The sequence below is a fragment of the Dreissena polymorpha genome, chromosome 4 (assembly GCF_020536995.1).
Source record: "Dreissena polymorpha isolate Duluth1 chromosome 4, UMN_Dpol_1.0, whole genome shotgun sequence".
Classification (NCBI taxonomy): domain Eukaryota; kingdom Metazoa; phylum Mollusca; class Bivalvia; order Myida; family Dreissenidae; genus Dreissena; species Dreissena polymorpha.
In genome coordinates, this window is record NC_068358.1 from 94,525,019 (window position 1) to 94,813,376 (window position 288,358).

General features: G+C 34.9%; 5 protein-coding genes and 3 long non-coding RNA genes across 17 annotated transcripts; 5 read left to right on the forward strand and 3 right to left on the reverse strand.

Moving 5' to 3' along the window:
- Positions 1–998: 998 nt before the first annotated feature.
- On the forward strand, positions 999–13,420 carry LOC127877366 (spidroin-2-like). The gene is made up of 2 exons (XM_052423123.1): positions 999–1,034; positions 11,145–13,420. Coding segments are annotated over exons 1-2 (1,557 nt in total). The 5' UTR covers positions 999–1,032; the 3' UTR covers positions 12,700–13,420.
- Positions 13,421–16,796: 3,376 nt separating this feature from the next.
- LOC127878629 (uncharacterized) lies at positions 16,797–22,815 on the forward strand. Its single transcript, XM_052425156.1, has 3 exons — positions 16,797–17,046; positions 21,503–21,662; positions 22,245–22,815. The coding sequence occupies exons 1-3, from the start codon at positions 16,797–16,799 to the stop codon at positions 22,465–22,467; spliced, it is 633 nt and encodes a 210-aa protein (XP_052281116.1). The 3' UTR covers positions 22,468–22,815.
- A 1,815-nt stretch (positions 22,816–24,630) lies between these two features.
- On the reverse strand, positions 24,631–183,212 carry LOC127877365 (sodium- and chloride-dependent taurine transporter-like). 6 transcript variants are annotated; one of them, XM_052423121.1, is made up of 14 exons: positions 182,825–183,212; positions 180,476–180,725; positions 179,182–179,313; positions 177,926–178,247; positions 177,022–177,154; positions 174,545–174,679; positions 173,852–173,955; positions 172,400–172,524; positions 168,624–168,736; positions 168,007–168,144; positions 166,475–166,574; positions 164,921–165,021; positions 161,721–161,900; positions 24,631–26,191 (listed from the first exon to the last, which is right to left on the reverse strand). In XM_052423121.1, exons 2-14 carry the CDS (start codon positions 180,705–180,707, stop codon positions 26,009–26,011), a joined length of 1,998 nt encoding a protein of 665 aa, XP_052279081.1. In that variant the 5' UTR covers positions 180,708–180,725; positions 182,825–183,212; the 3' UTR covers positions 24,631–26,008. The 6 variants fall into 6 exon arrangements, with proteins under 6 accessions (XP_052279081.1, XP_052279080.1, XP_052279078.1 ...); XM_052423120.1 differs by lacking the exons at positions 161,721–161,900; positions 164,921–165,021; positions 166,475–166,574 and adding exons at positions 27,533–27,712; positions 56,202–56,302; positions 58,991–59,090 and having other exon boundaries at positions 182,825–183,205; XM_052423118.1 differs by lacking the exons at positions 161,721–161,900; positions 164,921–165,021; positions 166,475–166,574; positions 168,007–168,144 and adding exons at positions 27,533–27,712; positions 56,202–56,302; positions 58,991–59,090; positions 61,673–61,810 and having other exon boundaries at positions 182,825–183,202.
- Positions 72,285–73,749, forward strand: LOC127877374 (uncharacterized). Its single transcript, XR_008048396.1, has 2 exons — positions 72,285–72,640; positions 73,571–73,749. It is a non-coding gene; the product is annotated as an uncharacterized LOC127877374 (long non-coding RNA).
- Positions 81,673–92,073, reverse strand: LOC127877371 (uncharacterized). 4 transcript variants are annotated; one of them, XR_008048393.1, is made up of 5 exons: positions 91,836–92,073; positions 89,320–89,457; positions 88,783–88,857; positions 85,708–85,745; positions 81,673–85,521 (listed from the first exon to the last, which is right to left on the reverse strand). It is a non-coding gene; the product is annotated as an uncharacterized LOC127877371 (long non-coding RNA). The 4 variants fall into 4 exon arrangements; XR_008048392.1 differs by lacking the exon at positions 88,783–88,857; XR_008048391.1 differs by having other exon boundaries at positions 81,673–85,745.
- Positions 130,296–147,854, forward strand: LOC127877367 (neurogenic locus notch homolog protein 1-like). 2 transcript variants are annotated; one of them, XM_052423125.1, is made up of 12 exons: positions 130,296–130,769; positions 131,136–131,190; positions 131,739–131,821; positions 132,474–132,545; positions 132,688–132,775; positions 134,867–134,961; positions 136,398–136,466; positions 136,933–137,071; positions 138,431–138,538; positions 139,556–139,651; positions 141,347–141,499; positions 142,688–147,854. In XM_052423125.1, exons 2-12 carry the CDS (start codon positions 131,142–131,144, stop codon positions 142,699–142,701), a joined length of 966 nt encoding a protein of 321 aa, XP_052279085.1. In that variant the 5' UTR covers positions 130,296–130,769; positions 131,136–131,141; the 3' UTR covers positions 142,702–147,854. The 2 variants fall into 2 exon arrangements, with proteins under 2 accessions (XP_052279085.1, XP_052279084.1); XM_052423124.1 differs by having other exon boundaries at positions 130,299–130,769; positions 141,326–141,499.
- A 34,881-nt stretch (positions 183,213–218,093) lies between the features above and the next one.
- LOC127880069 (uncharacterized) lies at positions 218,094–230,833 on the forward strand. Its single transcript, XR_008049399.1, has 3 exons — positions 218,094–218,160; positions 230,123–230,289; positions 230,746–230,833. It is a non-coding gene; the product is annotated as an uncharacterized LOC127880069 (long non-coding RNA).
- A 6,826-nt stretch (positions 230,834–237,659) lies between these two features.
- Positions 237,660–238,253, reverse strand: LOC127878630 (uncharacterized). The gene has a single exon (XM_052425157.1). The coding sequence runs from the start codon at positions 238,251–238,253 to the stop codon at positions 237,660–237,662; it is 594 nt and encodes a 197-aa protein (XP_052281117.1).
- Between the last annotated feature and the right edge of the window lie 50,105 nt (positions 238,254–288,358).

Sequence of the window (288,358 nt, forward strand, 5' to 3'; positions counted from 1 at the left end):
GCGCCCAGCACTCCTACCTAATAAACTTATTACACTCACGAAAGTTTTGACGCATTTTGAATTAAAGCTTCAATTTTGAGCTTCTTTGTTGTTACTGAAAGATTTTTTAATTTTGGTTTGGTGTTGTGTTGTGGGGATTAGCCGGAGTACCCGAAGAAAACAACGCCTGTCCGATATAATGGAAGGAAACAACGCCTGTCCGATATAATGGAAGGAAACAACGCTTGTCCGATATAATGGAAGGAAACAACGCCTGTCCGATATAATGAAAGGAAACAACGCCTGTCCGATATAATGGAAGGAAACAACGCTTGTCCGATATATCGGAAGGAAACAACGCCTGTCCGATATAATGGAAGGAAACAACGCCTGTCCGATGTAATGGAAGGAAACAACGCCTGTCCGATATAATGGAAGGAAACAACGCCTGTCCGATATAATGGAAGGAAACAACGCTTGTCCGATATAATGGAAGGAAACAACGCCTGTCCGATATAATGGAAGGAAACAACGCCTATCCGATATAATGGAAGGAAACAACGCCTGTCCGATATAATGAAAGGAAACAACGCCTGTCCGATATAATGACTAATACTATAAGCTTTCGACTTCATGACTGCAAAGGCGTTTATGGCTGTGCAAAATGTTATACTAAATGTGTGATTAGATCATCGATACCGGCAAAAAATCGATGCAAATACATCCGTTTGATTGACGTTTAGTGTTAGTAAGATAAGTTTTGTATGTTTAGGACCACAAACGTTACACAACGAAGTTTATGATGCATTTTGTGTTATCGCAACCGTGTTTGTAATTGGCCATCCTTGCTTAGTATCTTCAATTACCACACAAAATACACAAACACACACAAACGACTAAAACACGACTGTGGTTGCATTAGAATCACGTTTCCGACGTAACATACGCAGTAAAATTGACGTACCGTAACGACGGTTGACAGTCAACTCACGTCGGTATAAATAAAGACGTTACGGCGACGCTGTCTTGACACTGGAACGCAATTTACGTAAAATGTAAGTACTTCTGTTTATCTTGTGGGAATAATTTTGATTTTGAAATACAATCGACGGTGCAAAAAATGAGGGCGATGTACATGGGATGAGTTAACTCGGATAATATGTGGTATTTGATACGTAATACAAATGAACATAATAAACCTTTAACCATAATGCGATTTGACGTAAGTGATTACATAATTGTTTGATGACCTTGTAAATTTTTGGAATGGCTTTTACTTATAAACAAGTTAAGTAGCATATTTTGTACACGCACGTCATCTACATCTCAACTTTACTCGCTACGAAAGTTCTTAGCGGGATCACACAATTACAGCTCCCGCTAAGAAAACTCGTAGCGAGTAAAGTCGAGATACCGGTATTAAGATTACAACGAAATAAACGCAAATCATTTTCTTACTGGTATGAATTGAACGTGAGCGGCATTTTAAAATTAAGCAAAAGTTATTAAGGGTGTACAATTGCGAAAAATACCTGTCTCGGCATCGACGTCGCCATCTTGACTATCGCTTTACCAGTACAAATTGCATCCAATTAGGGGAGAATTCTCATAGAAAGGATTTCAGGCAGGGGATCGAACTGGCGATGCTCGGATTTGTTGTTTAGCGCCCTACAAACTGATCTAGCCGGCCCGACTCTTTGATGCTGTAGGTTGATGTGTGATTTACGTGTGCTTAGTATACTAAGTTTTCTTTAAATATATTTTAATGAAAATAATGCTATTGTACTTTTGTTGAAACGTTATAGTAAAATTTATTTCAGAGAAAAGATGATTAACCTGTTAAAAGAATACCATTCCTTTGAAAAAAAGCACTTATTAATCGACAGTTTTACATTTAAAATAACAAATCGACAAACCGGGCGTTTAAAATGTAAATGAACCACTAACCATGTCGGCAGTTTTTTCCCCCTTCAAGGTATATTTCGCTTAAAAACTGTTTAATATTGCCTATATATAATAGAGAATACTGTGTTAGTGTGATAGTGTACTTAAATTTATCCCACGAGTGAAGAAAGGTTTACATGGCGAGGCTTGTACACAATCACACTAACATAGTATTCTATTTATCCTACAATATTGTTTTATTTAATTTATTCCTAAAATAAAAGCAAAAACACATTAAATTAACTGAATCTTACATTGCGTAGTAATATTTATTGTGATCTTTCCTGTTTACGGAAATCGAAATAGTCCTTAAGAATTCCACGCAAAAGAAGAGTAACGAGACAAAATATCCCTATACGCCTCAATTCAAATTTAATCAGCTTTCCATATGTAACACACTCAAGTAGAACACAGGCGGTTGTGTTCAAACTACAATTCTGGTTTCACCGCTGTAAAAAAAAACAAAAAACAAACATGGCTCCCGCCGTTTTGAAATTTACAAAATGTGTAAACACATACCGTGGCTACGTGAAGCATGATTCAGCATTTATTCCCGCCGATATTGTTAATTTTAGTCTTTAAACAACTCTTCTTTTTACACACTTTATACTTACTTACATAAAATTATTTTTCTACTCACCGAAGTTGTATAATAACCACGTCCATGTTTATTTTCGTAATTTTTAATTTGCTTCCATGACGAGTTAAAATTCTAGACAAATTTCTTCATCGCCATCCATCTTTGCCATTTTAAAGCACTGGATGTAAGCAGGCAATTCTTTGTGGATAGACATTCTTTGATCGACTGACAAAGGAACGACTAAACCATCAAAGAAATGACCATTCTAATTCGACATCGATTTCCTTCGAAAAGTTAAAGAACAATTCACTGACACTTTTCTTAAATTTAATCCATCAATTGTTCAACAAAACATCGCGTTATTCGAGTACATTCGACATTTTAACTAAATCGAAAATGCAGTCTCATCAGTTTCATTCCAGTTTTATATTCAAAATCTGTGTTTTTCACATTCATAATATTAATATAATTATTATAGTAATCCATCGTAACACACAAACACACACACACTCGTAAACTCGTTAAACGACTGCGTACCCAATGACCGAAATGACGCAATCAGGGGTGAAAGGCAAAAAAAAAAACTAGTCCCTACGTAATGTTCTAAAAATAAGTGTGGATGAAACCTGATCTAAAAAAAACTGTGGAGAAAACCTTATCTTTTCTTTATGAGTCGTATTTATTCTATAAAATCATTTAGCTGTAGGATAAAGATTTATTCATTCTTAATTCATCTTCAAAATTATTATTGAAACCGAGAAATATGAGAAATATCAACAAATGCATAGAGACACAGATTCATAACCTTTCAGTAACTATATACTTGTGGTTTACCTCTGTAAATTTATTATATTGGGAATCTTAAACTTTGAAATAATTTGCTTGTTTCCATAATGTTTTGTTTCTTTTCATCCGTTTAACATATGGTGCCATTTTGAAGCATTATTTATTGACGTTAATTACCGGTACATATAATTGTTTTCCGGTACAAACCATCAACAAAGAAAGCTGAGCCAATTAATCTTTATGTTAGGGAAGTACACCCATTTTGACGGCAACTCTAGTGTAAGGTTAGCTGGTCTAATTTATCGTGAACGAGTTTGTTGTAGCGTAACACCGAATATTAATATTACAAACAATGAAATTGCTTGCAGGCTGTAGTCATGTTATTCTGTTTGGGTTGGGAAGGTGGGTGTTGGGGAGTTGGGGAGTTGGGGGATTGAGGAGTTGGGGGTTGGGGGTTGGGGGGGGGGGGTTGGGGAGTTAGGAGCTTGGATGGAAAAATGATTTATCCCCGAAAGATTCGTAAATGAATATCGTGTTCAATAAAAACGAATTTTAAAATATTGGTTGCTGCATCTGAATTATTTTATATTAGCCAATACAGTTCATCTGTTTAATTAAATAATTGATTATTAGTGTTTTGTTCATTCATTTAAATGTGGTTTCTCCACCATTTGAAAACGTTATATGGTATAAATTATTATTTGTGAATATGTTCTATTAATGCATAACGCATCCTTAAAATTGACTGTGTCAATTTGGTTTATTGTTCTCTTCTTGCACTATTTATGAGATCATATGATATAAATGCTGTAAACTAAGGCACGTAATACATAAAATATAGAAAACATGTAATACTTGATTGAATATCTTTGATACGAAATAAAAATATGTTTTAATACAAAAAAAACACTTCTCAGCGGGTGTGAAAGTCATATATTCTCTCTGAAATAACCCACCCATTCTTGTATATCGTATTTTTAAGACAAAGTGCCTTTATTACGTGTACGTGTATTATTTATGACACATCTATAAACGGACTGGCTTTTCATTTCTGAGTCACAAAAACAATTAGACAGCTGAATAAATACAAAACTCATAAGATTTTGCCCATGGGCTCAGTATATAACAATGAACATTAATATTCTAGACTGGCGTGATATCACTTGTCAAGGCAAAATGAGAAAATGAACGCGTATGTTACTTGATTTAGTTAACGTAAAAACGTCGCAAGTATGACTTGTAGATATGCATTTACATATGAACCTGTCTTTCGACGTCTTTCGATTGATATTAAAATAACAGAAAGTATGTATATGTCTCATTTACTAATAGTTGTACTGCTTCATGTGGTTTTGAATACTAAATGCTAGTGGTTCAGTAGGAGACTGAATAGTACGCTTTAATTACTGAAATGACAAGGTATTCGCGAAGAGCACTGTCGCTGTTGTTTAATGTAACCACGCTATTCATTTAATGCATATTGACACTTTTCAATACTTAAAGTCAATGAAGTGACTTCAAATACACGAAGCTTCACAAATTTATGATAGTTAACGGTCACATTTAAAAGGACTAATATGTGTTATGGGTTTTGAAAGACAGTGGTAAGTGTATGCGATATTTGACAGGAAGGCCTGACACGCATATCTTTTATAGATACTATAAATAGAACCGATTTGTGGTCCTTACTAATTAATCCTACACATGATATAATTGGTTTACAAAACAGCAAATGAGTTTTCCATGGTTTTGGTATGCGATTTCTTTGGAATAATATTCTGGATAGTCCTATAATAGTTTATTAGTTTACTTAAAGGTGCCTTTTCACAGATTTTGGCATTTTTTAACTTATTCATTAAATGCTTTATATCGATAAATGTAAACATTGGATCGTAAAAGCTCCAGTAAAAAATCAAGAATAAAAATAAAAAAAGGAAAAGAACATTGCCCGGACCAGGTTTCGAACCAGTGACCCCTGGAGTCCTGCCAGAGTCCTGAAGTAAAAACGCTTTAGCCTACTGAGCTATTCCGCCGAGTACACTTCCTCAACGTATTTTATACCTTATATAAGCAATCTTCGTAGTTTCACAAAATTTAACGACAAAAACAGAACTCTCCAAATTATTCAATCGTTTCGCGTTGCAACGCTTTATAATTTTTAGGTTTTAAAATCGTCAAAAGATGCATATAATGGCTATATTAGACCATGGTAAATGTTCAGTATTACTGTTTCCTCACAAATATCATAACTAAAACGAAAATTTGCGAATCTGAAACAACTTTTTTCAATTTTGTCAATTTACCAAAGCGTGAAAAGATCCATTTAAGTCTCATCATCAATTCATAATTACAATTATTACAATCAAATATGCATAGTATGTATGAATGTGGCCATTCTAACCGAATTTTAAGTTAGGGGGCCAGCGAGTCCTTGAAATAAATCTTGAGTACGATAATTTGATTATTTCCTTTTACGCAGTTTTTAGTTATGCAAAATGTACTTTGGATCACGCCATACTACGAGTAGTGATTATTATATACAAACGAACATATTTACTCTTCCTCGTAATATAACTAGACACAAATCCATCCATTAATACCGGTATGCATGATTTAAGTATAATGGTCTCTTAATGGTCTCTTACACCAATCATCTCGGTTAGCCCGTGTTTATAGTTCTTTATGTCGACTTGTCAATCCGGTTTATTGTACAATTCTTAATTACGTTTGTCATTTTCTTTCCGGTAAAGGGCACGTCGGATAACAGAGACTTTCAACAAATTGGGCACTCTTATATCCGATTTCAATCTTCTACTTGAAATGCACTTATTTATATTGTTACTATTCTTACCAAGGTGTTTGCTATTCCAGCATGTAGATTAATTACTGTGCTTAAAATACTGATATTTTGATAATGTTCAATGAAATATGAACGAAGAAAGAGTGTGTTTTAAAAGGTGGCATGCATGATGCTGTAGACATTTTGATAACGGGCACGTCGGATAATGGCGACTTTTAACAAATCTGGCACTCTGATATGTTGTAGACCGGCGAGAGTAACAGTGTAGTACCAAAGAAGAAGACATCGACAAGAGTGTATACTAGTATAAGCTTCAGTGATACAAAAATAAATTGAAACTTCACGCTATAATGGTCAGATTGTAATTCCCGAGATGTCGTGTCTAAATTAAATATTAAAAAGTTCGCGGTGGTGTAATGGATATGGTGTCCGCCTAGCGATCGGGAGGTCATGGGTTCGATCCCCACTGTGGGCGCGTTCTTAAGATCTCCCCCAAAGACACCAAGTACTGGTTCTAGGCCCAGGAAATGGACTCGAGAGCGTTTCAATAAGCCCGAGGCTTTCGATGCAAATGAGCTAAATAAATAGGTTTAAACTAATTAAATATGCCATGAAAAACAAAATCATGCACATAATCCAAGGGGATAAGAAAAATGATGCACATTTTCGGTGATTCGTTTTTTATTTACGTCAGAATTTTTTAATTAGTACATGCTTTCTATAACCGTGTTCAACAGCGAATTTTGCATTTCTGGTTCACTAAAAAGTGTGTATTATGTATGTTAAAAAGTGTCGGTTAATCGGGAACAGAAGTGCCATTGTAATTGAGATGATCGGCTAAAGAAGTGTCCATGAAAATGTGGCATCTGACTTCGTTCAATTTGAAAATTCTTCAATGTCGTCAGTGAACTTAAAATTCAAGATGCTTTAACAATTAAAGAAATATTGATCTTGTAATTCGAAAAGTGAACACGTTCTTGATTGGTTTCTAAGTATTTTTTATTTAGTTGAAATATGTACCTATCATCCACTTCATGCTGATTTTTCGATGGACTTTTTACCGTCTATTTTCATATAACCAACTGTTTTTCTCGAATTTCTTTCTTCGCACTACGAAGTGCTATACCATTAATCGGCCAAACAATAGTCCGTGTCCGAAAACCCAATGAACAGAAAATAAATGCGAAAAAGCTGAAAAACTCACCTCTCGCGCGTGGCTTTTGTTGTTCTCTGTTCTCAGAACAAAACAGAAAATGAATTCTATTTATTTCAGTAACGGTAGGAAGCTTGTGTCAAAAGTGGACTTAGACATGTCACGATTTACTTGATTCTACGAACCTAAAATTTGACAACGGAACACGATTCTTTTTTATATACAATTAACCTTTGTCTGAATTTAATATATTTTGTGTGTGCAGAATAGTTGCACCATTCGCTTTTTTACCTGCAGAAACCTCTTTCAGTGCATAATAAATACCGTTTGATAACATGACATGACAGCACTATTTTGCAATTACTCTGCAAACTGCTGTTACAGTGTCAGCACACTTTGTGAGTTATTAATTAGCAAATGAACATCGACTTTCATATTCTGGTATATATGCATGTCATGTTTAATTTATACATTACCGGAGCAAATGAGGTATTATATCATAGGCGCAATAAATATGTAATATAGCGATTGTCTGTATTCTCGCTTTCGGTACAGCAGATACAATTATAGTAATATCGTGTCCGAAAAAACTGGGACTATGACACATTAACAGACGCGATTTGAATCATGATCGTCTAAATCCGAAACGCAAGTAAATTATATGCTTATATAAAGCGTCTAAAACTTCACCGAATTCCCAGTTTAAAGCGCTATTTCGTGTCAAATACACGAGTGGCAATGTTTCGTAAATAACATGGGTAAATGCCGTTGAAGAAGTGTTAATTTATTGCTAATACCAACATCACACGTAATAACAGGTTCGATTTCGGTCAGCACGCAAGCGTTTGAGAGCGTTATTCATGTACCGAAAAACCCGTTATAATTTGCTGATATTCTCTATAAACGTATATTTTATGCATTCGCAGAATAACTAAATGACTCAAACCCCTTATACAAGTGTCATATGGTGTTAAAAAGTCCATAAAAATATTCCGGAATATCGCGTTAATCTACATGCAGTATATAGACCGTTCCATAATCGATAAATTGACCGCCGCCATATTGTCAGTCACGTGACTGTCCGCCATTAGACTGCTGCTAACTGGTGCGAGACTGCGATTCCAAAAGCCAAAAACGTAGAGAATACCCGCTTAACCGTTGTCGGATAAATAAATTACTTAATGAATTAATGTGAGGCGATTATCACATTTTTGTTTTTTAAATGATTGTTTGAAGTTGAGATTGATTGTTACAAATAAAATGTTTAAAATGCTTTCGTGTATTTGTTTTTTTTTATATCTGTAATCAAGTGGTAATCATCGGCGAAAATTTGCCGGTTCAGTCGCTCATACTATGTCTTTGATTAGACTTGTTTCGTTTAACGTTTCACAAACAATTCACGCATGTATTGTTGTGTTGATTTTAATAGCCGCAACATCAAGCAATTTATATTTTAATTAATACTTATTAAAGATTCTCGCGCAATTAATTACCGCTAATTGTTTGTAATTGGTCTCATGTGGTAAAAATCTACATTCCTAAATCATAACATATTATATTAAGTATGATATTTTTGATACGCCTTCCTTTATTTTTCTTGTTCTAACTGATATCAAAGATAAAAAATTGTGGTTTGGATTTATATTTAATTATGGAATTTTGTCACGTTAAAAAACGAGCTTTTTATTATGAGAGAGTGATATTGATCTTGACGATCTTTAATGTGATTATTCGGAAGATGAAGAGAATGTGATTTATGTGATATATCTATATTTTCATCTGTGAATCATTTAACAGCTATAAAGCTAAAAAATACTAAAAAATGTATTTTATAGGTCTTTGAAGTAACGCAAAACATATGGATAACGACACCAAATGTTTAGTCAATTAATCCACACAAAAAAAACTCCGAAAAAAAACACCTAAATAATATTTCAAAAATATATTATTAAGCGCCAAACGAATTTATTAATACATTTATTTGCAACTTTAAAAACGCGGCATAAGCATCAAATTAAAGATTATCTGAAGACTGAAAGGCCGACAATTTGACACAACAAAGAGCTCTATGCATAAGCCGTAATATTTTTTGCAGAAAAGCTTCAATAAATTACAATAGTAATACATCTAATTATAAAAATATAATTATGAATGGCATGAGTACGTTAGTGTGATAAACACGTGAGTAATAGAAAGTATAAGGGGTGCATTGAAAATAAACGTACTACAAAGCCCTATTAAAAGCGAAGTGCATGACAGTATTAACATGTAATTTTAATTTGATGGGTTTTGTACAGAGAATGACGCTATTGAGGAATATAAACATACAACTGAAAAACACAACTTTACATGATGCAATTTGAACTGTGTATTCATGTATATTGAAAACTCGTTACTAGTGAGTATGAGTGGCAAATATCTAACATTTTAACACACATATATCTATATTAATATTTTTTTAAAACAATATATACCCCCGTTCGTGTCAAATGTAATTTCTTGTTTAATGATGTCGTTCATGCATTGCCGTAACATTAAATCTTCATACGAAATGACGTAGTTTTAATTAACCGATACCCGCTAAATACGTTAAATGTTATGTTTTTAGGTAAATTTTATAATTATCAAATACTTTTTTTCATAAATTAAACCAGGGATTAAACGGGCTAGTATCTTTACGGTGTACAATTTCTGATATTCTATATTGGACATAACTTTTAATTTGTACAATATGTAACATATCTAATGAACGCAACTGTTAAGTATGTCGGAGGTAAAATATTAAACCAAATGACTGCTTAATACTACCAGAAAGAGAAGACATGGTGGCATCATCAATTGTGTTTAATGACCAGACTGTCATCTGCCACCCAGTGTGGTTTATGACACCCCGGGATGACGCCATGTTGTTAGTTAAGTCTGGATAATATCTGATCAAAACGAGATAATCGGATTATGCAGAACAATAGGGCAATTCAACACTGGAATGCAAAGGATTACGCGATTTTAAGATTGATGCATATAATCAAATGATAAATATTGCATTTAGTTTAATTAAATTAATGTGTTAACGTGTTTATTTTCCTCGACAAATACGTAAAAAATATGCACGTTTTTCAAACATTTTTCTGTTATAACACTAACTTAACATCTCCTCTAGCAGAAAAACTTTATTTCATACAATTTGCATGACAAACAAACAAGTTTTACAAAAAGAAAGAAATTCACCCGTTGAATAATCGGTGCTCTCTTATATATGTTACCGGTTGTTTGGCAGTAGTGTAATGGCGGACGCGGAGAGTAATCAGGGGAGATAATTGGGTAATTACTAAATTATAGAACGGTCTATAGGCAATGAAGCAATTTTGGTGTAAGCTTGTCTAGGTTTGCTACCCGCTGAGCCACGTGATTAAGTGGGCGGAGCGATCATAGATAAGGCGTCATGTCAATTGCTTCATTTCGTTTAGGACTTTTAATAGCATTTACTTGCCTGTATACACACCCCTCTATTCGTACACAGGCAATCGTTTCTAAATCAAAGTGCGCTTTCTATAAGTTATCAATACCACTGTCTTATTGAAGCCATAACAGTACATACAGCTAAATAAATCACACTTGTTTTTGTAAGTTGTTTATACGTTAAAAACGGGTTAAATACAAAGCATAATATCTTCGTTGATATGTATTACACCATAGTCGGATCCGACGCTATGCCGAAAGATTAACTGTGTTAGATATGTCTGTTCATTTGGTAGTGGTGAATAGGTAATGAGACATCATATTGTTTACTTGTTCAATATCGCACGGAAATTCATCAAATCAATATATCCTTTTCAGATCCAAGCAGTAAAACTGACATGATATTTCCAGAATAAGAGCTTACAATGTCTTTATCATTCCAGGAAAGTGCCCATATGCTTGCTTTTGGCGTCCTGCGCTGTACTAGCGCAGCCACCACCGCCGCCACCATCACAAGGTCCAGCCGCACCGAACCCGAACGCCGGTGCACCTCCCGGTGGATCCCAAGGAGGCCCGGGCGGACAACTTCCGGATGCGAATCCATGGCACGAGCTCTTGCACAAAATGATGACTTTGATGCAGACAGCAGCGGTCGTGGATGGTCAGGCGGGTGGACCGGGTCAACCCCAACAAGGCGGACCACAACAGGGAGGAGGCGGACAGGCACAAGGACCACCGCCGAGTGGTAGCCCGAGTCCCTCTCCTTCTTCCCAACCCGATCCGTCACAACAGTGGGGTACACAGGCGCCCGACCAGGGCTATCCCCAACAAGGACCACAGGGACAAGCAGGACAACAAGGCCCGGGTCCTCAGAGACCACAGCAACAGGCGCCCGAACAGAGTGGTCCACAACAAGGGCCACAGAGGCCACTAGGGCAGCAAGGGATGGGTCCACAAGGGCAGCAAGGGATGGGTCCACAGGGGCAGCAAGGGATGGGTCCACAGAGGCAGCAAGGGATGGGTCCACAGGGACAGCAAGGGGTGGGTCCACAGAGACAACAAGGGCAACAAGGAAATGGCTTCCAACAAGGACCTGGTTTCCAACAGGGACCTGGTTCCCAGCAGCAACCACGCAATCAGCAAACGATGAGACCGACGCCACCACCAACTCGGGCACCACCAGCGCCCGTGATACAGGACTGTTTCTGGGAAGGCAAATTTTACAAACCAGGAAGTGACATTGTTAGGGGTCAGCACGACACATGGTGCTACGTAACATATTGCGACTCTATGGGAAATATTCAGTTCTGGGATGATTTTGAATGTCCCCTAAACTCCATGAAACCAACTAGCGGTCACAGTTCAGGACGAGGGCCCGGTGCACCCCAGCCAGGTTGTATGGTGGACAACATGTATTATGAGCTTGGGCAGGAAATAACAAATCACCAAGTAGGTGAACGATGCTACGGAACGTATTGCAATAACGAAGCGCAAGTCATTCAGTGGGAAGAATGGTGCGCCGCTCAGGCGCCGCCTACAAGTCAAGGACCACCACCACCAAACGCTGCTCCACAGCCTGTTCCAGCCGGAGCACCTAAACCGGGACCTGGCGCAAAGCAAGGCCCGCCAAAGGGAAAGCAAGGCCCGGGACCTCAAATGCAAGGCCCGCCACCTGCTGCCGGAGCTGGCGCAGCTAGAGGCGGTCCCGGACCAGGAGCCGGTAGACAAGAAAGGCCCGTCGCTCCTGCCGCCGCAGGTGGTCTTGGAGGGGCCGGCGGTGGAAGAGCTATGGGTCCAAAGCAAGGCTGCTACCACAATAATCTATATTATCAACCCAACGAAGACGTAATTGTTGGTAACATTGGAGATATGTGTTACGGATATTACTGTGAAGGTGACAATGTTTTCGTCCACTGGGAGGACAGGTGTAGTGCAGGCCAGCAGGCGGCTCAGCCGGCGACGATGCCGTCGGTATCCGGCGGACTTGGTTGGTTCTAAAAAGTTATTTATACATATATATTTTCTTTATAGAAGGATTCCAGTTTCAGTTTAAATGTACTACTTAGCGAATTTTCGAATTTATTCAAATTTTCTTATTAAGTCCGACAGTTATGCATTTTAAAAATGGTTTTGGTATAATGTTTAATCGGTATATCGACGGTATTATTTGGTCATATTCTTTTCAATACTACCTATGTTAATTTTGCTCTTACCGAATAATATTAGAAAATTTACGAGCTCGAGTGGCTTAATGCATTCGCACCTTACTTCCGTCTTTCGGTGATTTCACAGTTATAGAACACTTCTAAACGAAGCAAAACTGTCTGAATCATGATAAAAGATTTGTCGGATGATATGGGTTGTTTCTTTCTAAGTCGTCTGCAAAAATATATAGTAAAGTGCATTTGTCGTGACGACAACATCAATGTTGTTAATAAATATAAAGACAAAATATTGGAGGAACAATCAATATAGTTTACATATTTTTAATGCAAAATTCACCGTCGATATACCGCATTTTTATAAGATGTGTCTTATGATTTATTATAAACATTTAAGTAAGGTTTACGATACACATAAGCTATGCATGTTATGTTGAATGCCTGCGCATGTTATATGTCATGTCATTTATAATTTAAAGCTACTTGTTCATAATGTTTGCCTCTAATTACTCTTATCCTTGTGGCATGGATCTTTTTTAATAAACATGCAAACCTTTTATCTCGGGGTTTTTTCTTTTTCTGAGGCATGCGGTGCGCGAGCGGGTCAGTTGTCTACATCTGTCTTCACATAATATATTATTATCGCTTGCTATGGATAATTGGGTAAACTCTTTTTTCCAACAGGAAACAACTAATAAGTTTACATTTTACATTTGAGTAGTGAGGACGATACCAAGGCATGTCACGTGCTGCTCATGGCCTGCGCAGTAACTGTGGTAAGATTGGCATACTTGTTCGCAAGATCGGATGAGATCCATTGTGTTTTGTTTGATGACAACGCAAACATTTCTTTGTTGTAAGGATGATATAAAAATCATATCATGAACGACAATGCGACTATGATACGATTGCATGGGTTAAATAACGACCACTACATTATTGCATGCATGACCGTCAAAACGTTATTGTAAGGATGGCATACTACTTTCAGGTTCGGATACGGGATTTTGGGTTAAGGGAGACAAACTATTTAAATCTTATCCACCGTTCACGTAAAAGCCATGTAAAACCCGAACTTAACCCAAACTCACAGGCTAGTGTATGCTTAAATAATGAAAAGTTGATATATCAACAGAAAGCAGTGCAATTCTATAGAAATATACGCTTACTTACAGAAAATTGACTACATAAATCTATTTGATCGCAATGATTTCATTCAAATCAGTAAGTAGGATTTGAAACATTCCGAAACTTGTTTAACCCTTTGCATGCTGGGAAATTTGTCGTCTGCTAAAATGTCGTCTGCAGAATTTCTAAAATTAGCATTTTCTTCGATTTTTTTCAAAGAATACTATCAGAATAGCAAACAGTTTGGATCCTGATGAGACGCCACGTTCTGTGGCGTCTCATCTGGATCCAAACTGTTTGCAAAGGCCTTTAAAATTCAGCTCCAGCGCTTTAAGGGTTAATTTAAGAGGGGGGCCTTTTTGTCGCCCTCTTAATCTGTCTAGGACTGAAACATAACTGACATATAGATAGCAAATATCTGGTGTTTCTTGATATATTGATTACATTACTTTTGTTAAACTTTCATTTGTGTATAGGTCACACGAGCTACGACATGTAGCTCTAAGCATCGTAGTAAATAGGTAGCCGATGCTAGGTTACCGACACGCATTCAGGTTGAAATATGAAGTAACAGTGAAAATACAATCATCTGTTGAACGAGTAGCTTTAAATTTCTTTTTTCTACATACCATTATCTCTAGTTACATGATGTGTACTGGCATTGGAATTTTTGATACATAATTATCATCTTGTATACCTAAATATTAGCCTATATACACGATATAGATTATGGGCAATAGGGGTTCCATCTGTAGTAATTCTAATAATCAAGTTGTATGGATATTAGCGGATACAACAAATCAGCATAATGGATATTAGGGGCTTCATCTATAATAACCGTAATGCTCGTTATGTATACCTTAATGTTAGCCTGTATAACAGATCAGCATGTAGGGATTTAAGGGTTCCATCGTTACTTATCGAAAGAATCAATTTGTATAACTAGATGTTAGCCTATGAAATAGATCGGCATTATGTCCGTATGGGGTTCCAACCAATGTTACCGTAATAATCATTTTATATAACTGGATTTTAGTCTATGTAATAGATTAGCATTATGTCCATATGGGGTTCCAACCAATGTAACCGTAATAATCATTATGTAAAAATAGACGTTAGCCTATGTAATAAATCGGCATTATGTCCATATGAAGTTCCAACTAATGTTACCGTAATAATCATTTTGTATACCTAAATGTAAGGCAACATAACAGATCGACATTTTGGGCATTAGGGTTCCATCTTGCGTTATCGTAATAATCATGTTGTAAACACAAATGTTAGCAGATATAAAAACCGACAACACTGAAGTAACATGCTAATCACGCCTTCACGATCTCTGTATGTCAACATTAGTATATACTCCGGAAGACCCCAACAATATTGAGTAAAACATCGCGCGACTAAAGTCAAAATACCTATATTAGTTAAACATATAAACGAACTAATAATACACGTATATATATTATTTCTCGCGAATAGTTAAATATACGTACCGTAATAGCTTTACATGCATTAGTTTATTTAAATGTTTATACTGTGAAGTTTGCACTATAGAAATACAGAATGAACATATTTTTTTACATAAAATATAATGTTATAGTCTCGCGAAAAAAGAAAATAAACTAATTTTACGCGAAAACCATTTTTGTTACTTAACGTCATAACTACAAAAGATGTGTTGGCGTTTACAAATTAAACAGCTGTAAGATGCACATACGCTCTAAATAGCATTTGTCAAAGAACGATACGGAGCGATGGAGCAAAATACGGCATGTCAGTTCCTCTTGAAATCGTTACCGTACATTGAAGGGAGAACAATGCAACTGAGTGTTCTATATCATATCTACTCGTGAAGTATAATCACTTATATTGTCTTGAGAAGAATAATGCACTGCGCACAGTCCATTTATTCAAAGGTTAACGTAATAGTCATTTAATGCAATACGTACACACGCTGGTAAATAACGCATACACTGTATATCACTGATGCAAATGTCATAATTCCATAAATGTACGCTTTAGCGTGACTCAATGAATAATGATCAGCAAGCACCAATCATATTCAAGAAATGAGCCGTGCTCTGTGAAAATGGGGGTTTAATGCATGTGCGTAAAGAGTCGTCCCAGATAAGCCTGTGCAGTTCCCACAGGCTAATCAGGGACGACACTTCCCGCTTTTATGATATTTTCTGTTTAAACAAAGTCTCTTCTTAGCAAAAATCCAGTTTAGCGAAAAATGTCGTCCCTGTTAAGCCTGTCTGGACTGCACAGGCTAACCTGGGGCGACAAAAATGTAAGTAAACATAAACATTTATTTAAATGGTAATAACTACTAACTAGTTATGTATTCATTTGCTTACTTATTCCAAATAGCCCAAACCTGTTTATTAATACAAATCTAACACTCATTCACCCTTACTATCAATATTGCATTTTCATCTCTAGTAACGCCATCGTAAAATAAGCATCGAAGATGCTTGTCTTTTTAACAATGAAACGTTAAATTATGTTTTATATATACCAATAAATATGTATAAACGAACACTTATTCATGGAGATATCAGTCATCGACTCCGTAAGCTCTTTACGGACGGTCACTAGTTCACATTATGAAAAAACACTGTTTTGAAAATGTGTGAATATTGATTGCATGATTATTTTAACATCCACGTATTTGTAATTTGCATGCGTTCACGTGTTTATGCATTTCTATATTAGCATGCGTCATTAAAATTAATGATATCATAAATAAAGTCATCATTAGGCTTAACATCGCAGCGTATTCGCAATTTAGGGGCAAATATGCGACAGACAGGTCCAACCGGAAGTGGAGGTACAGGGAGAGCCGGACTGCTGCACGGAAGGCCAAAACAGGGCTGCTATCACAACCGGTTGCTTTATCAGCCCATGGATGACGTCATCGTTGGCACGATTGGTGACAGGTGTTACGGCTACTACTGCGAGGGTGACAACATTTTCGTGCACTGGGAGGATGTCTGCGTCGCACCGTCAGCTACGGCGTCGGCATCGGCTGCAGACACAAGCAGCGCACGTACCAGTCCTGCCATTTGAAGTCATACGTCGAGTTAGCTCTATCAAGTTGCTTTTGGTTTCACGGATACAAATTCTTCAAAAGTAATCGGTTTTGACGTAATGCAAATATCATCGAATTTTTTTATTAATTTTGCTTTTGCTTCACTTGTACACTTTGATAAAATCTGGTTTTTGCCTGGTTTTTGTTTGTTTATGTGACACAATGCTCAATGGCTGTCTAGCTTTGGTTGATGTTTTTCTAAACGTTTTGTGTGGCGATGCATGGGCAGTTTATTACAAGAGGAAATACTAATTATCTGCCAGTATACGGGTTAACAACGTAAAAATGACAAGTTTTTCAAATTGTGTACAATGTCGAATTCCACATGTTCGATTTGCAACTATGCATGCACGTATTTCTTTAGCTGCACGATTTAACTTAAATCTGGAATAATTGAGCCGTGCTCTGTGAAAAAGGGGCTTATGCATATGCGTAAAGTGTCGTCCCAGATTAGCCTGTGCAGTCCGCACAGGCTAATCAGGGACGACACTTTCCGCTTTTATGACATTTTCTGTTTAAAGAGAGTATCTTCTTAGCAAAAATTCAGTTTTGGCGGAAAGTGTCGTCCCTGATTCTGTGAGGACACTTTACGCTTGTCCCTGATTCTGTGAGGACACTTTACGCTCGTCCCTGATTCTGTGAGGAGACGTTACGCATATGCATTTAACACCCTTTTCGCAGATTTAGGCTCATTTTTAATGGATCAACATTTATGAACGACGCTTTGCTTCCTCATTTTAACATGAATCTGAACGTTCCACGACTGATGATACATATTTTAATCAATGCATGAGTTTTACATATTTATAATTATACTCTGTAAATAAATCAAATGTGTTGCACATATTGAATCGTTTCTTGTTTGATTAATGCACACTTATCCATTTTTTGCATGACGACGATCGCTTGAACAGGATGGCCTTTCTATATACGTAGTTTTATTGTACACGCTGTTCGTGGCTTGATAGCGGGCACTATACAATACATATAATAGAAGCTTGTTAACTGGATCAGCAGACGATTTTATGCATAATCTATCTTACCCAGAATTCCGGAGATATTCGATGTTTATCGACTGTCTCACACTTAAAATTTCAATGTTAAATCAATGTTTCATATTGTGCAATCATCTCACTTGAGTATCACGTGATTAGAGGTTGAGCTAAGTAGGAGTTCCAAACAAATGAACAAAATTTCAGTTCGAGATAGAAATTAATTCGAATTAATATTTCGACATGAATCTTTTTATCGGTGAACCACAATATACATTGGACATATTATAAATTTTGCTAAGGAAAAACTGTCGGTGTATTTATAACCCACGAAAATAACGAATTTGATTGACAAATTGTATTTTATTGTATTTCGTTCTTAAAGCATCGTTCCTAAAAGGATGGTCATATTATAGGTTTACATATTGTTGATTTACTGCTGTAAGAGTAAAATGATCTGCATACTGGATATGTTCGATTGATGCACAATTAAGATGAATAAAGAAGGAAAATATCCGGACCGAACACAAGTAAAAAAAAGTGATGACTTCCAATCACCGGTATTCGAAATTGTGGTGTTCAACTGTATACCTTGTATAAAAAAGTATTTCAAAGGAACAATCGTATTTTGGCTGTAAATTCTAATCATGGTAACTTTTATGTATTTTGATTAACGGAAATAGATGCACTGATGGAGTCCGCACAGGCTAATCAGAGACAACACTTTCCGCCCAAACTGGATTTTTGCTAAGAAGAGACTTTTAAAAAAAAGAAAATATCATAAAAGCGCAAAGTGTCGTCCCTGATAAGCCTGTGCGGACTGCACAGGGTAATCTTGGACGACACTTAACGCAGATTCATGTACTGCCGGCGATCATATGTTCTGCAAGTACATTCGCTCAATCTCAGGTATTATGGATTTTTTTTATTTGGTTCCCTACCACCGAAAACGGCTCATTTGTAAATAACTGGTTTAATATGACGTTTTAGATAGGTTCAAGCATATATAATAATTGAAAAAAAAACATAGGATGGAAAGAATCATATGAAAAAAAGACAGTCGATCGTTGCAATGGTGTTAATAAAACAGTACACTAACATTATTGCATTTGCGATTTAACGAAAATACGAAAAACAACACCAATCAATGTGAGTTGGGAGTTTTAGGCATTTAAAAAATATACTATATAATATTGTTCCTTGATTAGGCTACCCATAAGTCACAAAAGGCAGATCAAAGACAAAAACATTATTATTTCGAAAGAGGACATCATACATGGCTGATCTACAGCGGGTAAATATATAATATTTGTTTGCACAGCTGAATGGTGACGTAGTTAAAGTATTTATCCCATTTTCAACGCGACATTGACGGTATAATACCTTATGGAATATACTAACCAGTATTCAACCTTGTGGGATATACCTGTCGCGTGCACGGACTACTTTTTACGCTTCAAAATTATACGACCTTCAACCTTTAAATCTAGTCATATGACATAATTTTTCGCCATCCGTATAATGAATCAGCTGATTGATGGCGTCATAAAATGACATACTTATTGCGTCATTTTCCCTATTTTTTTACGATTTATTATAAACGCGACTTATTTCACATGTTTTCTACATGTACTGTATATCGACATATCTGAATTGTCCATTGATCACATTTTCCTTATTTCGTGTAATGTGCATTGTTTATAATCCATGCATATACTTTTGACATTTAACTTAAAAATTATGAATGTACAACAAGCCATACACATATCGCACAATTCATAAATAATCTGCAATGTTTGCTTTCCATTTAATTCACGTTAGGCATAGAGCTGTGTAAAATATAAGATGGTAAAAATAGCACCACACTGGAATTGGGAGCGTCCCTTTTTGTACACGGGTATCATCCACTCATTTATCTGTTGTGTACTGGAATGTTTTCCATTCTTTATGTATTTATATATTAAATTATTTTCTTGTACAATAAGGGCATTTACCATAGATAAATAAAACATGGTGCAAGTTTAAACATAATTATGTTTGTATGCAGAAATCTGCAAATGCAACCGAGTTTACCAACGGCTATTATTTGATAAACTGCTCCGGTTCATTTGAACAGCAGTGATATATTCCTAGATATATCAATATCAATACCTACATATTCCTATAGTGATAGGATGGCATAAGGGTCTTTATTTAACCATGCTAAAATAATTATTAAAGACCCTAGATGCAAAATCGTCAATTATTGAGTTAAATGGATTATTAGATGGATTTTAAAGGATAATTAAAGGTAAGATACTAGTTCTAACGTGTTTTGGTTTTTGTTTGTACTTTTGTCGTTCCCTGTTCTCGGGGAAATGATTTAACATTGGCGCCATTGATGCATCGGATCACACACGGCATACCCATAACATTATATAAAAAAACACGTTCTGCGCGTCCTTAAATTCGTCGTCCGAAGTCGGAAAACGTATTGACCTGTATATTAAGTCAAATAAAGTGTCAGTCGCTGCAATTGTCTGTTTACTCGTCAAAATTGTCAAGGTCGTCGATAGCTAAAGAAACGTCAGCGTACAGTTTATTTAGTATTGACAGACCTGTACAAAGTCGCGCCAGTCAAAAATCATAAAAAGCGACATTTAAAGTTATGGTAGCCAGAACTAGGTCGTCGATGGTGTACATGTATGTTGTCATCGACATCATTTTGTCAGGAGCAATCGCCGCCATATTGGATTTTGATCATTTTCTTTCGAAAATAAAATGAATAATAGTAAAGTAACATCTTCTTTTCGCGGTCGTAATGTGTTACAATTCGCATACTGCGTAAAATTGAATCGAGGTATATGGTGATATTTTTTACTTGTTTTACAGTTTGTGTGTGATTTATTTAAAGACTATTTTGCGTACCAGAACAAATACATGTATATCACTACGCATGGTTACATTTGTTAGATTTTAAGCGCTTTTAAGACTGAATTAAAATTATTGTTAAGGTTATTAGATCTATTTATGTTAAATGTCACGTTGAAAAAAATCAAATGGGATACATAGAGAATACTAGGTTAGCGTTGAATACAGAGAAGTTTATGTTGCTCGGCTCGAACACCGAAAGCGCTCGCCAAGGCTCGCGCTCCCGGCGTTCTAAGCCTCGCAACATAAACTTCTCTGTATTCAACGCTAACCTAGTATTCTCTATGTATCCGATGTAATATATGTAATTCCAAAAACTATTAGCGTATATTCTTGCGGTTTTACAGCTTATTAGTAAATGCTATCGGTGTATACATTATAAACATGCATTTTTCTGAAGCTTATAATAATGGCGGATAGTCTTAAAACGTGGTATTGGTCTATTACACTGAATTTAATCAAATAAAAAAATCATGTTTGGTGAATTTGCTTTTTCTGCGCCGTACACATAGGTTCGTCCGTTTCAAGTGAAGGTGACCGTCGAATCACAGGATGTTTACACCAAGGAAACCACTACAACCCGTCAGAGGACGTCATTCTCGGACACATCGGGGACATTTGCTACGGCTACTACTGTGAAGCCGACAATGTCTTCGTTCATTGGGAAGAAAGGTGTGTATATCTTATTTTACCAATTTATGCCGTGCTCTGTGAAAAGGGGGTTTAATGTATGCGCGTATAGTGTCGTCCAAGCAGTACGCACAGGCTAATCACGGACTACACTTTCCGCCTAAACTAGATTTTGCTATGTACAGACTTCCTTTAAACATAAAATACATTAAAAGCGGACAGTTTCGTCACTGATTAGTCTGGGACGACACTTTAAGCACATGCATTAAACCCACTTTTCACAGAGCACGGCTCGTTTATAAATCTTACATCTTCAAAACGTATGATTTCATTCTTAAAGGACACCGTGATGTAACTGAGAATTCTCTTCGGCGGGTGAAGCTGAAGTTTAACTTTGTTTAAGTGTGATTTAAAGAATACAATCTCATTCTGTTTAAGATCGCGGTATTATTATGTCTGTCATCTGGCCAGTGTTCGATAAAAAGAAACATATTTGGCTCTTATCCTCACTTATAACCCGTTTGTATTTAAAGCGCATTCTGCATTTAGAAAATGTGATATACGAGATAATATTCTTCACAAAGATGGGAAAATATAATTTATGAACAACGTATTCCTTCACAGGTGTAAGCATGGCCACAGTCCATGGCATAGAAATGCTCCGGGCGGAGTAGCCAACAGGGGCGTGGCCAGACAAGGCTGTCACCATAGGAACATGTATTACCAGCCAGGGGAGGAGGTGATAGCGGGAACAATTGGTGAATTCTGCTACGGCTACTATTGTGAGGCGGGGAACCTGTTCGTGCACTGGGAGGAGAGGTGTAGTGATGCAAATGGCATAAAGTGACAATAATTTACACATGCATTTGTTTTGATGAGAATCTATATACTTTTTGCTTGATCCTATAACGGTCCCTGGTGTGCTGCAAACATATAAGAATTAAGAAACACAGAGGACTTGTTACGGGCGTAAACCATACCTTAACACTACTAGTAGCTTGTGTCACGGACTCTAGATTACACTATATACACTCGTGCTTGTGTGTATGTTTAAAATTCATATATAATTAACCCATATGCATTTTGTATTTGCGATTTTCCACGTTCTGCATATTTCACTATCTAAGTTCATACGATGTTAAAAAAATAATATTTGTTGTTTTGAGTACCCATATAATCACAAGTCGCAATCGTATGCAAGTTAGTCACTGTTTGACCTCTCAAATAAATATATCGATACCTATTTCCGTGAACGTGTTTAGATTCTTCATACAGGTAAATATCAAAATACTTATATAAACGCGCCGTTTATAAGTAGCGCGTTTATATAAGTACAATTATTTTACAAGGACAGATCATGTTGGAGATTTGATATATGGCTTATAAACATCATACATCAAACGTTCTATTATTAAATTGGGTCGATGGAAAGCATATGTGATACTTGTTTACAAAACAGTGTACGAAATTGTAACTATGAACCAGTAAACAATAAAATTCTACACTTTCTCACCCCGCTCGCGTACTAGAGTATGGAGAAATGTTTAAGATTAAAGTATTATAATCAAGTAATAAAATAAAAAATATTTTACTTGTTTAGATGGTTCTTTTCCACGAAAATAATTGTATTAAGGTTCCCCAATAAGAATGATCTAAACTATGAAAAACAACATTTTCATAAGCTACTCAGTGCAAACACGAACTCTTAATTTGGCGTTAATTATGATGAACTGACGACGATAATGAACGCTGTCACTCATTAGGTTTCATGAACAGAATGTTGTATTCATTCACGTGAAAATAATTTTCATTTATCCTACATTAGCCCTGTATAAATGTCAATTACTCAGCTTCTTAGACAGAGTCCTTGACGATCTAAACGTACAAATGCCTGCTTAGCTGCAGACCCGTCTTGCTTTCGATCGTGATCAATTAATGGTGAATTTATATGTATAGACTAAATGAGCAATTCAACTAGTAATTGAATTGTGGGCGTGTTTATAGAAAACTACGCGTGCCTGCTTCCATGAATAATTGTGTTGTAAATCTTATCAAATTATGAACTAAGCTTATTGAAAAAAATGTATACGCACAATTGTTTTTAAAAATCTGTTTAAACTCTACCATATACATAGTAAATAGTATACATGTACTAATAATTTCGTGTTTAAAAATTAAGACGTACGTCATTCAAAAATTTGTCCATATGGTCATAAATTCTGTTCCGTAAGGTCTGGTCCGTATGGTTCGTATACCAAATTAACTAAAATTGACAAAAGAAGTCATGTAATGAGACTAACTATTCTTTGTAATTTTAGTTTAGTTCTCGTAGCAGGAATACACTATGAGCATAATACCTGGTAAGTGTAATATATATGTATATAATAGATATTTACGCGTGCTTTTTTACAGAAAAACTACTTTACAAGTATGTAATCCGTGAATTACTAAAATTAATGTGTCTGAAACGGTGAAACATGGGATGTTTAGTCCCGATACAAATATTAATGTACAAATTGTAAAATGTATTTAGGTCAACTGTTTAAAGGTGTTAGAATAATCTAGGTCTCAGATTGTTCTATGTGGCGTCATATTTTTCTTAAACTGACATTTAAAAAATGTGTTCCACCTACGCTTGTCTTAAAAAAACTATTTATTATGTGTTCAGCATGTTTTACGTAACCGATTAAACGCGTTACACAAGTAAATGTTAAGAATATGTTTTTTAATAAGGATTTTCGCGAAAACCTGTTGTTGACAAACAGAAACATCGTCATTAAAGTGATTTATAAAAGACGAAGTTTACTAATTTGTCAACTAACTGTCGCAGTGCAGTGATTTATAGAATGCAATGTGAATTGATTTAGGCCTATAAAATACGAAGTACATAGATGTATAACAGACGACGAGAATAGATTTATAACGCACACGTTGAATTGACATATCAGGCCCAATGAATTAATTTATAACAGACACGGTGTATTTAATTATAACTGACAAATTGTATCAATTAATTCTATTAATACTGTATTGCAAATAATAAGCTATCAAAATGCTTCGATTATTGTATAAAAATACTTCCAATATGGCACCAAAGCACCTAAGAATGCACAATGCTTGAAGATACTAAACAAAATGCAATGTGCATACATGCATAGCTATATAACAATTACAGTACCGTTATTGCATCGTTATGCATCTACATAAACAATTTCCCGCTTAAAAAGTTTTAACAATAGAGTTTATCAACCAAAATATTACGGACAAATAGATACCACTCACTCTATGGGTATATACGTATCATATACACGATAAAATCTGTTTTGAAAAAAGTAATAAGATCACCATTTACTGGTATGTACTGAATGAATATTTAACACACAGTAAGATACTTACAACTTGGTCTGAAGATGAAGAAATCAAAACCAAATCTTTTTTAAACGTTAATTAACATTTAGCTATTGAAACTAATCAATGCATTCAGAAAGACTTAATACAATATTCTGTTGTCGGGGTTTTAGGATGAACATAACACATGCATATCATATTTCAAAACATTACCTTTGATACATTTCTGTAAACAATAAAACTCCTTCCACAAGATGATTGCCTTTTCCTTGATTTGGCCAGTGACCCGAAATAGTAAAATGGTTTCCGGATTATAACTCAAGAACACTGATTATATAGTTTAGATAATTGCATGTTAAAGGGATCTTTTCACGCTTTGGTAAATTGACAAAATTGAAAAAAGTTGTTTCAGATTCGTAAGTTTTCGTTTTAGTTATGATATTTGTGAGGAAACAGTAATACTGAACATTAACCATGCTCTAATATAGCCATTATATGCATCTTTTGACGATTTTAAAACCTAAAAATTATAAAGCGTTGCAACGCGAAACGATTGAATAATTTGGAGAGTTCTGTTTTTGTCGTTAAATTTTGTGAAACTACGAAGATTGCTTATATAAGGTATAAAATACGCCAAGAATGTGTACTCGGCTGAATAGCTCAGTAGGCTAAAGCGTTTTTACTTCAGGACTCTGGCAGGACTCCAGGAGTCACTGGTTCGAAACCTGCTCCGGGCAATGTTCTTTTCCTTTTTTTAATTTTTTTCTTGATTTTTTTACTGGAACTTTTATGATCCAATGTTTACATTTATCAATATAAAGCATTTAATGAAGAAGTTAAAAAAATGCCAAAATCTGTGAAAAGGCCCCTTTAAATCTGGTATATGCACGCAAGCACCTTCAAGTTGGGGCGGGCTTCGTATCTAGACCATCACTATGCAAACAGTGTTGTGTAACCACTGCGTTCTAGATTGAACCGCTGTTTTGAGTAACAACCGCGAGTAACCTTTGAACACATAAACAAATAACAAGTGGCTATTCTTACATAGTTGTTATGGTGCTTATAGCGCTAGAATGAGTGTTCCTGTTTGTTTCTCCGTCCATAATACCATTGGCCTCTAACGATTCATCGGGCTCTTCTAAAACAATATTGATCTTGTTCAAATCTTCACCGACTCGTATCTGATGTTTCTTTAATATTGGTTTACTGGCCAGTCGAAGTCTCTGAAAACAACACACCAACAATATGTAAATGTCGTACACATGTATTCCAGCAAAATGGAATGTTGGCGTCATGGTATGTAGATTTTTACTACTTTACAAATGACAAATGATGAACACATACTTATAACAACCCTGTAAAAAAAGAACTTATGTTGCTGACAGAGCTTTTATAAAATCATATGATCTTCACTTTGCGAAAACGGGGTATGTGCGTAGTGTCATCCAAGAGAAGCCTGTGCAGGTAAAAGAGGCTAATCAGAGACAACAATTTATGCTTTAATGGAATTCTTCGTTTAAAAGGAAGTCTCTTTTAAACGAAATTACAATATATGCGGAAAGTATCGTCCCTGATTTGCACATACATTAAGGCGCGTTCGCTCTGAGCGGAACTCAATAATGTATTAGCGTGCGCTTTGAAAAAAGAGAAAAAAGCATAAATATAATGCTCTCAAAAATTACTGAATAAAACAATCAACACAACAACTGTTAATGTATCATGATAAACACTAAAAGCGTGACATTTATTGAATGTACCAAGGTCAACTTGTTGACGTAAACAATAACATGGATCTAGACCACATAAAATAGCACATACCTGTGAGAATCGTTATGAAAGGGACATATCGACATTTAATACGTTGTAATATTTTTAACAAGAACTATCTTTAAAATAAGATCTTCGGCTTTAATAGTAAAAAGTACAGTAAAAACGATCATAAACTTAATGCATTATTAGTTTATATATAAAATCTCTCAAATGCTTAATATAAACCACGTGTTTATATTTTTTCGCCCTCTAACAATATTATTTTAATCATTGCGCATATAAACATTTATATACAGATAACACTACGATAAATTATAGTCTACGTCACGAGATGTTACTTATATCCGCTTACATAACGTATGTAGGTCCTCCCTGTTTGTAAAAAATAAAAGAAAAAAGGAAATATTTGACACATACATTTAGGCTTGCCAATATGAATATGAGCTTAAGCCCAGTCTAGAGAGGAAACAAGGTCCGCTTAAAAGATCAAAAACATAAGCGACTTAATATCGACAGGGTAACTTCTGAACATAATGCGCGTATGCGGGGCTAGACCTATAATAGTAGCCTATGACATAACAAGCGGCTCACTGCATGTTTATTTATAAGAAGCATCTTTCATTGAATACATTTCTGTCATATAATCCGCAGTTCGACTTCTTAAACACAGTCCAGCCAACGTATTCCAATATGCCAATCTGTGAATGTATAAATCCCCCGGCGCGCGAAATAATTGTAAATGTCATTGATTTGAGATTTCATTGTAGAAAACAAACACATAGACAAACACTCACGTTTCTGAGTGATCCCTTCTGCTTATAGAGCCTGTACACGACAAATATGGGGATGTTGATCACGGAGCAGAGGCCAAGCGTCCAGCCGATCATGATCGCCCACTTCGGGTACTCATACGTGACGAACTTCCGCTCGTATGATATCTCGGAGTACGTGATGACGCCCAGCGCGAAAATTGACTGTAAGAGATTCAAAAAACATTCTCTTCACGAATTATTTATCAACGGTATACATGTACTTATTTTTCGCGTAACACAATACTCTACGGAATACCGTTAGTGCCATCGTGGTTACAAATTAAAATCCAGAGAGCGAGAATGCGAGAACGCGATAGTACGATGGCGACAATACGATGACGACAGAGCGACAATACGATGGCGACAATGCGATAGTACGATGGCGAGAATGCGATACTTCGGTGGCGACAAATCGATGGCGCGTACTATCGCACTGTCGCCATCGTATTGTCAAACTGTCGTCATCGCACTGTCGCATTGTCGTCATCGTACTATCGCGTTCTCGCCATCTTTCTGTCGCATTGTCGCCATTGTATTGTCACACTGTCGTCATCGTATTGTCGCAATCGTACTATCGCGTTCTTGCCCTCTGGATTTTAATGTGTAACCACGATGGCCATAACGGTATTTCGTAATAATCACACTAATGTTCAAGATAACATTTGGCGAGGTTTTCTCAATTTGTTGACTGACGTCAATGTTGCAATTTCGGTAAATTGACGTTGTCAGCATGAAAAGCCGTCATGCCAGTTTGTATCTATACATGTTTTATATGTACATAGAAAAAATAGTTAACAAGGGACAAAATTGTCACAAAACCAGGTTTTCATTGTGAAAAAAAATCTGATAAAGGGAGACAACTCAAACTGAACTTTTGAAATGAACAAACAAAATTAACCCCCTTTGTAAGTTTGTTTTAAAATAAATATATTTTTAGTCGTGGCGACCTTGACATTGGAGATATTGACGTGATTCTTTCGTGCGACACACCGTCCCATGATGGTGAACAAATGTGCCAAATGATTTTAAAATCTCATAATGAATGACATAGTTATAGCCCAGACAAGCTCATTTATGGCTATTTTTTACCTTTGAACTCAAAGTGTGACCTTGACCTTGGAGATATTGACGTTATTTTTTCGCGCGACACACTGTCTAATGATGGTTAACAAATGTGCCAAATGATTTTAAAATCTCACAATGAACGACAAAGTTATGGCCCGGACAAGCTTGTTCCGCCCGCCCGCCAGCCAGCCCGCCAGCCAGCCAGCCAGCCAGCCAGCCAGCCAGCCCGCCCGCATTCGCCAATCTAATAACCAGTTTTTTCCTTCGGAAAACCTGGTTAAAAAGAATGCGATAAAAAAAGATCATACCACTTTTGTTAAAACTCGTCAATAAAATTCTTTAGTAATCATGTCCTTAACTCGTTTATAAGAATACGCAATGATATTCCAACTCGTGTTGAAACTATTGATTATGGAATCATTGTTATTTGACATGGACCAGCCACCTACACCATATGGTAATTAAGAGCCAGCTGCGATGACTTTGAAACAAGCCACATACAATTATATGCGTGTACATAGCAAAAGGGACAGGTTGGAGCAATTAATTGCAGTACATAGGTCTTAAGAAGGCTTTCTGAATGAATTATAGAATTATAATTTATACGCATGCGCACTCAGTAAAATGGAGCAATTCATTGCAGTATTAAGAATTTTTTTCTAACGAATAATGAAATTATAATTTATACGCATGCGCACTCAATACAATGAGTTTTTTAAGACCTGAAGAAATGTTATTATGAGTATGCATACATCTTATTACTGTGACCTTTTTAAAGACATAATTGATTATCTCCCTTTCTCATGCTTAAAAACTTAGTTCTGCATACATATGGCACGCCTGAACCACAAAAATGAGAAAAACTAATTTAAGTTACTTAAACTAGGTTTTTCTCTACTTAAATTCAATTTAAGTTACTTAATTCGAATTAACGCTGCTTAAAATGAATTTAAGTAGTTTTTGTGGTTCCCGCGGCGTTAACGCTAATTAAAACACCGAAAATGCATTAACGGTGCTTAATGGTAATTTTCTTACTTAAGTTGAATTAATTCAACTTAACAAGGATTTTCTCTATCAATTGTTATGGCACGCCTGAACCACAAAAATGAGAAAAACTAAGTTTAAGTTATTTAAACTAGGTTTTTCTCTACTTAAATTCAATTTAAGTTACTTAATTCGAATTAACGCTGCTTAAAATGAATTTAAGTAGTTTTTGTGGTTCCCGCGGCGTTAACGCTAATTAAAACACCGAAAATGCATTAACGGTGCTTAATGGTAATTTTCTTACTTAAGTTGAATTAATTCAACTTAACAAGGATTTTCTCTATCAATTGTACTATTTTCAATTAAGTTGCGTTAAAATAGGTTTTTCTACTTAAAATATGTTTTTAGTTACACGAATTCAACTTTAGTAAGGAATTTTACTTAAGTTGTAAAGTCGAATTGTTTTGATTGGTCAGTTAATGATCCGGAAGACCTAAGCACATGGCAATCTTTTTCTTCCGACCTCGGGCATGAATTTATTAACAAACCTGACAACCAATCAAAACGCTTGTTTCATATGCTTATTTTCGGACGCGAGTTTTGACTTAACGATAATTAATAATTCAACTTAAGTAAAAATTTTATTACTTAAGTAATAATTAAATACAATTAACGATGCGAAAGCACTTAAATTAATTTTAAGCAGCGTTAAATGCAATTTAAGTAACTTAACGGTAATAAAAATCAATTTTTGTTGTTCGGGGCGCACTTAACGAGTTAAACTAAGTTTTTCTCTGCTTAATTCATTTTTCTCACATAAATAGAAAATAACTCTTCTTAACTACTTAATGCATTTAGTAGCGTTAATTCGAATTAAGTTACTTAAATTGAGTTTAAGTAGTGAAAAACTAAGTTTAAGTTACTTAAACTTAGTTTTTCTCTTTTTTGTGGTTCAGGCGTGCCATAAATTGTACTATTTTCAATTAAGTTGCGTTAAAATAGGTTTTTCTACTTAAAATATGTTTTTAGTTACACGAATTCAACTTTAGTAAGGAATTTTACTTAAGTTGTAAAGTCGAATTGTTTTGATTGGTCAGTTAATGATCCGGAAGACCTAAGCCAATCAGAAACGTCGTAACAAACGTAAACAGGAAAGGATTATCTTCTACCGCCATTTACAATTTTGCAATGGATCCGTTACAACGCACGCATTTACCTACAGCTGACAGTGTTCTTGAAAGAGTTTCAATAACACTCAGAGATGTACAGAGAGGCAAACAGAACGGCAACCTTGACGTTTCTGCAGCTCGCACCCAGATCGCCAGTCTTCTTACAAACTTGCAGAGACTTGAGAATGACCACACCGTCCCAGATGATTTACTGAAGAGCACCATCCAGTCAGTAGTGTTAGTCAGAGATAGTCTCCCTGATTTGACTCAACATGCTCAACACAGCAGTCATTCAGTTGATCTTTATGGTGAGTAGAATGCTAAATATAACAAACTTTTTGGCCTGTCATGCATAAAGGGGGTAAGGAGGGAGTCCCATCCCGAAATCCTGTACCTATTATTTTGCTCCTTTGAGTCCTTTCCCGATTTCCTGGATTAAATTAAATTCATTCCCAAATTCCAGATAAAGGTATAAAAAATGTTAGGCAAATTGTTTTAAATAGATCTAAACCGCAATGCATATCTTACAGTCCCAGCCAAACTCACAGGACCTCAGGACATGACTGGTAAAAAAATTGGAGGTCCAGTAAGGTGACCACACTTACAGGACCTCCTGACCAGTATAATATTTTCTGATGCAAAACATAAATAAAGGACCGTCCAGTAAAAATTTTTAAGGTCCTGTAAAAGTTTTGATATTACAGGACCTCCTGTCCAGTAAAAATAAATTGAGTTTGGCTGGGACTGATATTAAGTTTTTATTCACATCAAATTTTCTGTTTTTAAATTCTCACAAGAAACTTGTGTGTTTATTTTATAATTCTGATGTAAAATTTGAAAAAATTTCCAAATTCTGGATAGGAATCCAGATTCTTGATAACATTTTTCCTTAATTCCTTAAGAAATTTAACGACATTCCCAATATCCCGGAGTAAAAATTGCTTCATCCTTGAGTCCCCATGAAAAGCCTTCCCCTCGCCATGGATATACTGTTTATGATATTTTCGTGCATGTTCATGTATAGTCTGTTTTCAAAGGCTGTCCAGGTAGGAATACATGGGGTCCTCTTGTATTATATATTAAAGCTGGAAAAAAACAATTTTTAACCAGGTGTTTCTCAGAAACCCCGTATTTTAATCAGTACAAACAGGTTGATCCACTCCCATTCACGTGTGGCCCGTCACGGATGAAGCCTGACTTGAAATGTTATTCTGGCACCACTATATTTCACAATATTATACCTCCCCATTTCCTGTCTTATCTAAGGCCAAAGAAAAATGATTGTTGGTTTCCCCTAACATGGACAAAAAAATCAGACCCGGCAGGCAGGAATTTTTTTTTTTTTTTTTTTAATTCTTAAATGGAATGTGTAATGCTTTATTTTTTTCTAAAGATGCAAATTAAACATGTGAAAGATATTGAATTGAAGTGTCAGTTTGCCCTTAAAGCTTAGTTTAAAACTAATATGACACAATTTTGTTTATGAAAACAACATAAATTACAACCTCAATGTGTAGAAAAGACCAGGCAGGTAAACTTTTATTTTTATTTTTTTCAAATAGCAAAAAAAAAGTTATGACCAGGCACCTAAAAATTGACCCGTCCGGGTTAGGGGAAACCAACAATCATTTTTTTTGGCCTAATAAAATATCTACTATATTATCATTTATGTAAAAAAAATTGACATGAATTTTATTTTCTGTTAATGTTTAACACAACAATCACATCTCAATATAATTATGATCATGTAAGTTTTGTTTTCACAACAACAAGCAAAGAGTATCAAATGTTTAATCAGTGACAATTAACAAATTTATAAAGAGTTCCATTCAAGGTGTTGATTATTGTTTAAAAACAATTGGGATTCATTCCTTAATTGTATAATCTTTTGATGTTAATAAATTTTCTTTGTCAATTGAAATATGATTGACTAATCAGGAGTTTGTTTGTTAAACAAAATGTCAAATGGAAATTTGTTTTCAAATTAGAGAGTTGGCCAAAGGTATCATTTCTTATTTCATTTACCACTTCTGTTTGTTTATTGAAAACAAATTAAGTGCCAAATGTATCATTTAACTATTTTTTTTATTGTAAAAAAAATGTTTCTATAAAATAGTCTAGATTACCATACAAATAGTACCCCTCTGACAGGCTCTTTGTTCTGATATTGTTTGTCACTGATAAAACATCATTGGATAAATATTGGCAGATTATTCTTAGGCCAAAAAAAAAAATATGTGTGTTTCCGGTTTCCCGACCGACCCTATTTTTTGGCCCCGACCCTAACATTTTTTTCAGCTTGTCAAAAAAAAAATTGTGTTCATGTCCGACCCTACCTTATTTTAGCGCCAAAAGTTGTCAAACATCGAGATTTGTCTTTTACTAAGCATGTTTCACGATAAAAATCTGTCTGAATCGCGGTAAACTTGAGTTAAAACCACGTTTTGCAAACCAACATGAAAAATTTCACAACTTCTGGTTTGGAGAGTATGTAATACCGGACCGGACTCGGAGAAACCCCGAAAAATTTCCGGATTTTACCGATTTTCAAAAAAAAAAAAAAAAAAAAACTTTTCCGACCTACCTAACCTATTTTTTTCAGGCATTAAACCGGAAACACACATATTTTTTTTTTTTGGCCTTATTGTTAAAAATTGTAAAACAGAATAGAGCCAGAATAGCTTTCTCAATGTGGACCAAATAAACCTGTATCATTTTTGCTATTTTTTTTCAACTCGCTGGTAAATTACGGATTTTTATGCCCCCGTCGTCAAAACGACGGGGGCATTAAGTTTCACTGATGTCTGTCCGTCCGTACGTCTCTAACTATTTCCGTCATGCATAACTCTGCAATGGCTAAAGAGAATCATTTGAAATATAGTATCCAGCTTCATCATGATGAGTTGGACGGTGTAAGGCATTTTCAGATTTACCGGATTACCACTTCCTGTTGACCGATGGACTTAAGTTGTTTTTAGCAATAACAACACTTATATTTCCGTCAAGCATATTTCTGCAGTGACAATAGGAAATCATTTGAAATTTAATATGCAGCTTTATCGTGACAAGTTGTAATGTGTATGGCATTTTCAGATTTATCGGGTCACCACTTCCTGTTTACAGATGGACTTGGGGTATTTAACATTTAGCGGGGGCATCTGTGTTCCATGGACACATTCTTCTCTAAGTTTTTCATCGTTTGCAGCCACAGTTTAGACTCACTGGAAGTTTATATTACTTAAGTTTTAAAAGCTAAATAGAACAACATTAGTAGTTATCGGCATGTTAAAATCAATTACAGATTTTTTTTATATGATATCATCTTATCATATACAACTATGATTCGTGCAATAAAAGACACATAATAAATTACTTTTTTCTGTTTTTTGGACAATATAGTTGCTTAGGCCACAATGACAGAAAATCAATGCATTAAGATATGCTTATGACAGTGGGAGTTATCGGCATCCCAAATTTCTTCTTTTATTCCTACCAAAATTAGTTAATGAAACCAAACCATACTACAAATGTAGATGGATAATAATAATCATATATTAGGACGAGTAAAAATGATTTGGTAAAGTGTCTATTGCACTACATAAAAAACCCCAAAAGTTATGGTTTTTTTTTGGCGATTGGAAAAATAGAATTGCCTCTGCAGTTGGACATAGTTTTACATTGAACACTATGGGAAATTTTATAACATTCTTCTTGTCAGAAACTACAAGGTCAATTGAATTGATTTAATGCATGAATGATCATCGGATGGACCTCTAAAGAAGCCATGTGTTGATGATGATCGGTAAAACAAGATGGCTGCCATAGCTGGACATAGTTTAACATTAAATCCTATGGGAAATAAAATTCATCTTGTTAGATACTTGAAGGCCAATTGAATTTATGTGTGTGTGTGAATGATCATTTGATGGTCCTCTTCAGAAGTTGTTTAAAAAAAATGTGTTATTGGAAAATCAGCCAGCATTTGTTTGACTTTGAAACTTTGTTAAAATCCTATGATCCTGTGGGAAATTTTTGCCTAATAGATCTGTTGTCAGCCATATGCATTTAGATATATTTTGTAAGTAAATTCTGGTGGGTGATTACATGCTCCGGGGAGCCTCTGGTTTTATTATAGCATTAAAGTACCTATAATTTCATTTGTTTACGAAACCAAACCATCAGATAACATGGAAATAAATACATACATGTAGTACTATAGTTCATGGTAAAGTTACAGAGCAGACTGAACAAACTTTATGTGCGTCAGAGTAATTTCATTTTCTGCATGTTCAAAAAACATGTATAGTGCAGCTTTTTATACCATCATACCTAACAGATAGAAAGCATCTTTGTTTGTGTTTTTGACATTTCTATGTGTATTTAAGACTGATTAATGTTGATTGTTCCTATTGAATCACAAGAAAAATCACACTGTTGCAAATCATGAAATTGATTCAGTTGCAATTTATGACTGGTTTCCTGCTTCCCTCTCTTGACTCAACCCTCTGACTGCATGAGTCTGTAGTTTACAAAAGCTACATATGTAAACTTTAAAATTACATGCCTATTTGTATAATATTATTTTAAACTTTTCTCTCTTGTAGAGGACACAGTACCAAACCCTCACGGACGTGGCAGAGATCTATGTGACATTGACATCAGCAAACTACAACAGCTAATTGATATGGGATATACAGTGAAAGAGATAGCAGAGAAAGGTTTACTAGGTGGTGTCCTTCATCCCATCACACTATATAGCAGATTAAGATCCAACAACATGCAGATCAGATCATCATACACAGATATTAGTGACGACGACTTGCATTCTATTGTTGCAGAATACAACAGAGACCACCCTAATTCAGGTAAATTCAAACACAGATTTAAGGTTTAATTCATATCTCCATTGCAAAATATCTGTATTTCTGATAAATTGAAAATTCTCTTTGTTATCTCCAGAGCTTAAAATGTTATTGCATACTCTGTATACAATGCAATGATAACTTGTGAAGTAAAGGGGTCATTTGGGTCATACCTAGGAATCTCTGCAAATTAAACAAAGTATTGATAAAAATGAAGATTTTCCTTAATTAAATCTCAATCGATCCAGATACAATGCACATAGATCTACAACACTTAAAGTCATATGAAAAGAACTGCTGTTAAAAAATCTTTGTAGATTTGAATCGACTACATTAAACTGGTGCTGAAATTAGCCCGCTCATTTATGCTTGAACTCACATTATCTGACATTGAATTAAATATGTGTCATTTTGCCTTTGTTTCTAATTTGTTTTGAGAGACTTAAAATTCAAGAGACATTCCAGAAAACAAAACTGGTTTACAAAAAGAAAATCCAGATAACAAAATTAATACAATATTTACATGTATAAATACATGTAGTCTAGAACCACTCACCCAATTTGGACCAAAATTTGATGGAATAGTCCTGGAGTTGCCGGCTTACAAAATTATATCCAATAGCCTCACCATGCAACCAAGACGGCCGCCAAAACGGAAATTAGATCTAAAGGACTCTTTTGCTAAAAAAAACTTTGGTGAAATGATCATTAGGTAGTAGTTGCCTTTTAGGATTTTATCTGATGACCATACAAACCAACCAAAAAAGGTGTCCACAGCAGAACTTAGTTTAACAAAGGTTAACGTTCCTACGAGAAATTCAGTATAAAAATGGTTTTGTCTACAGAACTTCTTGTTCATGCTGAACTAAGTTGCGAATGTACATGTACTTGGTTTTACAAATATCCTTTAGGAAATTATCATCCTTCTTCAATGTAACGTTCACTGATGTTGGAGTTAGTATAAAAATAGGAGATGTGGTATGATTGTCAATGAGACAGCCATCCACTAAATTTAAAGCAGCCAACAATTAAACTTCTACAGGTCAACACAAGGTCTTCAATGATAGGCATATATATATATATATATATATATATATATATATATATATATATATAGCCCATACCATAAAGTAAGCTGTAAAAGGCCCCGAAATAAAAGATGTGAAATTAATTCATAAAGGACAAAAATCAACCTAATCTATTGAAAAAAACGTAAAACGAATAACAGTGAACATAAAAAACAACTATACCCACTGGACTACAGGTTCCTGGCTTGGGACAGACACATAAAGTATGTGGCGGGGTTAAACCGGTTAGTGAGCGCTCAACCCTCCCTCTAACCTGGGACAGATGTGGGACAGTACAACAGAAAAACAAACTGTAAAAATCAGTTGAATTTGAACTTAACTCTTGAGATTGATATAGAAGACAAACACTTTAACAAATAAGACACAAGACAACAACCTATATCGACATTGAAAGAGTATTGCTGTTTCTGTCAGCTAGTTCAAAGTCAAAAAGCAACCGATAAGCACACCTAGTTAACTGGAAAAAAGTTATCAATAAGTACACGCCTAACAGGATTTTATTGCCTTTTTTCATGGTTTACAGATGAGCGATTAAGGCCTTTAGTAATCTTCTCTGAAACTGCTTGACAAAGGACTTCAATATGTACAATGTATGGGTGTTTCATTAAAAAGGTTACTGGTCTGAAACCAGTTACTCAGCTGGAATCAATTTTTGAAGGAAATGGCAACAAGAAAAAAAAGTTCAACATAACACATACATTTGTAGGGCCACATAGGAAACTAATTAAAAATCCTCTTTTCTGGAACTACTTGTTCAACTGAAATCAAAATTTGGTTGAACAGTCACTAAATGGTTTGCTTTTCAGAATTGCATCAGACGACCTGGTCTGACATCCAAGATGGGCACCACAACCAAACATAGTTAAATATCATGCATATGGGATTCTATGTGAAATATAGAGTAGAAAATATTACTGTTTAAAGTTACATGTACATTTGTCTTTATGTAACTGTAATCCAGGTGAGCGATTACAGGGTCCATGGAGTGTCTGGTTTCATTTTCATATGTACAGTACATATGTATATATACCTGTATGTAATTTGCATATTAATTTCTTTATAAAGGTTCAGCTGAGGTGCATGCTTATCTTAAGACAAGAGGCATTTCCATTAAAAGAGAAAGATGCAGAGAGATGCTGAGAAATGTAGATGCTTCTGGTACAGCCTTGAGGTGGTCAGCTACTATACAAAGAAGGAAGTACAGTGTACCAACAGCAAATTCTGTGTGACATCTAGATACACATCACTCCTTGATAAGGTTGGTATCAGTATATACCTAAATATGAACAATGGGGGATATATCACAAAAATATGATTTTTTCACAAATTAAAAAAACCTTCAAAATTCTGTCCTCATTGTTGCAGTCGTCCAAACTTTTTCAAACAGGAAGATACCTTTAGCAGATCATTATGGATTTTGATGAAACTTGCACAAAACCTTCGTTGTGTTCATTATATTTCATTCAAAGTAAATTTTAAATTTTGAGAGAAAAAAAATAATGTTCATTTTCTTTATTTTCATGAATAACTGCCAAATTTGACTTTTTTCATTTTATGGTTACTTAGGTTAAAGTTTTTTCAAACTTAAATAGCTTTGTCAAATCTGCATTGCTTTTGATAACATTTGCCATTTATGTCGTGTTTTTCTTGGCCAACAGTTAATATTAATAGTAAGTCTATTCCTCTAATTCTTGTCAAACAATGAAGATCACATATTTTGACGGCAGTGTATAGTATCTTATATTGCGGAACTTGTAAAGCAATTATGACAAACAGAAACAAAGAAAGCTTTTTGCATCGGTTACGAATGTACATGTACATTGTTTGTACTTCAAAAATTTCTTCCCTCTTACATTTTAGTTGTTTACTGACAAATGCATATCTTGCATAACGTCAGAAAACTTTTACACATTGAGCTCATGCATATTTAAAGTGAGATTATTTTGTAGAAGTAGCTTTCAGTCTTATACAAATGCATCAACTAGGTATAAAGAAATTTCTCATGGCATGTTTAGGTAATGAATATTAATCTGAAAACAGAAACTTATCAAACTTTTCTTTGATCTTTTTCAGATGGGGAATAGTTGTCCATGGTGGAATCGATGGACATTCCAGACTGGTGTCTTTCCTTAGGGCCGCCACTTGTAACACCTCTAAGGCAGCTGCGTCGTTCTTCCTCCAGTCAGTGAAAGCGTACGGTTTTCCGAGTAGAGTCAGAGTTGACAACGGTACAGAATATGGGGACATTGGTCGGTTAATGATATCAGTAAATGGCGATGGCAGAGGGTCATTCCTGACAGGACCATCAGTACACAATCAACGCATAGAGAGACTTTGGCGGGATGTTTTCACCAAGGTATTAGATACGTTTTACAAGCTGTTCCACTACATGGAGGAAAGACAGCTGCTCAATGTTAATGATAAAACACATAGATGGGTTTTGCAGTATGTGTTCGTGCCGATAATTGACAGAGCTCTGAGACAGTGGATGGAGACCCACAACACACACAAGATTAGAACAGAGAACAATAGAACACCAAATATGATGTGGTTCCAGTCACTAGTCCAGGGTGATAGCCAGCGTTACACAAGCGTTCGGAACATTGAGCAGCCTCCAAATGAAGCAGTTTCAGATGCCATTAGAGATTTGCAATTGAGTGAAGATGACACCACCTACCTTGTTCCACGTGATCCCTGCCCTTTGAGTCAGCACAACTTTCAACAGCTGCAAACAACAATTGCCATCAACAGAAATTCAACGAGCCATGGACTTGACATATTTGGTGATGTGATGCAGTTTGTGTTAGCACATCCAACAGAACTTTGAAATTGTTGCTTTTCTAGGACATTTTTGTGACTTCAGTTAGTGCCTGACATGTTCATGTTGTATTTGTTGTAAGATACCAATTCTTTAATGTATTATTTATTATACATGTAAATATTTGTATGTGCAGTGATGAAAAAATAAAGATTATAAGGATGATCTTTTTTATTAAATTAAAAGTTTGAAATTGAGTTGTAAGCATAGGCATCATCTCTTATTTGTAAATTTGCAATCATTATTTTAAGCAAGGTGAACACATTTGTTTTTAAGGTTTTAATCAAAATATATGTTTTTGTATAAAACATAGTACATTTTCTCTGATAAATCTAATATGCACAAGAAACAATTTATCTTGAAGAATGGAAATGCAAATACTCGTTTGTACATGTGTTTTCTTTTGTTTTCAAATTTATGCCATTTGTTATTAATCATGTCCATGTGGAAATATATTTATTTACAGTATATAGGTATTGCATAATATGTATTAACATTTATGAATGTTTGTCTGTGTACATGTACAATTTAGAAAATTAAATGTCATTGAGAGCTGAAAGAATCTTCTTGATATGCCACTCTATAAGTTAAAGGTTGATTACTTCATACCACTGGAAGCCATTATACGTAAAAATGAGACAGCTATGGTTGCCTACTCCTAACATACATTTTTTTTGTCAATAAGGGAAAATAATCACATTGATCAGTTATACTGGAAGTCTTTCGGTATAACATACCTCATATAGGTATTGGAAATACACATGTACATGTAGCTCATCAATCATAATAATATGGAAGCCACAGCCAAACTTAAATTCATGAAAGATCTCTAATGATTTCACACAAAATCTCTGCCTGAAACTTTTTGACGATGCAGAATTAAAGGATCGGTATTGTTACTAGATGTGTTCAAATTCTATTAAAGTCTTAAAATATGTGTATTTCATATGCAAAACTGTGCCAGCTGAGACACATACATGTGAAAATAAAAAAAATAAGGGGTAAGTGTTGGCGAGACCACACTCCATCTACAAGGAAAGCATATTGAATATAAAAAATCTAGAGGTCTCCACAGTACTTTCAACAAGGGTGGAATTCCACTCCTTGTGAAAAGCTCTAAAGTACCCATACATGTACAATATATATCTGCATATCTTACCTACACTATAAAAAATGAAGCAGTATTATTGCTGACCCAATCAAACTCTTCTTGAAGATATACATGTATTTACCTGAGAGATTTGTCAGACTCCAATGTGAGTTGATCTAACTAATCAACACAATACCATTTGTTTACCTGTGTAAACCACTGTATGGAGATTTAAACTTGTTTTCTATTGAGATGAGTTTTCAATCACTATTGATTACATTGCATAGCAAAAAAATCATCTCTGTTTATACTGAGGCACACATTACAATGATTGGATCAACAATAAATCCTTTGAAAACATGGATATACCTTAACACAACTGACATCTGAAATGCACCGAAAATAAAACTTCATTTTCTAACTTTTAACTTTGTGCTTCTGACAGAAAGCTGTGTACAAAGATGTTAGTTTCCACAACTTTACATCAGTTGGTAATAGTGGAAATATAGTACCAGATCTCCAGTCTGCATATACATGCTCAAAAGTGGCAGATGGTCGTGCAACTTTCATCTCATTTTCATGATTCAATGACTTAGTATGAAACTTTGACATTATTTTACATTTATGTCCATGTTACCAAGGTTAATTGTTGATACCTCATTGTGATGTCATAGTGATACTTGGAATGTAAATGTTCATGTGTATAGGTAATTTGTCAGGAAGGAAGTCACATCCTCATAAAACTATGCATTAAATTGTTTGTGAAATGAATTCAACATTTCTTTGTGTTAAACAGAAGAAATTAATGGTTAGATTGTGAACAAACTGTTAATACTTTTGAATACTGTGTACTGATAAAAAAGTGGACATTGGACCATTAAATTTTGTTCTTTTTTATTCAACAACTATGCTAAAGATATCATTCAATAAATTACACACCATAATGACATGGTAAAGATACAACAGTATAACAAAATTACGTTAAAAATGTAAGAATATCAAAAATAGAAGAAGATTTCTACTGACCAAAATCTCTGTTAAAAAACTATATTTTTTTAGAATTTGAGCATCTGATCATAATTTCATACTGGCTTTCATTGTATTTTTTCAAAAGTGAACATCTATTACAATTTTTCTAAAAACTTGCTTGTCCACATATATTTTTTAAGCTAATATGATCAGTTTATTATTCACACTATCACTAGTAAATGAACTTAAAACTAAGTTATACTTTCACAAAAAAAACATTACAATTATTTTTTATAGTACACATAAGGTAAATATTTAATAAGTTAAAAACATAAAATCACATAGAACTCACAAGCTCTTTTGCAATATCAAGAAAAGTCTATTTACATAAATAATGTCAATACTGAACTTGTCAGATGGAATTACAAAAATAGATGACAATCTACTGACAGAAATTACTTTTAAAAACTTTTTTTGCAGGTTTACATCAGTCTTTGCCAAACTTATTCATTAAGTTAAAAAATGTGTTTTTTTTTCAATATTTGCTCTGAATTATCTTTTCAAAGAATTTTATTATATGTATTCACAAACAATTCTAGTTTGTCTATATGAATTAATTTTGGCAGATTCTCGAACTCCTCTACTGTTGTCCATTTCAAAGCATTAATATTTTTTGCCCCCCTGACCCCCACTTTTATTTTCATAATTTCATAAAACACACGTAAAATTGTCATTTTAAAAGTTTTTATGAAATTCTATTTATTTCTTCCGGGTTGTTAACAGGAAAAACCTATCAATACAAAACCTATGAAAAATCAAGAGCAATCCATTTCCCACCAAATTTTCAAAAGCTTATATCTTAAAAACGGGCACATGAACATCTCAATGCATATTCCTAAATATTTACCTGTAATGTGAAGTAACTGCTTTGGTTCTGGAGATTGCTCTTCTTCAGACTCTCTTTCATCAGATGAATCCTAAAAATTAAAGACAATATTTAGAACAATTTCATTGAGAAAAATTACAACTATCAACTGATTACTGATATGGAATCAAGCATAGTAACCTATCAAATCGGTTTTATCAGTTTTGTTGTTAAAAAAAAAATCAGAAAAAAAGTCATAAACATAACTGATGACATCAACCATCAAACAATTATTTTGTGACAATTGTGTTCTGCCAAAATGAAATTTGTGAATATATTTTATAGAACTGCATCTTGAACAGGAGAAATCTATATAGTTTAATACTCTTGGATGAAAAATAAGAGCTTCAATATATATATATCAAAACATTTATGTCACTGTCAGAAATGGCTCAAAATGGCTCGCTTTGGAGAAAATGCTTTTTTACAATTTTGAAGATATCATAATATGATGTAGGTCACCACTTTTTTTTTATTTGTCCACATCAATGAACTGTGCTTAGCAGGCATGATACGTCAAAAAGTGAATGATGGGAAGGAAGATTGTTGTATTCTGTATGACACATAATTGTTTTTGACACTGTAAAGTGCTTGACATATTTGGCAAAATAGCATTTTTTATCTTTGACCCCAATTATCTTGAAAACTGTAAGAGATAGAAAAAGTCTGTGGCATACTACCGAAAGCTCTCGTTGAGAGGAATCCAATGAAGAAAATCCCATCAAAATCGGTTGACAAATAAAAATTTCGCAATTGATATCCCCTTAATGAGCCTACTGTGTGTTAGAATCAATTAATTTCCATATATATTAATATACCTCAAAGTCTGCTTCTTCAATGATGATGCGACAGTTCCCTGTGATGCCCAGAGCAGATAAGGTCTCTCGTCGTCTTGGGATAACTTGACCACAGTATACAAGTTTAGCCATAACCACATCTGTTACTCCCTCAATATACAAATGAAGAGTCTGAAAAAAGAAATATCAGAATTAACCATCTAAAATTTGATAAAGTTTTTCTAAATGTAATTCTTTGTTATTTTACGGCTATAAGTAATCGCTTGATCCCTTGCTCTCGAGGTGAAAGAAATCTGTTTTCTAGCTTATTCTTGTTAATCATGAATATTGATTTAACGATAAAAAAGAGTTTAGGAGGTATATTATACAAAAAACGAACTGGTCAATTTACACTCTCATAGTCCCTTGGAGAACACAATTCATTTTTTACCAGTGTTGCTTTTACATGTATGCTTTTTATCTCGTTTCATGCATTGTAAAGATATGACATCAATCATAGAAACCCTTAGGTTTATAAATAAAAAAGACAATCACACAAATTTTTCTTTGTTCATCAGAAATATTGGTATTTTTCAGAATCTTTATAATAAATTTTATCCTTGTTTTTAATATATTTAATCTTAAATTATTTGGTTGATGTCTTAGTTCTATGTTGAAATAAGACCATATAATCTTCTAAAAATATCAATGAAAATTAATCATTCAGGTAAAAATCATATGTGAAGATTTTCTTTGAGATTACAAAAAAAAAAATTCAATAGACCAATTGATACCGCAGTTTAACAATGTTCTCAATGAATCTATGTTACATGGGTGAGAATAGATTTCTTCTACAGTAAAATAATGAATATGTGTGTTTGCATAGTCAAATTACATATGTTCTTACTCTGAGATACTTTCAGGAAATTATCTTAAAAATGAATTTGTATATCTTTTAAGTACAAAAGACCAGAATTTACTTCATTAATACAGACAATATCTGGTAACTAAGAGTTATTTTATAGCTTTACCAAAATTAAAACCATACAGTTTAAATCATAAATGATCCAAAAAGTTATTCCTCAGTGTCATTAGAAAACAATTTTTGTTTGGTTTTAGAAACATATTGAAAATTTACTGAAAAAGATTTGACATGAATGCTTTTGAAATATAAATCCTTGCTTTATACCTCTGATAACGTGTCCTTGGAGAATGTCTTGTTAAGCTCTTGTTGATCTGGTAGAACCAAAATTACTGATAGCATGTCTTCTGGTGCTGTGTTATGTCTGGAATTGGCTATCTCCTCTACAGCATTTGTCTGCATCTGTAACAATAATATATTCATCTTATTACTAATAACACAAAAAAGAAATTTGTATAACATATCAAATTTTAATCAGGTCTCATTATTTTAAGGTCAGATACAAATTCCACGATGCAACCAAAATGTTCTCTGCCCACAATCGAAATATGTAAGTCGTTGACCCTGCACCATCCACATACAGAAACTTGAGTAGAGCTTGAAAAAACTTGGATCACCTTATGCTATTTATGCAAATATATAATGAACAAAAAAAAACCATCTTGCAAACATTTTTCATGTGTTTATTTAATATGAAGATGTAAGAAATCAGTACAAGTGCTGTTGTTAGTTATTTATAATTGTTATTCGCTTGATGATATTTTTTTTAAATGATTTCCGTCTTTGAATAGTTTAATGGCAAATTAATGTGGGAACCTCCTATATGATATTATGGTTCTTCCACGATTGAAGACTTTATGGTGACCTGTAGAAGATATTCATTGCTTGGCATTTAATGGAATTCAGACTATGGCAATCATACTTCATTTCCTACTTTATGTTAACGAAATCTTACATGATTAAAAAAGTAATTTATGATTATGAACAATATTGAGGCAAATGGTTTCTCTTTTGAAACTTTATTTAGTATTGGGAAACCACATTTGAAGCAAAAAATACCAGCAAATATAATCTAAGTTTAATGTGTGGGATCTTCTGTATAATATTGGCAAAGTCTATTAAATTTTTACCGTTTCCTGCTCCTCTTTATGTTGTTCTCGTAACCTTTGGCGTTCTGTTCGTGCAAGGTTGCGACGTACCCTAGCTGTCTGGCGTGCAGCTTCCTAAAATTTATAAAAATCAATCACTAACTGCATTCTCAACTCATTTTGCATTTTGAACAAAAATATTAACTTATAGGCCATTAAAACACAAATGTTTGTTTCTCAAGCCTTTTTATTTTTAAATTGGTGCGGGCGGGTGATTTTTATTTTTAATTTTTATTTTTTCTGAAATGGAACCGTGAGTAACACATGCTACGTCTGGACCAAAATTGTAAAGTTTCCACAAGAGATCGTTTTGAAAGTGATTCCTTCATGAAGGTGGATACTTTTCCTGTTCTGTCTACCTAAAGATATGTCTAGTTTACATGGTTTCTATGTCCAGAATCTATTAGGAACCTTTTAAATTACACGATCCGCCATTTTTTCATTATCAAAGGGAAATAACTCAAAATTTAATTTTACGGATTTTCAAACAAAACAAAGTAAAATTTACGGATTTTCAAACGAAACAAAATAAAAAAACATTTCCGAGAAGTGTGAAAAAAAGTTTGACCCACAACGATTTCAGTGACGTGGGCGGGGCTACAGAAACAAAAAATTTTATTAGAATGGCCATATGTGTCCATTAATGCTCCAAAAATATCAGCTGTTATGTGTCCATTCATTGAACAACAATATTGCTTGTTGTAAACAACAATAAATATCCACTGTTTCGAGTGTGTGAGATCAGAAATTGTAACACTTAATTCAGCTTGTTCTGTGATAGTTATACCATGTGATGTTTTGTGTCTGTATAAGATTAACATGAGGCTTGAACTGGAGTATGTCTTATGAAATATCTTTTAAATATCATTCTGTAAGTCTTGTGATTTTGCTATTTTGAGATAACAGCATATATACTAAAGGTAGCGATTAACTTGTTTATCTGTTTTTCTGTGATGTATATGCTAAATGCCAGTGCGAAGAAATGCCTCTTTCATCATTATATAGCATTGATAGGTACATTTTTGGAAATATTCAGACAGGAGTATAATTGTACAGATTTTAGAGCTTTTCACCAAAATTGGCATTTGCCTAATGGCAATTGGTATAAGTTGTGCAGTAAACTTCAAAGTTATGAAAGTCTTACCCTGTCCTGATCAGCTGCGAGGGATACTGCAAAGTCAAACTCCTGCTCCATGATGAGTCGATGCCTTGGATTGATGTCAATCTGAAAGACACAACAGTTCAACCTAACAATTTATGTAGTGCCAAAAAAACTTTATTTTGTGTCCCAAAAGCATGATATTGTGACAAAAGTGTAGAAAAGTTTAATTTGGTATTTACATTTTTAAAAAAAATCCGTTAATTCAAAATAATGTAAAGGCAGAATACAATTTCTTGATGTCAATCTGACCAATCAATAAAACGACTAATATTAAAAATGAATATGGAGAAGATTTTTAACTATACATTCCATTTTTTTAACAGATAAATTGAACTGTAAAAATATGACCAGTTTTATGAGTAAATAAAAACTTTATACATATAAAAATTTAGCTCATATAAATGACAAATTTATTCATTCAATGTCTGTATACTACCTAACGTGTATTTTGAGCTCCAGTAGGGCAAAATGCGCCCGAGTTTCTTAATAAAAGTTCTGAAAGTGACCAACTATCATCCTTGTATGATTTGTAGTAATTTTGATATTGCCCTTTACAGAAACTTCGCTAATAATGTTCATGCAGAAAATGTAGGTCAATGTGACATTATTCTGGTATGGTAAAATGTATTAACTGTCAAATCATCATATTGAGATAATAATCATTGAAAAGTACTGCATAGGTAAAACAGGAACCAAACACTTTCCTATCCCCCACTCTATTAGGCTTGGAAATGACATGGTATAAAGCATTTTTTCAGATCTAGGAAATCAGTGCTTTTGGAATACTTACAACTGGAGTGCCCGTTGGGATCCATGCAGCTGGTTGTGGAGTTGTTGTAGTCTGTGGGAGTGTAGAACTCTGTGGAGTTGATGTAGGGTGTGTTACTGGCTGACGATGAGAAACTATCTGTTGTTGCACAGGTGTTGCATGTGAAGTTGTCATGGTTGGTTGTACTGTTGGTGCAGGTGTTGTCACAACTGGTTGTATAGCAGCTGGTGCAGGTCTCATCACAACTGGTCTTATAACAGCTGGTGTTGGAATGACATGGGACACTGGATGGGTTGTTGAATTTTCAGCTGGCAGAGCGACTAGTTGCTATAAGAGAGATGATATTTGTATTAGACTTGATCAAGCAATGAAAAAAATTCTAAGAGTAACAGCATTTTAATTTGAAGAATGTGGGTCTTAAATAGGTGTCTGACTGTTGTAAATTCAGTTTTATCTAGCATAGCAAAGCTGCACCACAGTAATTATGATTCTGTTTTGTAAAACATACTTTAAAATGAAATACAATCCTTCAAGTTGCAGACCCAGCTTCATTCATCCTGGGTAAATCATGGGATTGATGGCCTACGTCAACAAATACAGAACATTGATTTAATTTTATATGTATTCATTCTATTTTTAAAATCTTAATACAGTGTTGATAGTACATATAAAAATGGAGATTAGTCCATAGGTTGAGACTCCACTATTTACTGTTAAATGGTGTAAATTTTTATTTTTACTTTGTATCCTCCTTATTATGCAACCATAGAATCCCAAGTGACACTAAGGGTATTTATGAGTGAAAAAAGGGTACTTGGAAGTTCTGTGAAGCTATATGCCTTTATTAGTCATATATGTGAAATAAAAGCTTTAGTGTCATAGACCGCAAATATATTGTGCTCTAAAAAAATGGGCTTTACATATTGTTGACCCATTCGAAATTTAATTCTGTCTGTAAATTCAACAAACATGTAAAAAGGAGATGGCGCATGATTGTTAATGAGACAACTATCCACTAATTCACAACCAATGAACAATTAAAAGTTCTAAACTTGAGTTTCTGTGACACAAACCCATGACAGTATTATAAAACCATGACAAAATTAATATCATTTCTAAGCATATTTCTAAGCATATTATATATATATATATATATATACCTCATTATCTGTATTCTCTTGCGGGTGATCCTGAAAAATTAAGAAACAAATTAATATGATACTCAAGCATTTGTAACTTAACTAGATGTGGATTCCTTATTGCAAGATACATACATGTGTTGTTTGCTTCTGACTTAATGAACAAGATGAATTTCATAAGCGCAAACATGTCCAAGGGGCATGGATACCATTGCCAAACAGATGTAGATGTACATGAATGATAGACTTGTATAGAGGCAAAAAAAATTATCAAAAATTGAAAGGGATTTCAATAATGATAAACTCTCAAATGTATTAACATATGAAAACTTAAACAAAAAAGAAATGTGGTTACTGAAATAAGCGCACTAGCAAATAAATATGATTATTTCAACACGACTCCATAAAAAATCACATCTTTCTAACATGAACAGTTGCAGAAGATATTGTATCATCACAAGACAAATCGTTATATCATAAAGAAGGGATTTTCCAGAAAGTTCTCAGTTACATGACATAATTAAGCTGTGTTCGCTTTTTAGGCAATGCCTATTTTCATATTATGGTATATCTCTATTCTCAGTGTTTCATCTTAATAGTTATGTTACAGTAATGTTTGATATTTGATGTGCCCGATGAGACAGAAATAGAGAAATAAAAAAAAAAGAATTAAAACAAATATTAAAACAAGACATGCTCTATGAGACTTTCATGAGTGAGATGTTTACATTTGTAATGAATGGAAAATAAAAATTAAAACAAATAAGTTATTTGAACATCAATAACCAAACAGCACAATGAAGGTTTTATTTTGAATGTGTGTTTTGGCTATAAAAACAGACTGGCAATGCCATTAATATATAATTCATGTATACAATTTTAGCTAAAATTTCATTTTAAACGTCATATACCTGTATCTTGATAACAACTGTTCCCTGGTACTTTAGTGTCTTAAAATATGTAGGGCTAAATGGGGCAGCTACAAGGTTACGACTCTGGGTGTTGGTGAACAGGCTGAAGTCTTTTCCAGTAAGTCTGGCATAAAGAGAACGGATGTTCTCTTTGAAGTCTGCTTCTGCTAGGTCTAATGAAAACGGATGTGCTTTTCCTTTGCCATCGTGGTAGTATGCAGGCGGAAAACCTTAAGAAAAACAAACTAAGAAATGAAACATAAATTTAAAAAATATGTTTATAACAATGAAAATGATTTTTCAATCTGCTGCAAATGTAGAATTTTGATAAGACAAGGCATATAACATCCTACATTTTATGGAAACTTTACATATAAAGCATATAAATGTAACACGATACCATTGAGTCCCACTTTTGCAAAACAAACTTATCTACAAAGAGTATCTGTCGTAATCCTATGACATAAGGGCACCTAAACTTGTGAAACCAGATGAAATCAGGCCAATTAGAGTTTCTTCAAAGCAGGTTAAGTTATTAATAAGCAATGTTATTGGAGGGTTGAACCATTCTGCCCCACTGAAATCTCTTGACACCAGTCCTGATTTATTTTGTTGGTTTACAATATATGCATTAGACCTCAAAATTTGTAAACCTTTTTCTTCTCATGGATAGGGTGTGGTCTCTCTGACGTTTGCTCCATATCTTTTCTTTTTCATATATGTGTATTTTTTTTTTATTCATTTTAAAAACAAAATATTTACCATAGTCAATTGCTTGGTGTCTCTCTATAGCTGCATCTTGCTTGGAGAACTTTGGCAGCTCACAACCATCTGGCAAAAGGTAAAACTTCAACCTGTTAAAAAAAAAGAATTGGGTCAAATAGATAGCAGTTCCTCTACACATGCAAAACAAATTAAGAGGTCTGCCGAAGGCCTTCTACGAGGGAGAATTCAACTCTCCTTAAGCTCTTAATGACCCAAAACATATACAATGAGTATACTCATAAAACTCTTTCCACCTGAATAAAATGAGAATTGTATAACACAAACAGAGAGAAAACGGACGGACGGACAAGGGTAAAACTTGATGCCCCCGTCGCCTAAAGGCGGGGGCATAAAAATATCAAATAAAACTATACAAATAAATGACGACAGACATAGAGGTGCCAGTCGATAGTAATCCCCATATATAGGTTATGTTTCCCTGCGAGTACAAACTTGTAACTTTTCATAATATTTATTTAATAATAATAATTCATATATATAAGCGTTTTCAATTATGTCATTTTTATCAAAATGTTCATTGTCATAGGTTTTTTTTATAATAAAAAGTAGCGTTATTAGATTGGTTACTCCCTTACTAACTAAAATTATATAAATTTTTCAAAAAACTTTAGAACTAAGTTACTTCCAGGGAAATACTATACCTGACTACTTTTGGTTTGGGTCCAGGTTTCTGTTTTTGAAGTCTTGATCTTCTGGCAGGCCGGGTGAAGTTGCGTAATGTACCAACATCTGCAATGGCAGCAGTGAGAATATCATCAAAGCTTGGTGCTGGTGGCTGGAAGTCATCATCGTGGTCGTGTTCTGAAAAACATTAAAAACAGTAAGCAACATTCTATATTTCCTATTTTAATACTTTTGAGGGTTTAATTTATTACAATCCTTAAAGACATAATATTTTGTGCATCAACACGCGATATATCAAACACAATACGTCCTAAGATTTAATACTGTGTTGTCACTAATCGTGAGGAAAAAAACAAGATGGCTCCAATGCAAAATTAATATCTGTGTAAGGTGGCGATAAGTGTATCAATATCCGTAGCCACAAAAACCAGTTTTAATGTCTTGACTACAATGTCGAACCTGTACCCTTTATGGATAAGTTTATTTTTGTCACATTTGGGGCTGTTTTATAGACTTTTTGTAGAGGCATTTGAATTGATGCTTGGTGCGGTTATTTTTTTATATTTTGAAAGTTAAATTTGACAAGAAAATGTTGGGGGAACAAATGTAACAGAAGCTGCCTAAAGGAATCAAAAAACTTTGTGAAAATGGGAGCTGGAGAATCCAAGGAACTACAAATCAATTTGGTTTGGTCTTATGTCAAGGGAAACAATAAGCTTCTTAAAAATTTGATAAAATACTGAAAGCATTTTTCAGCAAAGAGGATGAAAATATCCCTTTTTCATAAATTGGAATGTCAACATTCAATTTCAATATTAAAAAGTTTATGTCCCTGAAAAAAACATTCCTGTAATTTCATGAAAATTGCTGAATTTTTCAATTAGAGTATAACTTTGCAACGGATGGATGGACATTTAAAGACTGTCGTATAAAAAAGGCACTTGTAATTCAAAGGACATGCAAATGACGTAACAACTACATGCATTGGAATTACCGAATAACAGTATAATGCTAGAAAAATTATAATTCCTGAAATAGCATACCAGAAGGCTTTTAGTTTATGTCAACGAAGCATTTTGAGAGTGCAGCACAGTTCTGTAAAAAAAATTCACCAGCTCCTGTTTTACCAGGTTACAAAGCTGGTGGCTTGCCTTATACTAGTGCTTATGCTAAACTATTCTTAGCCAAATTATCAAATTCAGATTTTGCCAGTATGAAATACTGTACTTTATCAATCATAATTACATGCATATCTGGATCAAAATGTACAAAAATGATCATTGTCAAATATAAAATAATAAATCCTATGCATAGATATATGTGCAATCAAGAGGTCCCTGACCTCAGTTCTATAGACTGTTAATGAAGGAGCCAAGTAATTTCAGGCCAAAGAAAAAAAATTGTGTGTTTCGGGTAACGCCTTGAAAAAAATTAGGTAGGGTAGGTAGGTAATTTTTTTTATTTTTAATTTTTTTTTTTACATAGACATAATGGAGCAGAGATGTTGACTTTAACAGTGCTTGTCCAAAAAAGCCAATAAAAAAGTTAGGTGGGGCTGGAAAAGCTAGGTAGGGTCGGGTTACCCTAAACACAGCTAATTTTTTTTTAGGCCTATTTGCAGATTTGTGTTAAGATTCAGTATTAGTTAAAAAAAAAAGGATTCAGTATCATTTCTAATATTTGAAAATCCTCTTTATTATCATGTTTTCTGTAAAATAGTAATTGATAAATGTTTTCTTCAGTGTCATTATTTTTGCAATATAAAATGAAATGGTTTTCATCATCACTGATTCAACAAGATTATTTTTTACATTTAGTACAGTATCTAAAGCTTTGCAGTATTTTTCTATATCTTTACTAATTATTGTCAAAAAAGACACATATATATGGCCAGTCTTAAAAATATCCTTGTTTGTCCTTCCCCTACTCACCAGGTTTTAGTTGAGTAGGTAGGTAGGTTTATTATTATATTTTTTTTAAAGTCTCAATTTTTAATTTTAATTTGAAAGAAAACTGTTTAAAACATGAAAAAAAATCAAAGAAATAAAATTTGTGTAAGAACTTTGCAATAAAATTTTATGAGTAGGGGGGCAATTTTGGTGGGTAGGTCGGAGGAGGGCAAACAAACTTAATTTTATTTTAGGCCTATACCAAAATTAGTTTTCATGGAGGGGCAAATTCAAAGCAAAATGCATAAATCAACACAGGTATATTTTCTCTTGTATAAACTTAGTTGTTTTTAAAATAGGAATATTCACTGAAAACGTTGAGAGAATATGCAAGGCAGAAATTTTACATGAACATCTAACTATTCCCTCCCCCCCCCCCCCTTCCCCAGTTTTTTCTTTAATAGATAAAAGTGCAAAGTAACATCCATACAGGTCAAGGAAGTACAAAAATACATACAGCTTGTACAGCATAAAAGACATATTTTACAATATTGTGATATTTGTAAAATTTTGGACTTGCATGGACCTATCACAGTTCTAACATAAATTGCTATAAAAATCAAATAAAACATTGCTGTCAAAAGTTGAGATCGTGGAGATAAAATACATTTGAGTTGTAGAAACCTTTAAATTGACTCAAGTAAGGATGCAATATTGTCGTTTCCAAAAAATGATTTAGTCCTAAATTCAAGTTTTGTTTGCTATCAAGTATTAACTTGATTTTAACATCAATTTATCAAAATGTGCAAAATTTCCTGAATTGGTCCCCCCCCCCCCCCCTGGAATATTCTTATACCTTCCAATGTGTGATCATTTATATGAAATTAAGCTATTTCCCGGGTCTTAAACTTCTCAAAAATGTTCTCCTACCTTTACTCCTGACTTAAGTTTTATGGAACTATCATTGATCATGTTTATTCTTCACTAATTCATTTATAAATTGAGTCTGATACCATATGATGGTAGTCGAGGGTGTTAAAACACTGTCTTTGCATAAATGTTTTTATTTTTTTTAATACGAATATGAATTTTCTATTTAAATTTATTTTATTTCATTAAAGGGATTGTCAGAAACTTCAAAGTCATTAATATTTGAATAAGTTTCTTCAACATTGTTGGCAACTATTAAAGGTCATGAAACTCACTGTATAAAAGCAATTTTGATCAAGATTCTATTTTCATTCAAAGGATTCCTTTAGGATTCCATTACAAAAAAAAACAACAACATGTGACTATGATTATCAAAAGCTCTCATGCAGGAAAATTACAAGCAGTGTTAACCCATAACCATATTACAGCATCTTTTAGCTGTTTTTTTCACACAAGGACTTGTTGGATGACTTGTGGAGACCACTATTTTTTGAAATTCCCTGTTTTTCTCTTGGATGGAGTGTGGTCTCTATGTAACTGATCCCATATAATATCTTTCCACTTGCATACTAACATAATATATATCTGTTTAATCATTTTATCGAAGCGTTATGGCTTAAGTGATGTTATTGACTAAATTTTGACAAAACTAAAACACCAAAAAAATAAAATTGCTACTTACCAACTGACATCTTGAATTCAGGATAATTATGATCAAGCAATTGAGTGGTGGTTTATTTATAAGAAAAAGATGAAGCCATACTATGACTTAGCTTGTGGAATGTCATATGGCCTTCTTTTTAAGAAAACAACCCATGTGTAATCAAGGGGTACCCTTCAATTAACTAGACAATTACCAATACTGTTAAAACAACAACAAAATGTTGGTTGTTTTTAAAAAGGGAACTGAAATAACAAATACAGGATATGAAAGACAATTAACGAGCAATCACTGATCCTCATGACATTTTTAATACTGTATTATGGATTCGTTTGTTACCATTGCAATATTTACACACTCATAAAAAAATATAAATTGTTAACTGCTGCACTAAAACAACAATTAAATTCTTAATTAGGTTTATTTTGAATCTCATCAAACAATATAGGATAATATTTCGGAAGAACGAATGACATTTAACAAATGCATACATTAGTTCTTTTAATTAATATCTAAACTGGGAATATATACTGAATATATGTCTCTGTCTAAACTATTTATTTCTAAAGGGGAAAAATCAGAACACTTAAGTTAGATATGTTTCTAAATAATATGTTAACAGTACATTTTTTTCTTTTTTTACATTTAAAATTATTTTAAAAGACAATAGTGCACTCAGACTTAAAATATCACCTGGGTAATTTCTGATATGTGTACTTTTTGGGATTGTTTACTTATAAGTTCACTGCCAATACTGAGATACTGGAGACTGTTTTTTTTCCATTTAAATACTAAAATCAAAGCCAAAATTTACATGTATAGAATATAATTAAGTTGGATTCGGTGACACGATATAATCTTTAATTTCTACCTGGGACATATAATATAGTCCCAGTTTCTACATACAAGCTGGTATGACTACTCGTATACAAGACAAGTTATTACTACAGGTAAATGCGATATGACCCGGAAATATATAGACGGGCGGATCGTTTTTGATGTTTATTGCATAGTTACTGACTGTCAGCAAAATTTGATGATGAAAGGGTGTTTTGAATGTTATTCCAGACTAAAACAAATTTTAGCTGACTTAAGATTCTAATCCAAATTTATAATATCTGTATTTTTTGCTCGTACCACATGGCAATCTTTTTCTTCCGACCTCGGGCATGAATTTATTAACAAACCTGACAACCAATCAAAACGCTTGTTTCATATGCTTATTTTCGGACGCGAGTTTTGACTTAACGATAATTAATAATTCAACTTAAGTAAAAATTTTATTACTTAAGTAATAATTAAATACAATTAACGATGCGAAAGCACTTAAATTAATTTTAAGCAGCGTTAAATGCAATTTAAGTAACTTAACGGTAATAAAAATCAATTTTTGTTGTTCGGGCGCACTTAACGAGTTAAACTAAGTTTTTCTCTGCTTAATTCATTTTTCTCACATAAATAGAAAATAACTCTTCTTAACTACTTAATGCATTTAGTAGCGTTAATTCGAATTAAGTTACTTAAATTGAGTTTAAGTAGTGAAAAACTAAGTTTAAGTTACTTAAACTTAGTTTTTCTCATTTTTGTGGTTCAGGCGTGCCATACATACATTTTCGTATCAAATTGATACTGGAAAATGTAGACGAAGACGAATTCAGAGCTATGCATGATAATTATATTAGCCGCGTTGTAGGAATACCGGGCTTAATGCATGTGCGTAAAGTGTCATCGATAGGGACGAAATTTTCCGCGTTCATGGAAGTTTTCGCTTAAAAGAAGTGACATCTCAGAAAAATCAACTCTGGATGGAAAGCGTTGTTCCAGATGGGCCTGTGCAGTCCGCATATGGGACAACACTTCACGCACATTGTATTTAAACCCGTTTACACAGAGCGAAGCTTATTCACTACCACTTCAGTTAAGATATCCCTTCGGAACTGAGTGAATACAAGCCCGAGTCATACCATCGTAAACAACGGCGTCAGTAACTTCCACATCCACTTTACCAACGGAAATACACGGAAACCATACATCATCTCCAGGTTGTCTTGGAAACGGTCCGCTCCTGAAATAATTGGGTAGAAACTGCAGAATATTATGGAACTATCTATCACAGCGTTCTCAGAATTTGGACCGTTCACCACAAACAATTTAGCAATCGATAATATTATTGTCAGCAATGCAACCCTCTTTTTTTCTTTTGAGTTTTATTTAATGTTAACAAAACCCTCTGCTTCTTGCTTAAAGTTGATTCAAGCATTTTTGTATGGTAAATATGAAAAAAAGTACGGGATAATTATCCGCCAATCTGTTTTATTGTGTATTCTATCAATAGACACTAAATAATAAAAGACACACCAATGAAGCAACAATTATTTAACTTTCTTCGGAACTCGCGTGCCCATATTTAGTGCAGTGTGTTAAAGCAAAACACAGAAAAGGCGCTAACTTTAAGGAAATGGATCATGCAAAAACAATAATCAGCATATTGGGAGCGGAAAGTACCCCTAATACCGCGGTTTGAATAACCTCAGCACGATAATTGCATTCAAAGCAGCGATACGAAAAACACCATTAAAAGCATTTGTTTACTTCACCCGCTTGAAGAGGGCATTGAGAAATATAAACAGAGGAATCTTTCTTATTTATTTTACGACTGCAACGATAAAACAACACATTACTCCATTTAACTAGTTTAATGACCCGATTCCAAAATATTTTGCCTCCCAATAAACATCACAAAAATGTAATAGAATGCACAAAGTATTCACTAACAGATCTCTTTAATATATTATACGAGTAAAAAGTGGGATATAAAAGGCCGCAGCGAAAAAACAGCCGGTGGTAACCACGAGCCCAACGAAAGATCGGCTACTCACTCGTGGAAACCTGTTACTTTGAAAATATACCTACCGGAGGTGGATGAGCACACGATAAAATTACAAAACGTGAAGTAACACCGTTATAGTAGCAACACCGCGTACCCAAAATAAAAAATGCTATTGCTCATCAAGCGACCGAACTAGGAAGAACCATATACTTTGCTGGGCTAAACCTAGTTCTACCAATCGCTTGACCATTCTATCCACTTTTACATGATAATCGTTATGACACTTTTAATGACACACTAAAACTTTTACTTGATCACTACACTTGTGATCACACTTTTTTCGCACTTGCGAATTACATACTTAATCGGACATTGATCACTACACTTGTGATCACACTTTTTGCGCACTTGCGATAACACTTACTTGATCACTACACTTGTGATCCAATACTTTTACTTGTACCTTTTACATACTTAATCGGACATTGATCACTACACTCGTGATCACACTTTTTTGCACTTGCGATAATATACTTAATCGGACATTGATCACTACACTTGTGATCACACTTTTTTGCACTTGCGATAATACTTTTACTTGATCACTACACTTGTGATCACTTTTATCGCCACACTTGCGATAATATTATTTGTACCTTTTTACATACTTAATCGGACATTAAAATACAACTTAACGCTCAGCCAGCGATTTGACACCTAAACGTTTTTTACCCTACGGTATTGCTACTATTTTTTATTTTGTTTAAGCTTAAACTTAAATAACTTGGAATTACCCGAAAGGACAAGGATGATAAACTACGCAAGTAGTCACAGAGTCCATTCAGATAAATGTATAAATGCGCATGCCCATCCGACCCCCGGCAAACAGAATTTTCCGCCACAATAAATTTCACAAATCTATCCCCCACATAACAGTGGAATCTTTCTTATTTATTTTTGCCTTCTTGTTTTTTATGTCTACACCTGTGGTCATTAAATCGCCGCCAAGAAGAATGCTAAAATGGACCTAGTTTTCACACTTGAGTAATCTTTATTTTTTTCTTTAAAGAAAACTTTGACGCGAGGAACATGATTTGAACAAACTTTGTAAAGGACAACAATACAATATAACACTCTAAATATTAAATAAATCATGCGCCTTTTTTAGATAAACTTTGAAATGTGTGTTGTCCGTTTTACGTTATACAAAGCCTTTGCTCCAACTAGTGTTGCCAGTTTCTGTCTTATTGTTTAGATGCTTAACTTGAATAAACCTTTAGAGGACCACTATCTGATGTCACATACCAACTATCAAAGCAGCTGGTCATTTGGTTTCAAAGATGAAGAGTCTCTACTGTGCACGCTCAAAATATATTTTTAGTGTGGACAATGGTCATCAATCGATCTATACTATTAATTTTCGTTAAATCCTGCTTAGTGGTTTAAGAGATGTTATTTAAAGCTTCTTAACGACGCAACACGCTACATTATGGAGGACGTCCGAGAGCCAACCACCCATTTAGTGCTCAGGGGAGATATACTGCACGTTAAGTAATATAATTTTCCTTTTCAGCAAATGTTTTATTAGCTCCCAGTAAAGAAGTGTAAGGGTTTTATTTCTGTTTTGGTAAAGCGGCCTTGCCCCCCCCCCATTTTGTGAAAAAATGAGTCGCAAACTGTTTAAAAATGTGAAAAAATTAGTCATGAACTTTCTAAAATTGTGAAAATTTGAGTCGCGAACTTCTTGAAATCGTGAAAAATTAAGTTGCGAATTTCTTGAAATTGTGAAAATTTGTGTCGCGAATTTCCCAAAATTGTGAAAAACGGCCATTCTCACAGAATGAAAAAAAAGCCCTGGGTGTATGCTGATGATAGAGGCGACAGCTCTTGAGATAGGTCGAAGAACCACAGAGGAATACATACCGTAGACATACGAAACAACCACGCACTCGAAAAAGGCTACGATCATCACTATTCTACTGGACGAGTAGTAGTCGAATAACTGAAATACGTACATCCCTCCCTGGATGGGGGAGGATAACAAGTTTATTAAAATGCATTGTTCTGGGAAAACAGGGCTTTATGCATGTGCGTTAAGTGTCATCCTAGATTAGCATGTTCTGTCCTCAAAGGCTTATCAGGGATGACAATTACCGCGCTTTTGAATTTTTCGTTTTAAGAGGGTCTCTTTTAAACGAAATCCAGTATTGGAGGAAGATGTCATCCCTTAATAGCACGTGCAAATTGCATAGGCTAAATGCACTAAACACACACGCTTTACGCCCAGTTTCATCAGAACGAGGCTCGGACAATAATGTAAACAAGGGCTGTTTGTAAAACATGCATGCCCCCATATGGGCTGTCACTTGTAGTGGCAGCCATTGTGTGAATACGTTTTGTGTCACTGTGACCTTGACCTTTGACCTAGTGACCTGAAAATCAAAAGGGGTCATCTGCCAGTCATGATCAATGTTCCTATGAAGTTTCATGATCATAGGCCTAATTCTTTTTATGTTATCATCAGGAAGCCACTTTACTGTTTCGAGTAACTGTGAACTTGACCTTTGACCTACTGACCTGAAAATTAATAGGGGTCATCCGCCAGTCATGATCAATGTACCTCTGAAGTTTCATGATCCTAGCCGTAAGCATTCTTGAGTTATCATCTGGAAACCATTTTACTATTTCGAGTCACTGTGACCTTGACCTTTGACCTAGTGACCTGAAAATCAATAGGGGTCATCTGCCAGTCATTATCAATGTACCTATGAAGTTTCATGATTCTAGGCGTAAGCATTCTCGAGTTATCATCAGGAAACTATTTTACTGTTTCGAGTCACTGTGACCTTGACCTTTGACCTAGTGACCTGAAAATCAATAGGGGTCATCTGCCAGTCATTATCAATGTACCTGTGAAGTTTCATGATCATAGGCGTAAGCATTCTTGAGTTATCATCCGGAAACCATTTTTCTGTTTCGAGTCACTGTGACATTGACCTTTGGCCTGACAATCAATAGGGGTCATCTACCAGTCATGATCAATGTTTCTATGAAGTTTCATGATCTTAGGCGTTAGCATTCTTGCGTTATCATCTGGAAACCCTTTTACTGTTTCGAGTCACTGTGACCTTGACTTTTGACCTAGTGACCTGAAAATCAAAAGGGGTCATCTGCCAGTCATGATCAATGTACCAATGAAGTTTCATGATCTTAAACGTTAGCATTCTTGAGTTATCATCCGGAAACCCTTTTACTGTTTCGAGTCACTGTGACCTTGACCTTTGACCTAGTGACCTGAAAATCAAAAGGGGTCATCTGCCAGTCATGATCAATGTACCTATGAAGTTTCATGATCCTAGGCGTAAGCATTCTTGAGTTATCATCCGGAAACCATTTTACTTTTTCGAGTCACTGTGACCTTGACCTTTGACCTAGAGACCTCAAAATCAAGAGGGTCATCTGCCGTTCATGATCAATGTACCTATGAAGTTTCATGATCCTAGGCGTAAGCATTCTTGAGTTATCATCCCCAAACCATTTTACTGTTTCGAGTCACTGTGACCTTGACCTTTTGACCTAGTGACCTTGACCTTTTGACCTAGTGACCTGAAAATCAATAGGGGTCATCTGCCAGTCATGATAAATGTACCTAGGAAGTTTCATGATCCTAGGCTTAAGCGTTCCTGAGTTATCATCCGGAAACCATCTGGTGGACGGACTGAGCGACGGACCGACCTACCAACATGTGCAAAACAATATATTCCCTCTTCTTCGAAGGGGGGCATAAATATGTGACGGACATTTTTATACATAAATACTGTGAACACATATAATATCACACGCCTACCTACACGTACTTATGTTGAGTAGGGTAATCTATTTTTATATGCAAACTATAGTGTATAAACAAATAATCTAAGAAATATTTTATTACAAAGATCAATGGGAAATAATATTGTTTCAAAAAGTATATTGTGACAAAACAGTAAATTTTTTTTTTGCTAAGGACATTAACACACAAATGTGTTAAAAGGAATATTATGAGCCTCGTTTTAGGAAAACTGATCTTAATGCATGTGGTTGAAATGTCGTCCCAGGTTTGCCCGTGTAGTCAAGGCTAATCACGGACGGTACTTTCCGATTTAAGTTGATTTTAGTTAAGAAGAGACTTGCTTTAATCGAACATTTCCATAAAAGCAGAAAGTGGTGTCGCTTAGAAAAGCCGACTTCAAAGGCTAATCTAGCATGGCACTTTAAGCACGTGCATTTAGTCCTGTTTTCCTAGAACAAGTTTACCATAATACGATCCATGAGCAAATAAGTATTGTTAATATAAAGATTTATAAACCAATAAGTCACACGCATGTCCGTCAGAACAATGACTGAACAGTGAGTAATTTGCTGATTTTAATCACTTGCACAAAAGAAATGAAGAATCACGACATAATTATAGCGTCGTTTTAGAAATAACCCCGTTTTATCACGATAATAATCGAGAAATAATAGATAAAAGTGTTTCAAGAACATCTTAACTGAACAACGAAAATAAATCTATGATTTACGAGGGTCCCACACACAGCATCGAATGGGAAACTGAATTGTTACCTGAGACACCATGGAGAGACCGATAAGAAATGAGATTGCACACACGATCCCGATGAGAATTTCCCTCCGGTGACCTTTTCGGAACACATCCGGGTACAGGTCAACCATGAACGTGATAAAACCCTCCACGCCAACAAACTGAAACAATATACATATACCTTCATGGAAATCAAGCATTTTCCTCGAGTTGGTTCTGGTGAATTTCACAAGTGACATTGGCCATTTTAGGGAGAACGCCCTTGGATATGTGATGTAAGCTCACTGGATTGGCACCAATGACAGTAATAGTTGAGTCTCGCTCTTGGAAAAGGAAGCTTAAGGTATGTGCGTAAAGTGTCGTCCCAGATATAAGACGAACATTTCCGCTTTCATGGTATTTATCGTTTAAAGGAAGTTACTTCTTAGCGAAAATCCTACCAAGGCGGAATGCACAGGCTTATCTGGGATGACACTTAACGCACATGTATAAGGCACTGTTTTCTAAGAGCAAGACTTAAATATATAATTACATTGAGCAAATCTAATATTATTTATGAATACAAAAGATAGATGCATATTATATACTTGACTATCCAGTCCCAGCAGGATGATCATAGTAAAGAACAGCACGGACCACAAGGGCGCCACCGGCATCTGCGACACTGCTTCCGGGTAGGCTATGAACGCCAGACCAGGACCTAAGTCACAAAGTAAAGCCATGTTGACTGATTTTGTCAATATGTGTGAACATTATAAAGGTGGTAAATTAAAAAAAGAAACACTTACATGCCTCAAAACCGGTTTACAATGTTTTTAGTAACTTTTTACAGTAATATATTTTACTTGGCTTTGCTATATCCCACCTTTCATCAAGATTTGTCGATGCACTCTAAACGTATTAACCCGTAAACACCAGTTTGCTATTTTTCTATTTTAAGTAACAGTGACCTTGCCATTGACTCAATTTTGGTCTAATATGCCATCCCGTGCAATGTCTTTGTGATAGCAATATACACAATTCAATACAATAGTTCTGCTTAAATTTAAGTTGTTAATCGAAAACTGGTTGCATATTTTAAATAAAATTGGCATTGACCGAGATCTGAACCACCCCATATACAATCCTTGGCTAGATATCCAAGCAATTTTGCTTTTTCCAACGTTTCATAAAGATTGGTCACTGCAAACAAGTTAAGATAGGAAATACCTTGTTTTATGGCGCTCGCCCGTCAAATCCCAATCAAATAACGTCACATCTATATCATGATAATAACAATTAAGTAAATGTACAAATTGAGAAGACCTAAGCATTGCAACTTTCTTCTTTTTATCTTTCCATACATCTGCTGATGGATTTTGCATAAACTGTTTCTGCTGCATGAACTACATATGACATTGATCTTTAAAAATAATTTGTAGTTGTAAAAAAACTGTAAATCATGCTTTTTTGACAACAAACGAATTTGACATAAACGCGATAAATAGCGTGATATCTGATGACTTTTTTTCCGATTAATTCGCGATTTTGCAGATCGTACCCACAACTAAAATCTAAGCTGCGACTCGATTCTTACGACAGCCATCATAAAAAGGGTATTGGCGAATCGCATATGTGTATGTGTGTATTTCGCTGTTTATGAGGTCCCTCCGCGCCTGAGGCTGCATTATGTGAGGACCCGGAGTGTGTCCCAGCACTCCTTCCTAATCAGATGTTAGACTCCCGAAAGTTGGGACGAATTTTGAATGATAGCTGTAATTTTCAGCTATTTATTGTCAGAGCTTCAGATAAGGTTTTGTGAAATTCTTAACGTTACTACCAGATTTTCAAAAATAATTCTTAACTCTGAAATTGTATTCTTAACGTTACTACTAAGTTTTGGAAAATAATTCTTAACTGTTTTAAATGACCTAAAAATAAATAATAATGGTTAATTTCATGCAAAAAATCAAAATAAACATACTAGCAACTTTATTTATACGAGTTCAACAGTGTCTATTCAGTATTATACAATTTTATTTTTCAAATACCTTCATATGCCCAAACTGTGCTTAGATTGCATGCCTTTGATGAATTTTTACATATTTCACAATTATAACGGGTCTCCCCTTCACTCTTTCCAACGATTAGCCACGGGATTTGTCCCTTCCACTCGTTCAATGTAAGTTCTGGCTACCATAACGTTAAATGTCGCTTTTTTATGATTTTTGACAGGCGCGACTTTATAGTTATGGACCAACCCGATTAGGAAAGTCAACCAGAAATTCCCAAAAAGTTGACAGTTAACAAAGACCGGTCCAAAACAGCTTTTAAATACAGTTATTGGCCCAAATCAACTACTTGATTGGAAAGATTGACATTTTTCACATTAAACTGATATATTCTTTCACAAAATACTATCTTAAACATTAAAAATTTATCTATTCTGCTCTTACATATCGAGAAAAACAGCGATGTGACAGACTTTCTTGAAATGCGAATCTCCCGAGATTTCAGGGTCAGATGAAGTTATTTCTATTTTTAGTTACATACCATGTGCTCAAGTGTTTTCAAATTCAGAATGACATTTCCCGGTATTTAAGATTATTCTGGCTTGTTTTGTAATCAAATTGTAGTGTAAATACAAACTCAAGGAAAATATTATTTAAAACTACCTGATTCACACTGAAATCAGTCTTATAATCCACCAGACGTAAGTTGTTAATCACAAATAATAGATTTCAGAAAACGAAAGTAATGTTTACAATTTCAGCAAAAAAAGTCAAGGTCGATCCAAAAGTATCCAAATGAAAACTCGTCACCTGACAAAGCGACAATGGCGTCAAAATTGTGAATTTCAGACTGATGAGAGTTATTTTCATCTATTGTAAGATGCATTTGAAACATTTGAACCTTAAAATATTCCACGATGCAGTAATTTATATTCATTCACCAATATACGTAGAAATGTATCCAAGAAAATGAGCTTTCTTGGATTTATAGCATGACATAAATATGTTACGACTCTGGTTGACTTTCGATACGGGGTTGGCTTCAGCGTACAGGTATGTCAATATATATAAACTGTACGCTGAAGTTTCTTTAGCAAGATCAATGTTTTTGTTTTTTTTAAGTTTGGACCCGTCGTGTCGCGTTTTTTTGTTAGCTTTTCCGACTGTGTCGGTAACTGAACATACAACATCGTATAAGATCTTTTCTATAATGTCTTTCCTAACATTCAACTTTGGCTTAATTTGCGTACAATATGTTAAAAGGGTGTTTTTGCACACTTTACATTTTTTAGGACGCTCTCTGGGCGCCGCCATTGGTTTTTTAACAGATAGACTGTACACGCCGCTTTTATTGGAAAAAATGCGCTTTGTTAAACAAACCTGATAACCATTCTATATAAGCACCGACAAGATCTTTAATACGCGAAAAGAACTCAATAAAAATCGATACAAACCGATGTAAAAATAATATTCGTAATTTGATTTTGTAATTCTTAATGGTACGACAAAATTTTAAAATAAATACGTAACGGACTTGAAAATAATTCGTTATTACGAAAATACGACCCTTAACTGTAGCTCTGATAGTTTACTAAAATATTTTTAATTTTGAAGTTGGCTTGTGCTTTTGGCACAGAACTATGGAGCAGAACCAACCAGAATCCCGTCGGTCAGGACATCAAGGAAAGAAAATGGGGGTGGATAGGCCACACACTTAGAAAAACAGTCGACAACGTCACAAGGCAAGCACTAGACTGGAACCCAAAGGGAAAAAGGAAAGTGGGACTGCCCAAACAGTCGTGGAGAGGGTCAGTCGAGAGCGAAGTGAAGGACACCGGATTGACCTAGACCCAGCTTATGAGGGCAGCCCAGAACAGAGTGCATTGGCCTGGTGTTGTTGCAGCCATATGCTCCAATAGGAGTCTCACGGAATAAGTCAAGTAAGTCTTGTACCGGAGTACCCAGAGGAAAACCCACCTGTCCGGATTGGTGACCACCAACCTAACGCACATGAATCACAAATGAAATCGTAAGTCTTGGATTTAAAATAAGGTCCGCTAAGATAAGATCATTGGTAAAACGACCACCAGGATTTTAACTTCGTTTAACCCGGGATAAAAACTTTAATATCTACATAAACTATATTAACTCAACATTAGCTCTGAAGATGACGTATGTATGCATATGAACAAATAGTTAAATGACGCCATACCTGACAATGGTATATTATCAACTGATAACCCTGTCCAAGATTGCTTAAAATGACATATACCGGTATATATGTAATTAGTACGTGTGAAGACGAGGACACCATACATCATATGACTCTATACCTGATTCTGCTACGTCAGCGACTGATACGCCCTGCCTGACTGCCATGAAGCCGAGGATGCTGAAGATGACGAAGCCGGCAAGAAGACTGGTGAATGAGTTTACGCCGGCAAACAGCAGCGCGTCCCTGGAATGTACCCCATGCAGTGATGATAAAATGAGCCTCTGTCTGGGGCAAATTTGATGAATGCACGTGCTTAAAGTGTCGTTCCACATTAACAAATGCAGTCCGCACAGGCTAATCAGGGACGACACTTACCGCTTTTATAGAAGTTTACGTCTAACAGAGGTCTCATCTAAACAAAAATCAACTTAATGCGGAAAGTGGCGTCGATACTTTATTTGGTCGGAAAAGTGCGTGAATCAGCCAAGCTTAGCTTTACTTTATTAACACATAACAAAGAAGTGGTATAATCAAATATTGTTATTTTATATTAACTGAAGTTACCTATACAGGTACCGATATTAGCGATGCACAACACTTCAAAATCAGGGCCCCTTTTCACCAATCCATTCTTTGAATTAAGAATAAAGAATATACTTTAGACTGTGCTGAAAGTTTTGCATTTATATAGGTTACCAGGATGATTCGTCTAAAACTTTTAACGCGGTCACACTCAGGGTTGGCACCAATCGACCGCCCCCGGTTTTAACCGGCGGTTTTTACCGGTTAAAACCACCCCGGTCAATACTCCCAAAGTGGTCATTACTGGTCAATACTGGTCGATTGAACTTTACCACCAATTTTGATTAATATTCCATGCTTAATTAAACAATATTGATAATATAAATTAAACAGACATGTTGCCAATAATGTCTTAAGCTATTAAAACCCACTATTTTATACCTGTTCATGCAAATTGTAGGCCAATCTCTCAAAATTTAGCATATGAGTCAAGTTGGTCAATTGGATTTTGCTGGTCGATTGAATTTTTTTTTCAATTCTAACGAATTATGAATGCTCAGAAAATTCTGTGCTTTATTCAACAAGAACCTGTCAATTACTGTGTATTAGTTGTTCCTCATGCCCCACTGTCTCCACAGTCTTTCACAGTCTTCAAACCTAAACAGGTTAGGGCGCCCAAAACTGATAATAGGGCCTTACATGGCACCTTTGACACAACCCTTACTTGTCATGTATTCTTGCCTGGATTTCTTTAACAAAATAGTGAAAAAATATTTTATTTTACCATTGATATAAAACAAAACTTAATAAGAAATAATTATTAAAAGAAAAAAATAATTGAAAAGAAGAGTCTAGAGTAGACCCACAATTGGTAAACATTATTTGTTGCCAAAATCAAGAACTTTGATTGCTTATTCATTTGAAGACAAATTGAACTTTAAAATAAGAAAACCCTCTTAATATAGAAAGGAGACAAGTTAGATGTAACTATTAAATTAATAACATTAATAGCAAGTTATCTCATTTTGTTTGAGTAAAATGAAATAGCCTAAGGGCAGATTTGCTTCATTGTCGCTATCAGAGACATACCAGTGCATGCATTTTATTACCAATTAAGGCTTAGGGACCAGATCATTTATGACCCTAGAAACCACAAGAGTTCTGTTTGAACATCAGCTTATCAAATAGATATATTAATAGATCAGTGAAATACTATGGTAACTACAATAGTAATAATACTTCAGTAACAGATGTGATACACTGAGATAAAGATATTGCCTTAGTTCTTTTGTATTTGAGACCGTTTCCATAAATAATAAAGAAGTATTTTTTACAACTTTAAAGCTTTTTTTTACAATAGATAACTAAAAAAGTTTATCAATTACAGAATAATGATTGATTTAATATAGAATAGCTTAAATTCTTCCCTTGTCATGTTTAAATCCTACAATCGACCAGTATTGACCAATAATGACCAGTAATGACCAGTATTGACCGGTTTTAACCGGGTATTGACCGCCGGCCCGGTCAATACTCAATTGACCGGTCAATATGCCAACCCTGGTCACACTATTTTCCGGTGCCGCACCGGTTGAAGCCGGTGAACAACCCGGCGGAGTCCGGATCAACCCCGGACTACCTACGGTTTATCCCGGTGAAGCTCCGGCAGAGCACCGGTTGTCGCCAGTAATGCCCAGGTGGAGCCCCAGTGAAAACCGGCAGCGTCCTGGTCTACCATAACTTCGCCGGCACTCACCGGGGATATACCGGCATCAGACCCCGGCAGAGCTATGGCAACGCCCAGGTTTAATCGCGGTCGTCGCCGGTAATGCCCAGGCGGAGCCCCGGTGAATGCCAGTGGCCTCCCAGCAGAGCGCCGATTTACCAATGTACCGTAGCTTAACCGGGACTCTGCAGGCATTCACCGAGGATCCACCTGGGCACCACCGGCGACAACTTGGGCCTTGCCGTAGCTCTGCTGGGGTCTGTATTGGCCCCGGTGGAGCTACGGTGCCGTCCCGGTTGTTCCCGGTGCCGCACCGGTCATTGCCGGTCCTTCCCGGTGACTCCCGGTTCATCCCGAGGTATTCAACATTTTAATACTTTCCCGGTGGACCCCGGTTGTCCCCAGTTCATCCTGGTCGTCCCCGGTGGAGCCCTGTTTCATCGCGTTAGAGCCCGGATCACGCACCGGGGCTCAAGCATCATAGTGAGACTGAGCCTTTATGTCATTAACACAATGTTTAAAATGAAGAGTTAAGAAATGTGCTGAAGCTTTGCATGAATGTAGGTTACCACTGGCGCTTAGGTCATTAACACAATGTTCTACCACTGGGGCTTAGGTCATTAACACAATGTTCTACCACTGGCGCTTAGGTCATTAACACAATGTTCTACCACTGGGGCTTAGGTCATTAACACAATGTTCTACCACTGGCGCTTAGGTCATTAACACAATGTTCTACCACTGGCGCTTAGGTCATTAACGAAATGTTCTACCACTGGCCCTTAGGTCATTAACACAATGTTCAACCACTGGCGCTTAGGTCATTAACACAATGTTTTAAATGAAGCATAAGGTAATTAGAGGTGGTTAATACCAAGTCAGACTCCAAATGTAAGTAATTATTGTGAATTATAATTTAAAGATTATTCTGTGTTCTTAGTAGTTAGTTTGATGGTGAATACGGGCCTCGAACAATCATTCCGAGGGTCCCAAAAAGTTTCATTGCATTTATACTACTTTTGCATATTAGAAACACATTGCAAAGTGAAATAATATCAATACAAAACATATTTTTGAGACAATATTTATTCATATTTATACAAATCCCAAAATTACATTAATTCGCACATAGTCGCCCAAAAAACTATTACTAGTAGTGTTGTCAGTAAAGTTAAATATGGAAGAATCATGATCAGTGTTTCCCGACGTACAATTGTAAGACGTGGCTGACTGGAGACAAAACTATGGACAATTTAAACAAAGGATTAAACGAGCATTCTGGAATTTGATTTCGAGTATGTACAATTTCGTTCATGAAAACTGAAGTTTGACTTTCCAACGAATTTCTTTAAATGCATGCTTTGTTTCGTTGGAAATTACCTGAAAGAATTGTGGTTAAACCGGTTGTAACTTCCCAGCGCGGCCAGCGTCCCCAAAGAAAGTGAGTAGGAATAGAAGATCTGTGTCCCGGCGTCGACCCATACCTTGAACCAGATGCAATAGAATATTCCACCATGGAAGCATATATGTATCTACTCTGATCGGTTGCCTAGGCTTTGTAATTTGAAAACATGCATTGATGCGTTCAACATAAAAGGTATGAAAGAGGTGTGAGAAAAGCTTGTAAATGAATATTCCACCAGCTAGCGGAGATTTGGTATCTAAAAGCTGTACTCATACATAAAGGCAATTACTAAATTGTTTTTAAGATTAATAAGTCGCACATCTTCAACGTCTTAAGAAAGTCATTTTAAGCACAAAAGCATACAGTCAATCAGTATGTCATTCGACGCAGCCTTGTACGCAATATTATCTGAATCAAGCAGTTGTACAAACTCTGTTAAATTATTAGAGCTTCGCGCTCTGGCAAAACGGGCCTGCGTAAAGTGTCGTCGCAGATAAGCCAGTGCAGTCCACACAGGATAATCAGGAACCACACTATCCGCCAAAATTGGATTCTTGCAAAAAGAGTCTTTCGTTATTTGGAACCTACCATAAAAACGGCAAATGTCGTCCGTGATACGCCTGTGCGGACTGAACAGGCAAATCTGGGATGACACCTTACGCAGATGCAAATAATTCCGTGTTGACACAGCGATGCTCATTCGTACACACCTGCGGGTCTGTCAGCCTCGAGAAATCTGGGATCAGATAGAACTTGATGCCGTCCATTGCTCCCTCTAGCGTCAGTCCCCGGATCAAGAGGATGAACATGAACACGTACGGACTCGTGGCGGTGAAATACATCACCTAAAAGATAGGCAAAGAAGGGAGTGTGAACAGCATCATGCTAAAATGGCTCTTATGTCATATGCGGCAAGAGCAGCTTATTACCAGCCTGCGTTGTCCGCTTAAAAGTCGCACGAAGTTTCTTGGTACCTGTGCGCGGATGCGCAGGCCGGTTCGGAACTACGCTTGACGCATAATGCTCAATAGCAAGACCCATTTCGCACGACGCGGCTGAATTTGTCAATGGCAAATGCCGAGAGCACAAATGTTCCGTGGCGATCATTAAAAAAAAGTCATATATAACTTTGTTTATTTCCCCTTCTATTCTATGTTCAATAATCATGTTAACAGACTGAAAATATGTTTACAATACAAAAATATATATTGCTTCGCATAAGGGCTGGGTTTTTTGCTTATACTGTAACAGTCGTAGTTTGTAATGGCGTAAAGATGAATTAAAAAACAAATTTTCTTTATGGGATATTTTTTTCGGATATTACCCAGATTTTTTAATGGTGCAGCTTTCGTACTCTGCATGAACTGGCTGATAATAGCACAGTAATTTCACTGTCCAACATGAATGAACGTACCGAACGCTTAAACAGACATGTTACATAGCATTTAAAATATATTCGTAAATCTCAATGAGATTATGCAAAACGTTCAAACATTAGTGTCCATGCACTAATAGTGATCATCACATTCAACTAAACTGGTAATAACTGCTTTTCGGAAAGTTGGGCCCTGTACAGGACGAGCCGATTAAAAAAAATGTTTAAAGTCGAAACGTGTAATTGAATATTATTTTTTTAAATCAGAAGCAAAAAAGTTTTCAAGTGTCTATCCCCGATAATATTACGTATTAGAGCTAGTAACAGTGATTACAATTACCTCGCTCCCCAATTGCATGACGCCGCACTTCTTAATTTGCATCAAGTTGTAATAAACGTGTTATCGAAGTTCTAAGTTGCTTAAAGCGGGGCAAATTTTGCATTTTTTCAGGGGAGATAAACTAAATTACACATGCATAACATCATATCATAATGAATAATGCATGCGAGTTGTATGTATGTTGAAAAAAGTAGGAGTACTCAGTCGGGGAGACAGACTGATAACTAAATTTAATCAAAGCGCTGAAGTCACTGAATTTGTTCGCTGTCGTGCAATCTGAGACGCAACTCAGTTTTCAAAATTTTGTTATAGCTTTTTATATCGCAAGTTTGAAATGACCACAACCAATTCGAATTCATAAAGAGTGTGTCTTAAAGCACAGGTTGAGATGTGTTTGTTTTTCAAATCATTGATACAGCTAATCAGTGTGCACAGGCTAATCTTATTTGACATGCATTATGCCCCGTTTTCCCTGAAAGCAGCCAATGTGTACAGATTTCAATGATAAACACTAGACTGGCCAACGTTGTCTTACAAGCTGTTAAATACTTTTGAATACATACACTATGTTGTGTACCAGTGGGAACTTTAAACAGGCAGATGCGGAGGTTAGAGAAGACGCTTTTAGCATTCGTCGTCTGCTTAATTTTACTGCAGTTATCGATACAAGCAGTCACGGGTTACGGTTCCTAGCGTAGTTAAGCCCATACTGATTGCAAAATTGCTAACGTTCATAAATAAAAACCTAAAGAATGATTCACTTTTGTTAAAGATTTCATGTTTTTTCGATAAAATGTATAATAGTTTGCAGTTTAATTGAATAATTTTAGTCTCAAATAAAGCATTTGTGTTTGATAAAAATATATAATAATACATAAAACATTCATGTTCGTTTGATAAAGTAATTGTGTGCGTACACCCAAGCACATCTATATCAGCTCAAATTGTTTATTTGAAGTAATCGGTAATTTGATTAGCTGGCCAGTGGCCAATCACTTGCACGTACCTTGCCACTCGATCTGATTCCCTTCCAGATGCAAAAGTACACGATCACTCAGGCGAACAGCAGACACAAGCACAGGTCCCACTTAACAACACCGGACTCGTCGATGCCGGATGAGAGACCCAACACCTTCCGTCTGCAAACATGCTATCAGTTGTCATGGCAACACTTCATGTTATTTTGGGACGACACTTTACGCACATGCATTATGCCCAGTTTTCTCAGAACATTACTCATATATATATATTTGTCTTATTTCCTATTTCGCCATTCCTCTTTCAGGCGCCTTCCTGATTCCGTATTTCATAGCCGTGTTTCTGGGTGGTATCCCATCATTCTTCTTGGAGGTGTCGCTTGGTCAGTTTATGTCCGAGGGAGGAATCGGCGTCTGGAAAATTGCACCTTTGTTTCAAGGTACTTGCGTAAGCTGGTAGCTTTTTAGTTCATTTTGTACTAAAATATGGTCACATTAAATATATGATGGTAATCGTTTCCCATTTAAATGATTTAACTGTTAACACTTACAAACGCTTAAAAGAAGTATTATTTGCGATTTTATGGATTTTTATTTAATTATTATTTATTACGATCGTTTAACATATATCATGTTTGGGCTTATGCGAGATATAACTTTAACATACATTAACATGCATTGAAGGATTTTAAAAAAAACTTTGCACACATCTTGACCTACATCGGGCAATGTGTTAAGTACATAAACCAGATAGCTATATTTAAGATCAAGGTCATACTTCAATGTCAAAAGGTTGGAACGTAACATTTTATAAATACTGAAATATAATTTTTAAGCTATATGTTCCTCGTGTATCAAACAATTTAAAAATAACTTGGTTGAATTGTTACCGTAAATTTGACCATGTTGGCATGAACCGGCCCTCATGTGTTGATTAACGTTGCTAAAAGTAAAACACAATTGGTTTAAAATGCACCTGATATTTATGCATTTCGAAAATAAGCATTACAAACAAAATGTGATTTAGTGTAAAGCATGGGCTTGAAGCAGTAAAGACTTAAAAAACAATAAAGCAGTTACCAAGATATAAAAAAGAATACTTACGAGTTTGAACATGCTCTTGCATCCAACGCTGATAATGCCATTAAAAGGTTATGGATGAATAATTATGTAATAAAAAATGTTAAATGTCAAGTTAAACTCAACTTAGCATTAAAGTTTTAAAATTATATATTCAAGATTTAAGTCTAAGAATACATTGGTAACTTAGCTATGTGTTCGCATGCATATCAAGTCAACGTACGACGAACTGGCAGTTTCTTTTGCAAAAACAAATTGAAAATGTATGCAGGCTTATTACGACAATGCAGGTATCGGTTACGCAAGCGCAGTCATCGTCTTTATCCTTAACTGCGAGTACAACATTATCCTCACCTGGGCCTATTACTACCTCTTCGCATCCTTCACCTCCGTGTTGCCATGGTCAAACTGCGAAAACGAGTGGAATACGGAAACGTGTCATGTGGACCACCGGAAAATCACGAATATGTGTCGAAAAATGCGAAATAAGCCAGATATTTAATTCTGAAATTGAAAACGGCTGTACAGCCGAATTCGCCAGCATGTATACCATACATGTACGATGTGAATCTAAACTTAGTGTAACGGTTTAGTTGAATTCCTGCAACGATATCTATTCATACGACACACGAACACTAACTCCGATCCTAATACAAAGACGAATGCTTCGGTTATTGTAGGAAAATATGTACGTCACAATCGGCTCGGGGCGCTAATTTGTCTTTGCTGCATTTTATGAAATCCGGCTTTAATGTATAATTTTTCTTGCCCATTTTATGTTATTGTAACATATTTTATCAATATATTACAATTAAACACATATAAAAAATCGTATATACCCGCTTTAAGAAAACTATAAAAACTGGCAAAAATGAAAAATATCAACATGTTCAAAATAACAAATGGTTTAATGACGAGTGTCAATCAGCAAAATCAGAGTTTTATAAATTATTGAACATAATATATAGGAATGACAAGTCTGACGAAAATAGAATAAGTATGACCAGTGCACGTAGTTTATACAAATGCCTTGCTAGAAAAAATAAATATCAATATGATACTGAGCAGACAAAAATACTAGAACAAAATAGATATTTAGATGCAAAGAGATTTTGGAGTATGTTGAAAGGATCAATTAAGCCAATTAAACCAAGCAAATTGCATACAGATGATTTTGTAAGATATTTTAAATCAATAATTGATCCAGATTCACACTTTTATCAACCAGACGAAGACATCGTTTATTTTAATGAGCGTTATTTGAATGACGAATTACATGTAATGTTTGAAGAGTTAAATATGGAGATTACACATGAAGAAATTAAAAAAGCATGCATTTGTTTAAAAACTGGTAAGTCGGCAGGTCCGGATTATGTACTAAATGAGTTTTTAAAACATGGTGTTTCCGAAACTCACTTTTTGGAGGTTTTATTTGTACTTTTTAATAAAATGTTTAACTTGAGTTATTTTCCAGAGGCATGGAGCGAAGGCAATTGTACCTTTACATAAGAAAGGCGATTTAGACGATACGGCCAATTACAGAGGAATTACATTATTAAGCACTATAGGAAAATTATTTTGTAAAATTATTAACAATCGATTACCGTAAATTTGCGGCCATAAGTCGACCTAAAAACGCTCCCAATATTGACTTTAAAAGTCAACTCGACTTATGGATGAGGTACTAAATAAAAATTAAAAACAACATATTTCTGTGCCGTTTTTTTTAAAGTAATAAATCTCCGAAGCGGAGGAATGATGACTGTTTACGGTAAGGCCGACTCGTCTTTTTCTTGAATGTCCGCCGATAACAAAATACTGCATGTTTACATTGGTTTTTAATTCATTAATCTTCGTAATAAGTCCAGATAAAAACATGTAAAAATAACTTCGAAAATATTAAACATTTGTGACGTACGGTAAAGTGGCGAAATTTATACGTAACATAGCAATCGTCCGTTGTCTGCTAAGAACTGCTGACACTTGTACCCATTTAAAGTTAATCCGTGTAAATACAAACTGTCAACAGGTGCAGGTGTCTTTATGCCACCAATTATCGCTTCTCGGCCTTTTGACAAAGATCAAAGTGTAAAGTGTAGTGTTGGCATCCTTTTGATCATTTGTCTTTATTGCGTCACGCCTAAAATAGTTATCCGTTAATGATATGCACAACGGTTCTGCTACAAACTTCTTCTGACCAATCAAAAATAATTACTATATCGTTGGATACGCCTTTAACCAATTGCTATTGTTCAACTTCACATGGTATATTTTTTGATTGGATGAAGGTGTGGTTTCGTTGATTTATTCACAACTGTCCCACAATTTATGCATAATCGTTTCGTAAATAAATATATCTTATCTGAGTGAAGATTTCATGCATTGTTTGATTATAATAATATTACGCACTCACCCTGGATTATTAAAAAGTGTAATTGGACATATTAAATACACAATTACTTTCGATTAGCTGCTTAGTATTATTACAGGGTAGATAAGACGTTTTTCCAGAATGCAGGAAATATTCCTCGGGCATCTCGTGATTTACGAATATGTATATAACAGTCGAATAGGGAGCGATGCGAGTGTTGGTAAATTGACGTGTTTCATGCATAATGGCGAAAGCGTTTTTGATTATTTGAGAGCAAGTTTCAATTATTTTGACCAAATAATGATTTTTTTGCGTTCAATATTTTCACGAATTTTCACATCAATAGCACTAACATTTGAATACAAATATATCTGCTCATAATATAAACGCTGAAAGTTATTACGTTAAATGAGAAACTAATTTTGATTTGTGAAATATATATTAAGTTCGAAATAATCAATGATATGTTATTATGATTTTGAACAATAAAATATATTTTTCGTGATAATAAATAATTGAAACATAAATTATCTAAATTTAAAAAAAGTAAAAATAACAACGGGAAAATTATTGTACCAAGTGGCTTGGCTATCATCACGTGGTCGGTTATCAAGGCAGGGATTTGATCCTGATAAGCTGGTCCCAGTCAAATCTCTGCGCGGAGGTTGGTATAGAAGTTTTTTTTGTTACAATGGAGATAACCACAAATGGGTAATTGCAAGGAAATACAGCTGGTTGTCTCTCTTGGAGTTGGAGAGTCCAAGAATGCTATAGGCCAGTTGTTAGAACTTCCGTTTCCTTCTAACCTTGTAAACCAGCAATCGCAGAAAAAAGTCACACCCCCATAAGAATGTTAGTCTTTTGCAGAAGCGAATAGTCCACGGGAACATGAGAAAAAGTTGGCGGAGAACCAGGCCGACGGACATAGAAGTGCTCTCAAAAAGGTCCCGGACCATATCTACTGAGATGTCCTAGTCGAGGAAACACTGTACAGATCCAGGCCTTCCACAAGACATAGCAGAAGATATCCATTTATTAATAGAACTCTTGACTTTTTGTAAATATAACAAGGGGAACTCTATAAAGTGATTTATATATAATAACCATGAACAGTTTCAATGAGATCATTATTTTGTGTGATAGACTTTGTAATCAATAGGGCTGCAACGAATCCAAAAAAATTGTTTGGATCCAAATCCGAATCCATATGGTTTCATACAGTTTTTTCCTGATCCGGATCCCTCATACACATGTATAAGAGCAAATTAGAATTATCTGTCTAAATTAAAGAAATAAATGTTTTAGATGTATAATTTGACTAAAAAAAATAAATATTTATAAACAAAAAACATAACACATTTCTCGTTTAACATTGTAGCAATGTCAAAATAAAAAGAAACCTTAACAATAACACTAATTCACGTAAAATTTGTAAATTATTATGAATTGAAGGATTATAATTTGACAGGTCGCGAAATTATGCAAAATTTACCCACGGAGTGTATATTGATAGGAGATGAATCGAGTATTTGACCCTTACTGTAGTAAATTCAATCTTATGCAAAAACTATTCATCCGATTTTATTGGTTTATACGTTATTTTGTTGCTTATTAATTCCTCTTTCAAAAAAAATATAACATTTAGTATATTCCCGTTGTTATTAATGGATTTATAGCGAGTTAAACACAAGAAATACACATTTTATGTTTTACCACCGCGCGTTTTACCGTGTTGTGGCTATCGATCTTTTACAATTAGCGTACAGCGAAGCGCCGAGGTTATACATTTTGATGTACCCACTCTAGTCTTTTGTTAAATTATAGTTTCATTTCCTGGCCGATTTTGACAAATTATATATGATTAGAAAGCTTACGTTACGTAGTAAACAGATATATAAATATATATTAAGTTTTTCTTCTGATTTCGGCAGCCCGGCGAGTTATAACTTTAACTTTTGCAAATATCATACCGTTTTGGAGTTTTAGAATCTAGATTTACGGTTGACATGTTCGTACTTAATACCAATTTGTAGCGTTTATATTTGGAGTTCAGTTTTAAAAATTACATCTTGCTAAGGAGAATAGATTTCTGTATACGATAGAAAAAAAATTGTTTAAAAACGAAAGTAATTAAGGAATGGAGGCGGAAGAAAGTAGCGCGCGTTCCTAACGCACTGAACTGATGCTACGGTCTTGGCGATTATGCTTTTGTTTAGAAACCGGCCATTGAATTTCCTTTGCCATATTATTATATTTTTTATGGAATATATTGTAGTATTTTGTTCACGAAACATATCAATAAAGCTTATTATTAATGAAGCTTAATAAATTACATATCTTTGTAATTATTAACAAAAGAAAAGTGTCTTACCAATTCACAATCCCAGTCATGAATTTAAATGAATATTGCAATCAAATGCACAACGATATTTAGCATATGTCCGTAGCCATCAATCGCATTGGAAATTGCAAATATACTATACACCCCTCTTCACTCCACCCCTCCCTCCTTTGTGATTGAAAATGAGAGTCCTTTCACCTTTAAAAAGAAAATAGATGAGCGGTCTGCACCCGCAAGGCGGTGCTCTTGTTAATTTATATTTTTACTTTACCGGTAGTTACCATAGATATATACTTAATGTATTTCTTGTCTCCTGTTATGCTTGGAATGCATTTATTGATTGTACACTTGTAGAAGTATAGCTTTATAAACAAAATAACATAATTATGATGCCAGCATTTGTGTGAATTTTTCTACAAAAATTAATAGGCAAAGAAATCCTTCATGCCTATTTGTGTATGTGTTTGTATTCAACGGTGAAAAGTCTTGGCTGTTATATTGTCAACTGTATGCTAATATTTCTTTAAATTTCAGAACTGAGAACAGACTTCACAAGGTCTAAGAAGGTCTAATACATGCCAACAGCAAATCAATTCCGTTGATGTTCTCTCTACATATCAATGGACAAATAAAGCTCTCGATATTAAGTGAACAAATAACACTGGATTACTTAATTCAATTTTATAACTGCACTACCATGACCATGAATAATTGTGCTAAGGTACAGCTGGCTTGGTTTGGACACATCACCAGGCACAACTCTTTGCAAGGCTGTTTTCCAGGGTACGCTAGAGGAAGGTCGACGATGAGGCCATTTGTAGAAAAGATGGATGGATAATGTAAAAAAATGGACATGCCTTTCCATGGATGAATTACTCAAAGCTGCACACAACAGACCCGACTGGAGGAGCATTTCTGTATCGTGGTCCCTCATTTTCCCAAACAAGCTGAACCAGTTTGAGAATTACTGGGATAAAGAAATAATTGAATCTAACAGTCATATATTTGAATTGTTGAACACGCCAATCTATATTATGTATATGTGCAGAATCTTTACCATCTCAGACTATGACATTACCAATTTAAAGTACTGGAAATTTAGTTAAGTTTAAGTAAAAATTACATTTGTTTCATAAAGCATGTATTATTTATTTCATTATTTTTAACTCACCTGAGCACAAGGTGCATATGGTGTGCTTTTAGGATCAGTATTTGTCCCTTGTGCGTCATCAACACTTTTATCCAGGTTTTCGGAAGGAAAAAACTGGTTATTAGATTGGCGAATGTCGGCGGGCTGGCAGCCGAAACAAGCTTGTCCGGGCCATAGCTATGTCGTTCATTGTGATATTTTAAAATCATTTGGCATAGATGTTCACCATCATGTTACTGTGTGTCGCGCGCAAGAATTACGTCGATATTTCCAAGGTCAAGGTCACATTTGGAGTTCAAAGGTCAAAAATGGCCATAAATGAGCTTGTCCAGGCCATAACTATGTCATTCATTGCGAGATTTAAAATTCATTTGGCACTTTTGTTCAACATTATTGGACATTGAACGGTGTGTCATGCGAAAGAAATACGTCAATATCTCCAAGGTCAAGGTCACACTTAGAGTTCAAAGGTAAAAGATGGCCATAAATGAGCTTGTCCGTGCATAACTATGTTGTTCATTGTGAGATTTCAAAATCATTTGGCACATATGTTCAACACCATTGAACGGTGTGTCATGCGAAAGAATTGCATTGGTATCTTGATATTGTCCGGGCTAAAACTATGTCATTCATTGTGAGATTTTAAAACTACTTGGTACATGTGTTCACAAACATTGGACGATGTGTCATGCTAAAGAATTACGTCAATATCTCCATGGTCAAGGTCACACTTTTTCTGAGTTCAAAGATGGCCATAAATGATCTTATTCGGGCCATTACTGTCATTCTTTGTCAGATTTTAAAATGAAAATGCACATTTATTTTGTTCACAGTCATTGGACGGCATGTCATGCAAAAGAATTCAAGAGTTCAAAGGTCAAAATGGCCACATGATAATGGCGTAATAATTCTTAAGAATCGCATAAATTAGCTTCTCTTGTTTTGTGAAGACAACATGCAAAATATTCTGTGTCAATGCATGTGGGGGTATAATTATGTCACGTGTATGACAAAGCCCTTGTTATCCCCCGCCATCGGCGGAGGGATATTGTTTTGGCGTTGTCCTTCTGTCCGTCCGTCCGTCTTTCCGTCCGTCCAGCGCCATATCTTGGAAGTGCTTTGGCGTATTTCATTGAAACTTGGTATGAGTATATATATGGATAAGATAATGATGCACGCCAAATGGCATTGTACACCATCTGTAAATAACAGAGTTATGTCCCTTTGTATCTTGAAAAAATGCTTAATTGAGTGTCAAATATAACACTTGTGTCCAGAAGCATATTGGCGGGGGATATCAATTCAACAAATTTGTTTGTTATAAATATATTTTTGTAAAAACCTTGTTGTGACAATTTTGTCCCTTGTTCCTTGTTAACACTATAGGTAACATTTATTGCTTGATTGCCATGAAACATGTTAAGAAAATGTGTCCCAATGATATCTTTGTTGGGTTTGAAACTGTGTCACACCAGGTCAAAACCTAGGTCACTAGATAAAAATAAACAAAAAAATGGTCACATTTATTGTTCAATCTTCTTGAAACTTGGGCAAACATATGTCTTAATGATATCTCAGCTGTGTTCGAAAATGTTTCGGGTTCGTTGAAAAACATGGTCGCTAGAGGGAATCTTTTCTCACATGGCTAAAGTAAAACCTTAACACTCTAGAAATCACATTTATACTTCAACGTTCATTAAACTTGGTCAGATCATTTGTTCTTATAATAGCTCTGCTTTGTTTGAAAATGGTTATGGTCTGTTGAAAAACATGGCCACCAGGTGGTGGGGCAGTTTACCTCATATGGCTATAGAAAAACCTTGTAATTCACCACATACGTAAGTGTGCAAATGCATTATTCAACATTACGCTGCTAGACTATCAACAGCATTATATTGTAATGTTCAGATAGGAAGCCATTCATGTACGGGGTATAATAGAGTAAACTGTGATACACGTTTAAGCTGTTCTTTGCTAATGTCTTATATCAACCCCCCCCCCCCCCATCAAATTTGGCACATGTCGGATAGGAAGTTATTTGATCAGTTATATAGCTATCCAAGTCTATAAAATATTTCAGGGTTCCCAGCCAACCTGGAAATCAGGGAAAACCTGGAAAAAGACTTTCATCTTTTCCAGTCAGGGAATTCGTGAACAGTTCCTGAAATCAGGGAAAAATCAGGGAATTTTGTTTGGTCAGACTTTCCCGACTTGTGTCGAGAATCTGTACGATTAAAACAGCAAATCGAATCCTTTGTTTGGCTATGGTGGGTTTGTAGTATACATGTAGCTTAGTTATATCTGCAACTGCTATTTGAGGGTTTCTAAAATGAGAAATAGGTCGAAATTATGATCCTGGAATTTTTATTTCCATCAGGGAAAAATCAGGGAATTTTGTTCATACAATAAACTGGGAACCCTGTTTTTTACTTTGTGCGTGTGGCCTCTTCTGAACCCATTCAAGAAGAAATAACACATACATGTAGTCGAGGGCCTCAATATGAGGTTTTGTATAAAATATAACACTAGGTCATAATGACTTCTTTATTAACATCAAGTAACATTAATTTCATTCCAAGACATAACATTAACACAAGGGCTGTTTGTAAAACATGCATGCCCCCCATATGGGCTCTCTGTTGTAGTGAGAGCCATTGTGTGAATATGTTTTTTGTCACTGTGACCTTGACCTTTGACCTAGTGACCGGAAAATCAATAGAGGTCATCTGCCAGTCATGATCAATGTACCTATGAAGTTTCATGATACTAGCCATAAGCATTCTTGAGTTATCATCCGGACACCATTTTACTATTTCGGGTCACCGTGACCTTGACCTTTGACCTAGTGACCTGAAAATCAATAGGGGTCATCTGCGAGTCATGATCATTCTACCTATCAAGTTTCATGATCCTAGGAATAAGCGTTCTTCAGTTATCATCCGGAAACCATTTTACTATTTCAGGTCATCGTGACCTTGACCTTTGACCTAGTGACCTGAAAATCAATAGGGGTCATCTGCGAGTCATGATCAATCTACCTATCAAGTTTCATGATCCTAGGCCTAAGCGTTCTTGAGTTATCATCCGGAAACCATTTTACTATTTCGGGTCACTGTGACCTTGACCTTTGACCTAGTGACCTCAAAATCAATAGGGGTCATCTGCGAGTCCTGATCAATCTACCTATCAAGATTCATGATCCTAGGCCTAAGCGTTCTTGAGTTATCATCCGGAAACCATTTTACTATTTCGGGTCACTGTGACCTTGACCTTTGACCTAGTGACCTGAAAATCAATAGGGGTCATCTGCGAGTCATGATCAATCTACCAATCAAGTTTCATGATCCTAGGCCTAAGCGTTCTTGAGTTATCATCCGGAAACCATTTTACTATTTTGGGTCACCGTGACCTTGACCTTTGACCTAGTGACCTCAAAATCAATAGGGGTCATCTGCGAGTCATGATCAATGTACCTATGAAGTTTCATGATCCTAGGCCCAAGCGTTCTTGAGTTATCGTCTGACAACCACCTGGTGGACGGACCGACAGACCGACGGACCGACAGACCTACATGAGCAAAGCAATATACCCCCTCTTCTTCGAAGGGGGCATAATAATTTGTATGCAGTATAAAATATCACAATGCAATCTTAAAACCTAAATCAAGTCATAAAATTGGTACAAGGCCAATGCACATGTGAAGTATCAAGTGAACTTGTTAACATGCCAATTTATGTAGTGTTCATCTGCATCATTTTTACATTGCTGACCATGTCATTTCGAATTTAAAGGGGCCTTTTCACAGATTTTGGCATTTTTTTAACTTATTCATTAAATGCTTTATATTAATAAATGTAAACATTGGATCGTAAAAGCTCCAGTAAAAGATCAAGAATAAAATTTAAAAAAGGAAAAGAACATTGCCCGGAGCAGGTTTCGAACCAGTCACCCCTGGAGTCCTGCCAGAGTCCTGAAGTAAAAACGCTTTAGCCTACTGAGCTATTCCGCCGAGTACACATTCCGGATGTATTTTATACGTTATATAAGCAATCTTCGTAGTTTCACAAAATTTAACGACAAAAACAGAACTCTCCACATTATTCAATCGTTTCGCGTTGCAACGCTTTATAATTTTTAGGTTTTAAAATCGTCAAAAGATGCATATAATGGCTATATTAGAGCATGGTAAATGTTCAGTATTACTGTTTCCTCACAAATATCACAACTAAAACGAAAATGTTCGAATCTGAAACAACTTTTTTCAATTTTGTCAATTTACCAAAGTGTGAAAAGATCCCTTTAAAGTACTGGACTTTTAGTATAGTAAAAAAATAACCATTGTTTCCTAAAATATGTAACAGTTGTGTTGTTATTTATTAATTAAATCTTAAAAACTTATGTTGCCTATTTAAACTTGTATCTGACAATGTAGAAAATAAACTAGACACTATTTGTAATGCACCAGACATATTGAACATGCACAATTATAACATTAAGCAATTTTAGCAATAGTAATATATTCTAATGACTTGTTCATGTATAATAGAGTCAAATGTGACGTTTCAAGCTGAACACTTTCCCTTAACCCTCAAATTGCTTTAATCCAGTAAATTCCCCGGGATGCTCCATAACTTGTGTCAAGTGTTTTTGTGCTGTTCGTTGCTAATGTCTAATATGCGGGGTACGGACATTAGCCCTCTTGGACATTAACCTCTAGGACATTAGCCCCTAGGACAAAAGCCCCTAGGACAAAAGCCCCTTCAAAAAAGTGCACACTAGGACATAAGCCCCAAGGTGTTTTACATGTAAAATTTTCAAAACCTTTTTTTATTTTAAGTCAGCATTTTTATGCCATATTTTTAAATTTCATATGTTCATACAAACAATATATAGCTTGTACCACACGCGTACATTTTAGTGTTTTTTTTTTACAATTTCTTTACTATTTTTTCTTCGAACTCTATTTATTTTGCAAAATTTTGCTATCTGACACCATCCAGAAGTCTAAAATTATCTTACAATAAGATACATAAGTAACATATTGTGTTGTTGTTGCTGTTTAAAAAAAAAATAACCCATTAATTCCATTAATTTAAAAAAAAGATGAAATTAAATACCTAAAAAATGAATGTAAAAGTAGGTAGGGGCTAATGTGCTAAGGGGCAAATGTCCTAGGGGGCTAATGTCCAAAGGGGCTAATGTCCAAGGGGCTAATGTCCCAGAGGGCTAATGTACTACACTCCTAATATGCCCCCCCCCCATCAAATTTTAGTTAAGACAGTTGTTAACATTCTTGGACATATGCACTTCGTCTAGATTGCGGGGTACGGACATTAGCCCTCTAGGACAAAAGCCCCTAGGTTCAAAACTTTTTTTACATAAGCATTTTTATTCCATTTTTTAAATTTCATATCTAAAAACAAACAATATATAGCTTGTACCACACACATACATTTTTGTGTCTTTTTTTTTTTATTTTTTATTTTTTTCTTTGGACTCTATTTGCCAACATTTTGCTATCTGACACCATCCAGAAGTCTAAAATTACCTTATAATTAGATACATAAGTAACATAACGTGTTGTTGTTGCTGTTTAAAAAAAACAACAACATTAATTCCACTAATTAAAAAAAGGTGAAATTACCTAAAAAATGAATGTAAAAATAGATAGGGGCTATTGTCCTAAGGGGCAAATGTCCTAGGGGCTAATGTCCAAAGGGGCTAATGTCCTAGGGGCTAATGTCCCAAAGGGCTAATGTCCTACACTCCTAGATTGCGACCATGTACATATCACCATAACATTGGGCATTAAATATACACAAATTGGTATGAAAAAGAGGTGGTAGAATCTGAGAAAAGTAAATATATGAGATACATGAGATGAAGATGTAGGACAGTGATAACATTTATTGCATGTATTATTTAATATAACAACCTGCACACTTGGTTTGGTGAACTAAAGTTACATTTGGACTGTAATTGGTGACCCTCCAAATATAATGAATATGTAACTGCAGAGGAAATTATAGTGTTCACTTGTAAAACTTTATTTCTCAAAGATTCTAATCATAGTTGTAATACTTATAGTGATGACATTGGTTAGTTAACCCAGTTTATGGCATACTACATACAGTATTGTGGGAAAATGGGACCCTGGACCACTGGATGTTTGAAAAGGTATTAAAACAGCATGGAGTTACATATAAATTTATATATAATTCAAGTTTTATTGTCATTTTTTCATCACTATTCAATTAAGCCTACATTAATAAACAAGTATTTGACACAATACTTCATCATTTGATACACTATATATAATAATGCTTACCCAGAGAGTCGAGACTCTCACAGTAGCTGTGTGCAGTTATGGATACGAAACCTAAATGGTTAAATATTCTATTGTCAATATTTTTTTTACTGAAAGCAATTTGATTCCAATTATGTAGTATAATGAAGTCTGTCATAAAATGTCTTTTGCTGGACATATTTGTACACGTATGTTCTGAACCGTTCAAGTATAATTACAGGAACTGCCAACGTAACATGTGATAAAAATGTTTCTTACATCCAGGTTTCACCTCATGACCTTGCACAGAAGGCTAACTGAAACAAAATACAAAGCAATCATTAATTTATGTAAGCAAAGCACGTTTAGGCAACACAAATAACAAAATACAAAAGAAAGATTATGATTTATTCACGGTTAACAGCTTCTAAATTTTGCACAAGTTTAAATGTTAACACACATCAGTATATAGAGCATTGCCATTTCTATACTCTAGAAATACCTTCTTGGAATAACTTCAAGTAGCCGTTACTAACACATCCAATCTGATCATGAGCACATGTCTCTCATACATGAAACATTATAAATTCTATGTCCAACAGACATCAATGCCCCTGCAATATGTTATTGTACACAGAAGCATATATGTACCTATGTTACACATATTGACTATTTCACAATTGTGAAATGACATTTAAGAGAGATCTGGACAATGTTGTGGCAGCATAATGTTAAATTCAGTAACGTCTTTTAATGAAGGAACACTTCTCCAACTACAAGCTTCTGCTGATGCCTATCAACAGCCATGGCAATCACTGGATCCTTCTTGTGGCAAAACCCAAGGAAAAGACAGTGTCAATCTTAGATTCATTACACCACCAAAACTTTAAGTGGCTGAATCTCTGGGGGTAAGTGCAATTCTCCTTAAGTCTGATTGGGGGATAAACAAAAATAGGTGTAAGAATTGTTGTTATTTATCAAAATAAAACAAAAAAACTATAAGAATTATCATCATATATTTTCATCACTAAATTTTTCCAGCTTGGTTAAAAGAGTAGGAAATAAAAGAATAAAACAATAATTACTTTCTACCAGTAAGTTTTACAATTCGGAAAAAAAAAGGTAAGCAATTATGAAAAATACTGTTAATGAAACAAACTATAAAAGCAAGGGACATTGAAAATATTTGAGGTGGTATGCAAACATTTACATAGATTCAATAGTATGCATATTCTAAGTGGAAAAAGGGCCATAATTCTTACAAAGTGCTTGAAACAGTTGTTTTAACCTTTAATGTAGAATTATCAATAATATGCATATTCAAAAAGGCCAAAGGGCTGTAATTCTTACAAAATCCTTGATACAGTTGCCTTCTCTTGTTTATAGATTGGCGTATGAGTGATGACTCTAATGTGTTTTGTTTTTTACTGCAGCCAATTCTTTGATCTAAGAAACAAAGCTGCCAATGTTAAGGAGCAACTTGGTCCTTGGACATACAGTCCCATGCAGAGTAACAAGCAAAAGGACAGCAACTCTTGCGGAGTATTCACATTAATGGTATGTTCATGCATATCAAAATATGCGGCCTTTTCGACATAAATAGAATAAAATAAACAGGCCCCAATTACAGTCATTTCAGCTAATGACAAGAAGCTGGACATTTGATGGTTGAAGTTAGTACATGGTAATGTGCAGAATACAAATTAGGTTTGACTGATTCCTATCCTTAACCAACAGGAATTTATACCTGTCTTGTTCAGGTTTTAAAGTAGTAGTATGGTGGCAATTTAACGTCCATATTAAGTAGCCATGTTCAGTTTTGTTTAAAACAATTATTGGAGCCGTCAATTTTAACTGTTATTATGAACGCTATTTTTTTCCAGAATGCTGAAGCCATTGCTCTTGGGGTTCCCCATGAAATAATGCGGCAGGTTCACTGTCAAGAATACAGGAATTATCTCAGGGAACGGATTCTGCAACACAGCAAAGAAGCAGACGACACTATGTGTGATATGCCCAATTGCAGCGTTTCATCAGGAACACAGCGATGGGTACAATGTTCTGTGTGTGGCAGGTGGTACCACCTGAAGTGCTGTGGTCTGCCAGTAAGGGCAGCCCTTGAAGAGCAATATGTACATGTATGTATGGGTTGCACAGCAAAGTTCTCATAGCAGTACCATTCATTGAAAAACAAGTGCCTCTACATGAAAAAAAAACAAAAAAAAAAGTTATAAAATGGACATGTAATGCGGGCAACAAAGAGTTGGGTGGCGCCAATGACACCCCTGCCATCGAGCAGATAATACAGTTTCACATCTGTGCAGCTGGGGGACCCGTAGCTAACTTAAATAAGTTACATTTAATGTAATTAATACAAATATAGTAACCATATTGACTTTTAAGGCTGAACAGCAAAACGCCTCTTTTGGTCCCGAACTCTAACACCCCCAAAACAAAATAAATGAATATTTAAACAACTAAATTTTTTTTGTTAATTGTTATTGATCGTGGCCTAGTACCGTTACCAGAAATATTAATGAAAACAGCTGAGTTACAGAGCTGAAACCAAAATTGCCGACAGACAGACACAATGACAATAGTTTGAAAAAACCCTTTTTGGGGCAATATAGATAAATCTGAAACTAAACAACCATTTCAAACTAATGCTTACATAATGCCTACACAAAACATACAATCTGATGCAAACACAGTTTAATATAATTATATCTATTTAAAATAAAATTTGAACAGGTCAATTGAATGAGTGACATCATCAATTCATGCAGTGAAATCAGTATTCCAATAAAATGTATAACATGTAACGATTGTTATACATCAGATGCATCCATCAATACCTGCACAGGTCTAGAATTAATGAGACTATATATTTAAACACAATCAGACAGGTTGTTTTATTTCATTGTATGAACTTAACAATTTTTGTTAATGACGAAACGTATTATGAAAAATATAAAAGTATTACGATATTAATACACATTATGAGGAACATGTACCTAAAATTTGGATTAATGCTTTTAAGTTATATGGATTTACACCATATTAGTTCAACCAAATTCTCCCATCCTAAGTCAGTATTCTACTTATAGCATATGGTAAATTACTACTCTGTAATCCTGCAAAATTTAGTCGCCAGTTGTTGAGGTTACAATGTCCACCCAGTGACTAGGCTCAGGGGTTTTTCCGCACTGTCTACGCCTCCAGAAAATGGATGCACTCCTAAAGCAAACAGACCTGATCCCAAACCGAAATTATTACAAAAATTATCCCAATTTCCAAAAAAGGAATGTTTTTTTTTTTTCAAGAATGAAGTGTCTTAAAACGTGTGTGACTAACCAGTGTTTGATTAGGTCAAAAATATCTGCTATGCGGTTTTGACTGTTCAGTTCTTATCTCAGAGTGTAACTGTAACTGAAAAACAAAACTGCAGTACTTGAATAAACGTTGAACACGCCCAATATTGCATCTGTTTATATAAAGAAGACAAAATAACAAATAAAAAGCAAATTTATTTGTTAAACCGCTGAATTATTTAAGCATGATAAATTCACAATTTTTTCCCAAATGAGCCATTTCATTGACACAAAAATTCCCAAAATGACCAATTTTGTCGATAAAAAATTTCCAATTTGGTCAGACTCCTTTTCCCAAAATAGGCAGAAAAAGCCCTGCTAGGAGGTAACAGGTTCGATCCACAATGCGGGCACGTTCTTTAGATCTCCCTATAGACAACAAGTACTGGTCCTAGTCTCAAGAAACGGACTTTAAAGCATTTTAAATAAACTATGGCTTTCTATGCAACTGAGCTAAAAAAATTGGTTTAAACTAATCCTGCAATGTTAACCTTTAAACAGTAATAATACAAAGGAAAACCTGTTGTTCCGGGCAGAAAGTGGGTGGATGTGTGATCACTTGTTTCATTATTTCCACTGTTAGGTGTGCAGGTCAACCGTGTTCAGCTTGTATGACCTGGGTGCTCTTGAAGGGGGACAGTAGCCTGCGCACTGCAAACTAGAACAAGATGAAATAGACTTTCCAGACATATTTTTTAGTTGAAAGTGTTGTTTTATGAATTTCAAACTATAATATTCCTATATTTTGCCATACATTCGTACATAAATGCATTGCTTGGACAATTTTTATTACTTTGATTAGTTTGTAAAATTATTTGGTATTTCTTAGATGATTTTAGTGCATAAATTTATGCAAGACATGACTTATGTAGGAAGATAGTCAGAAAATTTTGTATTTTAGAAATTCAGAGTATAACATAACCAAACTTTTTTTACCAAATAATTAGTTTTTAAATTTACGCAGTGCTAGGGAAATTTTTTGTTTACTACTTCAAATAGTCTGTACAATTGCCAGGGTTTTATATTGATTTAAGTGCGTAAAGTTACGCAGAGCTTGTCTTATGCTTTGAACAATTTTGTTTGTTTGAAAAGTTGGTAAAAATATCAGGTATTTTGTAGTTGCTTGTATTTTGCAGATTTTCATTGTTATTTATGCAGAGCTTGGCTTACGTAGAAAGATAGTTAGAACAAGACTATTGTAAGGAAATATTAGTCCCCTACCGGCTCCACCATTGTCAGAAATTCCACCATTTTCATATTTAAAAAATATATATATTTGTTGCCATAGCAACCAGAATTTTATGATGTAGGAACAGAATGAAATGGCATGCATAATGTCCATATTGCCATCTATCCATGTTTCAAGTTTCATGAAAAATTATAAAGAACTTTAAAAGTTATCGCAGGATCCAGAAAACCACCATTTCAGCAGTATTTTTAGTTTGTTTGTTACCATAGCAACTATAATTTTTGACTTAGGAACGAAATGAAATGACGTGCATAATGTCAATATTGACATCTATCCATGTTCCAAGTTTCATGAAAAAAATATTAAGAACTTTTAAAGTTATCGCAGGATCCAGAAAAGTGTGATGGACGGACGGATTGACAGACGGACTGACAGACGGAGCGCAAACCATAAGTCCCCTCCGGTGAAACCAGTAGGGGACTAAAAAATGTTGTATTTGTAAAATGCAAAGTATAACTCTACTGTTTTGTTTTACCATGAAGTTGTTTGTAAATTTACGCAGTGCTTGGGACAATTTTTGTTTACAACTTCAAATAGTCTGTAAAATTGCCAGGGTTTGATATTGATTTAAGTGCGTAAATTTACGCAGAGCTTGGCTTATGTAGAAGAGTTCTTTGCACAATTTTGTTTGCTTGAAAAGTTGGTAAAAATATCAGGTATTTTGATGTAGATTTTAAGTGCGTACATTTACGCAGAGCTTGTCTTGTGTAGAAAGATAGTTAGCTGACCTCTTTACAATAAAATTACGAACTGCTTTTGCAATAAATTAGTTAGTAAATTTACGCACTGCCACTGGAGAAATTGCCAGGGTTTTTATTTGATTTAAGCGCGTAAATTTATGAAGAGCCTGACTTATGCAGAAAGATCATATGTTTTAGTTAAAAGTGTTGTATATTTGAATTTCAAACTATAATGTTGCTATCTTTTGCCATAAATTAGTTTATTAATTTATGCAGTGCTTGAGACAATTTTTTGTTTACAACTATAAATAGTCTGTAAATTTGCAAGGGTTTTATATTGATTTAAGTGCGTAAATTTATGTTAAAAGATACTTCCCAAAAATACTGTATTAGTGAAATTCAAACTACCACACCACCTTTTTTATAAATGTAATACTTCGTAAATGTACGCAGTGCTTGGGACACCTATTGCATAGTTCTTCGATTTCTTTGTAAAATGATAAGGGTTTTTATGATGATTTAAGTGAGAAAATTTATGCAGTGCTTGCATAAACCGACAACTGTATTTAGAAAAGTTTGTCAAAATGAAATTTATGGGCAATAAAATGTGAAATAAATCACTTTTTTTTCATTTTGCAACAAATAAAAGGGAATATTGAGGGATATTTCCATATAAAATGCCAGTGAGTTAATAACCTTGACTTGCATATTTTACAGCCTTATTGCCTGATTTAAATAACATATGGTACATTTTCTACCGCACATAATGCAACAAACTTTGTCTTAAGGCTTGTCAGGTTTGATTGTGAGCAATTACATTATAATTAAGCTCTCTTTGTTAAATAAGATTAATGTTGGGTAGTATTAAACACTTAAGACGCCTGACTTGCATATTTTATGGTCGAAAATTCACATTAAAACAAGAAAATAGCTCACATAAACATTTCTGCACGCTTTATTTTACAAATTTAAAAACACACGACGCTATTTATACATACACATATCAAGTGTGGCGAAAAATCAATAATTCCTAAAACTCAAATTGGAGCTCAGTTTGAAAGTCTATCGGTATATCCGAAAAGAGTTATGTCCGAAAATTAGTCTTACCCGCATGGTAATGTTTTTTTGCCCAATCTTGAAGAAACGAACGTCGACCCATTCACACTCTTTATTAGTGATGTTTTTCTCCAATTAAATACCAAAGTCATTGCAAAACAATATAAGACTTGCACTTTTTACGGGTCTTGCCCTTTTTACAGAGCCTAACGTAAAATTCACATGACCGGAACCGGAACTTGCATATTTTACGGGTCTTGCATCTTTTACGCTACACCGGCCGTTTGTGTTCAGTAGTGGATTTCGGGGATTTTCCATTCACCACAGGTTTTAAATTAAAACGCGGGTCGGTAAATATTACTTCCGAATTATGATTTTGGTATCATTTTTTTGTTAGAGCGTGTAGATCAAGCTGATATATGTAGCATAGTTGTGTCTTCAATATTTTTTCAAATAAATGAAGTCAACTTTGAGGGACTATTTCTCGGCTTTGGAATGACCTAGAATTATGCTTCAAATTCTGATGGAAAATTTCACCATTTCTAAAAATAGTTCAATGACGCTCATCAATATGGGAGGTGGAAAACTACAACAGGCGCATTGTTTCACACCGGTCTTACTGACAATAACGTAGTGACGTCACCATCTATGTATAGAATGCAACAGGCGAGGCATGGTATTGTAATGCGCATGCTCCAACAAGAGACTTTAAATAGATTCTGGGAAACCAACAAGTTATAAATAATACAACTTCATGTTTACATTTCCGTACGTTATACTCATTGAGTATTGGTCCGAAAACTATTTATGTTCATTTAACATAACTCGTACCATAAATTATGGAAGCATTATTTACTAGTATTGATCATTTTATTTTTTTGTACAAAGGAACTTTATTCGTATAGACGGCGAATTAACCAAGATTATACTGTAAATACTGATTTATACTGCATTATATTTAATTATCCTATATAATATGATTTCTAACCGGTCCACACGAAAGCTGTTTAATGACTGATTTTGCATGCATGTAATTTAGTTGATCTTTTATGAATAACGCGATTTCTCGTTTATAATATGCAATATATTCGGTCACCATTTGTTGAATAGTCCACTATATTTTTGATCTCAAATCGTCGAATAAAAGTTCAATGGACAGTATAAAAGGCCGCTATTAAGAGGTTGGCTGAGTTTCATCAACTACAAGGTGAAGGGAATTTTATCTTAATATTGTAGTGAAAGGAATGAAAAAACTGCATCTGATATTTTTAAATACATGTTACAAAACAATGTAAATATTTATAGCAAAACATCTTATATTCATTTAAGCCTTTATTAAAAAAAATACTACTGGGAAAAATGAAAATGTCGAAAGGAAGAAAATATGACGGTACTAAATACAAAATACTGGGAATAATAAAAATGTCGTGTATAGGAAGACATATATTAGGGCATGAAAACCATTTAAGTTTGTAAACTATTCCATGGACCTCAATCAACGAAGAACAAACATTAAACCAAGGGTGTATACATACGCCCTTTTAAAATAATGTTGGTAAAAAGTATAAATCTTGGTTTCCAACCCACATGTACTCTAACTTGGTAACAGCATGATTATAGCTCAGCACATTAGCTTAATGCACTATAAATCCAATATTTATCATTTCAAGTATTTGATTGAAGGATTATAAAATTTACATGAGCATGTTCTATATGTTGACAACAGAATACCATGCCTTGGCTGTTGTCATTAACGTATAACAACAGGCGGAGCATGTTCTATATGTTGGCAATTGAAAACCACGTATTAGCTGTTGTCTTGGACGTGTAATAACAGAAGAAGCATGTGCTATATGTTGACAAAAGAATAACATGCCTTGATTGTTGTCATGTACGTATAACAGCATGCGGAGCATGTTCTGTATGTTGACAATAAAATACCATGCATTGGCTGTTGTCACGAGCGTATAACAACAAGCGAAGCCTGTTCTATATGTTGACAATAGAATACCACGCATTGGCTGATGTCATGTACGAATAACAATAAGCGGAGCATGTTCTATATGTTGACAATATAATACCATGCCTTGGCTGTAGTCATGGACGTATTACAACAGATGGAGCATGTTGTGTAAGTTGACAATAAAATATCATGCCTTGAATGCTATCATGAACATATAACACCAGGTGAAATATGTTCTATATGTTGACAACAAAATACCATGCCTTGGCTGTTGTCATAAACGCATAACAACAGGCGGATCATGTTCTATATGTTGCCAATAGAATACCATGCCTTGGCTGTTGTCACGAGCGTATAACAACAAGCGGAGCATGTTTTATATGTTGACAATGAATACCATGCCTTGGTGTTGTCACGAACGTATAACAACAGGTAGAGCATGTTCTATATGTTGGCAATAGAATCCAACGTCTTGTCTGTTGTAATGGACATATAACAACAGACGGTGCATGGTTTATAAGTTGACAATATAATACCATGCATTGGCTGTTGTCATGAACGCATAGCAATAGGCGGAGCATATTCTATATGTTGACACTAGAATACTATGCCTTGGCTATTGTCACGAACGTATAGGAACAGGCGAAGCATGTTTTATATGTTGACAATAGAATATCATGCCTTGACTGCTGTCATGAACATGAAACAACAGGTGGAGTATGTTCTATATGTTGACATCAGAATACCATGCCATGGCTATTGTCATGACCAGATAAGAACAGGCGGAGCATGTTCTATATGTTGACAACAGAATAACATGCATTGGCTGTTGTCATGAACGTATAACAACAGGCGGAGCATGTTCTATAAGTTGACTATAGAATATCATGCATTGGCTGTTGTCATGAACATATAACAACACCAGATGGAGCATGTTCAATATGTTGACATCAGAATACCATGCCCTGGCTGTTGTCATGACCAGATAAGAACTGGCGGAGCACGTTCTATATGTTGACAATATAAAACCACGTCTTGGCTGTTGTCTTGGACGTATAACAACAGGCGAGGCATGTGCTATATGTTGACAATAGAATAACATGCCTTGATTGTTGTCATGTACGTATAACAGCAGGCGGAGCATGTTCTGTATGTTGACAATAAAATACCATGCCTTGGGTGTTGTCGTGAACGTTTAACAACAAGCGGAGCATGTTCTATATGTTGACAATAGAATACCATGCCTTGGTTGTTGTCATGAACGTATAACAACAAACGGAGCATGTTGTGCAAGTTGACAATAACATATAAAGCCTTGACTGCTGTCATGAGCATATAACACCAGGTGAAATATGTTCTATATAATGACAACAAAATACCATGCCTTGGCTGTTGTCTTGAACGTATAACAACACACGGAGCATGTTGTGTAAGTTGACAATAGAATACCATGCCTTTGGCTGTTATCTTGAACGTATACCAACAGACGGAGCATGTTCTGTAAGTTGACAATAAAGTAACATGCCCTGACTGCTGTCATGAACATATTACACCAGGTGAAATATGTCCTATATGTTGACAACAAAACACCATGCCTTGGCTGTTGTCATGAACGCATAACAACAGGCGGAGCATGTTTTATATGTTTTCAATAGCATACCATGCCGTGGCTGTTGTCACGAGCGTATAACAACAAGCGGAGCATGTTCTATATGTTGACAATAGAATACCATGCCTTGGCTGTTGTCATGAACGTATAACAATAGGCGTAGCATGTTCTATATGTTGACAATAGAATACCATGCCTTGGCTGTTGTCATGAACGTAAAACAATAACCGGAGCATGTTCTATATGTTGTCAATAGAATAACATGCCTTGATTGTTGTCATGTACGTATAACAGACGGAGCATGTTCTGTAAGTTGACAATAAAGTATCATGCCCTGACTGCTGTCATGAAAATATAACACCAGGTGAAATATGTTCTATATGTTGGCAACAAAATACAATGCCTTGGCTGTTGTCATGAACGCATAACAACAGGCGGAGCATGTTTTATATGTTTTCAATAGCATACCATGCCTTGGCTGTTGTCACGAGCGTATAACAACAAGCGGAGCATGTTCTATATGTTGACAATAGAATACCATGCCTTGATTGGTGTCATGTACGTATAACAGACGGAGCATGTTTTGTAAGTTGACAAAAGTATCATGCCCTGACTGCTGTCGTGAACATATAACACCAGGTAAAATATGTTCCATATGTTGACAACAAAATACCATGTTTAGGCTCTTGTCATGAACGCATAACAACTGGCGGAGCATGTTCTATATGTTGGCAATAGAATACCATGCATTGGCTGTTGTCACGAGCGTATTAAAAAGCGGAGCATGTTCTATATGTTGACAATAGAATACCATGCATTGGCTGTTTTCATGAACGTATTACAATAGGCGGGGCCTGTTTTATATGTTAACAATAGAAAACCAGGCTTTGGCTGTTGTCATGAACGTATAACAACAGACGGAGTCTGTGACTTGACAATAAAATATCATGCATTGACTGCTATCATGAACATATAACACCAGCTGTAGCATGTTCTTTTGTTTAAACCTATTTATTTTAGCTCGATTGCATCGAAAGCCTTAGGCTTATATAAACGCTCTCGAGTCCGTTTTCTGGGCCTAGAACCAGTTCTTGGTGTCTTTTGGAAGTCTAAAGAACGCTCCCACGGTGGGGATCGAACCCGTGACCTCTTGGTCGCTAGGCGGACACCATATCCATTACACCACGGCGACCTAGCATGTTCTTTATGTTCCGGTAAAACAATAACCGGAGCATGTTCTATGTGTTGTCAATAGAATAACATGCCTTGATTGTTGTCATGTACGTATAACAGCAGATGGAGCATGTTCTGTATGTTGATAATAAATTTCACACCTTTACTGTTGTCATTAACGTATAACAATATGCGGAAAATGTACTATATGTTTACAATAGAATACCACGTCTTGGCTGTTGTTATGAACAAACATTATAACAAAAAAGGTGCTCGGTTAATATGTTGATAATAGAATACCATGCATTGACTGTTGTCATGGACATATAAAACCAGGTAGAGCATGTTATGTATGTTGACAATAGAATACCATGCATGGGCTGTTGGTATGAACGGATAACAATAGGCGGAGTATTTTCTATATGTTGACAAAAGAATACCATGCCTTGGCTGTTGTCATGGACATATAACACCAGGAAAAGCATGTTCTGTATGTTGACAATAGAATACCATGCCTTGGCTGTTGTCATGGACGGATAACAATAGGCGGAGCATGTTCTATATGTTATGCCTTGACTGCTATCATGAACATAGAACACCAGGTGGGGCATGCTCTATATGTTGACAACATAATGTCATACCTTTACTGTTGTCATGAACGTAAAACAACAGGCGGGGCCAGTCCTATAGGTTGCCAATAGAAAACCATGCCTTGGCTGTTGTCATGAACATATAACAAGACCAGATGGAGCATGTTCTAGATGTTGACAACACAATACCATCCCTTGGCTGTTGTCATGAACAGATAAGAACAGGCGGAGCATGTTCTATATATACTGACAATAGAAAACCACGTCTTGGCTGTTGTCGTGAACATATAACAACAAACGGTGCATGGTTTATATGTTGACAATAGAATATCATGCCTTGCCTGTTGTCTTGGACGTATAACAACAGGCGAGGCATGTGCTATATGTTAACAATAAAATAACACGCCTTGATTGTTGTCATGTACGTATAATAGCAGGCGGAGCATGTTCTATATGTTGACAATAATATACCATGCCTTGGCTGTTGTCATGAACGTATAACAACAGGCGGAGCATGTTCTATATGTTGGCAATATAATACCATGCCTTGGCTGTTGTAACGAGCGTACAACAACAAGCGGAGCATGTTCTATATGTTGACAATATACTACAATGCCTTGGCTGTTGTCACAAACGTATAACAATAGGCGGAGCATGTTCTATATGTTGACAATAGAATACCATGCCTTGTCATGAACGAATAACAACAGAAGAAGCATGTTCTGTATGTTGACATTTTAATATCATGTCTTGACTGCTGTCATGAACATATAACACCAGGTAAATTATGTTTTATATGTTGACAACAAAATACCATGTTTTGGCTCTTGTCATGAACGCATAACAACTGGCGGAGCATGTTCTATATGTTGGCAATAGAATACCATGCCTTGGCTGTTGTCACGAGCGTATAAAAAAGCGGAGCACGTTCTATATGTTGACAATAGAATACCATACCTTGGCTGTTGTCATGAACGTATTACAATAGGCGGAGCGTGTTCTATATGTTGACAATAGAAAACCATGCCTTGGCTGTTGTCATGAACGTATAACAACAGACGGAGCATGGTCTGTAAGTTGACAATAAAATTTCATGCCTTGACTGCTCACCAGCTGTAGCATGTTCTTTATGTTGACAACAGAATACCATGCATTGGCTGTTGTCATGAACGTAAATCAATAACCAGAGCATGTTCTATATGTTGTCAATAGAATAACATGCCTTGATTGTTATCATGTACGTATAACAGCAGATGGAGCATGTTCTGTATGTTGACAATAAAATATCACACCTTTACTGTTGTCATTAACGTATAACAATAGGCGGAAAATGTCCTATATGTTTACAATAGAATACCACGTCTTGGCTGTTGTAATGAACATACATTATAACAAAAAAGGTGCTCGGTTAATATGTTGATAATAGAATACCATGCCTTGGCTGTTGTCATGGACATATAACACCAGGTAGAGCATGTTCTGTATGTTGACAATAGAATACCATGCATGGGCTGTTGGCATGAACGGATAACAATAGTCGGAGCATGTTTTATATGTTGACAATAGAATACCATGCCTTGGCTGTTGTCATAAACTCATAACAACAGGCGGAGCATGTTCTATATGTTGACAATAGAATACCATGCCTTGGCTGTGGTCATGAACGTATAACAATAGGCTGAGCATGTTCTATATGTTGACAATAGAATACCATGCCTTGGCTGTTGTCATGAACGTATAACAATAGGCGGAGCATGTTCTATATGTTTACACTAGAATACCATGCCTTGACTGCTGACATGAACATATAACACCAGGTGAAATATGTTCTATATGTTGACAATAGAATATCATGCCTTGACTGCTGTCATGAACATATAACAACAGGTGAAGTATTGGCATGATATCAGCATATTAAGCATGGTTATTACATACTGGACAGGTGTTTTTCCCAGTGTATACGAGTTCCCCACCCCGCACCATCTACGCCACAAACAGATGGAGACTAAATTAAAATTTAATGTCATCTTTGTAAAAAAATATATATCTTCAATTAAAACTTAATTACATAGGAATTGACACTGTATTACAAAATGTGTCCAAAAATTCGCAGTCTAGTAAGTTTATTATTTAGAAGTGCATGGACACATTCTTGGTAGTCACATTATGCGACTTCGGGCCGGCAAAGTGAACACACGCATGTGAATGAAAGTCAATACAAAACAGGTTTAGTTTTGAAGTGACATTTGTGCTATTTTAATGTATTGTTGATTGTTATTCACGTAAAATAATATGGTATTTTCAGCTAAAATATCAGCAGATGTTGTAGCAATAAATACGATCATGGTGATACTGTAATATTAAAGTTGTTTGTGGTGTTCTTGGTGTTCATGCTGTTAAAGCGTTTTTAATTTACTTGTTTGTATTTGCTTTAAAATATGTACGGGAAGGATGCACACATAACAAATTCCATATGCTTGACTAATGTAAACACGTTTTAATTGAACTTAATTTAACTTAGATAATTATTAATATTCATCATTATACATTTCACTTTCACAACATCACATATATATATTTAACAAAACAGCACATATATTACACAACATCAAACATCTATTTAAACGTAAAACTGACTAGGTTTGTACGGCTTTCAATAATTATCTATCTGAGTTATATATGCACTTATTTGTTAAGTACCAAACATTATTTTTGAAATTATAAACAAAATCCATTCAAATAGAAAACAAGAGCTGTGTTTGTGAAACAAAAAATGCCCCCTACTGTGCCGCTTTGAAGCCATATATTTGACATTTGACCTTGAAGGCTGACCTAGACATTTCACTACTCAAAATGCCAAATTTCATGTTGCTATCTTCAATATTGTAAAAGTTATGACCAAGGTTAAAGTTTTGGGACAGACACACAGACACATGCATACAATGACAGACAGACAGGCCAAACACAATAATCCCCTGATCATTCGATCAGGGGGGCATACAAAATCTCCCTGTTGCGAACATGTGTTTAAATGTCAACCAAATAATAAGTCTCACAAGTTCAGCAGAAGATTGCATCACATGTCACTAGATGTTGTGGCATGCTTAGTCTTTCTTATCCGTATTTTATGTCGGTCTTGTTTTAAAAAAAAATAAATGTAACACTTGATTAAATTTTAAATATTAGATTTTTGAAAACTATTATACAACACATGGTTGTAATGTAAACATATATTAATCAGAACCAACAGTACTCAAAAGAATTATAAGTTAATAAAAACAACACAAATATTGATAATCACAATGTTGAGTAAATATCGTACATGCATTAAGATTTAACAATAAACATAAAACAACTGTTGTCAAAAGGCAAAATTCGTTAATAATACTTTCGTTTTGATAGTATAATGTACAGTCTCTCTAATTCAAGTAAAATATCAACTGCAAAGACAAATTCGTTAATTTGATAAATAAAAAACAGAAAAAAATATTCTACGATACTGTAAATACAAACTCCAAATGGTCTTTTTGTTGTCTGTAAAGTGATGCATTATGTTTTTGTAATAAATTATAACTTGAGATTTAATTGAAAAGTAACCAGACCTTGTCAGATACAATATATTGTAAGATGCATGAAGAACTGATATTTTGCAAATTAATTAATATTTCTTAAGGCTTTTTTTTATAAAACAAGTCTCATTAAATCATAAAATTTACAGCTAAAATGAAGTACGTGTTTTTTTTGCTTTTTATAAAAACACCATATTTATATGCTACCATTAGCGCCTTATAGACTTCCTATTTTAAACAAAAAAGTATTAAGGCAAAAACTATAAAATTATTAACAACACAGAAATTAATATAAACCATTTAAAATATAGTTTATTAACACCTTGTTCCAAACTATTTATCCGAAACAAAATATAGACGGTTATTAGGCTTACATTATAACACTGCCATACATATGTACTACTGTAAACGCCTTACTAAATACTTCCTTTTGGCACAAAAGAAAGTATTAAGGCAAACACTGCACAATTATATACAACACCAAAAGTAATTGAAACCATTCAGAATATAGATTATAAGGGCCTTGTTCCAAACTATCTAATAATAGTTTCCGAAATAAAACAACAGACAGTCATTAGGCTTAAACTTTTACAATAAAATATCTATATACTCTCTCTCCTATTAACGCCTTATTAAAGACTTCCTTTTTGGAATAAAATAAGAATTAAGGCCAACACTATATAATTATATATAACACAGAAAGTAAAATAAAGCATTTAAAAAAATTTGATTTAGCTCATTGTTCCGAACTATCTGTTGGAAACAAAACAATATACATTTATAATGCTCAAACTATACAACATAATAATAAAATAAGAATATCAAAACATAACTTTTTTCATCGATTGATTCGGTCATTATGCAACAATTTGACAAGTATTAGCAATTATACTTTAACAATAGAAATATATTTTTATGTTCCTTATTTGTAAAACCAGCCTTGAGTCTCTATTTAAATACACCATTATTTCAAGAGCAATCAAATATGTTTTTTTTTTGTAATCTAATTTTTTTTCCAAAGCAATTTATTGAATCAAAACTAATTATTTGATTATCTTTATCACTGAAACATCATCAAATATATAGAACACATCACATATATGTTAAACACATACCGGTAAAACATCTATATAAAAGCAAAGTTGACTAGACATTTATGGCTTGCATTTATAATCTGTGCTTAATATATGCACTTATTTGCAAACTAAAACTAAAATAAAATCTGCTTCTCTCGTCATTTATCACAATGGTGTGTGTATCCAAGTATTATAATATATGCCTCCAATATAGAGTGGAATAACACATGCCACCACAGAAGAGCATACTCCTACCATGCTCAGTCTTTTATATCTGGTTTTAAGCCAGTCTTGTTATTTTATAAATGCGACTCAATTTAAAATATTAAAAATACCATCAAATTCAAATGTTACATTCTACTCAAGTTAAGTTTAACACAGACAGAATAACTAGACATAGTAAGTCCTATATAACTCCCCCATCCACCAACTTGGAAGGAGGCTATGCTACATTTGTAAATTAAATGTGAAATCTACCCATATAAATGTGTTTGAGATAGTCTGTCAGATCATGAGTAATGCCCGATAAAAAAATGAAGTTCAGTAAAAACATTCAAAAATTATATCGCCCTTTATACTGGCTTCAAAAAGCATAGAAATACATACAAGAGTGTTTTTATTCAGTGGCCAGTTAAACAGAGTTTGGTCAAGAAACATATATTTACAAACTTAACCCAACAGGGAGACCCTTTGAGGCATACATGAATGCATAACATATAACAATACAGAATACGCAATTGGGATTGAGTGATCGGTTCAAGCGGAAACAAAATATATCATTTGAAAACGAGTGTTTGATATTTATTTTTGAAAATTACGTTATTTCCAATATAGTCAGAAATAAACATCTGCAAACAACACTTCATATATTTGCGTTTCATCTAATATGGAAATGCCGACATGGACTATTTTAATTGTTCATACCTAGCATCGACCAATAAAATATAACGAAGGTGGGAGTTGTTAAGCTTATTTTATCCCGTATGACATTCAAAACTTCTGAAAGACAACAATTTGCTCGTCCACATTGACTCATGCAACTATTCATAGTAAGAAACAATATGACAATTTGTCAATATTAAATTACTCGACTAGATGTTTTGAATAAAAGTGTCTCATGTAGACAAAGAAAGGAAAGTAATACATCCAATGTCGTCTATCTTAGACTAACACATCACGCACATTTTAAAGTCCTACACGTAGGTATTATTCCACATTATATTCGCATTGTTTGCAAATGAAAGTATCCTATCCTGCAATGTGTAGAGCTTCCCCTACATAGTGCGGCTTCTTGTGGATGTAGCACTCGCACATTCCACAACGCATCTAAAAGATATCATAATAATTATATGTACGGTACAATAGACAACAATAAATCAATATATGGTATTCAAATAACCTTATTCGTTCTTTTTTTCTAAATTCAGACATCATAAACTTATTGAACGGTTTTATTTCAAACATATTAATAAATTAGGCACTTAATGTACAGTTTTCCTTTGCCAGTGTTTTCGTCATAAAATATAACATTGATCGGCATATAGTCATTGACACCCTTTTGAGTATTTTCGGACATGTGAATTTGTTTAAGCTGTAACTTGACCTAGATATTGGCCTGAATGTATTTCCATGCGTATAACGGTAAACTAATGTACACTTTTCTATTGTTATACCGGATTACCAAGTTTCCTCTTTATACATACAGTGATAGATTCGTAACTCAAAAATCTATTATAGATCAATAGAATCTGTTAATTTCCCACACGGCGAGAGAGCAAATCAAAGAGCAAAATGATGAATTTTTTTTCTACTTTACAATCTAAGAATGAAATGATTTTAAAATTTTAAAATTCTTACCAACTTTTTTTCCCCTTCTGGTTTCCAACCACATGCAGGACAGCACTCTTTAACATTTACTGAATATAATACATGATAAATGTAGGTCATGTGAAATATTATAATACAAACAATTTAACATATTATCCCGAAAATTCGATAATGACATACATTTATGATAGACAAATAAGGCGATTGAAAAAAATAGAAAAAATAAACTGTAAAAGGTCCGTTAATACATGATGGCTTGTTCTTATACCTACACTTGCCTTATACTAATTATGTGGAATTTGTTTGATACAAAAGCATTCATAATATAGTCTATAGTGTTGAACATTCCACTAAAAATTCACTTGTAACATTCAAATGTATCGATACATTCATATAAAAGAAGAGTGGCTGCAATCTCTTTTCTTTTGTTGAGCACGTCCGTCTTTTCAAAGATACATGGCAACCCCAAAATATGGTTTTCTGCGAACTGAAATTAGTACGTGTTTGAATAATAGTAACGCATTTAAGCAAAAGGCCGGTTATGATTTTATTTTATGACAGTGGTTTATACTGTGCACATGTTCCTGAAATTTTGATGTATAGTATAAATTAAAATTTCACATATTTTTCGCCAAAAAAGAGCTCGTACGAAAAACACCTAAGGTTTAAACTGTTAGTATGATCCTTGTTATCTTGAAAACGACATTATGTCGTCAATTTGAAATAAGGTTTGCCATTTACATAATTTTATCACATTTTAAAGAAACATATATTACAGCGATTGATGTCATGCCATCACTATGTAAATGCCACAGTTGTTTTGAATGAACAGGAACTTCCAGCCTCAAGTTTTCTGTTGTCATTCAAGGTTCGTCCGAGAAAGTTTCTGAAGAAAGAATGGCAACATGCAATTAAACGACCAAAATGTTTGCACATTTACATAAAAAACAGAATTGTTTAATTTTCACGCGAGAACAAAAACGGAAAAAATGATTTGATAAAATGTAGTTTATGTTATCAGTTGATGCTGTTCACTTCAGTGCATTATTCAACTTACTTCCAGTTTTGTAACACGTGTCTTTGTTGGAAGGCTGTTTCTCCCAATGAGTTATAAAATTACAGTACTTTCTTTTTCGGCTCAATAACCTGTAAAAATAAACTAGAGCTATCACTAAGAGTGATTCATTCCTCCACCACAAACCTTAATTTAACAGTTGATATATAAAAGTAATGTGATTTCCAATTGGAATAAATGTACACTGTCTATTCTCGATAGAACTCACTAAGTTATAACTACACATTAAGTTTAGTGTTTGTAGTTTGAAACACTTTCATAATATAGCCAATGTTGAAGCTGACGCAGTGACCTTTACCTTGAGATCTGAGAGTTTGTGGTGCTCAAAATTCATTGATATGCATCTAAATATGAAGGCTGTTAGTGGCAGCACATTACCGGTAATCAAGAGTCTATGTTAATGTTTGTTTAATGAGAGAACACAGTGACTTTAACCTAGTGACCAAAATGTAGTATGATATGTAGAACTTATTGAGGTGGTTATACATATATGAAAACTGAAGATTTTAAATGGAATCACTTGAAGTTTCCCATTAGAGGTCCAAGTGACCTTGACCTTTTACATAGTGACCTGAACAAGTGCTGTCGCCATAGGATGACATGTGCCCCCTATAAACGCTTTCATAGAAGTTATTAAAATGCACTAAATGACCCCGTGACCTAGTTTTTGACCCGGCATGACCCATATTCAAACTTGACCTAGATACTGTCTAGATACAACTTTTGACCAAGTTTGGTAAAGATCGGATGACAATTGCTTGACTTATTGAGCGAAAACTAATCCGGACGGACGGACTGACTGACGGACGGTGCGATGTTAATATGCCTCCAGAACCTATGTTCTGAGGGCATAAAAGTGATGTGGTATGTAAGACTTATAGCAGAGCATCAACGTATGAATTCTGAAGGTTGTAGATGGAAGCACTTTTCTTATATAGTCAATAATACAGTTTGCTATAACATATCACATTGACTTTGACCTTTCACCTATTTGTAGGTCGAAGCAATTCCATTCTAAAGCCAATGTTAAAGTTTTCTATTTAGAGGTCACAATGACATTGACCTTTGAACTAATGACCCGAAAGATAGTTGTCGTTTAAAAGTCATTGAGGTATATCTACATATGAACTTTGAAGGTTGTATGTTTATGGGTTCAAAACTTATTCATGAAAATAAAATCGGGACGTGCGGACAAAAAATCAAAGTAAATCAATTAACCTGTAAGAAAGATATGGCCCGTGTTAAGAGTTAAAAAAAAGTACCTTCAAAGTCGATGTCATCCTGGGTTCAAGGTCACAAATTAATGTGTCATCGAAAAGATCTTGCCCCAGGGCCATATTATCCAAGTATGACTTATAAGGAAATTATGACCAATGTTAAAGTTTTCGGACGGACTGACTGGCGGAATTACAGACGGACAGTTAAAAAACTTTAAGCCTCCGGAAACACTGCGAAAATCAAAAAGATGCGTTAATACAATTTAATTTGTTGTAAGTAAATCAGGAATTTCTTGCAAAAATCCACGAGCATTATAACATATACACACTATACAGAGAAAGCGAATTTTTTTTAAATTTCATCCAAAGTAACAATAACGTATCTTTTTGCACTGTATTACGAATTAATTAACTTTATTTATGTTTATATTATTTATTTAGTTCGCTATATCGAAAGATATATTTACGTTATTATTTTTCGGCTTATGGGAATCATTCATGATGCTAGTCATAGTTGAACAAAGTTCATGCTTGATCTTTATTTGACCCTTGTCGATCGCAGCTTGGGCCAAATAACCGTCTATGACCTGGAAAGTTATGCCATGATTATCTTCATTGTTTGTAAGACATTAAAGAGGATAGTCAGCAATGTGTTATAATATTGATAAAACACCATATAGAGTACTTGCAGTGTAATGTTATTAAAACCCTGGTACCAATAGTCTTTACAGCATAAACAAAAAAATAGCACTGCATAACGGGTGCGACGCTCGGCTGCGGTTGCAGTTTTGAATAAAAGAAAGCTTGTCAGAAAAGAAAAAAAAAGATGTAACAGTGACCTTAGTCTTTGACCTAGTGATCCAAAAATGGGTGTGGCATGTAGAACGCACCAAGATGCAGCTACATATGAAGTTTCAATGTTGAAAGTTGAAGCACTTTGATTTTAGAGCCAATGTTCAAATCCTTAACAAAATGTTAAGGTTTTAGCACGACGCGGACGGCGGACGACACGACGAGCTGGCTATGACAATACCTCGGGTTTTCTCCGAAAACAGAAGAGCTAAAAACCACTTTGGCAGTTTTGCAAGTACAAAAATACTTCATTTTGAAGTACGGGACTCATTCTCGCTATGGCTATGAACATGCCCGATCATAATATGTGGTTAGCCTCTTATTCACAAATATATTAAATGGTACAACCAAACTACCTGATCTGTCAGCCATTCACCAATATCCAACGATCGAATGTCATTGTATGTTATGTTTACGTTATGGACCTTTCCCGCTATGTATTCAGTGCCATCTGTCAAAGCCCATATTTTTTCTACCGCGTTCTTGCCTGAAAAAATAAAGCATCGGCGTTTGTCAAAACATTGACCTTTTATTTGTAATAATTTATTGTTTTTACATTTTGAAACAAGTTCGAAATACAAAAGTCGTTCTCGAGACTTATTCTAGATTGAAGCAACCTCGAAGAGAGAGAGAGAGGGAGAAAGAAAGAGAGAGAGAGGTTATGGATACGAAATATGTAAGGACATTAAATGAAAGTACCTTTCTGAGAGTCGATATCAAAGTTAAATTCGTTTTCATTCTTAAAGTTATCATCCCATTTCACTTTTTTGCCTGTTCCGTCCCTTTCACATTCTCTGACTCTGAAACAAACTAATGAAAGCATTATCAATAACGGAAAAGTATGTAGTTTCAATGCACAGTTCATTTTAGGCGTGTTTTTGAGTCTGATCGCATTTTCCAAACTTGTTAAACAACGACATCCTTTCACCCTTTTCTGCGTGTCAAATAAATAACGGCAGACTCAGAAAGAATGTGGGGTCGTTTTCGCTTTAAAGTTAACACATTGGAATATTTGTTATTGCTTTAATTGTGTGTCTTGCCTACCAAATCAATACCAAACTAATAAGCTTCACATACTTAAGTTCCGGAAATAATATGGCCATTACGCGGGGTACTCGAAAAATAATGCGACCTAAACCATGACTCCTTTACTTCAAGATCAAATGGAATATACCATACCATACATCAAAAGAAATGGCAGCATTTCAGCTCCGCGAGTCGATAGTTCATATACTGCATTATTTTACTTAATTTTGGTATAGTTTAGTTAATGGAGTCCTTGGATGTTTGTTTACATTAAAACACTGGCTCTTTTCTGTGTCATTTTAAGGTACTTTTTCTGACAATTTTAGAGACGCATAAGTATTGTAGCAGCTTCTTAAATTCAATAAGTAAGAAAAGTTTGTCAAATTAAATAAAAATTGTGTATATGATCATGTATAGTAGGCTTATATTGAACTCATAAGCAATACCTTACTCTGTGATTTCAGTCGCCGGCCTTTTCTTTCCTCTAGTACTCAAAGACAGTTTCGCTCGTTTACCTCTCTTTTTAGCTGTAAACATAATAAAAAAAATTCTTTAAAAGTTAAGAAATATATTTGAAATTTTGTGTTAAAGATTGTATAAAAACATTTATAAAGCTGTTAAAAGTACGTGAATCCCGAAGGGTTTCTCGTTATAACATTCCTGGTGTTTTTCAGACAACCATGCAAAACAAAAATATCAAATATATGCGTAATATTTACATTTAAAATAAATGGAACTTACAAATGGTTTAAGTTCAATTTTATGTAAACAGCTTCTTTATTTAAATATTGGCGCAATTTTTCTAAATTCCTAAACAGTCACAGAAAGATAAATACCTTTTACTAATGTTATCATATAGTATATTGGTTACTAACATGATCTGAGTGCAAATCGTGTATCAAGAATACGCAACAATTCATAGCTCTGCCCCGGGAGCTAATATTTTTCATCGAAGAACAAAACATATTTTGATTCAATAGTTTAACATAGACTAGTGCCCAGGAAAGTCAAATGTTATATTTTGAAAATACATATCATAAGACAGAGCAGAATACCTCGGCACATTCCCTACTTAATTTAACCTGGTGTATGCGTCTTCTGAATTTTAATCCTGTAATGTTTTCTTCCTTTAATTCAAAACATTCGATAGGTGAAAATTAGCTCTTGATTATATTTCATCTTTCGGAGCATACCTGATATAGCATATTCGAACGGGTTCTACTTTAAACTTTCATCATCGACAAACGACGTTTATGAAATGAATTTGGAAAATATGCATGTTTCATCGAGAAAACTGTATAAATAAACGTACAATATAATGAAAATCTGCTTAATACAGAAATAGATTTGTGTTTGTGGTGTGACTGCTGACATTTGATAAGCCCGCATATGTAAAGAGACGGTAACACTAATTTTGTTAAAATATGCATAAAAGAGCAAATCTTTGTTCTACATGATCAACATGATCGTACCTGTCTTGGTGACACCCTGTTTGCGTCTTTTGCGCTTCGGAAGTTCAGTCATACCAGTCCTATTACTTTCAGTCTTCTCCAACAAAAGTCCACCACTCTTTGGACATGCTTCTGTCATCTGTTCCACTACGCTACTCAATGTTTCCCTTACACCCTCAAGACATTCTTTTGACTGGATCTAGAAACTGAGATTGTGAATTTTGCTTAGCAGTTCTCGAACTTTTTTTGAACGTGCCTCTATTCCTGTTAATAGCGAAGAGGATGGAGGTTCGCAGTGTAGCTTATCATCAGTTTGTTCTACCTCTCCTACTGCTTCCATGGAGTTATCTTCATTTAGGAAACACGGAAAAGTGTTATCAGGTTTGTTGAAGAGGTCACCGTCCAGGTTGAAAATAGGGTTTGCAGTGTAGATATCGCACAGCGAAGAAAAAGAGTCGTCATCAAAATGACGAAATATTGCTGCAAAATGCTTACAGGGCATATGGGTCTTCCGGAAGGGTCTGCACTCACATGATAGCATTGTCGCTTCCGTTCCAAGACAAATCGGGTATACTTTCGCACCTGATATGACAATATGCTGCACCAGCTGAAACGGTCTATGCTGAAGGGAGACAGGCACGTGCTCAGCTGCTTTCCTCCATCCACGAGACATTGTAACGTTGCTGTGAGGTACCTTAAAAGTAAAGGTTTTACAATTCATTTATGAGCAAATTATGTTTTTGAACAAACGCTTATACGTGTTATTTGCTAAACTAACCAAAACTAGATGGAGTAACAAAGCAATGCGTCATTATACTAAGAAATATTTCTTTTATATGCACAGCAACACCACAAATATTGTCAAATTTACAAAATTTATGTTAACATAAAAGACCATGTGCGTTATAATTATGTTGCGGGACAAGTTCCTTTTGCCGCAAATTCTGTCCTTCAGAAAACATTGGACGATATTGTGTATTTCAAAAAGTCCTTATAATTATGTTTTGATGTATGAACGGTTAACGGTACTACAATTCACTTTCAACTAACTTTAGAACTTGAAGTAAATGCTGTTTTAAGGTAGCTTAGGTCGATATTTGCAATGTACGGTAAATTCGAAATCATACAAATTAAGATATCTTTTAAAATACTGGGGATACATTTGTGCAAGTATTTTGAACATGTATGTAAACATGGTATACCTTAACAACATATAGTTACTCACGTGACGTATTATACCCAAAATAGTTAAAATAAGAAATTCCCTTCGACCATCATTTTTTGAACAAGCCGCAAAATGTTATCTTTCTCCTTATCATGAATTATCTTTTTGTTTCTTGTAGGTAATGGAAAGCCGTAGGGATCAGTGCCTCTGTTTTTTACGTATTCAATAAAAATAATTTAAGAGCATTATGAGTGACAAACCTGTCAAATTTACCCTAACCCAGAAAAAATATAGTCTAAATTTAATATTAAGCATTTTATCAAAACTCTGTTAACTATCCATTACCTACGGACATGTAAAGCAGAAAACATTTGCATAATAGCGGGAAGTTTTATTTTTTCCGTTTTGTTCAAAACTTGATGGTCGACTTTAAAATTGTATTGAACTTTTTTTGGTACTTGTGTATGTCACTTTATCAACTACTTGGCTATTACGTTACACCATGTTACAGAACTTGTCACCTGACCTTTCCAACAAAATAAAATATTACATGTAGATGCAGAAAGCATGCTAAATCAAACTGCATGTATTAATTGTTTTCACATAAACATTATCTATATAAACTTACTTTCTGTAATGATCAACGAAGAATTCTTCTATAAGACACTGCATAAGTCTTGTTACAGTCGAGTCCATGTGTGCGACAAGATACTCGTATTTGAACACTTTGTTCTGACACTCAACGCCGTTGTTTGTGTTTATAACCAGGGTCAACCAGTTTCCACGAAATGCCCACACCCAAGTCTGAAGAAACCAATTACATTATGCAAAAAGGCAATTCATTCATATATTGAAATAATGGACCCATGCAAATCGAATCTTAGGACATGCTTCATTTGTCAGTAAGTATTCAGCTGAAACATGACTGGCATATATGTGCCTCGACACAGAATGGAACCCGGAACCTTATGCACTGAGCTACGAAGGAACAATCGTACCGTTCTTCACATATTTGCCTAGCTCTATAAAAATTATTTCATATAATACATGGACAGGACAGGACACATCCATTATTGCACTATCTTGAACGTCCTAGTCTGACGTTGGCCTTATATAGAGAGTTATTGCCTTGATCGGAATACGTCATCTGCCTTTGCTACACATTTATATAAACTATTTTAAACAAATAGTTCCATGAATGAAAAGACAAAAGGTAAAGTCTAAATGAAATGCGAACATACGGACGGTTCAAAAACTACACGCTATATATTATTTAATAAAACATGCTTAAATCTATTCTCGACCAATGAACTATACTAGTATATGAAATTCTTAACTATATTTAATACCGACATAACCGAAAATAAAATATACCTGGTACTTTGGTAGCCACTGTCGTTCTATGTATTGTTACAATTTGGGATTATAATTCCAGATTTCACTTTCCGTTATGTCCTTCAATCTTTGGTTAAACTCCTTTTCGGTAATGGCTTCAGCAAGACCCTGTTGAATGAAAAATATCCATATACTCAGGATCAAAAGCAACAGACATATGTAAAACCCATTGGACCACGAAACATGAGAATTTTCACGCAATAGCATTCACTCATGAGTTTCATGTAAAGAAAACTTGAATAAACGGGATAAGAACCTAAATAGTGTTGCAAACATTAAATGTGCAACTAAGAAACGTGTTACGTACAAGTGAATGAACGTCTATTAATATTGAATTGTTGATTTTCAGTTTGACAGAAAGGGAAAGGGGAAACTACTTTTCATGGACTGACACATCTGTGATACCGGAGACGTCTGGACAGTGGTCAATGATTTTATAAAGAAATAATCAAATTTTGTAGAAACAGTTACAGTTTCCATTTTACGTACATTAAGCATCGACAGGACACTGTCTTTGCAATCAGTTACGCCATTTTTCGTAGAATTTGTCCAACGCAACCAAGCCTGTTTTCTGTGGAAGTCACAAATGAAAGTGTTGGCGTCTGAAAATAAATAAATATAAAAAATAACTACTTAACCCTACACATGCACTAGGATGTAATAAATACGAGGACTTAAGTTACTTATTTTACCTTAATAAGTGATTTTATCCTCAACTTAAGAATGAAAAATATATGTTAGGCTTATGTTATGGTTACACAATTCTATGATCGATTGATGATTGAAATTATGTTATACGCAGAAGATGACATAATTTCAAGTAAGGAATATCGATTGTACTAACAGGTTACCATATCGAAATTAACAAGAGCAACACCTTGCGGGTGAAGACCGATAATCTATTTTCTTTTAAAGGTGAAGGGACCTATCTCAATACTTCACAAAGGAGGGAGGGGTGGGGTGGAGAGGGATGTATAGTGTGGGTGTGTGGTCATTTAATACATTATATTTCAAATGCAAAACAAGATGTGTTTGTGAAACACAATGTCCCCCTATATGATGTTTGACCTTGAAGGATGACCTTGACCTTGACCCTTCACCACTCAAAATGTGCAGCTCCATGAGATACACATGCATTTCAAATATAAAATTGCTAGCTTCAATATTGCATAAGTGACATTACATGAGCAATTTTGACCCATATATTTGACCTTGAAGGATGACCTTGACCTTGACCTTTATCCACTCAAAATGTGCAGCTCCATGAGATACACATGCATGCCAAATATCAAGTTGCTATCTTCAATATTGCAAAAGTATTCATAAAATAAGCGATTTGGGCCACACACTCAAAATGTGCAGCCCCATGAGATACACATGTATGCCAAATATCAACTTGCTATCTTCAATATTGCAAAAGTAATCATAAAATGAGCGATTTTGGCCACATATATTTGACCTCTGACCTTGAAGGATGACCTTGACCTTGACCTTTCACCACTCAAAATGTGCAGCTCCATGAGATACATATGCATGCCAAATATCAAGTTGCTATCTTGAATATTGAAATACTGCAAAAGTGTACATTAAATGAGCGATTTTGACCCATATATTTGACTTTTGACCTTGAAGGATGACCTTGACCTTGACCTTTCCCTACTCAAAATGTGCAGCTCCATAAGATACATATGCATGCCAAATATCATGTTGCTATCTTCAATATTGCAAAAGTTATTGCAAATTTTAAAGTTGGCGCAAACCAACCAACCAACAGACCAACCAACAGACAGGGCAACAACAATATGTCCCCCACTACTATAGTGGGGGACATAATACATGAGCAATTTTGACCCATATATTTGACCTTGAAGGATGACCTTGACCTTGACCTTTCACCACTCAAAATGTGCAGCTCCATGAGATACACATGCATGCCAAATATCAAGTTGCTATCTTCAATATTGCAAAAGTATTAATAAAATAAGCGATTTGGGCCACATATATTTTACCTCTGACCTTGAAGGATGACCTTGACCTTGACCTTTCACCACTCAAAATGTGCAGCTCCATGAGATACACATGCATGCCAAATATCAAGTTGCTATCTTCAATATTTCAAAAGTATTCATAAAATAAGCGATTTGGGCCACATATATTTTACCTCTGACCTTGAAGGATGACCTTGACCTTGACCTTTCACAACTCAAAATGTGCAGCTCCATAAGATACACATGCATGCCAAATATCAAGTTGCTATCTTCAATATTGCAAATGTGCAGCTCCATGAGATACATATGCATGCCAAATATCAAGTTGCTATCTTCAATATTGCAAAAGTTATTGCAAATGTTAAAGTTGGCGCAAACCAACCAACCAACCAACAGACCAACCAACAGACAGGGCAAAAACAATATGTCCCCCACTACTATAGTGGGGGACATACAAAGTATGGGGGGGTATTCTTGAGTGGGATGGTTTGACGGTATTTCAAACATAAAATAATAATACAATATTTAAGTTTTTAACCATGTTTATGGACATATATAACTTTCTCCGATTGTTGCTATACACTCTAGACAACAGCCAAGGCATGGTATTCTATTGCCAACATATAGCACATGCTCCGCCTGTTGTCACACGTTCAAGACAACAGCCAAGGCATGGTATTCTATTGTCAACATATAGAACATGCTCCGCCTATTGTTAAACGTTCATGACAACAGCCAAGGCATGGTATTCTATCGTCAACATATCGAACATGCTCCGATTGTTGTTATACACTCTAGACAACAGCCAAGGCATGGTATTCTATTGCCGACATATAGAGCATGCTCCGCCTGTTGTTATGCGTTCATGACTACAGCCAAGGCATGGTACTTTGTTGTCAACATATAGAACATGCTCCGCCTATTGTTATACGTTCATGACAACAGCCAAGGCATGGTATTCTATTGTCAACATATAGAACATGCTCTGCTTGTTGTTTTATGTTCATTACAACAGTCTAGGCATGGTACGCTATTATCAACTTATAAAACATGTTCTGCCTGTTGTTATATGTTCATGACAACAGCCAAGGCATGGTATTCTATTGTCAACATATAGAACATGCTTCGCCTATTGTTATACATTCATGACAACAGCCAAGGCATGGTATTCTATTGTCAACATATAGAACTTTCTCCGAGTGTTGTCATACACTCTAGACAACAGCTAAGGCATGGTATTCTATTGCAAACATATAGCACATGCTCCGCCTGTTGTCAAACGTTCAAGACAACAGCCAAGGCATGGTATTTTATTGTCAACTTATACAACATGCTCTGCCTGTTGTTATATGTTCATGACAACGGTAAAGGCACGGTTTCCTATTGTCAACATATAGAACATGCTCCTATTGTTGTTATGCCCTCTAGACAACAGCCAAGGCATGGTATGCTATTGCCGACATATAGAGTATGCTCCGCCTGATGTTTTGCGTTCATGACTACAGCCAAGGCATGGTTCTTTGTTGTCAACAAATAGAGCATGCTTCGCCTATTGTTATAAGTTCATGACAACAGCCAAGGCATGGTATTCTATTGTCAACATATAGAACTTTCTCCGATTGTTGTTACACACTCTAGACAACAGCCAAGGCATTGTATTCTATTGCCAACATATAGCACATGCTCCGCCTGTTGTCACACGTTCAAGACAACAGCAAATGCATGGTATTCTATCGTCAACATATAGAACATACTCCGCCTATTGTTAAACGTTCATGACAACAGCCAAGGCATGGTATTCTATCGTCAACATATAGAACATGCTCCGATTGTTGTTATACACTCTAGACAACAGCCAAGGCATGGTATTCTATTGCCGACATATAGAGCATGCTCCGCCTGTTGTTATGCGTTCATGACTACAGCCAAGGAATGGTACTTTGTTGTCAACATATAGAACATGCACCGCCTATTGTTATACGTTCATGACAACAGCCAAGGCATGGTATTCTATTGTCAACATATAGAACATGCTCTGCTTGTTGTTTTATGTTCATTACAACAGTCTAGGCATGGTACGCTATTATCAACTTATAAAACATGTTCTGCCTGTTGTTATATGTTCATGACAACAGCCAAGGCATGGTATTCTATTGTCAACATATAGAACATGCTTCGCCTATTGTTATACATTCATGACAACAGCCAAGGCATGGTATTCTATTGTCAACATATAGAACTTTCTCCGAGTGTTGTCATACACTCTAGACAACAGCTAAGGCATGGTATTCTATTGCAAACATATAGCACATGCTCCGCCTGTTGTCAAACGTTCAAGACAACAGCCAAGGCATGGTATTTTATTGTCAACTTATACAACATGCTCTGCCTGTTGTTATATGTTCATGACAACGGTAAAGGCACGGTTTCCTATTGTCAACATATAGAACATGCTCCTATTGTTGTTATGCCCTCTAGACAACAGCCAAGGCATGGTATGCTATTGCCGACATATAGAGTATGCTCCGCCTGATGTTTTGCGTTCATGACTACAGCCAAGGCATGGTTCTTTGTTGTCAACAAATAGAGCATGCTTCGCCTATTGTTATAAGTTCATGACAACAGCCAAGGCATGGTATTCTATTGTCAACATATAGAACTTTCTCCGATTGTTGTTACACACTCTAGACAACAGCCAAGGCATTGTATTCTATTGCCAACATATAGCACATGCTCCGCCTGTTGTCACACGTTCAAGACAACAGCAAATGCATGGTATTCTATCGTCAACATATAGAACATACTCCGCCTATTGTTAAACGTTCATGACAACAGCCAAGGCATGGTATTCTATCGTCAACATATAGAACATGCTCCGATTGTTGTTATACACTCTAGACAACAGCCAAGGCATGGTATTCTATTGCCGACATATAGAGCATGCTCCGCCTGTTGTTATGCGTTCATGACTACAGCCAAGGAATGGTACTTTGTTGTCAACATATAGAACATGCACCGCCTATTGTTATACGTTCATGACAACAGCCAAGGCATGGTATTCTATTGTCAACATATAGAACATGCTCTGCTTGTTGTTATATGTTCATTACAACAGTCTAGGCATGATACGCTATTATCAACTTATACAACATGCTCTGCCTGTTGTTATATGTTCATGACAACGGTAAAGGCACGGTTTCCTATTGTCAACATATAGAACATGCTCCGCCTGTTGTTATGCGTTCATAACAACAGGCCATGCATAGTATTATATTGTTTACATAAAGAACATTCTCTTACTGTTGTTATATATTCATGACAGCAGTGAAGGCAGGGTATTCTATTGCTGCCATATAGAACTTGCTACGCCTGTTGTTATATGTTCATAACAACAGTCAAGACATGGTATTCCATTGTTAACATATACAACATGCTCTGCCTGTTGTTATATGTTCATTACAACAGTCCAAGGCATGGTACGCTATTATCAACTTATACAACATTCTCTGCCTGTTGTTATATGCTCATGACAACACGGTAAAGGCACGGTTTCCTATTGTCAACATATACAACATGCTCTGCCTGTTGTTATATGCTCATGGCAACGGTAAAGGCACGGTTTCCTATTGTCAACATATAAAACATGCTCTGCCTGTTGTTATACGTCATGAGAACAGGCACGGCTGAATATTATATTGTCAACATATAGAACATGCTTTTCCTGTTGTTACATGTTTATTACAACAGCCAAGGCATGGTTCTCTATTATCAACATATGGAACATGCTCCGCCTGTTGTTATGCGTTCATAACAACAGTCAATGCATAGTATTCTATGGTTATCATATAGAACATGCTCTTAATGTTGTAATATGTTTATGACAACTGTCAAGGCAGGAATTTTTTTTGTTGCCATATAGACCATGCCACGCCTCTTGTTATATGTTCATGACAGCAGTCAATACATGGTATTCTATTGTCAACATATAAAACATGCTCTGCGTGTTGTTATACGCTCATAAAAACAGCAAAGGCATGTTATTTTATTGTCAACATATATCATTTAATAAAATAAGCCTCTACCTGCTAGTTGACGTTGATGACATCAGTTCATATAGGTGTTATTCTATTCTCAAACACAGACAATGATATTCCTGTTGTTATTACGCTCATAACAACATTGGAAGAATCGTACTTAGTATATTGAAAGCGATTTCTCTATAATTTTAACCAGTCAAATTTTACATATTTTTATTTTAGAATGAACGAAAACTGTTGTAGGCACGTATAATAAAGGTACTGGTAATTCTTGATAGCGAGTAGTATCTCGAATTTTTCAACATTTACCTTTATGATAGCAATATGTTCTACTAAATAATCACACACGTGTTATCAAGTCATGTTGATGCATCTTATGGGGTTTTTTGCTAGTAACATAGTGTGAAAATCTGGCGACGTTGTGCTAAATTGACATAAATTTTACGTCGTCGCCGGGGCCATGTTCAATTTGGTTATGCGAATGGATGCTTGGTTTTAATGATTAAGTTCAGGCACAAATTATTTTAAAAGGCACCATTGTCTTGCACCAATCTACGATTTAATAGTGTAACAAATTACTTAATGGCATCAATTTCAGCGTTTTTTTAATCATTTTTGAATGTTAAATGCACTTAAAACTACCTTTAAACTACCAGATATAGTTATGTCATAATATATGCAGATATCAGCATGCATCATCATTTATAATTACCTGAGAAATCAAAACTCCCAAAATTCTTCGATGACCGCACTTGTACAAACGATGTGCATGTACAGTATTCATATTCATTAATAATATCTTCACAGTCGCTAAAAGATATACAACTTCCGAAAAAACTGTTTTCTTTCCATGAGAAAAGTTCATTCCACGTTGTTTCCATCGCGCGAAAATCAAACCGAAACCATGTGCATTTCACACAGCTAAAAATAAACCAGGCTACTTAGACCGCTTTATTTATAAACATAAATTTACAGAACCTATTTAAAGTACCTCGTTGACGCATGCGCATAACATTACCATGCCTCGCCCGTTGTCGTTTTCCGCCTGCCATTAATATTCATGAGCTTTTCCCAACCCGCAAATCACGCAGACGGGCGGAGCATAATTGTCAACAAAGTCTGCATTTATGAATCGATAGTTTCGTAATAGAATGTAATAAAAATACGATACTTATATCAAAATAAAGAGAATTTAATTTCCTTTAAAATAGTATAGCATTTGTTTTCATGTGACAATATTTCATACAGTAAAAACAGACAAAAGCAACATGGGTATCTGCAATCTATTGATTTCTAGGATTATCAACAGATAATGACCGATAAGCTGGGGTTGATACCTGAATAAGGTTACAATATACTAAAATATTTTGTAGTGCAATGCTCTCTAAAAACATGAACATCATTTATAAGAAGACACAATTCTCTGTAGGGACACTTGCCATGGCTTTATTTTAGAATGATTCTTTGTGCATGTGGTAGGGAAAACATTGATGTTTAACAGAAATTCACTCTTTTGCTTGAAGGTTGGAGACTACATGAGACTTTGACAGATGGCGGGAAACCCTTCTCAACTGGTACGAAGCCGGTAAATAGATGGCCATAAAACAGTGACCGCTGATTCGCGTCGAGTTCTTTCTTGCATTATGTATGACCCCCCTTTTTTATTGTTTAAATCATTGCGGCTTGGAATGCTCTTTAAGAAAAGGTATGGTAATGGGGATGTCTATGCGCAAAAGTTTGACTTTATTTTTAGTTAAAGTTATTGCTTTCACATTGAATTTGTGTAGGAAATATTTTAGTATATTGTCACCATAACATTCCAGCCACACTGAAAGCAGAATGATCTCGAATGATCTGCTATTTGACTGTCCCACGGCAATAAATGTCGACAATTATACGTATCTTTTATACTTTAAACATAACCAGTCTGTATAAAAAAAAACTCGTGAAAACAGCGTTAGGTTACATACAACTATGAACATAAATATTCGGAACCGAAATCTCCAGGGGTGGATCCGTACCCGCGAATCTGAGGTTGGATCCGATATCATCGGATATTTCGGGTACCCGTTGCAGCCCTTGTAATCAATAGCCTCATTCCGGCACAGGGTTATACTCGGGGATAGATATGTAAAGGGGGCGGTCTTAGGGATACAGAAAGCCTTTTTTTTTGGGGGGGGGGGTCTCAGCCTGGCCTTTCCCTTGGACTGACAGTCTTACAAGGCTTCAGGTTTGCCATTGGGGTGCCATATTTTATATCGGGTAATGTTTGTGGCCTACCTCTGTACAACGAGGGGGGGGGGGGCCTCCATCTTTCTGTATAGCGGGGGAGTTCCAGAGCCGTGTCACGCTCGGGCGTTTCTTATCGGAGAGGTAATACGGGCTGCCCCCGATTGGCTGTCCACGTGAAGTTTGGGTTTTAACTCATGGGATCTCGACACTAATTTAACATAGGTCGCTGATTCGCCGGTTGCTATGATAGAATCATAGGCTGTCAGTTTTCTTCCCAGGGCTGATTACACAAAATGTGTTTATGTTCGTTTCAACTGTACTCTCGTAGCCAGTAGTTTGCCACTTTAATTCCGAATCATTGCTAAAATCACCTAATTAAAGATTAAATCTTAGGAAAATCTTACGAGCCTTTGTTTATTAATTGTTTCCTTATAGTATAAGGTTACGTTTCACTATTGCGGCACGTTGGGCTAACTGAATTGGTTGGTTAATCAATACGGTTGGCCGTGCGAAAGCTTCAATATTGACTTTAATAGACTGTATACATGTTTTACCTCTAAATTGAGTATTTTTTCTTGTGGTTTTCATGTATATGAGTATATGTGCAATAATTTTAACAACTCTTCCTATATGATAATGATTTTTGGACAATTTTTTTTTAAGGAGTGAGTATCCCTATTTAAAAAAATATGTTTATTCAGTGTAAAATTGTCTCATTCCAAAGTTCAACGGTTTACACACGTGTATAAAATTATGCTTGAATAAGAAAGCTGACTACTTTACCATTCTGTGTTTGTTATCTTTGCTTTTTGTGCTATAAGCTGCTTTTCTTACACAGCACAAACATATTGTAATTTGTAAAAATCCATGAAAAACAACACTTCCCTTTAATGCTTCATTATATCTACTCACGGTAACATTCGAATTTAATCAAGCCTTAAAAGTACAGATTTTCAAGTATGATGACATGTATTGCATGCTAACTAGTTTTCAACCAGACTCTTGGTGTGAAAAACCTAAACCAATTATTAATTTTGATACATATAGCTTATTTGACCATACTCTTTAGTATTCTTATAAATAAAGTATTATGTAACCTCTGTATTGTTTTAATTGAACATGTGGATGTTTATTGATGTGCACAAATAACTATTCTGACCTTTGATTGATTTTTTTCAGTTTTAATTTATAAAATAATATACATAAAAAAGGTTTTAAACCCTCATTAATCTGTAATGCATAATTAACTGGCACTTGCATATTAGCAAATTTACAACGGTAAAACCCTTAAAGGGAGATTATACGATTTTGTCAAATATTTATGAATTTATATATAATGTGTAAAAAACTTATTATACATATATTTCAATATAAATTAAAATAAAAGTTAAGAAGAACATGTGTCGAAATTAGCCAGATAATTAATTCTGAAATCACAATGTCTGTAGAGTCGAAATCGCCAGCATGTATATCATGCATGTACGATGTGAATCTAAATTTAGTTTTACGGATCATTTTAATTTCCTGCAACGAAATCTATTCATGTCGTCACACGAACACTAACTCCGATCCTAATAAAAAGACGAATGCTTCGGTTATTGTAGGAAAATATGTACGAAATATCTTCGTCACAATCGACTCGGGACGCTAATATGTCTTTGCTGCTTTTTATGAAATTCGTCTTCAATATATAATTTTTCTTGCCTATTTTGTGTTATTGTAACATACTTTTATCAATTTATTACATATAAAATCGTATAATCTCCCTTTAACTACACACAGTTTTATTTAAAACAACTGGCACTGAGATGTGGATGCAGATGTCAAGCTGTGGGGCAAGATACGGGGTGGGTGGTGGGGGGGTAGACTGGAGAGACTCGCCAAGAACCAAGACTCCTGGATGATTTATGCGAGACAGGATCGCAGGCAAAGATATATGCAAATATATATATTTTATTTATTATATATTAAAATTGTAAATAATAGACATGTTGTTATTGTATTCTTACGATCTATTTCATTGATATTAACAGATATAAACGATGGAATACACCTTTCTGTAATGTATTCTTTAAGTACCCATTAATCATCTGTCTAGTGGCATTTGAAATTCTAATCAGTTATTATCAACACCCCCATAATGAAATATGGTTTCAAAACTTTTGTTTTACCTTTTTCACTTGTGTTCATATATTATCTGATTACTGTATACGTACATAGACAAAGACACACAGAGACATTATATAACCATAAATAATACAATCCGATATTTTAGGTGGGTACATGTGCCGCGCGTCAGAAGTCAGACCCATTAAAACCTGCCAAGAAACCTGAGCTCCAGCAAATAAAGGTATTACAAACGTACAATATGCCCTGTTAAAACACACAAGAATCTACTACACAAAAACATTATAAGGAGACACTTTCATTTAAAGCGAACGGCCTATTGCCTTAACAGGACAACACATTGATTAAATGATGGATATTATATATCGTGTATACAGAAACTCTTTTTTTATATACATATAACGTAAAGTAATGTATAAATGTACAAATTACCTTTAGTTTATAAACAATGTGCTTTATATAAAATTCTTTGTTCTGTATACATTTTGTAATTGCAATAAGGAAAAATGTGATTCAATGATGCATACTGTTACATCAGTTCATTTTAATCTGGGAAGCTTGTATTGTAGCTGTTTCTTAAATTACAGGCCTCCGGCCCCATCTAGCTAGTTGGCGTCGACCTGATTCAAAGAGGCTAATCTGGGATAACACTTTCCGCATCAACTGGATTTCGGCTAAGAAGAGACTTTATTTAAACGAAAACTACTAGTATCATACAAGCGGCCCTTATTAGCCTGTGCGGACTGCGCATGTTAATCTGGGACGACACTTTACGCACATGCATTAAACCCCTTTTTCACAGAGTACGGCGCATTTATTATACAATCTTGTTAAAAGTCGTTTGCGCAACGCAGATCCGGATTAAACTGGTTGAGCCAAATTACATGTATCTGAACATAAAAAGTTGCAGTTGCAAAAGTACATCGACAGCTTGGGCAACAACTTTGTGTAAAGCGTGGCGTCAGCATGACATTAAAAAAGATACTAATTGCTTTCATTTATTTCAAAGCTAATTTTATGAGATACTGCCATATGTGCTCAACAGTGGACTACATTAAAATTGACAATTAAATTTATTCATAATATTCACAGATTTGTTACTGAGATACTGTCACATCTGCTTAACAGATAAACTCATTCTCACAAAATCTATACTAATAGCGTCGCTGATACTCAAACTACATTAACTTGATTATTAATGTTCGGATAAATACAAAGTGCAACAAATATTATGTACATATGTATACATATAGGATGTGATATGTTTCCGTTGATAACACTGATGGATAGTTTGTCTTGGATAGCACATGACTAAGGAAAAAATAAACTATTTAAGAAGCATCATAATGCATTACACACATATGAATGACAACTTGTATCATTATTTTGAAGTCGGCCATTTAATACATGTACATTTTTATTCAATATCTATCATATCCCCAAAACAGGAAATATGGAAAGTCGTTTTTGACGATGCTGCTTCAGCGAAGCATCTCGTCTAAGTTATCATTCCATGACAAAATTCTTCACAATGGCGACCTATGTAAATGACCGAGCCACTATGATTGAGTTAGCTAAATTTTCTCAATCGGCATACCTCGCTGATTATCATTGATAAAGGTAAAGGCGGCTTGGTTCCCGTCCTCTTTCAAATTTATCGAGAGGTTCGAGACAGGAACCAGACACGAAACTGCCAGGTGGCACTTCAAACGCTGTGACGCTGGAAAACCCCCAAATGTAGTTATTTTTAGATTTGATCGAGAATGTAACCCGCCTCCCAGTTTCGCTGAATGGGTAAAGTTCCCCACGGGTACTACTTCCCCGTACCCCCAATTTTTTTTCGTACCCAAATTTTTATTTGGTACCCAAATTTATTTTCGTACCCAATTTTTTTTTCTCACCCAAATTTTTTTTTGGCATAATTGTTTCGTACCATAAATTTTTGTACCCAATTTTTTTTCCTACCTAAATTTTCGTACCCACAAACACAATTGTGGTGATATAGATAAACTTAAATTGATGCTTTTATATCCATCCTCTTGAAAAGCACCAGTACTGTCAGTACTTTGATTTATAACTGAATTGAAGTGGCATCTCATAACAAAACACTAATTTTTATAAGCAGTCGGGTTATCTTACACAAAAGGATTTTAGGTTCCCAAAACCTAGAGTAATTACGGTATTCAAAGAAAAACTGGACAATATCACTGCAAACAATGATATCTTTAAATAAACAGTTAAAGAGAAAAACGGAAATGTAAAACAGATACAGAGTTAAGGAGAGAATGGAAGTCTTTGAGTGGCTGGGTCAATCGACAAAAGATTTTGAAGGCCATGCACAACGTGACAGATCTGTACGTGTATCAACCCTGATAAAAATGGACTTCAGTGAAAACTATACCCTAAAAACTCTAGAAGAAATTCAGCATGTTTATTGAAATATAAACGAGAATAGTCGATATTGTTATTATAGCTCGATTTCATCAAAAGCCGATGATTGACACCCTTTCGAGTCCATGTCCTGGGTAGAACCAGTACTTTGGAGATCTAATGAAAGCTATCACAGTTGGGATCGAACCCTTGACCTGTCGGTCCTTTATAGGAAACCATATTCACTACGCAGCGGCGACCTTCATTGTTTTCATTTTATTATATTTGACGTTGATTCTTGACCTTGACTTTTCACCGATGAGCATGGGAGTTTCATGTGACACATTTACTGATCATGGGGAATAACTCAATGAAGTTATATTGAAATTCTTTAAGTCATGTCAAAGTTAAAGAGCGCAAAAAAATCATTAACGTATACCTTGAGTTGTGACCATGAGCTTTGACCGAGAAACATGGGGATTATATTCACATCGTCTGCTCATGGGAAATAATAATCTGATGTAATAATAAAATCCTTCAATTAAGTTTCAACGAGGAAACTAAACTGTATTGTCTTTAACGTTTGATTTGTGACATTGATTTTTCATCGAGGAGCTGGGAGTCCCCCTCGACACGTAGTCGGGTCATGATGAATAATACTCCGAAGTTAAATGAAAAGCATCCTAGGGATGTAAAAGTTATATAGCAAACACGCAATCTGAATGAATGATCGAAAAGAAAACAACCCACCCTTCTACGTAGTTCGACTTCTAAATTTCATGTATTCATCAAATTGGATGTCAGACAAGACGGCTTTAGGTCCTGACAAAACCATATAAATACGATGGAACTATTATTTTGATACTAAACTAATTGTTAAAATCCTTGTGCATACCGTGGAAGAGGGGACATATTTGCAATGTGATGATGCCTCCTGAAGAATGAACTGCCCAAGCGACACCTCGAGAAAGAATCAGGGATGCCCCCCCCCCCCAGATGGATCAAGAAAGTACACGTGGTGTGACGAAAGAACGGGGCATCGTCAAATAAGGGATTGTGTGTATATCGCTTATGATTGAATATTTGAGTCGCGTTCTGAGAAAAGTGGTCATAATGCATGTGCGTAAAGTATTGTCCCAGATTCGCATAAATTTGATTTTTGCTAAGAAGAGACTTCATTGAAACGAAAAATGTCATAAAATCGGAAAGTGTCGTCCCTGATTAGCCTGTGCGGACTGCACAGGCTGATCTGGGACGACACTTTACGCACATGCATGATGCCCAGTTTTCTCAGAACACAACTCATTAAACCTGAGCAATGTAAAAACAAATGTATGATTACAAAATTCCTCACACTGCCCGAGACTTTGTCGGTATAAAAGGAGCTCTTATGAATGAAAATATCTTTACTTGTGTCAAAACAAATCTATTTAATAGTGGTAAAATCCCTATATATTATTTGTGAACAATGGTATATTGTAACATTATATTCCTGTCAAAACTCAATGTCTTAGAGAACAAGGGGTAAACGAGCAAAAGTCATTTTGGCGCTTTATCGCAACGTGACGTAAATTCAGTGTTACGTCATGCAATAAGACGATATTGTTTACGTATCAGAAAATGGCGGACAAACAATCTCGACGTAACAATCGAACAAAAAGAAATCGCGAAAATATTGAGAGAACCGAGTATGACGACGACTGCATTTACCATCAAAACCCGGAACTCAGGTCCGATGTTCAGCGGCGGGAATGCCTAGTTCGTATCCCATCCGTTGTGGACGAAATCAAGTCCGCTAAAGGTGACTATAAACATCTCTACATACCTGGTCGCGATTTTCTAATCCAAAAAAAGACGGACGAACTTTTGCACGGTCTTAAAAGCAGCATCGCGTGCATACAGAGAGTTGAGAACGAGATAGCTTACTCCAAAAGAGAAATCGCTGAGCTAAAAAACGACTTCAAGAAACTTGAAGACGACTTATCGAATGTTTCGGGACTCCATAGCCGGACGATAAGCACAGCGCAATGTCGTATGCGTGAGATCGACTTCGTGATGTACCAGAACAAAGTCATTAATCATTTGATAGAAGCGGCAGAGAAGATCGAACTTCATGATACCATCGATGGTGACCATATATGGTTTGCGAATCCGGACAATATTGGCACGGATATCGATGCGATTTTTAACAAAGCGGAATCAAGGGGGACGCTGGAGTTGTCGGCCTTGGATTTTCTTATTCGAAAGCAGAATAGTAATAGTCAATTTGAGCAGAGAGACCAATCAAACTAACATTATAGAATATTCAAAAATAATTACACACATAGCTTTAAAATTTAAGAGTTTGTGGACTTAGTTATGTTTCAACTTAATTAATTTAAATAAAGTTATAACATTCGCTGACACGGTCGAACACTTTTAATCCGAAAATAAGCATGAGTCGTAAGAACATTATGTTTCAAGTTATATAATTTCTTACGAAGGAAGGTATTGTAATATTTATAGTATTATTGTTTCATTTTTAATGTCGCCTGAATAAAGAGTTACGTTGATTTTTAAAGATTTTTTTTGTATTTTATCATTTTCCGTACCTGCTTTAAGTTTTCGGACCATCTATGGACACTCTTTTTTGACAAAAATAATTAGTGTTCGTGACTCGAATTTTTTCGGCCATCCAGATTATCCCCAAAAATTAATTATTAATCACTATCAGAAATCAACAAATTTGCGTTAATCCAGTTACACATCATACTTGTGTATTACAACCCGATAACGGTCATAAAACCTGGTAGACAAAGTGAACAATTACAGTCACCGTGCTTTATTTTAGCATTTAGATAAGTATATCGTTAATAGATTACTCTCTTCACTCGATTTTTACTGAGAGAAAACGATGAGTTATGAATAATGAATCCGCGCTTTTTTGGTGTGAATCCGTTCTGGAACAACTGCATGATGTATATTAGTGCAAAATATGTTCATTTGATTGATTATGAAAATGCATGAGGGGTATTGTCAGAGTTCCTTTAAATTTTTGGACATAGCGTTGATTGAGAGTATCAACATTTTCCGACACGAACAAATTAAATAATTTTAAGTGTCCGCGAACTTAGATTAGTTACGGTATAAATAGTACGTGTTTAAATATGCGTCTGACTCAATTAAGACATTGAAAAAAATATATATTCGATATATGGTTACTCACTTAAAGGAAACTAAGCTATATTGCAATATTAAGATAAGGATTATATGATATTATTCTTGACCTGTACGTACCTTAGATTCTCACTCGGCGCAGTATAAATAAATGTACGGTTCGTTTGATAATAAACAATAACCAATAGAATGTTGTTTAACGCACAGTTTCGCAACTACATACTTTTTGAACAGTACCATTTGAGTGGTCCCCGGAAATAATACATGCATCCTACGCAACTAAGGACCAAATATAAAGACAGTCGCGCAAAAAATCGACCGAAAAACGCATGTCTATGCACAAAATGGTGATTTCCGATAATATGTATGACCTATTTTTTCTGAACATTCATAAAATATTGATTGAAACGTTCATGATTTATTTCAAATGGAAAGCGTACAACGATAAGGGGACCATTTCGAAAACGATTACGCAAAGGGGGCCTTTTCGAAAACGATTGGCGCAAATGTTATTAAAAGACGTAAATGTTCACTTAAAGAAAGTGAATGATACCTCAAAATATTACATTCTACGAACACAATATTTTCTTAGAAATCGACACAATAACAAAGGAGCGCAAAAGTCGACCTATTTCATCTTCATCAGCTGCCTTTCGAAAACGACAGAAGAGTAATTTCTTGCAATAAACCACACAGCAGTTTGTACTGTTAGCGAGCGGAAGAACGTATTTGAGGGGCTTCCCCTACATATCAGCAAAGTAACACCCAGACGTCGTGTGGCTCCATTACTGTTCAGTTTTTATTGATTTGTATTCAAAAAATACATTCTTAAGTCGGGAAAAAATGATGACCGACAAGATACATGTTTAAACAAGTCACGCGTTATAACGTCGACTCACGCGCGACAGTTACACATACAGGCGTTTACAAAAAAATACTGTTAACATTGACCGATTTAATGAATTAATTTTAATGACATTAATATCTTATATTAGTATGCGAATTGAAAAATTGACCGATTTAATAAATTAATTTTAATGGCGTTAGTATCTCCTATTAGAACGCGAATTGGAAAATTACATAAAACACGTCACAAAGTTCATAAGCGATTCCAGATGGGAGGGGGAGGGGGCGCCCCCGAGCTGTTTTGGTGTCTTTCCGCGACGCTGTAGGACCATTCCGTGTGTAAAGTTTAACCAATCTTCAGCCGTCTGGAAGGTTCCTTGTCAAAATCGAAATAGCGTCGGCATCCAAACTGTAAAAGTTTTAATTGTTGGATGATGAATGTTTCAATTCTGGATATTTTGGAAAAATAACAAACGGTTATGGCCACTCTGCAACCCTTCGCTGTTGTCTCTGCAACGGCGTAAAGCCTTCTTCAAGGCTTGATAATGTTTTATTCAACTGAAAAAGCGGAATGAAAGCAACAAGCTTCACTAATATGACGAGTGGTAGTGTTCTTGTCCCCTCCGTGTGGATTAAACATAAAGAAGCCTTACAGAAGGCTTTATTGGAGATGTTCGGAGTCACTGGCGACGGGTTCCGGTGTATTCCTCACACATATATTTGGCATCTTCGTGGCGTTGTTTAATTCTGCCGGATCTGCTGAAGTGGATAAAGCATCAATGCAGAAGTCTTTCCGAAGATATTTAGAAAATCGATGGAACCCAGAACGTTCCGAATCGTTGAAGATCATTGGTGGCGTGAGACCGTCTCGAGTTTTACAGTCGGCGTTCATGTTTGAAATGTTAAAGTTGCAACTCGAAGTTTTGCATAATGTGATTCCGAAAGATTCCATTAGATTGCTACAGCATAACGATCAGACATAAAAAAGTCATCATCATCATCATCATCATCATCATCATCATCATCATCATAATCATCATCATCATCATCATCATCATCATCATCATCATCATCATCATCATCATCATCATCATCATCAGCAGCAGCAGCAGCAGCAGCAGCAGCAGCAGCAGCATCAGCATCACCACCACCACCACCACCATCATCATCATTATCATCATCATAATCATCATCATCATCATCATAATCATCATCATCATCATCATCAATGGTTTTGACAGATGAAAACACAAAATATCTTAAATATATTTAGAAACTAACTAGAACAGATCTCGATCATTTACATTCTACTTATCAGCAACGTTCGTTTAATACAATATTAGATGAAGAATTCACAAAAATGAACAACTCACGTCTCGGATCTCGGCTTCTTTTCTTGAGCATAAAATATATTCACGAAAATAAAGCTGAAGGAGAACTCGGTTTTACACGATAATTATCAACCAGGAACAGAGTTTTGATTATATTTAATTATTGGCGTCTTGTTCCGGACGTTTGCTTATTCCTCGTTATTTCCTTAAAAGCTTTAATTTTATGTTTGTTTGTGTGTTTGTTAGTTAATTGTTTGTGTCAATTCAACACAAAAGCGCAGTTTAAAATGTGGCTGCTGATATCGATAAAGAAATGTGAACCACATTTTTAATACGTTATCTAATAAAACTAGTTCATATTTAGCATTGCGCCATTCGGAAAAGTTCCTTGAAAGAATTAACTTTGAAATATTTATCACGAACATCTCTTTGGCCATTGTGCAAATGCCTAACAGTCAAGTACTCATTGCCAAGTATACAATATGGAGCTTATTCTCATTAAAAAAAGTGCGAATGTGTCGAAACCTTTCTATTTTGCAGTGTGTTTATACAATCTAATATTGTCTGACTGAAAGACACAACGATGTTTGAGAATCTGGAGTACTCTATATGCCAAATGATATGCTAAGAGTTGCGCCATTCTGACTCTATTAGCTTATTGATTGGTAGTTTAAAAAGACTATTTGGCAACTGAGCATTTATAATTGGGAGATGTAAAGATTATTTCATATTCAGCTATTTTTAATAGTTATGAATGCATATCGAACTTTATAGTGTAACTCACTTTCTTATCGCCACTGTACGAATTGACATTTGTATTTGTGATAAGATGTTATGACGGTTTCGTTTAAAGTATTTAAGTAAGTAATACGTGGCACACTAGCTACGAGAACGCTGGTCTGGCAACAGAGTAAGAATCCGTTTTTTTTATTGCATCATATTATTCTTTAAAGAAATATCTTTGTTTTTCTTGATTGATATTGTTACAGATTGAAATATTATTATTTTGAAGAAGGAAATGGAGTGTTAGATGTGTATATTAGCTGTACTATGCTAAAGAATGTCAATTATTTAAGGCGTAGTCCATAAAAAGCGAATAGAAATTTGCCGTCATGCTGTTTTGAAGTTTTGTTCTCTCTTGGTATTTGGCAATTCTATGCATTGTAATGTATGTTTGATAACGTATTTTTAACAGTAAACGTTGGCTGGAATGAAACAATGAAACGCAAACGCAAACGTATTAAATGATAATAATCACAGTTATTATATATTTTAGTCAAACATGATTCTGATTTTACGCATTTGCCTCGCCACAGCTAGTTTTAGCTGCGGTAAGTATTATTACAAAATTTATTATTTTACTTTCTTTTCGACCTTAGATATGCATTTTTTCAATGCATAATTGCAGGGAAGTTTTGAGGTCATGTGATTGCGTAAAGTGTCATTTTAAGTCCGGTACGTATACAAGTGTAAAAGAAACGCTGTGGGGATTCGTTAAAAGCGAGCAATTGCTTATTAAAACCCATATATTATGACCTTTTTCATGTTCACCATTTAGAGGGCAAAATATTTACAATGTGGCAATACTTTAACTTACGAAATAAATTACTGAATTGATGATAATTATTAGCAGATCATATTGATTTATTATATTAATTATACTATTGTATTATTTAAGATACTGTGTTTATATCTTTCAAGTACACAACAAAACAAATATGGTTGTGTAGGTAGTAAATAGAAATACGTTATCTTTTGCATGTAATGCCTTTATGCAAACTGTGTTTGATGATACATGTTGGGTACTCTCGATATAAATAATGATTGTGTTAACATCATGCGAGTACTTTACCAAAGATGTATTTTGAATATATTGCAGTCTACTGTTTGACTTGCCTTCGTTGTACGGACATAGAAAGTCCTCGCCACTGCAAACACGTGATGGAATGCCCATCAGGGGAGGTACTTACGTTTACTTTATATCACTGACGGGCTTTTGTTAATGGTGAATGTTAATGTCAGATAATTGAACGATATAACCTGAATATTTTGGAACTTTTTTTTGGCGATGTATTTCGGTGTCACGCATATAAAATATAGATAAATACATGTATTTAGATTATATGTTTTATTGTTTCATACCCGAAGTATGATGAGAAAATGTAAACAGGAGGAGGAATGGATAGAAGCCATTATTTTTAATGTTTGATTCCTATCTTACTAAAATCATTAGCACCAATCATGCTAATTAGTTTACATTAAACAAGACTTAAGTTTATAAAACTTTATTGGTATGCATTTGAATTGTTGAACAGAAACAATATTTTATAAATAAACACATTTATCACTCTTTATTCATACAATTGTGATTGTTGAAACCCATAACTAAGTCAGGTTTTAGTGGAATTAACAATTAAACAATACTCAAATTATAGACAGATGCTTTAAATATAAGAATGATTGACATTTTATTGACGTCTCGAAATTGGTATCGGCAAAGAAACACAACTAGCGATTGTCGTCGCATTCAGCAATTGTTTACTTTTTTTCTTATCTGAAGCAATTAAAAAGGTGGCTTTATGTATCAACAATAATAAAGTAAATCTCGCCTTAGGTATGCCACATGCACATGACCACCAACAAATATGGCGAAGTGCTTTATGACCTTGGTTGCACAGAGACATCGGTATGTTAAGATCCTCTGCCTTTCTACAAATATACAATTACCATGCGTTATCAACCATCGATTGATGATACTTTGTAATTAAAAGAAATTTTAGCGGTAAGCTTGAATACGAAACTGTTTACATTATTCTATATATCGTCAGACGTGTTATAATCGTTCCCATGGCAACCAGTTATGTGACGACTGCTGCAGTACTGACCTGTGCAACGCAGCCGGATGTGGACATACCGGTAAAGAGGACGAACTAGCTTTTAAGTTTTCAATGATGGCCTCATACCTGTCATGAGCTCCGAATAACATATCCTTATATCGTTTGTGACCATCACTCAGAACTTGGTTAGTTTGTGTGCTGAAAAACTAAGACTGTGGTCAAAAGCGAAAAACGATATGGGTCCCATACCCGATCCAATACATAAAATGTTGTCATGGTGTTGAGTTATATCGTTTGCGTTTACCACGAGAAAATCCCGGTTAAGTCTCGCGCCAGGCAAATGGTTTTTTTAAATAATTAATTTCTTCTTATTATTACTATTTCGACGTAGCAGCTATTACCGTTTTAAATTTCGTAGAGAAAATGTGAACACTTTTATTTATTTCCCACATTTATCAATGTCTTTTACGTCAACCAAGATTTTAAATTCCAAGTTTGAGGTCAGAAATTCCTTCCTGATCGGTGTAGGTATAATTATAACATAGCTTTTGTTCGACTGTGAGTAAATAAGGAACCAACCATTATTGTTACTTGTTAAAACATTGGCACAATTTAAATAATCTATAGAGGAAAGCAAAGTTATTCTGAATATGGACGATTTCGGATCCGATTGCTCTCGCTTATAAAGAATGTCGTTTAAGTTATTGATACTTTAGCAATCAATAGTATTTGACCTGGAAATAAGATATGTTATATTATCTATTGCAACATCGGAAGTCTCAACTGCTAATTGGATATGGGTTGATATTTGCTGTGAAACTAACATATTTCTCTTCTTTTCCAATCAAGGATACATTATAGAAATTGTCTATGTTAAAACCTTGTGGTTTTTGTACTCGGCTGTTTAATTTTTTTCAATTTGATCTTGGAAAGATAACAGTGCATGTGTGCTTAAATTTTCTGTATGCTACTTATTGCATCTTGTTTTCTATTATTAAAGGGCCTTTTCACAGATTTTGACATGCATTGAAGTTTGTCATTAAATGCTATTTATTGATAAATTTAAACATTGGATCTAAAAAGTTCCAGTGAAACAAAACGAAGAATGAAATTAAAGAAATAAAACGTAACCCTCAACTGGGCTCGAACCACTGATACTACATATAAGCAATCGTCGTAGTATCACACACTTTAACAAAAAACAACAACAACAGATCTCTCCTAATTATTCAATCGTTTCGCGTTGCAACACTTTATAAATTTCCGGTTTTTAAAACGCCAAGAGATGCATAAAATTGATATTTTAGAGCATGGTAAATGTTCAGTATTATTGTTTCCTCACACATATCATAACTACAACGAAAATTTGCGAATCTGATACATTTTTGTTAAATATTGTCAATTTACCAAAACGTGTAATGGCCCTTTAAATGCGTATTTTTTTGCATCCTTGCATAAATGAAAAGTCCGACCAAAAATCAAAATGACGTTGTTGGAGCTTAAATGAGCACATGATGAGCTCTTAGGATAGAACGATGTTTGTTTGGTGTCTGTATAGTTTGACGACCGGAAAAAACTGTTTGTCTTTATTTGGTGTTTACCACATTAATGTTTAGCAAAGTTTAACGTTAACAATGATATTATATCAGTTTTCATAATTGAACAGCAACAACCAACGAATAGTAACACAGATACGAAGTTGCTATGTACAATTTGGACTTATCAATTTAAATAATAGTAACGTAAAGATAACTTATTATAAACAGAGTAATGGCGGATTGGTTAGATGGTTGAAATTGGATGCTAGTATATATCATTGTTTATGTTAAGTCATAAAATAATGTCATATGATGTACTTAAGCTCTTTGAGTATGCACTTTTATTTTGACGTGATAACAACTATTTTGGCTCATTTGTTCGGAGTTGGTTATTGATATTATCGCCTTAAGTTTAATAATTATTGAATTATGAATTGAAACCATTACAATTGTCATCTTCAAAACATAAAGTGAGTTTCAGAATTTACTGTTATTACTTAAATTAAGCACACTTAGACATAAACCTTTTTCTGTAAATTCACCGTTTATTTTTATACATTTTATAACTAAATGTTTGTATCCGTATTGATTTATATTAAAGCTGCATTATCAATTTGATTTTCCTCAAACAGGCTTTCCATCAGGTCGAGGTCCTATATGCTACAGCTGTTCCGCTCAGACCACCGAAGGGTCATGTCACACCATTGACTTTTGTGCCACCAACGAAGTAAGTTATATAAATCAATCACACTTAGGGCAAGGCACATTTTTTGTATTTTGTCTCATCCCGAATCAATAAACGCGATATTTCAAATATGTACTACAATAAAATGACCTTAACAAATCAAAACCAGGGTATGTTTTAACATTTAACCAATCTTCACGGTTGTGAACTTATGCGTTTTCAATAGTGGAATTTTTAAACAGTAAAAACTAGAAATGGCGCGGCAGAGGCCGACGCGTATCCCCACGCCGGATGTTGGACCCAGGGTTGGTAATGGGGCCATGCATAGTTGAGATTGACCTATTGTCATACGAGATGTTTAGTATCAATTTGAAGTAAATCGGTGTAGAAATGAAGAAGTTCGTGTAAAATAAAAGACAGCGGAGATAACCACATAATAGATTTCAATATCTAAACGCGGACCCTAAGTTCAAGGTCAAGGTTACAGGGGTAAAAAATGTTATGCGCATGTAAAGGTCTTGTCCAGATACACATGCGTACCAAATATGAAAGCAATATCTGAAGGGACACAGACGTTATGATCTTTTCTTTGAATCGCGGTCGCAGATTTGGAAACCTAAACGCAGACCCCAAGTTCAAAAATTTCATGCGCATGGAAAGGTGTTGTCTAGATAAACATGCGTACCAAATATGAATGCAATATCTGAAGGGACACAAGAATCGCGGTCGCAGATTTCGAAACCTGAACGCTGACCTCAAGTTCAAGGTCAAGGTCACAGGTGTAAACAATTGTATGCGCATGGAAAGGTGTTGTCTAGATACACATGCATACCAAATATGAAAGCAATATCTGAAGGGACACAGTAGTTATGAGCTTGTTTTCGAATCGCGGTCGCAGGAAAATCTCTGACCCGGCTCCGCCCCAACCCCTATAACTTTTGACCCAGGGGTCAGATCAAAATTCTGTCGCCGTCACCGTCGTACATATGCTCATAGCTACCATGTGTGTAAGTTTCAAGGTTCTAGTGCTAATAGTGCAGGAGGAGATAGTGGCCATGACGGACGGACGGACGGTGGTGATAACCACATAATCACCACTTTTTTCTCCAAAAAGCGTGTGGATAATGTAGATCTACATTCTTCATGAAACACATCCTTCACTTGCACTAAGAGATAAATGGAAACAGAATCAAATGGAAACCGTTTTTAGTTTAAACAATCAAATAGCAGAGGAGCTGTGATTTTAGTCTATCCAAATAGTATCGTTAAACTCTACAATACCCTGCATACTGCATCTCTAGTCCTTGAAACACATACATATATATGTGTGTGTTTGTGTGGGTGTAAAGTTGTGGTACGTGAGTATATTGATAGAAAATAATGAAACAATAAGAATGATCCAATGAACATGTCCGTTCTTTGGCTGGATATGCCGTCTATAATTCATTTTACGTGAACTTTGGCTTATCGAATTTCAGATGTGCATGATAAATGAAGAGCGCGAGTTTGGTGACAGGGTGTACACATCTAGATGTGCTGTTAACGCGGTAGGTCAAATAGGTATACTTGTTTGTACAAAGATGTATATATTGTGTCAATAAAATTTTAGTACAAATACAATTTTTAATTTTAGTATTGTTTAAACTGAAAATTAATCAATTACGTCTAAAGATGCCTGAAAAGCGATTTTTTATGTTAACATTTTTTTTAGATGAATACATATTTTAGATGCGTATTGAAATATTGATTTTAATGGGAATAGCACTTCGCTTAGAGAACTAGTATATACTTCTATAATTTTGTTTATGTAATTTTATTGCAAAATAACCATTTATTAATAAGGTATATTGAACTGTATATATCTAACACACTTTAATGTTTATGAAATTATTTGCAAATATTTTCGAATACAAAACGTAAGAAAATACAAGCACAGGCATGCATATTACAAAAACAAATGGACTGAATGTTCTTCCAATTATTCTGCAGTTTTCTACAAATTTCACTTTGTAGCATTGCGAAAACCAAAAGACAGAGACTGCGGCCATTATTGGCAGGTCGGTATCGCAACACAGCAGATCTGTAACGGAAACAATGTGCCACCAATGTTGTCATAGAGATCTTTGCAACGCGCACTGTGTTCCTATTACGAGTATGTATTGCTTTATTTTATAATAATGTACATTTATTCCATATGTTACAACTTTGCAACTAGAATTCGTCACTACAGTGACGAAGAATGTTCAATACCTACGACGCATGTACCATGATTTTAAAGAATGCCAATGTTGAAAAGAATCATTTTGTAAGATGATACAAACGCACAGTGGAATAGATCTTAAGCTTTATAGTCATCATTTAGAAACACATGCAGCACCAATGTGAGCTTTTCCACAAATTCATCAACTTAAAAAAGATTTCAGCCGCGTGTTGCATGATGACCTATGGCAGGTTCTGAGAGGGTTTAAAATTGACGATTGGCTGGTGCAAGCCATCCAAAATCTCTACGGAAACGCCGGCAGCGCAGAACTTCTACATTGACAGATAAATGACCTTTTCAGGACGTCCGTCAGGGTTGTGGGCTCTCCCTCGTCATGTTTAACCTTTTCCTTGAGAATATAATGCAGAAGACTTTCCGAGACCTTTCCCACCAAGTGCAGGCTCTATAAGTCCCTCGTTGTCTCCATCCTACTGTTCGGCTATGTAACCTGGACGCTTGACGCGGACACAGAACGCAGAATACAGGCCTTTGAACACAGGTGTCAGTGAAAACTGTTCCGAATCTTGAATCTTAACACAAAACCTACAGGTTCGTCGGGAACATGACAGCAGCATTTGTCGGCCAACAAGAAGCTCTCAAAGGGACCGTCTAACGACGAAAGCTAGCTTGGTTTGGGCCCGTTACCAGACACGACTCACTGCATGATATTTATTCCACTTTTGTTATTGAAACTATGTAACTGTTATAAAACAGGTAATTATCAACATTTTATTTAATGCTTTCCGGTGGTTTATAGAGAAATATCAGTGAATTAAAACTGATAATTTCACTGTTTCAAACAGTGAAAATTATCAGTGAGAATTATCGATAATTTTCATTGTTTACTGTGAAATGACGTCATTTTTTTGACGAAATGACGTCATTATCCCAGGAAAATTCGTTAGTTAAACTCTTGAACAATGTTTATAAACTGTGAAAAATGCATTAAATAAAAAGAAAATTTGTTGGATTCGGTGGATTATCGACTTTAATTCACTCGTGATCATAGAAAACATATATTTTCACTCGTGGCTGCGCCACTCATGAAAATATTATTTTCTATGATCACTCGTGAATTAAAATCGATAATCCACCGGATCCAACAAATATCCTCTATATGTTAGACAATTATTAGCAATATATCGAAGATTCGTCAAGTGCAACATCGAGTCTTATGCAGCTTATTTTGCTAACGTTGGAAATATTCCAGCCTTTTAACCAAAATACCGCCCCATCCTTATACTTATTTAGAAGCGGACTATTGCGCATCCACTCCATGCGTGAATGGAAGATGTGACAACAGCATGCCGGGTAATACGTGTGTCTGTGATCAATTGTACACGGGACAGAACTGCTCCGGTAAATTTAAAATCTTAAAAACTAATACTTTGTTTAAAGTAAGATTCAGATTATCAGTTTTATGATGCTTAGTAATAAAACGGTTCGTTAAGTATCATTAAAAAGACAATGATTGCTCAATATGAAAGAAGTCAAAGGTAAATACATATATAAATGAACAATAATTTATTGTATAAATATAATAACTGCAACACGTTTTACTTTGCTCTATAAACAAAACACAGTTATAAATAATTTGTAAATATGTTCATCGAAATGAAGTCGTCTCTAAAATGGCATGGTGAGCATTAGTATGAAAGTTTTGTTCTTAAAATTTGATCCCAGTCTTAACAATAATAAATTGTTTTCCGTATTGTTTTACAAATACCATAGTAAGTACATGTTTTCATTAAACAATTAAGTCTTTTTAACGACTTATTCATGACGAAATGGCATTAAACGCTTGAACGATGAGATACTCGATTTAATTATTATATAAATACCTCGTATATGAATATATATTCTTAACCAGAAAAAACTTTCAAAGTTTTTAAATATAACAATTTTACATAAGAAGCACTTATACGCACAAATATAATATAACATTTGCATTTCTGTTAAACACATTTGTAGTCACTTTGTACAAGCAAAACAAAGATATGTTATTTCCGGTTTTAAGTTATTTTCAAAAACTCAGTTAATGTTTATTTTAGGCTCACCTAATTTAAGGTTTATATAATGTTAGACTAATGTTAAAGCTATAATAATGGATGGTAACAATATGCATAATGCGTATTATTGTTGTAGTATATTTGTAAGAAACTTAAAAAAATGTGGGTGGAACTGTTTATGATAAAACTTACGTCCAATAATAGGTGCAGTGATAGTTGATTTGTTCACAATAACTATAGATGAAAATAAGACAAACATAATTGGTTCATAAATTGCAACCTCCAATCCCGATTAGCTTATACTCGCTAACTTGTTCATTGATTCCTACATGGAAACTGTACCGCGCTAATTTTATATATTTTTCAGAAGTGAACTATCCATGCGTGCATGGAAGATGTGTCAACGGCATGACGGGTTATACGTGTGTCTGCGACCCATTGTACAATGGACAAATCTGCTCCGGTAAATACAATATCTAAAAAGTAATCACGTCTTTTACGTTAGGTTCAGATATAAGTTTTATGATACAACAAATAATAATTACAATTAGGATCCGGTATATGGCATTAATCACTTAATAATAGGAATAAAAGGTATCAAAAGTAACTTCAATAAATAAATAAAGGAATAATTAATAAATTAAATAAATAAATAAATAAAAATAAATAAATATATATATATATATATATATATATATATATTGGTATATATATATCTATATATATATTATATATATTATATATATATAAAATATAGATATATAATATATAATATTTATTATAAATATATATTATATATATATAGAATATATATATTAATATATATATATATTATATATATATATATAATATAATATATTCCCATCATACATTAAGTATATTAATATAAAAAAGTGCAAACGTATTAACTGACATAATAAACAACACAGACACAAATAAAAGATATGTCATTGTCAATATGTCCTTCGCAATAAAGTCATCTTCACAATCTCTTTGTACGTTTGTACGTATTGTTAGAGAGGCCTCATTGTTACAGTTTGATCGTAAGCTAAAAAAGTCAACCATTATATAAGCGATTGCTTTAAGCATAACATGGTACCAATATGTACTTCCTTATTTTTGAAGGAATTACTAATGACGAAAAAGCATTAAACGCTTGCATTATGGTTTTAATAATTCAATTATTATATAAAGACCTCGTGTATGCATATGTATACTCAAGCAGAACCAACTTTAAAGGTTTTAAATATAAGAAATATAACATAAGATATATATTAATTCCAAAATATTACGTACATTGTGCAATCTGTTTGAAACATTTTCCATCACTTCTTGCATTCAAAACAACGGTATACGATGTTTGTTTTAAAGTTTTTTACCCATATATCGGTTCATTTTTATGTTATGTTAACCTAATTTGAGGTTTGTATGAGGTTAACATGATGTTCAAGTTTTTATCATGGATGGTTTACTATTTAAGTGACGGAGCAGTAAAAGACAGTAATAAATATACATATGTGTATCTCATGGAGCTGCGCATTTTAAGTGATGAAAGGTCAAGGTCTTTGTTCAAGGTCAAATGTCAAATACATGGGCGACATATTGTTTCACAAACACATCTTGTTGTTTTTTATTCTGAATGTTTACTGTCAATGGAAATATTTTTGCAGAAGGAAACACTACATTATCATGAGTATGCATACATGTATCAATATAGATAATGGGCATGATTAGGATCCAGAAAGGCAGAAAATCAAAACCCAAAACCATTTTCTGCCTTTGTGGTATGTTTGTAGCCTTTTTGGTATTCAGCCTTTTTCGTATAACTATGTGTTCTTTTTGGTTTTTGGCCTTTCTGGACCCCAATAAATTAACAAATTGTGTAAACTAGATACAGTGAAGGTGCAAAAAACTGGATTTAATTGGATTTATTCAAGAGCATTTCATGAGAATTTTTTAACATCGGTGAAAACAATTATATATCAGCATTTTTCGAGATCTTTTTTGTTTTGATTGGGATTGTTCTTAATTTGCAATAATTGGAACAGGTCCGGTTCCAGGTAATTGGGAACGAATGCTGACATATGATTAAGGAGCATAGTTTATTAATAGTTCAAAGTTTTTTTTCTGATTTTAGTTCCTCGTTTCCATCGGTCAGGTTCTTTTCTGCCAATCAACAGAGGACAAGAGGTCGTCCTGTGTATGTCATTTCTCGAGAACAGCTGGAACTCTTCATTGAAGCTTGCTTTACAAGACGACAAATGGCAGATCTTCTACATGTGTCTGACTCATCGGTCAAGCGAAGGCTTAGGTATACGCATAATATTTGAAATTTGAAAGAAATATTTACATGAAAATTCTTCTGTTAACTTAGAACGTTTATAATGATTACCTGTAAGCACCCTTCATTTCACAATTTTCCCAGATAATCTGAAGGCCTGTGTCACTGCAAGGTATAGGTATTTGTCATCATACATGTAGCTTGTGATTGTTTTAAGACACTGCCCAAATTGATTTGAGAGTGGTTGGATTTTCACATAATTGCTTCAAATTTGAAAATCAAGAAATGAAAAGAGAATTCAAATTAAAAATTCTTATCGAAATAATGAGACACGATAATTGTGTTATATAGACCAGGATTTTTTGGGCTGAAATAAGGACCCATTCCCCTTGCAAAAAAGTACATTTTGTATATATATCCCCCCCCCATTTCTGACAAAATTTCCAGCACTCGAGCAAATTTATTGCCTTTGACCCAGAAAAGTTAAATTGAATTTCACAAAGTTTAAAATTAAATAAAACATTTATATAAGGTGCATCATGTTAGTTGTTTGTGGTAAAAAAGACTAATTATAGATTTAAAATTGAGATTTAAAAACATAATTTTGTGTTTCATTATGTTTTTGGTTTAAATTCCCCTATTTGGATAAATAATGCATAATTTCCACCTGCTCGAGGGTACAGGTACTGTTCCCCAAAAACAGAGAGTCCCCTGATATAGACACAGATTGAGTAGTTCAGTTTGTGATTGTGCATAAAACCATGGTTTGAGTCTAATGTTTTGTCACTTATTTCATAATTAATGGTCTTATTAAACCCTTTTTATTGATCAATTAATTATTGTGTGCATGTCTTGTTGGTGAACTTGGATAAGATCGAACCTTTTTTGATAAATTAGACAAGATTTATTTACAAAGAAATGGTTTAACTAGTTTTAAGTAAATTTAATAGTTTTGGTTATAGTTAAATATGTCTACAGTCTTGACGCTTACCCCTAGCCCGACAGCCCGGGGCTAGTGATATGTAATTTTGGCTATTGAAATTTCCAGATTCAAATAATTGGGCTAGTGAGTATTTTAATCTGTTCTATTAATGCATAAAGATTTGGGCTAGTTGTTCAACAATGCTAAAGTGAAGATTGTGTCTATCATTATTCAAATGCAATTTGCATGATACACATGTGAGAAAACCAGCTGAAAGCTTACTGAATTTGTTTCAGATCCTTTGGTTTAAAGCTGAGGCAGACATACTCGGTGCTGTCAAATGATGCATTAGATGATCTTGTACGAGAAGTGACTCAAGGGAACCCGTCCCTTGGTCAGAGAATGGGTCAAGGCCTGCTGCAGAGCTGATGACATAGAGTTCCGAGGCAGAGAGTTGCTGACAGCCTCATACGAGTTGATGCCGCAGCAGTGGCTTTAAGATGGTGTCATTCCATAAGACGTCGCGTCTACACGGTTGCAGCACCAAATTCATTGTGGCATATTGATGGAAACCACAAGTTAATCGGGTTAAAACAGCTAACGTTTAATAACCATTTCCCACTCAGAGGAAAAGAGAAAATCACTTTGTGCAAACAGCATAAAACCAGAACAGCCTGCGAGTAACTCGCAGACTGTTCAGGTTTTATGCTGTTTGCTGCTCATCAGTATCTCAGGGTTGGAAATGAAACCTTTAAAACTTGAATGCATTCAAAAGATATTTAAATAAATGTAACTTTCTAAAAGACTACAAATGCGTCAAAATACGTATCTAAGTGATAAAGGGTTAAATGAGGCATAGATCATAGAACGTAATATTATTATGTTTACCACTTAGCCACAATCTGCTAATATGAAACACCTTATACAGGTATTACAATTTTATTTAGTTTTAACACTGTGTTCTACATCTTGACAAGGCGGAGTCTATGGCAATCAATTTGCTTAAGTGAAGGGAAAATTTTGTATTTAATATGGGAAAAAAATATATATATTGCTGGGGGAATGGGGTCTTATTTCAGCTCAAAAAAGTCAGTCCTCCATTAGAAATATTAAGTATTGCAATGTTATTGTTAAGGAAAATTTAAGAGTAATATTCTCAAGTTTTGTTCTCCAAACTTCCAACAAAGCAGGCTTGGAAGCATCAAAACCTTCATTTTTAGCTCGACTATTATATATGAAATATATATAGTGGAGCTATCCTACTCACCCCGGCGTCGGCGTGAGCGTTAGCGTCTGCGTCCGCTTGCAAATGTTAAAGTTTTCGAACTACCCCAAATATTTTCATTATCCCTTCACATATTGCTTTTATATTTTGCATACTTCTTTACCAACATGACCCCCAACCTATAAACAATAGCAGACAAATCTATCAAGCATTTTGTCATAATTATGGCCCCTTTTCCATTTAGAATATGCATCAAATGTTAAAGTTTGCGTATTACCCAAAATATTTCCTATGTCCTTTGACATATTGCTTTTATATTTTGCATACAAATAAGAGCAGATAACTGTATCAAGCATTATGACAGAATGTTTGCCCCTTTTATACTTAGATTGATCAATAATTTGCGTACCACCTCAAATATTGTCTATGTCCTTTGACATATTGCTTTCATATTTTGGATACTTCTTTACCAACATGATCCCAATCTATAAACAAGAGCAGGCAACTGTATCAAGCATCTTGACAGAATTATGGCCCCTTTTATACTTAAATAATTGAACAGGAGGAACAACTGAGTGTCTCAGAGGAGGACTAAGGAGTAGATGAGGAAGCTCCTGTAGCCTCAGCAAATGACGATGAGCTACAGGTGTCCTCTGTTACAACACCCATTGACCATGAACAAATGGCAGAACTAACTAATAGAATTAGACCCTTGGATTCAGAGGATGGTTTGGCTGTTGACTTGTTTGAACAGGCTGTGTCCTTTTGTTCCCAGGCATTAAACATATAATGACGTATACTGAACAGTTCTAAGTGGTCAATGGGTTGTAACAGAGGGCACCTCTGGCTCATAGTCGTTTTCTAAGTTTCAGGAGCTTCCTCATCTACTCAGTTGTTCCTCCTGAGGTTCAAAGAACGTCATTCACCCTCTTGCCCTGTGTGGTTGAACAAGTTGTCATCCCCCCCCCAGAGGGTTTGGGGATTCAAACTTGCAATCATATTCCCGCTTTCACACCTGTAAGCTATCATACACTTAGTGTTTGATTGATGTACCTTATGTATATTGTTGAACATATGAACAACAGTATGAAGTTTCCTCAAAGGACTAATTTGTCGTACTTATTTAGTAAAAAGTAAATACATGTTGAATATTAAAGTTTTGTAGCGTTTTATTAAGGTTTAACTTTACATAATTTCTAAAAGAATTAGTTGTTGTTTTTGCATGGGAATATTTAATTCCAATGTGTATACTCAATTGAAAGTGATATGTTTGCAGAGAGAAAAAACCAGATAACAAACACGATTCAAAGTGTGACTTACTTATCTGGTAGACATTCACAAATGGATGTAAATGAAAATTCTGAAAATGTGTTATCTATTCTGATTTTATCTGAAGAATCAGGAATATTAGTAAACGTTATGAATGTAATGTTTAATATTGTCATCAATTAACTTTTGATATCTGGAATTTTATAGCTCCTAGCTTTTGATGTTTGAAAGTTTTCTGAATAAATGATTTAGTTTTGTTAAGCAATATGTATGTAAACGAGATTTCAAATTATAGATATTAACCGTGTTAGCTTGAGTGTAGGACATTAGCCCTCTTGGACATTAGCCCCTAGGACATAAGCCCCTCAGGACGCTAGCACCATTAGCCCATAGGACTTTTTGCCCTTTGTGCGTTAGCCCCTACCCATTTTTAAATATTTCTTAGGTATTAAATGTTATCTTTTTAAAAATAAAATGCAATTAAAAGGTAGAAGATGATAAAAATATCACATTTACATATCTTTTATAAGATTTTAAGTAACAGAGCACTTAATTAATATGTATATATAATCATGTTCTACTGTGAAATTGTGTTATTTTAAGAGTGATTAAAACTTAAGAAAAAGTTATTAAAGATTTTAGCAACTTGATAAACAACAATAGTATTACATAATCTGTACTATATGTGTTGCATCAACTAATTCAAGTACATTATGAGGTTAATTGGTATTACAGTTTACTATTTTATTATTGGTGCCGAATATCCAAGGTTGAAAGTATCTATTGTCTTCACTGCCAAATTGAGAGCAGATGGCCGACTTATGTATAATGTGTGATCCTTGCGATACTGTAAATACATGCTTTCTATGTGTTTCTTTGTACTTGAATTGTATATATTTCATGTTTTCTATGTGTTTTATATGTGTTTCTGCAGAAACTGTAATATATCTGATGTATGAGGTATGTTTCTTGGTTTATTACAGAAACCATACGCAAACTATGTTTGCATGTTTGTTGGTTACTTTTACATACATTTTGTAATACGGGAAAATAAAGTATGATATGAGGCCTTAATGACGTTTTAAGTGTTAAGTCTAACCAGACTATGCTAGCGTTTGCTATTTACAACTGTAATGTATTTTAGTGAAATACGAGCACATTGCTCGATGTACATGCTTTTTGTATTACGATAAATAGATATGACATGTTGCCTTAAGCCCCTTTGTATTATTATAGTTACAAGGCTCTAATAGCGTTGCTCTGTACAACTAGTATTTTAGTGACCTAATTTGAAATTGTTAAATGCAGAATTGATTCTGATGTTTATGATAATATCATACCATGTAACCGTTCTATCATATGAATAGATATGACAAAAACATCCATTAAGTCTTACTCGTTAAAGCATAAGGTAGTTTAAGATCTTACAATAAATGTATTATAACGTGTTATTATAACTCTAGTTTCCACAACATTTGTCTTTCGGTAAGACAAATATACGACAAGTGGATATATAGTGTTAAGTTTAGTCCAGATGTTAGTGATAGCAGTTGACAATGATATAAGTCTTACATTTTGGTTTCGGTAAGGCATATATATCTATGGCACTCTTAATGTTATTCTATAGATGATAAAATACCATCTGTGATAGATATATAATTCATACAAGCTGAATGATTACACTTTATTATCTCTTTGTCATTAAAGATTTCTCTGCGATTGGTTGTTTTACTTGTTTTTCGTAATAGTAAAATCGAACTAAATTATAAACATATCTGGTAGATGCACATGTGAAGAGGCAGATGTAAAGAAACCTTTAATGCAGGAAAAAGTGGTGTAATATAGCATATTTATGTTAATGTGTGTATATGAGTACTATTTTGTCATTGTTTGTGAAATCGTCGTGTATGTTTCGAATACAGCCTCAAAATGCTTCTTTAAACAACACGCTATCATGGTTATATGATGATATTTGATAGCACGAAACAAATCAGGATAAATATATGCTACAGTTTTAAAAGCCAATTTCTATGATTTCTACATTATTAATAAAATATCATCCAGTGATCGTTACAAGACTAAAGTAAATAAAGGCAGCCTTACTACCCGAATTTATTGATTAAAATAAAACTTTAAGATGAGAACATATTGTATTATAGTTGTATTGTATTATAGTTTGAAATACATTGGCTAAATGCTTAGAATACGTTCAATAAATATCTTGCATGTATGTTTTTGAAATATTGTTCTTAAAGCGATCTTCTCCAAATGTTGGAAACATACAACTGCAACTTTTGTTAAAATTTTGTATTCTTGTATACACTGTTCGCCAATTCTTGTATTGTATATATGTCCTCGTGGGCTTAAATGCCTTATTGGATTGACATAAACTGTCTTGTCTTGTCTTGGTGTTTGTTGAAAAATGATTATGCATTTAACATCATTATGCATTCACACCTTTATTAATGGCTGTATGTGTAAGCACATGCAATTACTTATAATCTATTAAAAAAAGGCATCAAAGAGTTTTTTGGGGGCAATTATTCAAGATCATACTACTATTGCAAAAAAATTAAAAACAGTAAAGAAATTGTAAAAAACACAAAAAATACGTGTTGTACAAGCTATATATTGGAATATATATATATAAGACTTCAACATTTTATAATAATTGTATGTATTTACATATGAAATAAAAATGGAATAAAAATGCTTCCTTTAAAATAAGTTATAAACGTTTTAAAACACCTGGGGGCTAATGTCCTAGTGCACACTTTTGAAGGGGCTAATGTCCCAGAAGGCTAATGTCCGTAACCCGTTAGTTTTCGGTCGCTTGTCTTTAGTACAAGGATATTGATGGAGACAATCGCAGATTTCTGCAGTGTTTAATCACATACTTGTATACAGATTAAAATACATAGTATGCATTTTTAAATTATGTTGAGAATAAACGTGTATTACATGTTAAACTGTTTTCTCGTGATTCTTGAAAATGAAAGATCTCCAATCATCAGATAGAGCAAATTTCTTTTTATTTATTTATTCATTCACCTATTTATTTATTAACTATTTTAAACAGTTACCATTATTGCTTTGGTGACAACTAACAAATCGATGGCATGTTGTTTTTACAATAATCTACAGTTGACAGGAGCCTGTTGGTAGGAAAGGGGCTTCGCGACCTCCTGAAGAAAAAGGGTGCAGATAATTATTCACGAACATTCATGACATGTTGTTGTTATAGCTCATAATTCGACACTATAAATGCAGTGGTCCTATCCAATTAGTCAATAAAATTTTCTCGATACCAATTAAGACACACTTGTTCACCCATCTGATTGGAAACCTATTGCGAAAGTTTGCGTGATAATAACGCATTACATGTTATATCTTGTTTTCTGTGTTATTCGACATTGAATTTGGATTAGAATTTGAAGGTAAGCTATAATTCTTACAAAAACATCGTTTACGCACACACAATTTAATGCATTAATGTATCTCGGCTATATCCGTAAACATTTCACAATTACGATTGAAACGGAAATTATGTGCGTAACCAATTTTTAAGAAATAATTATGTTTGGTTGGCTTATTCATACCCGCATCACGCAAACAATAATTGAAGTTTTTGAATATACATTAAGATCTATCAATATAGATTTCTTTATCAATAGTTCGTTGATATACTAGATCGTTTTCCAATAATGTTTAAGTTCGACAATAAAAAAGTGCATAACCAATTTTTACTCGCAACACGGAGCGATTGTCACACTGATGTTGTTTATTGAAATTGGCCAAACATGTATCTTTATTGAACAGTTTGACAATTCTTAAGGTATAAGATGTTGCAGAAAAAGACGTTATTTGTTGTTTATTCGCCCATTGTCAATTAAGGAAACATTTTTATTTTAAAAGTAGTTAACAAACCAACTTATAGTTTTCAACCAATTGAAACTTTAAACTTTAAATGATGAAAACAACGGATATGGGTACATTGTGTTTGCTATCAATAAAACATGACAGTCACTGCAAAATCGTAATATATAATATACTCTGTAAGATCATTTCAAATTAAAACTACAAAATTGACAGCTACTCAAAGATATATTATTCAGTTGAGTGAAGGAATGATTTATTATAAAAACCATGATTTCCCTGTATTTTATATACGTAAATTTAAATAAAGTTTTTCCGTATGACTTTGCCTTTTAATAATTCATCATAAAAGTTATAATAAATATATGAGCATTGTTCTGAGAATGACTGACTTGCCTTTCTCTAGAAGTAAAATCGTTTTAAAAGTCTGAACAAGACCACTTGACAGGCATGTGGAAAATGACATCATGATAAAACTACGCATGCTAAAAACATCTATCTTCTATTGGTAACATGTATAACAAAAAAGCATTGTATGGTGTAACGATCGTAAAGTTCGTTCGTATACGCCTTATTAGACAATATGACGTTAAATACAGACTGTTAGTACATTATTGGTAAGAATGTTACAACTCTTTTACAATCAGAATTAACAGTTGACATGTTTACAAGTAAAGTACACATCATTCTACAAAACATGTACATGATACATAGTAAAGGGTCCGTCCAACAGATTTTGGCATGTATTGAAGCTTGACATGAAATGATTTATATTGAGGAATTTAAACATTTGAACTAAAAATCTCCAGTTAAAAACCAACACAAGAATTCAAGTTGAAAAAGGAAAATAATAAGTAAGCCTCAACAGGTCTCGAACCACTGACCTATGGAGTCCTGGAGTAAGAAGACTCCCGCCTAGACCACTCGGCCATCAATGCTCATGCTCAGATCGGATGTATTTTTTGCCTATATAAGCAATCCTCGAAGTATCCCAAAATAACACGACAACAGAACTTAACAATTTATTCAATCGTTTCGCGTCGCACGACGCGTTATAATTTTCAGCGTTTCAAATCACCAAAAGATGCATAAAGTAGATATTTAAGAGCATGGTAAATGGTTTCCCCGAAAAGTAATAATAGGAAATGTTTAAGGTTTACAGACATCATAAGTTACACCAATTTAACATTTTTCTTTTGTTTTCGGGTTGTAAATTGCTCTGAGTAATTTTAATAGAATTCAAGTATCTATGATAAAACTCATCTCGTTACAGACAGAACATTTTCAAAGATCTATAGGGGTTGGAGTAAGATGTGACTACATGCCACTATCCAAATGCATTCAATGTGACGACAGAAGCCATTATTTGGTTGCTGGTTCAATCTCCAATAGGTCCTGCTTATGATATCCATGCAATTGAGGTTAAAGAAATGGGTTATTGTTCCTCAAAATATGCAAAGTTGCTAACCTGCGGATGTTCGTTCAATTTAAATTTTCCATTTTTCAGTGGAAAGCGAGATGGCAAACTCCGTTGATTCGGCTTTAGATGAGTTCCGGATTCCGAATACACCGAGAAATACCGGTAAATGTTGATTCGTTTCTGTTTTCGATGTTCATTATTGTAATCTGATTTTGTAAAAGCGCACAACGCAACCTCTTCATACTTCGCGTTCATATGTTAACTGTTATTTACTTACACATATGGATCATTCTGCGTATTGAAAAATACTTAAAGCTCCATATATCCAAATCTACTATAAGACATGTGATAATTTCAAAAACCCGGGTACAATTATGTCAGACTTCAGCTGGTTGTTATTTGTTTACCAATGAATTTAACGAGTATAAAAAACATTAATCACGTACTATCATTTAAAACGACAATATCAATGACTAAAGTGATGTCTAATTAACAAAATTATTTTTTTTAAATAAAAATGTTGTTTGAAAGTTGATTTTCATGCTTTATAATCGATTATTTAAAGCGGACATATCAACGCAGCCATGGCCGAGATGACAGCATTTGCAGACGATGTAACGGCGTTACGACACGGCGAGGAGCTGGTGTCGAGACTGCCAACTCTTGCGTACTACGCGAGAACCACCCCAACAGAAACCATTCGACGAAGGAGGGGAATAATAAAACCGGGTCGATGTTGGCGACAGAAGGCGGACAACAACAATCAAAGTCCGATTTACGGCCCTTGACAGACCAGATTACAGGTCTACTGCTGGGATTGACATGGGCAAGCTCTTAGCCAAGGGCTTGGGTAAGCTTATTTCACAAAAGCAAACCGTCATGTTATACAACTAAGTTATCACATGTAATGTAAAATACCTGACCAGAGTAGGGCGTATAAAGAAAAGAATTACAGATTACTGCCCATCATTTTGTAATATATCACATGAGACTTACAATAAAATAATTGCGAAGCATTTAAATCTTGAACTGTCGAGAAATAAAATTATCATTGTTCTTGACTTTCTGTGCAATACATGTGATTGAATTGAAATAATACCGCTAAAATTATGAAATGTTCTATAGATGACGTCATTGAACTGTAAAAAGAGTATTTTTCTTATGAAATTGTCTGTTTTGCGTGTTTTCTCGTATGAAATTGTCTGTTATGTTAAAATTGATTCAGTTGTAGATAAATTGTTGTTTGATAGCTGATCCCTAAAAGCCACATACATTGTTTTACATAAACACTACTGACCTGATAAATATAAATATAAATAAATAATATATAATATATAATATATGTATATAATATACATATTATAAAACGAAGTCGCTTCTAGCCGTTTATAAATTAAAACTCTTTGATAAAATTTGCCGTAGCTTTCGACCTCTCGCTCTTCTTCAGCGGCATTTATTTGTGAAGCATATCATGTTTAAGTGACGTTATATTGTTAGACGTTATTACTTTAAGGAGGCGATCGGAGTGCACTGTCATTTTGCCGTTGGCCACAACGTATGACGACCTGAAGAGGAAGGCAACAGAGCTGTTCCCTGTACTGAACGGGATTGCCTTCGACTTAGTAGAGGGGAAACGGGGCAATAGGTTGTTGCCTTTGGATGCCAGTACAACACTTGGTGCGATAAGAAGCAGCAACCGAGGAGCAGAGTTCGCCTATCTATTGGTTTTGCCAGAGACATACATTGTATCGGCAGAGGTAAGCATTAATATCAGCATAACATACATAACGAGCTATGTATGAATTATATTGTGCGTATATACGGCCGTTTTATCAATATTAGGATGGACATGCAATGCACATTATCGATTTTTTTTAAACAATAGAACGCAACCATGTGGCCAGGTGACAGGACCGAGCCGTCGATGGGCACCAGCCGCATTCCGGACATGGACACCTCGCCTACGTTGGGCGCTTTGTCTTCGTCAGTGGCAACCACCCCGATTAAAGCCGAAAACCGAATAGAGGATGGAGTCATTTTTTTCCTCCGGGTAGACGAACCTTCAGAGGTAAACCATGCTTAATACCAAATAATATCTTAAAAAAAAAAATAATAGTCCATTCCTATAAATCGTTCAATCTGCATACATTCATAATTTTAATTAGATCTTTGTGGAAACATACGAATTTGAACAGAAATTTCAAATATATTGTTACCCACATGGTTAAAAAGATTTTTTTTAAGTATAATTGGTCAAGGAGTGAAATATTGCGAGTTGATGTAATATGAATTCTTTAAATATATTTTAAAATGTAAATATTGCCTTATTAAAGCGAAATACATAAAATGAAAATGCATATTAAAGACTGAATATGGCATCTCAAATTTGAGTTTCATGAGATGTCCACGATATCAATTATTTAAAAAAGCGCTATTGGTTAAATTCTATAAAACCGAAATCTACAATGATGAGTGACCAGTAGCAAGGCCCTTATCTTAAAGCATTATCTTGACGTTTGAGACGCACACGCATACAAACACACACGCACGCATGCACGGACGCACGCACGCACGCACGCACGCACGCACACACACACACACACACACACACACACACACACACACACACTATGCACATGGACTTTATTTGATCTAAATGTGGATCTTCCAAGTGAAATTGATTAATTATTCATTGGTGAAAATGGGCGAACACGAGGCGTGTCTAGATACTTGTTAATCTAAAATTTAACCTCTTTGTAACTACGGAACATATACTTATTTTCTTTAGACGACAGACGCAGCAGAACAGCAACAACCAACGGCTGTCACGCCGACGGCAACGTCAAGACCGCTACAATCAAATGCAGCCGCTCGAATGCAGCAGGTAACTTATCCAACGGTCTAATTATAATTTATAGACATGTAAAAATGCATGAATCTTGAAATATACATACATGGTATGGTACATGTACGGGAACGCGAGGGGGGGGGGGGGGGCGTAAAAGCAGGACGACGTCATGACACTGTATTAACATGTCTACTGAGGCTACCGTACTGCAGCTTATTAAATTAATATTTTCCGACTAACCTGATTCTATTCGATCTAGTTTGAACAATTAATTGATAATATATTAGCCATTGTCAAACATCATGATAAAAAAAGGCCAATAGTTGGGAGTCAGACTCCAGATATTTAAATAATACTGATAAAATGAGTTTGAAGCGATCCATTCCCCGCTGCTATGTTACAGTACAGTTTCAATGAGGTTCAAACACAATAGGTGTGTTATGTTGTGTATTGATGCATAGTTCATACAACACACCGACTAGCATTAAAAAAGCGAAATTTTAACCAATCTAAATAACACCTGGCAACTTGTTGTGTTACCAAGTAGTGCCGAATTTAGACTGTTATTTTAGCACATGTTGTCGGTAACGTCATAGAGGTCGCATGTAACTTTTTAAGTTGTTTCATCCGCTTTAAAATAGGCGATATTGTATATTATATAAAACTAATCAAAAGACGCTCCCCACCTTGACGTCCTGATGTTGCTTTAGTAACGCTTATTATACGTCTCAAATAATGTGTAAATACTGTGTAGAATTTGCATCATAAGCTTAGTCTATAAGTATTAAATTACATTGCAAAATGTTTATTTCCATTGTAAAAACGTTTATTTGTAGTGCTAATACAATATAGGCGTAGTCCTCAATTAATTTTGGATCACCTCACGCATAGTTTAATTTCACTTAAAGATAGTTTTAATTAAAGAAAGCTTGGGTATTTTGATCAATTTACTTTTGACTCTCAGGGTATACATTTATATACAACAGGCAACACAACAGCACCAGACTGTTCAGTCTACAGGGTTTGTCGACGCAGGGACGCCGACAGTTCAGTTCCGGGTCTCCACAAGGACGTTGATAGATGTGACTAGGTAAATGTTGTTGTTTTTTTACGATAAAAATTGTTGTTTTTTAAATACTTTTTTCCGGCTATTGGGTGAAACTTCGTGCCCTAGAGAAAGGGGTCCCCCGTGTCCGAGATTGCTTTGTGAACAACTGTTTCTCTATGTATGAACATACTCCGGTGACGACGATCAGATTTTCATTGAAAGAAAGACTCCCGGAGGGACGTAGGGTTATATTTGGATATCGGATTGGGATTAATTTTCAATAAATGATATCAGATGACTAACTGCAGCATATGTCTTTCTCCACTATAAACTAGCTTAATGTCGCGCTAAAACTGAACCTGTTAGAGCAAAGTAATACCCTAAGAAAATGAAGACATCTGTTATTTGAATTTTGTAGACATATGCATATTAAGTGGTTTATTTCTTTTAAAATGAATTAAATTTAGAATCTAGATATAGTCACAATTTCGGATTATTGTGTGTACTAGCCTTAAAGAGAATATGAAAGCACCGTATCAATTAACATTTACATCATCTTGTCCATTAATTCTTTAACAAACCATCCGTGAGGGTTAACTATGAAATAACATTGTAACTATTGTTTTAAAAACCTGGTACCGTATTTTTCGATAAATAAAACAATTATACTACAGTGAACTTGCCAATAGAGTAAAAACAGTATCTTGCTGTGTTTTATTTTTTCCTTTCATTTAAGGGATGTTTCTCAACCAGAAGACGAATTTGGAGACACTGAGGTACCTGAAATAAGAACGTCAACAAGTTCAGGGTAACTATAGTTTAAATGTTCAATAAAATTAAGGGATTTTTAGCATGAATTCCTATTTATATAGAAAAGTGGCAAACTATCAGTAGCTTCGACCAATCTACCTCCTAACCTCAACCAAATTGAAATGAATGTGGAGATAACACCGTACAGGAAAGACGCTGCCGCACTGCAAGGATTTGACATTCATAGGAGAATCTTTAACTGCACTGCATTAATACGACAGAAGCAATACCAAATCTGAATGATTGATATTATTTCAATGTTTATTTTTGGCAGCATAAGTTTATATTAAATTAAGTTTAGATACACGTTAAAAATATTGTTTAATTCATAAAGCCCTAAACATTGGCAAAACGAATGATAACTTATGATGCACTTTTATTTACTCAGATATCCAAATAAATTGTGCAAATTGCATAATAATTATGCTTTCTATTATTACCAGAAGAAGTAAACACTTATTCAGAAGCCATAAATAATCGAATACATTAACCCCTGATCAGAACTATGGTGCTGTCTGATTTAGGTATATACCCATACTTTATGAGCATACGCCAACTTAAAAAATCTAGAGAACCCATTTGTTCTAATTTTCATTTGCTTCTTTCAGACCTGTGACAACATCTGAAGAACTCACGCAGATGCTGCGCGAGCAAGCGAGGACATGCATCAGACAGACAGATGAAGATCCACTGACACTGGAGGTTCGCAGGAATTTTGTGCTGCGGGATGCTCTCCAGTATATAAGAGTTTCACAGGAGGACCTACACAGCCCTCTGCACATCCGCTTCCTGGGAGAACACGGCATCGACCTGGGAGGATTGAGAAGAGAATTTTGGACATTTTTTCTGTACCAGGTGTCTCATTCGACATTTATAACTGGTAAGAGTTAACATCAGCCGTTAGGTTTGAAAAACCTTTCCGTTTAGAGATGTCTTTTTTAAACATGCGTTCAACCTAGAAAATGTATGACATTGTATAATTTCTAGTATAAAAACTTGGCTATGATTTGCAATTGATGCATTTTTTAAATATTTCATGGCGACCGGGACGTCTGGCCTTCCAGAAGAATTTCATTGAACAACGTAAGCGGACATTCTACTATCTTGTAGCACTGTCCGTCTTACAGGACGGACCCGGTCTGCCGATTTTCTCGGATATAGTGACCGACTACATCCTGGACCGTGACCGTAGTGTGGTGAGCGAGGGAGATCTGCCAGAGCACCTTGCTCAGCGGATAGAACAGGTCAGTTTTGTTATATACACAATGTTAAACAAAATATTAAAGTTTTACAAACTCTTATATATTTTCGTCCTTCATCAACATACAGCTTTCATACTTACTTGTTACCATAATTATACTGCTCTTGTTTATAGATTGGGGTCATGTTGGTAAAGAAGTATGCAAAATATTGCAATTAACATCATCAGTACCTGCGTACAGTTATCACATGGTACATGTAAATGTATATGGTTTGTTTTATGTTATGTGATTCTGTACACAGTGCATACCATGTATATTTCGGCAATATGCAAACTCTTGGTAAACCGGAACTCTCTGAAAACCGGACGATCAGGCTGGTCCCGAGACCGTCCGGTTAACAGAGAGTCTACTGTACTACTATCACTACTATCAGTCCCACTACCACTACCACTATAACCAGTCTCACTACCACTACAGCTACTACCATCACTACTACTACTACTACTACTACTACTACTACTACTACTACTACTACTACTACTACTACTACTTCTACTACTACTACTGCTGCTGCTACTACTACTTCTGCTGCTTCTACTGCTACTACTGCTACTGCTGCTACTCCTGCTTCTGCTCCTACTACTGCTATTACTCCTATTTCTGCTGCTGCTGCTGCTGCTACCACTGCTACTACTGCTACTACTGCTACTGCAGCTACTACTACTACTTCTACTGACTGCTTCTACTGCTGCTACTGCTTCTACTGCTGCTACTGCTTCTGTTGCTGCTGCTACTACTACTACTACTACTACTACAACAACTACTACTATTACTACTTTTACTACTACTACTGCTGCTACTACTACTACTACTACTACTACTACTACTACTACTACTACTACTAATAATAATAATAATAATAATAATAATAATAATAATAATAATAATGCTGCTACTGCTGCTGCTGCTGCTGCTACTGCTTCTACTGCAGCTAATACTACTTCTACAACAACTAGTACTACTGCTACTGCTGGTGGTGTTGGTACTGCTACTACACTGCTACTGCTTCTATATTTTAACGCATGATTGTCGCGCGTAGTATTGAGCGTCGAGAGAATGTCTCTTGAATGTCGTGTTTCGACCTCGAAGGTCGACACGCGACACTCAACTTTGCCCTATCCGGATTCCGTAATTCGAACCATTGTTCAGTTATATATAAAACTGCTTTTTTCTTGTTCTCACTCTGTCAGATAACAATTATACATGTATGTACATGTATATCTATGTTTATATTCAAGTCTATGTATATGCATTTTGTTATGGGCCAGTAGCCTTGAATCAGAGACTAAATAAACTTAAACATCAATCCATAGAATAAATAATATTTTATTTGTTTAGATGATTCATTTCCATGAAAAAAGTAGCAATAAGGTTCCCCGATACGAATAATGTAAAATATGAAAAACAACATTTACATAAGCTACTCGGTGCAAAGGCGTAAATTATGAAGAACTGACGACGATAATGAACACTGTTATAAATAGCGTTTAATGAACAGAATGTCGCATTCCTTCATGTGAAAATAATTTTCATTTATCCTACATAGCCCTCTAGAAATGTCAATTACTCAGCTTCTTAGACAGAGTCCTTAACGATCAAATCGTACAAATGCTTGCGAAGCTGAAGACCCGTCTTGCTTTCGATCGTGTTCAATTGATGGTTATTTTTTTTTATCTACAGACTAAACGAGCAATTCAAGTATTTGAATTTTGGTCGTGTTTATAGCAAATAACATGTGCCTGCTTCCATGAATAATTGATAAAACCATTAACATGTATTTCAAATCTTAACATATTATGAACTAAGCTTATTGAAATAAATGTGAACACACAAGTTTTTAAACTCTGTTTAAATTCTACCATATACATAGTAAATAGTATACGAATAATTTCGTGTTAAAAAAAACACCCATGTCATTAAAAAAATTGGTCCATATGGGCCTAAAATCTGTTCCGTAAGGTCTGGTCCGTATGGCATGTGGTCCGTATGGTATGTGGTCCGTATGGTTTTTATACCAAAATTAACTAAGAAGTTTTGTAAAGAGACTAAATGTTCCATATAATTTTAGTTTCATTCTCGTAGCAGAAACACACTATGAGCGTACATGCAGTTAAGTATAGTATAATATGTATAATACATATTAACGCGTGTGTTTTTTCCAGAAAATCTAATTTACAAGTATGTATCCGTGAATTACTAACATTCATGTGTGAAACATGGGTTGTTTAGTCCCGATACAAATATTAATGTACAAATTGTAAAATGTATTTAGGTCAACTGTTTAAAGGTGTTAGAATAATCTAGGTCTCACATTTTTCTTTGTGGCGTCATGCATTTAATTGTCTTTAAAAAACATATTGTGTGTTAGCCTTTAATAGATTACGGGTACACACTTAAATGTTAAGAATGTGTTTTAATAAGGATATTCGTAAACACCTGCTGTTGACAAACATTCACATCGTGAGTGAAGGGATTTATAAAAGACAAAGTTGATTAATTTATAACAGACGCAGTAAAGTAATTTATAGTAGGCAATGTGAATTGATTTAGGCCTATAAAATACGAAGTAAATTGATATATCGCTGATGAAGTGAATATATTTATAACACACACGGTGAATTCACATAACATACGCAATTAATTAATTAATAACATATACGGTGCATTTAATTATAACTTACACATTGTATCAATTAATACTATTAATACTTTATTTCAAAAGAATAAGCTCTCAATATGCTTCATTATTGTTTAAAATACTTACAATATGGCACACAAGATTGACCAATGCTTACAAAGCAGATACTAAACAAAATGACATGTGCACACATGCATAGCTAAATGGTATATACCAATTACAGTAATGTATTTGCATCATTATGCATCTACATTATAAATTTTCCGCTTAAAAAGTTTTAATGATAGAGTTCTAGCAAACCAAAATAATAGGCTTTAGACAATTAGATATTACTCACTCCACCGGTATATACGTATCTTATACACGCACTATTCAATTAATATTGGACAGCTGATTATAGAACAAAATGTGAACTTACATTGTTGCGTGTATATAAAAGGCGCTTATGCATTTGTACTAGAGGTTACCAGTGTATACAAACTTAAAAGACAACCTTTCACATGGCCAACGTTAAAACAAATTACATGTAAAAACTGGTCAATTACGATGTTCTGCAAGCGGGTACATACGGTTTCAACATTTATCATTGCAATCTTAAACAAACACATTAATAAGGCCGAGGAATGTCAATAAAAATTACAAATCTGTTTATGGTTACATTTATTAAATATTGTTCTGAGAACATTATTACGAGCAAGTTACAGCCGATACCTATACATTTGCACGTCATATGTCTTGTACAACAAAACTGTGTGTATGTGTCGTCTGCATAGACTAATATGAATAACCCATGGTATAATATGTTTTGTGTACATGAATAGTTATTATGTGTACAGCTTACAATTATTTACAAATAAATAAAACTGTCCTTTCTTGTATTTTCCGGTTGTACCTTTTCTGAACTTCTATTCTAGTTTTTGAATCATCAAAGAATGTTTAAAAAAAGTAATAAGATCACATATACTGGTATGTACTGAATGAATATTTAACACACAGTAAGATACTTACAACTTGGTCTGAAGATGAAGAAATCATAACCAAAACTTATTCAAACATTAATTTACACTAAGCTATTGAAACAAATCAATAAATTCAGAAAGACCTAATACAATATTTTTGTCAGCGTTTTAGGATGAACATAAAACATGCATATCATATTTCAAAACATAACCTTTGATATATTTCTGTAAACAATTAAACTCCTTCTACAAGATGATTGCCTTTTTCATTGATTTGAATATAACGTAACAGGAAGATCATCCTGAGCGATTCTTTTTTTCGATTGAATATTTGCGTTTTAACACAATACTCGCATCGTGTTTGCAATATATTAACGGTTCAATCCGCGTGTACTCAATGCTTTAATGTTAAAATAAGATGATTATAATAACTTTACATTTATGCTCAAGATAATGTCCTGTACCTAACTGTGCACACTAACTATATAGTTTAGATAATTGCATGTTAAATCTGGTATATGCACGCAAGCACCTTCAAGTTGGCGGCGGGCTTCGTATCTAGACCATCACTATGCAAACAGTGTTGTGTAACAACTGCGTTCTAGATTGAACCGCTGTTTTGAGTAACAACCTCGAGTAACCTTTGAACACATACACAAATAACACGTGGTTATTCTTACAAAGTTGTTATGGTTTTATGGCGCCAAAATGAGTGTTTCCGTTTGTTTCTCGGTCAATAATACCATTGGCCTCTAACGATTCATCGGGCTCTTCTAAAACAATATTGATCTTGTTCAAATCTTCACCGACTCGTATCTGATGTTTCTTTAATATTGGTTTACTGGCCAGTCGAAGTCTCTGAAAACAACACATCAACAATATACAAAATAGTCCAGCAAATTGGTATGCTGGCGTCATGGGATGTAGATTTTTACTATTCGACAAATGCCAAATGCTGAACATGTACTAATAACAACCCTGTAAGAAAAGGACTTCCATTGCTGACATAGCTGTGATTAAATCATATGATATTCGCTCTGCGAAAACGGGGCATGTGCGTAAAGTGTCGTCCCAGATAAGCCTGTGCAGGTCACACAGGCTAATCAGGAACAACATTTATGTTTTTTTAATGGAATTCTTCGTTTAAAAGGAAGTATTTTCTAAATGAAAATACAGTTCTTGAATTATCATCCGGAAACCATTTTACTATTTCGGGTCACCGTGACCTTGACCTTTGACCTAGTGACCTGAAAATCAATAGGGGTCATCTGCTAGTCATGATCAATGTAGCTCAATAGGGGTCATCTGTGAGTCATGATCAATGTACCTATGAAGTTTCATGATCCTAGGCCTAAGCGTTTATGAGTTATCGTCTGACAACCACCTGGTGGAAGGACCGACCGACCGACAGACCGACCGACAGACCGACATTAGCAAAGCAATATACCCCCTCTTCTTCGAAGGGGGGCATAATTATAGTCCACGTCACGAGATGTTACTTATATCCGCTTACATAATTTATGTAGGCCCTCCCTGTTTGTGGTAAAAAATAAAAGAAAACAAAGAATGGAAATAGTCACATACATTTAGGCACGCCAATATGAACATACGCCTAATCGCAGTCTGGCGAGGAGCTACCATGTCCCAGTAAAAGATCAAGAATAATAGCGACTTAATTATATCGACAGGGTAGCTCCTTAACATACTGTGCGAATGCTGTCTGTACCTACAAGAGTAGCATATGGTATAGGAAGCGGCTCACAGCGTTTATTTATAAGAAGCATCTTTCCTTCGAATATGTTTCTGTCATATAATCCGGATTTCGCTTTCTTAAATACAGTCCAGCCAGGGCCTATATTTTGCAACGTATGCCAAGTTGCCAATCTGCGAATGTATAAAGCCCCTGGCGCGCGAAATAAGTGTAAATGGCATTGATCTCAGATTTCGAATTGTAGATAACAGACGAACACTCACGTTTCTGAGTGATCCTTTCTGCTGGTAGAGCCTGTACACGACAAATATGGGGATGTTGATCACGGAGCAGAGACCAAGCGTCCAGCCGATCATGATCGCCCACTTCGGGTACTCGTACGTGACGAACTTCCGCTCGTATGATATCTCTGAGTACGTGATGGCGCCCAGCGCGAAAATAGACTGTAAGAGATTCATATAACATTCTCTTAACGAATCAATAATCAACGGTATACTTATTTTGCGCGTAATACAATAATGTACGGAATACTGTTAAGGCCATCGTGGTTACACATTAAAATCCAGAGGGCGATAATGCGAGAACGCGATAGTACGATGGCGACAATGCGACAATACGATGACGACAGTGCGACAATACGATGGCGACAATGCGATAGTAAGATGGCGAGAATGCAAAAACGCGATAGTACGATGACAACAATGCGACAGTGCGATAGTACGATGACGACAGTGCGATAGTACGATGACGACAATGCGATAGCCATATCGTACAGTCGCAATCGTATCATCGCATTGTCGCAAGCGTACTATCGCATTGTCGCCATCGTATTGTCGCACTGTCGTCATCGTATTGCTGCCATAGTACTATCGTGTGCTCGCAGTCTCGCATTGTTGCCATCGTAATATCGCACTGTCGCCATCGTATTGTATCAACATCGTCATCGTATTGTCGCACTGTCGTCATTGTATTATCGCACTGTCGCATTGTCGCACTGTCGTCATCGTATTGTCGCCATCTTACTATCGCCTATCGCGTTCTCGCATTCTCGACCTCTGGATTTTAATGTGTAATCACGATGGCCTTATCGGTATTCCTTAATAATCACACTAATGTCCAAGAAAACATTTGGTTAGGTTGCCTCAATTTGTTGACTGACGTCGATGTCGTAAATTGACGTCGTAAGCATGAAAAGCCGTCATGTCACTTTGTATCTATTATATATATATAATAAAGAATGGGATAAAAAAGATCATACAACATTTGTTAAAACTCGTCAATAAAATTCTTTAGTAATCATTTCCTCAACTTGTTATACGGATACGCGATGATATTCCAACTCGTGTTGAAACTATACATTATGGAATCATTGTTATTTGACATGGACCAGCAACCTACACCATATGGTAATTAAGAGCCAGCTGCGATGACTTTGATACAAGCCACATACAATTATATGCGTGTACATAGCAAAAGGGATAGGTTGGAGCAATTAATTGCAGTACAAAGGTCTTAAGAAGGTTTTCTGAATGAATTATAGAATTATAATTTATACGCATGCGCACTCAGTACATTAGAGCCATTCTTTGCATAGGTCTTAAGAAGGCTTTGTAAATGAATTATAGAATTATAATTTATACGCATGCGCAGTCAGTACAATAAGTTTTTAAGACCAAAATTAATGTTATTATGAGTATGCATGCCATCTTATTACTGTGACCTGTTTAAAGACATAAATGAATGTTATAACGAATTCTTATGTCATTGTGAAATAATGAACGGGGAAGAATGTAAGATCAGCATTTGTGATACATACGCCTAGCGAGTATATTTGTTTAAGAGGTGACATAATGTCTTTAGTTTGACCCGTAAACATGTTTTAATGTAACCGCAGCCGTTCGGCGTTTAATTGAAGTATGAAGTTATTTGGAGAACAAAATTTAAAAATGGTAAAATAAAACGAAGAAATATGCTGCTCTTTCGAAATACATTTAAAAGTAAGTATCAATATAACTCAAGATCATGAAGGTCGATGCACATCCGGGTGTAATTAACATAATTTTTTGAATGATGAATATTATTATTTTATTGTCATAAATTTAGAGCAGGCGAATTTATGATCGCAATTTCAGTGTGAATCTTTCCTGCTGACTCTCTTCCATGTCAATAGAGATTTCAATATAACTCTCAGCACGACCTTTCTCCCATATGATTTGTTGCACTAGTACCATAACACTGTGAATTTAATACATCTAATGCATTTCACCCACTTTGTTTGTTTGATTTCACGCGAATACATGTAATTACGCCACGTTGTCGAGCCACGTATTCACCGAATCTATTTTAAAGCGAGATTATACGATCTTTTATATCTGTTAAATTGTAATATATTGATAAAATATGTTACAATAACACAAAATAGGCAAGAAAAAATATACATTTAAGACGAATTTCTTAAAATGCAGCAAAGACAAATTAGCGCCCCGAGCCGATTGTGACGAAGATACTTCGTACATATTTTCCTACAATAACCGAAGCATTCGTCTTTTTTGTTAGTGTCCGTGTGTCGTTTGCATAGATATCGTTGCAGGAATTTAAATGAACCGTTAAACTAAATTTAGATTCACATCGTAATGCATGATTTACATGCTGGCGAATTCGACTGTACTGACATTTTCGATTTCAGAATTAAATATCAGGCTTATTTCGCATTTTTCGACACATTTTCTTATTGACTTTTATTTTAATTTATACTTAAATATATGTTTACTAACCTTTTTACACATTTTATATAAATTAATTCATATTTGACAAAATCGTATAATCTCGCTTTAATATATTATAGATGATTATACCCCTTTCTCACGGTTACAAACTTAGTTTTGCATTCGTATCAAATTGATCCTAGAAAATGTATACGATGACAAGTTCAGAGCTATGTATGATAACTATATTAGCCGCGTTGTAGGAAAATCGGGCTTAATACATGTGCGTAAAGTGTCAGCTTTTATGGAATTTTTCGCTTAAAGGAAGTGACATCTAAGACAAATTAACTTTGGATGGAAAGCGTCGTTCCAGATGATCCCGTGCGGACTTCACATGCTAATATGGGACAACACTTCACGCACATGTATTTAAACTCGTTTATCCAGAGCGAAGCTTATTCAGTACCACTTAAGTTAACCCTTTACCACTTAGATACGTATTTTTACGCATGCATAGTCTCTTAGAAAGTGAAATTGAATTGAAGACCTTTTTTAATATATTCAAGTTTTAAATGCTTCATTTCCAACCCTTAAATACTGATGATCAGCAAACAGCATAAATCCTGAACAGGCTGCGAGTTACTCGTAGGCTGTTCTGGTTTTATGCTGTTTGCACATAGCCATTTTCACTTTGCTTCTGTGAGGGAAATGGTAAAGATATCCCGTCGGAACTTTGTGAATACAAGCCCGAGTCATACCATCGTAAACAACGGCGTGAGTAACTTCCACATCCACTTTACCACCGGAAATACCCGGAAACCGTACATCATCTCCAGGTTGTCTTGGAAACGGTCCGCGCCTGAAATAGTTGGGTAAAAAACTGCAGAGCATTATGGGGCTATCTATCACAGCGCTCTCAGAATTTGGACAGTCCACCAAAAACAATTTTAGCATAATATTATTGTTAGCCATGAAACCCTCCTTTTCTTTCGAGTTATATCCAATGTTTACACAAACCTCTGCTTTTTGCTTACAGATAATGCAATAATTTTTGTTTGGTAAATATAATAACACGTTCGGGGTAATTATCCGCCGATCTGTTTTGTTATGTATTTTATCAATAGACACACAATAATACAAGAGAAAACAATGAAGCAACAATTATTTAACTTTCATTGGAACTCGTGTGTCCATTTTTGAGTGCAGTGTATTAAAGCGGAACACAGAAAAGGCGCTAACTGTGAGGAAATGGATCAATGACATGTAAAAACAAAAATCAGCATATTGGGAGCAGAAAGTACTCCTTACACAGCGGTTGAAATTACCTCAGAACGATAATTGCATTCAAAGCAGTGATACGAAGAACACCACAACACACATTCTTTTATTTCACCCGCTTTAAGAGGGCAAAGAGAAATCGGAACAGAGGAATCTTACTTATTTATTTTTGCCTGTAAAAAATACTTCTTAATGTCTACACCTGTGACACTTTAATCACCGTAAACAAGAAGGCTAAAATGGACCCAGTTCTCACACTTGAGTAATCTTTAATTGTTTTTTTCTAAAGAACATTTTGACCCGAGGAACATGATTTGAAAAAAACAACATTTGGTAAAGGACAAATAGTGCTGCCAGTTCCGATCTTAGATGCATAACTTAAGCAAACCTTAAGAGGACCACTATCTGATGTCACATACCAACCATCAAAGTTATTTGGTTTCAAAGATGAAGAATCTGTACTTTCCACGCTTAAAATATATTAAAGATATCGCGAACAAGTGTGAACAAGGGTCACCAATCGATCTTTACTATTAATTTTCCTGAAATAGTGCTCATTGGTTTAGGGGATGTTATTTGAAGCTTCCTTACCAGGCAACATTCTATAACGGAGGACGCCCGAGAGCCAACGACTCATTTAGTGTTCCGAAGAGATATACTGTGCGTTAAGTAATATAATTTTCCGTTTAAAAATGCTTTGTTGAGCTCCAAGTAAAGTGGTGTCAGTTTTGTTGCTGTTTTTCTTAAGCGGCCTTGGCCCCCAACCCATTTTGTGAAAACATGAGTCGCGAACTGTTCAACATTGTGAAATGATTCACGAACTTTATAAAACTTTGAAAATTTGAGTCGCGAACTGCTTGAAATTCTGAAAAATTGAGTCGAAAACTTCTTGAAATTGTGAAAATTTAAGTCGCGAATTTCCCAAAATTGTGAAAAACGGCCATTGTCACAGAAGAAAAAAAGCCCTGGGTGTATGCTAATGATAGAGGCGACAACTCCTGAGATAGATGGTAGAACCTCAGAGGCATACATACCGTAGACATACGAAACGACAACGCACTCGAAAAAGGCCACAATCATCACGATTCTACTGGACGAGTAGTAGTCGAACAACTGAAATACGTACATCCCTCCCTGGATGGGGGAGGATAACAAGTTTATTAAAATGCATTGTTCTGAGAAAACAGGGCTATATGCATGTGCGTTAAGTGTCATCCCAGATTAGCATGTTCTGTCCTCAAAGGCTTATCAGGGATGACAATTACCGCGTTTTTGCATTTTTCGTTTAAAGAGGGCATCTTTTAAACGAAAATCCAGTGTAGGAGGATGGTGTCGTCCCTGAATAGCCGATGCAGAAGGCACATGCTAAATGAACTAAACGCACATGCAGTAATCACCGTTTTCTCAGAACGGGGCTCTGACAATATGAACACATATAATATCACACGCCTACCTACATATACCTATGTTTAGTACGGTAATCTATTTTTATATGCAAGCAATATTGAATAAACAAAAAATCATAGAAATATTTATTACAAAACCAATGAGAAATAATATTCTTTCAATAAATATATGGTAAATCAAAACAGTAAAAGTACATTAACAAACAAATGTGTGCAAGAATAGTATGAGCCTCAATTTGGGAAAATTGGTCCTAATTCACGTGCGTAAAATGTCGTCCCAGGTGTGCCTGTGCAGTCAGCGTAGGTTGATCACGGACGGTACTTTCCGACTAAAGTTGATTTTAGTTAAGAAGAGACTTGCTTTAAACGTAAATATTCATAAAAGCAGAAAGTGGTGTCGTTTAAAAAAGCCGACTTCACAGGCAAATCTAGCATGGCACTTTACGCACGTGCATTTAGTCGTCTTTGCCCAGAACAAGTTTACCATAATCCGATATATGAGCAAATACGTATTGTAAATAAATATATTGATAAACAAATAAGTCACACGCAGGTCTTTCAGAAAACTGACAGACCAGCGAGTAGTTTGCTGATTTTAATCGTTTGCACAAAATAATGAAGAATCACGACATGTAGCGTCGTTTTGGAAATAAACCCGTTTTATAAAGATAATAACCGAGAAATAAGAGATAACAATTATTCAAGCACATCTGAACTGAACAATGAAAAGAAGACTGTTACCAAGCATTAAAAGTCCCCTAACGATGAAACTCCACCATTTAAAGAAATATTTCTAGTTTACTTGTTGCCATAGCAACCATAATTCTTGAGGTAGAACTTTTAAAGGTATCGTAGGATCCACCATTTTCAGCAATAGTTCTAGTCTATTAGTTGCCATAGCAATCAGAATTATTGACGAAAAAACGAAATGAAATGACGAGCATAATCTCCATATTGCCATCTGTCCATGTTTCGAGTTTCATGAAAAATATGAAGAACTTTTAAAGTTATCGCAGGATCCAGAAGAGTGTGACAGACAGACTCACAGACGCACAGAGCGAAAACCATAAGTCCCCTCCGGTTTCACCGGTAGGGGACTTATAAAAATATGATTTACGAGGGTCCCCCACACAGCATCGAATGGGAAACTGAATTGTTACCTGAGACACCATGGAGAGACCGATAAGAAAGGAGATTGCACACACGATCCCGATGAGAATTTCCCTTCGATGACCTTTTCGGAACACATCCGGGTACAGGTCAACCATGAACGTGATGAAACCTTCCACGCCAACAAACTGAAACGATATATAACTTCATGGAAATCAAGCATTTTTATAGAGTTTGCTTCTGGTGAATTTCACACGTGACAGTGGCAATTTTAGGTAAATCGCTCTCGGATAGTGTGAGGTCAGCTCTCTGAATTGGCACTAATGACAGTAATACTCGAGTCTCGCTCTGGAAAAACGGGGCTTAAGGTATGTGCGTAAAGTGTCGTACCAGATATGAGACGAAAATTTCCGCTTGTATGGTATTTATCGTTTAAAGATGTTTCTTCTTAGCGAAACTCCTACTATGGCGGAATGCACAGACTTTTCTGGGATGACACTTTACGCACATGCATAAGGCGCCGTTTCTCGGAGCAAGGCTAAAATATTTACTTACATTGAGCAAATCTACGACGATGATCTTTAAAAACAGTGCATGTGCTTATTTATGTAGAAACATAAAAATCTAATATTATTTACGCATAAAAAGATAGAAGCATATAAGTTACTTGACTATCCAGTCCCAGCAGGATGATCATGGTAAAGAACAGCGCCGACCACAATGGCGCCACCGGCATCTGCGACACAGCTTCCGGGTAGGCTATGAACGCCAGGCCAGGACCTAAAAGTCAAGCAGTAAAGCCGTGGTGACTGATATCCTCTATATGTGTAAAGGTGGTAACATAATAAATAAGAAACGCTTCCGTGCCACGAAACCGGTTTCCAATGTTTTTACAATTAATATATTTTACTTAGCTTTGTTATATCCTAAGTTTCATCAAGGTTTGTCAATGCACACTAAATATATTAATCCGTAAACACCTGTTTGTTAATTTTTCTATTTTAAGTAACAGTGACCTTGCCATTGACCCAATTCTGGTCAAATATGTCGGCCCATGCTAGGTCTTTGTTAAAGCAATATCCACAACAATTCAATGCAATAGTTCTACCTAAATTCAAGTTATTTAGCGAAAACTGGTTGTATATTTTAAATAAAAGTGGCATTGACCTAGATCCGAACCATCCCAAATACAATCCGTAGCTTGATATCCAAGCAATTTTGCTTTATCCAACGTTTCATAAAGATTGGTCACTGCAAACAAGTTTAAGACCGGAAATCCATTGTTGTATAGCGCTCGCCCACCCGCCCGGCCGTCAAATCCCTATCAGATAACATAACATCTACATTTCAAGATAAGTATTGATGCAAAGCATCAAAGGGCGTCGGGAATTTCAGAGTCAAAGGCACTCAATGAAGTTACATGGACCGATTTTTTTCTACTGTAAATATTAATATATTGGCCAATTATTTTAAACAAAATAGAAAAAGATACTGGTATAACCATTATCTATGATTTTGTGTTATAACGCCCAAATAACCATTATCTATGATGTTGTGTTATAACTCCCAAATTACCATTATCTATGATTTTGTGTTGTAACCACCAAATATTTCATAGTTAATTTTATTTACATTGATTTCCTTTTTTTACTGACATCCGTGTGCAGTTTTCATTAATGGAACAGAACTGTGTAGGCTTTAAAAAATCTGCTTCGTCTTGTAAGCGTAATTTCATATTTTTCTCAACTTCAAGGGGAGATGATTCTGAACTTATTCTTACGTTGTTCATTTACGATAGGGGTTGAGTACTCATTGATATGAACACACCGTACAAGTTTTAATGTGTTAACGAACCCCCCAACCCTCTCTCACATATATTTCATGGGCATAATAAAACAAAAATGGTTACAATAAAACAGCATATTTATTTAAACTAAAATGTCTACATCAAAACAAAACGTTAACATAGAACAAAAATAAAATAATTTGATTCTACTGGGGCTCGAACCTTGGGCCTCTCACATGTGAAGTGAGCGTGTAACCACTACCCTTTTGAACCGCTTGAAAAATCACCTTCTAAGATATTAATAAGCTATTTATAGTCGGTTTAAATGTAAACCCGGAAGTTTAAACGCTGGATAGCGAGCGGGTTTAAAGGTCCATACCAAAGTATCCATACCACTGGCAAGATACAGATCAGGCCTGCGGCCTTCTATATGTGGTTTTTAAAAAAAACTGTAGAAGGACTTGATAGTAATGAGACTGGAGTGCTGTGATGGTGCTCCTCATTGATAAGCGGCTGCTTCCTTTATCAAGACTCATTATTACAATTAATAATACGTGTCGCGCTTCGCGCTCTATAGCGCCTTTATTAGTAACTAGGTGGTTGCTAGGATAGTGGAACAAAGAAGTTTTGTTTTTATACAAAACCAGAAAGTGTCACCGGTTCGCGTATTTGTCCAGTCCCTGTGATCTTTTATTATTGCCCAGTCCCTGTGATCAGTTATTAATTAAAAGAATTAGCTTTGCATTATTGGCAATAAATGTTGTAGTAAATGTAATAGGCACAAATGCAGTACTTATTTACACTAATTTACACAAAAAATCACCACTATGCGAGATATTCTGACAACAAAAATATATACATTGATTCGTAAAATAACTTCTCCTCCCATAAGCGAAAAAAAACGTATTACATACTAGTCGCCGCACTTCAGTGCCACGCAAATAATAATAATAACAATTAAGTAAATGTACAAATTGGGAAGACCTAAGCATTGCACCTATCTGTCCTCTCTATCTTTACATACATATGTTGATAGAGTTTGCATAAACTTTGTCTGCTGCATGATCTACATTTGCCATTGATCTTTAAGAATAATTTGTAGTTGTAAAAAATGTGTAATTAACTGTTTTATTTTTTTTTTAAGTTAAAAGCATGTTAACGGATTTTGTATGTGCGAACAAAACTCTTTTAACGACTGATGGACTTGTTTGTGTATCCAAACATGTCGTGGGGCATCAGTGGAGACACATCTTGTTAAAAACATTTGATACATATTTTAAAGTTGCTTACATATACACTTGAACACATGTTGATAAACATGTGACAGAGATTAAAATGCAAATTTTGTTTTATTAATTCATTTTTGTATCCATTTTAGTCCTAAATATAATAAATATCGGAAGATGTGTTTCAATGAAATAAAATGCATTACAAGCATTAATAATAAATTGGGAATTGTAATTAAAACCGTGGGTAACATTGATTTTTATTCCCCACTGACTGACAGGTGTCTACATAAAACTGGAATGTTTATACATGCGAGCAGACAAGACCTGTCAAGCAGTTTCTGCATGCATGCGCCTGCATAACTTTTGCAAAGATCAGCAGGTGCTTATACATGAACAACCTGTTGAGGCACAGGAAGTTCATGACACTGTACACGCTTCCCCACAACAGGACCGAAATGCAGCAGTGTATAGACAACAAATAATATTTTTTATGTAGCTGCTGTTTTATGCTCAAATGTGCATGAAGTGATCTTGGTGAGCTTTTGTGGCCTGTCAATGTCCGGCTACATGTGTTATCAATATTTTGACTCTATATTGATGCAAGTTGGTCATAATGCTTCTGTCAAGAAGTTAATGGTTTGATGTCAATGAGCTGATTTGTTGTCTATAAGCTGCTGCATTTCGGTCAAGTGTGGTAAAAATCTTTGTAAAAAGTGTTGATATTGACAATTTATATGTCGTTCGTTTTGTTGATTGTTTTGGACACAATTTTACAATATTTATTTATTCCGTGCTTAGAATGAATACTGTTTCCTTTATATTAGAACAAATCGAAAATAAATTCTCCTCCTTTAATTTTTGTCTTTGTAACAACAACTCTGCAGAACCAATGAAGTGGAACATTATGTGAAAAAAAACAGCATTACATCGCAAATGAAATCTTAAGTATAGATAAGATTCGCTAAGATAGATCTGTTGCTAAATCGGCCACTTTTAACTTCGTTGACCCCTGGATAAAAACATTTATATCGACGTATATTAACTCAACATAGTTCTGAAGACGACGTATGTATGGATATGAACGAACAGTTAACCCTTTGCATGCTGGGAAATTTGTCGTCTGCTAAAATGTCGTCTGCTGAATTTCTAAAATTAGCATTTTCTTCGATTTGTTTTCAAAGAATACTATCAGAATAGCAAACAGTATGGATCCTGATCAGACGCCACGTTCTGTGGCGTCTCATCTGGATCCAAACTGTTTGCAAAGGCCTTTAAAATTCTGTTCCAGCGCTGAACGAGTTAAATGACGCCATACCTGACAATGGTATATTATCAACTAATAACCCTGTCCAAGCTTGCTTAAAATGACATATATATGTAAATAGTTCGTGTGTAGACGAGAACACCATACGTCATATGACTGCATACCTGATTCTGCTACGTCAGCGACTGATACACCCTGCCTCACGGCCATGAAGCCGAGGATGCTGAAGATGACGAGGCCGGCAAGAAGACTGGTGAACGTGTTTACGCCGGCAAACAGCAGCGCGTCCCTGGAATGTACCCCATGCAGTGATGAAAAAATGAGGCTCGTTCTGGGGCAAATCGGCTAAATGCATGTGCTTTAAGAGTCGTTCCAGATTAGCTCATGCAGTCCGCACAGGCTAATCAGGGACGACATTTTCCGCTTTTATAGAAGTTTACGTATAAACGAAAATCAACTTTATAAGGAAAGTGGCGTCGATACTTTATGTACATGCATTTAGCCAAATCTTAACAAAACGGGGCTCAATTTTCCTTGGTCGGGAAAGTGCGTGAATCGGTCAAGCTGAGCTTTACTTTTATTCACACATAACAAAGAAATGGTATTACCAAATATTGTTCGTTTATATTAACTAAAGTTACCTATATAGGTACCGATAGGAGCGATACACAATACACTGTAATCCAAAATCAGGGCCACTTTTCACCAATCTACTGTTAGAATTAAGAATAAAGAGTAGACTTAGACCTAAGAACTTTGCTTAAGGTTTTTCATTTATGCAGGCTACCACTGGCGCGTATGTCATTAACACAATGTTTCAAATGAAGCATTAGGAAACTAGAGTTGGTTAATAGCAAATCAGGCTCCAAATGTAAGCAAGTATTGTAAACTATCATTGCTCTGAGAAAACAGGGCTTAATGCATGTGCGTAAAGTGTCATCCCAGATTAGCCTGTGCAGTCCGCACAGTCCAATCAGGGGCGACACATTCCGCCTTTACTTGATTTTCGGTAAGGAGGGGCTTTCTTGAAACTAAAAATACCATAAAAGCGGAAAGTGTCGTCCCTGATTAGCCTGTGTGGACAGCACAGACTAATCTAGGACGATACTTAATGCACATGCATTAAGCCCATTTTTCTCAGAACAAGACACATTTAAAGATTATTCTTTTTTCTTTGTTGTTAGCCTTATGGTGAATACGGGTCTTGAACAATCATTCCGAGGATCCCAAGCAGTTTCATTGCAATTATACTAATGTACATATTAGAAACAGATTGCAAAGTAAAATTTTATTAACACAAAACATATATTTGAGACTATATTTATCCATATTTATACAAATCCTAACATAAAGTTAATATGCACCTATTCTCCAAATGGACTATTACTAGTAGTGTTGTCAGTGAAGTAAAATATGGAAGAAGCATGATCAGTGTTTCCCGACGTACACATGAAACGCATGGCTGACATGAGACATGACTGAGCGAGAGTACGGACGATCAAAACAAATGAATGAACGGGCATTCTGGAATTTGAATTCGAGAATGTTCGGGAAAACTAGAGTTCGACTTTCCATCGAATTTCTATAAATTCAGGCGTTGTTTCGTTGGCATTTACCTGAAAGAATTGTGATTAAACCGGTTGTAACTTCCCAGCGCGGTCAGCGTCCCCAATGAAATAGAGTAGGAAAAGAAGATCTGTGTCCCGGCGTCGACCCACACCTTGAACCAGACGCAAAAGAATATTCCACCATGGAAGCATATATGTATCTACTCTGGTCGGTTGCCTAGGCTTTTTAATTTGAAAACATGCGTTGATGCGTTCAACATAAGAGGTGTGAAAGAGGTGTGAAAAAAGCTTGCAAATAAATATATCACCAGATAGCGGAGGTTTGGTATCTTAAAGCTGTACTTATCCATAAAATCAATTACTGAGTTCATTTAAAACACAAAAGCATACAGTCAATCCTAAATGTCATTCGACGCAGCCTTAAACGTAACTTCATCTGAATCAAGTGGTTCACCAAACTCTGTTAAATCATTAGAGCGTCGCGCTCTGGTAAAACGGGTCTACGTGCATCTGCGTAAAGTGTCGTCCCAGTGCAGTCTACACAGGCTAATCAGGAACGACAATATCCGCTTCAATTGGATTTCGCTATAAAGAGTCTTTCGTTAATTGAAACTTACCATAAAAGCGGCAGTGTCGTCCGTGATTAGCCTGGGCGGACTGCACAGGCAAACTGGGACGACACTTTACGCACATTCATGTAGTCCCGTGTTGACACAGCGATGCTCATTCGTACACACTTACCTGTGGGTCTGTCAGCCTCGAGAAATCTGGGATCAGATAGAACTTGATGCCGTCCATTGCGCCCTCTAGCGTCAGTCCCCGGATCAAGAGGATGAACATGAACACGTACGGACTCGTGGCGGTGAAATACATCACCTAGAAGATAGGCAAAGAAGGGAGTGTTAACAGCATCATGTTAAAATGGCTCTTATGTCATATGCGGCACGAGCAGCTTGATATCAGCCTGCACTGTCCACTTAAAAGTCGCACGAAGTTTCTTGGTACCTGTGCGCGGATGCGCAGGCAGGATTGGAGCTACGCCTGCCGCATAAGGCACAAGACCCATTTCGCACGACGCGGTACAATTTGTCCATGGCAAATTCCGAGAGCTCAAATGTTTCGTGGCGATCAATAAAAAAACCCAACACATAACTTGTTGATTACCCTTCTATTCTATGTTCAATTATTTTGTAAACAGACTGAAAATATGTTAACAATACAAAAATATATATTGCTTCACAGAAGCGCTGTTTTTTTTTGCTTATAACAGTCGTAGTTTGTAATGACGTCGAGATGAATTAAAAAAAATCAAATAAATGTGCGCCTAAAATGTTCTTTATGGGATAATTTTTTTTGCGGATATTTCCTATATTTTTGTTAATAGTGCAGCTTACGTACTCTGCATGAACTGGCTGATAATGGCAAAGTCATTTCACTGTCTAACTTGAATGAAAGTACCGAACGCTAGTACATACTTATTACATAGCGTTGCACATTTATTCGTAAAGCTCAATATTATTATGCAACACGTTCAAACATTTGTCCATGCATTAATAGTAATCATTACATTCAAATAAACTGGTTATTATCGCTTTTCGGAAAGCAAGGCCCGGGACAGGACGTGACGATTTTAAAAATGTTTGACGTTGAAACGTGTTACTGAATATTTATTATTTATATCAGAAGCAAAAATGTTTTTAAGTGTTTATCCCCGATAATATTATTAGAGCTAGTAACAATGGTTACAATTATCAGGCTTCCCAACGGCACGACGCCGAACTTCTTAATTTGCATCAAGTTGTAATAAACGTGTTATCGAAATTCTAAGTTGCTTTAAAGGGATCTTTTCACGGTTTGGTAAATTGGCAAAATTGAAAAAAGTTGTATCAGATTCGCAAATTTTCGTTTTAGTTATGATATTTGTGAGGAAACAGTATTACTGAACATTTACCATAGTCCAATATAGCCATTATATGTATCTTTTGACGATTTGAAAACCTAAAAATTATAAAGCGTTGCAACGCGAAACGATTGAATAATTTGGAGAGTTCTGTTGTTGTCGTTTAAATTTACGAAACTACGAAGATTGCTTATATAAGGTATAAAATACTGAACTTGTGTATACCCGGCGGAATAGCCGAGAGGGCTAATGCGTTTTTACTTCAGACTAATTCCAGGACTCCGGGGTTCACTGGTTCGAGCCCTGGTATCGGCTACTTTTTTTCCTTTTTTTAATTTTATTCTTGATTTTTACTGGAGCTTTAAAGATCCAATGTTTACATATATCAATATAAAGCATTTAATGACACACTTCAAAATATGCCAAAATCTGTGAAAAGGCCCCTTTAAGTGGCGCAAATTTAGCACCTTTTCAAGTGAGATAATATAAATTACACATGCACATCTTCATATTATAATGAATAATGCATGTGAGCTGTATGTTTGTCGAAAAAAGTAGCAGCATTCAGTCAGAGAGACTGACTGACAAACAGAAAACTTAACTAAAAACCTAAAGAATGATACACTTCTGTTAAAGATTTCATGTTATTTTGATGACATGTATAATAATACGAAGTTTAATTTAATAATTTTAGTCGCAAATTAAGCATTTGTGTTTGATTGAAATATAAAATTAAACATTCATATTGGTCTGATAAAGTAATTTGGTGTGTACACTCACAGGTTGCAGAATCAAGTGACTTTGTGGGTACCGGTAGATGGTGCTTTTTCGAATAATCTTTTAAATCAATTTTTCTTAAGAATTACAACTAGTTAATAAAAGACAGATTTTTATGCTGCTTATGGCAATACATCAGACTTACTTTATTTAATAAGCCTGTGTTCTTGTTCAAAAATTCTATGTGTACTGCATTCATTTATTCGGTAATGCTTCATGCAACCTGAAATTTTGTCACCGATTTCAGACGTATTGAAGGATTTATTCTTACGCCTTTAAGTATCGGCACAAACTGCAAGAAAAGTTGTCTTTTATGCACTAAAGATATTTTTGCAAATGAATTGCAATAACAAGAGATACTTGCAAAAACATAATTTTTATAACGGTGTGTTTCCATTCTGTCCAGCCCGTGTGTAAACCCATGTAAACCACCCTGTTCAAGCACATCTATATCAGCTCCAATTGTATATTTGAAGTACTATTTGATTTGATTTATTAAATAATTTGATTGGCTGGCCAGGGGCCAATCACTTGCACGTACCTTGCCGCTCGATCTGATTCCCTTCCAGATGCAAAAGTACACGATCACCCAGGCTAACAGCAGGCACAAGCACAGGTCCCATTTAACAACACCGGGCTCGTCGATGCCGGATGAGAGACCCAACACCTTCCGTCTGCAAACATGCGATCAGTTGTCATAGCAACACTTCATGTTAATTTTTTTAAGGCAGTGTCTCCATGGAAGAACAATAATGGATGCGTTTGTTTACAATACTAAGATTAAAACTTGTACTGTTTTACTTATCTGCTGTAGCTATATATTTCACATGTGATCCGCCTGGATCTAAGACAAAGTGTGCATACTGCTCTCCGATTACAGTTAATAGCTGTCCTAGTTTGGTTCACATTCCGGGAGAGTCGCATTCGTAACATAAACCAGTGATTTACCTCAACGAACAATTAACATTGCAAATTCTTGAACGGTTGTGAGAATATTTATTTATGTATAACAGAAAACAACACCTACTTAACGTAAACCTATGTTTGATAAACTCAAAACATCAGTGTCGGCTAAGCAAGAAATATTTATGTTCAAATTAAGTCAAAGGCAATTTAAGGTTTTGTGAAATGGGTGGATAGGGTATGAACCTAAGCAACAATTACATACATATCCTAGTTTTGCAGGCGACACTGCAAGACGAATCGGTAAACTTACTGGACCTGTCACGGACGGACAGAGTAACCCCTATTTGCTGTCGGCATCATAATGTCGGTGAAGGGGTGGGGGCGGGGGCATAGAACATTTACAATCATCACCATTTCCTATTTTTTTCACTCTACACGTAATAATAAAAAGGACATTGCTGGGCATTTACTCATGTCTAATCTATGTGTACATATTTAAAAACAGAACAAGCACAAAACAGCTAACGAATGCTACTTACTCCCAGAATTCCGTGACCGGGTCGTTAATATGCACTTGCGTCTCGTTCGTCAGAGCCGTGGGGAGGCCGGTGATACCAAGATCGACTAAGGAGGCGTTGACATTTACTGCAGTGATGTTCAAATAGTTCGTTATATTTCCGATCATATTCGTGATTTTCCGGTGGTCAACGTGACACGTTTCCGTATTCCACTCGTTGTCGCAGTTTGACCATGGCAACACGGAGGTGAAGGATGCGAAGAGGTAGTAATAGGCCCAGGTGAGGATAATGTTGTACTCGCAGTTAAGGATAAAGACGATGACTGCGCTTGCGTAACCGATACCTGCATTGTCGTAATAAGCCTGCATACATTTTCAATTTGTTTTTGCAAAAGAAACTGCCAGTTCGTCGTACGTTGACTTGATATGCATGCAACCGCATAGCTAAGTTACCAATGTATTCTTAGACTTAAATCTTGAATACATATTATTAAAACTTTAATGTTAAAAAGTATACTCAAGTTGAATTTAACTTTACATCTAACACTTTTTATTACATAATTATTCATCCATAACCTTTTAATGGCAATATCAGTGTTGGATGCAAGAGCATGCATGTTCAAACTCGTAAGTATTCTTTTTTTAAATCTTGGTAACTGCTTTATTTTTTAAGTCTTTACTGCTTCAAGCCCATGCTTTACACTAAATCACATTTTGTTTGTAATGCTTATTTTCGAAATGCATAAATATCAGGTGCATTTTAAACCAAATGTGTTTTACTTTTAGCAACGATAATCAACACATGAAGGCCGGTTCATGCCAACGCGGTCAAATTTACGGTAACAATTCAACCAAGTTATTTTAAAATCGTTGATACATGAGGAATATATAGCATGAAAATTTATATTTCAGAATTAAAATGTTATGTTCCAACCTTTGACATTGAAGTATGACCTTGATCTTAAATAGAGCTATCTGGTTTTTGTATTTAACACATCGCCCGATGTAGGTCAAGATGTGTGCAAAGTTTTGTTGAAATCCTTCAATGCATGTTAATGTATGTTAAAGTTATTTCTCGCCCAAACATGCTATATGTTAAACGATCTTAATACATGATAATTAAATAAAAATACATAAAATCGCAAATAATATTTCTTTTAAGCGTTTGTTAATGTTCACAGTTAAATCATTTAAATGGGAAACGATTACCATCATACATTTTATGTGACCATATTTAAGTACAAAATGAACTAAAAAGCTACCAGCTTACGAAAGTACCTTGAAACAAAGGTGCAATTTTCCAGACGCCGATTCCTCCCTCGGACATAAACTGACCAAGCGACACCTCCAAGAAGAATGATGGGATACCACCCAGAAACACGGCTATGAAATACGGAATCAGGAAGGCGCCTGAAAGAGGAATGGCGAAATAGGAAATAAGACAAATATATATATGAGTCATGTTCTGAAAAAACTCCCAAATTAGCATGTGCAGTCAGAACAGGCTAATCAGGGACGACACTTTCCGCCTAAAGTAGATTTTTTCTAAGAAAATACTTCATTTAAACGAAAAATGTCATAAAAGCGGAAAGTGTCGTCCCTGATTAGCCGGTGCGGACTGCACAGGCTAATCTGGGACGACACTTTACGCACATGCATTATGCCCAGTTTTCTCAGATCACGACTCATATAACCGAAAACCGGCGTTGAAATACGGAAACACGCCGAACGAATCAATAGAAACATGGTTATGAAATAAAGAATAAGCAAGAAGGTGCGTATAGCAGATTTATGACGATGAACAACGGAATCATAAAAGTACCTTTAGGCAAGAAAGAAATGGCCATTAGCATCATAACATCCAATATTTGTGCATAGTATGTGCTAAATAATATGTTTATTTTTAATATTGCAGTGCACTGGCGGACTCAAAATTAAGAATGTTTTTATATGTAATACATGTACCTGTTCGTCACATATTCTTATATGCTTAACTAAAAGGTACCGTCAACCACGAATGACGAAAAAAGAAAAGTTCTAAAATACCGTGTTTTTTTTTTACAATTATAAGATTATATTGATTAAAATATTACGACTGGTATATTACATTACTTAAAAAAAGTTGTTAAGTTTTCATATTTCTAGTATATTCGGTAATAAATTTTTATGGGTACAGGTACGAGGTAACTACAAATTAACTAAAATTAACGCAAGTAGATTGATCATCATCGTCACGTGGTTAACCCAGGAATGCAAATTGTGCATGCGTAGTGAATTATATATATTTTATATATCAAATGATCAATCTACTTGCGTTATTTATAGTATGTATATCGTTATGTCACCTAATTTCGCGATGTAATTTCGATTTCACATCGCGAAATTTTATTACCGAATACACTGAAAATATGAACTTTTTTTTCAAGTAATGTAATATACAAGTCGTGATATTTTAATCAATATAAACTAATAATTGTAAAAAAGTACGGTATTTTAGAACTTTTTTTCGTCATTCGTGGTTGACGTTGCATATACAAGTTATTGCATGGTAGCATAAATTGCATGTTATTACCTCCACCATTTTTGTAGCACAGGAACGGAAACCGCCAAACATTTCCGAGGCCGACAGAGAATCCGATTAACGCAAACAGGAAGTCAATCTTTTTCGCCCAAACTTCGCGGGCCTTTACTTTCACTTTAACTGGTTCCGTTGCTTCTTCAACATCCTGAGTCACTGATGTAAGCGCTGTTGCTTCCGTTGCCAATTTTTCGTCTGCTGTCAGCGGGAATGTTTCTTGAGCCATTCAAACGATCCACACGTCCTGTCCGTAACAAGAGTTATTATTTAAAGATTCACTTCATTTTAATCGATTGAGATTTCTTTCAGATTCATTTGTATAAACATTGTGTAACACAAAATGCCTCCATTCTGATATGTGGTTAGTGCAATGAGCAAAAATGAAACTAAAAATCGCTAAAACCTGACAAATAGAGAATGCCATGGTTAATGTTTTATGATAACATATTATTTTTTGACGAGGAAGACTCGGCTTTCCGATATCATACTTACCCAATATTAATATGTTATCATAAAACAGCAACCATGTATATTCTATAAACTGCGTGTCAACAATATAATAATCATATCATATTGTGAAGCAGAACGGTTTCATTGCACGCTTGGGATGATCCGATTAGAAAACGCATTGCAGGTGTTGATTTCTGGAAGGCATGTGATCACAAAAATTCTCTACAACAACTTGAAGGTTGAATAATGTATTTTGCTCGTACTTTATGAATCGATATTTCGTTTACATGAAAACGATGTAGAATAATTAACACGAGTTCATTATGCGCATAGTCTTCGCTCTGTAACACCTATGCGGAATGATTTAACAACTGAATATTAGTATAAATCAAATTGTTTTTGGACCGGCGATACAGCCGATATTTGTGAACTTTATTAGATAAAAAAACTCAACAGTTGCCACCTATATGTTTAACAAATCCGTCTGTGCACGTGTAAAGCGAGTAAAATAACGCCTGCAACCATTACTTAGAAGGATATTACTTTTGACTTTATTGCAGACCGGAACGGATATATTGTATAACTCAATTCGAAGGGATGACAAAGCATACACATGTCCGATGAAGTGTTAATTGAGATTATATTGTGCTAATTAACAAGTCCTCAAAATATTCAAATAAATCAGATACATTCAATAACTTTCGAGATCGTAAATACGGCGGGCGGCAGACCCTTACGGGCCCGCCCCGCGATTAACAATTAAATGACTCCGATGTATATGCTAGCCGAATCTCATCTTATACAAAATTTGACTCTTTTTTTATACTAAATGGTTGTTATTGGATCGGGTATCTACGACAAACATGTTGATCATGGAAATGGCATCCAATATCGTAACATTTTTGTTATGAAATGGGTCGACTTTTGTTTGTTGTTTTTCGCTTTATTTAAAGTGATATGATGGACATTTTTCACTGTTGAATTGAGCTGAAAAGAATTAACAAGTCAAAATAGTTAGTAAAAGGCGGTAACTGACAAATTATCTACAACTCATCTTGCTACCAGTTGTTTATAAAAAAATATATATTATATTCGATATTTTACATGACTCACCCAGTCCTCTAAGCCGAAATGATCCGTAAAACAAAATTGTGTCTTTGTGTCGTATGAACGAATCTGCATGAAAACTACATTTAGACTCACATCGTACATCGATTCATATATGTCATCAGTTGTCAAAAAACGTAAGTACGGTTGATATTCAAATGCATTATTTTTTGTATTTCCGGGATATTGTTTTAGTATGTTGATGCTGCTTTAACAAATATAATATGTATATGAAGTGAAAACACCACAAATAAACAAGGGTTGCAATAGACACCTATAAACATAGCATTTACTGTTAGATGCCCATAATATCACTTTAATATTAATTATAAGATCAAATACTCTGGCCGCTGGTATGTATGATCTTTTATAATTATACCGACAATAGGGTTTACATTCATTATGCAAAAGTTTCTTACATATGAAGTCTGTTATACACCCATGTTTACATTTTAACTATTCGTCGCAGATTTCGAATAATTTTAATCCATGTATTAAGTTACAATTTATCGTAACGCTAAGAAATAATGTTCAATCTAAAGCTTTCATCCGACGTATATAGCGAGTAAAGCAGTCAATTCATATCACATTCGACAGTAACCCGATATTTGCACACAATTCTAATATTTCAAGCTTTCTTTTTAATAAAATGTCATTTAATTATATACTCATACTTTGCTTAGTTTGCAAAAACACGCTTTTAACTTTACACTTAACATGCAGCTTTAAGTAACGTAGCGTTCACACAGGTATAAATATCGCAGTGTTGAAACAGCTTTTATTTACTCTCTGACTCCACTTTCACTATCTTCTAATGTGATGACTCGATGTTAATGACGATGTGGAACCTCGGTTAGTTGCAATAGCACATGCGAGCACATCACAGTCAATTCGAATTAAATATTTAACGCCTGTTTATAAAAGATACAATCTCTTCTGCTATTAACTCTTAAACTTTTCAACAAACGCTCTAGTTGGTCTGAGTGCGAACGTGAGTTAGCACAATAAGCGGGAAACCAGATATTACTAGTTTATGAAGTTCGGACTGTATAACATCGCATGGCAATTGAACTAGACAGTGTCTGTGTTCATTGTTTATGCGGTGGCTACACGTTCAACAACCATATGATAAATTCGATTATATTGTATCTTTACTTAACATAATTTTTTTTCTTTTGAGAACATTCAAAGGCAGCAGTATCATAATTTTGCCCCCCCCCCCACCGGGACTTCCCCCCCCCCCCGAGCTTACCCCAGGGGTTCCAGATTGTTAAATGTACACCTATTGTGTATGGTTTGACTTTTCAACACAAATATTGACAAAAATACACAGTTTGAAAAAATAACCCTCGTATAGGTATTATATATATACAAGGTATAAAACGCACTATATGCCTATTGCTGAAAGATTGTGGAACACTGGACGTGACCTTTTTCATCGAAAACACACATGTTCCCATGCAGTTGCCGACAAAATCCAACTGGATTCGTTAAAAGACAGTAAAAGCAACGTGATTACACAACTAACCGGTCTCCTGCTCGGCTAATAACTTTAATATTCAATTAAATTTGACTTTCTCGCTATATGACATTCGGTGTTTCATCTACACATGTATACCATTTTAATTTTATAACGCGTCATCTGGTTGGTTGTTCTCATTGTGTTGGCCAATGATATGGCGTTTTAGAACCGAGTATTCGATCGACAAAATATGACAGCAAAACACAGACATGTATATATATAATACCTATACGAGTGTTATTTTTTCAAACTGTGTATTTTTGTCAATATTCGTTGTTAAAAAGTCAAACCATACACAATAGGTGTACATTTAACAATCTGGAACCTCTGGGGTAAGCTCGGGGGGGGGGGGGGTAGGGTCCAGGAGGAGGCAAATTTATGATACTGCTGCCTGCGAGTTTAAACCAAATAAGAGTAACATCATGGCGAATTTGTATCAAAGGGAGAAAAGTGCAAAAAGAACAATTATGATTGATCTTCCCCGATACAGTTATCTTTCGTTTTGCTGAGCAAGAACGGTATATGATAGGAACATACATTTCGTTTCGTTTTTCAAACCATACTTATTTAAATATTCAGATGGATAGGAATATATGTTCCGTTTGACAGCTATAAAGAAAACAAATACATCGACTATTTTGTTATAAAATTATATAATTAATAATTTAAATAAAAACAACATTTGAAACAGAAAATTAACATTATAATACATCTCTATTTAGCGAAAATAATCGATATTGTTATCAAAGGCCGATGATTGACACGCTTTCGAGTCCATGTCCTGGGTAGAACCAGTACTTTGGACATCTAATGAAAGCTATCACAGTTGGGATCGAACCCTTGAACTGTCGGTCTTTTATAAGATACCATATTCACTACGCAGCGGCGACCATCATTGTTTTCATTTTATTATTATTTGACCTTGATTCTTGACCTTTAACAGATTAGCATGGAAGTTTAACGTGACACATTTTCTAATCATGGAGAATAACTCAATGAAGGCATATTCATTTTTTTCCAGTCAAGCCAAAGTTAAAGAGCAAAATAATCATTAACGTTTACCTTGAAATGTGAACTTTAGCTTTGACAGAGTATCATGGGAGCTATATGCGAACATCGTCTGATCATGGTAAATAATAATCTGCTTTTATAATACAATCCTTCCAGACATGTTAAGTTTCAGCGAGGAAACTCAACAATATGGCCTTTGACTTTTGATTTGTGGCATATTTTTAGTGTGGGCGTTAGCTCACACTAATGTTACAGAGCAAATTTTGCAAATCAGTATGCGCTAAACTGCTTAGCTACGCTATGGAAAGACAACCACTACCTGTTGCAGACGAAAAAGGCTATGAGCGTCTGCTAGGAAAGATAACCACCACATCTGCCTGTTTATAGTTCATCACTGCAGTGGGTGTATACAGGGTCCCTGGTGTATAGTGACTAATAGTGTTTAACAGCTTTCAAGACGACATTGGCCAGTCTAGTGTTTATCATTGAAATCTGTACATATTAGCTGCTTTCAGGGAAAACGGGTTTAATGCATGTCAAATAAGATAACCCGGTGCACACTGATTAGCCTGTGCAATACGCACAAGCTAATCAAGGACGACATTTCTAGTATAATGTTTTCGTTTAAAGTGATTCTCTGGTACAGGGATGACAATTAATGCATATGCATTAAGCCCTGTTTTCCCAAAATGAAGCTTAAATTATATTTTTTATTAATGATTTAAAAAAACACATATGGACCTGTGCTTTAAGACACACTCTTTATAAATTTGAATTGGTTTTGTTCATTTAAAACTTGCAAAAAAAAAGATATAAAATTATTTTTAAAACTGAGTTGCGTCTAAACTTATACAACAGCGAACACCTACAGTGCCTTCAGCGCTTTGAATTATCAAAGAGCCGATGTGGCGTAAAATCTGCAAGACCCGTAAAATATGCAAGTGCGCATGCGTGATACGATAATAACATCCGACGTAAAAAGATCAAGTTGCAGATGTAAAATATTTTAATAATGTATGAAAAGTGATAATATTGATCATTTTAAACATTATATTATGTCAGCTTAATAAGGCATGCTGTTGACTGCGTAGATGACAAATGGATGTATCGGTTTATATACGTTTTTACGGTGACATATTGTGACACATAATGTCAGTGGCAGAGGCCAAGAACATCTTGAGAGGCCCTGTAATATGTGCAGACAGATGAAACACAATAATATCAAATATAAATGACTTTTCTTTTTAAATCTTAATAATGCAATACACATTATCTCGATTCATTTGATACCTGGGAGAAAACGATTTCATTACAACCAAGATGTACATGTTGAATATATGTAGCTCATAAGAAGCTCGACTTGCATATTTTACGGCCTAAATTACACATTTAAACAAGAAAATATCAATTTTCGAACCTAAAGTATGCCATAAAGTTTTTTTTTGTATTTTATAACCTATATGTAACAAATAAAAGTATAAGTAAGCTATATTTGTGAAAAACGATGAACAGGTGGTAAATTTAGTGCAAAGGAATCTTGTATTGCATATTTTACAGCCAAACATGCATAACAAGAAAAATATATATTATAAACCCGAAGTATGCAAGAAAATAAGCTATTATCCTTTCTGTGCCCGTAAGTTAACAACAATCTTGTTAGTAAGCTATATTTATATGGGAAAGGTTAACAATAAGCACGTAATAAGATGAACTTGCATATTTTACATAAAAAATGCCCATTTTTATAAGAAAATAACTGTTTTCCAACCTTAAATTCCTCTTGCTTTTAGCATTGTAATGCCTGTGTATAAACACTTAAATGATAAAAAAACTTAACTTGTAGAAAAAATAAACAGTAAGAAAATCTAGCACATATGAATAATACTTGCATATTTTGAGGCCATAAATCCATATAGAACAAGAACATAACCACTGGTATTTTCTTACCAACAGAATGCAAAAAGCATTTCTTTCAGTCATTTGCATGCCTGTTTGATAACAATGTCATCATAAAATAGCTATATTTATTGAAGACGATGAACAGTTGGAAAATTAAGCAAATGGGAGTATTGACTTGCACATTGTATTACCGAAAATTCCCATTTTAACCTTAAACTTTATTTTTTGTAACCCAAAATAGGCAAGAAACGGTGCTTTAAGCCTTTGCATGCATGCATGTAAACAATAATATCAATATTATAAGAAATCTATGTTTGTTGAACAAGATGAATACCAAATAGTTTGAAAATTGAGCTATTAAGAATGTTCCCTGTCATATTTTACGGCCAGGAATTCAAAATTTCACAGAAAAATCACTTGTTCTAAACCAAAGTGTGCAAGAAAATGTTCTTTTTGCATTTTAGTGCCTATTTATGAACAATTTCAATACGAGTAAACTCTATTTGTTGAATAAGAATAATTAAACATTAAGGTCAGAAGTATATTGACTTGAACTTTTAACAGTGTATCATACAATTTGCTAGACCCATAAACAATGTCATTGCGAATCCACAATATGATCACAACATCGAGCGTTAAAATTTCAAGTTGCGCATGTAATTATATCAGTTTATGTACAAAAAATGACAATACTAACATTATGATATAATGTCAGTGTCCTAAGCCATGCTGTGGACTGCATCGATGACAAAAGCATTTAACGGTTAATGTATATTAATACAGTGATTTGCCACCTGGCCATGTCTCTCACTAAGGATCGATTGGTCATTGTCGGCTCGGGGACAACTTATAAGTACCCCGGGTACTCTTAAGTATACTAGATTGTACCCCGCGTACAGAAAATACTCTTTAAGGGACCCGGCTAATATAAGACTGTACACGAGTTTTATTCCCGCCTAAGATAAAATGCCGTAAAAAGCGCAAACAAAAACGAAACACAAATATCTTTTTAGTACGAGTTTTGATAATATAGAGGCCATTCTTTAATAGAATATGGACATAAATATTAACATAATTTACTAGAAACAATAGGCTGACAAGAACCTGGCGCTAGTATTCACAGGTATATTTTAGTATATTTTTTGTACCCGGTATACATTGCTTACGAGTACCCAGGGTACTTTAAAGAAGTTCCGAACCGACCAATCGAGCGTCACTTAGATTGAGAACATCTTGAGAGGCATCTGTTATATGTGCAGACCGAAGAAAATCAATGATATTAAATAACAATAAATTAATTATATAATTACAAATAGAATCATGAAAACAACAGCTCATTACTTCCTTGAATAATGATATATATTTCGATTTGATATAATACTGATTATATGAACTTTATATTCTATAATCGAATTTAAATCAATTTGGATAAGAAATCAGTAAGTATAGTAGGATAAAAGCAATCTCCACGCAGAGATGTCGTTCCTTGTTCTCACATACAATCTCTGCCATTACAATAAAATCCTGTAGGATTTAAATTAAGGTTCATAATAAAAAATAAATTATCTAAATTTAAAAAAAGTAAAAATAACAACGGGAAAAATCATTGTACCAAGTGGCTTGGCTATCATCACGTGGTCGGTTATCAAGGCAGTGATTTGATCCTGATAAGCTGGTTCCAGTCAAATCTCTGCGCGGAGGTTGGTATAAAAGTTTTTTTTGTTACAATGGAGATAACCACAAATGGATAATTGCAAGGAAATACAGCTGGTTGTCTCTCTTGGAGTTGGAGAGTCCAAGAATGCTATAGGCCAGTTGTTAGAACTTCCGTTTCCTTCTAACCTTGTAAACCAGCAATCGCAGAAAAAAGTCACACCCCCCATAAGAATGTTAGTCTTTTGCAGAAGCGGATAGTCCACGGGAACATGAGAAAAAGTTGGCGGAGAACCAGGCCGACGGACATAGAAGTGCTCTCAAAAAGGTCCCGGACCATATCTACTGAGATGTCCTAGTCGAGGAAACACTGTACAGAGCCAGGCCTTCCACAAGACATAGCAGAAGATAATCCATTTATTAATAGAACTCTTGACTTTTTGTAAATATAACAAGGGGAACTCTATAAAGTGATTTATATATAATAACCATGAACAGTGTCAATGAAATCATTATTTTGTGTGATAGACTTTGTAATCAATAGCCTCATTCCGGCACAGGTTTATACTCGGGGATAGATATTTAAAGAGGGGCGGTCCTAGGGAGACAGAAAGCAATTTTTTTTTTTGGGGGGGGGGGTCTCAGCCTGGCCTTTCCCTTGGACTGACAGTCTTACAAGGCTTCAGGTTTGTCATTGGGGTGCCGTATTGTATATCGGGGTCATGTTTGTGGCCTACCTCTGTTCAACGAGGGGGGGGGGGGGGGCCTCCATCTTTATGTATAGCGGGGGAGGTCCAGAGCCGTGTCACGCTCGGGCGTTTCTTGTCAACGGAGAGGTAATACGAGCTGCCCCCGATTGGCTGTCCACCTGAGGTTTGGGTTTTAACTTATGGGATCTCGACACTTAGTTTAACATAGGTCGCTGATTCGCCAGTTGCTATGATAGAACCATAGGCAGTCAGTTTTCTTCTCAGGGCTGATTACACAATATGTTTTTATGTTCGTTTCAACTGTATTCTCGTAGCCAGTAGTTTGCCACTTTAATTCCGAATCATTGCTAAAATCACCCAATTTAAGATTAAATCTTAGGAAAATCTTACAAGTCTTTGTTTATTAATTGTCTCCTTATAGTATAAGGTTACGTTTCACTATTGCGGCACGTTGGGCTAACTGAATTGGTTGGTTAATCAATACGGTTGGCCGTGTGAAAGCTTCAATATTGACTTTAAAAGACTGTATACATGTTTTACCTCTAAATTTAGTATTTTTTCTTGTGGTTTTCATGTATATGAGTATATGTGCAATAATTTTAACAACTCTTCCTATATGAAAGGGATTTTTGGACAAATCTTTTTAAGGAGTGAGTATCCCTATTTTAAAAAACTATGTTTATTCAGTGTAAAATTGTCTCATACCAAAGTTCAACGGTTTACACACGTGTATAAAATTATGCTTGAATAAGAAAGCTGACTACTTTACCATTCTGTGTTTGTTATCTTTGCTTTTTTGAACTATAGGCTGCTTTTCTTACACAGCACAAAGAAATTGTAATTTGTGAAAATCCATGAAAAACAACACTTCCCTTTAATGCTTCCTTATATCTACTCATGGTAACATTCGAATTTAATCAAGCCTTAAAAGTACAGATTTTCAAGTATGATGGCATGTATTGCATGCTAACTAGTTTTCAACCAGACTTTTGGTGTGAAAAACCTAAACCAATTATTAATTTTGATTCATATAGCTTATTTTACCATACTCTTTTGTATTCTTTTTAAATAAAGTAGTATGTAACCTCTGTATTGTTTTAATTAAACATGTGGATGGTAATTGATGTGCACAAATAACTATTCTGACCTTTGATTGATATTTTTCAGTTTTAATTTATAAAATAGTATACATAAAAAATGGTTTTAAACCCTCATAAATCTGTAATGCATAATTAACTGGCACTTGCATATTAGCAAATTTACAACGGTAAAACCTTTAAAGGGAGATAATACGATTTTGTCAAATATTTATGAATTTATATATAATGTGTAAAAAACTTATTATACATATATTTCAATATAAATTAAAATAAAAGTTAAGAAGAACATGTGTTGAAAAATGCGAAATTAGCCAGATAATTAATTCTGAAATCACAATGTCTGTAGAGTCGAAATCGCCAGCATGTACGATGTGAATCTAAATTTAGTTTTACGGATCATTTTAATTTCCTGCAACGATATCTATTCATACGACACACGAACACTAACTCCGATCCTAATAAAAAGACGAATGCTTCGATTATTGTAGGAAAATATGTACGAAATATCTTCGTCACAATCGACTCGTGGCGCTAATTTGTCTTTGCTGCATTTTATGAAATTCGTCTTCAATATATAATTTTTCTTGCCTATTTTGTGTTATTGTAACATACTTTTATCAATTTATTACAATTTACTACATATAAAATCGTATAATCTCCCTTTAACTACACACAGTGTTATTTAAAACAACTGGCACTGAGATGTGGATGCAGATGTCAAGCTGTGGGGCAAGATACGGGGTGGGGGGGGGGGGAGACTGGAGAGACTCGCCGAGAACCAAGACTCCTGGATGATTTATGCGAGACAGGATCACAGGAAAAGATATATGCAAAGATATATATTTTATTTATTATATATTAACATTGTAAATAATAGACATGTTGTTATTGTATTCTTACGATCTATTTCATTGATATTAACATATATAAACGATGGAATACGCCTTTCTGTAATGTATTCTTTAAGTATCCATTAATCATCTGTCTAGGGGCATTTGAAATTCTAATCAGTTATTATCAACACCCCCATAGTGAAATATGGTTTCAAAACTTTTGTTTTACCTTTTTTCACTTGTGTTCTTATATTATCTGATTACTGTATACGTACATAGACAAAGACAACAGAGACATTATATAACCATAAATAATACAATCCGATATTTTAGGTGGGTACATGTGCCGCGCGTCAGAAGTCAGACCCATTAAAACCTGCCAAGAAACCTGAGCTCCAGCAAATAAAGGTATTACAAACGTACAATATGCCCTGTTAAAACACACAAGAATCTTCTACACAAAAACATTATAAGGAGACACTTTCATTTAAAGCGAACGGCCTATTGCCTTAACAGGACAACACATTGATTAAGTGATGGATATTATATATCGTGTATACAGAAACTCTTTTTATATACATATAACGTAAAGTAATGTTTAAATGTACAAATTACCTTTAGTTTATAAACAGGGTGCTTTATATAAAATTCTTTGTTCTGTATACATTTTGTAACTGCAATAAGGAAAATGTGATTCAATGATGCATACTGTTACATCAGTGCATTTTAATCTGTGAAGTTTGTATTGTAGCTGTTTCTTAAATAACAGGCCTCCGGCCACATCTAGCTAGTTGGCGTCGACCTGATGCAAAGAGACGTATAGTGGCCACGAGTACATATTCACCGCCACTGACGGTACGAAGTGGGTTGAAGCATACCCTAGTAAGTCGCCTGGTCTAATAGTCAAAAAGTTGTCTAATGGTAAGTAAATCGTCTGGTATAGTGGTTATTCATTCCACAGTCAGAAGTAAGTTTGTGTTAATGAGAAAGATGAGACTATAACAAGATAATGATAACAATAATAAAAACGAAATTACTTGAACTTCATTTTGTTATATAATGACTACTGAAAAAGGCTGTTGACACTTTGATCGCAACATTCAATACGACTCTTGGGATTTGAATATCAGTTAAAGCCCTGTTAAAAATTTAGCTAGAAGCATAACGTTTTTATTTTCTACCAAAGGGCAATACACAAGAACACATGCACAACTGCGTATCATAAGAAATAATGCATTCGAATTTGAATGTTGTACGTGGAAATACATTATGTAGGAGATTTTTTCCTGAAAATTTTCGGCGCACGAACAGATTGACAGACGCTCATGTTTATTTCATTGTATAAAATATATTTGAGCCGTGCTCTGTGAAAAGGGGGTTTAAGCATGTGCGTAAAGTGTCGTCCTAGATTAGCCTTTGCAGTCCGCACAGGCTAATCAGGGATAACACTTTCCGCCTCAACTGGATTTCGGCTAAGAAGATATTTATTTGAACGAAAACTATCATACAAGCGGCCCTTATTAGCCTGTGCGGACTGCACATGTTAATCTGGGACGACACCTTACGCACATGCATTAAACCCCTTTTCCACAGAGTACGGCGCATTTATTATACAATCTTGTTAAAAGTCGTTTGCGCAACGCAGATCCGGCTAAAACTGGTTGAGCCAAATTACTTGTATCTGAACATAAAAAGTTGCAGTTGCAAAAGTACATCGACAGCTTGGGCAACAACTTTGTGTAAAGCGTGGCTTCAGCATGACATTAAAATAGATACTAATTGCTTTCATTTATTTCAAAGCTAATTTTATGAGATACTGCCATATGTGCTCAACATTGGACTACATTAAAATTGACAATTAGTTGCATTCATAATATTTACAGATTTGTTACTGAGATACTTTCACTTTTGCTTAACAGATAAACTCATTCTCACAAAATCTATACTAATAGCGTCGCTGATACTCAAACTACATTAACTTGATTATAAATGTTCGGATAAATACAAAGTGAAACAAATGTTATGTACATATGTATACATATAGGATGTGATATGTTTCCGTTGATAACACTGATGGATAGTTTGTCTATGATAGCACATTACTAAGGAAAAAACAAACTATTTAAGAAGCATCATAATGCATTGCACACATATGAATGACAAATTGTATCATTATTTTGAAGTCGGCCATTTAATACATGTACATTTTTTATTCAATATCTATCCTATCCCAAAAACAGGAAATATGGCAAGTCGTTTTTGACGATGCTGCTTCAGCGAAGCATCTCGTCTAAGTTATCATACCTTGACAAAATTCTTCACAATAGCGACATATGTAATAGACCGAGCCACTCCGATTGAGTTAGCTAAATTTTCTCAATCGGCATACCTTTCTGATTATCATTGATAAAGGTAAAGGCAGCTTGGTTCCCGTCCTCTTTCAAATGTATCGAGAGGTTCGAGACAGGAACCAGACACGAAACTGCCAGGTGGCACGTCAAACGCTGTGACGCTGGAAAAACCCCAAATGTAGTAATTTTTAGATTAGATCTAGAATGTAACCCGCCTCCCAGTTTCGCTGAATGGGTAAAGTTCCCCACGGGTACTACTTCCCCGTACCCCCAAATTTTTTTCGTACCCAATTTTGTTCGTGCCCAAGTTTTTTTCATACCCAATTTTTTTCGTACCCATTTTTTTCGTACCCAAATTTTTATTTGGTACCCACATTTTTTTTTCGTTCCCAATTTTTTTTCTCTAGCCCAATTTTTTTTTGGCATAATTGTTTCGTACCATAAATTTTCGTACCCAATTTTTTTTCCTACCTAAATTTTCGTACCCACATACACAATTGTGGTGATATAGATAAACTTAAATTGATGCTTTTATATCCAACCTCTTCAAAAGCACCAGTACTGTCAGGACTATGATTTATAACTGAATTGAAGTGGCATCTCAAAACAAAACACTAATTTTTATAAGCAGTCGGGTTATCATACACATAAGAATTTTAGGTTCCCAAAACCTAGAGTAATTACGGTATTCAAAGAAAAACTGGACAATATCCCTGCAAACAATGATATCGTTAAATAAACAGTTAAAGAGAAAAACGGAAAGGTAAAACAGATACAGAGTTAAGGAGAGAATGGAAGTCTTTGAGTGGCCGGATCAATCGACAAAAGAGTTTGAAGGCCATGCACAACGTGACAGATCTGTACGTGTATCAACCCTGATAAAAATGGACTTCAGTGAAAACTATACCCTAGAAACTTTAGAAGAAATTCAGCATGTTTATTGAAATATAAACGAGAATAGTCGATATTGTTATTATAGCTCGATTTCATCAAAAGCCGATGATTGACACGCTTCCGAGTCCATGTCCTGGGTAGAACCAGTACTTTTGAGATTTAATGAAAGCTATCACAGTTGTGATCGAACCCTTGACCTGTCGGTCCTTTATAGGAAACCATATTCACTACGCAGCGGCGACCTCATTGTTTTCATTTTATTATATTTGACCTTGATTCTTGACCTTGACTTTTAACCGATGAGCATGGGAGTTTCATATGACACATTTACTGATCATGGGGAATAACTCAATGAAGTTATATTGAAATTCTTTAAGTCATGTAAAAGTTAAATAGCGCAAAAAATCAATAACGCTTACCTTGAGTTGTGACCATGAGCTTTGACCGAGAAACATGGGGATTATATTCACATCGTCTGCTCATGGGAAATAATAATCTGATGTAATAATAAAATCCTTCCAGAAAAAATAATTTTCAACGAGGAAACTAAACTGTATGGTCTTTAAAGTTTGAATTGTGACATTGATTTTTTATCGAGGAGCTGGGAGTCCCCCTCGACACGAAGTCGGGTCATGAGGAATAATACTTCGAATTAAATCAAAAGCATCATAGGGATGTAAAAGTTATAGAGCAAACACGCAATCTGAAAGGATGATCGAAAAGAAAACAACGCACCCTTAAACGTAGTTCGACTACTAAATTTCATGTATTCATCAAATTGCATGTCAGACAAGACGGCTTTAGGTCCTGACAAAAACATATAAATACGATGGAACTATTATTTTGATACTAACTAAACTAATTGCCAAAATCCTCGTGCATACCTAAGATCGGACATATGTGCAAGTTGATGATGCCTCCCTGAATAATGAATTGTCCGAGCGACACCTCGAGAAAGAATGCGGGAATGCTACCCCCCCCCCCCCCAGTGCCACAGGGGGATCAGAAAAGTACATGTGGTGTAACGAGAGAACAGGGACATCGTTAAGGGATTGTGTGAATATCGCTTTTGATTGAATATTTGAGCCGCGTTCTGAGAAAACTGGGCTTAATGCATGTGCGTAAAGTGTCGTCTCAGATTAGCCTGTGCAGTCCGCACATCAGGGACGACACTTTCCGCGGTAATGGTATTTTTAGTTTCAAGGAAGTCCCTCCTTATCGAAAATCAAGTTTAGGCGGAAAGTGTCGTCCCTGATTAGCCTGTGCGGACTTTACGCACATGCATTAAGTCCAGTTTTCTCAGAACGCGACTCATTTAAACGTGACCAATGTAAAAGCAAATGAATTATTACAAGATTCCTCACACTGCCCGAGACTTTGTCGGTATGAAAGGAGCTGTATGAATGAAAATATCTTTAATTGTGTCAAAACAAATCTAATAAATAGTGGTAAAATCCCTATATATTATTTGTGAACAATGGTATATTGTAACATTATATTCATGTCAAACCCCCATGTCTTAAAGAACAAGGGGTAAACTAGCAAAAGTCATTTTGGCGTTTGATCGAAACGTGACGTAAATTCAGTGTTACGTAATGCAATTAGACGATGTTGTTTACGTATCAGAAAATGGAAGACAAACAGTCTCGACGTAACAAGCGAACAAAAAGAAATCTCGAAAATATTGAGAGAACCGAGTATGATGACGACTGCATTTACCATCAAAACCCGGAACTCAGGTCGGATGTTCAGCGGCGGGAATGCCTAGTTCGTATCCCATCCGTCGTGGACGAAATCAAGTTCGCTAAAGGCGACTATAAACATATCTACATACCTTGTCGCGATTTCTTATCCAAAAAAAGACGGACGAACTTTTGCACGGTCTTAAAAGCAGCATCGCGTGTATACAGAGAGTTGAGAACGAGATAGCTTACTCCAAAAGAGAAATCGCTGAGCTGAAAAACGACTTCAAGAAACTTGAAGACGACTTATCAAATGTTTCGGGACTCCATAGCCGGACGATAAGCACAGCGCAATGTCGTATGCGTGAGATCGACTTCGTGATGTACCAGAACAAGGTGATTAATCATTTGATAGCAGCAGCAGAGAAGATCGAACTTCATGACAGCATCGATGGTGACCATATATGGTTTGCGAATCCAGACAATATTGGCACGGATATCGATGCGATTTTTAACAAAGCGGAATCAAGGGGGACGCTGGAGTTGTTGGCCTTGGATTTTCTCAGACGAAAGCAAAACAGTAATAGTGAGTTTGTTCCAGAAATTGAACTATCATTGGAAACTATTCCAAAATAGTAACACTTATAGCTTAACAGGTTTATTGATGTGGCTATTTTTAAATTTATTGATTTTAATTAAGTTATAACATTCGCTGAAATGGACGAACACGTTATATTCGAAAATGCATATGCTTCGAATGAATGATATGTTTCATGTTATGCTATTTATTAGGAAGGAAAGAACTTTAAACACTTATAGTATATCTTGTTCTATTTCTATCTCTTAAAGTATATCTCTTTATGTCCGCTGAATAAAGTGTTTCGCTGATTTATTAAGATAAAATATAGTTATATATCGTCAATTATAAATAATACGTGCATAATTAGGTGTCATAACTCCTTTTCACAGATTTTGGCATTTTTTTAAACTTATTCATTAAATGCTTTATATTGATAAATGTAAACATTGGATCGTAAAAGCTCCAGTGAAAAATCAAGAAAAAAAATTAAAAAAGGAAAAGAACATTGCCCGGAGCAGGTTTCGAACCACTTACCCCTGGAGTCCTGCCAGAGTCATGAAGTAAAAACGCTTTAGCCTACTGAGCTATTCCGCCGTGTACACATTGTTGTGTGTGTGTATTTGAGATTTATTTACAGGTCGTCCAGCGTCTTCTCGACTACAGATGTATCGACCTGGAGTACACATTGTTGACGTATTTTATACCTTATATAAGCAATCTTCGTAGTTTCACAAAATTTAACGACAAAAACAGAACTCTCCAAATTATTCAATCGTTTCGCGTTGCAACGCTTTATAATTTTTAGGTTTTAAAATCGTCAAAAGATGCATATAATGGCTATATTAGAGCATGGTTAATGTTCAGTATTACTGTTTCTTCACAAATATCATAACTAAAACGAAAACTTACGAATCTGAAACAATTTTTTTCAATTTTGTCAATTTACCAAAGCGTGAAAAGATCCCTTTAATACAATGGATACTATTGTTATACTCAATATTACTCACCTAAAGGAAACCACACGTATTAGAAGTAGGCTACAAAGGAAATCACCATCTTCCTATTACAAGATTAATTAAATAATACTTTTCTTGACCGGTATGTACATACGTTCTCCGACGGCGTCGTATGAATTTATTTACGGTTTGTCTAACAATGAAGAAAAGCCAATATAATTTTCTCTACAAAAGACATTTTCAGAGAAGTCAACCATTTACGAAGGATCATATACATCGACCTATTTCTTTTCCATTATCTGCATTTCTAAAACGAACAGTAATCTTGTTGCAGTAAAGCACAAAGCAGTTTGAATTGTGAATTAGCGGAGAAACTTGTTTTGAGCGTGACACCACAATATGCCCGCGTATTAAAACTCGGGCTCCGTGTAACTTTATTTTCATAACGTTTTCATGGACATTTAATTTTAAAATACATTCCTAAGTAAGGAAAAATTGAAAATAAAAGAAAATGGTTCTAGAAGACATAAGAACACATTTTCTGACCAAGTTTCATGAAAATCGGACAATAAATGTGACTGTTAACAAAATTTAACTATAGCCAAATAAGGAAAATTGCCCCGACCGCTTTCGGCAACGCTTTACAATGAACCGGAACCATTTCCGAAATTAGGTGAGATGTCATTAGTAAAAATATTCTGACCAAGATTCATGAAGATTGGAAACAGATATGACTTATATTGTGTGAACAAGGTTTTTACGATTGCCATATAAGGAAAACTGCCCATGTCGGCAATATGCTTCAACAGACCGGCAATACATGCCACATATCGTAAACTGCCCGACCCGTAGCGGTAACGTTTTTCAACAGACCAGGACCATGTTGGAAATAGATCTTGATAACATGAAAATACTTGTTAGGCCGAGTTTCATGATGATTGGACTAAAATGTGACATCAAGAATCTTAACAATGTTTTAGTCATATAAGAAAAGCTGCCCCGCCCTCTGGAGGCAATGTTTTTTTTCAACGCATCCAAACGATTTTAGGAATCAGGCGCGATATCATAAAGAGATGTTCTGACCAAATCTCATGAATATCGGACTTCAAATGTGACATTATGAATCTTAACAATGTTTCATCTTGTTCATATTAGGAAAACTACCAAAACTCTATACCATGCGATCGGACCTATTTTGTTTGCGAATGCAGAATCTGGATGCAAAGTGGTTAGTTACAGTAACGGACTTCTTTCTTCGGTATACGTATATTATGTTTCCTATGGGGCGAATTGCAGAGGCAATCGCCCCAAAAACAGCTGCAGATGCAATTGTTTGGTTGAACGCAAAAGTCGCGAACGTCAGGAACGGGATCTGCCGTTTTCAAAGCAACACCTCCCTTGCACAAAGAACGATGCGTTTCAACCAATGAAATCAACGAAATACACTGCCGATGCTACAGCTGACGGGGACAGTTGGATCGGCGAAGCTAATGACACGAAACAATTCGCTAGGGGTCGTGGGTTCGAGTACCACGTTGGGTGATACTTTTTTCCCTATTATTGAATGGATTTACTTTATTCTTGGACAGAACACCCCTTTGGACAAGACTTTTTTTACCTTGACCCGTGGTCTTACTTGATACTTAATGGATTTACTTTATACTTTGGCAAACACGGAGGCCCGACTACTTAGGCAAGAACGATGCAGAAACCTAACTGTACTAATTAGAAATTACTGCAATGCAAGTCTTTATCAAATTTATGTCAAGTTTGGAACTGGGTTGACTTTTTTACCTCGAACCCTGGTTGACATTGACCTTTAGTATCTAATTGCTAAAAAAACAACATTCGCCGTATCTTACGTGATACTGAATGGATTAACTTTATACTTTGACACACACGGATGCCCGTGTACTTAGCGCAAGAACGATCCAGAAACCTTACTGCACTAATTATAAATTACTGCTATGCTTGTCTTTATCAAATCTATGTCAAGTTTGCAACTGGGTAAGTGTATTATATCTTCGCAGTTTAGCTATTCAATTGGCAAATACGACAATGACTTGTTTTAAAAAGCAGCATTTACATTTAACCACATTAGCTAAATCATATAATGTTGACAGTCTGTCACCCTTCTCTACATCCATCTGTTTTCTTCAAAAAGTTGATTGGTTGGCATCACGGTGTATAGTGTTTTTACGACCACAAGTTTTGAGCAAAATCGCCCCACCAGTACTTTGAGTACTTTGATTATCAGATGTGACAAAATCGATATACTGAATAGGTATGTGAAGTTGGCTGTTAGATGTCAACTCTTCATCAGCTGTTTAAAATAGAAATGCATAGCTATGAATTGGGTGTTCGTCAGATGTTGAAAAGCAAAACAGCTATGCTATAGATCTTCACCAGCTTTTCATGACATAACGAATAGCTGTGCATTGGGTATTCGACATGTTTTCAAATCAAAATGAACAGCTGTTCACCAGGTCTTTGTCAGGTATTCAAATGAAAATTAGAGTATGCCGCCAACTTGAGCCGGGCTGTCAAACATCATAATGCATTGCTATGCACTAGGTGTTCGATAGCTTTTCAAATTACAATGAAGAGCTGTTAACCAGGTGTTCACCAGGTATTCAAATAAAAAATGATGATTTCCGCCGTATTGAGCAGTGTTTTCAAGTAGCGTAACGCAAAGCTGTGCACTGGGTGTTCGATAGGGTTTAAATTAAAGTCAAGAGCTCTTCACCAGATCTTCGCCAGGTATTCAAATAAGAAAATGGTGATTACCGCCGTATGGAGCAGTGCTTTCAAGTTCCATAATGCATAGCTGTGCACTGGGTGTTCGATAGGGTTTAAAATTAAAATGAAGAGCTCTTCATCAGGTGTTCGTCAGGTATTCAAATAAGAAAATGGTGATTACCGCCGTATTGAGCAGTGCTTTTAAGTAGCGTAACGCTTAGCTGTGCACTGGGTGTTCAATAGGGTTTTAAAATTAAAATGAAGAGTACTACACCAGATCTTCGCCAGGTATTCGAATAATGAAATGTTGTTTGCGGCCGTATAAAGCCGGACTTTTATGGATCACAATGAATAGCTATGCACTGGGGTGTTCGATACGTTTTCAAATTAAGATGAAGAGCTGTTCACCAGGTGTTCGCCAGGTATTTTAAAAGAAAATGGTGATTTCCGCCGTATTGAGCAGTGCTGTCAAGTAGCATAATGCATAGCTGTGCACTGGGTGTTCGATAGGGTTTCAAATTACAAGGAACAGCTCTTCACCAGATCTTCGCCAGGTATTCGAATGATGAAATGTTGTTTGCGGCCGTAAAAACAGAACTTTTAAGCATAACAATGCATAGCAATACACTAGGTATTCGATACGTTTTCAAATAACAATGAAGAGCTGTTCACCAGGTGTTCGCGAGGTATTCAAATAAGAAAATGGTGATTACCGCCGTACTGAGCAGTGCTTTAAAGTAGCGTAACGCATAGCTGTGTACTAGGTGTTCGATAGGGTTAAAAATTAAAATGCAGAGTTCTTCACCAGGTGTTCGCCAGGTATTCGAATAAGAAAATGGTGATTACGCCGTGCTGAGCAGTGCTTTAAAGTAGCGTTACGCATAGCTGTGCACTGGGTGATCGACAGGGTTTAAAATAAAAATGAAGAGCTCTTCACCATATTTTCGTCAGGTATTCAAATAATGAAATGTTGTTTGCGGCCGTATAAAGCCGGACTTTTAAGCATCACAATGCATAGCTATGCACTAGGTGTTCGATACGTTTTCAAATAACAATGAAGAGCTGTTCACCAGGTATTCACCAGGTATTTAAATAAGAAAATGGTGATTGCCGCCGTATTGAGCTTGGCTTGCAATAAGAATAATGCATAGCTTTGCACTGGGTGTTTGATAGGGTTTTAAATTACAATGAACAGCTCTTCAAAAGATCTTCGCCAGGTATTCGAATAGTTAAATGGTGTATGCGGCCGTAAAAAGCCAGGCTTTCTAGCATCACAATGTATAGCTATGCACCAGGTGTTCGATACGTTTTCAAATTACAATAAAGAGCTATTCACCAGGTGTTCGCCAGGTATTCAAGTAAGAAAATGGTGATTGCCGCCGTATTGAGCTTGGATTTCAAGTACCATAATGCATAGCTGTGCAGTGGGTGTTCGATAGGGTTTACAATTACAATAAACATCTGTTCACCAGATCTTCGCCAGGTATTCGAATAATTAAAAGGTGTTTGCGGCCGTAAAAAGCCGGGCTTTCAAGCATCAGAATGCATAGCTATACACTAGGTGTTCGATACGTTTTCAAATTACAATGAAGAGCTGTTCACCAGGTATTCGCCAGGTATTTAAATAAGAAAATGGTGATTGTCACCGTATTGAGCTTGGCTTTCAATTAGCATAATGCACAGCTTTGCTCTGGGTGTTCGATAGGGTTTCCGATTTCCATTCAAAAGCTCTTCAACAGATTTTCGCCAGGTATTCGAATAGTTAAATGGTGTTTGCGACCGTAGAAAGCCGGGCTTTCAAGCATCACAATGCATAGCTATGCGCCAGGTGTTCGATACGTTTTCAAATTACAATGAAGAGCTATTCACCAGGTTTCGCCAGGTATTCAAATATGAAAATGGTGATTGCCGCCGTATTGAGCTTGGCTTTCAAGTTCCATAATGCATAGATGTGCAGTGGGTATTCTATAGAGTTTCAAATCACAATAAACATCTGTTCACCAGATCTTCGCCAGGTATTCGAATAATTAAATGGTGTTTGCGGCCTTAAAAAGCTGGACTTTCAAGCATCATAATGCATAGCTATGCGCCAGGTGTTCCATAAATTTTCAAATTACAATGAAGAGCTGTTCACCAGGTATTCGCCAGGTATTCAAATAGGAAAATGGTGATTTCCGCCGTGTTGAGCAGTGCTTTCATGTAGCATTATTCATAGCTGTGTACTGGGTGTTCGATAAGGTTTCAAATTACAATGAGCAGCTCTTCATCAGATTTTCGCCAGTTATTCGAATGATGAAATGTTGTTTGCGGCCTTAAAAAACCGGACTTTCAAGCATCACAATGTACAGCAATAAACTAGGTGTTCAATACGTTTTCAAATTACAATGAAGAGCTGTTCACCAGGTGTTCGCCAGGTTTTCAAATTCGAAAATGGTGATTTCAACCGTATTGAGCTTGGCTTTTAATTAGCATAATGAATAGCTTTGCACTGGGTGTTCGATAGGGTTTTAAATTGCAATGAACATCTCTTCACCAGTTGTTCGCCAGGTATTCGAATAGTTAAATGGTGTTTGTGGCAGTACGAAGGCTGATGTTCAAGCATCTTGTTTCATAGCTATGCGCCAGGTGTTTGAAACGTTTTCAAATTACAATGTAGAGCTATCAACTAGGTGTTCGCCAGGTATTCAAATAAGAAAATGGTGATTACCGCCGTATTGAACTTGGCTTTAAGGTACCATAATGCATAGCTGTGCAGTGGGTGTTCGTTAGGGTTTCAAATTACAATAAACAGCTCTTCACCAGATCTTCGCCAGGTATTCGAATAATTAAATGGTGTTTGCGGCCGTAAAAAGCCGGACTTTCAAGCATCATAATGCATAGCTATGCACCACGTGTTCCATAAGTTTTCAAATTACAATGAAGAGCTATTCACCAGGTGTTCGCCAGGTATTCAAATAAGAAAATGGTGATTTCCGACGTATTGAGCGGTGCTTTCAAGCTTTCAAGCATAATTCATAGCTGTGTACTGGGTGTTCTACATGGTTTCTAATTACAATGAACAGCTCTTCACTAGATCTTCGCCAGTTATTCGAATGATGAAATGTTGTTTGCGGTCGTAAAAAAACCGGACTTTCAAACATCGCAATGTATAGCTATATACTAGGTGTTCGATACGTTTTCAAATTACAATGAAGAGCTGTTCAACAGGTGATCGCCAGGTATTAAAATAAGAAAATGGTGATTTCCGCCGTATTCAGCAGTGCTTTCATGCATAATAATGCATGGCTATGCACTAGTTGTTCGACAGGGTTTTACAATTAAAATGAAGAACTCTTCACCAGGTGTTCGCCAGGTATTCGAATAATACAATTTTGTTTGCGGCCGTATAAAGCCGGACTTTTATAGCATCGTTATACATAGCTGTGCACTAGGTGTTCGATGCGTTTTCAAATTATAATGAAGAGCTGTTAACCAGGTGTTCACCAGGTATTGACATAAAACATGGTGATTACATCCGTATTGAGCAGTGCTTTCAAGAAGCGTAACACATAGCTGTGCACTGGGTATTCGATAGGGTTTAAAATTAAAATGTAGAGCTCTTCACCAGTTGTTCCCCAGGTATTCAAATAAGAAAATGGTGATTACCGCCGTATTGAGCAGTGCTTTCAAGTATCTTAATGCATAGCTGTGCACTGGGTGTTCGATTGGGTTTAAACTTAAAATGAAGAGCTCTTCACAAGGTCTTCGCCAGGTATTAAAATAAGAAAATGGTGATTTCCGCCGTATTGAGCAGTGCTTTTAAGTAGCGTAACGCATAGCTGTGCACTAGGTGTTCAACAGGTTTCAAACTTAAAATGAAGAGCTCTTCACCAGTTGTAGCCAGGTATTCAAATAAGAAAATGGTGATTTCCGCCTTATTGAGCTTGGCTTTCAAGTAGCTTAATGCATAGCTGTGCACTGGGTGTTCGATAGGGTTTCAAATTACAATGAACAGGTCTTCACCAGATCTTCGCCAGTTATTCACATAATAAATGGTGTTTGCGGCTGTAAAAAGCCGGTCTTTCAAGCATAACAATGCATAGCTATGCGCAAGGTATTCCATAAGTGTTCAAATTACTATGAGGAGCTGTTCACCAAGTGTTCGCCAGGTATTCAAAAAAGAAAATGGTGATTTCCGCCTTATTGAGATTAGCTTTCAAGTAGCATAATGCATAGCTGTGCACCGGGTGTTCGATTGGGTTTCAAATAACAATGAACAGGTCTTGACCAGATCATCACCAGGTTTTCGAATAATTAAATGGTGTTTGCGGCCTTAAAAAACCGAGCTTTCAAGCATTTCAATGCATATCTATGCGCCAGGTGTTCGATACGTTTTCAAATTACAATGAAGCGCTGTTCACCTGGTGTTCGTCAGGTATTCAAATAAGGAAATGGAGATTTCCGCCGTATTCAGCAGTGCTTTCAAGTAGCATAATGCATATCTGTGCACTGGGTGTTTCATAGGGTTTCAAATTACAATGAACAGCTCTTCACCAGATCTTTGCCCGATATTCGAATGATAAAACGTTGTTTGCGGCCCTAAAAGACCGTATTTTCAAGCATCAAAATGCATAGCTATACACTAGATGTTAGAATCCTTTTTAAATTACAATGAAGAGCTGTTCACTAGGTGTTCGCCAGGTATTTACATAAAAAACGGTGATTACCACCGTATTGAGCAGTGCTTTTTAGTCGCTTAATGCATAGCTGTGCACTGTGTGTTCTACAGGTTTTAAAATTATAATGAAGAGCTCTTCACAAGGTCTTCGCGAGGTTACCAAATAAGAAAATGGTGATTACCGCCGTACTGAGCAGTGCTTTAAAGTAGTGTAACGCATAGCTATGCACAGGATGTTTAACATTGTTTTAAATTAAAATGAAGAGCTCTTCCACAAATCTTCGCCAGGTATTTGAATAATGAAATGTTGTTTGCGGCCGTATTAAGCCGGACTTTCATGGATTATCATGCATAGCTGTGCACTAGGTTCTCGGTACGTTTTCAAATTGCAATGATACACATTTTTGAGCCTATCCGAATTGACTGGCTGCCAAAAACCAAATTCTTAAAACTCCGATTTACCCCTTAATTCATGCGCAATAAAAGTAGTTCTTCGCAGATCTCAATAATCCGCCTTGTAAATACAGAACATCACTATATAACATGACCGTGTCATACAAATTGTAAAAAAATATTATTAAAGCAAAATTGCTAAGCATTGGCTACGATATAGTTTTTATTGTTTGCATATTCATGCGAGAATAAGTTCCACACTTGACGGTCTAGGCCGAAAAGATGCGAGTGTCTACGGAGACAGTAAGAAGAATTTGTTTCTGAGACAATTTTTGAAGACATTATATTTGGTATTTATAAACATATTTTAAAATATTGTTATTTTATTTTGCGTAACGAGACATTCAAGAAAAAAGAAAATGAAAAAAACAACAACAAATATTCATGATCATTCTCGGAAATGTACGAAGTTACCGGATATGGTATTTCACTGCGCAGATCGAGCGCGCAAATCGAGCGCGAAAAGTTCTACGTGAAACAACGTACACAATCTGTACACCGTTCTTTATCAGCGTAAAGGCCCAGTCTCACTATAATGCCCTATGGGGCTCTACCGGGATGAACCGGGTCTCCACCGGGGACGACCGGGATGAACCGGGGAAAACCGGGGCTCCACCGGGAAAGTATTAAAATGTTTAATACCTCCGGGATGAATCGGGAGTCACCGGGAAGGACAGGCAACGACCGGCGCGGCACCGGGAACAACCGGGACGGCAACGTAGCTCCACCGGGGCCCATACAGACCCCGGCAGAGCTATGGCAACGCCCCGGTGGATGTCGCTAGAGTCCCGGTAAAGCTACGGTACATAAGTAAACCGGCGCTCTGCCGGGACGCCACCGGCATTCACCGGGGCTCCGCCGGGGCATTACCGGCGACGACCGGGATGAAACCGGGGCGTTGCCGTAGCCCTGCCGGGGTCTTATGCCGGCATAGCCCTCTGAGTGCCAGCGGTGTCACGGTATACCGGGGCTCTGCCGGGACGCTGCCGGCTTTAACCGGGGCTCAACCGGGGCACTACCGGCGACAACCGGTGCTCTACCAGGGCTTCACCGGGATTAAACGTAGCCAGTCCGGGTTGACCGGGACTCTGCCGGGCTTTTGACCGGCTTCAACCGGGGCGGCACCGAAAAATAGTGTGACCGCGTTAAAAATTTCTACGAATCATCGTTGTTCTCGCCGGTCGACCGGCGTTAGCAAACCGGGATGGGCCGGGGCTCTACCGGCAATAGTGAGACGTGGGCTTAAGTGGATTTTATTTTGTATACACATTACAAAGGAAGTATGAGTGTTTTCCTGATCTGTTAAGTATGTAATAAAAAGCTATTTTAGGCAATTGAAAGTGATTTATTTGATGCAAACAATAACAGTTTTTTGCGGCCATGTTGTTGTTGTTGTATATCTTCCACCGCCTATGGAGACGAACCTCTACCAGATCTGTAGAGTTTAACAAAAGGTAATCGTTCCGACAACCAATATCGTGTAGTCCTCCACCGTCTATGCACACTGTAGTTTATACACAAATATTGTCTTTTCTTACAGTCTCTGAGCTTCTGCATTTAACCGCTAGGGTCAATCCGTATAATTTCGGTCAAAGGGAGAAATTCGGACAAAACATCCTAAATGCATTTTACGTCACACTAAATCTAGCCCCAGACCTTCAGCTGCCTACAGCGCTTTGATTCTGTTTGTCATATATTAACCTCCCAGTTTTAAAAGAAATAATGAAATATAATCGCTACGACGCTGTTGTGTATCGCAAATGAATAATGCTGTTTAAAATCTCAGGTGTTAATAATGACGTAAAGAGCACTTGAGCTTAATATTTGTAAAATGCGTTTTTTTTCTTTGTTGCTTTGTGTCCCAAAAAATATTTCATATTGATATCGAATTAATTGTTTTGTTAAATATTATTATTTTTTACCAAAAAAATAATGACTCCGAGAAATTCAACATACCTCCAAATACCTCCTTTACTGATGTAAAAACGTCCTGTTAATGCGAAATAAAAATATATCGGACAGCGTGACATCAGGCAGATAGATATCCGTGTAGTGGAATATGATTTATGATAACTTATGAATATGAACATTAAAATACCAACGTCAAGTTTGAAAAGCAACAGATGTCGATACATTTGAAAACCATATCATTAGATATATCAGTGCATGTTAATTATCACCTGAGCGACATCTGGAGCCTCTATTCCAATGATTACGCTAGTAAATTTACAATAAAGGTAGTGATTTGTGATTTGACCTTGAAAACATAAAATAGCAGATTACCAATTGCTAAAAAACGACAGTTAGTCATTATGTTTAAATACTAAATTCAAACTTTATTAAACAGAATAAAGCGTAACAGGCTAGTCAATCTAGCAGAAATTAGCATCAACCCTCGATCTAATTGCGAAAGAAATGATTGTTTTTTATTTTGATGAAGGTTTATATCTTAATAACCACAGGACAAAAGTTGCAATCTGAAATAGATAGATAGATAGATAATCTTTTAAGGGGAGGGAAGGGGTCTTCATTAAATCGTTTGTTGTTTGTGCTCATTAGAATCGTATCATCGTGGCGTTTAATAAAGCGTTACGGCAAAGTTAATACATGTTTTCAATATCATAAGACACGTCGTCCTTTTCTTGTTTTTCTATCATACGGGAATTCGAACAACTCGTTCCCGGCATTCTCCACATCCCGGCGAACAATCCAAGCCATGTTTTCTACATGAACATCTTTTTGAATCACAATTAGATTTGCAATTACATCTTACGAAATTTAACAAATATTCCGGAGCAGGGGGCAGTTGTGTTTTGATTGGGACTAAAACACCGTCTGAAACTTCCCATCCCCATTCCTTCGGATGGAGAATGTCATTTGATGTCCAGTTGTGTACCTCATTCAGCAAAACTCACTTTTTTGTCTTCATAGCCAATGTGGCTATGCAACTTTTAAAATGTCATAGCCAGAGGAATTAATTTACAGTGACATTATCATAAAAAGGACGACATCAGTCGTTATATATAGATTGCAATTGGGGGGTAAGATTGTAAACAAATCAGTATTCCAGGTTTCAAACTTTTATTCCAGCACATCTGACTCTGAGAGTTCTTTACAATATTTTGCAATGTTATTTTCATTTTTTTCGAAGTTTCAATCATCATCATCATCATCATCATCATCATCATCATCATCATCATCATCATTATCATCATCATCATCATCATCATCATCTTCATCATCATCATCATCATCATCATCATCATCATCATCATCATCATCATCATCATCATCATCATCATCATCATCATCATCATCATCATCATCATCATCATCATCATCATCATCATCATCATCATCATCATCAAAATCATTATCATCATCATCATCATCATCATCGTCGTCACTATCATCATCGGATAGACTGTAAGTGTCAATAGATCTAGATCAATCGTGAGGTACGACCAAGTCAGTTGACACCTCGTCAACAGTTGCTGAGGCCTTTGGCTTCTTTCTCATGAAATTCAGACGCCTGGGTATGGAAGATGAGGTCTGAAATACATTGTATACAACCTTTGAAAAGGTTCAAATTATAAAAATATTTGTTGACATCACTTGCTGTAGTGAATAAAGGAAGTTAAGACTTTTTAGTTGTGTAACTGTAAAACTGTGAAAAAAGAAATATAGAATAATTCAATAACTTTGTCATTCTCCTTATACGACTTACAGCCCAAAGATCTCTTGCTGCTGGTGGATCAAATAATGCCACAGGTGCAGATTCCAATTTTACCAAACACAAGTTTGGCATGGTGCTGCTCTTCAGACGGCATCTCCTGTTTTTAGATGAAAAGAATGAAAAATGCATTAAGTCTAATAATAAGATCACAGAAAGATAAAATGCATATACCAATGTTTAAGCGTGATCTATGTACAACCCTTAGACCAGAGATTTGATTTTGGTTAACTTAAGGCATTTACCATGCATTTATGGACAATTATAATATAATGTATTTATGTGACCATTATAAGCGAAATATAAGATACTTTATATCACAATCTCATAAAAATGGACATAGAGAATACATGGTTGTTGCCGAGATGGAGAAAGTTTAACCGGTGAGGCTTAGAAAAAAATAGGTCGAGCTTTAGCGAGCCCTATTTTTCTTTTTCGGGCCGAACCGATAAACTTTGTACATCTCGGCACCAACCATGTATTCGATTTATCCTGCTTTACGTTAACTCATGCCGTAAACACATTTTATAAAAGACACATGATTAATTGACATATAATAATTATTTTGGTCGGGCCTCCTACATGTACACAGAATTCCTGACGACCGAATAACTACCGATTGTGTCACGTAAAAATTAGTCTCATATTAAACTGTATCTTTTAATACTTCTCTATTAAAAATATAAAAAGAAATAAAAAACGAATCGAGAATGTGATACTTTTCTTGGCAGAAATTGAAAAAAAAATCATCAGCAAAACAAAAACTCAATAGTATTTACCTCAATGACAACTTTAATCTAATGATTATAGCAAGCTCGAAGAGCACGCCGCAGGCGTGCTCGAGGCAAGCAATACGGTAATACGAGTGTTTTACTGTGTAGGTTGTTGTTTTGAAAAGTTTGGTACCTGCGCGCGCAATATCCGCAATATCCGGAACCGGAAATTTGAGAAGTAAATATCCGGCGTCTCCTGGTTGATCATAATGGTTAAAATATATTAAAATGATCAAATTTACGCTTTTAAATATTCTAAAATTCTTCTCTGTATTAATTGTGACTATATTTCGAATAACGCATCAGCATTGTTCGTGTAAAACAGTTGTCTTCATTCCGGGACTTCCCCGTACGATGACGTCATCACTTAATTTAGCACCGGAATTCCCTAGTTTTTTAACAAAAAAGATTTTTTTCGTTTTTGAAATCATCATTTCACGTTGTTTTTCTATTTGATAAAAGATAAATAGTATGCCAATTTGTTCATATCTTAAGAAAAAAGTAAATAAACTTGTGGGCGGACTTTATCGAGGCTATGTATGTCAGGCTGTGACGTCATTCTGTCGTCTGTCTGTCACTACCAAAATTGTGTCGTTCTAAATTCTTTCAGGTAAAATAAATTAGATCAATTTTATTTGATAACAACAATTTTGCATTGCAATTGAAGCTTAAACTGTCTTTTTAAACTGATACAATCTGCGTTTCATTCAATACAAAATCCGATCGTTGAAATTTTTAAAGGTTTTTACCGTCAACAAAAGACCAAAATTTCATTAGACACTCATCACAGAAAATGCCACTAACATTGCAAAATATTGTAAAAAAACATTCTAAATTAATTATTTGATATTACTACAAATGGTGCAATGTTTATAGATACTATACAATGTGATTGATTCAAGCAATCAAAAGATGTGATCAAATGTGATTAACCATATTTAAAACATTAATTCAAATAAGATATAAATAACTTTGAGGTGGGTTACGTGACAGTCGCTACCTTTAGTACGGTGGGTGACGTGACAGTCGCTACCTTTAGCACGGTGGGTGACGTTACAGTCGCTTACCAGAATTACTTTTAAACAGTAGTTAGGAATATACATTTGTACAAATTAATTTAATCATAGTATTTTGGTACTTATAAAAATATATACTTACAAGTGTCAAATTGTCAAAGTGTTATATCAATTGTATTAAATAACATTTTTTGGTGGTTGACATAATTGTCGCTGACCTACCTTGCATAAAATTCCTAAATTATTGTAAAATCTAAGTACAGTATGCAACGTGAACTCATTGCTGATGCCAGTGACGATGATGTGCACCTGAAAATTATAATTGACAATGTAGCAACAGGTGGCTGTTCATAATTTATACATTGTATGTTCTAGTTGAATGTTTAGTGTTTTTAGGAGGTAAGTCCAAGGACATACATACTAGATTAATATCTATGTCCTTGGTATATACCAATCTTTGTTTGCTGCACAATTTGTTTATAGTTTCATGCATTACAGCAATTTTCACCTATATATCTTCTCTTCAGGTATACATAATTATTGAAGTATAGGTCACGTTATGGTTAAGATAATTAATTATAAAAAATAGTGAAGTTATTTAGTTACAAGGACTGTTCTGTTGCTCTTATCTGCCGTTGGTATTCGAACCATATACATTTCTACCAGATTTGTGCAAAATAAGGTGATTTTATCTAAACTACACAGTCGGCAAATTAGCATCATTTAACAATTAGAAGCTTTTGTGGGCTTTTCAAACATTACCTCATGAGAGCTTTTGAACTGACAATATATTGTTCTAAATCATAACACAATTTCAATTAAATGTAATTCTTTGTAAAATTTTCCTAATTTTTTTTATCATGCTATTATACAGCATTGCAGTTTACCTATATCTTTTTCAAAAGGTCAGATCGCATTATTGGTAGAGCAACCCAGGCCAGTATCATTATATTGGTGGTTTCGGGTTCGAATCTCGATCTGACCTTCGTAGGTAAACGTGTGGTTGCAAGGCTGGCAACAGATAGCGTGACAATCTGTTTTGGGCGGGGTTTTGGGCTAACAGTTCAGTTCATCAGGCCACATGAAACCCTTTAGTATGGCCCGTTTGTTGTTTAATTGCTGATTAAAATAATAATTAAAAGTTCATTTCCTTATTTTTGTATACCAGTCTTTACGAACTCCACGTTCTTCTGCTAGGAAGTGCCTTTAATAATTTAATTCAAATATTACATTTATTAAAGTTTTTTGTTAATTTCTTCTATTTAACATTAATAGAGCTCGCTTTGAGGCTTTGCCATATTTCCTTTTAACAATGAAGTTACAACGATATGCACTTCCATTTTCTGTTCTTCCATCCCTTTTTTGAAATCCATTTTCTGTTATGCCATCCCTTTATCGAAATGTATTTTAAACCACTCTATTTTTGATAGCGTTTGTGTCGAATGCTAAACACTCTCAGACTCTGGCGACCATGTTTTTCAATGAACCAGGACCATTTAAGAAATCAGGCGCGAAATCATAAAAACAAATGTTCTGACCAAATTCCATCGAGTTTGGACAATAAATGTGCTTTCTAGAGTGATAACAATACCCTCCCCTTTGCGGCGATGATTTTGAAAATACCGGAATCATTTTCAAACACAGATGAGACATAATGAGAACAACTGTTCTCTGTCGAAATGTTGTCAGTTCGTGGTGGCACCCAACCAGTGTTCCCGCAACTGGTGTGTAGATTTTAATAATGCCTACTTTCGGCTTCATAACCACGAAGCTAAAATGCATATATTTGGAAGTCTAAATATGAAAAGTACATGCAATTTTGCTTGTTTAATATGAATTTATTTATGAAGATCTCAGTGCGCGAAAAGAAGATTTGACAATGATAAGGCGTATCGTACCATAAGTATATGGGCCGGAGTTTTGAATAATTAAACCTATTAAAGTTTCGATTGTGCTACTATAAAATATCACAATAATATCACAATAAACATCCGTCCTTCCAATATAACTAATGAACCCGAAATACCGATGTGTCTGTTAATACGTTATTACGTGACAGCACGCGCATGATCAATGAAGTATTCCGTCTGCGTCTGAATTTAAGTACAAACGATTTATTTTGCAGCATTTATATATCTTAATAATCTTTAAATCATAAGTTTTATTAATTAATTAATCAAAAACTTATAAAAAAGCTTTCTGCGATTGTTTACCAAGCTGAGTGCCCATTTCAAGACCCTGCATGCACGCATCTTCAAACTGAGCAGTAGAACGCGTTAGTGTGAATCCAATCAACTGTGTATGGCTTATAAACAGACTACATAGAATTTAACATTTGTAAAAAAGCTGCACATATGCACGATGTTCTAAAAAGCATTATGAGAGATATACGACTTGGCCTGAAACCTTTACCAAAATGTTGGAAGTTCACTCCGGCCTTTCTCCTATACTGATCTTAACTGACGACGTTAAAACTCTTGATCATGTTTCATTCATGGCAAGCTTTAGCTTGGGTTATAGTGGTGTTGAGTTCATGCATATTGCATCTGACCCCCTATCTGGAAACTGTTGGTTAGAAGATTTCAAGAGTGGGCATGGTTTATTGTTTATTCAATATACAATACACATACAGTTCATAAGTATACATGTTCAAACTATAGTAACATATATAAAGTCATGAACTGTGATCAGTATTGAATTTCGTAAGTTATTAAATAAAGTATCATTACATTAAGAGGTATAGGACCATTGGATTACGGCATTTAGAATCTATTCCTCAAGGTTATAATGATAACATAAACAACAACAAAGACGAATCTACAAGAAAGGGAGGAATCAAGTTTAAGTTATATAATATACACATTTAATGTAATAATATTTATGCAGTGTTTTTTACTATATGCTTTTTGTACAAACATTGCTAGGTTTATGTTGGTACTTGTATTATCGGATTGAAGTATTTCATTTTTTATGTTTGGTCTTTCCATTAGAAGTATTTACATATATAAGAAAAATTCTACACAAACGTGTTCATCATCAATAATATTGCAATCATGATATTTTCTCTCTTGAAAAGGTATAGATTCAGGTGTATGCCATCTGCCTGATTTTTTTTCCAATTTATGAGATGAAACAAATTATCTACAAATATCAAATCTAAACTAAAAAATACTAACATGTTGAAAGTAAGCTATCAATACAAATTTACAACACGGACAGTAAATTATTGCTTTTGATGAATTATTAAGCTTTGACATCAAATTAGGGATAAATGTACCATTTATACAAGACTTAACCAGGATAAAAACACCTACACTTTAGTGTACCCATGCATAATTTACACCCAAGGCCTGCAACATATAACTAACAGATTTTGCCCATGAATGTGTATTTTTTTGTTTTCAATTCTCACACATGTGGCTATGAAAGCCATTTACATACTTGTGATCTTCTAACTGAATAATTTTAAACCAATACATTATTACATTAATTGCTCTTTTAGTTATCAAGAATGTTCTTCCAAGTTCCCCATTAACAAATTTATTTTGCGTTCTAAGGTTCACAGCGAGTTGTTTGTTGCAAAAACTTAAGTGGACTCTTTCAATTGCTTTTATCTCAGTTAAGCCCCAGAATTCTGACCAACAATTGAAAATTGGTTAAACCAGATGAGCAAGCAACTCTAATTTTGTATGTATCGATATTGTTTGAGTATTATGAATTTGCCTTAAAAACAACATTCGGGGATTGGCCTGCAAGTTAATTCAATTCCTAAGCATGTAAATGATTTAACAATTGTTATTGCTTTGTCTTTGTATAAAAATTCAACATCCCTCCTACGTTGTCTCCCCTTTTTATGCCCCCGGATCGAATGATCGGGGGTATATTGTTTTCGGCCTGTCTGTTTGTCATTGTATGTGTGTGTCTTTGTATGTGTGTCATTGTATGTGTGTGTCTGTCTCATAACGTTTACCTCGCTCATAGCTTTTGCAATATTGAAGATAGCAACTTGATATTTGACATGCGTGTGTATCTCATGGAGCTGCACATTTTTAGTGGTAAAAGGCCACGGTCAAGGTCATCCTTCAAGGTCAAATGTCAAATATATGGCTTTAAAGCGGCGCAGTAAGGGATTTTGTGTTTCACGAACGCAGCTCTTGTTAAAAACCATAACCTTTGCTTAATATGTGTTAACACATAATTTCCACATAACACAATATTCATCCATAAAATAAAAATACTTTTAGCAAACTAATATCAATTAAAAAAACATGTAACATATAATGTTCCTCTAAGTCATTGAAACATAGTTAAAGTGATAATAATTGCTATTGTCTTACACCTAAAACATGACAAAGTCTTCATAACTTATCGTGTTACCTAATTGTATTATTGATTTCACATTTATATACATATATTAGATGATATTAAGCATTTTTTCCAACGCATAGCTGCAAACGAATATACCAAATGATATCCCTCATCGAATGATCGAACGCTTTGGTCAAATTAACAAATATGGCGTACACTCTTAAAATAGTTCGCGTAATAAATAATTAACGACACCATATCATACAAAAACGAATCGACAGTTCACATGTTTTGCATGTATCCTGCCTGTGACTCTAAGTAGACATGTTTCAGTCCGATTGTTAAGCCTATTGTTAATGACCTTAGTGAACAATTTCCCGAAAGTACCAAATAATATTATCCCTCGGTTATTATTTATATCCGGCTGATCACCGTTTTTATGTATAAGAACAATTAAACGTTAACACCACCATGCGGGAAAATGTCCATATTAAAAAATATACAATACAAATTACAAACAACCTTTAAAACAATTGTACTTCTACTTCCAAATTAAAAAAACAGGTTATTCAGCAAATAATCAGGGCCACATGATTTACCATTATATATTTGCTGAAAGTAATCATGACTTCTTGATCAGTAACTTCTACATTTTACTCATTATTTTTTAATCCACTTAAGTACCAGTCCTGATAAAACAAAACATGTTCACCACTTTGATAAAATTTAGAATAAGTGCCATTACTTGATTAAAGATAGTTGTAAAACTACCTTGTATTATTATTTTACAGTTTACAGTAAAATTTTGCATTTTATAATTTTATTGTTTCATTTTTATCATAATCACATTTCTTTTTTTTCTAATCGTGCCTTTATAATAATTCATAGATTCTACCATGCTTTGTCTAGTTTCTGTTAATGGGTAATACATTTACCTATTAAGATTTATTTACATTTTACTAAATATTTACATTCATTATGAACATTTGCAGCTTTATTGTTTTTTATTATCAAAATATGTCCTGTCAATTTGCTTTTTACATTCATTATGAACATTTTCAGCTTTATTGTTTTTTATTATCAAAATATGTCCTGTCAAGTTGCTTTTAACAAATTAATTGTGAACTTATATTTTCAATGACATACCATAATTGGGTTAAATAACTTTCAAATGCATCATTGTTTTGAGTTTCATTAATACAACCACTAATAGTTTCAAAGGAATAAAGTACACTTTCACAATGTAATGCATTTATATAATCCATTTTTATTTAATTATCCCATTTATAAATGTATGGTATTTTGGGCATCATTTTCCATATGGTATTGCGATTATGATATGTGTCTATCTCAGTTTAATATTCAATACTAAATTTCTCTACACAGTCTTCCGATCAAATATTTTGATCTAAACTTCAAACTTTTGAATAAATTACAACATATAACTTTTACAGAGAATAAGATCAATAGTGCTACAAACCTTGTGAACTTACACAAGTGTGTTTTCCATAACTTCTATATGAACCTAGTCTACCAATCAATATTCTTAATCATTTTACAAAAATCCAATAATAACTTTCTATATTAATTTACAGTTTTATCTTGATTACATCTTGGTAAGTATTCATCTTGTACATAATCATCAGATAACAAATTACATTTTCAGTTTACAGTGTCAAAACCTTAAAAGCTAATACAGCTGTGTGCCAAATGTACTTCGGATGAGGTTCTTTATAAATATTCAAGTTTGGTTATTAATAAATGAACAAGACGTAGGAACAAGCGAGGCCTGGTATAGGGGAGATAACCATGGGTTATGATTAGGTTAGGGTTAGGGGTCGGGTAAGGGTTAAGGTTAGGGTTAAGGCTTACCCTAACCCAAACCCGACCCCTAACCCTAACCCTTACCCTAACCCTCTAACCTCCCAATGCGCATTACAATACCATGCCTCGCTCGTTGTCGTTGTCCGCCTCCCACAAGACGTCTCCAATTTTTGTTTAGCGCTGTTTACGATTGGTACGCTGAAGCAATATGAAAAATACTCGCGGATTCTTGACAAAGCTTTTGCCAACGTAATCGGTTTGCTAATTCAAGTAAAGATTATACATAAATATTTTAAGATGGTTTAAACAAAGAGACAGGCGCACGGACAGACGGAAAAAATGACGTACGGGCCGACCAACATATGAAATACGTGATCATTAGTTCCTTGACAAGAACCGAGTGTTCCAAATGAAAATACCGCAAACTTACATTATAGCGAATACAAGGACATTATATTAGATAAACCCGCAGGATAGTACAACAAACACACAGCGTACCATGATAAACACAGCTTACCATGACAAACACACAGCATACCATGACAAAAACACAGCATACCATGAAAAAAAACACAGCATACCATGACAAACACACAAAATACCATGACAAAACACATCATATAACGACAAATACAAAGCATACAATCACACACATACAGCATATCATCCCAAACACACTACATACCGTGACGAGCACACAGCATACTATTAAAAGCACATACCATATGGTTTAAACCCACATAATTTCAATCAAACACATATCATACCATCACAAAAACACAGCGTACCATCACAAACACACAGCATACCATAACAAACACACAGCATGCCATGACAAACACAACATACAATGACAGACACTTAGCAGAATATGGCAACCACACAGCATATCATCACAAACACACAGCATACAATGACAAGCACACAGCATACTATTATAAACACATATAATATGATTTTAACCCACATAAGTTCAATGAAATATCCGATATATCAATAGTCAACAGGAGACAGACGAGGCGTTCCATTCTTTTTAGCCAAATGCCATGGCATTAATTGAGTGCAAAACGTTATTAAATAGTAACATCATCTAATAGGTTATGTTTACATTATATGTATGCTATTTCAAATGTCACTTTCTATGTAATGTCAATGTGCTAATATAAAAAACTCGCTTTAAACATAATTATATAGAGCATCTTTTAAAAAATTCCGCCTTTATTCTGTTATTTTCTTTTTCCGCTGTCACGTCTTCAAACTGAAATATGACGTATCGACTGTTAAAATAGACACTGCGATGGGTAAAAGGTACCGCTGCGGTCTTAACCGGGTTATCAACAGCAATTAATCGACATTGATAGCAGTTTTCATGTGTTCGGCTTTGTCGGAAACGGAGTTGTAGTTTTACATTGGTTTTGTGTAAATAAGGTAAACGTTTAATAACAAGTGCTAAAATATGTTTTGTTTTTGATAATGATAAATAATATGTTATACGTACCCGTGTATGAACACGTTTCAGTGTTTATTCGTATTTACCTTAGAGCATGCATTGTTTTCCATTTCAATCCTCGTAGTAATCATGGTTTCGATTTCCCTACTTTCGATTTCAACAACCTTGAATTTGAAATAAAATCAGCTCTAGAGATACTTTTAATTTCTTTGATGTGATCATGTTCACTTCAATAATATATTATTGGTAACATTTCTATATGCTTGCTACCTATGAAATAGACATTCAAAATGCCAGAATCGAAGTTTGATTTGACGTACGTATAATGATCTTATGATGTTATGATAAGAGATGACAAATATATATTCAGACTTGCACAGTGTGCATGTTTAAACACTAGATAATTCACATTAAAATATGTAAAAGAGATAACATAGTAATAAAATAAACATAAGCAGCATCTTATACGGTTGCGATAGACTAAATACTAATCATATTATTATATTATTAAATAATTATGGAGGAATAATATTTGGATTTAAGTAACAACATTTGAAATATCATTTCTTAAAATCAGGGCTTCTTTTACCAATTTTGATTACTTCATAAATTCAAATGTATTCGATGTGTTCAGCAATTGTTGGAATTTATCAACAGCAGGTCTAATCTTAGAAAATTTCTTTAGATAGTTTATTCTAATATAAGCGTATAACGGACATTGCAAACAAACTGAAACTTATCTTCGACATTTAATTCGTTACAACAAAGGGAATTACATTCGTTTCGTGGTATTTTTTGACCAGTATATCTTTAAGCTTGAACTCTGGCAGATTGAAGTTCGAAGCTTTTTGATGTAGTGTCTTGGGGATTTAGGTACATGTAATACAACTGAATACTTTTTGCAAACAAACGTAGACTTAAACACATGTTACATATCTAAAATAGAGCTATTTGCAACGGATCGAAACTTCTCTTGTTTATATGTATCAATTACAACCGTTTTGAAATGTGATATAAATATTTCCACATCGACAAAGCTTAGATTATTTAACACGTATGACAAACCGTAGGTGTCTTACATTTTTTTGTATTAGATACCCAAGTGGAAAGACCTTTTTCGCAATCATTTTTTGCTCTTATATAAATTGAATTCAAAATCATGTTACCAGTTTGAATAAATATTAAACAATATTTAACCATCTTTATAGATCTATGAATAAATAGTGTAACCTTCCGAACGTGCTGAACAATAAGGCATAACATATCGTTTGCTTAACGTTTAACACTCGTTTATAGAACTTTAAGTGTACCCTTTCTAATTACATTCACTTTGTCTTACCCAATATCTCACATGCGTAATTCAGTTCGATCCAACAGAAGCACCAAATAGTTGACATAGTGGTTTTGGTTTCAAGTCAAACTCTTTACATTTGTAAAAGAGATTTATTAATAGCTTTTAATGTTTATCCACATAAATATTCTTGATTTAAATGACACTTTTCAGTATAATTAAAAATGATCCCCGAATAATTACAATCGCTTACTACTTCTATTTAATAACCTTCAAATGTTCATGTTTCAGAAGGAAATAATCTACCCCGTTTTCTGAACGCCACTATTTTAGTTGTATCAGTACTTACCTTTAATCCCCAGCATTCACAGTAATTTGATAAAATACGTGCTTCTGCGCTTTCCCAAGCGATTTACCAATTATGGCCTTATCATATGTTCTAGGAATAGCAACATATCAATACAATGTCATCAATACTTACACCGGAAGTGGCGTCATTCTGTAAAACACAATTCTTAGTCCCCTACCAATAGGGAAATCAACAAAGTGGACGTACATTAACCTCGCCGTAAACCTACAGCATAGTTTAAATATTCCGAGTATGATGAACAATGCCTTACACATCAATTAACATTTGGATACATATTTTTATATTTCTCAGCAATTTTACTTTCTATGCCTGCGTTGTATATATTCAGCAATTATGCATTTCGATTTCCAGTATCAAAACATGTCATCATATCAACGGATGTAATTTAACGTCTTTTTTTATGTGTATTTTTAAACCAAGGACATGAGGATGTATATAGCGTCAATTGTTGAGCGCCCTTTTTTGAATCCATTTTGGGCATCCGAAATTATATTAAAGTTAGTACACATTTGTTCTTATATTTTGTTAACAATTAAAGTAAATGGCTTAGATAAACAATTAAATAGAGTAATCCCTGTATTATTGTTCACACCCGATTTATTGCCTGTTTACGTAAATGTATTATAATTATATATCTTCTTTCATTTATTGGGAAAATGCCCAGAATTCAACACAGCATTAAACAAACATCACATATATTCAATGCTAAAATATCAATACATTCAATTATTTATTCGTGCGTTGTTGCGTTGCAGTTGTTTTATAGACACTGTAATCTCTTCGACGGTAAAAGGCTGATCTAGGTCGGGGAAACGCAAATTCGGCAAATTGAAATTATGAGTACTGCAAAATTGTTCAGCCTCATCATTAAAACTATCAAAAAAACCATGGCTTATATCAGAGAAAATTGTTTGAAAGTCTTAAAAAGGGATATTTGAGTTTTTAGTTTGGTTATTTGATTTCAAATTCAAAATTTCCAAACTTAATTAGGTTGACGATTTTTTTAAACGTTCAATCTCCTTGGCCTTATTCCTCAAACAATTTTTTTTTCTTTTTTAGATAATTCGTTTGTACTCATTTCACATTGCAACACTTTATGTATATTGTCTTCTTACGTATTACAATTAAAATTGACCATGTGCTATTTTACATTCCACATCAATCCTATCGGGTTTCTTAACAGCGCTACACTGTTCAAATATTGATGTATTAGTTATTAAATGTTCTTTCGAAAATAAAGGATCAGCAACATAACGAATAACATCAGTAAATCTATTTAACAAACTTTTTATTGAGTCACAACATTAACAATCTAATTCGCCTACAATTCTGTTAAACATAATTGGGTTGGTAATATTTCCCGATCTAATTGCTAACGCAATGAATCGTCTTATTTAAACTTCGTTTCAGTGTATGACAATTGATCCATCGTTTTATTGTTACAACATAATGTAAACGATAGCGATGCGTGGTAACTAATTCTTTAATACGTGCGAAATTTCGTTCATGGAAAAGTCACGGTTGGGTATATTGATAATATAGCTAAACCAATACATTGTCATGCCATAGTATGCATTCCAGTGTTTTAAAACGTTAAAAAGGGTCTAACTCGAGATTTTCTCGAATAAAAACGTCATATTGTCATAAACGACGTCATTTCACTGTTCAACTGTAAAAAATGTCGATATTATTATCTGTTTTCTTTCACAGTTTGATATGGAAGGGAATATCCGCCAGTACATGCATGCTGTTAAATGACATTCTTATTTTAATTCTGAACATGCATGTTCATAAATGACATTTTTATTTTAACAACTGGCATATGCTTTCTGATACATGGCAATTGCATTTTGCCTTGTTACATTTGCTGTGCAAACAGTTCACCTTCTTTGTCCCATATTGATAAGTTTATAATCACTTCATATAGCTTCTCTTTATTGAAGTACCGTACCTCTGCCACTGTGACGGTTTGATGATTTTTCATTGTTGTATTGGAACAAGAAAACTAACAGGCAATAACTTACAAGCACACATAAGGCATTGTTGCTTGTCATCTTGGTCCAAGTTTCTCTAAAAATATGCACAGCAATACTTTAATCCGTTTCCATTCTCAACTATTTATTTCATAAGCGAGAATTGTCTCCCTTCTGTTTACATTTATTTTAACTCTGAGTCAATCAGTAGTCTAGTCTGATATCAATATCCGTGCATCGAACTTGCAATATCATTTAGCACATATGTGTATGTTATTGGTGTATTAAGTGTATTATCCAGTCATTACACTTAGGTAATTAATGTATTAAGCGAATTTTCAATGTCGTGAAAATATGGGTTGAAGACAGCGTTCGATATTTCGCCATTTTGTATCTATGGCCGTATTTTTGCCGATTTAGCGCCGGTCTGAGGCCGTTTTTTTGCCGGTGGCCGATTTATGGCCGCGGTCAGTTTTCGGCCACATTTGGCCAGTTTTCGGCCACACTTCGAACGTTTTGTTGATTTTCTATTCATTTTTAGTTTTTTTGCTGGGTAGTCAGCATCACGCCAGCATGATCCAAGATGATGTAAATGTTTAATCCGTTTTCGTAACAAGTTTAAAATAACAAGTAATTAAAACACATTGGAAATAAACATTAATCTATTAGTTAACACACATTCCACGGAATCTTTATTATTTCATCGACTTTGTAACGAAACTTAGTCATAAATCTTAGAAATTTTTTGAAGACGCACATTGAATAGTGTTGCAGTTTTTGAATGTGTCTACGTCATCACTGTGACGCATAAGCTAGGGTTGGTTTTAATTTCGGAGAATTGAACGCACTTTACTACTTTAAAACTACTGTAGCTTGTTTAAATGCTTATGCTTATTGTGGATATTTCCATTCAGCCGTATCAAATAAAATTGATCAATCGGATTCATCGTCGTTGTTTAATTGACACAGTGTTGCCTAACTTTATTACGCTACCAATGTTTAGAGTTAGGCCTCAACAATATCTTTACTTCGTGTGTGTTATTGACAACTGCAGCTAAAGTTTCGGCATATGTATATTTGTATTAATGCTCTTTTGTTACTGAATTTAACTAGATGTTAATATCTTTGTGGATCTATAGTACTTCTTAAGTTGCTTGCTATTGCGTCTCTGATTAGTGTTCGTTTCTGCATACACCGCCAATTACCCCCCCCATTCTAGCCCAAATAACTATTGGCGGGAGATCACTATGAACAGCAAAATCAGACCTCCTGTATCAACCGTGATACATCGACTACTAGTATATCCGGAATCCTCCTAGGCGTTGAGCGAGTAAAAAATGTCCCCGTCTACATCGTGTCTATTGCTTTGACGGAAATGATTTAAATCCCACCCTCAACACCTTATTATTGTTTAAATCTATTTGTTAAAAATGATGTCGATGTAAGATCTACTTTTTATGATATATTTTGACGTTTCAACAGCTTACAGCTTAAAATGTGTATGTCGTAACAAGTCTACAAGTCTTTTAATTTGGTTGGAATTGTATTGTGTACATCGCTGTTACGTGTAGTTCAGTTATATTGCGATCCTCTCATTGGTGATGGAGGAAGACTGTTATCAACTTATCACTATACAGCTAGATCGATTACTTGGGTAGAACGGTGGTCCACGGAAATTGCCTCTGCCGCGGGAAACGAAAGTTTTTGGTTCAAATTCCGTGATGAGCGGGGCAACCTTTTTTATCTCTGCTTACTGCCAACCCCTTTTTTCGAGTATTAAAGTCAGCTATGTAGCACAGTCTGAAGTCAGAAACGGATACACGGGAATCCGGGTGCGATAGCCTCTTTTTATGATAAGGCCCTTGTCTATTTATGATGCTTGTTGTAAAGAACAGATACATATTGCTAACTTCTGGGTTACTTACCAGTTTAGATCTAGTTGGATGGAAAACCCTGGAGCGGTGTCGGGAAAAATCACTGCCTAGACCGGGATTTGATTATTGTTCCTTTTGATAGGTTTTCAAGTGGGTTACCACTGGTACCATACATTAATCCACATCCTATACAAGTAGGGCATAATTTATTGCTTATTCCTGATTCTAAATAAGTATGCATACTGTCAAGAAGCATAAGCATCTGGGTATTTGGCTTACAACACATAGACATTTAGAATCAGTATGGCCTTAACATTAAGGCCATGTGAATATTGAAAGAAAATACATAAAATTGACCCTCGCTCTGGGATAATGGGGTTTAATGCATGCTCCGAAAGTATCGTCGTCGATTAACTTGTACGGTCCGCACAGGCTAATCGGAGGAGACGCTTTCTGGTTTTATGCGATTTTTAGTTTACAGAAAGTCTTTTTGAAAAGTCTATCTAGTCTAGTCTAGGCCGAAAGTATCGTCCCAGAGAAGTATGTGTGTACATGCATAAAGCCATTTATTCCCAGAACGTTGCTCAATTTTACAGAAAAGCAGGTCTATTTAACCTAGGCTTTCACTGCAAACAACAACAACAACGACCTGTGTCTCAATGTCAGAACAACAAAGTTGAAAGCAATAAATTTTTACTAAAAACTACCCCATTGAAATCTAGCAATATGCATGTCAAAATCTCAAATAGCAAACAATAAATTGCTGCATTAACAGTCCAGTATGTTCTAACTAGCAGACTATTTCTTATTAAGATTGGTCTTTTTATTCTAAATCTCAATAAAATATCACTTCCGATATTGTATACCAAGTTGCAAAGATCCTTAGTAATAAAGCACATAGCATTCTCTATTATCATTAACAGAAGATTATTTATTCAAGAGTTTTTTTAAACTGCTTGAAGCTCTAGTTAAGCTGGTTCATCTCGTGCTGGTGTCTCTACCGGGTCTCCACCATAGTTATAAAATGTGGCCGCGCTTAATGTCTAACCTCATTCTCGAAAAGAGACGGAAGTTTACAAAGTTTTATGTACATGTCAGCAAAACACACCAAAACTGTTGACTGTGATCCGCTATTTGTTATCATCCGTAAATGGTATCTTGACTGTACGTTTGAAGGGTAAATGAAAACAAGATTACGTCCACTAACTTCAAATATACCTTAATCACATACTAAATAAAAACCCAACGCTCGATATATATCAATCGTTTGCAATTCACCAAATACACAAGTACAATAACTTAACCTGAATAAGGGCAGTGGAAAATACGTTCGAAACGACGCGGTAGAATAAATTATCTGGAAGATATATAATACAACACCGTTCTTAATGTTAACCTTTTACCAACACTACAGAAAACTCAGGTTTCCCGTCTTATATGAAATCAGTATAACAAATGTATTAGTCTTAATGCATTCGTCATTCGGCTTACTACTTGTGAGCTGCTGACCTGTGCTTATTCATTCCGCTTAGTAGATCATACAATCAATATGCCTTTTCTAGCATTACTAAGTATTGAAATGATAAAAGTTCAGCAACAAGTAGATAGCCACATGAACATTTTAACAGAAATGATTCATTTGTCTTTTACTCGCAAGAATACATGACTAACATACATCGAGTAAACATTAAAACGAAGTATGCAAGCAATATTAAAGTAACTGATAGCAAAATGCATAAAGACGCCAGGAAGACGCAGTAATTTTGTAATAAATAAATCAAAGCAACATGCAAATGTAATTTAGCAACATGCATGCAATCGTGGATATTCCCAATTGTAATATAATCACATATATTAATATATTGGAGTTGTCACAAAGTAAACTACAATTGTCATTTAGCAATATGTAATTGTCATTTGGCAATATGTAATTGTCATTTTGCAACATGAATGGACTGGCGGACTTTCCCTTCCATAATTTGAAACAGTGAAACATTATTATTATTAATTTGCGATATATGCTTTTGATTGTTGACAAGCATTACATAAATTTTAAATATGGATACAAGCAAACAATCTTTATAAATATTCAACCGTCTCATTATCGTAAAGCCTGGCTTCGGTACTGATATGTTGGATGCCAGTTTATGTGCTGCGGTTCGAGCGGCGTATGGGTACGCTTCCATCGTCATAATTGTCATGTGAGTCTGGCCGTCGTTGTGGTATAACGTACATCGAAGCTTTTTGCTTTTAATGTTGATGCTGTTCTGTTATTCTTAACGGCAGAAACAAGTTTCCATGAACACAACGTATAAATTAAGAGTAAGGTTGGTTTTTTCCTGACGGCATAAACGGGAATTTTAGTGTTCGGCTGGTCGATTACCACATATGGCACATCTTCCGATTTGTCTGCAATTTTCTTCTTCCCGCGTTGTGCCACATTTCTCACTAAACCCAAATCACCTGGTACAATTTTAGTGGCTCTAGCGTTTGCATCACATACCCTCTTACTTTTCTCTGCATTTTGAAATGTGTTGTCTTTTGCACGACTATACGCAGTATCCAGTCTGTCGCGAATTTCGCGGGTGTATTCATTCAGGTACACCGTTCAAGTGTCGTTTGATGGTGAATCAATAAGTGCGTCGATCGCTAATCTTGGGTGACGACCAAACTTTAAGTAGTAGGGCGAAAAATCAGTACTGGTATGAATTGTACTGTTGTACGCATGAAACCATCGATGCAACATACGACTTCCAGTCCGATTTCTTATCATCTTCGAGTGTAGGCAACATGCGAAGACGTGTCTGGTTAAATCGTTCCGTGATCCTCTTAACCATATGGTGATATGGAGTTGTTCTAGACTGTTCAATGCCAGCTAACGTGAACAATTCACTTAAGGCAAGACATAAAATGTGTACCTTGATCTCTATTTAAACGCTCCGGAAAGCCGTATTGTACAAACAACTTCACAAACCAAAATTTCGGTGTTGCTCTTATTGTCTGGAAACCCTGCGCAAAACGTGAAAATTGATCGGTGATTACTAAATTATGCTCATATCTACCTTTTGATCTTTTTAAAGTTGAAAAAGTATATGCAAACTAGTTCAATTGGTGATGATATTGCAATGAGTACAAGAGTACTAATTTTAGCTGAAGTTTTACTTCTTGTGCATCGGGCGCAGTTACTGATCTTAATTTTTACAAAACTTTCCATTGCTGGCCAAACGAATATCTGTTTAAATAATGATATAATGTTAGATCATGTCGTTGGTGGCCGAGGTCATGATGTAGGCTGCGAAACACTATCTCGCGTAATGCTTCTGGAAAAACTTATTGACTATACTCCTGCTCGCATATGTTTGTCCTTCGATACAAACCCTCCTCCTTAAAGTCCAGAATGGGCCAATGTCTGTTATATTTAAAGACACCGGTACATTATTCTAAGCAATGGGCCATACACGGTCTTGCGCCGGTTTGTAAATTATGCATAACCTTGGGAATTACTGGATCGGCAAGCTGAGACTTTCTCCGATTGTGAGAACTCAATGAGTATGTCTGCAGGATATCATCCGGAACTTGATCGCAAGCTTTAGGTTCGTCACTTTCATGTACGGATGTACTGAAGCAGTAAGGCGCTTGTTTAATATCTTCTGTAACTGCAGTGGGATATCAGCTATCGTTTCCGATTGTACTACTACCCTGCTTAAGCCATCTGCGTCATCGTTTTTTACCAGCCCGATAACGTGTTGTTAACCTATTGTTGGCTTACGCAGCAAGCCATCGTTGTCCTGTCGCGTCCAACTGGTTATTGTCCGTGATACCCTCAACTTCCGCGACGTAGAGATAATCATGAAATTTTTTCGTCATGGACTATTTCAGCGCTAAACATTCCAATGTGTACGCCTGGTAATTCTTTTCGCTTGTTTTGAGAGAACGGCTTGCATAAGTTGTGACCTTTTTGTGTCCGTTTTGGCGCTGATATAATACAGGACCCAATCCCTTTCAAGAGGCATCTGATTGTAGTGTGAACGGCGACGTATAATATACATAGCCTAAAATAGGTTGATTTGTGAGCTGTTTCTTCAACTCCACGAAAGCTGTTTGCTGATTAGATCCCCATTGAATTGAAATCGTACTGGTTTGTTTGTTTTGTGGTTTCTTTGCGTGTTCCGTTAAGTCGGCGGAAAGAATATCAGCAGGTTATTTAATGGTCTTGCAACGGAACAAAACCCATGTATAAATTTGCGAAAGTAGCCAACGAAGCCGAGATATTTGCCTTCTTGTTTAACAGACAATAGAGTGGACAAATTTTTTACTGCTTCTATTTTGACGGTATCTGCTTCTATGCCATCTGCTTATACTACGTAATCGAGGTTTGTGGATTTTGTCCGAAAAGAAAATCACATTTCGATGGTTTTATTTTCAAGTAATATTTAGCCAAACGAAAGAACACTTGGTGTATTCTTGAAATAATTTTATTGATGTCTCTTTGAGAAAATGATTATTTCATCCAAATAAATGAGGCAATATCTACGGTTTATTTCTCCCACACAGCGTTCTGAGTCCGAATGGAAGACGGTTCCTTGTCGATTTCCTCTAACTCCACTTGCCAGCATCCGGATTTCAAATCCAATTTCGAAAAAAATACTACGTGATCCTGCTACAAGATGTAGTGTATACTCAACTGTTGGTATTGCATCTTAGTGTTTGCATTGAGTTTTCTGAAGTCCTTGCAGAATCGTATGGTTTCCATCCTTTTTTCCTGACGACTACACAATTCAACGACCATGGACTTTGAGATTCTCGAATAGCTCCTAGTTCTAACATTTCTTTTAGATGTTTTCGGACTTCATTGACGAGAGAGGGGGTACTCGTCGATAAGGTTCCTGAAATGGTTATGTATTGGTAAGTTTGATTGAATGTGTCACTGCGGATGTGTGTCCGATATCAAGTTTTGGTTTCGGAAACACTGTATTCGTTTTCTTAACAACTGATAAACCTGTTGTTTTTGTTCTGTTCAGTTCAATGAAAGATCACCATCATATTCATTTTTCATTTTCTCATAATTTGTTTTTTTTCTGTTTTAGGTGCAGTATTTTCAGACGATATGGTTGTTGCGCTCATTGGTTGCAGTATTGGAGTTTCATTCAGAACTTTAATTTCGTGTAATGCACAAAGTTCGTGTTTTGCTCTTATTTCAACAGGTCTTGCAGATATATTGCACACGTTCACAGGTATCCTTGCAATTCTGCCACGAGTATTTATGGATACAACTCTTGGCTATGCCCCATGGCTGTCAATTTGTCATTGCTCCGTTACTGTCCTGGTTTCATTTGGATGTAAGATGATGATTTTGGTTGCAAGCACTCAAGCCGCTCTAAATTTATCATCCGCGCATGCATTTAATATGTCTGATAATATTTTTCCAATGATGACATGAGCACTAACATGACTCTCGTAAACCGACGCAACAAACAATATTTTCATATCCAAACTGTTGCTTCCAATTATCGCTTCAATATATCAAGAATATGCAATGTGAGTGCCATCAGCTGCTTTAAATTCAAGATTAAATTTATTCAGTGACATCAATTCTGAGTTTGGCGTCATTTTGTTGTAAAACATTTCAGTTACAACACTTACCTGTAACCCGCTGTCAATAAACGCGGTTGTCTCATTGCCGTTCATGGTAATAGCAGATAGGATAACATCACTTGCCATTCTACTAAAATGTTTTCAACTAGTTTCTGTTTGGGGATAGTGTCATCTGCACAGCCCTCATTAACACCATTAATTAGAGCTGGTGCCCGTTTAAATGTTGTTGGGGGTTACTGTCTCTATGGCAAGCATCTTGTCCGTACGGTCGTCTGCTTCTATATGGACCTTTGTCTTTATCCTAAAAATGTTCGCCTATTTCCGTTTTGTGGCCTTTACAATTCGTTTTCCTTCCGTGCTGTTCTTTATGTTTCTCCCTTCTATCTCTCTTTAATTCTTTCTCCGTATTCATGTTCAATTACTTAGTTTTTAACAATAATTAATTTCACGTTTAACACTTAGTTATTAAACTGATAAAATATTTATGCAAAAAATCAAATACTACTCTTTAATTCAATTCTGTGCATACTCGTCTTCGCAATTTACTTTACAAAACGATTCATTCAACACAATTATGTATCTAGCATATGTTCATATCAAATAACTCTAGAAACAATTTCTTATTGCTATTTAGTAATATTGTTCACTTGATGTTATTATTTATGTTTAATATAAGAACTTACTAAAACTACTCTACACTAAAAAACACTTAGTGTTTTTATTATAAACTTAATGTTTATTTATACCCTGTGACACTTGCAACAACAATTATTCCCACTTTCAGTTAAGTCTCTCTTTCTATCAAATTAAATGTTATGTTCTTTATATTTGCGAAAGATGGGCTGTCGCCAATCATCCGAAGCAATAGGGCATGCTTCAGCTAAGGATGGGTCTCACAAATCAGAGAAAACACATTGGGGTCAACGTCAGCAGCAAAATCAAAAGAAACAAAAGACATTGAAGGAATAAGAAGATGAATTTGGGAGAGAAGATCTAATGAAACTGTTTAGTAGTCTGTCTTTCGTAACGTGTTGCCTGTTCATCACTTGATAATTTATTAAAATAAAATAAAACTGATATATCACGTTCACGTGCGCTTGAAAATGTATAACAATAGAATAATTATCATGTTTGATGAGATGAGTGTTGAAATGACCGTTATAACTTATAAGTACTAGTATATGCACTTGAACTATTGTTTTTATATAAAGTAAGATGAATTGTTAATACATTATTTCTACAATATCTAGTATCACTAGAAACTGGACATAATTAGTTCAAGAAAATGTTCGATTATGCGCCTTCTTTGTTATGAAATCAAAGTCTGTTCAAATATTTAGTTTTCGTTTCGGAAATGATGTATAACCGCTTGAATTTAATACATCAAATACATTATGAGCTTTTATTGATTGTTTTGTTTGCAATTGTAATTTCAACTTTATGAATCCCCTTTTTTACAGATGCAATGATGCAGAAACGCTAGTATCCCAACTTATGAGCACAATACATGAAAGGCAACAAGAAAATAGTGATCTCAATAGGAGGTTAGATTTAAATGGATTCATATTTTTAAAACTGTTTTCATAAATGTATCTTCTTATTACAATTTCGATCGGTGTTTATAAATGTATTCATGTGTAATTAACATGGTTTCAGTAATTGTTTAATGGGTTTACTTGTCACTTACATTAAATCAATGTTTAGTTGTAATACTTGCAAATCAGTGACGAAATTTCAAATTATTTTATAATGTAACATAACATTATTATAATAGAAATGCGGATGTTGCTGAACGAGAGCAAAATGCACAAAAAGAAATAGCCACACTTAAAGCACAGTTTAAACAAAAACAGAAAAAGTAAGAACATACTTTTATTAAAATTTAACAAGATTGCTTTTTTGAATAATATAATTGTTATATGTTTGCTATATTAGTTTTTATCCTAATGATTATATATAATATTTTGTGTTTTTACATCAAGGAAATCAATGTTAGTTGTGTTCAGAATACAAGGTGGGGTTGTCCCTTGTATCAACCCTAGGCCATGTAATGTATCAAGCATTAACACTTTCTTTATCTTATTCCACTACCTATGTGATAGATACGGGGATTACACACATGCTATAAAACAATACATTTTGTAATAAAAGTAATTCTTAGTTATGATTAACAAAATGTTTGCTATATTAATTTCAATCCTAATGATTATCTAGTACATGTAAAATATCAAGCATTAACATTTTCTTTATCAAATTTCACAAGCTATGAGATAAATACGGGGATAACACACATGCTATTATACAATTAATGTTATACTAAACGTTATCATTAGTTATGATAAACAAAAGAAAAATAAATACAGTCTATAAGGCAATAAACACATGTATAAGAGATAGAGTAAATATTTGTTCCGCCATCTTCCTCTCAAAGTCTTCTTTCATTATAAGACGTTTTATTTGACCATTTTTAGTCATTTTTAGTTGCGATCAGCTCAATTAAAATAGCAATTCGTTATTTGGTTCTGCCCAAGAACAATACAAAGAGCAATTCCTCCAAAACATGAAATGACAGACTTAAAGGTATTGCCCTCTACACATTCTCACAATTTTTGTCTGAAGATCTGTTTCATCTTAATATCTTCAATTGTATTGGGAACATAGAGTTCAAAAGAAAGCTAAAATAGGTACATATCTTTGTAAATAAAATTTTTACTTTTATATTTGTATGCAGAACATAATTGCATACATCAATAGTATTACATATTTATTCAAATTCATTTATTTAACAAAATAAATAAATAATGCGCGTGTAACTTCAAGTACCATCGTTTGCGTTTTCAAGCAAAACAGTTTAACACATACTTTTCTAAATTCTTGATAATAATAGATTTATATCTTATTTGATGATGTTAAACGTTATGAGAGTATAACTATTGAGTACTTCTCTGGCGAAAATCTCATATTCAAAATCATTACAAGATGGTACATGTATTTCGTAGGATGTATTAATATTTGAACACATGTTATTGTATTGTAGAACAAATTACGCACGATTACCGAGGGGAAATGCTGATATTCAGGATGAGAAGGCGTTATATTCTTAAGATAATAACTGTTAACATTTGGTCATATATACCATTTAGTTCAAACTGGTTTTAAGTATTATCTTATAGGGACGGATATCATTGCAGTAATGTGTAAATATTTAATTTCATATCACTTCTAGAACACTAAACTTAACCTGCCATACCGTATTTTTTATTTATAGAATATAAGCAATACGAATTTTTGGATATTGTACCCTATTGTTTTTTATTAATTGATTCAAGCTAATGATTACTACAAAAGTAAAATACTAATTACCATTTTAATCGGTGAAAGTTTATACTTAAATACTTGAAAATTATCCGATGTCATAATAAGCACAGTTAATTTAAGATGAAAATATTTTTACCTTAAATCAGTTCATAGGTAACTCGTCCAAAGAAACACATAACAAAAACATTTTAACATAGTTTCTCGAATTTATAAAATGCCTTTTATTATACGGGCATTCTATGTCGTTATATTTTAAAAACCCAACTTCGAAGGACTCGTTTCTGAATACTACAACATAAACACATTAGCAAGCATGTTCCGTACTGTAAATTAAATCTAACACCAATATGTAATTAAGTCGATAAGTAGTTACACAATAGATTGTTAAACTTAATTTCATAAAAATCACAACTTCGCTAAATATTTTTATCGCCATGTACCCGTATAACTAATTGGAACCAGACTTATTCACAAATAATAAATTTTATTTTGTACTTAAACAACTATCTGCAATTAAATTATTATTGTTGCTGCTGTGCTTTGAGGAGATTTGACTGAAAATAAAGCCAAGAACTAAAACCGTTCATTTTATTTTATGCTTTCAGGTGATTTATATTGAAATACAGTGAATTAAATCTGATAATTCACTGTTTTAAACAGTGAAAAATAACATTGAAAATTATCGATAATTTTCACTGTTTTACTGGGAAATGACGTCATTTTTTGACGAAATTATGCCATGATTCCATCAAAATTCTCCACTTAAACACTTTTATAATGAAAATAAACGATAAAAAAACCATTAAATAAAAAGAAAATTTGTTGGATTCGGTGATATATCGATTTTAAATCACTCGTGATCTTAAAAAAATACATTTCACTCGTGGCGCAAAATATTATTTTTGTATGATCACTCGTGAATTAAAATTGATATTCCACCGAAGCTAACAAATATCCTATATAAAATGCAATATAGTAAGTGAAAAATAAACAATACTGTTAAAACGAATAATTAATACTCTGTATTAATACATTTCTGATTAAGTATCTGGAGTTTCATAATACTGATATAAAGGAAGTTATATTTTGTACAATTATCTTATACACGAATACCATATCCTCTTAATAGATTCGGCGTCAAATCAAACACAGTAACCTTTATTTTCGCAAAATGCACGCACATGTTTTGCAAATGGCACGACGAATCATTTTATATGGAATCTGAAAGGTAAACAAATAGGATGCGGTTATGCTATTGTCTTTGTTCAATGCTCTCTTGCGAATAACTAAGGTAAATAGTGTTTTCGAAAAATCGGTCTGAAAAAGTCAAAATACTTTATCTGCATAGTACTTTCTTTGCGAAAAAATAGTGTTACATTATACCCGCGCTGATAAAGAGTTCGCGGAATAGTATACTTACATAGCATGTTTGAATATTGAAGATAATTCACTATATGCTAGATAATAATCACGCGGTATGATCGCGCAATACAGCTCTCCTACAAGGTTACAGCGGCAGATCAGGCAATAGGTGCAGTCGCGAAGACGCAGCCGAAACTTCAAATCAACTCTGACAAACACATAAACACGTGCTTAGCACAGCAGCTGAGGCTATAAATTTACAGCCTTAATAATAGCCGTTTCCTTATCAGATGCATGGGAGAAAAACGATAAAAGACTGCTATCACTTAGTGATCAATAAACCATTATTTCATTATGTTATTTCATTATGTCGAGATTAATCTGGACAGTCATATTCTCATCGCGTTATATAGATGTTTGGACTTCTTGCAGAAACAATTGTGTGTTTACAGCACAAATGCGGATATACTACATATCATAAATTCTAATCGTCGTCTTGTTCAATAGTTATTGAACTGTACTGCAATGTTTTTATAATTGACGTTGGACCCTCCTACGGCGAGAAAATGGCATCCAACAGTGACGTTAAATACAACGACCTACGATGGACCAAACACATTTCAAACTGTTTTCTAAAAATAGAGAGTTTATCTTTAGTTTTTGTTGTGTATTACAAATACAACGTGGAGGCTGACATCTTTATTGTGACGTAGCTGTATGTTACAACACACTAAATACATAAAATATGATATTCCCTCTTTTTCTAACTTAACTGGCCTAAAATGTTAAAATAATTTTAATACTTTTTCATGTCCTATGCATATCTCTATTGTTCTAAAAAGTCTTTAACACGGCATTACAATTGTCTCTCCAATTATTTTTTAAATATTTTGTTAAACAGGTGAACTAAAAACTATACATTAAACTGACTAGGAAAATGGTAAGGGCTATGTGTTCCTAGTGCCACACTGGGGATTATTATGCCCCTTAAGACTATGCGACACCACTTATATGGTTCTCGCATTATATGATGTTATGTGAACCAAACAATGATTACAACTTTACAAGTCAAATTTGTCAGGTTTGATCACTGATCTTCCCGACCGAGTAACATATGGTGTCATGTTGCACGTTGTTTGCTCCTCAATGCTCTTCTTGGGTGCTGTAGGTTTGCTTGCTGGCTCAGGCTTGCCAGTGCTGTAGTCCTGATCAGATGTGTTGGAATCAGGAATATCGTCCGGATCAGGGACGTCGTTTGCCATCTCTGGAACAAACCTAAGATGTTACCTGTTTCGTCTGTATATATGGTTGCCACACTTCACCATGTACGAGCGTGGTTTTGTCGCAGCTAACACAGCACCAGGCTTCCTGTGTTTGGTTCCACCAGACATTCTCACATTGGCTTCTTCCTGAAGGGGTTTAAGTCTTTCGCCCCCTTTCTTCGATCATAGTGTTTCTTCTGTGCTTGTTTCTGTGAGTCAAATGTTCTTTGAACGATTCGGGTCTCTTGTGCGAGGCTTCAGGAGCTAACACGATGTTGGAAGGATGTTTCTTGGCCGTCTACCCATTAGTAGCTGAGCTGGTGACACATTTATTTCTACTAATGTCGTTGTCCGGTAATCAAGCAGTGCTAGTCTCATATCGTTTGCTATTTTTCACAGTTTCTTTACAGTCTGGATAGCACGTTCAGTCTCATCGTTTGAAGATTGGAAGTGAGGGCTGGAAGTGACGTGCTGGATGTCATAGTTCTTGCATAAGTTTTCAAAATCCTGTGAACTAAACTGAGGACCGGTGTCAAAACGAAATGTGCGCGGAATTCCATGGCACGAAAATATGCCATTCAACGCTTCAACGACAACTGTGGTAGTTTCATGTTAAAGTTCAACCACGTCTATGTACTTCGAATAATAATCAACTGTCAGCAGTTCAAATAAGTCACAAACCACCATTTTAATGGAATATCTGGGGTCATAGCTGGCTTGAGCGGTCCAGCTTTCTGTTGGTCTTGGTGTTCGGCACATTTACTACAGTCCTTTACTATCATTTCAATGTACGAGTTCATCCCAGGCCAGAACATTGCTTCTCTAACCCGCTGTTTAAACTTTACTATTCCCAAGTGTGAAGTGTGGATTAATTTCAACATGTCTTTGCCGAGACTAGGTGAGATCACTATCCTCATGTCTTTGTATATAACACCATCTGAGACAAAAAGTTGGTCCCGAGAATCCCAGTATTTACGTATTTCCACTGGGGCTTCTTTTCTCGTATTGAGGCCTTCCACTCATGATTACTTCACCAAGTGTGCAAAGTTCTGCATCTGTGCAGTTCTGAATTTCGGAGTATCTTGACGGCGATACCGATATCATTTTCACCATCTGGAAAGTGTTCTGGCTCTGCGCTGTTTGGTAAGTATGCGCAAGACATAGCATCAGATATTTTCATTTCCATCCCCCCTACGGTACCGAATCTTCAGGTCATACCACTGCAACTTCATCAACATCTTCTGAAGTCTCATCGTCGCCGACAAAAGTGGTTTCATGAATATCTGCTCCAGTGGTTTGTGGCAATTGTAAACAATGACTTCTTTCCCAAAGACGTAGCAAAAGAATTTACTGACACTGTACACTATGGAGAGCATTTCTTTTTCAAGCTGTGCGTATCTTTTCTCTGTCTCTGTTAATGCTCGAGAAGCGTTCGCAATAACCCTGCCTTCATGAAGCAGTACCGCTCCAATGCCATCTTTGCTGGCATCACACGCTATCTCAATGTTATTGTTTACGTCGTAAAATGATCATACTGTTGGAGTGCTGCAGAGTTTTTTCAGACTTTGTTCTTGTTCATGGTTCCATTCAAAAGGTGACTGATTTTAGTAGGGCTCAACGCGGTGCATCCACCTGAGTCAGCTTTGTAATAAATTTGGCAAAATACTGCACAAGACCTAAAAGTCTCCGTACACCTTCCTAATTTTCAGGCACTGGCATCTCTACAATGGCCTTTACCTTTGCCGAGTCTGCTTGTAAGCCGTTTTCGTCAATATATGTCCCATGGAAGGTACACTAGGTTGCCTTATCTTGCACTTGTCATAGTCCAATTTCAAATTGTACTCTGTGGCACGATCAATGACCTGTTTTAGTGTTTTGTCGTGGTCTTCGACATCCTTTCCTGCGATGAGAATATCGTCTATCATTACAAAAGCACCATGTATGCCATCAAGCATTTCATCCATGATTCTTTAATACATTTCAGGTGCCGATTGTAATTTCAACCAGCGATACCAGCCTAGAAGGGAATTGAAGGTTGATAATTATGATGAAGAGGTGTCTAGTTTAATTTGCAAGAACCCTGAGTTTGCATCAAGTATAGAAAACACTTTTGCCTCCGGTATGCCTGCTTTTACATCATCAATGTTCCTTATCGGGTCGTGTTCCTTTTTTGTTGCTTTTTTATGTCTTTGGGGTCAATACACAATCTGACCTTGTCATTTTTCAGCGACACCTCCATAGAACTGACCCATTTTGTTGGTTCCTTCACTGGTGTAATGTGTTCCTCCATTTTTCTCAGTTTTTATATCACACGAGGTTTTATGGACGCTGCTACCCTACGTGGGGCATGGATCACAGCTTCAGCACGTTTATCCACTTTGATCGTGTAGTGTCCGGGTAGTGTATCAGTTGTTTTTAAGAGTTCTGGAAAATCACAAGCCAATATATTTTTTGATTTGCTCGTCAATGTTGTTAATCTCCTGCACTAGACCAAGCTCTTCAGCCATGTTTCCACTAAGAATGTTTTCTTGTGACAAGTTGACGACCTCAAAGCGTGTGCTGATTACTTTGTCACCACTTTTGACAGAAACGAAATTGGATCCCAATGGTTTGATTTGATGGTTGGTATATGATTTCATTGGTTTTGATGAGCGATGCAGTTGAACATTGTTCATGATTTTGTCATATTCTGCTTCAACCAAAATGTTAAACTTTGCTCCGGTATCTATTCGGAGTGTAATCTTACTGTCACACACGTCTAGTTTTACAAGCCATTTGTCATCGACAGCGTTCACACTCTCATCTATTTCGGAGGCCGTGCGTATGTGGAAAAGTTCTTCATCATTGCTTTCTTCCTCAGTGCTGCTGTATGCATATTCTTGGCTTTTTATCTTGTTTACATTGTTGCGTCTTAATGTGCATACTTTGAACCAGTGATTTTCCTTCTTACAATAGTGACATGTGGCCCCGTATGCAGGGCACTTCCCGATCTCATGGTTTTTTGCAACACCTGTTACATTTGTCATTTTTGTCTGTACATCTTTCGTTACAGTTTCTTTGTCCTTTTTCTGCCTTTTTTTTATCCTTATGAATGCTAGTTTGTTATGCAGACGCTTACTTTTTCTAACACACTCAGAACCTCATGACCCCTCATCAGTTTTAATTGGCTTTGTGAGAGTTTATATTTTTGGCCTATGTCTATAGCCTCATGTATGGTGCGCTTTTCTTCTTGGTCTAGCAGTCATTCTTGGACCTTCGGATGCTTTACCCGATTGATAATGAGATCAACTAATATGTCATTCAGTTTGTCATATTCACAATCCATTATGAGAAGCCGACGATCTTTGACAAAATTGTCGAATGTCTTACTTTCTGATTGTCTCCTTTGAGTGGCCCGAAACCGAGAATTTTTTTTGTTTTCCTTGGGCTTACATAATCCTCAATTGTACAGAGTACTTTCTCAGGTTTGTCTGCATCGCTATAATCAAAGCGGAATGTTTTGTACAATTCCCTGCCTTGTTGGTTGATCCACATTCTAAACCAACCAAATTAGTGTTAGGGATCTGCTTAGGCAAGCGGTCCTTTAAACGTGAACTCTACGTGCTGCTTAAATCTTTGAAACTCTTGATACATATCTGGCGCGCCTCAATTTAAGATGGGCTGTTCAAAATTAATTCCTGCCATCGTACAAAATAAATATTTTTTTACACTTGTATATTTAAAGTCCTGCACAAATATCTACGTTACAGCCAGAAATGAGAATATCCCATGGTCAAATCTGTCCACTGGTTTCTTGATCCAATCAGTGGTATGGGCGGAATTCGTCAATTTCTGACACCATGTTGTGTATTACAAATACAACGTGGAGGCCGACATCTGTATTGTGACGTAGCTGTAGGTTAAAACACACTAAAAACATAAAATGTCTTACAGTTATGATATTAACATTATTGTCCGCAAATGAGAATTAGGTACCCGCATCTTAAACAAAGAAGCGCATTTATTCAATTTGACATAGTTCTACCTGCAGAGGTAGGCGCCATGTTCATTCTGTTTCGATGATCGTTAATTTGTCAAGTTAATTGGTATAAACAGTATGCATTTAGGCCTGTTTCTTTGTTAAGAATGCATGTTCCTTTATGAAAACTCGTAAAATAAATACATAAATATTGTGTAATATATAGTTTCATAGTTCTTTTTAAGCGTGATTATACGATTTTGTCAAATATTTATTAATTTAAATAAATTTGTTAAAAAACTTACTAAACATATATTTCAGTATAAATTAAAATAAAAGTTAAGAATGACATGTGTCGTAAATGCGAAATAAGCAAGATATTCTATTATGAAATCTAAAATGTCTGTATAGTCGCCAGCATGTAAATGATGCATGTACGATGTGAATCTAAATTTAGTTTAGAAATTTAATTCGTATTCAATGTATCATTTGTCTTGCCTATTTTGTGTTATTGTTACATATTTTATCAATATATTACAATTTAACACGTATAAAAAATCGTATAATCTCGCTTTAAATTAACCCTAAAAATACTTAAGTTTGCCCACTGGTTAAACACAGTCGTGTAAATTCGTGTCTGTTTAAATTCCATCACTTTCAGTTGCAATATAGTTGTGTATGACTTTAGCAATATTTATTGAACTAAGCTTCGTCTTTTTAAACACAAGTGGAGTTTGTTTAAATCCTGTGAACACGTATCAGAAATTGTAAATCAATGTCATTTTGCGCTTTAATGTTTGTGAAAATCTTGCCACTTTAGAGTGAAATTACAGTGATGTTTGTATTTTTGGAGATTCAGAAGTCGAATTTAATTGCCTGTGACTGTAAAATTAAATATATTCAAAGTGCGAACAATTCCAGAGCCTTCAGCGCATTGATTTAAGAAAGGTTATTAAACTTACCATTTCCCAGTGAACAATTTACTATATTTGTTACATTTTGGGGATTTTACAAGAGTGAGTAATATTTCTAAGCGTTCATTTGATTTCGGAGAGATTAATGGCCATTTTAAAGGACATCATTTCAAAATAAATAAACCTGAAAATCATATTCTATTTCAGATTAAACACACACATTTCCAACTACCTTGATGGAAACCGCGTTCTCCAAAATGAAAATATCGAATTAAAGATACGGTATACATTTGTGTTTATGAATTTTCAATAACACTGATAATAGTTCATTTTGTTTTATATGAGTAATTGTTCACGGTCTACGTGTAAACTTACCAAACAAGACATGTGAATGCTACATTTCGGATTTAGCTTTACTTATATATGGCAATCACATTAACAACAATTATAACACGGTCAGCTACAATATGTTTTTTTCTCTCTTTTTATATATAAAACAAGTTTATGGGGATGGAATAAGGTTAATGGCATTCTCAATAAAATGCATGGACATTTTTTGTCAAAACGTCGTGAAAGATTTATGGTTAAAAATGATATGTACGTAAACAGAAATGAAAAAACATTCTTTGTTTTATAGATAAAATCATTGAACACGGATAAATATTTTCACTCGAGTCACTCGAGTCACTACAAAAAGATGCTATTATATTTAATTTGTAATTTCTTCTCAAACACATTCTTAATTTGAAACATATATAATATTATTAGCGATTGTTAGAAGAAACGCTCATAAACAATGATTTGTTAAGGTTGGGTTTAATGGGTTTTAATGGTGACTTAAATTACGTACTGGGCACGAAATGGACTATGAAGAATTTGACTATGTTAATGTTCCAGAGCTACATGAGTTTACAGATATATTTGAGAATGAAATTTCATTAACACGAAATTCGCGTGACAACGTAGTCAATAGGTTTGGAAAGAATCTTTTGGCTTTCTGTAGAATGTATGCTTGCTTGATTGTAAATGGCAGACGTGGGAAGGATGCAGGTGTTGGAGACTTTACGTTTATTAATCAAAATGGCTGTAGTACTATAGACTATTTTATAGTATCAGAGATTTTGATGAAACTTGTAGCAGATTTTGATATTTTGTCTATACCTGAAAGTTGTCACATGCCAATTTCAATGGTAACGAATAGTGCTATAGACCATAAGCAGCCATAATCCTCTGCTGACGAAACATATACGTATTATAAATGGAACACTGGCGAAAGCTATGGCGAAAATGTTTGTGACAAAGTTATAGCAGGGTCGTTTGCAGCGCTTGATAGCTTAATCGATGACACACATGTTAGTGTGCATGATGTTTGAAATGCCTTTGAAAATGTTCTTCTATCTTGCTCAGATTTTTTAAAATGTACAAATCGTAGACATAAACGTGACATAGGTAAAACTTGGTTTGATAAAAACTGTAAAGTGGCGAAACGTACTGCCAGCCACAGCTTGAAAACCTTTCGAACTAGCAGAAAGGTAGAGGACTTGAATAAATATATCACAGACAAAAAACACTTCAAACTAACATGTATAAATAAAAAACGTGCATATGAAAAACAATTTATTGCTAAACTAGAGGGCTCAGTAGATAACGCAAAGTCGTTCTGGTCTCAAATTAAATCTCTAACAAGTACTTAAAAACAAGTAAACTCAAATAAAACACATAAACAATGGTATGATCATTTTCAGGAGTTGTTTGCTAATGAAAGTAACGAAGAACAAAATACAGAAACCATTGACCAAAATCATGATCAAACAGATGAAATAAATCCCATTCACGAAATGATATTAAATTCCCCTATAACAGACGAGGAAATCACCGAAAGGGTTAAAAGCTTAAACTGTAAGAAAGCTGCAGCTGGTGATCTTACTCCACAGCATTTTAAATATGCAATGCCAGCACTTTTACCATACCTACGTAAGTTATTCGATCGCTTGTTTACTAATAAGGAATTTCCTGAGGCTTGGTCAAAATCGAAACTAATTCCTATCCATAAAAAAGGAAGCATTAATTCACCAGATTATTATAGGGGTATTGCTCTGCTAGATATTTTTAGCAAGATATATATCTCACATTGACAAAAAGGCTTACATTTTATTCCGCTGCTTTGTCTAAACTATCTGAAGCACAATCTGGCTTTCGTGCTGGGTATTCAACAACAGATAATGCTTTTGTTTTATACTCTATCGTGACTAAATATTTAAGTAGAAAACGAAGACCAATATACTTGGCTTTTATCGATTTCAAAAAGGCATTTGACTCAGTAAATAGGGGTATATTAATTGAAGTCTTAAGAAAGAACAATATACGAGGTAATTTATTAAACGCGGTACAAGCTATATATTCTTCTGTCAAGGCAGTCGTTCGATTACAGTCCACGTATACAGAGTCTTTCGAATGTCCGATAGGACTAAGACAAGGTTGTAGTTTAAGCCCCATTTTATTTGAAATGTTTATAAATGAGCTTCATGATGTCATGGTTGCAAATGAAATAAGATGAATTCAGTTATTTCCAGAACTTATAGAAATATGTATGTTGATGTTTGCTTGTATCTCAGATACAGTAGTAGGTTTACAGAAGCAACTGAATTTGCTACACACTTTTTGCCAAAATAATAAATTGACTGTTAACACAGAAAAGACAAAAGTTATGGTTTTTAAAAATGGTGGTCTGCGTTCCATAAGGGAAAAGTGGGTTTATAATGGCAACAATCTAGAAGTTACCAATGGATTCTGTTATTTCACAAATCGACTCTCGCTATATAAAATTGCAGAAAATATGTGTGCCAAAGCTCAAAGAGTTCTGGCTCATTTATTTAATTCTTTTGGCGAATTGCCATACCTAACTGCAAAGACATTTTTCAAAGTTTTTGATGCAAAAATATGTTCTATTCTAATGTATGGTTCAGAAATATCGGGTTTGAAACCAAGGCAATGCGTTGAACATGTAAACATGTATGCATGTAAACGATTCCTTAATGTAAGTCAAGGAGCATGTAACGATGCGGTTCTAGGAGACCTTGGCCGTTTTCCCATGCACATATATACTGCAAAACGGTGCATAGCTTATTGGTTAAGAAAACTTTCATTGCCTGATTCAAGATATGTTAGGAGTTGTTACAATATGCTAAAATATTATGATTCTATCGGCCAATGCAACTGGGTTACAGACATTAAACATGTCTTATACTCAAGCGGTTTTGGCTATGTCTGGGAAAATCAAGGTGTTTTAAACAATAGACATTTTTTGTTTATGTTTTTAAATAGATTAAAAGACCAGTATATTCAAACTTGGAGGGGCAATGTTGCTACCAACGCCAAACTAGCCTTTTATATGGACTTCAAACAAATATATTCTAGGGAATCATACATTGATGTTGTAGACGTTTCTAAGTTTAGGAAAGCTCTAGCCATGTTTGTTTAGAAGTTCGTCTCATAGCCTAATGGTAGAGAAAGGTAGATATCATAATATTGGTAGAGAAGAGAGAACATGTGTTTTCTGTGAAATCGTCGTCGAAGACGAATTCCACTTTGTTTTGATCTGTCCATTGTACGAAAGTATTCGTCAGAAATATATTCCTCAATACTATTTACAAAACAAACACTTCTTCAATTTTATAAATTTACTTTGCTCTACAGATATGGTAACAATCCGTAACCTAGCTATGTATATATACTATGCTTTCATGCAACGAGATGAATTCATGAAGGGTACAGAGTAACTCATCATCATTGCTTATATATACTTTGCATTTTTTGTTTATTATGCGCGTATAGTAATGAGAAACTGTGTAGACATATAAACATGCACTTATATTTGCCAATTGTATGTATAATTATACTATGCTTTCATGCAACGAGATGAATTCATGAAGGGTACAGAGTAACTCATCATCATTGCTTATATATACTTTGCATTTTTTGTTTATTATGCGCGTATAGTAATGAGAAACTGTGTAGACATATAAACATGCACTTATATTTGCCAATTTTATGTCAAATAATGTTTTGATGTTGATGTTTGTTAGTTATAGAATTATAACAATCTGTACCAGTTTTGTTTTAGTGTATTTGTCTAATGCAACTGTTAATTATGTATCCTGTCATATTATAAATGCAAAATATAGACAACCCATATCGGACGCCTCAAACTAGAGGCATGCGGCGTGGATCCTCCATATTTACTCTATGTTTATTAATTGAGAATACATTGTCATTTTATAAGATCTCCTTAATTCGAATATGTTCTATCCTTGACTTACCATTGTATATTATGTTGTTAATATGTTGTATATGGGCCGGTGGCCTTATGTACGAAATAAAGAATTGGAATTGGAGTTTGAAGTCACCTTTGGAAGACAAGCAAGAGGACTTTAAAAGCACCATTGCTGACCTGAGTGATGTGAACAGGCCAACTAGACTGGCTGAGAGATTTTCAGAACTATAGGACAATGAATGGAACAACTGCTTTGAGTTTCTGACTTATCAACAACGCATCGAAGAGAGGTGTAATTGGGCTGCTGCTTCAAGCTTGTGTGGTGTAATTCAACGATCTGTATATGTTAAATGTGCACGTTTTTACACGATTCGTTTTCCAGGTACTGTCAAAAAATAATTGTTACAAGAGCAGCGCAGGTTGGCGGAATTTTTCATATTTTATAATACTGTGACCATTAAAAAACAGAAATCATGGTAGTTGTGATCAAGCATGTTTAATTGATATGGGTATTTATAAAGTTGATCTACATATTTGTTACTGTTAAATTTATTACTAAATCGAAATCATAGGTAATAGACCTTCATCCTATTGTCTTAAACAAGTGCTTAGCTGACATAATGTATATATAGTGTCAACTCGACACTTCATACAGGTATTGTGAATTTTGACTTAAAGTGAGGCAAGTTATTAAAACACCAAGAACACTATGATGTATGTATTAATATATAAATAATAAAAGTAAATACATGTTGCGCCGATAATATCGCCATTTGATGTTTTAAGGTACACATTCATTATTGTGATTGATTGTAAGTGATACATTAAACTGATACATCAGAAAATATTAATAAAATGTAAACGTATTTCGTTAAAACGAATTACTAATTCGATAGCGAACACGCATTAAACCCTTTATATATTTCCTTGTGTATATATTCTTGCATAATTGTACAAGCAGGTTCATATGCATTAGCAACAAAACAGTTTGTCTAAAGTTAATAACAAACGCGAGCGAAAACCTTACGCGCAAAAACTTCTCACAATTAGGCATACACGATAAATTCATTTCTGCGTGAACGCTTGTTTAAGATTTATAAATGTGTCCCTGAGGATAACTCGCATATGTACGGTATTTAATTATAAATTTACTGTTTGTCCGAAATGGTCTTCGAGTTAAGTGTATTTTGTGCTGACTTTTCGGTAATATCTCTAAAATAACTAATCCTATAGCTTTGTTATTCTTCAAAAACAAAACCGATCAAAAAGTTTTCGAAATGTTTTTTACAATAAGGTAAACAAGCCTCTTTTAAAATTAACAAATGTGTTTGGGTGGATAATACTAGTTTAATTAATAAAATAAAGTTGTAAAGTTTTACTTATTTTAAATAATCATTGTAAAGTCATTTCTATGTTTAAGAAAACCCAGGAAAATGCACATTTTTCTAAGCCTGAATAAAACATTTCCAAACAAGATTGAATAGCTTACCTTTTATATATGGCTCACCGATTTTTTTTATCGCGATTTGTTTTTTTAAACGAAACATATTTGGTGAATCCCTTTACAAACCATGTCTTATGTTTAGGAAATAGACTCCGGTGTTATTAAATACCTTAAAGAAAAGAGAAAGAGGCGTTTTACTGACGACGTGCAAAGAATCAGAAAGGTAATATTTTCTGTGTAAAGTTTATCATATGCTAATGTATACTTATGGGGCGCGTTTGTCAGGTTTGATGCCAACAAAACTGTATTATTATTTAAATAAAATACACGTTTCATTGCAAATACTTATCATTAGCATATTATCTAATTGTACAAGCTATGTTTGGTTGAATTATTGTAAAGATCAGAAGTTAGAACCTTATGTCAATATTGTTTATTTCTCCAGCCAATAGAGGATCTTATCTCTAAACATTTAAAAGGGACAGTCAAGGATAGGGAAGTCGCTTATTTCTTGCAGAAATGTTTAGAGCTATGCTGGCTGATGGTCATACAAGACCATCCAGTTTATATGGATACTAAAATTACAAATGTGCAAGGTCGAATGTTTAATACATCTGTGTACAGACCCTACACTCTCAGTGCAGATGTGATTGACTTCGTAAATTGGCCTGCACTATATGTATGTCAGGGTGGAAGTATTCTGTACAAAGGCGTAGCCCAAGGGCGGACAACGAGTGATTCCGTCAGAGGAAGACGTCCAGGTGACCTTGAACAATAGTGATTGTTGAGAAAATAACACAATACTTGAAGATATGGACGGAAAGTGTATAATGGCAATTAAATATTCAACAAATTATACGAAATGTCAACGTTGTTTTTATAGTTTAAAGAATGCATGCATTATGAGATAAACTATCAATTTATTCAATGGAATATGCTTGTTTGGTCCGTGATGTACAAAGATCAATCAACATATACTGGTTGTTAAATCCATTTATCTTTGCGTTTTGTAATAAGTACACTTTTTATTACTGTATGTATGTTTTAATTCTATTTCCTAGGTTTAATCTTCTCCAATATTTGCCTTTATTGTAGTTTAAATAATATAATATCAGTGTAATGTTAAGTTAAACCTTTTTCAGTGGTATGTATAAATATAATTAATATTTTATTAATTGAGAATCTGATTTTCTGACGACATGTTGCGTATAATCTTATTGGATACGCTATAGTTTTTTTTATCTGGTTCTAATTACAAAGTTCAATGTAGTTTTCTCAGTGCAGATAATTTAAAAATTACAAGTTTGTACTTATTTTATTCGAAAACAATGACAATTCAACAAGTCTGTCGTATTTTTGTTTTTAAGAACAATCCAAACAAACGTTTTGAATGTACTGTTCATATCGTTTTTCTGTGCCTTAAGGGTCTGTGGTGTGCTGTTGTGGTCTGATAAATGTTAGTGGCGCTTGGTCACTTCCCCGAAATGAAAATGAAAATACTTATTCTGGTGTAAAAGTTATTCCCTGCTGATCATTGTTAAATTATTGTGACACCCATGCGAAATGTTTATTGATTATATTGAAACCGCATTATATTGCCGCAGCGCTATAGATAACAAGCGTATTTGCGTTATTACGCAATTTAAATAACCAAAAATGTAATTAAATTCAAAATATAGCGAACAAAAATGCAAATAAACATTTAATAACGTAATTCCCATTAAAAAATCCCTTGCATCACGAAACGCAATTCTTACGAACACCAGTCGTATTTTTTAGACTTTTCCGTACAAAAATGTATCGGATAGTTTATGAAGACATGAAGGCAGCCTTTCCAGCGATTATCAATCTTTGGGGTATTATTGTAAATATTCGTAGACCCGTCCCATTTCTATTTTCATTTTCTGAAATAATCAAAATGGCCACTCGTGGACGTAACTTTTAAGGACCAGAATTTGATCAGAAATTCAGTAATTGTTTGTTGTTATGTACAGGTACCTTATTGAATTCCATTTGTATGAACAATAATGTAACCTTAGTAGATTTTTTATTATATTTTTTATGTCATTCCTTCAATTACTCAATTGGGTTAGAAAAGCGGGTGAAAAACCCAATGGTCAAGGTCAAAAGTAGGGGGTGAAAATCTTTGCTAAAACTGTATTGAATTTACAAAAACCCTTTTTTTTTTGGTCAAAAACAGGGAGTAATTACCCAATATTCCCCAAAAGTTACATATAGCCCTGTTATATTTCACTTCGTATAGGAGCTCTCAACTAAACAAGCCCATACCTTTTTGTTTAATCTTAAGAATTATTTTATATGGAGAAAGTGGTCCTTCAGTGGTTATTGGCACACTTGGTGAGTTTTTGCACGAGGGCTTTACTGACTACGTATGCTGGTTTGTACGTTTGTTAGATTGATGTCAATTTCCATATGTTATTATATCTTTAAAAAAAATTACATGCAAATGAAATGAGTTAATGAAACATGGAAATTTACGATTTCTGTGGATTTATTACTTTTTCAGTTTTTGAAAAGCAGTGTCTCCAGAACAAATGTTTCAAATTATGTTTATGCATCTGTGTGTGAATAAAACTATATTGACACTGATAATCTTGTTTTCGCACTAGACAATCGCCCCCAACATATCTACAATTGCTGTACATTTATACATCGTATTAATCAATATACAACATATGGTCTCTGACGCGATCATGAACAACATGTATATGCAAGAAAATCAGGAATATGTTTTGAATAAGATACTTACTTTTTATATTTTGTTAATTGATATTTACATTTCTTTATTATATATTCATCAATATGTAAACTTGTTGAAGCTTATTAAGAACAATTTTAAGTTTTAAAGAAAACAATAACACAGTATTAACAAATGATGGAAATGATACGTGTCATTTATAGTATTTTGTATATGTGTGCTATATCAAAGATAGAAACTCGTCGCAAACATTTGTTACGAAACTCTTTATGCTTTAAATTTCTTCTCAATATTTATAGATACAACTTAATCTCAACCAAGTAGACTTGCTCTGTAATTATAACAAAACTCGTCTTATATTGCATTTCAATTGTAACAATGACTCATGCGGGGTTTAAATGAAAAAGCTCTTATCCAACAACGATAACCAAATATACACAACAAGCGCCTTTAACGTACCATGTAAACGAGCATATTTTCTAATCAATATATTTTCCGCGTCATACTGATTTTGATTTAAGAACATTAACAGCAGCTCTTTCTCAGCATCGTGTACAGAACAAAAATAATCCCACCATTGTTCATATCGGCCCCATGTGTCACACTCGTTTTTGATCAATGACTCGTCAACTGATTCACCGATTGGCTTCATACTTCATATGTTTATTGGCCTTTGATAGAAGATGACCCCTATTGAAATCGGGTCACTCGGTCAAAGATCAAGCTATTTTCTTATTTGGACAAAAATGGTTAAAATTCTGTATTAAAAACAATAAAAAAAACAGCTACAGAGACCAATCAGTCTTATAATTAATAATATCTTTATTTTTCCTCTGATGTTCAATCTTGCATTCTGGTAATGAGTGTCCTTTTGGTAACACATTCTGACTGGACTGTCCGACAATTTTGATTTCTTTGATACATATCAGTGTTTTCTGAAAGATATTCGCATTTGGATAATCTGGCATTTTTAAATGAAATCTTGAAACAGTGAGCAATTGATCAGAACGTGGTAAACAAAACACGGGCAAGAATGGCAATGACTGCCATCGCTACATGTAGAAATCGTAACGTAGCCAAGATTCAAACATACTTTGTCCATACTGTATCATTAATTTGATCACTTTAAACAACTTTAAATCCTCAACTTAATACGTAACGACTTCTTCTGTTGGCTGACTTGTATACACATAGACAATCTTTTCGAAAATCTAGAAGAGCTTTATTGCGCGCCTAAAAAAATCTAATATTCTGTTATATTACTCATAAGTGTACCGTACGGACTCTTAAATATGCTAAAGTTGTAAAACAATATCGTTGGTTTGCAAATAATTGCATACTTTTCGAAAGGTTAACATCAAAATAAATATTCATAAACTATTCGAACTTTAAACTTTAAGAATGTTTTATTGCTTATTTATATCGGCCGTTTAAAGGTTTCAAATTTTACATTGCACTGGTTTTACGGTGTCGATGACTTTCGGATTTGGGGAGCTCTCCATGTCCGTAAGTATTTAAAAGTTTAAGTCCGCTCAAATGTTGCCGAAGAATATTTTCAAAAAGGGCGACTCACGATGTTAAAAAGGCAATCCATATATGGTTGTCCGTTTTGGCCTTGAAAAGTAGTTGCTGGCTTAAAAATGTAAACATGATGCACAAAGGGTAGAAATGTTTACAATCCTATTGTGGCGTGTGAAATATCTTTTGAAACTAGAGCTATAAGCCAGTTTTCGAAACAGTTAAGAATCAACATCAAACAATATATATGCACTGTATACACGTGAATATTACTTTTGTAAAAATGCAACAAACCATGTCGACCCTCCAAAGATAAACGCTTAATTACAGACTTTGAATTTTCACTAGCATATCATCTAAGATAGTTGCCAAGTCTATAACGGCATGGTCGTGGGTTAGTCGGTTTGGGTGTCGTAAAATTTAAGCTTCATGTCTCTTCATTTAAAACATTTTTTTATATAATGAAAATGAAACATTTGATCTCAGCCAATATTGATTTTGGAATAATTGGGGCAAATAATTTAGTCACAATGTCTAATTTTAAATAGTAGTTACCACATTGTACGCAAAGATCATTACCTCAATCGTTATGCAACTTGCTTAGAATGTTTCTTTGGACAAACCTAGGAAAGTCTTGAATCAGGGTCAAGTTGGTTTAAAAACAAGGTCAAGAGGTCAAATCTTTGAAAAATACATCAAATATTAGCTCGTCACAACTCTATGGGCTTGGTGAATCTTGGTCACAGTATTTATCTTCAAACATATTTTAGCGCATATTGGGTTTGAATTAAGTGGTGTCAATACCTAGATTATAATAAAAATCGTCTAAACAACATGTTTCCGCTCAATAAGCCATTTTGATAACTCAATCTTGAAAATACTTATTCATATTTACTATCATTACTGCATCTACAAGGCATATGATGATTATTCGGAACAAAATAGAGTTTTGCCTTCATGATTCGAGGACAAACCTTGTCATTGTTAACTGTTAAATCTGGGTCGAGTACTGTAAAAAAACTGTAAAAAAACTTGTCAATTTGATCAAATCGTAGAAACAAGGCATATAACCACTACAGATTCCATATGTACTCAATTTAATTCCGTTTATTTGCATGGTATATAAATGAGACTTTCCGCCGCGCATAAGTAAGCTTCGATTCGCCATATGCATGCAAGTTTTTCGGATTTTAACTTTTTTATGTGTATCTGGATTATCATTACATTAAGTACCCACTGTAATTGATGTGGTGAAATTGTGTGCTTCGAATGCTGATCTAATTTTGCAAAAACTTTGAACATTGTTTTGGGCGTGTACAAAATGTCATTTAAAATTGATAGACCAAAGCGTAATACTATCCGTTATAGAATATTTGATATCGAGTTTTTGAAAGGTAAACAAACGTTCTTTAAAACAGATCAAAGTGATTTCGAATAATTCTTGCCACTTAAAAATATCGCATTGTTTTTACCTTTCTTTTTGGAGATTTCTACGTCCAGTTTGTTTTCCAACAAGTGAATTAGAGATTACTATCAGCAACTAAATCGAAAAGTTCGATGTATGTGTGGATGTTCTAATTAGATATTATGGCTACGTTATAGTTCTTTAACCAATATCCAACGAAAACATAACAGTTACGGTATAAATAGATGGCAACACACCCATATAGGAAAGCACATTATCAACACCTGACTATTTGTTTTTATCATTGGAGCATACATATAATTTAGACAAAACAATGATTAATATTTGCCTTAAAGAGACACTACAGTTTAAACACTTAAAATAAAAAGAAAAATAAGATCTGGTCTAATCCATAAACAATCGACATTCCTAAGAAGTGACTTCATTGGACGCTCAAGGCCGATCACCTGTTAAAGTCATTCGCACATAATGAACTTATTTTTTGAAAACAAAAGACATTCTGCTCTTAAATGAATATGGAGACATACAAAAGGCGGACAACTAGTGCTAAAGCAATTCCGGACGTAATGCACTTATTTTTGGAAAACAAACGATATTCAGCTCTTGAATGAATATGGAGACATACACAAGGCGGATAACTAGCGTTAAATAAGTTAAGTAAGCGTGACATAGTGGCCTCCCTTACTTAATTTGGTTTTGCCAAAGGCTATATTTGGTTTACTTCATTGTTAATGAATTAGTTTTCTTTGAACAATTGTGTCTTGTTCTGAGAAGACTGGGCATAATACATGTGCATAAAGTGTCGTGCCATATTAGCCTGTGCAGTCCGCACAGGCTAATCAGGGGCGACACTTTCCGCCTAAAGTTGATTTTCGGTAAGGAGGGACTTCTTTGAAACTAAAATTACCATTAAAGCGGAAAGTGTCGTCCCTGATTAGCCTGTGCGGACTGCACAGGCTAATCTTGGACGACACTTTACGCACATAAATTAAGCCCAGTTTTCTCAGAACAAGACACAATTGAATAATATCATTTCCCTGCCCTTGCGATTCGGGACGTATTAAGCATTACACATGCCCCTTCGTACGTTCGTACCTTAGCTTGTGTGTTTAAGTCCTCTTTGTGCATATTTTATATATCTTGTATAATATATTTATTCCCAAAATTGTTTTTTAACTCCGCTTGAACTTCTTTGTTGCTCTCGCTTTGACTTCCAGCATCTGAATGACCATTATGTGTAGATCGTCGTTAATTAGAAAGTTTGATTGCGACCATGCAGAATTATTTGCCTTTATTAGTTTTGTTCACTACTAGGAATGTGTTATCCTTCCTTTTTTGAAAATAACATGTATTTTCCCCTTACATGAGGTGCATGCGGACATTGTCAGTGGCACTTTTGTTTTGTTTAGCAGTGGATAGCCATCAGACATTCCTCGTGCTCAAAATTTAATAACCAATCTGTTGGCAATTTAAGTAATAAAATCCTTTAATTGTAGGATGAATTATTTGAAATATAGTATTTCTAGATAAAGGCAAATGATTCTGAGATATCACCAATGGTATACATATTTTAACAAATAGTTTCCGTTTTTAAAGAATGCATGTGTTTACACCAAATTTTAAATTAAAGTTTGGTCTTAAGTTACTTAGCGAAAACATTTGATTCTCTGTAACAGTGACCTAGATATCGGATAAAGCAACCATATGTCATGTCACATGGGATGTCCTGCTATACTTTCTTTATCTTTAAATTAGTTGTACATTAAATTTCAACAGTATTGCTTGTGAAAGTTATTAATTTGAGTGGCAATGGTAATTATTGAAAAATAAATCAATATCGGATTATGTGACCAAATGCTTCCATTGTATATTGTTCATCCATTCTTGAAACCAATAACTGACTACGATTCTGAATGCCATGTATTCATACTGTTGCACCAAAGTTTCGATCGGATCCAGTTGCCAGACGTGTAGAATTCACGAGTCCTACTGTCAAACGATTTGACAAATCAACATGGATTTCATGGTCACAAAACGATTAATCAAAGCCCGTGTTTCTTGACAACACTGACACTTATGACAAGATAAACTGGGATTTGATTCGGCTGGCTTCTGAAAAAAAACGTCTGTTAAAATTAGCACGAAATTCTTTCGGGTTTAATTCAATCGTGTTTTTATATGCTTTTTGTTGTTAATTATGGTTTCATACTTTATAGATTCATATGCAAAACGCGTTTGCTGTCTTAAGTATGATTCATAGTATGCGTTTCATGTGCCTGCAAGGAAGAAAGTTAATATCAGTGAACTTTAACAAGTGTTGTTGATTCAGTTTGTGTATTGTTGTTGGGGCCGCATCTTTAATGAATATGTAATTATTCGTTTCAAACTCATTTGATGGCGGGTCTAAAACGTCTACCATGAAAATGACATAAACTGCTGAATATTGACAAAGGATAATCATTTATAATAAAGGAAAAATATTCGAGGTTTGTGTTTGAACGAAGCTTTATATTTACTGTCTCTTAAAACTACATGCAAAAAATAATCAATGAATCGATAACACGAATCAGTGTTTAGTTGGCTTCACGTTTTATCTGTCTTGCCATACAAACACCATTTAAGTTAAAACGCTCTGATTTCGTTAGAACACTGCATACAAAAGAGTTGTAGTTACTGCAGATTATGTACTTAGCGAATCATATACGGATCATATACAGATATATTTCATTAGTTTTGACGTTATTTTATCATTATTATTTATCATTATATAATTTCGTACCTTATAAATGTGTTATTTATAAGAATATCCGATTAGGAACAATGGCAAGGGTGGTCTTATATAAACGTTTGATTTCTTCTAAAGCCGTTTAACTTAAGTTGTTGACACCGCATGTATTTTTTCTATCTTGTCTCAAATAAATTAAGTATTTCTCGTTTTAAGTTAAAGTGGTATTATGGAAATTTTTCACTGTTGAATTGAGCTGAAAAGAATTAACAGGTCAAAAGAATTAATGAAAATGTGGTAACTGACCAATTATCTATAACTCATCTTGCTACCAGTTGTTTATAAAAAAATATTATTTTCGATATTTTACATAACTCACTCTAAGCCGAAATGATCCGTAAAACAAAAATTGTTTCTTTGTGTCGTATGAACAAATCTGCATGAAAACTACATTTGGACTGACATACTAAAGTACGGTTGATATTCAAATGGATTATGTTTCTCTATTCGGGATATTGTTTTAGTATGTTGATGCCGCATTAACAAACATACGTATATATATGAAGTGAAAACACCAAATATAAACAACGATTGCGATAGACACCTATATACCGTAAGATGCCCATACTATCACTTTAAGGTTGTCTAAAATTAGAAGTATTGAAATCAATTATTTCTATGTATTGTGAAATAGTGTTCTCCACACGTTGCTGAAATATATGTTCATTTTTTTTTCTAGAATTGCACTGTGCTTATGGGATACTTCAATGACATATTTACATGCTAGTTTGCATATTGCGAGATATTCATCTTCGAGTAAATTTCTACGCAAAAGGCATACAAGAGTCAAACAAAAGACTCTCAAACGTTTACCAAAATCACAACTATTTAACAACGTTTTCAATGCTAAAATTACTTTATTTATTTTTTAAATCACGCTTCTGGTTTCACCATGTAAATACGCATGTTATGACAGGTACATATCGCTTATCAGATGTGAATAAATAACTATTTGTTAGAATGGCAGATCATTTACAAGGTCATTGTCATAATAAAAACAATAATATAAACCTGTAAGTATTGTTCGTGAACATTCGGACAATACTTTGATATTCAATGACAAAGTATTTCTAAGGTAGAATACTTCTATATCGCTAACAAGAAATTTTCATTTATACATTCTGAGCTTTTGAAAGTAGGTTGTTAAGAAGTATGGACCTGTCTCCAATAAACATTCAACAATTCAACAATTCCACAAAAGAGCCAGCCAAATCCACCGCCGATAATATTTTGACTTGTGATGAACTTGATTTAGACGCGGCGATTGATTTACTCATTTTTCTGGACATGTTCTAAATGAAATTAACTTTTTATTACAATCATATAATGGGAATTGGATATATGGATATATGATTATATTTAAATAAATAAATGCTTCAAGTGTGTCATTGACTTAATATGATCTTAATTCGATTAAAATAGTGCCAAGTTTTATTTCTATCTTTGAAATGGCCTACTATATTTTTGAATTGACACAACAAATTAAGGCTTACACTTTTGATCTCGGAGTATAACCTTGATCTTGAACGAACTGTTTTAACCGAAAAACTCATTCTGCATATTGTTGAAATAACCTTGACACCGTTCATAAGTTACATAAACTGTTTCAAAGGGTAAAGAACGTATATGTCATACACGAAAATTGAGGTTCATGATTGTGACCTTCAATTTTAACGTTGACCCTGATTAGGCGGGACTGACATCTTGTACATTGAGCAAGTTATGTAATCATGTCTTCAATGTTTCATGACAATCCTTCAATGAGTATATGATATATGGGCCAGACACTAAAACAAAGGACACAACAAGGTACAACATATTTACCTTGAAGTATTACCTTGAATGTAAAGCTTACTGATTGATTCATGCTTTCTCAAGAACCTTAACATTTAAGCCGAGTTTCATAGGATATATGAAGCGGACACATTGATATTTTTTCGGCGGAAGATTAACACACCATTGAACAAACAGAAAAAATATCGTTACACCAATTACAATAGAAGATGCAATCTATTAATAATATATGCTAGGACCTTAAAGCGTTGTATAGTTCATATGTATAATTATATTGTATCAAAAACATTCTATATCTATGAGTGAACTTCATTTAACTCAAAACAAGAATACTCATAAAAAATACTGTGAAAAGCGCCACTCTCGATATTGCCGTCGAATAAATTTAAGAATGTTTTGTTAATGTTATACAAATGCTGATGTCATTAACATTGGTTTTACATTTTCATCAGACATTTCTCCTGATAATAAACCGTGTCGCGTAATGAAAACACATTTTGCGACGATGTCATCTATTATTTTAGTATTAGTGTGAATAAGATACATTGATTCTTATTGTTTGGTTCTGACCGTAGTGAGAATTTTTAAAAATCAGAATATGGTTGCGCCATTCAATTCAGAATATTAACACATGTTTGCACTTAAGTTATAAATATGTACATGTTTAATCACGATTAATGCTTTTGCGATTGTAAGAAGCGAATCACTTTCAATACTCACGTTTTACGTGACTTTAAAACTAAGGTATATGAAAAAGACCATCATTTAAATATTCACTATTTTTTAAATTGGCGGATACGTAATGTCTTGTCCAAAACGTCTTTGGTCAACATTACAACTATAAGATTTTATTGATTTTTAGTATTTGAGTAACCAATTAGTTTCTTCCACGCAATTATTATTTTCATTGTTCCGCCAGTTGCTTTCAGTTCGCTGTCTGAAAAGAACACTCTTGCATCAACTCCCATCAACGTATGACTTTATTATAGTGAATGTTGATGTATTGCGCATAGTATGCGTTATCATTTTGTTTGCATGTATAATTCAATAACTGAATTCGATGTACCTGACTAAAATTGCTATGTAGTGAGAGATCCAATAATGGTTCGGATGCTACCAGAATAATTATTAATGTAATTAAAAACGCTTATTATAAACACACTTCTTAACAACTGGACGATCGAAAAGTAATAAAATTCATATTCAATTTGTCGATTATTAATAATATTTACAGTATGCACCTTGGAAGTAAATTAATGTGATAATAGCAAGGCAAATACGTTATGAACAGGAACTCATGCTATGCAAGTCAATACACACGCGGTACACACGCAGTAAAATGGTTATTTTAAGGGATTCAATTTTGCACCGGAAGTGCGTTTTGTAGTGACAAAGCGCGTGTTACGGTCATGCAAACAAAGCAAGATACAAATAATTAAATTGTTTACTTTATTGCGCGGGCAAAAGTTGTTTCACGCACTTGAGAATGTGTTTCACTACATTATGCGCATTCATGTTAAATTCAGTTTAAGTGAAACGCGATTATTTTCTAAAATACTAACTTCTCCAACTTACCTTTTCAAAAACCATTTGATTGATTGATTTCACTCGCAAAATACGTTGGCATTACCGTTAAATATTAAATGTTATGCCATTCATTTTGGAATATTAAATATTCTCAAGCAATAAAAACATACAATAAATAATTTGTCAGTGTGGCAAATTTATACGCTTAATTTTCGGAATGTTATTTATGGTTTTTATGTTTTCGGGACTAGATGTAATAAGCATTACCAGACATCACATATATGATCATTGCATCTACCTGCAATCTATGTAAAAAGCAAGAACAATGATCATTCTTTAATTACATTAAATATATATTGTAAAATGTCACACAGGGCACTTTTTTAAACAGCTCGTTTCTTTGAGTCGAATCGTGAAATCTGCCGTTTTGAAAGCGCTATAATGTCAATGGCATGCACACACATAACAATGCATAAACGTCTGTTTAAAAAAAAATTGGTATAAACGATTATATGTTCCATAGAACTGCCTGTAACTTAAACAGGTATTAACTGCCAATAATCTCTGCAATCAAAACTGGTATACTATTTGCAATATAATTATATGTTCATTACGTGCAATTTAAATATATCGTATGTAACATAAATAAAGTTTCAACGCTGTTTAAAAATATTTATATCAATAAAAAGAGTCGCGGCGAGCGATTTCTATGAATAAAATAGTGTTAAAGGAAATTCTTACTAAACCCGTTGTATTCACGCATGGTCAGGCCTTAAGTGGAACCTTGATAATAATCTGGATTTATAAACATAAACGTTGTAAACAAGTGACGAAGAAACAACCAACCATTTTTAGTGTATTTTTTAAATATAACAATAGCTCAGTACAGGGATAAATTATTTACTCACGACTGTCGCTGTGCTCTATCAAACCGAAATATTACTTTCGGTTGGATAGAGATATTGTTATGCTGGAATAGTCCTATGTATACCGTTATCAAGTCACTGGTTTACGTTCACTTGAAACAAATAATAGTAAATGTCGATTGTCAGCAGTCACCAATAACCAATTTATTGAAAAACTCCAGCTACATGTTACTTCAAGATACATTTGACCGTACAAAGCAAACTCCAGCTACATGTTACTTTATTATACATTTGACCTTATAAAGCCAACTTCAGCTACATGTAAGTTTAAGATACATTTGGCATTATAAAGCCAACTCAAGCTACATGCTACTTTAAGATACATTTGACCTTATAAAGCCAACTCCAGCTACATGTTACACATAACTTGTGTGGCAATGAATAATGAAATTTATTATACGGCCACTCTCATTAATCTCATTCAAGTAAGCCAATTGTAAGTAACCGGCACTAGTGTGTGCAAGCATTCGTGATTTATCAGCTACTCGGAAAGGTGTGAGTTGATTGACTGTAATATGACGGATATACTGTTAAACATGGCAAACAATCCATCCAAACTAAATAAAACGCTATTCTTCGAGTTTTATAAAGTATTTTTTTTTCTAATACCTAGGCATTGTGGTTCCCTAATTCAAATGTTTTTAAGATTACCAAATCCATTCGCATAACATAAAATCGGAAACAGTTATGACAATTATACCTAACAGTTGCTGCGCTGTTACTGAAAACAGACAAGTCACCACTGGCTGTCTCTCAAACTGACAGGCTCATAAACAAACCATCGTATTTCTCACAAGTGTATTATATAAGATATTAAGACGTTATTCGGTAAACAGAACAGTATTTTGTAGCTGCAGTAGCTACTATCATGATGGTTTGCCCAGCTGAATGGTTTATTGTATGGTGTTTATGTAACATATTTCAACTTGGCACAGGAACAATGAACCCGTCAATATGAAGTATAAGCTTTGAAGATAGACATTTTCCTCTGTCCGCGCCGTGTAGTTGGGACTCTGTTGCTTTTGCCAGATCGTGTTTGCTGATGATATGGCTGGCCGTTAATTGCAAGTAAACTTCAATTAAAAATGTTACATACTTGATAAAATGTCTAACGGCCACGTTTGTGAATGCGAATTGTTTATGATTTAAAGCAATTTTCCGTAGATGCGTAATAGCATGTTTTGGATTGGATGTATCTTCACAATTGATTAAACAAAACGTATTTCAGAAACACAAAACAAGACTAATACTAGTTATGTTACAGATCTAATCTTCTTTACCATTATTGCCACATGTAATCATATGTTATTTGCACGTCATTGTGATAAAAATGGAGGAAATTTGAAATCAAGGTTAATAATTTGAATTTGAGAATAATATAAAATTCATGGCGTATGCAAAGGCGCAAAATGAAAAAGAAATACATTTGTGCAATTTGAATTACTTGTAACGATTCCATATCGAATTAAAAATTTTATACAATAAATTCTTATATCCTTTTCGAACAAGAGTACCAGTCAAGTAAAAGTGTGAACGTTATATGATTAATATTTTTGGTAAAAGATTTAACTGATCCGTTGTTTGCAAACGTTGTAAACATGTGTCATCAACATGATTATTTTACTACACATATTGAAAAAACATGAGATGTTCATACAGCATTGGAAATATTTAAAGATATAACTAAATTTGCAAAATCGGCAGATTTACAAGTATCTGCAAAATTTTGCATATACAAAAGAGCAAAGATTAAAACAATTTAACCAAATAAACTAGGAAAACGAGTGCTGGATGCCAGAATAATTAATGATCAATTTTAAAATATACTGTTACATTATTTAAAAGGATTAAGTAACCATTCTTGCAAATACACAGTTGTATTTTTCAGCTAGTTTCTCTAAACGGCATTGGAAACATGCTAAAACGACCAGCCGCCGAGCCTTTACTTTTAACTTTAAATTAATGCATATTACACTAAACAATCCTAAGACAACAAGACAATATTACTTCCACAAACATTTACGGACGATATGACTTTGGCAGCGACATCGTAAACTTTACAAAAGACGAAACTATCAGTCTAAAACCCCATAATTCTATAAACGTTACAAATGCATACGTTGCAAATTAATTTTGTCTTAAAGCTTTTCAAACATGGTAACATTTAACTGAGTGAATGTCAAAATGTAAAATATCATTGGAAAATTAATGAACAACACAATTAGAATGTCTTATAATTCACTTATACATATAGTAACGATATCTTAAATGTTCTCAAATTTCACACAACTAATGTTCATCAAACACATCAAGTTGACTTTCCGAATGTGCAAAGAAACACTATTATAAGAGTTTCGATCAAGTTGAACGTTATTTAGCTCACGAGAAAAATACAATATTGACAAACAAAGTAAAATTTTCATACTTCAAGAAGCATTTTTCATATCGTCATACAACTTACATACATGCATAACTAAGAGCTGCCAAAAGCTTACTGTGACTTGGCATAATCGTATGTTAATCACTAAACTAATAATTTCAAAACTAAGTGTTTCAAAAATGCAATGTCAGATGTATGGAGTAAAACATGTCAAAGAATACAAATCATGACTAGAAAATTATAAAAGTTATTATGCTCTAATAAATATGTGACTAGTAAAATTACTCTGAACCATACTCTCAAAATTATTCGCTAAAAAGTAAAACTAAGCTCAGACACGGGTCTGGTGAGAAAAACAGGCTTTCCTTCTCCAATGACCTTTGTCTTGACACTCCGTACCTTTTCATCAGAACTAGGAAACACCTGCGAAACTATGGCTAATGACCACATAGTGCTACTTCACAGCGTTGTCTTTCATTAATACCACATCTTCTCTCAGATTGTGCTGAGGAGATTGCCATTTACACCTCTTCTGTAGAGGAGACAGAAACTCTAAACGCCATCTAGCCCAGAACATATCAGCAAGAACTTGAAATCGTTTTCATTCAGACCTGTATGAATCTTTGAGAGCAAGATTTTTCTGCAAAGGGCGGAAGAGATTCGGACTTAACGTTAACAAGGTAGCAAGGCATAGGACCTCAGGAGCGTCACCATCGGAAGACACGGGAATAAGGGGGTGTCCATTAACAATAGCCAACACTTCGGTCATAAAGGTAAGCAAAACGTCATGTGTCAAGTGTTTCTGCGCATGTTGCATCAACAAACTATCTAAAATACTCCGAACCACCCCAATCATCTTTTCCCACACGCCACCCATGTGGGATGCATGTGGAGGGTTAAAGACCCAGGACACCATTTGCTGCTGAAGGTAAGTACGAACAGGACCGTCTGCAACAGACACAGCTTGTATTTTTAAGTTTTCCTTAGCTCATACACAATTGGTACCTCGATCTGATCTAAATTCAACCATCTGACCGCGGATTGAGACAAAGCGTCTTAGGGCATTAATGAATGCACTAGAACTTATTTCTTCTATAAGTCCAATGTGAATAGCCATAATGCTTAAACAAGTAAACAAGACACCCTTCCGCTTACTGGATGCCAGGCCGGCTCTAGTATTTCTGCTTACGATTGACCAAGGGCCAAACGCATCAACTCCAACAAAGCTAAATGGTCGAGCATGTGTGACTATATCTCTTGGGAGATCTGCCATCATCTGACTTTGCTGTTTGCCGCACAAACGCCTTCAAGGGACACATGAGAAAATATATGAAGAAACACGCCATTTACCACCTGTGATCCAATATCCACCAGATACGATGAAAACGTATGTGAAATATCTACCCTGGTGATGTACGGACTCATGAAAGTGCCCAATAAGAAGAGTCTCTAGGTGGCTCTTCTTTGGTACAATAACAGGATTCTTTTCTGTAGAAGACAGAACAGAATGTTGCAGTCCTGGCGCCTACACGCAAGACATTTGGAGAGTCTAGGTATGGGTTGAGAGCTAGTAAGGAGCTTCTTGAGCTGATAAGAAGGCTACGAGAGATGCTCATGATCTCATCTTCAAAGTATTCAGCTTTGTCCACCTTTACAATACGTATTTCTGCTTGCAACAGACTTGAGCGGTTCGAGGATACAGCTCACATTTTCAACCCAGTACACTTAGAAGACTTGCTTATAGACTGACAAATTGAGAGAACGGATGGCCTTCACCAGACTAAGAAACGAGGAGAACCTGTTGAACCTGTCTGATCCCAATTTACTAGTATTTGTAATGACATTAGTTACCATGGTAGCCACCTCAGGACGTACTGCATTGTCATCATCCTGGTTCAGCAAAGGATGTTCAATGTGAACGTGGACTTCATTGACAAACTTTTAAGAGGGACCCCGAAGCCATGAACTTTCACCTTACAGGGAAGCACTCATTCTCCCTCGTGCCTAAATCAGCTGGGTTTTGTTTAGTATCGACATAGAATCACTGAATGTATTCTGACAAATCTAGAATACGTTGAACCGTATTTGACACATATGTATGAAACCTTCTTGTACGATTACATACATAAACGAGAACTTCTTTATTGTCTGTAAAGTATCTGACCCTGTGAATCGGAACATCTAGTTCCTTTCATATGGTACCTACAATCTCTACGGACTAAATTGCAGAACATAGTTTTAAGCGTGGTATAGTATGACCACTAGATGGAGCAACCTTGGTTTTTCCCATCAAAAACCATACATTTGAAAGGTCTTCTTGTGGAAATGCAGCAATGACTGTCTCATTGTTGGAATCTATCTTACGCTAGACGCAGATTACCATTCAAAGCAAGAGCACTCTTTGACTGTTTTATCAATCCATATGGCTTTCTCTAGAGTAAGGTACTGATATGATACCATTATCGACATAAAAATCAGAAGAACAATGTCCGCATATCACTTACAAATTCACCTAGACTGACCTGATCCGTCTTTAAAAGCCCTAGATTGGCAGCAGCCGGAGATGGCCGGATTGTCAAAACATACTCCACCATAGGTTCACTTTGGTTATTGTTGCGGTACCAAAAGAAACGCAGAAAGTTGCGGTCAATAACATCTCTTAAAAAACATGTAAAACATCTGTTGAATGTCCGCTTCAATAGCCATCTGGTCTTTCCTGAAACATAAAGAATGCCGATTAGGCTGTTTATCAGGTCCGGGCATTGAAGCAAGACATCGTGCAGTGACATACCCTGATATTTGGCGGAGGCATCAAATACGCCACGAATTTGATCTTGTTTCTTGGGGGTGGTACATCCCCAACAGCGGTATGAACCAACATTTGTCCGTGTCTGAAATGGGAGGGGCCTAATTCAGCATGACCACGTTCAATGATCTGCTCCATAAAGGTTACAAAGTGGCCTTGTTTTTTTATTGTAATTGAAAAGGGAGGCATGCAGAAATTGTGCTCTCTTAAGAGCTTGGGATCTGTTGTTAGGGAGCCTTCATCTTCCAGACTTAAAAGGAAGTAGTGCTATACAATTGCCACTCGGGTCTTTGATTATAGATTTGTTTATTATGGTAATAAATTCCCTGTCTTCTATGGACATCCCAATCATCTCATCATCACTGTTTTTGTTCATGAGATTGTCATTGTAAGAATGAGAAGAGTGACATTCTTTAACATTAAGTTTTCTGTCGCAAGGCTCAAACAATGAAGATCTACATTCTTGAAGAACATGTGTTCTGTAACAGCTGACTACATCGGAATGATGAACCTTGGCAAGACATACCTGACCAACGCTCACCCATCCTAAACCAAGACGTTGAGCGAACGATGCGTCAGTGGACCCAGTAAGCTGCTTATGAACCTGTTGCGCTGCACTCACATCTCTGCCAATAAGCAACACGATTTCAGCATCTTCATCAAGGGGATGTATCTCCGAAACAATACTCTGAAACTGATTGAAGTGTTCCGCTATTTCCGGTGTAGGGATTTCACACCGTGAACTGGGAATACTTGGGCATTCTAACAAAGGAGGGAGTAAGTAACTTCGACTGCCATCAATACTCTGTACAACACAGTCGAATGCCTTTCGACCAGTCACCATTTAAAGAAAAGCATAAACAAAAACGGAAGCAGTACTCAGTGGGAACATAATCAATGTTGAGACCAGAAAACAGCTCTGGTCGAGCTATAGAACGGTTACTTTGGTCGTCAAGGATAGCGTATGTTCTTAGTCTATTCGAGGGGCTCGAACTACGAACACATCTACCAAAACTATCTTTGCACATGACTGTGCACCAAGGCCACTAGATCCACAAATTTAAGTACATTTGTTCCCTATAATATCAGACTGCTGTTGCTGTAAAGCAGATGGCGCCCCGCCATAGGTGGGTGAAGTAGACTTTAAATTCACACCCGTTGCACGAGTGACCTTCAAAGCGTCATGCAACAAAGTATGTTGCTTTATGTTACCACAAGTAGTACATTTTGTATCAGCTTTACAATTATATGATATATGAGATGAACTTGAACGCTGATAACAAAGCTTATTCGAATGACCCAACTTCTTCCTATCAATAACAGATTGTTTAATAAATGCTATACACCCATCCAAAGGGTGGTTTGCCTTATGTATAGGGCACCTCGGACTTTGTCTAGGGAAGAGGTTCGAACCCAGTTGCGGGTCTATTTAATTCCGGTAGATTTTGTCATCGGATACAGTTTTTATTGACCTGGCATTGACTGGAGGACGTTGCGATGTTGTATCGGTAGATGAAGCAGTGTAGTCAATCTGAAAGCTTCTTCATTCTTAATCCGACCCTGTGTTTTCACAAACTGAACAAAATATGTGAAAGATGGGTAAGTTACATCATCTGTGGCTTTATAGTTTGAAGCTGTTATAGTCCACCTTTCTTGCATTGAATGGGGCATCTTGCTTACTAATGGTTTTACTCTAACCGAACTATCGTAGTACAAAAACATGATTTCACACACAGGATTGTCCTTTAAAGATTCACTATCTATGACAATATCTAGTAGATCGTACAGCATCTTGCTGTTACTATTTGAGGCGATTCTTGGAAAATTGGCGATCCTCATTCTGATTGATTGTTGAATGATTTCGGGACTTACATAAAGGTCTTTAAGTTTTGAACAGTTCCGGGCTAATGCACGATTGAGATCATGATTAGACGCGCGTACCGCTCGAGCATGATTGTTTGATTGTGGTCCAAACCACTTCTGCAATAAATCCAACTCTTCGAACGAATTCAATTCAAGTTATTGTGTCCCACTTTTAAATGTGTTTTTAGCCTGGGGCGAAGCCCCTAGGCCATAGTACTGACACCGATTTCTGAGACGAGCTGACTTAGCTGGCTGCCAAAACTAAATTTGTATAACTCCGATTTACCACTTAATAATAAATGCGTGCGCAATAAAAGTAGTTCTTTGCAGATCTTAATAACCCGGCTTGTAAATACAGAACATCACTATATAACTCGACAGTGTCATACAAAGTGTAAAAAAATATTATTGAATCAAAATTGTTAAGCATTGGCTACGACATAATTTTTATTGTTTACATATTCATGCGAGAATAAGTTCCTCACTGTACGGTCTCTAACTACCGTTTAGCGGAGTTTATCAAAACAAGAGCAACTTGTTTGCCATTAATAATAGTTTTACTTTGAACTTTAATACATGTAAAAATATATTATTGAATCAAAATTGTTAAGCATTGGCTACGACATAGTTTTTATTGTTTACATATTCATGCGAGAATAAGTTGCTCACTTGACGGTCTCTAACTACCGTTTCGCCGACTTTGTCAAAACAATAACAACTTGTTTGCCATTAACGTTGAACTATAATCTAAACCAATAAAAATAAGTCAGTGGAACTTTAATTTTCCGTATTTTCTCTTAATTTTTACATGGTTTAAATTAACCTCAGCTTTAATAAGAATGAACACAGTAGGGCACAGTCGACAGTGACAATTTTCGGATAAACTTCCTGGTTTTTGTCAAAGGTAAATTTAAATAAGTTTTTCATTTGTTTTTCTCATTTAAAAAATCAAAGTTGGTCTTATAGGATGGAATTTCATGTTTAATGAATATATCACACCAATCATGATGTTTGTATGAGCCGTTTTGGCGGTAATAACGACGATTTTAGACGCTGTTTATGTGTCTGTTTGCCTCAGTAGTTGTCAAAATCTTAAACACGTATTCTACTTTCATTTTATGTACTTAAAATTATTGTTTTACATTTAACAGACTGTGAACTGAGCAAGGTTGTATTAAAAACTAAAATCAAATTTATGTTGCAAATCTTTGTGCAATCTCACAATGACAGGGTAGCGATGACAATTCCATGCGAAATGATAGTATTAATGCATATGTTAGGAAAATGTTTAATTACAATGTATATTTGATTATTTTTATTGGTACATATTTAAATGTGTCTATTTTTGTCAAAATGTATAGTTTTGGATGTCAATATTAATGGTTGTGTTCATGATCAAGTTTAACATGAAAGCAATGATGATCTAAGATTCATAACAACAAATAAAGAAAGAAGAAAGAAAAAAATATCTTTCTCATAAAGCACGACTAACTACACAAATATGTGGTAATGCTTTTGAAACTTTATATTTTCAATGAATTGTCAGACATGACCAAGAGATTGCAGCTTAAGAAAACTGATTAAATGTTCTCAGTAAATATGTTTCTGGACTATCAGAATATCGTTAAGATTGTATTGAGATTCAATACTTCAGCAGACCTTTGTTTTCATTGTCATATATTATTTTCAACTATAACACAATAATACAAAAATATTTTGCTATATTTTATTTATTCAGGGGGAGATACCTACTACCTGGTAGTTTCAATGATGAACTATCATGATATAGATCTAAACGATGGATGTGCCAAATCCACCTCATCAAAAACAGATTTGGCAAAAGTGGAGTGCGAACACTAAATGATGTGCTGCTAAATAGCAGGTTTGATATGATTTACACCTTGCATTGTTTACACTGCACCTTCATGTATACCATGTGACTTTAAATTCTGTGTTGGGAGAATAAGGCGCGACCCAGATAACATTTTTAAGGATGTCTTTTTAAATTATTTCACCATTTGTAATGGGATAAAGTCGAGAGCTTGCTCATTCGTGAGAGTGTACTATAGATATTATGATTATTTTAAACAATTAAGTAATTTTCAGTAAAGTGCAATCGCGCGTTTGTAATATGAAGTCCCAACACTGATCCGACATTTTTCTAACCGTTCAAACGCGTAATTGCACATTACTGAAAAAATACTGATTTGTTAAAAAAAAAGATACCTATAGAAAACTCTCACAAATCAGCCGGCTCTCGACTTTATCCCATTTAAAATAGTGAAATATTTAAAAAGAAATCCGTGAAAATGTTAACTGGGGTGCGCTTCATTCTCCCAACACATATGGTTTATCTTTATGGTGTTAAGTATGGATACTATTTTTTAATATTAAATATATTAAATATTGACAATATACTATTCACTTTGCATATCTTGAGGGTTCAGATTGTATAATGTACCAAGCAATAATTTGTTTGTCTTGATTATATAGTTTTTAATAATATTTCTTGTGTTATTTTCACATAGAGTAAGTTAAACGAGCAATAAGGCAAAACTAAAACATGACATGGTTTTCAATTTCAATAAATTGTTGACAAGCCTATGGTATCTACTGGTGATATGTATTTTTTATGTGTTTGTTTAAGGTTTCTAATCAGTCATTTTTATTTTAATTATTGCAGATCTTTACAACCGAATTTGGCAAATTCTGATGCAACCTGAGCTTACCAAGTTTACTGACAGTTTGGACTCTGTGTGGATGATAATATGGACAATATATTGTGTTCATGTTGTGTTGTGATTGACATTTTTTAACAGATAAGATTTTTTAATCCAGACTTAACAGGTGATTTTTCTTCAAAGAATAAATACAATACTTTTTTATTTATGTGCATGAATTTGAGTACAAAATATCAACAATGTGTATCTTATGTTGTTTTTCAAATCAGTATGTCATCCATAGGTAATATATTAAGTATGAGAAGGGAATATTTTTTTTACATTTTTGTTGTTTCTGCACTGTCCGTCTGTCTGTCCTCCGTAACACTTTTCGTGTTCACTCTCTAATTCAAGTAGTTCTAATCCGATCTCCAAACTTGGTCAGAAGTTGCATCCGGATAATGTCTAGATCAAGACGAACATGGGTCATGCCGGGCCAACTATGTCATAGGGTCACATAGTGCGTTTCAAACGTTCATTATAGTGTCCGCTCTCTAATTCAAGTAGTTTTCATCCGATCTTTCCCAAACTTTGTCAGAAATTGTATCTACATAATGTCTACGCCAAGTGTGAACATGGGGCATGCCGGGCAAAAAACTAGTTCACTGGGTCACTTAGTGCGTTTTAAACATTCAGCTTGGTGTCCGCTCTCTAATTCAAGTAGTTTTCATATGATCTTCACCAAACTTGTTCACAAGTTTTATCTAGATGGTCTCTAGGCCAAGTTCGAACATGCTAATGATGCTCCATATCTGTCCAGAACATATTTTGTTGATTTTCTGTGCTTTTTTGGCTTAAATTCCCATGGCAACCATGAGTATTTACGTATTAATATTAGTACAATTAATTCCGTTCTTTGAAATTAATTATGTTCATCCAGATACGCGATCAATGGAGATATTATCAACACAAACTGATCAGCATAACATGTACCGATACTGGTTGAATGAAGACGTCATTTCATCCAAAACGGGCATTCAGCATTTATGACACACAAAAAGTGACAGACCCAGATGGGTCATAATCTCGTTCCCAGCAACATATTTTCACCGACTTTTTGAAAAATGCAGCTGCAGCCTTGATTATTATAAACCTGTTTATAATAATGCATACACATACTAAATCAATAAAAAAACTTCCGACATATAGTCTTCTTAAAAAAAGATAGTTTGACTATGTATAAAGTTATTGACATCTATATACATAGTCGAACTATCTTTTTTTTAAGAACTAAACTTCTTCCCAAGCACACTAAATCTAGCCCCAGGCCTTCAGTGCCTACGGCGCTTTTATTCCATGTTAGGTAATTTTCAGGTTTGTCGTCAAACTTTATGAAGCTGGAGAGTAAAACTTTTTTCTTAAGTAAATAATGCCTGAGATTTACCAATTCGTTTGTTGGTGCTTATTGCGTACATGGTTGCTGATTTTCTTCTCTTATAATCATATTTTCGATTAAAGCAACGTCTTCTTCATTGTCGCATAGTTCTATAATGTCTCGCTTTTCACGTACTAATTTCAAATCGATGTCCAACGCTCTCTGTCGCTTTTCAAACTCGGCTTCGATTTTCTTTCTTTCTTCATTTAGGTTCAGTTTTTCCTTTTCAATTCTTGCTTCCTCCTGATTCGTTTGTGTTAACTGATTTTTCATCATATGTATCATCTGGTCTATCATCACTCGTGTTTATTGTTATATCATCATACAACTGTTGTCGTTTCAACAAAAGTTTTTTTTCTAAATGTTTGTGCTTCTTCAATATGACGCTTATAGCCTTGTTCGAGTTCGTGTCAGCACTGATCTCCTTTTTCGAACCTTTGCGTCATAATGAAACTTTTAATTTCTTCAAAGATTTCGTTATAAATTTTAAACATTGAATGAAAGTTACATTGTCTTTCAACAAAATATGCAACAACATTAACTTCAAAGATCTCAGAGTCATTAATTAAACTGTCAACATTTGACCATGCACGAAACAACTTCTGATTTTTGGTTTTAAGTTGAGATTCTAAGAGAGACATCCCTTTATCAGTCAGTCTTCTTACCCTAGGAAATGACATTAGGTGGAACAGCTTGTTTACATATCATCATCAGTCATTAACTGGTTATTTTACTGTCATGCTCTGACGTTGCTAGCATGAAAAGAACCCCATGGTACAAGCAAACTCAACGTATATTCAGAACTGTTTATTGTTTCGTCTTGTGGCCAAAATGAGGTAAAATACTACAAAATAATAGTGCCCATAATTCAACCATGATGTAAAATAAATATTTTTAACAAGATATATGTTTATTTGGGTAGATTTTAGTATCATCATTATTATTATTCTTAACATCTGTGCTCCGGCGTTATAATTTGATTACATCTTCGTGGTTTGTTAACGGCGTTTTTAACACTCCGAGAATTGCTTTTTGTGTTCTTATCATTGGTTCTGTATTGTTAAATGTTGCATGTTGCAATGCTGAGATCGAAATGATATTATAGACAACAAAAAATATTTTAAGCGTTTTCCTGTAATACATAATTTCATCTGAAGTAAATAATGAATACCATGACATGATGGAACAAGATTTATAAATCAAATGACGAGTTTGCATTTCAATAAATTTCAACAATATAGCAAATGTATATGAAAATAGCAACAATAACCATTTTAATATGTGGCTTGAATCATTTGTATTAACAGTATGTAACTAATTCTCCTAATATTGTATCCGTTACGCATATATCCAATGCGCTTTTGGTAATTATATTGCGCTTTCGGTTACGATACCGAAAGCGCGCGCTTTCGGTAAATCTAGTAACCCCAAGAAGACAATTGTCTACTGTATTGCCTCAAACTCAGTAAAAAATAATTAAATTCAAAATGTAACTTTCTTCGACTGTATAAATACATATCAACAAAGCTTACATAATTGTGAGAAGTATGAGTTAGATCTTAACACATCTTTATACGATAGAAAAGATGATTAATAAGTAAAACGAGTACGAAATGTTTGAGTATGAGTCACTTCGAGAAACCAACAAATGGGATTGTACTAATAGTAGCTTACCAAACCATTAAGCAAATGAAACCTAACAAATGACAAAGAAAGAAAATACATCAAACGTACACCATGGGGGCTATAAAGACCGATAATCTGGTATTTTGAGTGATTTGCGGTGACCGCCTTTGCCTTTTAAGGTGTAACAACCGATGCACTATTACTAAGATTACACACCACTAATTTTATACACCACTCTATTAGAGAGTCCAAGGGGATCTGAACAACACAATAAATCTGTTTTGTTCAAGTTTTCACACAAGCAGAAGGACGTTATTGTGCTAAGGTAGATATGTCTTTTGATATTAATTTTACTCAAACGTTTGCTGAATGCGTACTTAAATAATTTGATATTATTTCGATCAACATCGTGAATATGTGCTTGAGAGATGTTTATCTTTTTCAAATTAAGTAACCATTAATGCGTAGGAACAACACTCAAAGGTCGTAGGCATATGTTAGTTTACGTACCGTGAATAATTCTTATGCGGTGCCGCCAATACATCACTGAACACGGTTCTCGTTGCTTATACTACTTAATTATTAGTATACATCTGACGTTTCCGTCAAACACATACGTTTACTTACAAAAAGAGCAGTCAATAAGTATAACCTACTCACCTCTACATCACCTTCAATGACGTCATAGCGAAAAACCGATTGATCAAAGTTACGTTGCGATTATAAAACGGTGTTTGTAACATAAATATTTTATTTTTTAGGGGCATTTGATAACTCCTCGAAAATACGTTTAGAAGTTGTCGCACAATATGTTTTAACAACACTTATACATCGTCGATGAATACAAATTTAGTAGAAAAGTCCAGAAACAGTTTTGTAAGGTTAAAAACTCATTTTAACAAAATGCATCTGTACTGTTTTGAAATGCAAACTATTCTGATCGGAATTGTTCACGCAACACATACATTTTAGTTAAGTTTTCGACAAATACGAATAAACGCCTCGGTATTGGCGTAAAGTAAGTCGTTACGTCATGTAAAGAACATTTAAAGCTTTATTAATGTCCCTTGCTTATATATATATATATATATATATATATATATATATATATATATATATATATATATATATATATATATATATATGCAACAATACAATGGATACAAGAAATCGTAGATACTTGCTTAAAATGTGATAGTAGTTGCAAGTTATGATGTAATGTATTTAAAGAAGTAATCTGCCAAATATCAAGTGTGAAGTTTGCAAGGTTGAATTGTTAAGAGTTTAGGTTACTGATTTAATCGTGTGCGACTTTTACTAACATTTAAAATAAAAAAATAAACTTCAATAACTTCTTGTTATATTATGTTTATTATTATTTTGGAAATTGTAAGCTTTGTATTCTTATTCAGTAATAGGATTTTGATTGTATACGTGATATTGTTTGAGCAAGACATTTCAGTGTAGCTATGTTACTTTTACGTTTAACAGTTCAAATATGGGCATGAAGTGGTTACTTTGCATTAAAAATTTAAATTTCGAATCATTATCCAGACAGTAGAGCGTATTAGGAACACGTTAGGCTATACACAGTGTTTCGACAATGAAATCATGTCAGTCAAAACATTAATTAACAACCAAGGTTTCGAAAGTGATAAGAAACTTCGTCTATACACCTTCCAGACTGCTTTAGCATACACCAATAATGTCAGTCATGTTATTTGCGCAAGCCATTTTCACAGAAACTAGCATTGATTGTGCGGCGAGGAAAACAATACATCCTAATTAAGTGAATTTGCGAGACTCTACATGCAGACATAGATACAGTATAACTACATTGTTAAGGCTACATTGCTATAATCTTATTTCCGTAATGCAAAAGGCTATGCACAACCAATGGGCACAATCTATAATTGCTAAAAGAAATATTTCCACTTTTTAGCATACACATACAACCATATATGTTTAACCATACCAAACGTACAAATTTCATAAACAAATCACATATTTGATAAAGACACACCGCAGTTTACTATAATAATTTTTCGATTTGTCTACTCAAAAGTTGTCTTCTTAAATGCGAAAATGTTGATATTTATGCAGAAAATATTACGAAGACAATTTTACAAATTGCAGGCTCATGTATTCCTAACAAAAATGTATGTATACGTGCTCGTGATCTCCCCTGGCTAAATTATATTATAAAGAAAAAAATTCGACAACGAAAGCGTCTATACAGAAAGGCCAAGCAACTAAATAGCGATATGCATTGGTTAAATTTTCGTCGTGTCAGGAATGAAGTCGCTTTACTTCTACGTAACTCAAAAATGAATACTTTAACAATATTGCACGTAAACTGAAGTAATCTGACCTTTGCGCAAAAGACTGGTGGAAAACACTTCGAACATTTATTCCTACTAACAGAAACAATTCAATTCCACCTCTTTTCGACGAACAATTAGGTATCTTTGTAGCAAATGACTCCTGTAAAGCCGATATGCTAAACAGGTATTTTGCAAACCAATGTTCAATTGACGAAAGTAACCACGAACTACCAATAATCAACAATTCAAACGCTAACACTCTTCAGAATATTCATATAACACAGGAAGAAGTAACTGGCTCAATCAAATGTCTTAAGTTAGGCAAAGCATCTGGTCCTGATGGAATTTATAATCGTTTCCTCAAAGAAGCAATGCATCAATTAAGCTACCCATTGTGTGATCTTTTTAATTCTTGTCTTAATACTCACAAAATGCCTTCTTGTTGGAATATTGTTAATGTGTGTCCGATTTTTAAAAAGGGTGATCCAGCGAAAGCGTCCAATTATCGACCAATATCATTGCTAAATACTATTGAGAAGGTCTTTGAGAGGATATTGCATAAACACATTTTTAATATTCTTCGAGATAATTCATTCTTTGCGCCAACTCAATCTGGCTTCTTGCCTGGTGATTCGACTGTTAATCAGTTTACATGTATTTATAATACTTTTTGCAGAGCACTAGACAATGGCCTTGAGGTCAGAGTAATCTTTTTTGATATTAGTAAAGCTTTTGATAAAGTATGGCATAAAGGTGTATTATACAAACTACAACAAGCAGGCATTCGTGGAAATATATCATCTTTCTTGACTAATTATCTTTCTGATCGCAAACAAAAAGTAATCCTACCGGGAGCGCACTCCATCCCTATTGAAATTCTCGCCGGTGTCCCTCAAGGTTCTATTCTAGGTCCACTTATGTGTCTTGTGTATATAAATGATATTATTGCTGATATACAAGCACATATACATCTGTTTGCTGACGACACTAGTCTGTTTATGGTCGTAAATTCGCCAAACGAATCTGCAGTCGTTTTGCAATCAGACATCGATAAAATATCAAGTTGGGCTGACAAATGGTTGGTATGTTTTAACCCCTCAAAATCCGAATAAATGCGTATATCTCGAAAACTAAATACACCATCTCATCCACCATTGACCATGCATAACGTGAATATACCCATCGTTGATGTCCATAAACACTTAGGTGTTTTTATCCCTAATGACTGCACTTGGCATGCTCATATTTCATACATAAAGGAAAAGGCATGGACACGCGTTCATATAATGCGTCGGTTAAAATCAATGCTTGATAGAAAAACTCTCGAGAAAATATATTTTTCTTTTATAAGACCAATCCTTGAGTACTCAGACGCTGAATATGATAATTGTACGCAATATGAAAAAGATGACATAGAAAAAATCCAAACCGAAGCCGCGCGTATAACATCTGGATGCACACGCTTAGTCTCAATAGAAGAACTTTATAATGAGCTAGGCTGGGAAACTATCAGCCAACGAAGACGCAAACACAAATTAATATTAATGTATAAAATGAACTCTAGTAATGTACCAAACTATTTGCAATCCCTTTTACCCGCTACAGTTGGATCGTTTAGCAATTACTCATTAAGAAATTCATCACAGCTCCAAACTATTCAAGCGCGAACGTCACTATACTCAAATTTGTTTTTACCATCCACTGTTTGTGAATGGAATAATCTTCCCGATGAAATAAAAAACGCCGAATCGATAAATTCCCTCAAAAGTCAAATTAATATAGATCGACAGACTCCGAATCCATTATTTACATACGGTGAAAGACGCTCTCAAATGCTACACACGCGCTTACGAACAAAGTGTAGCGCCTTAAACGAACACCTTTTCCGACGCAATATTGTTGCATCCCCGTTATGTCTATGCGGACTTCATGAAACAACGTCGCATTACTTTCTTGAATGCACTCGGTATGTACATATTCGTGGCGAACTTCTGAACTCAATATCCGCATATTCCGTTCCTTGCATTGAAACTATTCTATATGGAGACAACACTTGTGACTACTTAACGAATACTAAAATAGCCGATGTAATGCATGCATTTATTATTAAAAGTAAGCGATTTGATTCGTAATATGCTACAGAACTCTCTCTCTCTCCCTCTCTCTCTCTCCCTCTCTCTCTCTCTCTCTCTCTCTCTCTCTCTCTCTCTCTCTCTCTCTCTCTCTCTCTCTCTCTCTCTCTCTCTCTCTCTCGCTCTCTCTCTCTCTCTCATACACATCCCAAATGTCGACTTATTGCCTGTTTCTCACAAAAGAAACTATACTCGTAGTTGTTTCCATACCCTTAACATTGTTTATTATTTAAAATCCATGTATGTCCGTCTAGCAATATGAAACTGTATTTGTATAGGGAGAAGAACAAAATAAGACATCGTCTTTTGTTCTAATCCTATTCAAGCATGTTCTTATAATAAATGTTGTGTCATATTCTTTGTAAAACAATGTACATTCTTTGAAATAAATATGTTTAAACTAAAAGTTGCTATTTTTCTTCTTTTGGCTATAGATACATCGATATTACAAAATGCATATTTCATTTTCAAACGTATTTAATCCATTTAACGAAAATAAATTTGTTCAAGTTATACAGAACTGTGGTTGTTCTGTACACAATTTCAGATATGTTTTGCTTTGTAATGGTTGAAATGAATATTGAATGGTGCAACTGAGAGCAACAAGAACAAGATCACTATACAAGAACAAGTGGTGATTTTTCTATCATTTACGCGGAGCACAATGACGATAGCTGTATTCCATATTACGATAAGCATCTATTATGTTAGACTTCTGAATTCAAAAATAACGCGTGTCGACGAAAACCAAATCCCTGACTGCGTGCTTGAACGTAAACTATAATTATTTGCTTCGCTGTGTACATAAACTGTTCAAATGTGTAGGTACTTTGAACCCCAAGCGCTTATAAGTCATATACTGATGTTTCTGATTCGTCGGCAAGCAATTACAACGTCTACAAACTGGATATTTGCGTGAGAAAACATCATATTATGGAAATTTGATTGCAGTGAATATATCCGAATTGACTCATGGCGATATGACATACACTAGACATTCGTTTGCTTTGTGTATGATTGCAAGAGATTCCCAAACGTATATGTGTGTTTTAAAATCAAATAGAAATCAAAGGTTCGCTTGGGGTAGCATTTTTGTTTTATCTACACAATAGCGATCACCTTGATTCAACGGTTCAAAAAGAACTTAAGTTTTATAAACACACTACAAGAAATAGCGCATCACTATTAAGCGAATAAAAAAACGAATTCGGTTCTCACATGTAAATAAATGTTTAAAACACTTAACGAAACAACTTTTAACAGTTATTTACTTAAAATATAAAAAATAAAATGCCTTTTGATAAGAAAAATCTGAAGTTACGACATTTACCTCAATCAAATGTGTATTTATGTTTTGGAATATATGTGAAAGTGTCTTATCTTGCATGCTTGTAATCTAAAAGCAACCGTCACCCAAACAGAAAATTATATAAGTTTAATAACAATCTGAATCAAACAGGTAGGCCAAATAAAAATCGTACGCTCCAGTTTTTTTGTCAAAACATAATTTGGTATGGCTAAGTGTGTTTAAATATAATACATTATGGACACAATTTGATAAAGACTCGGATGAACCTTTGAAAATAGATACGTAAATTCAAGATACAAATTGATAGCAGCTCGTAATCTTTTAGATCTGTATAAACATATGCAAACTGTATTAATGTTGTATCGAATGTAAATATGGAACATATTGTTAAACCTACTATTTATAAACCTCAGGTTAAGGTTACACACGCATGTATGACGGAAGACAAATATTGTTATGACACAGCAATACTTATAGAATACTGCCTGGGATAAGGACATTTTTAACTTTAAAGAAGTTGTTTTATTTCTGAAACCCACGATGCACGAGTAAGCCTGAATTTTTGGCAGTCAATATGCCAATCCTAGTGTCTCTGTTTTAATGTTGGTTGTTCTTTCTATTTGAACGATTCATATCATAATAGATGCCAAATCCAATATTATATTTGCGGATAAAGACGACTGTTGATCAAGTGATTTCACTGCATGCCTTAGTAAAATATTTAGCAGATATTATGAACAACGAGAAAACCTTTGTTTGCGAAATAAGGAAGGTTTACATTCTTTGCCATGTTAGTAGAGAATATAAAACCTGCATTAAAAAAAGAACATGTTAACAATTGGTATTCAATTCGTTCGTTATTTTACACGCATTTGACATTTCAATCACCTCGTGATATTTGACAAAGGAAAATTAGCGATTGTGTCGAGGCGGGGTCTATTTCCTGCCATGAATATTTCGCATAGAAAATGTCAACCAAATGCGTGTTTATTTCAGATACTAAGGCAGTATTTGTCCAACAACATTTGTGTAACGTTTAGTGGTTTAAAAAACACACTGTATGAAACACAGAAGCGAACAATCAGGTAGATGACGCTTATTGTTTTGTGTAGCTGCGTAACTTTGCAATCGCAGTGAACGTTCTTCGCTAAAATTGAGCACTATCACAATTTTCAGACTGTATGACTTGGACTTTATTTAATATTGTAAGATCTTCTAACCATTTGAATGATGTTCTGTGATCTCATTAAGTAAAAAAGACGATGTTCATCAAGCTAAAGTAAAACGGCGTAATACCGATGTGTAATACATTTAGCAATACCTTCCGTAACAGACGAACGACGTTACGATAGTCACTGTTTCTGCCAGACAAGTAAAGCAACACTAATCATTAAAAAGCTACAATGATAAAATGCGTGACACAAAACAATGTTTTACATTAAAAAAATATATTCCATGACAATTCTTTTTCGTCATTTAATATTATCATGTTTTATTATACAGACAAACATGCCGTATTATCTGATGTCGATATAAATGAAATTACGATCTCGTAATTTAAGAAAAGTGTGTGTTAAGCAAGGGCTTTATAATATATATATATATATATATATATATATATATATATATATATATATATATATATATATATATATATATATATATATAATGTCACAACATAATGTTTAATATATAAAATAAAACATTAAGTTTGTATTTTGCTGATAAGAATTTCATACTGTCAACGCCCTTTTTGACCAAGTAATTTTAGTAAGGGGAATTTAGCCTGATGTACGATTGGAAAAAATGGTTCAAATGCTAAACATACATTATGAACGACTGTTTCTACGACAAAAAAAATAAGTGAAATAAATATATTGGGAAAAGTAAATGCACCATGCTAAAAAGGATATTTTTCCATATGCGGCCATGGATGCTTCAGATTAGCCGGCTAGGATATATTTGTCCGATATTAAGTTACGAAATTTTCGTGGTCTCATGAATAGACAGGATATATCCTGACCAAATTGTGTGTATACCCAGGTTGGCATCGAATAACGCAGGTTGCATATTGCATAAGACCAAGTTTTGCATGTTTCTGCTAATATAACAATTAATTTGACTGATTGCGAAGAAAGTTGTGTAAATTCTCAGGATAATAAAATACTTCATTATTTAAATACCAGCATTTTTTTGCGATGTAGCCAACACAATCAAACCTTTGTTAATCTTCCGCTACATTTCAGTATAAATAAAAGCCGCAGTATGTAAATAATGTTTGTAGTACTATCGTTTTTTAACTTCTTTATGTTTATCAGTTTCAGTTTTCAAGTCGTCATTTCAGCTTCTGAAAAAATCAAACAACACGTTTCAAATGTTGTGTTTTATTACAGTCGAGGTTATCTTCGAAACATATTGGCCTTATAACATTATTTTAAAATAGCATTTGAATTGATGTACCAACATGTATGTTTACTTCAATTGTCCATAATCGACACAGTTTTTTTAAATGATGTATTTTTAAATCAATTTTTTATATCGTTAATATCTATACTACAAAACGTGTACACCATTGGTTGAGAATATATTGATCCTTTCTGAAATGTGAACATTCAAATTAATAATTATATAACTTATTTTTATTTAATATTTCTTATTCGGACAGACCATGTAACTGTAGACTTTCTCGCAATAATACAAAACTATAGTCTGGGCATTAGTCTGCTCCATAAATATTTCGGACTAGCCCACACTTGATTTTCGTCTGTGTTTTGAGAAAACGAGCGGCATGTTATATTAGAATTGGCCATCGGAAATTTATGATTTAGTTCAGAATAATCCCTGCACGAAGGTCCAATGTTGTTAGGTTTATGTCTGTCTGATACAAGTTTTTTCGGAGTACAAACGAACAAAAACATTTATGGGAGCCAAGATATGTCCATGGCTTTTATTATTTTCATATTTGTAAACTGGATTCTAAATAAAGACATGCGAACACGTTTATATATGTATTTCACATCAATTTATTGTATAAAATGAGTTCCAGTAATATCATAAACTTATTGCTATATTAAACTAATGTCTTCCAGTACAGAGGAAAGGTTTACCATTTTTTGAAAATAAAACCTAGCGGACACCCACGTCTGTTATGCCTATTGCATAATTAGCTAAGCCGATTTTTACAGACAAGCAGTGGTGAAAAAAACACACAAATAATCCTATGTATGTTAACTGATGAAACAAATCATGTAGAGGGAAATGAAACGATGCGCATCAATGCAAAGTGATTGCTGTCAACGACAGGTTTGCATCATTATAAAGATATAAACATACAATAAAGCCCAATTTGTGAGACATATTTTACCATGGCAAAAAAAATAATCCGTATCAATTGAACGTTGTCAGAACTTGAGTGATCATTGTAAAATTAGTAGTATCAGCGTATACGTGATTTAAGAAATAATATTTTCTATCATGGTTTGTTGTCGAAAAACCCACAGTAAGGAGTATAGATGCGTAGGAGTTAAATCACGAGTGCAAAGCACGAGTGATTTGATAACACGCATCTATACAACTTACTGTGGGTTATTTGACAACAAACCATCATAGAAAAATATTATTTCGATTCTAACACGATTCTGATTGATTTAGTTCAAGCTTTAGGACGTGAACTATATTTTTCAATACTCCGCCCTTCTTAGTACACAGTTCACTATTTATTGACGTCATCAAATTGTACAAACATATGACGTCGTTGTCATTCATAAATATTTTGTAAATGACGTCACTTTCATTGAAAACAACAATCGTAAAAACTTAATGACGTCACGTTTATTGATGCTACTGAAAAGCTGACATGCTATAAAAGTTTTCTGAATTACGTTTCCTAACAAATAACATTCTTTGTATGCGTGGTTATGCCACTTATCACCAAATATACAATTTGTTATTTCATAACATTTATTTATCCCATGTTAAAGGCGACATTGACGGTATAGCACCTTATGGAATATACTAGCCTGTATTCAACCTGTATCCAAGTCGAGACCACTTTAGCTTCAAATTATAGGACCTTCAACCTTTAAGTCTAGTCATGTGTCATACGTTTTCGCCATCCGTATAATGAATTAGCTGAAAATGACACTTATTGCATCATTTTCCCCCATTTGTTTTGACGATTTATTATAAACGCGACTTATTTCACATGTACATGTACTGTATATCGACATATTTGAATTGTCAATTTATCACATTTTTCGTATTTCGTGTAATGTGCATTGTTTATAACCATGCATATACTTTTGACATTTAAGAATGTACAACAAGCCATACAAATATCGCACAATTCATAAATAATCTGCGATATTTGCTTTCTGATTTAATATACGTAAGGCATAGAGCTGTGTAAAGTATAAGATGGTAAAAATAGCACCACACTGGAATTCGGAACTTCCCATTTTGTACACGGGTATTATCCACTCATTTATTTGTTGTGTAATGGAATGTTTTCATTCTTTGTGTATTTATATATTTAATTATTTTCTTGTACAATAAGCGCATTTACCATAGACAAATAAAAAAAATGTGCAAGTTTAAACATAATTATGTTTGTTTGCATAAATCTGCAAATGCAACCGAGTTTACCAACGGCTATTATTTGATAAACTGCTCCGGCTCATTTTAACAGAAGTAATGTAGAGTACATGACGTAGCGTGTGACGAAGAAGAAAGTTTATTGAGTTCGTAAACTCATTCGAATATAGTGGTAGGATGGCATAAGGGTCTTTTTTTAACTATGCTAAAATAATTATTAAAGACCCTATATGCAAAATCGTCAATTATTGGGTAAAATGGATTATTAGATGGATTGTAAAGGATAATTAAAGGTAAGATACTAGTTCGAACGTGTTTTGCCTTTTTTTGTACTTTTATTGTTTCCTGTTATCGGGGAAATGATTTTAACATGGACGCCATTGATGCATCGGATCACACACGGCATACCCATAACATTATATAAAAAACACGTTCTGCGCGTACTTAAATTCGTCGTCCGAAGTCGGAAAACGTATTGCCCTGTATATTAGGTCAAATAAAGTGTCAGTCGCTGCAATTGTCTGTTAAATCGTCGAAATTGTCAAGGTCGTCGATGGTGTACATGTATGTTGACATCGACATCATTTTCTCAGGAGGCAATCGCCGCCATATTGGATTTTGATCATTTTCTTTCGAAAATAAAATGAATTATATTCAAGTAAAATTTTCTTTTCGCGGTCGTAATGTGTTACATTTCGGATACTTGTTTTACAGTTTGTGTGTGATTTTTTAAAGACTATTTTGCGTACCAGAACAAACACATTTATATCACTACGCAATGTTACATTCGTTAGATTTTAAGCGCTTTTAAGACTGAATTAAAATTATTGTTAAGGTTATAAGATCTATTTATGTTAAACGTCACGTTGAAAAAAATCAAATGGGATAAATAGAATACTAGGATTAGCGTTGAATACAGAGAAGTTTATGTTGCTCGGCTCGAACACCGAAAGCGCTCGCCAAGGCTCGCGCTCCCGGCGTTCTAAGCCTCGCAACATAAACTTCTCTGTATTCAACGCTAACCTAGCATTCTCTTTATACATGCTACATTTATTACATTTCTTTAAGAGCGGGTTTTGGCACGTGCATTTTACTGCAATATTTTCTTTATTTATTTGGAACTATTTTCGAAACATTAAGCTCCGTCCATAAGTTATTGCAGAATAACCCACACTTGATTTCCTTCTTGTCTATATAAAACAAGTCGCGTGCCGTGTTAGAATTTTAATTATATTCCGTGTTTCAATTTAAAAAGTAAATATTTGTATCCGAAAATTCGTTGGATGCTCTTAACTTCAAACATGTGTATGCATTATATTGGTACCTGTGGTGAGAAATGCACGTCGTATTTACTATAATGTGAATGATTCATCCGAAAGCAAACTATTAAAAATGTAACGGGAATATATTACATTCATTCTATACAATAGCACGTGAACGACACAAAATACCATAGCTGATGTAGAATGTTGTTAAGCCATCCTACGAATGCACAAACTAGCTGTTTAAATAAACGTTAACTATCGGATGTATGCATTGGTGTATTATTATATTAGCCTGTTGGAATGATTGGTACATTCGCACCATTGGTACAACATTTTATCAAAATAGATCATCGTAACATCGTTAATACGAAATATTGGCCTCGCGGAGACGTCGACAGTAAATATACACATCAACTAACAAATAGAAATTCTCCTTTAGATTCAAACATATGTTTCTGTCTTATCATTACAATATATCGATGGAATAAACAATACATATTATACATACTATGTCAACATGTTTAAAAAAAATTAATTTCAAACAGAATTCGAACCCACAAATCCAAATCGCTCTCTCTAATAAAACTATTAGAACGATACGGTACAGTTGCAATTAGTGTGTAAGATGAATCATAAATACGCATGTTCTTTAAGTTGGCAATAAGGTCAACAAATGATATTTCCTATCCTATTTGTTAGATTAGGTAGACATTTCCTTATAAAGTCTATTTTTAAGCGTTTTTCATTTGATTTTGATGGTATTGATTGGTGGTCAAAAACTTTAAAGTTCAACGAATATTATATCAAATTAACAAAACAACCCTGATCTGTCATGGACTGCATCATTCAGTGTAACATATTGACCTTTCATCCGAGTATATGTTGAATGTGTTTTAACATCCCTTCTTACGGCAGCCTTTAATTACCAGATTAACAAGGATACTTTAGAACTTATTTTTATAAAGTATAGTATATGGATATTGATTATCTTATTGCGTATCTAAGTTTGTCATGTTAACATTAAAAGTCTCTTGTAAACATTTTTAGATTGGCAATGTACTGTATTTTAAACTGTGATATGTATCTGACTATACACTGTGTACATTAATGAGACTATACAAATAAATACATAAAAATAAATATGTTGTCGTGAGGATATGATATGTACACTTGTTCATGTGACATTCTATATCAGCAGATGCGTTTTGTTGACGCTCCTCCTGCGTATGCAACATATTTCAAATGATTGCTTGAGTTTTTGTTATTAATCAAGTAATATATCTAATCCATGTCAAAGTGGACACGTCCCATGTATGCATATAAGTATTGACACAGAGTTCGATGATACTCAATCTCTACAATAAAAGCGATGCGACACAATACGCAGTATTACTCTTTCTCAACATGTACTTGTTCTATGTTTTACAAGTGTCACACAACCCGATCTTTCTGAATGCCTAATATGAATAATATGACAAAACAATATGATAAATACTCAACAGGTTTTACTGAAGCGCACAATAAGTGTGTTATAGGTGTCGTTAATTTAAGTTGTTTAAACTTAAATGTTGATTAGCATTACACGTACTTAAATTAAATATGTAATGCTAGGTTGAGGGTGTAAATTGGCGTAATTGCATTATTTATAAATTACACATGTAGCATAATGACTTATCGTACCAAATCGGAAGCATCAGTTGATTTGATGTTAATGTTCTTATTTAAGATTTCTGATCTTTTTATGACAGAACCGGTTGAGCCTATCAGGATCTGATGCACATTGAGTGTCTGTCTAACTCGTTGAACGTTACTGTTCTCGTCACTAACAGTGGATTCACGTATTTTAAATCAATATGGGTATAAAACAAAGATAACGAGATTATTTTTATAAAATACTTCTGTTTTGAGGATAATATACATTACCACGAATAATAATTAGACAATAACACACGGCAGAGCTGGGCCGGACGTCTATAATCGGCCCGCTGCCGTCATAACGGCCCGAGGGCCTTTGGCCCGAGGACCGTCATGCGGCCAGGGCCGATTATAGACGTCCGGCCCAGCTCTGCCGTGTGTTATCGTTTATATTACATATCACATTTTCTTAAACAACAAAAAATACTATCTAAGTTGGCTAATTATTTATTTCATCGCTTCCATTTCAACATAACCGTTTTACTTGTGGCCGTCTTGACGAGACTGTTTACACATAGCAAAGGGAGACTATTTAGCATGTATGACAGGACAAGATGGATGCTTTGAAATTTGTGAAACATCGCGAGTTGTTTGCTTGTAACCATTGTAGAATTACAGGATGGTTACAAGCAAGCTCTCGAACGATCAGCAAGCACGATTGTAATACCGTTCATCAATATAGTATGTCATTATAGTCTGGACTTCATATAGGAAATTGCTCCAGTTAGTATATTCGGTATGTTCACCTTTTGACAAGTTAAAGTGTTGTTTTGGTCAGTTTGAGCACGGAGCGTATACAGTCGATTGGTATATAACGGATAGCTAAGGACTTCAAGTCTCATTTCAACGTAAACACCATGCATTCAGTAATTAAACCATTAAACCTAGATAGACACATGTCTTTCTTATTGAAACATGCCAGCGGTTTTAAATTTCCGAAAAATATTATTTGTTTACAGCGCGAATTTCATGGTACACTGATTCAGCCATTACCGGATCGCTTAGGTTTTTATCGGATTACATGTGTATCGTGTTATTTCTTGAAATTTGACACAGTATTTGTAAAAAATAATTGCAATATATGTACATTTCCAGAAAGGAAATTCATTTCTGCGTTTAATAAGACCAAATTCATGGAAATCGCTGTACAATTGATGAAGTAATTGCTGTTCAAAGCGATGCACCCTATATTCGGGTCATTTTGAGTTGAATCTATATATAGATTTGATTGCGGAAAATATGTTTTCAGAGAAATAGATTTTTCGTTATAATTTGATTATTTTTCATTAAAAATGATGTTTTTACTTATTAATATCATAGCCACACGCTTACCACATGTGTATTGGACAACTTCAATTGGGTTTATATTTATTTTGAGACAATCCCCACATTCCTGAATATGGGTCACCACATGTCCGTTATTCACTAATTCCCGAGTTGCAGCTTTCATGCTTATTTTATATGGTACGCATCAATTTGGTTTCTGAGCATTCTTACTTTTGTAAAGGACACATAGTTCTAAAATATTACATCAATGAACATTATGTTTACCAAAAAAAATCTGCAAAGTTCAAGAAATTCGTCTGCACTTTTCATGTCGTCACAAAAACGGTGCGTACATAACGTGACCTTGTTTTGCTTTCGAAAAAAGAAACAGTTGTAAACATTGACACACATCAACAAAAACATGAATCGACTTAACAATGATAGGCTATTTGTATTCAATTAATAGAAAACTATAAATCTTAACATAAATAAAAGTATTTTGCAAAAAACGTTTAAGCTATCCGTTACTCACTAAAATCCGCTATACACCAATCGACTGTATTGAGTCCGTGGTTTGAGAAATTTGCTGAAAATTTAAAGTAGTTAATAATTATAGAAATGTTAACCAAAGGAATTGATATGAAATAGTATCCTATTAATGGTTATGTTAACAGCTTATATTGATGATATTATTTTTTTAATTCTTTATCATCTTAATTTATAAAACGTAATGAGCCTTATTTATTACTATCAGATAAATATATTGATGACAATGTATTTACATAAAGTTGTACACAGACTTCTGGGTATCGATACAAAGGTTTGTATGCTTCCTAATGATATGCTTCATGAGCATTCACTGGACAAACAATAATTTTCTGATAATGTGGGATATGTATTAATTTATATCTTTCTTATGAATTTGAACATGGGAATGAAGTATTTTTCTTAATCAGACATACATTCTAAAATTGCTAGCCACTGCCAAAATTGAAACCCTGCAGGTTTTTAACATATTTAGTGTGTTTTTGTTTGTGATTGAGGATTGTAAAAATATAATTAAACAAACAGTACCTCAAATGTTCTCTAAATTAATTTATGCTGCGGAGTTGGTTTAATACATAGTTACAAATCACATGATGCTTTAAAGCATTTGTAATAAGTTGTACATGTTCGGTGCAGTTCCCTGTTGTTGTTTTTTCTGAACTTTGTCAGAACTTTTTTTCCCTCTATTTTTTCATATTGTGTGCAGCATTAAATATGCAAACACTTAAATTGCCTTTTTAACCCCTTGGGTTGAATGTTTGACTTTTTCAATAAATTTTAATGTTATTATTATTTTAATTGGCAGATGAAAACACTTTTCAGTATGTATAACATTATAACAAATATTATATTGAACATAAAAATAAACTGTTTATTAATTTCTTTTGTTTTTTAGATTTTAAAATAACATAAAATAGATATCATATTTAACAAGAAAGGCAATAACATTTGTACCAAACGTGACATCATATAATAATGATTCAAATAAGTTCTCATATTGCAATTCTTAATATCATAAAGTATAAGTTAAAGGTAACAAACACTATAAACTGTGTCTGTTCAGCATTTAATGTGGGAAAACATGTTTATAAACATACAATTAGATTTTTTTAAATTAAAATGTGACAAACTGTCAACATACATAACAATATCATCAAATTTAACAAGAAAGGCAATTAAGTTTAGTCCATGTTCATAACATAACATACAATAAATGCTAATATTTCATATAATAAGATATTTATTAGCAGGAACAAACACTATAGAACCACTAATGTGCTAAACAACATTTATTCAATGGCTTTTTTTTCATTTAATATATTTGATAAGACTCTGACATAATGTAACCTAGGTATTCTATTCAACAAGAAGCATACATATTTATCATATTTCAGTACTATTTTTCTGTGAAAAAATCTTCAAACAGTTTTAAATGTTTTTTCATTGAAGAATCAGACATTACTTATATAAAAATATAACATATTATGAGAAAGGCCATTTTAGTGAAGTATATATATATATGTGATTACAACAATTAACAAAAATACTTCTCATCTTGTAATATTTATGATGCAATATGCAGAATGAAAATGCAATCAAAATACAAATATGAATCATGCTGTCATAAATCTTAGATGATTATATTAATTCTTAAAAATCACATTCACTGCACCATTTTATGTGCAGTTTGAAAACAGTTGGCCCGGGTTTTTTAGATGATGCATGGATAATGAGCAACCTGGACTATGCACAACCTGCAAGTCAAGTACATTTTCATATTGATTTATTTTATTCAATGTTTGCTCAACAACGGGGTCCATTTCTTGGGAAAGTTGTAAGATTTCTGCATCAGTCATGTCATCATCATGATCTCCAGAAGGTCCTGGTACTTTAAAAGATGAAGCTTTGTGTGCTGAATTTGAACAATTCTTTTGAATCATGTTGGCC

Coding starts and splice junctions, on each gene's coding strand:
- LOC127878629 (XM_052425156.1), top strand. CDS start 16,797: ATGCGACAGACAGGTCCAACCGGAAGTGGAGGTACAGGGAGAGCCGGA. Junction 17,047..21,502: donor TGCAGACACAAGCAGCGCAC/GTACCAGTCCTG, acceptor CCGTACACATAG/GTTCGTCCGTTTCAAGTGAA. Junction 21,663..22,244: donor TTCGTTCATTGGGAAGAAAG/GTGTGTATATCT, acceptor ATTCCTTCACAG/GTGTAAGCATGGCCACAGTC.
- LOC127877367 (XM_052423124.1), top strand. CDS start 131,142: ATGATTCTGATTTTACGCATTTGCCTCGCCACAGCTAGTTTTAGCTGC. Junction 132,776..134,866: donor AGCCGGATGTGGACATACCG/GTAAAGAGGACG, acceptor TTCCTCAAACAG/GCTTTCCATCAGGTCGAGGT. Junction 139,652..141,325: donor CAATGGACAAATCTGCTCCG/GTAAATACAATA, acceptor TTCTGATTTTAG/TTCCTCGTTTCCATCGGTCA.
- LOC127877365 (XM_052423121.1), bottom strand. CDS start 180,707: ATGGCTCAAGAAACATTCCCGCTGACAGCAGACGAAAAATTGGCAACG. Junction 178,248..179,181: donor AATTGCACCTTTGTTTCAAG/GTACTTTCGTAA, acceptor ACGACAATGCAG/GTATCGGTTACGCAAGCGCA. Junction 174,680..177,021: donor GAATCAGATCGAGCGGCAAG/GTACGTGCAAGT, acceptor CCTATCTTCTAG/GTGATGTATTTCACCGCCAC.
- LOC127878630 (XM_052425157.1), bottom strand. CDS start 238,253: ATGACAAATGTAACAGGTGTTGCAAAAAACCATGAGATCGGGAAGTGC.